The 281,466-nt window shown below is 43.3% G+C and overlaps 2 protein-coding genes and 2 pseudogenes across 7 annotated transcripts; 3 read left to right on the top strand and 1 right to left on the bottom strand.

Annotated features, from left to right (window-relative positions):
• Window positions 1-62,915: 62,915 nt before the first annotated feature.
• Window positions 62,916-204,535, top strand: ACVR1 (activin A receptor type 1). Of its 3 annotated transcripts, none has more exons than XM_066612013.1 (10): window positions 62,916-62,934; window positions 155,132-155,205; window positions 169,202-169,465; window positions 173,363-173,580; window positions 181,190-181,289; window positions 184,194-184,340; window positions 188,968-189,243; window positions 192,236-192,433; window positions 198,600-198,730; window positions 201,404-204,535. In XM_066612013.1, exons 2-10 carry the CDS (start codon window positions 155,139-155,141, stop codon window positions 201,536-201,538), a joined length of 1,536 nt encoding a protein of 511 aa, XP_066468110.1. In that variant the 5' UTR covers window positions 62,916-62,934; window positions 155,132-155,138; the 3' UTR covers window positions 201,539-204,535. The 3 variants fall into 3 exon arrangements, with proteins under 3 accessions (XP_066468110.1, XP_066468109.1, XP_066468107.1); XM_066612012.1 differs by lacking the exon at window positions 62,916-62,934 and adding an exon at window positions 109,655-110,031; XM_066612010.1 differs by lacking the exon at window positions 62,916-62,934 and adding an exon at window positions 145,737-145,904.
• Window positions 97,762-97,878, bottom strand: LOC136637491 (5S ribosomal RNA; annotated as a pseudogene).
• LOC136637428 (5S ribosomal RNA) lies at window positions 148,391-148,510 on the top strand (annotated as a pseudogene).
• A 46,587-nt stretch (window positions 204,536-251,122) lies between the features above and the next one.
• ACVR1C (activin A receptor type 1C) lies at window positions 251,123-276,950 on the top strand. Of its 4 annotated transcripts, none has more exons than XM_066634110.1 (8): window positions 251,126-251,348; window positions 264,083-264,328; window positions 267,388-267,618; window positions 269,611-269,778; window positions 270,748-270,904; window positions 272,826-272,950; window positions 274,586-274,716; window positions 276,825-276,950. In XM_066634110.1, exons 1-8 carry the CDS (start codon window positions 251,195-251,197, stop codon window positions 276,948-276,950), a joined length of 1,338 nt encoding a protein of 445 aa, XP_066490207.1. In that variant the 5' UTR covers window positions 251,126-251,194. The 4 variants fall into 4 exon arrangements, with proteins under 4 accessions (XP_066490214.1, XP_066490207.1, XP_066490190.1 ...); XM_066634093.1 differs by having other exon boundaries at window positions 251,195-251,348; window positions 264,089-264,328; XM_066634102.1 differs by lacking the exon at window positions 264,083-264,328 and having other exon boundaries at window positions 251,195-251,348.
• The last annotated feature ends 4,516 nt before the right edge of the window (window positions 276,951-281,466 follow it).

The raw sequence follows: 281,466 nt of genomic DNA, 5'->3' as shown, positions 1-281,466 counted from the left end.
CCGCCCTTCTCCCTAACGGGACCCAGGGCGGCTAACAACATATTAAAAAAAAACAGATTTTAAAAACATTAATACATAGCAGATAAAAACATTTAAAAACACACTACAGAGGCCATAAAAACAGTAGTCAGATTAAAAAACAGAGTAAAAGAGCAGATCACTGAGGAATCAAGCCTGTAAAACTAAAAGATGTATAAAAAGTTAAGAAGGCCAGAAATCAGAAGGCTTGTTTAAACAACAGTGTTTTCAGGCCTCGCCGAAAACTCTCAAGCGAGGGAGCCATTCTCAAGTCAAGGGGAAGGGAGTTCCATAATGTTGGTGCCACTACTGAGAAGGCCCTATTTCTTGCAGCCGCCCCCCGGACCTCCTTGGGTGGCGGCACTTGCAAAAAGGCCTTCTCTGATGACCTGAGAGGGCGAACCGGATTGTACGGGAGTAGGCGGTCTCTAAGATATCCTGGCCCAGAGCAGTATAGGGCTTTAAAGGTCAAAACCAGCACCTTGAATTGGGCCTGGAAACGAATGGGCAGCCAATGTAGCCCCCGGAGAAGCGGGCTGACAGAGTCAAACCGCCTGGCTCCGATGACCACACGGGCCGCTGCATTCTGTACTAAGTGTAGTTTCCGAACCGTCTTCAGGGGCAGCCCCACATAGAGCGCGTTACAGTAATCTAACCTCGATGTCACCATGGCATGGATTACCGTGGCCAGGTCTGCACGATCCAAGTACGGTCGCAGCTGGCGCACCAGCCAAAGCTGAGCAAAGGCCCCCCTAGCCACAGCCGCCACCTGGGAATCCAGAAGCAGCTGCGAGTCCAGGAGGACCCCCAAGCTGCGAACCTGCTCCTTCAGAGGGAGTGCAACCCCATTCAGAGCAAGTCGATAATCCAGCACCTGCATCGAGGATTTCCGAACCAGGAGAGCCTCTGTCTTATCCGGATTTAATTTCAGCTTGTTAGCCCCCATCTAGATCCTCACTGCTTCCAGACAGCGCTCCAGGCCCTCAGCCGCCACCCTGGAGTCTGGAGGAAAGGAGAGATAGAGCTGGGTGTCATCAGCATATTGATGACACCTCACTCCAAACCCCCGGATGACCTCTCCCAGCAGTTTCATGTAGATATTAAATAGCATGGGGGACAGAATTGAACCCTGCGGCACCCCGCACCTCAAGGGCCAGGGTGTCGAACAGGCATCCCCCAGCACCACCATCTGGGACCGATCCCAGATTATGGAACACATACAGTAGACTAAAAACAAACTAATGAAGGGGGAAAGGAAAGGTAAGAGATTCTCAACTGGGATTCAAATGTTTCCATAATCCCTTTATTCAAAAGGCCACTGCTCAAAGGCTCCCAACAAAAAAATGAATTTCAAATGCCACTGCAAGCTGCAAACACAAGTGCTCCTTTTCCAGCTCTCTTGGCCCTTGTGATTCATTCTGGTTTGGCTGCAATGCCAGCACCTGTCTCCTGTTTGCTGCCAGAACTTTTTGCTTGTCTCTCTTGGGTTCTGCTGCAGCTGCCTGTCCCCAGATCTTCTTGTTTTAAAATAATTCAGCAGGTGGATTTTGCATTTCCACTCTTCCACCATTACCAGCTTGGCTATAATGTCTAAAGAAGCTGTTTCCTATTTTAATTTGTGCCAATGTCCGTAGAAAAATTTCACTTTACTCTGTTCTAACAGTTACTTGACTTATGTATTTATGCAGTTATTACTCCAGTTTCTAGTTCCCTTCAAAAGCTAGAAATAGGGTAAAGAGTGACACACATAAAGAGCCAGTAAAATCATATTTTTCAAAAATATCACATCTGTGCTCTTAGACCCCTAGATAGCACAAAAGGGCAGCTCAAATATAATATCATAATGCTATAAAAATGTTCTGGGACTCATATAACTTTGCATGTTTTAAACCCCCCCCCCCCCCATTTATGCAAAGTTATTACTGGAAGTTGCTTTCAGTCACTGAAGGCTATGCTTAACTTTCACTTGCTGTATTGCCCTTAATAAACCTTCAAATAGTAAAGCTGACATTACAAGGGAAAAGGATGGCACAGGACTCAGTAACTTCATTGCCTCTGGCTAATCAAAAGTGTCAAATCTTTGTAACAGAAAGCACAGACCGAAGCACATAACTGCATTTGGATTGTGGCCAAAACATTAAAGGCCGTCTCTACCACATTAATCTAAAAGGTGTATGTTTTACACTAGGGCTGCCAATTAGTTATAGATTTATAGTTCATTAAATACTTGCTTGGAATCAAGGAACTGATTGGTGACTGTCCAGTTAAAGTTAAGCACTTCCAAGTCCCAGTGATTTCACTGGGAGAATTAAATCAAATATGTGTTTAAATCTCTCTCACTGTAATCTGTGATACCTGGAATTTTTAAATTTTGGCTGGGTTATGCACAAATTGAATATTACAGTATTTGAATACGTAAAGCATGTTGTGGTTGTCCTTGAGGACTGGTAAACAAATAATAATAATAATAATAATAATAATAATAATAATAATAATAATAATACAGGTATTTCTATACCGCCTTTCTTGGTCCTCAGATTTCTCCTTAGACTTTATTCAAGGCGGTTTACATAGGCAGGCAATTTAAATCCCCGTAGGGATTTTTACAATTTGAAAGAAGGTTTCTATCTTTCAAGAAACCACAACATTCAGATGTTTCTTTCTTGATCTGGTCGCACATTCTGGCCTCCATCCTCCCACGCTCAGAGCAGATGGGATAGCTCAGCTCAGCTTGTCAGCTGCTTCAAGGTCACATGGTGCCGGTGGCCTTGAACTGGCGACCTTCGGATGTTATCTTCAGGCAAATGGAGGCTCAACCCTCTAGACCAGACCTCCTGCCCAGACCAGACCTCCTGCCCCCTGCCCCTGCCTCCTTCTTATTATTACAAGAAATAATAAAATTTCTTCAGGCAAAGTTAGAAAACCATTTTTAATACATTCTGAGGCTTTCGTGGTCAGCATAGCTATCTTTAAAATTAAAATTATGCAGGTTTTGAGACCATGGTCCATTAAAATCTCGCATACCTAATATTTCACCCATATCTGTGATGGGCAATCTCAAAGGGTAGGCAATCAAAGACAGTTCAACCACCCTAAAGCTGTTGATAGAACAGAGGATGGTAGAATGGTCAGATTCCCCTTTAAATTCAGATGAGTGAATGTGGAAAGGGCTACCTGCAGTCACGAGAAAGTAATCTGTCTTGTTAGTAGGTCACAAGTGAGCAATTCAACCTTGTTCTCCTTCTATAAGTATTCTGCTGCAGAATGGTTGGTGTGTCTTTGATCTCCCACCCTTTGAGAATGTCCATCACAGGTATGGGTGAAATGTTAGGTATTCAAGATTTTAATGGATTGTGATCTCAAAACTCAGATAATTTATTTTAAAGAAAGCTATTTTCTGTTTGGGAAATAATTTAACATGGGGTGCTATGTTCACACAAAAGCAAAAGGTGTTTGTTTCTGATGAGTAAGAGAGAATTACAGCCTAAGGGCACAATCCTAACCAGGTCTACTCAGAAGTAAGTTCTATTTTGTTCAATGGGGCTTACTCTAAGGAAAGTGTGGTTAGGATTGCAGCTTAAGTCTTATTGAACAAAATGGGCTTTCTTCTGAGTAAAATAAAGAACACTTCAAACACCTCCAGCAATAGCACATGCACATTGGACACTTTTCCCTGTACTAGTGCTGTCTAATAGAAATTTGTAAATATTTACAATACAGGGGATATATAAGGAAATCATGGGCAGCACCTTGAGGTCCATCAAGCAATAAAGGTGGGATATAAATATAATAATATAAGTGACAACACAGTTCTATGCTTGTCTATTCACAAGTAAGGGCCCAATCCTGTCCAATATTCCAGTGCTGGTGTAGCTGTGCCAAAGGGGTGTGCACTGCATCTTGTGGTGGGCAGGCAGTCACAGAGGCCTCCTCAAGGCATGGGAACATGTATTCCCTTACCTCAGGGCTGCATTGTAGCTACACCGGTGCTGAAAGTTGGATGGGATTGGGCCCTAAGTTGCATTAAGTTTAATGGGACTTACTCTCAAGGTAATTTCATATAGGATTGCAGCTCAAGTTGAGTCATTTAGTTTACAGATCTCCTTAGGAGGGGAAAATGGTGTAATAAACCCCCAAACAATGAAAATTTGTTACGTGCATTTCTGGATAACATTCATAGTCGCTTGTATGCCTCAGTCTTTTCTGCACTGAAACCCACCCTTTCATTTAAAACCCACAGTTTCAATCTACATTAGTGACTTGATCAACAGATTGTTGTAACCATTCCTGAACTGCTGCTGTTCATTTAATCAATTATTTTTTCAACTTTATTTCCTTCTAACCCTAGCAAACGGAAGCACTTCTGTACATTTTGTTTATTAGAAAGAACCTCACTCTTTTGTAATTATTGTAATAATTTTTTGCCCCATCATCTTGATTAAAGGCTATGTTTCAATCTACATTTAAATGAAAGCGATATTCAAAAAGGGCTCAAGGGCTTCTGATTACAGCTTCTTCCTAATCATAATTGCAAATGGAAAGTGACTGACTACATAGGAATGCATGTCCATGTTTAATTACCAAAATAAAATCTAACACATGAAACTAAACAAAATCATCTGTTTGCAGTTGTGTGTAGATTCTTAGGAGGAGTTCTACCTACTGCTAGACCAATACAACTCCAGAAAACATGGTATTACACTGGTTTTGTGGCTATGTTAACAGGTATCTCAGACAGACACACCTAACCAAATATTTTTGGATCAGGGTGTAAATTACTTACCCACTGTAATTTTTCCTTTCAGTCTTAATAGGATTACTGGAATCCGTGAAAACAGACGTCATGGTCTCTGACTTCCACAGGATGATGCTTCAGCAGGCACAAGAGGAAGGTAATGCCCTTTCAATGCATAGAATCATGTAAGAATATTTGCAGCAGTTCTCCAGTAAACTTTCTTATTCCCAGAGGATAAAATGACCTCAGTAAACATTTAGTGTCCAACTTATTCAGTGTGAAATAGTCTCCCCCCTGCAACAGTGTGGCAAGTTATACCAGAATCACCTTCAACAACATCAACTATCTCAGATTGGCTGTTTCTGAAGGTGTGGTACTTTAGCCTAAACATGTCCTCTTTTTTCTGGCCTGACATTACCAGACGAAAAGGACATAAGGTCCAGGGCTGGTTAACCTTCTGTTGATTTTGATCAGGGTCCCTCATCTGCAGTTTTGGCAGACATCCCTTGCATAAGGCTCATGTGATCCACATTCATTTCGACCCGAGTTGCCACTTGGACTGCCCTTGCTTAAAATGTGTGTAAGTTACACGTGACAGATACGCATATATAAAGAACATGTGACAAATAAGCTTAAAAGGCACCAATTCTACACAAGCATCAGCTGGTAACATTCATATAAAAACATTCAGTTAGCTTTTAACTCATCCTTGGTTTCTCTCTTTTAAGTAAACAGAACCAAGGTCTCAGAATGACCTTTCAGTTACAGCTGATTTTCAGATTGCATTACAAAGTCAAAGATCAAAAGGGATTCATAGAACACTCTATACTCTTAAAATGTTCTGTTGCTTATATTGCATTGAGATTAAACCTCCAGATGTTTTTTCCAATTATCACCTTCCCACAGTTAGTGATTTCAGAGTTTCCTTTGGACACTTGCACATTTCTTTCTACATGACAGATTTTCACTTATCAGAACAAAAGTTTTCACTTGGAACTTAGTCTTCTTACAAAAACATAACATAGGTCATTTTTGTATAGGGCGTAACCACAGAGTCCTAATTTTTCACATAAAGTTGGAAATGAGAAAGGCGATGTAGTTATTATGCTCAATTAGCTGAAGAATACCACTTCTTCCCATACATACACATTATATGCCACTATCTATTAATGAGTATCCCAAAATAAAGAGTCAGCTAATCCTGCTCTTGACACAATTTCTTTCCTTCCATTTTTTTTAAATCTCTGTAGTCAACAAAATGGGTGGTTCTTTCCATTTCATAGCTTAGACAGTAGGACCATCGTGCTCAGGAACCACAGGTGACACCCAGACCCTTATGAAGCTAGCAGGTAAGATCAACACATTTTCATTCACTGATGTCATTCTTGGCTACCTAGATTACCCAGATATCTGGAGGTTTTATGGAGGCTCCTTATGCATAGTGAATTAACAGTGTATTAACTATGCACCCTTCCCTTAAGTACAAACTAGCCTCCCAACTCCACCTAACTGTACTATTTTACCAACAATGCGTACAAGCTGAATTCTGCAGTCAGAGTTCAAAAGACAACTATGGGTATGCACGAGGCATGCTGCATTCTTTGTCTTCAGATTGTGCAATGTACACATACTTCAAGTTCAAACTTTGGATTCAGAATCCAGCGGACACCACTGTGACTACAGATCCAATTTTACAAAGCTCCATTCCTCCCAATCTGGCCCAATAGGAGCCTTGCATGGATGCCAGACTTCCAATGGCAGATATGGATCCCTCAAGATTCAGACAGCAGGAGAGCTTATAAACCTATTGCTTCCAGTGATGGACCTCTCCAGCCTTACACTCTGAGACAAAAGTCCGAGATGGCACCCCCCCTGCATGCAAATCCACCTCGCCCCACTCGCCTGAGGCTCACGGAGCCTCATGCAACTGCAGGCTGTGTCGGGGAAGCTTCCTGAAGCTTCAAACCATGCTTTCAGAAAACAGAAGCACAGTTTCTGACCCTGTCGGGAGCCTCAGAAAGGCTTCCACAGGGTCCTAAAGGCTTGCACCCGGGGTATTTGCCCCATCAATTCTAATGGGAGGTCTGCCACTGATTGCTTCTGCAGGACTGAAGTGAGCCTTGTTGAAACATGAACCGGTGGTAAACAGTATTCTGCTAATGTAAATAGCCTGGTCCCAAATTAACATTTGCTTCATTGGCCTTTTAAGTATTAAGCCAAACTCTTGGCAGGGAATTCTGGATAAATAAACTCTCAGGAGAAATAGCGGCTCTAGCTAATGGAGGACATAGGTGGATGGGAGGCAGAGGCGGAATGCAAGATTCACTGACAACATTTAAAATGAAAAATAAAATGTAGGATATGCTCTAATTACAGGGCTTTTGTGATGGCCTTTTCAAACAAGAGTAAACAAGCTAGCAAGAAATGAAAGAAAAGGACATTAAAACCCTGCAAATAAAAAGACCAGCTAGTTATTTTATGCTGTTGGTTTCCAGCTTGACCTTTATCTACCAATCTTCCTATTAGCCTTCCAAGACCCAATAGGGCAAGTCTGTGTGGACAGGCTTATTTGAAGCCTTTCTTTTCTTTAATGGATGTTTGTGCTCATAATTGCTTTTTATGGTTTAGTTTTAACTTTGCTTCTGTTTTTAATCCTGTCTCACGTGGGTAAACACTGCATGAACGGGTGTTGCTCTGCTCATTAAAAATGGGGACAGACTGATGCATTTAATTAAAACTTTGCATTTGCGAGAATGCGCCAGGTATCATTGTTTCTACACTTCCCCTTCCAAGAGAGACATTTTGTTCACAATCGTTAGTCTACCTCGTGTCACCAACAATTATCACATGCCTGTGAAAATGAAGGTCAAAAAAACTGTTTTCAAAATTTATGGTGATTTTTATATGAATTTGGGGTGCCGATTCCAAAAATGCCATCAGTTTTGCCCTATCATGTCAAGTTTCAGAGACATGGCATAGCCTCATTAGTGAATGGTTCAAGCAGCTTCCTTATGAAGTAGCCATGGAGTAGGCTTCCTCATGAGGAAGCTGCTCAAACCATTCACTAACAAGTCTGTGCCATATCTCCGAAACAAGATGCAATAGGAAAAAAAATTGGTGCCATTTTTGGAATCAGCATGCAAAATAAACCCAAGAATATGTCTAACTTTTAAGACAACAAAATGTGTGTGACCTGTGTTCTCTCACCCCAATGACTCAACAAACACATGACTATATCAGAGCTTATGATTCAGTAGTGTGAATTCTTATAACAAATGTAAACAGAGTTAGCCTCAAGGATGGACATCTCTGGATAGAGGATCCATTACTGATTCCTGAGTACATCACTTCTATGCCCATAACTTTCCTGGATGCCTGGAGCAAACATTGCAAGGCAAGTGTCGGAGAGTGACAAGAATCAAAGTATGGGTTTGGAAACAACCTTCTTGCTGAACCTTGGAAGATGCTGATAAGAAAACTTGAGACTCATTGTGGCTAAAACCATCAGGAAGTGTGGACAAAATACTGTACCTTGCAAGAGAGGCTGAATAGATAGTAACTTACCATTCCTGTAACTACCTGGTAAGCTGTTCATCTTGATGTCCTGGCTAGTAGTTATCACACTTCTGAAAGCCAGAAAAGTGGGGAATAGTAAGATTCTCCTCATCATTTGGCATCATAATAGAGAAGTCCAGCTTACCACGTGGGGTTACAGGAAGGTAACCTTACAGTAAGGTTCCCTTTGGTAAATCATTGTTTTTATCCACCTCTGCTTATAGGAAAAAAAAAGTCTCCTCCACCTCTTGATCTTTTTAGCAATAGGCCTCAAGTCTTATTCTCAGCACTTTCCATGCAAACCGTGGTAAGTGACCTCTTGGAACTGGTCATGTGTGTTCACCCTTAGTGATGCTGTTATGATTGCTATTGTTGAGCCTTCCTAGTAAATAACAAAATATAGATAACATGCTGCTTTAGTGTAAATGTGTTGTCCACACATTGGTACACTGGTACAACGCACATGCTTTGTACAAGCACCTACACACATGTTTAGAATGCACATATTTTGTAAACAAGAGGCCCCAGGTTCAGTCCCCAGCATTTCCATGCAGGGCAGAGAAAAAATTCCTGGTGGAAACCCCAAAGAACACTGTCAGCCTATGTTAACAATACTGACCCAGATGGACCAAGCGTCTGATTTGGTATAAGGCAGCTCCCTACGTTGCTAAACAGCTGACAGCATCTTTATCCATCATAGAGGACAGGCTATTTCAAGCTTAGGTTCAGAGGTTTTAAAAGCAACCAAAGTTATGTTGAGTGAGATGACAGTTGCTTTTGAGACCAAAATTTAAGATCCATTTGTTGTTTCTGAAATATAAATTTCACTGCACGGTTAGCCATTTGTTTTCACATACAGACTTGTCTGACTCTCCTCAGCCCTTCTGAAAAATGATTGACTAGTTCAGGATGTGTCAAAATGCTGAGCAGGCAGTTTCCAGCAACTGCCTTTATCATTTGGTTTTGGAGTTTTGCCCTTTATAATTACACTTATAACACTGGGTGGTATGTTTAAAGTTACACATTTGATAATGTAGGGTTGGTGCATAACTGCAAGAGAGTTTGTTACAACCATCTTACACTGGTAATTCAGGTGTGTTTTTGTTTTTTTTAAAACCCTCATACATAGAGTGTTGAAAGTAGGCCTGCAAGACAGCAATTCTCAAAGCAGCAATTTTCAACCTTTTTCATCTCATGGCACATTTTCATGTCATGGTACACTGACAAGGCGTCAAGGGACACCATCAGTGGGTTGTTTTTTTTTTTTTAACAATTAAGAAGACACACCCGGCTGCTGGTAGGAGGCTCCCATCCCCCAATGGCCCTACTAATAAATGACCCCCAAATTCCCTGAGGACCACTTATGGCACATAATGTGCCACAGCACACTGGTTGAAAATCGCTGCACTAGAGAGCACTGTATTGTCGAGGAGGCAGATGACTCAGAGGTGTCTCAGACCTTTCTGTCCTCTTTGACCTAAGGCAGTGTGTTCCTACCTAGCCTCTGCTGCATCTCTCTCTCTCTCTCTATCCCTGATCTTCCAACACATAGGACCTCTCTCCAACTGCATGGAATCCACCATGCCATTACATCTCACATACTTATACAAAGAGAATAGCTTAGGATTCCCTTTTCCAAACTCTAGGATCTGTACAGCCAACACAGATGCACAGTGGAACCTCCTTATCTGCAGACTTGGCTTCCAGGATGGAACTGGAAGTCAGGGAGGCAAACCGGAAATAGCTTCTGGTTGTTTCCTGGAAGCCTTCTGAGGAGGCTCATAGAGTGGGCCACAGGCCCGGCACGACCTCCCAAGGACCCAGGTAAGTATTTGTGTTGCCGTGACTCTGCCCCGAGCCTGGGGGGTGCCCCATTTTATCTGCACAACAACTCTGCAAAGTTGAATTGGATGCAAGAGAGCAAGTAGCCCAGTGTCACCCACTAAGCTTCATGGAAATTGGGAATACAAACTCAGCATTTCCCTGCTCTAAGTCCAACACACTAAGCGGATCTGGTGGGCCGCTGTGAGATACAGGAAGCTGGATTAGATGGGCCTATGGCCTGATCCAGTGGGGCTGTTCTTATGTTCTTTTGAGCCTTTGCTGATGACCAATCATTGTGTGACCAGGCACAATGGAGGACAGAGTGCCTATACCTTTAACCTTTGTAGAGAAGAGGGAATTTTGGCAGGTGCCTTTCCTTTTTAAACCTTTCCATGTTGAGATGTACCTGCCAAAATTCCCTCTTCTATACAATTATTAAAGGTAGGCACTCTGTCCTCTATTGTGTCTGGTCATACTGCTGGTAATTTAATTTACAGACCAAAGACTATCTTGCTCACCTTTGGATACATCCTAGGCATACTTCCTATTCAGAAGTAGGTCTCACTGAATTCAGTGCAGCTTACCATCAGAAAAAAAGTGTATAGCAGTGTTTCTCAAACTGTGGGTCATGAATCAATTTCAGGTGGGTCCCCATTCATTTCAATATTTTATTTTTAATATATTACACTTGATGGTATGTAATTGCATTTGGGGAAATGTTACTGATCTGTACTTTTAACAGGCTACTATGTTTATGCTTTTAACAATGATAGTAAATGGGACTTACTCCTGGGTAAGTGTGGATAGGATTGCAGCCAAGGATTGTTAAAAAATTTTCCTGCTTGATGATGTCACTTCCAGGCATGATATCACTTCCAGGCTCATGACATCATTTCTGGAGGTTTCCGACAGATTGTCATTCTAAAACGTGGGTTCCAGTGCTAAAAGGTTGGAGAACCACTGGTGTATAGGACTGCAGCTTTATTTGCTTCTCATCTTGCAAAACACAGCTTTCAAAACTTGGTCCAGATGTTTTATTTTTATCACTTTATATTTAGAAGGGGGGAAAAAATACAAACTGGTATGAAATAGTTGGCCAGTTACCATAAAATAATGTCTTAACAAGACTGCAATGCTATACACACTTACATGGGAGAAATTCCTACTACGAGTAAGTTCAACAGGACTTATTTCTACTCAGGCACATCTAGGATTGGGCTGTAACCCTTTAGGCCAACTTCAAGTCAGCAGCTGCAAAACAAATAAGAGGAGTCTTGAAAATGTTGACCTCCAGGTTTCATTCTACAAAAACGCCTGCCTTAGAAGAATATCTGGGGCAGAGAATGTTCTAGCTAGCCTACAGAATGGCTTTCATGGTGACTCAGCTAGGCAGATTTGATTGAGTTGGGTCAGAGTAAAGAGGCTTAAAAGGAACTGAGTGGGGGCAGGGGTAACCCAAGTAAGTTCTAAGCAGAAGACCGATGTGACAATCTTGCACTTGAAAAGTAATGCATATAAGGAATGTTTTTTAAGAACAAGAACTCTGTTCTTTCCCACCCCCCTTCTCTTAAGTCATGGCAGCTTATTTTTAAGCAGAATGATCCCAAAAGTTTCTACTATTTTTTCTGATTCACAACTGCAATGTGTCTCGTGGTACCCATACATTTAATGTGGGTGGCATAAGCTATTGCAGATTAGAACCTGTTTTGGCAGCTACTTGAAGTGACATCCTATCTGACAAAGGGGCTTTAGTCCATGGAAGCTTTCTGCCACAATCAATCTGGTAAGTCTCTGGACACTTTAGATGCATTCCTAACTCCTTATGTCAGTGCTTTCCAGCACTGACCTAAGGGCGATGCAGCTCTGAGGTAAGGGAACAAACAATCCCTTACTTTGAGGAGGCCTCTGTGAGTGACACCCAACTGCAGGATGCAGCACACGTCCCATTGGCACAGCTATGCCAGTGCTGGAAAGCACTGACATAAGGGGTTAGGATTGCACCCTTAGTTGATTTTGTTACAGTAGACTAGCTGGGCTACTTCTTTGGAATTCATCATCAGAGCTAATGATATTATTAATTAGTACTAGCTTTAGCAAGGAAAAAAGGGAGGAAGTTAGCGCACAGGATAATTTGAAGAAATGACTTCTAGCTTAGATCAGAACTGAAATACCGTAGCAATACTGCTTTACATAAGAACATGAGCCATGCTGGATCAGGCCAAGGGCTCATCTAGTCCAGCTTCCTGTATCTCACAGTGGCCCATCGAGTGCCTTTGGGAGAATTCAAGACAGAATTCAAGGATTCAAGAGGATTCATATTGATACTCGCATCTCGTTGCCACTTACATATGGCATTCAGAGACAGACTACCTCTAAAACCCAGATGTTAAGAACAGCCCCGCTGGATCAGGCCATAGGCCCATCTAATCCAGCTTCCTGTATCTCACAGTGGCCCACCAAATGGTCAGGGAACACACAAGACAACAAGAGACCTGCATCCTTTTTAAAGATCCTTATTAAGATCCTGCATCCTTATTAAAGATCAATAAGTCACCGGGCCCTGATGGCATCCACCCAAGGGTTATTAAGGAATTGAAGAATGAAGTTGCAGATCTCTTGACTAAGGTATGCAACTTGTCCCTCAAAACGGCCATGGTGCCAGAAGATTGGAGGATAGCAAATGTCACGCCTATTTTTAAAAAGGGAAATAGGGAAGACCCGGGAAACTATAGGCCGGTCAGCCTAACATCCATCCCGGGTAAGATGGTGGAATGCCTCATCAAAGATAGGATCTCAAAACACATAGACGAACAGGCCTTGCTGAGGGAGAGTCAGCATGGCTTCTGTAAGGATAAGTTTTGCCTCACGAACCTTATAGAATTCTTTGAAAAGGTCAACAGGCATGTGGATGCGGGAGAACCCGTGGACATTATATCTGGACTTTCAGAAGGCGTTTGACACGGTCCCTCACCAAAGACTACTGAAAAAACTCCACAGTCAGGGAATTAGAGGACAGGTCCTCTCGTGGATTGAGAACTGGTTGGAGGCCAGGAAGCAGAGAGTGGGTGTCAATGGGCAATTTTCACAATGGAGAGAGGTGAAAAGAGGTGTGCCCCAAGGATCTGTCCTGGGACCGGTGCTTTTCAACCTCTTCATAAATGACCTGGAGACAGGGTTGAGCAGTGAAGTGGCTAAGTTTGCAGACGACACCAAACTTTTCTGAGTGGTAAAGACCAGAAGTGATTGTGAGGAGCTCCAGAAGGATCTCTCCAGACTGGCAGAATGGGCAGAAAAATGGCAGATGCGCTTCAATGTCAGTAAGTGTAAAGTCATGCACATTGGGGCAAAAAATCAAAACTTTAGATATAGGCTGATGGGTTCTGAGCTGTCTGTGACAGATCAGGAGAGAGATCTTGGGGTGGTTGTGGACAGGTCGATGAAAGTGTCGACCCAATGTGTGGCGGTAGTGAAGAAGGCCAATTCTATGCTTGGGATCATTAGGAAGGGTATTGAGAACAAAACGGCTAGTATTATAATGCCGTTGTACAAATCTATGGTAAGGCCACACCTGGAGTATTGTGTCCAGTTCTGGTCGCCGCATCTCAAAAAAGACATAGTGGAACTGGAGAAGGTGCAAAAGAGAGAGGCTAAGATGATTACGGGGCTGGGGCACCTTCCTTACAAGGAAAGGCTACGGCGTTTGGGCCTCTTCAGCCTAGAAAAGAGACGCTTGAGGGGGGACATGATTGAGACATACAAAATTATGCAGGGAATGGACAGAGTGGATAGGGAGATGCTCTTTACACTCTCACATAATACCAGAACCAGGGGACATCCACTAAAATTGAGTGTTGGGCGGGTTAGGACAGACAAAAGAAAATATTTCTTTACTCAGCGTGTGGTCGGTCTGTGGAACTCCTTGCCACAGGATGTGGTGCTGGCGTCTAGCCTAGATGCCTTTAAAAGGGGATTGGACAAGTTTCTGGAGGAAAAATCCATTATGGGGTACAAGCCATGATGTGTATGCGCAACCTCCTGATTTTAGAAATGGGTTATGTCAGAATGCCAGATGCAGGGGAGGGCACCAGGATGAGGTCTCTTGTTATCTGATGTGCTCCCTGGGGCATTTGGTGGGCCGCTGTGAGATACAGGAAGCTGGACTAGATGGGCCTATGGCCTGATCCAGTGGGGCTGTTCTTATGTTCTTATGTTCTTATCCTGGTCGTCGTCCCCCGCATCTGTTGCATATAGTCATCCCAGTTTGCAACCTGTGACAGACTTTTCCTCCATAAATCTGTCCAATCCCCTTTTAAAGGCATCTAGTCCAGATGCCATCACTACATCCTGTGGAAGGAGTTTCACAGATTAATTACGCACTGGATAAAGAAATATTTCTTTTTGTCTGTTCTAACTCACTCACCAGTCAATTTTAGTGGATATCCTTTTCAAATTTCCCTCTATTCACCCTATCTCGTTAGGAAGAAATCAGGGTTGCTTATTTGGGGGCAAGTCCCATGAAGCTCAATGAGTCTGGGAAGGAGTCGTAGTGGAAGAACACATATTTTGAATGAAGGAGGTCCCAGATTCAGCCCCTTGCATTTTCATGTAGGCTGAGAAAAATCCCCCTCTGCAACCCTGGAGATACCACAATATTGAGGTAGAATAGACCAGTGTTCTAAGTTTTAAGGTATAAGGTAGCTCCATGAGTTCCGAGTAAACATGCACACTATTGGGTGGCGGGGCTACAAAGGTTGACTTGGGAGTTCTAGTGCCCAAATTGACTACTTTTAGGGCACCTCTGGTTTCAGGTGACTTCAAGTGCTGCACGTTGAGGCACACAACCCAGCCTACCTTGCCCCCACTGCCCAGGTCATGGGTGTCAAACATAAGGCCTGCAGACCAGATGCATCCTCCAGAAGCAATTTATGTGGCTTCCATTAAATTTGGGCTGTCCCACTGTGATAACTGTGCTCTCTCATATCTTGAAATTATGAACAAGATTTGCACATTTTCTCTTCTATCATTTGCAGCTAATGAGTTTCTGTGTGAGAACAAAGTGCTTATGATATCATCTGCTTAAAGATGTTACTTCCTGCTTAATGATGTGACTTCCAGCCCTCGGCAGGGGCAATGAATGCTACTCAGCCCACTTTATGAAATGAGGTTGACACCCCTGGACTAGGCGCACAGCAGGTATGTGGAATTCTGGGTTGGGCCTGGGGGCCACTATGCATTCCTTTTGTTTCTTCCACATTCTAGGGACAGGATAGAAATAAACTCAGAAGCAATAAAGAGAGGGAAAGATTAAACTCAGCCCAATCCTAACTCCCCGTGTGGCACTGTAGCTGTGCCAACACAGTGCCCACTGAATCCTGTGGGGAAGTTTTGCCCTCTAGAAGCCTCCTTGGGTGAACATTTTTTCCCTTCTCCTGTGCTAAGTCCCTGCTGGTAAAGGCCCAATGGGTCAACTCAGAACTCTACCAGCTATATCGCTGGTGGTAGTCTGTGTGGCCCTGTGGAGGGGCATTGGGCCAGGGAAAGCCAAAACCACCTCCTTCCTGGTCCTAATCTGCCCTTCTCCCTGCTCCAGTTGCCCCTCCCCCATTTTGCTCACCCCCACCTCATTCCACACCCTCCCTGCCGCCTTCCCACCCCCTGTGCCCACTTACTGGTGCTGGTGAGTGTCCCTGGTCTGTCATCACACGTACTCAACTACTTGTGGTGGTGGCTAGGCCACGCTTTCCGGTGCGTTGTGTTTGCGAGTGCCAGAAAGCGCATTACACCGCCACAACACTCATTCTAGTTACGTAACTCTTCAGTAGGATTGGGCTGAAATTGTCCTTTACGTATGTTTAAAAGAAACCCAAGACAAACCCTCAGAAGGAATTCTCAAAGCTCCACTCATGCAGTGTCTATTCTGTGTGTGGCAACAATATTGTCCTTTCAATCCAGGGCCGTTCTCAGTCCATTAGCTTGGTGTTGACAAGCTGGAGGATCCAAAGTCACAGTGCCCCCTTTTTTTTTCTTGAGGAGATGGCACTCCTGAGATTGTCAACCCTGCAATGATTTAAAGCAGAGGTGCCCAAACCCTGGTCCTGGGGCCACTTGCGGCCCTCAAGGACTCCCAATCCGGCCCTCAGGGAGCCCCCAGTCTCCATTGAGCCTCTGGCCCTCCAGAGACTTGCTGAAGCCTGCGCTGGCCTGATGCAACTGCTCTCAGTGTGAAGGCCAACTGTTCAACCTCTCGTGTGAGCTGTGAGATGAGGGTTCCATCCACTGCTTGCTGTTTCACATCTGTGATGCAGCAGCGGCAGCAAAGGAAAGGCTGGCCTTGCTTTGTGCAAGGTCTTTATAGGCCTTGATCTATTGCAAGACCTTCATTCATTCATATAAGTTCCATCGCTAATATATTCATTTATGCAAATTTATTCAAATTTGAAATGTAAATTAATTCTTTTTCCCCCTCCCCCCACTCAGTGTCAGAGAGATGATGTGGCTCTCCTGCCAAAAAGTTTGGACACTCCTGATTTAAAGAAAAACAGCATTACCAAAATATGCCTTTTCAACAGGCACTGAAGAACGCACTTTCAATCACCCTTGAACTCACCTGAGCCAGGCTGTTCAGGGCATACCAAAACAAACAAACAAAAATGTCAAATTGAGTTTCTACTTCTCAGCAGCAGCAATGAAAGTAAAATCAAGAACATCTCCAGCCAAACAAACACTCACAGGGTATGTGCAGCATTACAATGCTTTTTCCTTCCTGGCTTAAAGGGCCAGAGACACCAGGCTTATACTACAGCCTACCCATGGGATGCTGCAAAGCACATTTGAGAACCTAAACCCTATTTCACCACCGTTTCCCCGGGGCTTGGCTGCAGTGCGATGCATGCTTTTCTGGGAGTAAACCCCTTTGAACATAACAGAACTTCTGAGTAGACATGCATAGGATTGCACTGTTACAGTCCCCTCCTAAGCATGTTTATGCAGAAGTCCCATTGAATTCAATAGGACCTACTCCCTGGTAAGCATAAGATTGCAGTCTTATTATTTAGCTCTGCTTCTGGTTGCTCTCAGTAGTGATGCTACCACACAGAAGCTAATGAGTTTGTTTCCTCAGGCAGTAAAAAAGTTCCCAGTGTTAACAGTTTCATAATTGACAATGGAATTGCTCTAGGTCAGTTTTATACCATCAGAAGACATGACTCACTCCTTGATCAACACAGAGTGGATACTTCACTGACCTGAGTCATTGTGTTATGGTCTTACAGACTTCTCAAAGCTCTGAGTGTGTGTTTATTAAAGGAACAAATGCTTTTAAACACCCTGAACTAGCCCAGTTCCATTCTGCAGTAGCATCTAACAGGTACTGCAGTGCCCCATGGTGATGGGTGCCTTTATGCCACCTTAATTTCCCCCAGTTGGGCCACCCCTGCACTTGTTTGCATTTCCATGGATGAGGGGGAAGGGCAGGTGAGCAAGCAAATAGGGGAGCAATGAACACCCATGGCTAGGGTGGGGGAATAGATGCATCTCCACACCACTTTCCCACTTCCCACTTGAAGGGCACCGCTTTAGATGTTGTAATCCTGGAACAAATACTTGCTTTACAATGTGAAGATCTTGAACAGGCTCAAACGGCCCACCTTATCCTGTAATGCATGTGTATTAGAATCACGGAAGATCTGGCAAGGAGATAGCATGTGGCGTCAGCAGTGGCCCCTTTAAGGGTTAAGGCCTGGGCTCTCAGCAGAGGGTGTGCTGCACTGCTGCAGCCACCAGAGGCAATGACGTCTCTAGGGATATAAGCAGCACCTGATGCAGGAAGGGTTTGTGGGTTGTAGTGGAGAGAGAGTTGAGGATGGAAAGGAGACGTGCTTGCTGACTGAGGCTAACTGACCTATTGGACGGCTAACTCTTGGACTGACTTATGGCTCTGTGTTTTGGACTGATGTTCTGGCTAACTGTCTTATTGGCTATTGACTCAAGGACTGACCCATGACCCTGCTCATGAACCAATGGACTGGCTAATGATGTACTGGACTTTTGGACTGATTATCTGGCTCACCAATGGACTACTCAAACAGACCACTGGGTGGTGGAGAACTGAGGTGCTGCTGCTGCACCTGGAAGGACTGCTGTTTGGAGAGCTGGGACCCTGCAGACTCACTGGCAAGCCACCTACTGGTCTCCTTCCTGCTGGTACTAGCAGATCTCGCTGTAGTCAAGCTGGAGGAACTAATTAGCCTGAAAGTGGGCATAGGATCTCTAGGCAAAGCTCAGAACAGGGAGCTTGGCAGAACAGTATGCAAGTGGTCTGGCTTAGACCAGGGTCTAATCTAGGAAAGCAATATTTCTCAAACTGTCCCTCTAGGTGGATTGAGAGCCAATTTCAGGTGGGTCCCATTCATTTAAATATTTTATTTTTAATATATTAGACCTGATGCTATCATGGTGTGTAACATTTCCCAAATGCAGTCACATATAACAGGCTACTAGTATTGGCAACCTTCAGTCTCGAAAGACTATGGTATCGCGCTCTGAAAGGTGGTTCTGGCACAGCGTCTAGTGTGGCTGAAAAGGCCAATCCGGGAGTGACAATCCCTTCCACACCGGGAGCAAGTGCAGTCTGTCCCTGGTTTGTCTCCCTGGCTATGGGCCTTCCTTCTTTGCCTCTTAGCCTCAGACTGTTGGCAAAGTGTCTCTTCAAACTGGGAAAGGCCATGCTGCACAGCCTGCCTCCAAGTGGGCCGCTCAGAGGCCAGGGTTTCCCACCTGTTGAGGTCCATCCCTAAGGCCTTCAGATCCCTCTTGCAGATGTCCTTGTATCGCAGCTGTGGTCTACCTGTAGGGCGCTTTCCTTGCACAAGTTCTCCATAGAGGAGATCCTTTGGGATCCGGCCATCATCCATTCTCACGACATGACCAAGCCAACGCAGGCGTCTCTGTTTCAGCAGTGAATACATGCTAGGGATTCCAGCACGTTCCAGGACTGTGTTGTTTGGAACTTTGTCCTGCCAGGTGATGCCGAGGATGCGTCGGAGGCAGCGCATGTGGAAAGCGCTCAGTTTCCTCTCCTGTTGTGAGCGAAGAGTCCATGACTCGCTGCAGTACAGAAGTGTACTCAGGACGCAAGCTCTGTAGACCTGGATCTTGGTATGTTCCGTCAGCTTCTTGTTGGACCAGGCTCTCTTTATGAATCTGGAAAACATGGTAGCTGCTTTACCGATGCGCTTGTTTAGCTCGTTATCGAGAGAAAGAGTGTTGGAGATCGTTGAGCCAAGGTACACAAAGTCATGGACAACCTCCAGTTCATGCTCAGAGATTGTAATGCAGGGAGGTGAGTCCACATCCTGAACCATGACCTGTGTTTTTCTTCAGGCTGATTGTCAGTCCAAAATCTTGGCAGGCCTTGCTAAAACGATCCATGGAGATCTTTGGCAGAGTGGGTAGTGACAGCTGCATCGTCGGCAAAGAGGAAGTCACGCAGACATTTCAGCTGGACTTTGGATTTTGCTCTCAGTCTGGAGAGGTTGAAGAGCTTTCCGTCTGATCTGGTCCGGAGATAGATGCCTTCTGTTGCAGTTCCAAAGGCCTGCTTCAGCAGGACAGCGAAGAAAATCCCAAACAAGGTTGGTGCAAGAACACAGCCCTGCTTCACTCCGCTTCGGATGTCAAAAGGGTCTGATGTGGAGCCATCGAAGACAACAGTGCCCTTCATGTCCTTGTGGAAAGATCTGATGATGCTGAGGAGCCTGGGTGGACATCCAATCTTGGGGAGAATCTTGAAGAGGCCGTCTCTGCTGACCAGGTCGAAAGCCTTTGTGAGATCTATGAAGGCTATAAAGAGTGGCTGTCGTTGTTCCCTGCATTTCTCCTGCAGTTGTCTAAGGCTACTATGTATATGCTTTTAACAATGATGGTAAATGGGACTTACTCCTGGTATGTGTGGGTAGGATTGCAGCCTAGGATTGTTAAAAAATTTTCCTGCTTGATGATGTCACTTCAGGTCATGACATCAGTTCCGGTGGGCTTCTGACAGATTCTTATTCTAAAAAGTGGGTTCCAGTGCTAAAAGTTTGAGAACCACTGCTGTAAAGCATAGATAGTGCCCCAAAAGTTGCAAAGTTTCTTCATAATCATTCCTACCCATTGATTTTCCTTTCCTTTGGGGCCTAGATATTAAATTCTCCTTTCCTAGTTTCCATCTGTTAAAATTTTGCTGCAACATTAAAAGGCAAGATCATGAATTCCCCCCCTCTCCCCTTGCTTTTGCAATGTGTATGTGTCAGGGATATTTTTTAAAAAGCAGTTTTTAAAATCCCTGAAGAAGTATGCTCATCTTTCTCCCTGACTATTAACTTACATTAAATCAATCAAAATAATTAGAGGAAACAAAGCTATGAATGTTTTATTCACTTACTACAGCAATAGTTATTAAAATCCTTATCGTCTTGCCTAATTAGCATCAGTTGGCTATAAAAATATCAAGTGGCAGATATATTAACGGAGATGGAACCCTGGCATATTGTAACTGACTCTACTTCAGGGTGCTGTAGAATCAAGCCAATTCCTTAAATGCCTGGCAGCTTTTGCAGAGTGGTTCAAAAGTGCAGAAATCAGGGCTCTTTGGTGTTTGAAGCACAGTGCATTCCTCAGGCATTCTCTCTCGCCTTCAGTTCTGTAGAGTGTGTGCATACTGTGTAATGAAACTAGCATATGCCACAGTTGCAAAAAACAAAAGGTTATGGTAGTAATAGGATTTGACACTGAATAATGTATAGTGCTTTTCCTGAGAGTTCATAAGGTTTACCATGCTTTGTCTGGATAATCCTCACAACAGCCCTGAAAGGCAGGCCAATATTGAGATCACCATTACAGATGGGGAACTGAGGCAGTAGCAGAACTCCCCAGGCCTGCACTCTGGGGCAAAAGTTCACAATGGCATCCCCCTGTGGGATGCCACCGCCTCCCTGTGCACAAATTCACACACACACACACCCCACTTACCTGGAGCACAAAGAGCCTCTGGCAACTCTAGGACATGTCGGGGAAGCCTTCTGAAGCTTTCCTGGTGTTTTAGAAGCCTCAGAGAGGCTTCTGCATGGTTCTAGAGGCACATGAGGCTCCGTGCCCAGGGCATTTGCCCCTTTCATTTAATGGCAGGTTCGCCACTGGAGAAAACAGTGACTTTACTAAGTCTATCCAGTGGATGATGTAAAGTTTGAACCTGGTCTTCTGAAGTAATTGTCTGGGAGTCAAACGTAAGAAAAGAAATGAGAACATTGGCCCTATATTTGCCCAGGGGTACCATGTGCTGTAACTTGCCCTGAGCAAAAAGAGGCGTAAAAACAGGGTCCCCAGCAAGTTAGGTTTAGTTTTTGACCTAATGAACTCTTGGCCAAAGTGAAATTTGAGGCTTCTCAACCATTATGTTTTTATACTATAATGTGTGAAAACTGGAAGTGGGCTCTGATAGCTGATTGGAGCTATTTGGTAGGGATGGGCAAGTTAGGTGCGGCTTGACTCAAGCTGAGTATGAGTCTTCACCCCCATGACTCAACTTGAAAATGAGGCATAACAGAGGCACTTTCAGAGTTGCCCAGAGCGTTTTCACGACTCAAAAAGACTTGAGTCTCAAGTCATTTCCTCAGAAGTAGTCCCATTTGCACTGGTCATTCAATGAGGCTTCCTCTTCTTAAGTAACAGAGCTAATAGGAGCCATCATCCATTCTCACGACATGAGATGGATGATGGCCGGATCCCAAAGGATCTCCTCTATGGAGAACTCATGCAAGGAAAGCGCCCTACAGGTAGACCACAGCTGCGATACAAGGACATCTGCAAGAGGGATCTGAAGGCCTTAGGAGTGGACCTCAACAAGTGGGAAACCCTGGCCTCTGAGCGGCCCGCTTGGAGGCAGGCTGTGCAACATGGCCTTTCCCAGTTTGAAGAGACACTTGGCCAACAGTCTGAGGCTAAGAGGCAAAGAAGGTAGGCCCATAGCCAGGGAGACAGGCCAGGGACAGACTGCACTTGCTCCCAGTGTGGAAGGGATTGTCACTCCCGAATCGGCCTTTTCAGCCACACTAGACGCTGTTCCAGAACCACCTTTCAGAGCGCGATACCATAGTCTTTCAGGACTGAAGGTTGCCAACAAAGAAGAATAGGACCCATGTGTTGGAAAGTGTGATTGCTTAAACACCCCCCCCCCGCTTCCCTGCCTCTTCCCCTCCCTGGATTTCTCCAGCCAATTCTAAAGGAAGAACCCCCTTGCGCTCCATCTTCTGTTCCTTCTCATCCAAAGAAAATATCACTGTCCATTTTTCATCCAATGATCATTAGTTTCTATCAATGTGCAAGAGAGCCCACTCTTGCCTCTCCCCCCCCCATTCAAAAGCAAAACATTAACTCTTCCCTGCCTCTTGGCTGGAACTTCCCTCTAGCTGGTCTGAATGATGGCTCCATGAGGTCTTTCACACCATGAAAAAAGTAAGCAAGCGCACCTAGTCACCTAGAGAGTGAGCATGCACGGGGAATCGGTGCCAAGTCAAAGTGGCCTCAGACTCAAGTCAATGCTTGAGTCATTGGCGCAGATGACTCGAGTCTCCACAAGTCTGCAAAAATGCTGATTTTTGTGACTTGTACTTGAGTCACCTGACTCAAGTTCCCATCACTGCTATTTATTGCAGCATGGAGGCCTACACAAGGGGCTGTGAGCCTCCAGAACCCTTCTGGAGCTCAATGTAACCCCCCCAGTATGTTTTAAATCACCTTGTTCCTGGTGCCACCGCAATTGTAGTGGTGCCATCACTCCCCTGATTCTCTGGGTAGGTCACAATCCACCAGTTTGGGAACCACTGAACTGCCTGATTAGGAAGATTATTTGGGGATGCACGGGGTGGAGCCAGGATGTATGCAAGAAGTGAGTGTATACATCTTAAAATACATGAGGTCAGGAGGACAATACAAGTATTATTGGGGCATACAGTATTTACATGTGGCTTGGTTTTTTTGACAATTTCATTTTTCAGATCACAAGTTAGCCTCTGTTCAGCTTTCTTAAAATATTTTGACTGTGAGTTGGTCAATCTGAATGTGTTTTGAACCATTCACAGGGATATACTGTGCACCATGATATGAACTTGTAAACTTCCTCCAAAAAAAATTCCTGAAGGAGGTAAACCCTCAAAGCTCTAGGCTTCTGACACCAATATTGTGTTTTTCATGGCAAATGCATAGGCATAACATGCATTTTTTCTGAAGCAGAAATCACCACAGGATTGCTCATCATTTTCATGTGATTAAAAATTTCTAAAGGTGTCCTTGTGTGGTAATATTTACAGTCACTTAGGTGGCATATGATCAAAAGCTCCAGTTTTCTAGGAGATGCCAAATACCAGATCTCAGCATCCAGTAGCATATTCATAGGGAAGCTTCATCATATGACAATGAAAAGGAAAAGGCACTTTGTTCAGGCATTAGAATGAAAATGGAAATTTGGCGTAAGCCAGACTACTTAATGTGCTGAAGCAAACATAGGCTTGGCATCAGGTGTACATTTCACTGACACGTGTACATATATGAAGCACACGTTCATGTAGATCACATGAGTGCTTAATACTTTAAAATAAAGATCTTCTGTAATCTTAAGCAAAATCTTAAGTAACATCTAAAAATATAATATAGGAAGCAGTCATCAGTGAAAGCATTACACTGAAGGATTGTGGAGAGGAGCTTTCTGTGCTCCTGTGAGAGTGTTTTATCAAGCAATTTGAAATTCATTTAAAGGCCAATGCACATCAAAGAGGTGGCAATGCACAGTATTTCCTATTTCTTCACCACCCACAGGTGCATCCAGCATGAATGAGAATATCAATTTCCCTCTTTAAGAAGGGGTTGCAACATTTTGTTTTTAAAAAAATCTATATTAAATTAACTCTGCCTCTGTGCCTACAAAACAGGCTGACACACAGAAATTAAGCCGGTGAAGTTTTTCCTTGCATGAAGTTGAGCTGTAGCCAAAAGTATCACCTGCTTAATTTTTGCTGTTATTAATTGGAGGCCATGGTATCTGAATATATATATATATATATATATATATATATATATATATATATATATATATATATATATATATATATAACAGCACCACACAAAGGTATATGCATTTAAAAAATGATGCATGCTAAATACCACAGGCAGAAGAGCAGACTGGCAATGCAACTTTAAGGATACACATCTTTTTGGGTTGGGGTGGTCCATGATATTTGGGTGCCTGAGATGAAGCATCAAATGCTTCCAGCCCACATGGCCCTTTGCCACCTGGCTTGGTGACATGACAATGCCTGCCCCACCTCCCCATCTCAGCACTGCCTCATTCCTGTTTGAAAAGGAGGAGGGGGCTCTCACAGTATTGCACCACCACTCCCATGTGTCCTCTTCCACTCTAGCCTTTTCCTTCTCAGATCTGAGCATGGTGGTAGTAAGCAGGTAAGGTGGGCACCTTCATGCTGCCAAATTAACTAGTGATAGGCAGGTGGCTCCTCTCATGCTACTTAAGGTGGCAATGGGTAGGTGGTGGGCTGACAGGGTATATTGCTCCCTGTTAATTCAAAGCCAGAGACAACCACATCGGTTTATCTCACTGTGAGGCCAGCCCTGTGGGTATTTCTATTCCACCCATTTCAGCCATAGTATTTTTGCCGTCCCTTTACTTCCCTAATTATTCTAGTGTTATTTCTAGTCATACAAACACAGCCAGAAAAAGGAGGATTCTAGTCCTTTGGGAGTCTAGCAAGACTAAACTCTTCATTTTCTGTTAGAATAGTGTATAATCAATCACCAGCTCCTCTGGCACTTCAGGCCAAACACATGTACAAGTGAAGTGCTGTTTGGAATGGCTGATGAGTAATGTTTAAAGAACAAGGCCTATCTATATGCATCTCAATTTAGATTAGAATGTTTAAAGAACAGCTCTTCTCCTGCTACAGTGAATAAGCACAAGACAGCACCGTCACATCCTTTGCAGCTGAAGGTCACGAGCTTTGCAGAAGCAGAGAAGAATGAATCCATAGGTGGTTTGTGCTGTTCTGCTGTGTGCACAAGCTCATGCTCACAGGAGTGAGTTATAGTCAGGTTTTAAATTAACGGTGTTGTGGTCTGTTAGCGCAACTCTGACATTAATATACCATGTAGAAGATGTTCAAAATCCTCTTCCAACAATAATTTGAGTATGAGCAGAGACACTAAAAGAGTGACAACCTTGGGAGCAGTAACTGTGGCTTAAAAGAACTATTAGCCATTGGCCAGCAGCAATGGGGTTGCTTTAAATTTTAATGATTAATTTTAATCTCAATAAGTATTTGTAATAGGGACATGGGGGAGATGTAAGGAGTTTGTTAGTGTTTTCTGTTGCAAAAATCAATAACATTTGTAAATGGGAGTGAGAATAACAAAAAAGACATTTGAAAAGAACAGTAGTACTCCATATGATCAAATGTTTGGTTTGATCATTACTGTCCCCCCCCCCCTTCATTTTATTATGTGTATAAATCTCTTCCTGTCTGCTTGAACAGTTACAGTAAAGGACAGAAAGGCAAATAAATATTTGTTCAATATAAAATAGTTAGAAGCTTGTCTGTACAAATAGAGTTAAATCTTAATTTGTCATGCTGCAGTATTCTGTGGCAGAACAGATGGAGAATCATGCTCTTGGAAGGGGTCTTTCCCTGAATGTCACTCTTTTCCCATTCATGGAAAGAGCTTCTGACCCCAGAGTATTGCAGTGTAAAAGCATAGGCTACAACTCATTGTCTCCCTCAGGCAGAATCCTGCCATGAAACCAACCCATTCTAGGCAGATCTTTCTAGATCTATTTATCTAGAAACACAAAACATGTGTTTGCCTCGACAGCCTTTCAAGGTGGCTTACAAAGAATAAAGCAATCAATAAAAACAATACGTCAGGAAACTAGAAAATAAAGACAATAAAACTGCAGAGTAAATCTATAAAGAAATCTTCATCCTGGCTTACTAAATGCTGCAGCTGGATGAAATACAACTAGTTTTAGCGAACAAGGTAGATAGTGCCAAATAGATATCTTTGGGCAGGGTGTTTCACAGTGAGTGCCCTATCACAAAAAAAGGCTTCTGCTCTCACCTAAAATTGAAAGCTGGAGATAGCTGGAGAAGGACCTTCAAAATAGCTGGCATACATAGAGTAGCCCATTGGGGACTAGGGAGTGGCAGGAGACATAAGTAAACAGTTTCTTTACTAACCTCTCCCAGGAGGCCTGGTGCCTAGCTAGTCCATAGCATGCAGCAGATGCTGTGTTGGCGGTGCTGCAGGCTACAGACTGGCAGAGAAGAGGATTGAGTCCTACATTTTTTAACTGACCATCAAACTCAATTCACATAATACAAAATGTTGAACTTGAAAATACTGATATCAAGGAAGGATCCATCTTTGTAAATTAACATTAATCATGAGCATCTATTATGCACCACTAAATTCTTAAATCTAAAAGCATTATGTGACTCCCAGAAAGTAAAGTTGCTTAAAACACCTCTCACATTAAAATTTAGAATCCCTAATAGCAGACACCAATGCAGTTATGCCTGGGGCTTAGTTTATTTCTGTCTGTACCTGAGAATTTCAGCAGATATGACTGTATTAACTTCTACTCTAGTAATCTTTGGGGCTTAAATTATTGATCCAAGTTGGGGCCTCTGGAGAGACTGGTATTCATATGCCTATTTCAGCCATAAGTAAGCATCTGATTTATCCTGAGACACTTAACCCAAACCAGGAAATCTGTGCTGTCACATAATACTACAAAAGGTTGAGAGATTCGCCATAGCTCAGCATTAGAGCCCAGGCTTTGTGCATAGATGGTCCCAAGTGCAATCCTTGTCAGATGTTCCCAAGTCTGGGAAAACCCTTTCTCTGAAACTCAGAAGAGGCGCTAGCGATGTAAACTATACTGAACTAGATGGGCCAATATATGACTCAGTAAAAGACAGTTTCATAACTCAAGGTTATGAAACATAGAGCTACTTTTCTGAATGAACTTCTGCCTAGCATAGTGCTTCCCAAACTGTGGGTTGGGGCCCACCAGTGGGACACGACCTGATTGGGTCATGGGTCATGAAACTGAAACTGACAAGCTGATAGCTTACTAGGAAAACGTATTGAGTTCTACAGAAAGTGAAACAATCACATGAGCGTATTACTCATGAGTAGGTGACCATGCCTCAGTCCACTTCGAAAGGCAGTCCGAGAGGAATGCAACACCATCAAAATGGTCCTGCTTCGATAAACGCAGGCCCCAAAAAACACTCCAGAAGGAAGCCTCCCTTCAAGCTAACTAGGAAAATGTACAGTATTGAGCCCTATGGAAAGTGAAACAGAAGCATGTGCGTGTTAACTCATGAGTAGGCAAACGTTCCTCAGCTCCTGTCGAAGGCCAGATGAAGGGGAACCAGAATTGTCCCACCAGAATTGTCCAATTGATGAACATGGAGCTCAACAAACGCTCCAGAAGGCCTCTCCCTTCTGTAGTAGTAAAAAGGAGAAAAACAGAGGCTTGAGCAGTTGGTAAGGTGGAACTTTTTTTTTTAAGGCTTGTAAAGCTAGGTGGATCTTAATAACATTTCATTTTAAAAAGTGGATCCCAGTGCGAAAAAACCACTGGCCTAAGAGATACTTTAATCCTTGAGTGTTTCACCATAGGATTAGAAAGGGAACCATAGAATTGAAAGGGACCTACAAGAGGTTCTCTGAGAGCAGGCATTGGCCCCAGGGCAAGATGCCCGATCCCCCCCCCCCCAATGTACAGGGGTAATAGAAGTGCACTGAAAGTGGATATAAGCTTTCTGGAAATGCAGCTCTGGGTAGGCTGAGATTGAAGTACCCAATTTTATAATAAATTTGTTTTGTACTGTGTAGTTTTGTGATGGTCCAGGCCCCTGGAAGCTCTGGCAGTTCTGTTCCTCTCTCCTCAGGCCTGACAAGACTGTGTGCAACCCCCTGCCTATGCAGGCAGGCCACAATCATAACATTCCCCACAAATGGCTATCCAAATTCTGCTTTGACCCAAGTTGCATATACACAACAGGGATCAAATGTGTACACCTGTGGGCTGGGCAGAAATAGGTCAAGGTAGAGTCAGCCACCAGCAATGGAGAGTCTACCACCTTCTGCGGCAGACTGTTTCACTGCTGGATAGTTCAGGAACTTCCCAGGAAGTTCATCCTGCCCACATAAACTTACTCGACATTTTCTTCTCGTTTTTCCTCTTGTAGTTTACTATAGTGATAAATACCTGAATAAAATAAAAATGTAGTGGGAATTCTAGCAGTTGTAAAAGGTTGTTGTAAAAGTTTCTACTTCTTTTATGTCTTCCTTAATTATAAATAAAATAACACAACAATTCATTTTCAATTAAGGTGAAAATTGCCCACCTTGTTCCCAAATACCTTACCCCTACCTACCCTCCCATAAGAACATAAGAAGAGCCCCGCTGGATCAGGCCAAAGGCCCATCTAGTCCAGCTTCCTGTATCTCACAGTGGCCCACAAAATGCTTCAGGGAGCACACAACAGACACAACCTGCGTCCTAGTGCCCTCCCCTGCATCTGGCAATCAGAGGCAGCCTAAGTCTAAAACCAGGAGCTTGTACATACCTACCATAACTCGTAAGCCATGATGAACTTTTTCTCCAGAAAGTTGTCCAATCCCTTCTTGAAGGCATCTAGGTACCATGCCATCACTACTTCCTGTGTCAAGAAGTTCCACAGACTAATTAATTACAGACTAATTACAGCCTAGTTATACCAAAACAAGGAAATCCAAATCCCACATTACTCTATGTTCCGGCTACAGCAAATACATTTTTTGTGGATAACTCTCAGATGTGTCCTTCTTTATACTCAGAAATGGAACTATAAAATTCATTAACAGCAAATGGGAAGGTAAAAATCTAGAGATAATTTTAAAGAAAGCATATCATCTATATAAGCCAGGTCCAGAGAAACATGAGCAGGACTCTGCCCACATAATAGGGCTTTCCCGCTTCCCCATTCTGAATGCAGTCCTTTGTGCCCCTAAAATCTATTACTAAGAATCAGAATGGCATGAGGGAGGCTGTAGAGAGAGGGGAGAATTAGAGGGAATGGGGGCAGCATCTTGCATGAGTGGAAGTGATTTCTCATGGAAGGAAACCTCTAAATTCCAGGCATAGAGATTTTCCATTTACTCTGTCTTGTCCTAGCACAATATTTGGCTGCAGTTGTAATATCTAGGGCAGTATTTCTAAAATAAATAGCAAGGAGGACAAGCGATATCCCTGTCTTGTTCCATTAGTTAATAAAACCATCCATTCTGAATTATCCAACACTTTTGCACTTACATAGGAAGCTGTCTTATACTGAGTCGGAACTTTGTGATTCCGATTTAAAGCAATATAAATTGATTTAAAGCAATTATGATTTAAAGCAATATAATAACACAGACCTACAAAATTGAGGGTCAGAAAGGTTTTCCCCAAACTTTATGGTGGTTTGATGTGACTTTGGGGTGCCGATTCCAAAAATGGCATCCGTTTTGCCCTATCACGTCTAGTTTTGGAGATATAGTATAGCCTCATTAGTGAATGGTTCAAGCAGCTTCCTCATGAGGAAGCCATGGTGTAGGGCAAAACGGATGCCATTTTTGGAATCAGCACCCCAAACATACCCAAGAATTGGTGTAACATTTAAGGAAGCAAAATGTGTGTTGGCCTGTGTAACTAAATAAGTTGATTAAACTGAAGCTAGTGTTTTTTCATAAATTTGAATTTAGCTGTAAATTCATCAGGAACAGAAGTGTTCTATTCAAAAGACCTGATCTGATGAGTCACTTTCTGAAGGAACATTAGTGAATTAAACTTGTGATTGTCTCCAACTAAAATGGTGAGAAACTGCTTATTATTTATATATTTCGGAATCTGAATTTTGCCTTTCTGTGAGATCTCTGTTGCTAATTGGCTTCTGATTAAATTGTTGTTCAGTCTACAAAAAATACCTCAATTTAGTGGAAAAAAAAATCAACATAATTCTGTTTTTTTGTTGGGAATATCTGATGACTGGACTTAGAAAGATTTTGAAACTATATTTTTATATATGACAACTGTGGCAAGAATACTGTATGCTATTGGAAGGTTCTAAAGACACCTTCAGTTGAAGAATTGTGAGTAAAGTTATTGGACTGAGTGGACCTGTACAAACTTACAATTTTTCTTAAAGAGAAGTCAGTAAAGACTTTTATGTATAATTGGAGACCATTCATGGACTTCCTGCGCACAAAGAGGAAATTGGCTTTAGTGAATTATGGACTTGATGCGTAGATAATAGATACACAGATAAAAATTTTTTGTTGAAAATGTACTTTAGAAATATAGAATTTAAAGTTATAATGCATAATATCTTATATGATTTCACAGAAAAACAAAGTAATGTAGATTCAGGACTCTTCACTTGCCACACAACTTTCAATAAATGTTTTAATTTTAATTTTTCTGCATTTGTATTTTTAAATTTTTGTTGTTTTAAAACAAATTTTTAAAAAATGTGAAATAAACAAACATAATTCTGTGGCTCTACATCAGGGCTTTTCAAACTGGGGCGTCGCGACGCCCCAGCCTGTGAGCCCTGGCCTCTGCCCCTTAAGGGGCAGGGGCAGCCTGGAGGCAGGGAGGAGGCAGCAGCGCGATCCTCAGGATCGCGCCATCCAGGGGGGCTGCAGGGGCTTGGGTGCACTTACCCAAGCCTCCTGCAGCCTCCCCAGGCTGCGGGGAGCCCAGCGCGACCTGCAGCAGGGCTCCCTGCAGCAGTGAAAGTAAATGCGGAGCGATCGCGCCCCACCTCCGCATTTACTTTCACTGCTGCGGGCAGCCGGTCACGCCGGGCTTCCCGCGGCCTGGGGAGGCTGCAGAAGGCTTGGGTAAGTGCACCCAAGCCCCTGCAGCCCCCCTGGGCGGCGTGATCCTGGGGATCGCACCGCTGCCTTCCCCCACCCCTACTGCCTCCCCCCCCAGCCACGCAAGTACTTAGTGGCTCTCAAACTCTCCCAGAGAGTTTGAGAACCACTGCTCTATCATGTTCTATCTCAGAACATGAAAACATAACTGCAGTGGCTTTGGTTATTTTCCTTTCCCACTTGTCCAGCACAATTTTCTACCTTGTCCTTATCCTAAGAATATGGTGCTTTGTTTCAGTAAGAGGTACATCACATCTGTATTGCTTGGCAATTTCTTTTCTCAGAAAAAATATTCTTTTAATGCATTTTTGCTTTCTAAATGCAGTTTTTCCACTGTCTTTTCACATAAAATGACAATTTTAATGAGAAATATTAACATAATAAATATTGCTTTAAAAAGTGAAATATCTATGTTAACTAAAGAGCATTGTCCTTCAAGTTAATGGACACCATGAATAGAAGGTTGGTTGTTTGAATGTCACCTGCACTTTCAGGAATAACTCACATTTCAAAAATCCACCCAATCGGAATTGGTGATTGATGATAATTGGGTAGCCACAGATCAGAAAACAAAGGGTGAATGGAAGAGCTATACTGCAGTATATCAGTACCTGCTGTGCAGAACTGGGTCACTTCTCCAGGACAGGGCCACCAGATTTTTATGCTTATACCTTTAGAAGAGGGAATTTTGGAAGGTGCAGCTGAACATGGAAGGGTTTAAAAGCTACACCCACCAAAATCGCCTCTTCTGTACACTGGTTAAAGATATAGGCATTCTGTCCTTCATTGTATCTGGTCACCCTAGTTTTCCACTTAGAACTCAACTGTAGGATCATTCCACCACACTTTCCAGAGGAGGGAATAAGGTGTTCCACCTCCTTACACAATGGAGTCCACCCACTTCTGTCCTCTGGCCCAACTTTAATATTTCATTTTGAAACCAATAGTTGAAAATCCTCTTTTATGAAAACATGGAATCTGGATCTTCTAATAGAGATCTTCTAAACATGGAATCTGGATCTTGTAATAGAGATTAAGGCTGTAATCCTTTCCTGGGAGTGAGTCCCACTGTAAGCAATGGAACCTACTTCTCAGTAGATATGCACACGATTGTGCTTTAAATCTAGTTTTAAGACAGCTTGTCAAGCGATTGGTACATAAGTGTGGGGAGAAGTAGAATACCTCTGCTTGGTATAACTGAAAGAATATACTTTAATTGTTCATTACAGCAGTCCCAAAATGACAGTCAGAAGTCCTTTGGAAAAAAGAGAAACAAAGGTTCAAAGAACAGTGAAACAAGAGGCAGAATTATGCATTCCAACAGGATAGCCACTTTATGACAGCTGGCTAGTTGGACCTCTTTGCTCCAAAAGGGGACACACACAGCTAGAAAATCAAGCAGTTTGCAGCCTGATAGCAACAACGTAGTTATCATTCCGTATCAATGTCTGGGCTTAACCCTAATTAACTTTTAATTCTGCAGTGTTACCAAACATGCCAGATAAAAGCATTGGAGCTCAGCATTTTTCCTAAATACAAGGAAGACTATAGAATTAAGACAAAAATAGGAAAAGCAGTACAATAGTTCTCTCACATCTCACAGTCAATATTTTTTTTACTTACACAATTGACATCCTATGCTATTCAAGTAGCTAATTCTTAATCTTAAAAAAATACACATATAGACATTGTTTGAGGTCATAATATGGTAAAAGAATATAACAGTGTCAGGTAGATTGAATTAAAATTGAACAATTAGAGATTGAAGCAACATTGAAAAAAATATTTATTTAAATGATTAGTATGAGTGTCTTCCAATAAGCCAAAGTTCATTGCATTAATACATAATTTCATGCGAATTACTGTACCTGGATTCATTTATTTAAATACACACACACACTTTGTGTCTACAGTATCCATGGACACCTTCATTGAATGGAATGTCAATAACTTACCCAGGTATAGACTGACAATTAGTAGAAGCAAGTACAGAGATGTACCTAGGTATTTAATGTATGTGCAGCCCTAATGTTTTGACTGCACAGTGAGCCTTCAGCGGCTTCACAAGATTTCTATATCAAAATCTAGCAATCTCTGCCCTGCACCACACTGGTATGCTTGAGTCAGACGTCACATTTAGATTTAAGGGAGAACTGCAATGTTTGAAAGTCCCTCTCCTGAGGTGTGTGTGAGAGAGTCACACACTCTCCATTATGGGTTACAAGCCATGATGTGTATGTGCAACCTCCTGATTTTAGAAATAGGCTATGTCAGAATGCCAATGCAAGGGAGGGCACCAGGATGCAAGTTTCTTGTTATATGGTGTGCTCCCTGGGGCATTTGGTGGGCCGCTGTGAGATACAGGAAGCTGGACTAGATGGGCCTATGGCCTGATCCAGTAGGGCTGTTCTTATGTTCTTAGTGCCTCTTGTGCACCCCCCTTCCGCCTGACTTGGTGCATCTGGAAAAAGCTTTTCCATTTGACTCTGCTGACTGTAGAAGCTGATTTGCAGTCTCTGCCCTGATGAGAATAGAAATGTTCTACTATTAGCATACAGCATCTTGTAAGCACCCTGTAGTTAATGATGCAACACAGAACTTAAATTGGTTAGTTTGGAAAAATATGATCTCATGAGAACCTGCTAATTTGCCAAGCTCCAGCCTGAAATCTTTTCCTTAATTCTACTGTTTCTGTAATCAAAGGAAGCAGCTGGGAATGATAAGGCATTCTAAACTTCCAGTTGACAAAATAGGATCTAGCAAATAGCACTGCTTTGTCCACATTGCAATGGAAAATCATATGAATCACACTGCAGTCCTATACGGACCTATTCCCAGATAGGTCCTATCTGGGAGTAGGTCCTATTTAAATCAATGGACTTCTGAGTAGATGTAAATAGATTGTGCTGTGAGAAGCTTTGCGTGCATGACGTTATATTTAGCATTGGTATTTCCTGCTGTTAGCAGTTTGCATCTCAAACTTGACTTAAGCTGCATTGTATTCAAGCACTGTGTTAAGAGCCCTACTATATATATATATATATATATATATATATATATATATATATATATATATATATATATATATATATATATATATCTCCCTGTTAGTTAACAACAGATGAGAGGATCTTGAATCCACTACTCAAGATTCAGTAGGTAAGGCAGTTGCATTTTTGTCAGCCCTTTTTATCTTAGTCATAGTTTTCCTTTGTCCAATGATGGCTTCCTGATTAAAGAAACAAGATACTAGGCAGAAGCCAAGATGTTTCTGGTTCCAACCTCACTGAGCTATGACCTCACTGGATGTCCTTAGGTAAGCCATTATCCCTCTGCTCTGCCCTTCTTTACTGTTGCTTCAACATTGTTGAAAGAATCACTGAAATAATGTACAGCATATGAAATATTTTGAATGCTTAGAGCAGCCATTTTCAACCACTGTGCTGTGGCACACCTGTGTGCCATGGATGGTCTGCAGGTGTGGACTGCCAAATAAATGGTGCAGGCTGTACAGAAGTCATTCTGTTATTACAGTAGGATTTTCTTCCAAATCAGTCAAGAATTCAGAAAATGGCTCCAACCAAGCAGTTCCTCATCTTGGACTATACATAATAACATTCTTTTGCTGAGCTAGCACTTCTGAGGGTGAGGTGTATGCCCTTCTTTGTTCTCATACCAATGATAAGTTATATGACTGCCAAAACTCTGCCATCGCTCTACAGGGACATTCATCATCTGCTCCCTCGTCCAACAAGTAGCACAAAAAAGTAGTTTGTTTTAGTCCGGACAGCTCTATTGGCAGCAAAATTGTACTTGGATAAGTTCTTTATAAATAACATGATGCTGCAGTCCTGTCTTGCAGCAACAGCAGGATACAGTTCATACTGAATCCTGTCGCATGGCAATAATGGTCCATTTTTTTGTAGTCCCTTGGTGAGGTTAAATAAATAGAACACAGATGTACAGCCTGACATGTATCAAGTATTATTGTTTCATACATTTTGTAGAAGAGTGAATGAGTGTACAGTTGATCTTGCATTTGACACTTCAGAATTAAATTTAAAAAGCAGTACAATTGTCTCGTATTGGTCAATTGTTTATAAACAGAGAGCATGATGGATAGCAATGGACTGGGTGAGTGATTCTAACAGGAATGGGGAGACAACACTGGTTAAGCAGAAAAAAATAAGCCAGTGGCACTCTGCTGATGTAGCCAAATGAAATATAACATCAGGAAACACGAGAACCATTACAAGCAGTGGGACCTGCCCTAGGTACTTAAGAGAGTGGTTGTCCAAAAGCCCTGAGGCCTTCTGTGAGAGGGGGATTCCTCTGGCACTTCTTGAACTTAAAGTGTCTCTTGTGATAAACTGAAGTACTAGGTAACAGATGGTGCATATGTAACTTCTGGAGCTTGCCCCCAAGATGTGTACTGTGTTTCTGTGATAATTACTCATATCTGCCATTATTGATCTTTATTCAGTAGTTGACTAGTTGATATTCATATGCTGCACCATGTGCAGGCTTCAGGCATCACTTCATAGCCGTTTTCACAAAGGTGGGGTGTGTGTCCCCATTTCATCCTCTCTGAGTGGTGAGTGCAAAGTGGTTGAAGCAGGATGTGGAGGGTGAAGCTTTGACATGGAGATTCTCTCCTTGGAGATTTGGGTTGCAGGAAAGTGTAAAAACTATTCCCCCTTTTTCTGAAGTCAGAAGGGATAGCTTGAAGTCAGGGAAATAAAACTGACAGTTTGGGATTGCATGGTTCCTGCTTTGAGGAGTTATTGCCTGTGAGCAGAAGGGAGTTATTCTCCACGTGGCTTATCAGATCAGCATAGAGGTGCAAGGACAGAGATCATGAGTTGTCCATTGGAGTTTCTCCAGATATCTGAGTGGAGATGGAAGCTACGTGCCATTGCAGCAGGGGTAAAATGACTCAGTCGCATTAAGGTTTGGTTCTGACTGGAGTGGACTAGGAGGAGTTTAGCTATATAATTGAGATGATTTCTTTGTTGCCTTTTCTTGGCCAGGAGTGCAGCAGGACAATGTCCCTGTTTAAACAATGATAATCCTGAACAGCAGGACTTGGGCAACCAATCCAGTGTAGTAAGTAGTTAGCTTTATTGTTTTTCGGCTGCTTTAAAGTGTATGTCATCTTGCTTAGATCCTTTGTAAACCTCCTTTGAATGCTCTAGACTGTGGGATAGAGGATTCTCCTCATCCTAACATGGAATAGCTTTAATAAACCTTTCAAGTAAACTTCTTGAGCGTATATGTGTGTGATCAGAGGAATTTGGTTCCCAGATGAACCATTGAAAATTTCAGGTAAACTATTTATAACTCAAAGATTTCCTTTCCTTCTGCCTGCTGCTGGAGCCTCTAAGGGTAGAGGCAGGAATTGGAGAGCACTTGGCAGATTTTGCCAGAGCAGTTGACATTGAATTGAAGTGAAAATTGGGCAATGGGCACTGCAATTCCAGACAGCCGCAAACTTATGTGCCCAAAGGCCTTGGACACCCCTTGGCCCTTGGGGCATCAATGTTACATGCATGGTTCTTTTTATCAGATCTGGATTTTTGGGAACTAGGCACTGAGGCCAGCATTGGATGGTCAACGCAGTTGACATCTGATTTGGGTGAACCAATTGTGCCAGGGGCTCAGATCCCCCAATGGCCCTACTAATAAATGACCCTCCCCTAAATTCTCATGGCACACCAATGTGCCATGGCACAGTGGTTGAAAATTGCTGATACATACCGATTACTAGCAAAAACTTAAGTGCACAGCTGCTCAGGCTTGGGAAACCTTCTGCATGCCAGAAAGATCCGGTGCCATTATCATGAGTTTGGTTTCCTTTGCTGGTGCTGTAAATAAGACACTGGGAATGAAGATGCTTCTGGCCTTACAACTGTATGTGTCAGTAGCCCACAGAGCAAGCAGGCATAGCCTTAATCAGACACAAGTCCATCTTTCAGTTGTATTTGAACAAAGACCTTGCTCTGACCTTTCATTTTGTTCTGCAGATATAGTGAGCAATGATGGAAAACAGAAGAAAAGGGATTGACCTGACATCCTGATATTTACTGGAAAATTCTTATTGATTTGATAGTGTTCACTTTAGTATTTTTTTCAAAGAAAAGGTTCTTCTGTTCACAATATAAGAAATGTAACCCCAATGTGAGTTTTGTAAACTAACAACCAGTATGTTCACTGATCAGGTCAGAGATATATTTTATTTCCTTTGTAGATGCATCAAACTGAGCAGATAAGCAAAGGATGACCTGTTAGCAAAACAGAAGAGAGGAACATTTTTTTTCCAATATCCTTTTTGTTATCTGGTGTAATAGAAATCCTAGCTGGCCCCAAGCGTAACTCCATTTGCTTCTTGCAGAATGTCCTTTTTGCACATTAGACCTGTGAGACATGACTTCTTTGGAATTAGTCCAAGAAGCCTGAGTGGCGAACTGGGATGAGGGGAGCTTATGCTAGGGAATTTCATAGGAGGACAAAACATTGCTGAAGGGTAATAATGAGATCCTTATTATATTATTTTTCGCAACTCAGGGCCCAATCCTATCCAGTTTTCCAGTGCTGGTGCAGCTGTGCCCATGGGGCATGCACTGCATCCTGTGGTAGGGAGGTAGTCACAGAAGCTTCCTTAAGGTATGGGAACATTTGTTCCATTACCTGGGGGGCTGCGTTGTGGCTGCACCACTGCTGGAAAGTTGGATAGGATTGGGCCCTCAGGCTACAATCCAGGACACACTTACCTGGGAGTAAGCCCCATGGAACACACTGGAATTTACTTCTGAGTAAATAGTCATAGAATAGCACTGTCAGTCTACTTTATACAATATGGCCTTCCCTGGATAATATCTTCAGACTGTACATCATAGGGTTCTATTTTATACATAAACACCTAGTTAGCAACTATTAAATCAGGGGATAATTTCAGCAGCAGCAACTTCTGGTTGAATGTCACAGTGCAATCTCTAACAGCATCCCTAAAAAAGAACAGCATCCCTAAGAACAAAGGTATTTTTTCTTTTCCAATAAGGATGTTCCTTAGTATACTTATGGCCCAATCCTATTCCTCATTGTTGAAGATGATGCAACTGTGCCAATGGGTCACACACTGCATCCAATGGTTGGGGGGGGGGGGTGATTAGGAGGCCTGCTAGAGGTAAGTAAAAATATTTTCGACTTCTCTCTTTGTGGGCCTCCTGGTGGTCTATGGGTTACCTCGGAACTATGCCAGCTCTGACAATTGGACAGTTTTCCTGACAAATAACTCTAAGTTTAGATTAGAAGATTTAGGAGACATAGGGCACAATCCTAACCAGCTCTACTCAGAAGTAAGTCCTATTTTGTTCGATGGGGCTTACTCTCTGGAAAGTGTGGTTAGGATTGCAGCCATAGGCAGTAAATACCTTTTCTCATCACAATTTTTGAGTGATGTCATTGGTCCAGTGATATAATACCCCCTTTCCTATTATTAATCCTATTCCCATGAGTGGTACAGACCAGGGACAGACTGCACTTGCTCCCAGTGTGGAAGGGATTGTCACTCCCAAATTGGCCTTTTCAGCCACACTAGATGCTGTTCCAGAACCACCATTCAGAGCGCGATACCATAGTCTACCATAGACTGAAGGCTGCCAACGACTACTACTACTAATGAACACTAAAACAGGGATGATGAAGCAATCTGTGGTTTTCATGAATGTTTTTGCTTCCCATGAATTTATAATTTAACAATCTAGTTCGCAACATAGTCACCTGCACATTCACAAAATGAGTCACCTTCTTATTTATTTTATTTTATTTATTTTTCACATTTTTCTCCAAAGAGCTCAGGGCTCTGAGTACACAGCTGCTCCCCTCCTTTTGTCCTCACAACAACCCTGTGAGGTAGGTGAGGCTGAGAGAAAGTGACTGGTCCAAGGTCACCCAGGAAGCTTTGTGGCTAAGGGGGGATTTGAACCTGGATCTTCCAGGTCTAAATCCACCTCCCAAACCACTAAACCACACTGGCTCTTCATTTTGTATATTGTCTTGCTAGGTCTGGGAAAAAAAAGTTGTCTTACCAGGTAAATTTAGTCCAATTAAGAAATTTACAATTGATTTTTCTTTTTTGCTGTACTTTTAATGGGTTGTGGGCAGTGAACTAGGGTTCGCGTCACCCAGTGCAGGATGCCAGCCCGTCAGCCCCCGTCCAGTGGGCGGGGCAACACCCCAGGTGGTGGGCGTGGTGATGTACCATCACTCCACCCCCACTGGTTTTTTGGCTATACCTTTTGATAGAACAAAGTTAGAACACATTCTGCATGAAATGACGCATTGATTGATATATAACATGATGGTATTATTCCTCCAAACTGTGATTTTAGTGATTTTGGTTACTAGTGATGTCACCCCCCCAAGGGTGTCAACTTACTAACACCTTATTGCAGCAGTTCTCAAACTTTTGGCACTGGGACCCACTTTTTAGAATGACAATCTGGCCAAGACCCACCAGAAGTGATGTCATGGTGGAAGTGATATCAGCAGGCAAATTAAAATAAATAAGTATAAATAATTAAAGTAAAACAAATAATTAAATAAGCAGAAGCCAGCCCTGGTCCACCAAGTGAATTTCCTCTGTAGCCTGCCTGCAATAACACCCTCCAAAATCAGAAAGGTTTTCAGCCCTACCCAGTGCCCAGTTCAATTTAAGAACTTCTGTTTAAACCAGATCACTGTCAGGATCCACCTGGCTTTGCAAGTCTCAAAAGGTTCATCTTATCAGCTGAAGCCTCTCTTTTGATCCTTTTTAGTGGGGGGGAGGCTGCCTTCTGGAGCACTTGTTGAGCTGCAGGTGCATAGGATCAGGACCATTCTGGTAGCCTTGCACTCTCCTTCACTTGATCTACCACACCAGCCAAGGCACGTTTGCTTACTCGCAAGTAAACTCAACCATGAGGTTTAGTTTCGCTTTCTATAGGGCTCAATACATTCATCTGCTTGGAGGGAGGGATTTCCTTCTCAGGTGTTTTTGGGGGCTGCATTCATTGGATCAGGACCATTCTGGAGTCGTTGGATTCCTCTCAGCCTGTCCTTTCCGACGGACTATGGAAAGTTCGTCTACTTGCGAGTAAACACGCAATACAGCTCACTTTCACTTTCCATAGGGATCAATGCATTTTTGTTCTCCAGTTTTTCGGCCATAACTTTTGACAGAAACGAGATATTTCACTCTGGTTTTTTGCATTGCATTCTGCTCGAAATTCCACATCCAATGCTATATAATATGATGGTGTTACTCCTAACCACCGTGATTTTAGCGTGTCACCCCCAGTGCATGTCACCCAGTGCAGCCCGCACCCCCCGCACCTCCCTAGCGTGTGGGTGGGTGTGGGGATGGGGGACATTGGGACGAACTCCTGAACTTTAAAATTTACTACAACACCACTGCAGGTCCCAGCATCCTTACAGGAATTGTTCATTTATGACTGTCTTTAAATAATGCTTCCAATCATGTTGCTGTCTCTGATTTCTTTTTTTTCTAGTCTGTAGCATCTTGCCAGGGCCCTAGATATTCTGAGCTTCATTCAGTCCATCTGCATGTTTTCCTCCATGGGGAAAATATCAGTTTGGGTGAGAACAGTTTAAATAAAGAAAATAGCATAGGGAGGAGGGCAAATATCCTTTCCTACACCATCAGTTTCTGAGCCCAGTTCAGCTCCACCCTCTCATGGGTGCTGTTACTTTTTTGAAAGCTGCAAGTGATTCTGATTGTGAATCTCCTGCACCATATTTAACAGTCCCTGGAGACTCCCTAAAAATGTATCTTCTTTTTTGGTATACAGTGGATAATGGGGCTATAGCAGTGGTACTCAAACTTTTCCAGCCAGTGGCTCCCTTGACCCCAGTGGCTGTTGGCCTTGACTCCCCGTCATGTTCCTGAGGGCTGAAAGTGACATAATTGAACAGGAAGTGGCCAGAAATATTAACTATATTAAATATAATATTATAATATTATATTTGTTATAATTTAATATTAAATATTAAATATATATTAACTATATTAATATTAATCATATTAATCATATCATTAATTAAATGCAGATCTTAAAAATATATTATTAATACACAGCAATATACATGCTTTATAAATGATCAGCTGCTGATCACTGTTGGAGACAGGATGCTGGAGTGGGTAGATTTTGTCTGGTCCAGGAAGACTCATTTTTTAAAACTTTGTAAGCATACCAATAGAACTGTTTTCTCAAATGAACTTTGTGAACAACCAGTCTGACCAACATTACACACACACACCCCTGTGGACCCCAATCCAACTAGTCATTTCTCCCATTCTCCTTGGATAGGATTAAACCCTTTATTAATTTAATGAAATTAAATGAGGGAAACAAAAATAGACCATGAAAATATATCAGAGCTGATACAGGTTTGGTTAGGAAGCTGATTTGTCTCCTATACTAGGAGATGCACAGCTCAAGCCTATGCATGTCTACTCAGAAGTAAGTTCCATTAGAGTCAATGGGGCTTACTCCCAGGAAAGTGTGGATAGAATTAGGCTGGCAATCACTTCATCAATGGCTGATAAGTATTCCCTTCAAATAGCAAGATTCATCACTTTAAAAATCAGCCTTTCCTCTTCAGTCAAACAACAAGATTAATAAATCACTTTAAAAACAATACCCTTTTTCTGCTCCTGGCCAAGTAAAGTGTGTGCTTGTCTCTCCCCTCCCCCTTTGCCAACTGCACAGAAGCAACTTTAAGAGTCCTGATGACTGGTAAAATAGGAAGCGTTTTATTTGGGGAGAGGGAGGAAAGTGGGAAGGTTTGGAGATTGAAAGGGGGGAGTGGAAGAGGGAGGGGGTTGAAGAGAGAGATTTCACTTTGATGAGAAGAGATCCCAGGCTGGGAACTAGGAACCAACCAGACAAGGATCAGTGAGGGTTAAGGACTGCAAGCCCAGCATGCTCGGAAGAGAGAGGGGCGTCAGCAGCCACTCTCGCAGCTGAGCAACTCCCGTTTCTTCTGCTTTAAAAAAAACCCCAGACGATGGGCAGAAGACGGGCTCATATTCTGCCCAGGGGTGTGACTGTATCGCTGCAAGAGGACATCCTGCACCTCCCCTTTGAGTTCCTGGTGCCGCCCTAAAGAGCTGCGCCTCACAGTTTGAATAACACTGGGCTATAGTATATCCTTTAGCTATGTCATCAGTGACAAATCTGTCAGTTCTCAAACAGACCAATAACATCAACATACATTTCAACCAGGCAGCCCAATCCTAATCTGCGCTGGAACAAGTAGACTAGTTGGCCTGCGCTGTATCCAGCACAGGGTTGGAGGTGGATCTGGTGCGACTTAGACGAAGGAGGCTTCTGTCCCCTTGTCGTGAGTAATGCCCTAGTCACCTCAATGGGGCTACTCGAATCTGTGCAAGCTAATTTGCTGGCTCAGATCTGAGCAGACTGGTGTAAGTGTGCTCAGGAGAAGGGTTAGGATCTGACTCCTCCGGGAGTGCCAGAAGCCGGTCCCACCTCAAAAACATTCCCGAAATGCCCTTTCCCGGCTCTCCTGAAACTCCCACACCACCAGCCTGCTGCTGGCATGAACTCTGCCAGGGCTAGATCTGACATGGGGAGGCCAGTGTGCATCCTTACACCGGTCTAGCCAACTCCTACCATGGTGTTAATGTACTTTACAGCATGCTTGCAACATCCAGAAGCTGGCTTAACTCCTCTTCAGGATTGCGTTCTCAGTCTGTCAAGCAACCAAACGATTCCTTCCTATATACACTAAGGGCGCAATGCTATCCTGCGCTGGAACAGGCAAGCCAGGAGGCTTGCACTGTATCCAGCGCAGGATAGTGGACATAAGCAGCTCAGCCAGAGGCAAGGGGAAACATTTCCCCTTACCTCCGGGTAAGGGCTGCTGGCCCCTATGGGTCTCCTTGGAGAGGTGGCACGAGTCCAAGGAGAGCAGAGCGGCTTGAAGCCAATCCATTCTCCCTGGGAAGGAGGTTAGGATCTGGCATAACTGCTGGATCCCAGCCCCGCCTCCTGCTCCCCGCCCACCCGCCTGCCCTCAGGGCTGCCCACCTTTCTCCCTCCCCCACCCAGGAACGCCTCCCACCTACCTCCTCCTTGCCTCCCCCCACCTACCTCACAGCCTTGCATCAGCACATCCAAGCTGACGCAAGGCACTCAGAGGAAGCCACCACAGAGGCGGAATTCAGCCTCCGTGTGTTGGTGCACCTCTGTGTACTGATGTACTTCCTCCTGAGGAGGTGACTTATGGCATGTTTGCAACCCTCCTGGGTCGGCGCAAGGGACTTGCATTGGCCCATGGGCACCTTTGGATTGTGCCCTAAATGTTGTACAGAGCAACTTTTAAAGCCTTTGCTTTCCCAGCTTCTCACCTCAAAAAAAAAAAAAAAATTATCCTGCTCCTTTTTTCAGTCATTATTCAAAATTGGAAGGCCCATTTTTCTTAATGCCATATTTATTGGGTAATTGTTCAGATCTTAACAGAACATTGATAACACTAACCCCTTGAGAAGTATGGGTACAGCAAATTTATTTAGTCTATATTTCTCACATAAAATACAGAATTTTGACATGAAATAAAATATGTGTGGCCTTCTAATTTTCTGAACTTCCAGAGACCTGTCAAAGTGAGCTTGATACCATTTTTCCTTTTTCCACCACTGCTGCTCCCTTAGGGTTGATCTGACAACAAGCCAAACTCAGTTGTGCCCCAAATATCCCTAAGCAGGGCCTTATGACTGCCACTCAGATTTGCAAGGGGCAACAGTGTGATTTGGAGCTGTGCCTGGTAAATAGACTCAAAACTGCACTCCTTGCCTCCTTGGGAAGTCTTTCTAGTGCTTGATGAGCTAATTCAGATTTCTTTTTTAGATTGGCCATTTGCAGGTTTACTCCGCTTTAGAAGGATAGGCCTTAACAAAGTGTGAAGACAGACACAACAGTTAATTACAGTATTAAGTGCATTGAAAGTGGTTTGAACACGCTTTCTGGGGCATTAATTTTCAAGGCAGCGAACCAGTGTTTGTTCAAAACACTTTTACCTCCCTAACAGCCCATGTGTATGCATGACTACACAGAAGCAACCCCTACCAAGTTCAATGGGATTTATTCCCAGGTTTGCATGTATAGGATTGCAGCTTTCATTGGACTTCACTTTAAATCAGTGGTTCTCACACATTTAGCACTTTGATCCACTTTTTAGAATGAGAAACTGTCAGGACCCATCGGAAGTGATGTCAGTACCAGGTGATATCATCAAGCAGGAAAATTTTTAACAATCCTAGGCTAACAATCTTACCCACACTTACCCAGAAGTAAGTCCCATTAACTATAATTGTTAAAAGAATATACATAGTAGCTTGTTAAAAGTAAAGGTCTGTAACATTTCTCCAAATGCAGTCACATCCCATGGTAGTATCAAGTCTAATATATTAAAAATAAAATATTGAAATGAATGGGGACCCACCTGCAATTGGTTTGCGACCCACCTAGTGTGTCCAGGCCCACAGTTTGAGAAACGCTGCTCTAAATTATTTGTATGGGTGGGGTGTTGCTGAATTGTGACATGCAGTTATATGTATGCATGGAGGCAATATCAGAAGCAGGTCAATTCCATTATTCTAAAAGAAATGGCCAACTCTCACAGGAGTAAGTCTCAGCCAAGATGCAAAGCAAACAGGGAGCAGGAGGGGAGGTCAGCTTGAAAGTGGTTCCTGCCTGTTTCTGCCATTCTTAAGAGACAGCTCCAGAGCAACTCTTTCTCTAGGTTACAATTGACGGACACATTCTCCGGCTCTGGGTCCTCCGTTTAACATCTCAAACATCAAGGGGGTTTGCCTTTGAAAGGAACTTGCTGTGCAGAGTTGGAAGTGTACTTTTGGGCTCAATATTTTGAAATTCATATGCACCAAAGATAGCATTATTATTCGATCGCACCCTGCTCCATCCATCACAGTCAGTCCCTTCCTTGCTCGTGTTGTCTGAGGCTTTTCTTATTTTGTCCCTTGAAACAGGAGATGCCTGACTTCTTGCATTAAAAATGCTTGTATATTAATTCAGAGCTCTCTCTATCCTCCTTATTTTTTGTCTATTCGTTCTCTCCCCCCCCCCCATCTTTCCCTTCCCTTAATTTACTGGCTATCGTGATAGTTATCTATGTGTGCTATGAATCTTGGAGTGCTGCTTGATTGACATCCTCCATGAGTCAGCATAATCTACATATTATGCCAGTGCTTGAACCAGTGGCGTAGCTAGGATATCTGGCACACAGACCCCATAAGTGTTTAACACCCTTATACCCCCCATATACCCCCCTGAGCTTCAGAAGGCCTCCTGGAGGCCTTAGAAAGGCACTGTGGGTTTTCACCAAAAGCTGGAAGTGCCTTTCTGGAAGTACCTCCAGGAGGCCTGAGAAAGACACCACAACCCCCTCAAGGTGTGGTACCTGGGACAATGGACCCCCCCCCCCCCAGACATGCCACTAGCTTGAACACTGGTTACCACTTATCAGCATGCTTTCAGGACTAATCCAAGGTGCTGGCCTTGACCTATAAAACCATAAAAAGAACTATATGTAGTTTAAGAGCAGTGAGGAGCAGTGAGGCAACATGAGCAGTTCATTGCGTCCAGAAGCAAGATTGGGCTCATGAGGAGCAGGCTCTTTTGAACTGCCAGACCCAGAGCTATGAAATGCCCTCCTGTAGGTTATTCTGTTCTGTACTTTTGTTGCATTCTTGCTGTTGCTTCTGAGCTGCTGATTTTTTGTTGTTGTTTTATTTAGATTATACTGATTATTTTCATTGTAAATCACTTTGAAGTCCTTTTTGGGTGAAGGACAGTCTATACATATAGGGAGCAATCTGACCCTGTGCTGGAACAGGCAAGCCAAGAGGCTTGTATCTAGCACAGGATAGGGGCCCAAGGCAGCTCAGCCAGAGGCAAGGGGAAACTTTTCCCCTTACCTCCAGGTAAGGCACCTTTGCCCCAATGGGTCTCCTCGGACTTGCACCACCTCCTGAAGTGGCACAAGTCCAAGGAGAGCGGAGTGGCTTCACGCCACTCCAAACTCTCCAGGAACGAAGGTTGGGATCCAGCATAAGTGCTGGATCCCAGCCCCACCTCTCACTCCCCACCACCCACCCCCATGGCCGCCCACCGCCTGCCCTCCCCTGCCCAAGAATGCCACCCTCTCGCCTCCTTCCTGCCTACCCCAGGCTCGCTGAGGAAGCCAGCACAGAGGCTTGTGTCAGCCTCCTCAAGCTGGCACACCTCTGAGCGCCAGCCTGGCTTCCTCCTGAGGAGGTGCTGTATCTAGCACCTTACGGCACGTTTGCAACCCTCCTGGGCTGGCACAAGGGACTTGCGCCAGCTCATGGGTGCCTCCGGATTGCGCCCTTAGTGAATAAATCTGCATGGGAATTAAATGTTTCAGTAAGTCAGAGCCAGGATGATGTAGTGGTTCTGGGATTAGACCTGGAAGATCCTGGAAGATTAGACCTGGAAGATTCGAATCCCTGCTCAGACATGAAGATAGGCCATTTGCTATCTCTAAGCCTAGCCTACCTCACAGGGTTGTTGTGAGGCCAAAAGGAAAGAAGCAGCCATGCATACCGACTTGAACTCCTTGGAGGAAGAGTGGTATATATATATACAGTGAGTTCTCTTTATACACAAATTTGTTATCAGCAAATTCGCTTACCTGCAAGGGGCAGAATTGCCACCTACCTCTCATTAGCTGTGCTTCTGTTCTCGTTATTTCTGAACGCTGTGGCAAGCCCAGGGAGGGAGCCAAAAGATAGGTGGAGGAGGAGGAAGGGTGAAGGAACCCCCTCCCCACTGCTCAAATCTGAGGCCTCATCATTGGGCCAGCAACTTTCAATGACTTGAGGGATAGCCAGCATGGAGGAGGAGGCATCAGATGTTGATGAGCCCTTGCTATCATCCAGCTCAGGGGCGTCCAAACCTTTTGGCAGGAGGGCCACATCATCTCTCTGACACTGTGTCCGGGGCCGGGAATAAAAAAGAATTAATTTACATTTCAATTTTCAATAAATTTACATTAATGAATATATTAGAGATGGAGCGTATATGAATGAATGAAGGTCTTGCAATAGCTCAATGTCTATTAAAGGCCTTACACAAAGCAAGACCAGCCTTTTCTTTGCTGCTGCATCAGAGACCTGAAACAGCAAGCAGTGGAGGGAGCCTTCATTCCACAGCTCATGTGAGAGGTCAGACAGTCACCCTTACAATAAGAGCAGTTGCTTTGGGCCAGAGCGGGCTCCAGTAAGTCTCCGGAAGGCCAGTGGTTCATTGGAAACTGGGAGCTCCCTGTGGGCCAGATTGGGAGTCCTCAAGGGTCGCAAGTGGCCCCCGGGCCAGGGTTTGGGCACCCCTGATCCAGCTCCATACACTTCAAAGTTTGATTCAGCTCCACAAAGTTCATAGAATGTACAGTGGAGTGGGTCCCCATTTTCCCCATAGGCCTGAGGTATTCAATCTGTGCGTCCCGCTTCCCTAGTGAGGCGTGGCTAGCCTCCAGGGGCATTGCCAGGCTTCTCGGGGAGAGAGGTGCTGCTCAGTTCAGCTCAGCTGCACGTCCTGCCTCCTGACTGGCTGCTTTTCCAAGGATGAGAACGAGGTCGATGGGGCAGCGTGAGGTGGGGAGGGCCTTGTTAAACAAGGTGGGAGAGAAGGCTGGTTGGGCAGCTCAGATGTGCTGCATCTCATCAGCACAGGGCTTGCTCCTGGCAGGCTTCAAACTGGGAGGGAAGCCTGACCTAGAGAGAGCAGCAAAGCGCCTCCGCTTGGGAAAGAGGGAGCCCAGCCTGCTCTTGGGGGGGGGTGACCAAATGTCCAGCCTGCATCCCTCCGTCTTGCCTGGGGGGGAATAGGGGTGGCATCTGCATGTTGGGGTGTATGTGTGTGAACTGCCCCCGTCTTTGGGGGTGAGTTGTAATCTTGCTCCATTTGGCTGCAATCCTATCCACACTTTCCTGGGAGTAAGCCCCATTGACTAAAATGGGACTTCCTTCTGAGTAGACCTACATAGGCTTGGGGTCTGTGTCAGGTTAACCAAGGATCCTCACCTTTCTCTTTTTTCTCCCCCTTCAAAAAGAAAAAAAAAATCAATCTTGATGGCTTTGTCTCCAAAAATTGATTAAAAAAATAAAAACACCCATTCCCTTTCAGCCACCCCCCTTTTTCCTCCTGCCTCCTTTTGGGGGGGGGGGTTACTTCCCATGTTAGCTGCTATTATAAGACAAAAGGTACAATCCTAGCTAGGTCAACTCAGAAGTAAGTCCTATTGTATTCAATGGGGCCTACTCACAGGAAAGTGAGGTTAGGATTGCAGCCAAACAGTCTCTGGGTCTCAGTTTGCATCAGTTTGCAATTAGCAGATGCACACAAAACAAAGTCATCCCCTCCCCCAGCAAATTCATCACTTCCCCCCTCCCTTTCCAAACCTCTCCAGGTGTGCTGCTAACAAACTCAGGGCACATTCCTAACCAGGTCTACTCAGAAGTAAGTCCTATTTTGTTCAGTGGGGCTTACTCTCAGGTAAGTGTGGTTAGGATTGCAGCCTCAGAGTGCTGGCAGCTGTTTTTTTTTTTTTGTTTCCGGTGTATAATTATAACACCTTCATCCCCATTTTGGGGGTAACTGAGATGAGGTGTTGTAATGGAGAGCCGTGGCCAATGGCCACAAGGAACAAGGGGGCCGCAGGCTGGAAAAGTTTGAGAACCAACCACTGCCATAGGCTAATTCAGTATCCGCTAATTTGGTATCCATTAGGTTTTTCAGCTACATTACCCTAGTGGATAACGAGAACTGACTATAAATCATTTTCTTCTATTTACTGTGCTGGGAGCTTCAGATGCACTACTGATCATATGGTTTTTTGCATTTCCCTATAGTTCTTGACTACCTCCACAGCCACCTATACAGAGTATTCCTCTTTTCCTTGTGGTATACACAAGGGTGGTATACATGGCTGTGGATTATCCAGTTTTATTCTCACAACAACCTGTAATGTAGGTGAGGCAGGGAGAAAGAAAAGACAGGTAGCCAGAGGTAACCCAGTGAAGTTTACAGTTGAGTGGGGATTTGAACCTGGGTTTTCCTGACAAAGTCCATCATTACAACACACTAGTTCTCTTCTTTTTCTGTTGGCACATTGTGACCTAGATCACGTTAATTCATGAGTGATGATGGCTTAATATATGGATGGTTCTCTTTAAGGCACTGGGCCAGACCTAATTTCTTTTGGAATCCTTTAAAATATAACCTGGTTTCCAATTAATTTAAGATTCCCTGGTTTTACATTACTGCACTGTGCACAAGTTAGCTACTCAAGACAGAGCTTTAAAAAAAATGGCAGCCCAAGGATACATTTTTGTTGTTAAGATACTTTAAGCTGCAACCCTTGAACTACTGTACATATTTTGAACCAATTTGACTGAAGCCAGTGGCTCAACTCTAGAGTGAGTTGTGTGAGAACAGAGGCTGAAGTCTCTTTTATGGCTCTGATTCTTTTTTAAAAATAAAATCCCAATATGTCGCACTTCCATCTATGCAGACATCAGCCATGTGGTTCCAGATGTGTTATTTATAGCAACCTTCAAACAGGATGGAGTTTGAATTGGCTCCGCTCAGAATGTGGATAAAGCCTGCCTATTAGACGGAGGTGAAGGTATGGATTCACAAGGCAGTTGACAGCCTTGTCACATAAAGACCATTCTCTTCAATGTGTTGCTTGTTTAAATTTATTCTACTTCAGTTTTAGTAAAGTTTTTTTTTCCTTGTGAACTGACCCATGAGCCTCTTAATGTCAATCACAGTCTTCCCACTAAAGTCAATGGGATTTGGATAAGGTTTGTGGGTAGGGAGAGGGCTTGTTGCTAGTTCTCCCTGGGCACAAAATTGTGAACAGTTGCTTCTTCTTGGACATAACAGATGATTGACAGAAATATGGATTTTGTTCCCCAGCAAGATGAGACAACAAATAATATCTATGCAGCTTTCTTGACACACATCATTAATGAAAACCCATAAGGTATCTGGGAACAGGGTTGTTTCTATCCCATTTTACTCATTAAATAACAAATATCTGAATGCTTCCTTTCTGAGGGTGAGTTTCCAGAACAGAACCAAGCAATGTATATACAGAAACCAGTGAGATGACCCATTAAGGTTTCTTTTGAATCCGTGAGTAATGCCTGTTGAGTTCTGAGTGCTTGTCATAAATTCTATTTGTGTCTTATTTACAGTAGAAGTCCATTTGAGGGATTATGGAATCTCTGCTGCTCAGGGAGTTGTGGGGTGAAAAGGCAAGCCTCATAGGCACTCAACATGTTTCAACAAGCAGCCATCTAAAAATACATTTAACATACTTCATGTAAAATCAAGAATTTCAACCTAGGGGATCCATTTTACTGGACAAGAAGGCAGTATATTTAATTTACATACCTGTGGGCATTTTATTTCTTTTTTACTTCCTATAGTGTCTGATTTTCCATAAGCATCAGTCAATTGTATTTGCATCTGCATTGATCATCCTGAGTGTACTCTGTGCCCAAAATCAAATTCCCACCCAAAACTGAATTCTGCAACCTATCTAATAGCCCAATCCTATTCACAATCCTCTTCCGCCGTGCAGCCGCACTGCCAGAGTGTGCCCTGCATGCTGTGGTGGGGGAGGGGGTGATCAGATGGCCAGAGAGAGGTAAGTAAAAGTCTTTTTTACTTACCTTCTGGTATGCCACCTGATTGCCTATAAATAGCTGGTGTGGATCTGAAGAGACTCAGGGCACAATTCTACCCAACTTTCTAGCACTGATGCAGCTTTGCCAACAGGGTGTGCGTTGCATCCTGTAGCAGAGGGGTAATCATGGAGGCCACCTCAAGGTAAAGAAATGTTTATTTCCTTATCTTCGGGCTGCATTGCAGCTGCATTGGAACTGGAAAGTTGAATAGGATTGGACCCTCAACCAGCTATTTTGCTGGGGTAAGTCTGAGGAGAGGAAGTGGGCAGGGTGAGGTGACAAATCAGGATAGGATCTGGTGTATGCCTTTGCCACTGAAACTCACCCCCTCCAGCCTGCTCTGCACCTCCTGCCATCCCCTTCCTGCCCATGAATTATATCCTCTGCCACCTTATCTACCACCTTATCTGGGCAGGCACCACATCTGGGTTAATCTGGCCTGGACATGGGACCACTGACCACTTCCGCCAGCACCTGAATCGCATGTGAAAGCAGCACACCAAACAAAGATATTTGAACCATCACAAGGCCATGTATGATAGTGGATCGATATATCCGCAATTGTAAATGGCCCATAGGATTGCCATGAATCATGCAAAATAAGTGGATTTGTATATTTTATCCTGCTTCTGCTACTTATTGAAGTAGAAGCCAGGGCTAATAGCAGACGGGCCAGAACTATGCAGGGAACAAAAGCAGTATCATCTAACCACTGTGAATTGGGCTCCCTTCCCTAGCAGCTGGCCCTGGAACCTGAGATTTTGCCAGACACTAGGTATTCCCTTGTATCTGTGGATCTCGTATCTGCTGTCTGATTTATCAGCAGTTCTGCACCCTCCCCCCGCACTTATTACTTGTCTGTCTTCCCTTGCAGCACTCTTTCTTTGTAGCAGTCAGCCAAGACGCTAATGGAAGGAGACAGCCAGAACACTAACAGGAAACAGGAACCTAAACAGAACTGCATGTTCAGGAGCAGTCTACCTCTGAACACCAGTTGCTGGGGGTGCAATCAGGAGAGTGAACTGTTGCCCTCATGCCCGGCTTGTGAGCTTCCTGGAAGCACCTGGTTGGCCACTGTGGGAAATAGAAGGCTGAACATTTGGTCTGATTCAGAGTCCTTTTTATGTAGAGATACTTCCAGTTAAGTATTGTGGAAACTGGGTATAATAAATGGCAGAAGATATTTCACACTGATACATAAAAGTATTTAGACCAAGGAGCAGCAGAAATGATAGAGCTGAAGATCAGTTTGTGTGCTCTGGGAAGACTGTAGAGTTTCAATGGGAAGCACAACAGGAGAACAAGATCATCCATTTACAACGTCTAGGAGTGAAAAAAGATAGCTTTGTTTAACAGCATTTGAAAACCTGACCGCAACACATTTGTAGCTTTCCACTTCTTTTTCTGAAGAAATATTGCCAACAACAAAGTTCACAATGGAAAACACAGTTCTACTCAGTGATCTGCAACCTTTTTCATCTCACAGCACACTGATAAGGCGCTAAAATTGTCAACGCACACCATCGGTTTTTTGACCATCGACAAGACACACCATGCTGCTGGTGGGGGCCTCGCGTCCCCCAATGGCCCTACTAATAAATGACCTTCCCCCAAACTCCTGTGGCACACCTGCCAATCATTCACGGCACACCAATGTGACTGGTTGAACATTGCTGCCCTACATGTTTGAAATAGAAAGGCCTCTGTGGAAAGTGCTAATTAATCTGAAATAAAGTTTCTGGCAAAAATTATAAAGGGAATAACAACCATCTGATTTTTACTTGAAGAGGGCAATAAGTAGTTGAAGGACTTTCTTAATGCTGCCCTAGGGTCAGCGGTTAACAGCTGTTTAGATTCCATCTCCTCTCTTAGCTAGCAGTGTTTGCATCAGCATATTAAGCAGAAGCCTGAAACTTGGGTCTTCTGAACAAAATGGAGCCGGTCCAACATATCTGGCTCAACAGAATGTGCGCAAATGGCAGAATACTCTGTTTCTAACAGCTGTTGGCATCTTTACTGGGCACAACCAGCTGTTGAGGCAGAATCTTTTATATGTTTGAAAAGGAAAGAAAAGAACAATCAGCAAGCAGCTTTCAAGAGAAATGCCATTTTATCCATTTCAATACATGTTTATCCTTGCTGACATTACCAAACCGTTACAATGATGTTTTTAAAGTGAGTTGGAGTCTTTCAAAAATTAAACACAATGCCCATTTCATTTGTACTAATGTGTCTCTTTTGTGCGCAGATGTCAGAAGTATCTGTGGCTTTGCCAGAGGAAAATGTTACAAGCTTCTAGGTTATTAAAAGCCAGAAAGCAAATGCAGGGGGTTTTTTAATTGCACTCTTGGATTTGAGGTCCAGTGTTTTGATAGTCTCCATTAATAGCATATGAAGTACAGTTGCCATGTAATGCATCCTTTATTCCTCAGAAGGCATGAGTATGTAAGTAGGTTCTATCCCTATTTATTGCCTGCATTCAATTTTTTTAATCAGTTCTTTTGTGCTTGCTGATTCTTATGTTGGCTCTAAGTGTACCCTCAAAGAGGGCACATAAAGTGAGTAAACTGTAGCAGATAATAGTCCAAAAGTGGAAAAGAGGATGACTCTTTATTTCCCTTTATTATTGGGCACCTGCGGTACTCATTTATTCATGGAGACCGCAACTAACCCACTATCTTGAGAGAAGCAACTCTGTGAGGATGTGGTAGAAGACTGCAGATGTGGGAAGCATAGGCAGAAGGCACCACTGGCGTAATGCCTAGTGTTTGCAAAAACGGTTGCACCCCTTGCTCTTCCACTGCCTGCTCAGTTGGTCTGGGGCTGGGTATATTTGGAGATTTAATTGGTCTCCATTGCCACCATCAAAAAGCCAGACAGAGAGAAACCAATTTGGAAACCTCCCTCCCCAATCTGTAAAGAGGTTCCCTATATCCCAAGAATTTTCACTTTCCCAAAAGCCAAAATAAACAGTAGCAATAACAAGGGGTCCAGAGAAGTGTGGCTAACCAACTCTCTCCCTAATCAATTGAGACCAGACAGAAAATCAGGAACAATGAAAAGGAGTTTTAATAAAAGACAGAAAAAGCAGCGAAGATTAAAGAAATGGAGAGGGAATACAGAACATGTAGCAGAAACAGAACTGACCATGATGGCAGCTTGGCATGGAGCTTAATAATTAAGCAGAGAAGAAAATACTTGTCCCAGAATGCATCTTGCTGGGTATTTTCCTATCTTGAACTACAGCAACCAGTCAAATGCATCCTAGTATTGGAAATCTACATCTGTTCGTTTTGCATCCTGGACATTTGTGTCCTAAAATATGTATATTTATATTAGATGTACTTTGTGTCTGAAAAATAAAAAAAGATAGAGTTAGGGCTGAATATGAGGCTTGGGATACAGAACATGGGGTTTGTTGTCCAGTTATAGCAGGATGCAAATGACCAGGACACAGAACAAGGCACAAATGACCAGGATGTATTAGACCAAGGCACACTTCTCCTGGATGCAAATACCCTAGTACCCCTGAGCTACTACACCATCTAGTATAAGGAGAAAGGAGTTCAGTTTCTGCACTCTTACAAGGTGTCAGCCTTTTACTAATGCATGGACATGGTGCATCAGACCACAAACTACAGGAAACAACCCTGTGCATGAATTTAAGGAACTTGAGCTTGCTAATGTCCTAGCACAATCCTAGCTAATGTTCCAGCACAATCCTATCCTATGCTGGAACAGGCAAGGCAAGAGGCTTGCACTGTATCCAGTGCAAGATAGGGGCCATAAGCGGCTCAGCCAGAGGCAAGGGGAGACATTTCCTCTTAACTCTGGGTAAGGGCTGCTGGCCCCATGGGTCTCCTTGAACTTGCCTCTTGAGGTGGCACAAATCTGAGGTGAGCAGAACGGCATGGAGCTGCTCCTTTCTCCCTGGGAATATGGGTTGGGATCTGGCATAACTGCCAGATCCCAACCCCGCCTCCCACTTCCTGCCTACCCGCTCGCGTGTTCCTGGGACCGCCCACTGTCCTCCCCCTGCCCAGGAACGCCTCCCTCCCACCTCCTTCCTGCCTACCTGTGTTCCTTGTGTTGGTGCAGCCATGCCGACGCAAGGAGCTTGGAGGAAGCTGGCACGGAGGCTTCTGTCAGCCTCTGCAGACTGGCGCTTCTTCAAGCGCTGTCTCGGCTTCCTTCTGAGGAGGTGCAAATCCAGATTATAATTCTGAATCTTCAGATTCAGGGAAGCTGAAGAAGCTCCCTGCAGAAGAAGCTGAAGAAACAAGGGAGGATAAGTGAAAATGACTCTTTTTCTTGTGGAATTGGAACTACTGCTTGCTGAAGACAGGGTTTGGAACAACCTTTTGTTTTTATTGTTTGATGTTTTAATATATTTCACTGTTAGATTTTTGAAGTGATATTTATGTTAACATATAAACATAAACAAGTTGATGTTCTATTGTTTTACTACTGTTATCCTTGTGCTTTGTTTCAATGGAAACATGGGATCTAAATTTCTCTAAATAAAATAAAAAAGTGAAAGCTTTGTGTAGAGAATTTTTGCCTGTTTCTGAAAGAGCTCCACCTGAGATGATGAAAGTTAATGTGGCTGACCTTTTGTTGTGCTGACTCTGGCTGGGTTATATAATAAGAAACAATTAATCAAATTACCCAGCTAGGCTGCTTTGGAACAAAATATAAGCTTTGGAAATGTACAAAAGCAGTCTCTACATTTTTACAAGACTTTAGTACAGAAGATGGTTGTTAAGTGTTAATGGTTAACTTCTGGAACTTTCAATATTAGCTTGAGAAATAAGTCACTTGGGGCTCATTCTGCTGTTTGTTTGTACTGTATTGGGACATATATAGAACAGCCTACCCAGAAGACAATTGGATCATGCTGGGGCAGTGAGTTTAGGAAGCCTTCCAATTATTTTTGCACTTTCAAGAGCAAGTTAGAGTTTCTATTGCATAATGTTGGTATTATGCTGTGTCATGCCACATGACCGGCTGGGTCTACTCTCTCCCTCTTCTTCTAAAACAGTGTTTCTCAAACAGTGGGTCGTGACCCACTTGGTGGGTTGTGAGCCAATGTTGGGTGGGTCGCAAAGAGCAGTGCGCCACCATCTTGGAAGCTGGCAACTGTGTGGGTGCCGCCATCTTGGAAGCTGGTGGAAGATTCCCGCAAGGGGCAATAGTGCTGCCGCTGCCTGCAAAAGGGTCCCAAGCAGCTTGCAGGCGGAGGGAGTGAGAGTGGCAGAGGTGGGGTGATTGCCGCCTCAAGCGCCAGGAGCTGTAAGAGGGAAGGCTCTGGAGCGGCTTGTGGGGAGAACAGCAGGCCGGCAGGCAGGCGGGGGAGAGAGAGGGAGGGGGGAGGAGGAGGAGGAGGAGGTAGGGGGCTGCCCCCCCAAGCGCCAGCAGCCGCCACCTGGAAGGGAGGCTCCAGAGTGGCTTGCGGGCAGGCGAGCAAGAGGACGGGAGAGTGGCAGAGGCAGGGGGCTACTGACCCAAAGTACCAGGAGCCTTCTAAGAGAAGAAGGCTCTGAAGCGGTTTGAGGGGGGAAGGGAGGGGGGAAAAGCAGGAGAGCCGCCACCGCCGCCACCCCAAACACCTGGAGCTGCCAGGCTGGGAGCTCGGATGAGTTTGGGGTTTGCCTTACTCATTGCTTCCCACCCCGCTTAGTAGCTACTCTTTGGGGGGGGGTGAGAATTTAGAAAGTGATGAGTTGGGCTACAGTCCTATCCACACTTTCCTGGGAGTAAGCCCCATTTACTATAAGGGGACTTACTTCTGAGTAGACATGCCTAGGCTTGGGCTTTCAGGCTGCAATCCTAGCCACACTTTCCGGGGAGTAAGCCCCATGGACTAGAATGGATGTACTTCTGAGTAGACATGCCTAGGACTGGGTTCAATAAGGGACTGCCACTCTGAAAGGCTACAATCCTATCCACACTTTCCTGTGAGTAAGCCCATTGACTATAATGGGACTTATTTCAGAGTAGACATAAGAACATAAGAACAGCCCCACTGGATCAGGCCATAGGCCCATCTAGTCCAGATTCCTGTATCTCACAGTGGCCCACCAAATGCCCCAGGAAGCACACCAGATAACAAGAGACCTCATCCTGGTGCCCTCCCTTGCATCTGGTATTCTGACATAACCCATTTCTAAAATCAGGAGGTTGCGCATACACATCATGGCTTGTACCCCATAATGGATTTTTCCTCCAGAAACTTGTCCAATCCCCTTTTAAAGGCGTCCAGGCTAGACGCCAGCACCACATCCTGTGGCAAGGAGTTCCACAGACTGACCACACGCTGAGTAAAGAAATATTTTCTTTTGTCTGTCCTAACCCGCCCAACACTCAATTTTAGTGGATGTCCCCTGGTTCTGGTATTATGTGAGAGTGTAAAGAGCATCTCCCTATCCACTCTGTCCATCCCCTGCATAATTTTGTATGTCTCAATCATGTCCCCCCCTCAGACGTCTCTTTTCTAGGCTGAAGAGGCCCAAACGTCATAGCCTTTCCTCATAAGGAAGGTGCCCCAGCCCCGAAATCATCTTAGTCGCTCTCTTTTGCACCTTTTCCATTTCCACTATGTCTTTTTTGAGATGCGGCGACCAGAACTGGACACAATACTCCAGGTGTGGCTTTACCATAGATTTGTACAACGGCATTATAATACTAGCCGTTTTGTTCTCAATACCCTTCCTAATGATCCCAAGCATAGAATTGGCCTTCTTCACTGCCGCCGCACATTGGGTCGACACTTTCATCGACCTGTCCACCACCACCCCAAGATCTCTCTCCTGATCTGTCACAGACAGCTCAGAACCCATCAGCCTATATCTAAAGTTTTGATTTTTTGCCCCAATGTGCATGACTTTACACTTACTGACATTGAAGCGCATCTGCCATTTTGCTGCCCATTCTGCCAGTCTGGAGAGATCCTTCTGGAGCTCCTCACAATCACTTCTGGTCTTCACCACTCGGAAAAGTTTGGTGTTGTCTGCAAACTTAGCCACTTCACTGCTCACCCCTGTCTCCAGGTCATTTATGAAGAGGTTGAAAAGCACCGGTCCCAGGACAGATCCTTGGGGTACACCACTTTTCACCTCTCTCTATTGTGAAAATTGCCCATTGACACCCACTCTCTGCTTCCTGGCCTCCAACCAGTTCTCAATCCATGAGAGGACCTGTCCTCTAATTCCCTGACTGTGGAGTTTTTTCAGTAGCCTTTGGTGAGGGACCGTGTCAAACGCCTTCTGAAAGTCCAGATATATAATGTCCACGGGTTCTCCCGCATCCACATGCCTGTTGACCTTTTCAAAGAATTCTATAAGGTTCGTGAGGCAAGACTTACCCTTACAGAAGCCATGCTGACTCTCCCTCAGCAAGGCCTGTTCGTCTATGTGTTTTGAGATCCTATCTTTGATGAGGCATTCCACCATCTTACCCGGTATGGATGTTAGGCTGACCGGCCTATAGTTTCCTGGGTCCCCCCTCTTTCCCTTTTTAAGAATAGGCGTGACATTTGCTATCCTCCAATCTTCTGGCACTGTGGCCGTTTTGAGGGACAAGTTGCATACCTTAGTCAAGGGATCTGCAACTTCATTCTTCAATTCCTTAATAACTCTTGCTTAGGACATGCTTAGGATTTTGCTTTTACGGCAGCCATTATGGCAGCCACTTCCTGCTTGATGATGTCACTTCCACCTATGACACCACTTCTAGGCTAACGACATCACTTCTGGTGGGTCCCAGACAGATTGTCATTTTAAAAAGTGAGTCCCATGCTGAAAAGCCTGAGAACCACTGTTCTAAAAGGTATTGTCTCTAGGCATTGCCAATCAAACAGATTGCATTATGTCAAAATAAAGCTCTTTGTTGAAAAAAAAATTAGATTAATAGTCTATAACTTAAAATTGAAATTCCCATGCTTTCTTGAGAGAGGGAAGAGACAAAACCCAACTAGGTGATGTTCCTGAGCTCAAGTGTATGAAACATAAAAATGTTCACAAAATATGCCAGAGAAAAGAAGTTGGTTTTTTTAAAAAAGAAACATTTTGGTAGAGCCAGAGGTTAACTGTACTCCAGCCAGAAGTTTTGCTTTCAGCTTGAGCTCCCCAACTGCAGTATGAGGATAATTATGCCTGCCATTAGTCCTTGAGTGGGTTCCAAAATCCAGGTGGAACTTTCAGGGGGTGGCACTTTGGGGGAGTTATCCCTCAATCCCCTGCCCCATTCTGTGCTATTTTCACAGTTGTTACTGCCACCCCCTTGCTTGCTTGTGTGTACCCCTCCTGCCTCCCCCACCATCTCCTCACCATCATTATCATAGACCATAAAGGCCAGTCATCCTGGTCTTCACCCTGTTGTTTTTGGTTTTGCTGAATCGCAGGAGTGAGATGGTCAGCTTTTCCAGACAAGGAAGAGGCAGCAGATGAAACATCACTGTGGAAGATGGTAGGGAACCAGGAGAAGAGAGAAAACTGAAGGGGAGTTCTGATTGGTGTGTGCTCTATGTGCCCAGGAATAGAAAAAATGGGGGGGAGGTTAAGGGGAGCATCTGTTCCCAGTTGGTCAAAGGGCAGGCTTCAGGATGATATATGAATATGATATATATATTTATCTTAAAGGGTTGCTGAAAGGACAACATTAATATAATACATATGAAGTTCCTTGAACACTTGAATCTGCCATATGAATGCAAAGTATTGTTACACTTGATTTAAAATGGCAAAATTCACAGTAACCAGAAAGCACAAGCCTATGTATGTCTACTCAGCAGTAAGTTCTATGGTGTTCAGTGGGGCTTATTCTCAGAAAGTAAGTGTGTTTAGGATTGCAGCCAGAGGGTTTTTTTTTTTTTGAGGGGGCACTTATTTATAAGGAAACAACTCCCTGTATTAATGAATCATTGGGCATCAAGAAAATGTGGATGTTGCTGCAGTCACTGTAGGCATATTGATAGTCCTGTGACAGTCATTAATTATGACCAGTTTTATAAATATTAGTCAGAAAACTGTACTGCACATCTGTAGAAGAGGTTCCAGAAAGAAAGATGATATTTTCCTTGCACTTTGGTTACTGCAGTCTGTTTTCTAGCTGACAGGGTAATACAGAGCAACCTGAGAGATGTTGTTAATAGTAATGGCTATCAGCGACCCCAAGAAAAGCAACAGGAGGAAAGCAGACGTCTCAGGGTCAAAAGAAGCCAATCAGATTCTGTTGCAAGTCACATCCACTACTGTAGCTCTGTGGCACTGGTCAATTGATCTTCTCAGTGGTACTGATTTGTGGGTAGATCACTCTGCTGTTCACTGCCAATAATTCTAGTTAATACCTGTAATTTAGAGTGATTTTTGCATGTGTGAATTCATGTCCCCACTACTCAAAGGCGAAAAAGGAAATACAATGGCCCCTCCTTATCTGCGAGTTTGGCACCTGTGGATTTGACTCAGCATAGGTGCTGACCTTGTGTCGAATGGCCTCACATGACCTCCCAGATGTAACAGGAAGTGCCTTTGAGGGCTTTCTATGAATTTATCTGCAGAAATTGCAGGAATTGGGATTCTGGAAGAAGATAGCTTCAAAACAGGAGAATGAAAAAATCACCACGTGGTGACTGCTTCCTGTTATAAATTGCTGAAACTCACCTTTAAGTTCCCTGGTACCGAGTCATCATGTCAAATTTCTCCACTAAGAATGTGAATAGTTTACTGTACCCACTTAGAAGCATGTATGTGATCACACAGATTCCAAGATTCCTTGTTGATTGAACATTATAAAGTTTTGGAAGATGGGGTTGGAAGCAGGAAAATAAGACACCTCCACATTTAGTGATTGCATGAACCCAACAATAATGGCCTATTGAAGGACCACTCCATTAACCTGAAGAGGGAGAAAATGTCTGCTGCTTAAGACAAGACACAAGAAGGGGGCTGTAATGATAGAAGAAACCAAAGTGTTCCAAAAGTGGATGCATAGAAGGAAGTATTTCTAAGGATGGCTCTGGGTAGTCAGTGTGATGTAGGGGGAAATTTTATCTCCATACCGATTTATTTTTCTTCTAACAAAAACTCTCAGAGAAGAGATGGGAGCCAGCTTTCCCAGTAATATATGGGAACTTCTCTGAGGTGGGAGACGTAATTATGGCTTAGCTCTGGAAAAAGAACAAAGGAAGTGTTTTCTAGCTAGATTCAGAGGTTGCATAAATGGTAGTATAAATTACCCATCATTAAGTGAAAGTATAAATTTCAGGCCAAGGGATTGAAAGATGGAAGAATGTAGTATCAGAAGCCACTGAGAGGAAGGTCTGTAATACGATAGTAGAAAGTTGAAACCCTACTTTGGTTTACCTCAGCTTACAACTGCCATTTAGTGCTTTCCAGAAATATGTGTTGTATCCATTGTGGGGGGGGGGGGGGTGACGCTGGTTGGTTTTTCTTATTTCAAAGGCATCTTTCATGATTTGTCACAGAACTTGAAAGAAATTAGATCTTTGGTCCAGATCTATAGCTGGTAACATAAATAAACCGGAATGGGTAGAACATGGCAGCCAAGCTAGGGGACTGCTAGCTCCCGATTAAAGAACATGGAGGGCTTGGAAGAAACCATTTGCTGAAGTGCCACTTGTTTTTGAGTCATAAACCATAATTATTCCTGCTAACTTTCACACATAGAGGTTTGCCTGCCAACTGCAGTTCTTGCTTGAACACTGGCAAACTGCGCGCAGTTAATTATGCCTAAACAGGGGTTCCAGTTTGGCTGCAGTCAAGTAGTCTATACAGCCTGATTCTTAATTTATCTGTCAACACCGCAGACTTGGTGATAGAGAAATGCATATTTGCTGATCAGAAATCTGGTGCAGTGTACTGGCTGCGTGTCAGCAACGGGCAGGAAGCCCGTGGTTTCAAATCTCAGTTAAGCCATGAACTTATTAGGCAGCCGTAGGCAAGACACCATGCTCTCAGCCTCAACCTCTCAAATGCAATATGAGGGTAATAATACTGAGCTACTTTCTAGAGTTATTGTAAGGATTACAGTGATAATGGGCGAGAAGTATGTCGCACACTCTGAAGTTCTATATAGATTAAAATCAAAACCTCTAGGTTCAGGAAGAAATACAATGCACACTTTAAAAAAAAAACCTTTCTGAATAAAATATAGATTGATAGAACAAAGTGCACTCTGATGCAAATTAACTCTTAATATATATCCATCATTCTGCTTAAGCACACCAAAAGAGCCATATGGTTGTGTATTTGCATGTCTGACATTCACCAAACCAGTTGCATCATCACCCGGCAGTCTACCACTGAGACAGAAAAATGGGCACTCAAAATGTTTTTGAGGTCTAATCTAGGCAGGATGAACTCCCCCGGTGTCATTTTGTTGCCACCCAAGCCCTTCCTTTTCAACAAACAAAGCTAGGATCCAGTGATGACACCTTCAGCTATGCATGACAAGAATTTTGCAAAGATTGCTTGTTAAAACATTTTGCTGTTAAAAGTACAAGCATGCAATCTGTCTCTTGAACTCTAATTGGACTGCATGAGATGGAAAAACTGCAAAATACAGTGAATTAATCTCTGTCCAACAGGCGAGATCCTTTGGGAAGATATAAGCATTCCTGCTAATCTGTAATCTTTAGATGAGCCTAAAGGAAAAATGTTCTTATAAACTGCTTTACTCACTGAATTATATAAAAGGCAGAGATTCTGAGGAAGTGCATAATAACTAGTCTGTGCATGTGTGGATAAGACACACTGGGGAGTGTAGGGTGTCTTTCTGCAAGTGGAATTACTGAGGGGTTTACTTTCCAGTCTTTTTCAGATGAAAACAGGAACATGTGCTTTACAGGAAGTAACAGGAGCGGCTCATAACACTCCTGTGATCCAGCAGACTGCATTAAGTGCTGATCTGATGGTTGGCACCCTGATTAAACTTTGGAAAACAGGTACGGAACTTCTCATATTGGTATAGTTGGCACTGGAAAGTGTAGCTGTGAAAAAAAAATAGTTTGCTCTGCAGTGCTTTTAGTGGGAGAGGCAAAAAGGAAGTGAAATGCTTTCATTTTAAATTGGGCCAGATTCAACTCTATCAACTGAAAGACACTGGATAGTTTTAAGCCAACACAAGGGTGGCACTGGAGGTTAGCCATATCAGGCACTGGTCAAGGACCCAGGTCTATTGGAAGGCCTGCTTGGGTAGGCTGACCCATTGAGGTAGTGCTCAATCTGCCACCGGGTTGGCAGGGGACACCATGGCACACCAAGCTGTGCAAAGCTTTGCACCAGGACCTCCACCACCCAGCACCAGGACTTCTTGAAAAGGAGCAGGATGGAATCAGGCACTGCCCTTTCTCTTCTATTTCCTGCCTCACAGCCCAGTCCTGCCTGGGGTGCACGGCTGCAGCAGCGCCGAAAACTGCTGCCACCGCATCCTGCGCGCCTCAGCCTGCTGTGGGCAGCACCTTGGAAGAAGGGGACTTTCGTCCCTTTCCCTCAGGTAAGGGAAGTAGCCCTGCAATGGGGCTACTCACTTTACCACCAACAAAAAGGTCGGCGGTAAAGGCATTCGTGTAGGGTGCCGACCTGCCTCCTGCCTCCAAGCTCCTTCCCCCCGGCATGCCTCACACCCGCCCTCTCTCCACCCCCCACCTCCCCATCACACTTCCTGCCCGCCCTCTCTCCATTCTCCGCCTGCCTCCCCCCTCCCCGGAACACCCTCTCCCCGCTCCCTGCCCCCGCTTACCACGCTGTGGCTTGGTGGTCTGAGACCGCCGAGCAGTGGAGAATGGGCACTTGCCCGGCGCTCACCCAGCGTCAGCCAGCGCTATGCTAGAACAGGCACTGGCCCCGCGGTACGCCTCGCAGATGTGCCTTACAGCATGTTTGCGACAGTGCGTGCAGGCGGAAAGCTGGAACACCAAGCTCAGGATTGGACTCACAGAGAGTTATGCAGATATTCAGCCATTTTAATTCAGTATTGTATCAATATTCTAAATGGGATTTATTTATTTATTTAAATTTAATTACCTGGTCCAGATTTTTGAGATAGGATGGCTGTACATTTCTGAAAAATGAGCAAAAATGAAACAAATGCCTACAAAAAGGCAAAGGGCCTATCCCAGTTCTCTTTGGGCACAATCCTAACCAACTTTCCAGCACCAAGGTAAGCGCAATGCAGCTCCAAGGTAAGGCAACAAACATTCCCTTACCTTGAGGAGGCCACCATGATTGCCACCCAACTGCAGGCTGCAGCATATGCACCATTGGCACAGCTGTGTCAGTCGTGGAAAGCTGGTTAGGATTTGGGCCTTTGTCTATCAATCCAGGTGATACAGGCCAGAAGTAGCTCACAGCTACCTCCCAGCACTGCACCCTTGTCTCCAGGGTATACCCAAATTACCAGTTTTTTCCTCACATTGTGTGTCAGGAATAACAGCTGTAGTATGTACCTCATTGCAGTAGGTACATATTCATGACCTTTACCTCATTCAGATTATATTTCCAGAAGATTTTTGGAAAAGGGTGTGGTCCTTCATTAGTGAGATGCCAGGATACTTCCCTGGTAGTGATCCTGGGAATGTGGATCCTGGGAATCCTGGGAAAATAATCTCTTTGCCTCTTTTGCTGTCAGCAACATTTCTGAGGATGGAGGGACTTCTATTTGCTTCATCACAAAATGAGCTGTTCCTCACAAACAGATCAAGTGGGGGGGGGGGGAGAGAAGGAGGAGATGGTGACCTGAAAATGGCTGTCTTCTCATTTTCTCATGGTCTATGTCTGCCCTCCTCCTCCCCCCCTTCTGGCATGATCTTCCAGAACTGGTTTTATATAGGATTGATGGGCACCATTAATCCACTGGAAAGAAAGGATCTTTCTTGCTGTTCAAGGCAAGACCCACCTTGCTGTCCCTATATGAGGCTGCAGATCGTCCTAGCAAACAAATCCTTCTTCAAGGTCGTCAGGCTGGAGCCAGTGATGGAAGGTGACAGAATATAGACAGAATAACCAGGGTGACAGCAACCTGGGTAATATGCCATTCAAGTAAATAACTAAAAAGCCACACTGCTAAAGCAAAAGCATAGAAAAGTAAAAAGTTGTTTGACTTCATTTAAAAGCAAAATTGTTAGTCTCACAGAAGCTGTCTAGGCTTCAGTGTAAACACTCTGGAATGTAGAAAGAGATAGTGCAACTAAGCAACGAAGGAGATAGGCCTCATCTTGGCAGAAGAACACACGCCCTGGCAAGGACGTTTACTTCGCCTGTATTTACTTATAGCTTATATTCTAAATTCATGTTTTCAGAGCAAAGGGCACACATAGACAAGAGCTAGGACAAAATAGTTTAGCCCTAGATTGTAATTCACATATGGGGATATAGTAGTAATTAGAAGTAGTTCTTAAGGAACCAAAAGGTTGCTTGATTTTAGAAAAGTCTTAAGAAAAGACAAAAAGCTTTAGCTTTGCAGAGAGGCTCCACAGGTGTTCAATGTTGACATTAACACAAGGGAAAGGTATGCAGATAAGATAATGCTACCAGGCAAAAGCACATTGTGTCATCTCTTTTAATGAGGTTAGTAAGAAGACCTGTCAAAATAATTTTAATTGGATTGATGGATGTGAATAAGGTTTAACACTGGGTAAATGAAATTATAGCACATCCTACTGGTTTTTGAAAACTTTGTAATTCAATATGTTTAAATGTCTAATTTTACCTTTTATGGAAATTTATAACCTGAAACACACCTATCAGGTGTCTCTAAGGTTATCTATAGCCTATTAGGAGTTTGCCCCATCTATGATGAGGATTTTCAGCTAATGGGAAGTCTAGATTTTCAGACAAAGGACCCCAAAATAGTATAAAGGGTCCAGTTAATATTGACAATTGCTCTCAATGCTTTGGAGAGCAATTGTCTCTCCAAAGCATGGCTCTCTTGAAATCTGTTTGTGTACAACAACCACCAAAGATGCATCCAGACACATGCATCACTAATAAAAGCATTCTATTTATGAATAGTAGCAGCTAGCAGTCTCAATGCAAAAGGTGAACTAACCCAAACAACTTTGCTAAGCACATGTCACACTTGGAGCTTTGATGAGACCTGATGAGCTGAATGCATTTTTATAGGTGTTTTCATTTTTGTTGTGGCACCTTCCCCATTTTTTCCAAGGCCTGGTGCAAAAATAACTCTGCTTTATTCAAAAGGATGTTACCATAAAATTTTAATTAAGGAAAACATGGCAGAACATTTGTCAGGATTAGCCAATATACACAAGTTTAATTTGACCAAAACCTGACCTTTCCCTAGAATAGATTTAATGTAATTCTTTTAGCTTGATTTTTAGCTGCTTACGCGAACTTGAGGCAGACTACATGTGCTCCAGGTCAGAATTAGCAATTTATTAATTAAGGGCCCAATCCTATCCAACTTTCCCGGTCCGGTGTAACCACAATGCAGCTCTGTGGTAAGGGGACACATGTTTCCACACCTTGAGGAGGCCCCAGTGATTGCCCCTCCACGACAGGATGCAGCGCACGCTCCACTGGCACAACTGCACCTGCACTGGAAAATTGGATAGGATTGGGCCTTAAATCAGATAAATTTCAACTACTTATTAGCACTTCTTTAGTTCACAAGGCATGTCCCATATTTATTCCCATTGACTGATTCCATTCTGCAGTGGCTATTTCCTCTAACATATTTCTTGACCAAGTGTGACTCTGCACTATATGCTGAAGTTGTGCTTCTCACAAGCACATTATTTTTCAGCATATACCATGGGTCTCCAAACCCCAGCCCGGGGGCCAGATGCAGCCCGTGGCAGCCTCAATGCGGCCCATGGCCAGCCTCTTGTCCCCTGAAAGTCTCTGGCCCACATGGCCGAAGATGACTGGATCTGTGCTCTGGTTGCATCCGGAGGGTGTTCTAAGGGCCAGAGAGTTTGAATAAATGAGCCCATTCATTCATTTATTCACTCATCTAAGTTCCATCTCTAATTTATTTATATAAATTTTATATTTAAATTATTTTCCAGCCCTCAACACCGTGCCAGATATTTGATGCGGCCCTCTGGCCAAAATGTTTGGAGACCCTGGTGTATACCAATACTGTATGCCCTGTATACATGCCAAAGAGTCCTGGCCCAATTCAGGAAGAACACACTGGTAGGGCAAACATGAATGTTGCATAAGATGTGAACATGCCTTTAAACAAAATACACCTTTTGAGGCAAATCCTGAAACCAAGGAATAATTCCATGAAATCTTATGCTGAAATGATGCCACAAGACCCTTTGTTGGTTCTGCAAAAATAATGGTTGCCTTTTGATGTGTCCAAATGCCAGAAATTGTTGACTATGTATTGGCTTTTATATGTTGGTAATGTCTTAATTCTTTTGCAGTTGCAGCCCTGTGTGAGTCAAAGAAAATACAGGGCGCAATCCTAACTGGCAAGTTATGCTGGTATAGGATGCCCTGGAGGGTTGCAAACGTGCCATAAGGCGCATTTGCGCCTCCATGGGAGGGAGCTGCATCAGCGCATGCAGATGCGCCGACGTACAGAGGCTGGAAGATGCCTCCGCTGCAGCTCCCTTGCCGCCACTTGTGTTGGCGCACCCTTATCGACACAAGCCTAAAAGGTAGGTGTGGGGGACAGGAGGGGGCATTACTAGGTGGGGGAGGGAGGGGGAGGGTGAGCCTGGGGGTGGGTGCACTGGGAGCTGGGGCAGGGCTGGTACCCAGCGGTTATGCCGTATCCCAACCCCCGTCCCTGGGGCGAGCGGAGCAGCTTCCAGCCACTCAGCTCTCCTCAGACCTGCGCCACCTCCGGAGGTGGCTCTGGTCCGAGGAGACCTATAGCCCCAGGGGTAAGGGGAAGAGCTTGCCCTTGCCCCTGGCTGAGCTGCTGCTCGCTGCAAACCCGTGTTGGATGCAGCGCAAGCCTCCTGGCTTGCCTGCTCCAGCGCACGTTTGGATTGTGCCCACAGTTACATAAAGAACATACAAATCTAAGTCCAGGAAAAAGGTTTGATACAGAAGCAAATGTCTGAAGCATTCAGATAGAGGTTTGGTTCTGGTTCCATGGCATATTCATATACTGCTGTTTTTTTGTCATTAAAAAAACACACCACATAATTCTGGTGTGACTGGTTTAGTTGAATAGCTCTTGTCCTTATAGCCAGACCATGATGCTAATAATGCCAAGGCAGTATGTTTGAGGCCCAGTGTCATGGTTTCTGGCCTAGATGCCTTTAAAAAGGGATTGAACACATATATGGAGGAAAAGTCCATCACAGGTTACATGTCATGATGACTGGAGGCAACCTTGGGTTTTAGAGGCAGCCCATCTCTGAATGCTAGATGCAAGGGAGTGGCAACAGGAGACAGGTATCTTGTTGTCTTGTGTACTCCCAGAGGCTTTTGGCGGGCCACTGTGAGATACAGGAAATTGAAGTGGATGGGCCCTTGGCCTGATCCAGCAGGGCTGTTCTTCTGTTCTTATGACAGGGGTCTGTGGCAGGGCTCATCTGGCTTTTTGAGCTAGCTGGCTGGCTGGTCTAATGGCATGGCTCCTGTCCCTGGTGTCAGACATCCTGGTTTGATTCCTGGGGAAGGCCGTGCATGCGAGAAAAGGAGCCCATTCCTTTATTTTTTAAAATTCTAAATTTTTTGATGCTGGCAGTCCTGCTTTTGAGGCCTTCTGATATGTATACCCAACTTGCTTCTGAGGCCTATTTCCCTCTTTGTTTAACAACAATTAACAATTAAGCTTAATTTAATAGGAATTAGGCCCGTAACAACAATTCAGTCATCTGTGAATTGTCTTATTGTGATTTGTTGCAGAAGGACCCTTCCCATTCAACAAACAAGATCAACAGTTGACCTTATGATATCTAATATTCTTAGTTAGCCCTGAGAATAGTGTGCAGGAGCTATTACCAGCCCTAAAAAGGAAATACTGTGTGGTTCAACTGACATTCTGTGTTAATTTGACAAAATATTGTCAAGTCTACAAAAGTCTAAAACTAAAGGGTCCCAGTGTGTTGTCAGAATGTGTTAAAAACACACTGTCGAAGCTGAGAAGGTTCAGCTCTTGTCAACCCATGAATTGGTGAAATTCCATGTGCCTTGCTTCGAGTACCATGATGGAAGAAAGGGAGGCTGTAAATGGAATAAAGAAAAGATTTTCTTGATCACAACGCTCCTCTTCCTGGTTCCAGAGACTTGGGGAAAAAATCAATATTTTATTATTTGCTTATATCATTTCAATATTACGATATATACCATGGTCACCTGCAGATGGGGTTGCCTTTGAGGAATGTTCAGAAATTTCAGCTGGTCCAAAATGTGGAAGAAAGACATAATGGATATTGACCGCAGATAACACTGGTCTTAGATATTGCATTGGGTACCAGTTTGTTTCTGGGCCATATTCAATGTGCTGTGTTTTGTTCTCTAAATCAGTGGTTCTCAGACTGTGGGTCCAGGACCCACCAGTGGGCCGTGACCCAAGCTTTGGTGATTCGCAAAAGTGACAGGGCAGACTAGGCTATGTGCATCAAGGGTTAAACAAGCTGCTGCTTGGGGCAGGGAGCTCTGCTGCCCAATCACCATTATAGCCACACCCCTTGGCATTTATAAATCTGGCAACAGTCTCTAGGACAACTATTTTCAATCTTTTTCATCTCATGGCACACTGATAAGGTACTAAAATTTTCAGGGCATACCCTTTTTTGACAGTTGACAAGGCACACCATGCTGCCAGTGGTTCAAATTCCTCAATGTCTCTGCTAATAAATGACTCTTCCCCTAAAATCTCATGGCACTCCTGGGAACTAGTTGTGGCACACCAATGTGCAGTGGCACACTGGTTGAAAATCGCTGTTCTACGGCTTCTAAAAAGTTAGAGAACCACTGCTGTAAATCTAAGTGTGAATGGCCTGCAGCAAAGTTATTTGAAGGAAGCCTCTTCCCTTATTCACTCCGAGGTAGTCTGAGGAGGACTTCCTTAGTGTTTCCTTCTTTTACCAAAGTACAAAAAAAGTAAACCATATCTTAGGCCATCTCTTTGATAGCACCTTGTGATGTCCATGGCGGGCGGAGACCCCGCCCCTTTGGGTGTGCCCGAGCACAGGGGTCTTACCCAGACGATGCGCGCAGGTCGTCGGCAGAAAGAAGGACAGGAGGCAGATACAGCAGATTTGTACAGACGATTTACTCTGGTTAAACTCTTGACATTCATGGGGCCTGTGACGTCACAGGCCCCTTTGCTTTACAGAGACACGCGGCTTCGGCGAACAATATGCACGTTCCCCACTCCTTCCCAACCCCTTGCGGGTTCCAGCAGAGTTCCCCGACCGATGCCCGTCGGAAGGAGATGGGGTTCCCAGTGGCTGCCGTAGCATTATCGGGGGTCAGCTTAGCTGTCCTCTGGAGGGCCCCCTGTACCTCCGGTCTTGCCCCTTGATGAGCTGGTCTCCAATGGGGGTAGTTGAGATGGGGTCCTTGGGGCAGTGGCCTCGCCTCTCTGGTTTTCACCCCCCGGGCCCCAGACAGGTCCAGCATTGGGTGGTTCCCAGCCTCCGGCCCTTCTCTCAGCTGAGGCAAGCCAAGTTCCCCTTGAAGCCTCTGTCGGCTGAATAAGGCCGGGGTGGCTACCCCCTCTGGCCTCCTCTGCGATCCCTCTCCCAACTGGAGAGGAGCAACCTCTCCCTAGGCTGTCCGGCCTCCTTATGAGGCTAGCCTTCTTCTGGTCCAGCCCCACCCCTTCAGCCCACGTGGCTGCTGACTGCTCCCAGGAGGCACTAGGGCCTACTCCCAGGGAAGTGACTTGCCTGGGATCCCAGTCCTGATAGGGCTCAGGTTCTACTCCCGAGGAGGCCCTTACCCCTGAGGAGACCCCTGCTCCAGGTTGATCACTGGCCTCCTGGGCTGGGCCTAGGTGACACACCCTTTCTTTTGAATTCTCTGACCAGGGAAGTTCATCAAACACAGTGGTTCTCTAACTTTGGGCAACCATGGACAACTGTAGGTGCATTCGGTTCCACTGTAGAACACCGAGTGTGCAGACACAGGAGGACATGGTGATAGTGTGATGACATCACTGCAACATTGCCAAAGGCTGCTGGATTGCTCCAATTTCGGGCCAATTGGAGCAAAGAGAGGGTGGGAGGGCTCACGCAAAGACCAGTGAAGCAATGAGTGCATGGTGCTCCACTTGCTTGCCAACTGCTATTCCCAGCCAATTTACTTGCCAACTGCTACTCCCATGGGTTGGGAACTACTGATCTAGCAGGATCTCTTGTCGGCTTCCAGAGAAAGATTAAATCTTCCTAAAGGCTTCCGGACTTGTCAGACTAGCTGGAGTTTTGTTCCAATATAGCTGTCTGCATTTTATTTTTTCACCTTTGTTTTAATTATGTAAGCCTCTGTGGGAGGCTGTGTGTTCACTGCAGATTAAAGGTATCTAAATGAACAAACAAATGTTCAAAAAGTGGGAATGATAGAGTACAGATTTGGAAACTTAAGCTGAGATGTGCTAGTTTAGGGGTCAGAGCTCTCCCCCTATGTGCCTCAGGCTGCAATCCTATACACACCTGGGAGTGAGTCCCATTGAACTAAATGGGATTTACTTCTGAGTAGACATGCATAGGATTGTGCTGTCAGTTACTCACTCCTGTTTGCCTGCATTTTGTCTTAGAGGTGGAAGTGAGCAACTGAAGTGCAGAAGGGGAAACCTGAGAGAATTTTGGTCACTTACTGTTCACTCAAGAGGTTGTTGGCATCCTTCAGCCTCAGAAGACTCTGGTGTCACGCTCTGAATGGTAGCTCTGGAACAGAGTGTCCTCTCCAGTGCGCGAAGCCTGGGTAAAGTGGGTATGGAGGATAGACTGTTACCCATGCAGCAAATCCCCCCTCTCCACGTCACTGAAATGGTCCAATGGAAAGGCAGAGGCCAATACGGTTTGTTCCAGCAGCGTCGCAGGAGTTGCCAGAATGTGACTGTGTTCAGCCATGAACTGCCTCAGGGACTCCGGCTCCGGATTTTGCCTCGAGGTTGACTCCTGAAGCCTTTTCCATAACTGGATGTAGCCACAAGGCAGTGGAGGTTTGGGATCAGAGTTTTCCTTCTCTCAGATGAGCTGCCTTCCCAGGCTGACGAGTCCCATCTACCTGGTGGCTCTTACGACAAGTACAGCCAAACTGAGGGCCTATTCTTATCCCCAGCCCCCAGGGGATACTCAAGAGGGAGACAGTATTAATGGTGGTCATTAAAAGGACCCTTGCTTTGTGGACTCACAGTTTCCTTTGGATAAATCCTTGACATCATGGGTTATAACCCATGAGTTGTAAACCCACGTAGGCATGTAGACGGCTGCTGCATTCTTTCTCTCATTAAAGTGCTAAATATCAGTTAGATGTGATTGAGGGACTATCCTACTAGCTGAAAATGTGTTATACAACCCGCGATAACAGGATTATGCTCAGTGAGTAGGCTGTAGCTACTGCCTCTGGAACCAAACATTGAGCCAACAATGAATTTAGGAAGAGATACTTGCTTTGCCCTCTGGAGAGCACTTAGCCTAATTAACTAAAGTGGTATTATGAAGTCTCCCATTAACACTAGTACCCTCTGGACAGTCCAAGAGCTTTTGGGAAGCAGCCCCCACTCAGCATAGTTGCTTCCAGGGCTGTATAATATTACACAAGATACATTGTTTTCTCAATGTAACCCGGATGCAATGAAATATCTGCTCCTCAGGTCAGGGTGGGTTTTTAACAGCCTTTGGAATGAGCCAAGCTGCCAGACTTTGAAGCGCACACACCCTGGAATGTTTCAGAGGAAAAGGAAGAGTGAGATAAACTTACCCTTTCTTCAGTTCCACTATAATATCTGTTTACTTACTGAGTTTTGGTGGAGTCCACCCATTGGGTGGTTTGGGGATCTAAATGACCAAAAAACAAAACAAAAAATCCAGCTTCAATTACAATAGTTTGACTCCTGAAACAGCATTTTTCCATGGCTCAAATTCAGCCTTATAAACGTTTTTTAGGAGGGTATACTTCTTGGATGTCTCAGTTATAAATCTTATAGCACAATCCTTTACATGTCTACTCAGGCGTAATCCCCACCAAGTTCAATTGGGTTTACTCCTGGCTAAGTGTGTATTCGATTGCCGCCTTAATAACCTTTTAACTTCATAAATAAAAAATAAATCCTGACATATATATCTACGCAGAGGCCTTTAATAATCATATTTCAGTTTACCTCAGGTTCTCTCAGCAAGGATTTCTGAGGTCACATTCTAATTATACTTCCTGTCTAAAGACAGAGAGATGTATTATGTCAGGAGGACACCCTGAGGGTGTTGTATTTATTGCAGAGGCTCCTAACTGAAGGAAGAAGCAAAACAAACACACAGCCTGGACTCTGCAGAAAAAATATTTGAGGTTCCCAGAGAACATGAGGTCAACAGTGGTATGTTGACCTGTGTTACTGATTAAGCACAAGGAGACCAAACTGAAAAGGAAAACAGAAAACATTTGCTAAAATAGAAAATGCACTGAGAGATGTTACGGGGCATGTAGTCTTTGTCGTTGTGACAATATGTATGGTATAGGACTGACATCTGATTAAAGAAGTTGGGCAGCACAATCCTAACTTGGGCTGTAACAGGAGGCCGGTGAGCCTGTGCTGTATCCAGCACAAGTTTGGGGCTGGCTAAGGCTCGGTCAGGAGCAAGGGGAAAAAATTCCCCTTACTTGGGGGAGTGTTGCAGTGGCCCCACTGGATCTAAAAAGGTGGCGCAGACCCGAGCAGAACAGAGCAGCCTGAATTCACTCTGCACCGCCCAGGAATGGGGCTAAGAACTGGCATAACTCTTGGGTCCTGGCCCCGCCTACTGCTCACCACCTGCCTGTGCATGGAAGTGGCCCCATCTCCCACTCGTCACCCTCCCATGAAATTGGAAGTGGTTGTGATTGTGATTTTTACTGACTCTGCAGTGTGAGGAGCCCTGTGGGGGGGGCTCCACGCACCCCTGGGAGGCTGCTGCAGGCTCTGGTAAGCGGCAGCAAGCCCCTGCGCCGTTCCAAAGCGGTGTGATCCGGCAGATTGCATCACTGCCTTCCCCCCGCCGCCGCACACACTTACTGCAGCTCAAACTCTACCTGAGAGTTTGAGAACTGCTGTCCGCAGGGATTGCACATGGTAAAAGGCCAAAACAGACATTTAAAATGTGACACAGCTGGGATCAATGACCTAAAAAATAATTGTTACAAGGCCCAATTCTACCCAACTTTCCAGCACTGATGCAGCCACGCTGATGGGGCATGCGCTGTATCCTGTGGTGGGGTGGTAGTCATGGAGGTCTCCTCAAAGTAAGGGAATGTTTTAATTTCCTTTCCTCAGGACTGTATTGCAGCTGCATTGATGCTAGAATATTGGATAGGATCAGGCCCGCAGTATTTTTTTAATGCCTATCTCTCTACCTGTTTCCCCCTAATACCTACCTGTTTTTATCTACACAGAATTGTTAAATATTTTCCTGTTCTACAGTGCTGATGTTCTATAGGCTTTTTTAAAAAAACTTTTTGCTGTTTCTCTTGTAATTAATGATATATGATTGGATTACACGTACATCATGAGTAGAAATATAGGTGATACCAAATCTGAGCAAGTGTTCACATCTTCACAGGAATGCAGAACTGTAATACATTGACTCTTAGATGTCAAAACAAACACCCACAGATATGCTCATACTCACCCTTTAATTCTTTAAGATAGTAGCAAGACTCAGCAAAACTAGAGTTTTAGAAATGGGCTACGGCAGAATGCCAGATGCAAGGGAGGGCACCAGGATGCAGGTCTCTTGTTGTCTTGTGTGCTCCCTGAGGCATTTAGTGGGCCACTGTGAGATACAGGAAGCTGGATTAGATGGGCCTGATTCAGCGGGGCTCTTCTTATGTTCTTAGAGTTATATTTGTAGTTTGTTCAAACATTCATGGCCTGAAAAAGTCATGAAATTTTGATTTCCCTCCCCTATTATTCTTATGTGGTGTCTCTTTCTTGTCAGAGTGCTGTCACATGTTCAGGTTTATATATAACCATGTCCAGTGAAATAATTGTAAATTACATTCTTTCAAATGACAGATAATTATAAATGTGACTGCGTGATGAGCTTATACACAAGAATGTGTCATCATGGGACAATAGGGAATAGGGGCATATGTAATGATTTCTCCTGTCAGAAAAATATCACATAAATTCATCCTGAGTTGTCTTTTCTGTTCTGTAGAAAGTTACCTTGTTTTACTAGCAGAAACAGGAATTTATCAAGTATTAATTTCCCTGATATCAGTTTAGTTTAACTCATTTTGCCCAGTCCACAAGTGTACACATTTGGTCCCTGTTTTGTATATGCAACATTGGGCAGAAATGATTTCAATTCCTTAACCAGTCAAGAAAACGTATTGAGAAAAGATATAAATGAGCATTAAAAACTGCCAGCGCATTATATATTATATGCCCATTTTTCAAGGACTTCATCAAGAGATTTGGAGAGTGGAAGATTCAAAGCTTCTTTCAAATAATTTGGGTTAGTCTTAAGAAAGGAAGACAGAGGGTAAGGATTAACAGGGGAATTGTGTCAGTTCTGTCTGAGAAAGGATTAAAATGATGCAGCTTCATTTCGTCTGATAGATATTGTTTTCTAAGCCTCTTTCAGGTACTCAGTGAATATGCATTGAGGGGATTGAGATGGCAATCCTGGTCCTAACCCTAAATTGATTCATTTTAAAGGTCTACATTAGCCTTAAGGCATGCACAACTACATTCAACTGTATTTTCAGAGTGTTCAGTCATGAAGAGAAAGCCCTGCAGCTGTATCCACATAGGGTCTTTGCAGACTTTTCAAATGGATGGATGTAGGCAGGCTGAGGGCTGGAAGTGCTCCTATGATACCACCAAATTCTCACCAAAAGGAGATAATGAACTTCTGAAAGATATTCTGGCCTTGTTGCTAAGGGTAGAGTGCCTAACAAGGTACAGAAAGTTGTGGTGTATTGCCCTGTAGAAGAGAATTTCAAAAGTTGTAGAGAATGTTTGGGAAACCAAAGCACTTATGGGACAATAGTAGACTAACACTAGGTATGATGGAGGATTACCTTTCTATAGCATGAACCAAAGTCTTTATTGACAGCCTCTCATTTTGTTGCATTAAACTTAAGCGTGAGCTTCTCAAACTGGGGCATCGTGACATCCCAGCCTGAGAAGCCCTGTCTCTGCCCACTTAAGGGATGGGGAAAAGGGAAGGCAGTAACATGTTTCCCAGGATTGTGCTGTTGCCAGGACTAATCAGGGGTGTCACCTTACCTGCAGTTAGCATCGGCTTCTGAAGGGTGCAGGGAGCCCTGCAGAGCCCTCTACAGGGCTCCCCACACCTCAGAAAAGCTAAAAATAGTGATCATGACCCACTTCTGGTTTCGAGATCACTATTCTTAGCTTTTCTGAGGCATGGGGAGCCTCAGCAATAGTTTTATACCTGAATAAAGCAAATCTTCTGAATTATGTCTGAGATGTCTGAGTATGAAGTGAGAAAAAAAATCTTCCTAAACCTAAAGCACTTGAAGGACTAAACCTGAAGGACTGTGCTGAAGATCATCTATTATGAATAAATACTGTACATGTGTGTTTGGGGAAGAACCACTGGGATTGCACTTGCTGGTCTACCTCCAGTCTTTGCATGGTCAAGATCCCATTTGCAGGAAGCCTACACTGAGTGCACCTGAACAAATATAGCGCCCCCCCCCCCAGCATGTGTGATCTGCACTTTCCAGCTTTACAGGATAGGGATTTCATGTAAAAAAACCTGTATGCATAAACCCTTGTGCAAATGGGACATTGAATACATTAACAGCCCAATCTTATGGACTTACCTGCTGGTGGAACTGCTGCCAGAGTACAGGCAGGAAGGCCGCAGAGGCTCACTGCGCACCTGAGGATGAAGGAGCACCCACCAACAATGGTGAATTCATGGTGGATTGGGTGGAAGAACTAGGTGGAATGGGGAAGGGCAGGAAGCATTACAGAAGGTGGGAGGGGATGGCACCCGGCATGGGCGACTTGCACTGCTTCCTCACCCCTTTCTGTCCACAGATTTGCACCAGCTAAAGAGCTGGCATAGGTCCCAAGAGACACATTGACAAGTGGGAATAAGAGGAGGTAAAGGGAAATAGGAAATACCTCTCCCAGGCCTCCAGGCCTCCCCCTGCTGGATGCAGCACAAGCCTTTTCAGCATAGCTGCAACAGCAGAGGGTAGGGGTGGGAGAATGAAAGGACTGAGCCCAAAGTTAGGTGTGGAGTTTCCAGGCACCATTCTCTTCTCCAGGTCTTCCCTTCTGCTATGCAGACATCCATCTGCATAGGGCTCCTGACATTAGAATTAAATGTGCTAGTCTACATTGCCGAATATGCAGTGGTCTCCTGCCTTGGACATTTTCACACCTGAAGTGACAAACTAAAATCATGCACAATGCTGTGTGTTGGAACTCTTCCTTTTATAATGGCCTCTAGTTGGAGAATTTTTCATCCCAGCTTTCAAACAAAACAAATATATCAGTGGTGTTTTAATCTAGAGATTAATGGAGGTGGGCTGCGGTACTGTAAACTAGCTTTGGTTTGTGGACTGGCTGACTATGAGCAGAGCAGAGCACTGTTCAGCATTAAAAACAAAGTGAGTGAGATCTCCTGACATCGTAAGAAACTCTAATGCAGTAAATGGGAAAGGGTCAGGACACTGTGCAAAGCCACCAGCATCCTGTTGCTGGCAGCAGCCTGCTTGACATCCCCTTTGTGGTCAGGAGAATCATCCCTCATGTCCAGTGAAGGAGGTGGCCCTCCTTGCTGACTCCTGCTAATTGGAGAGCTACCGACAGTATCCATCACTGAGTTTGTGTTGAGTCAGGCACATGAATGTGGGCTTGGATCATTTTCATTTGCTCCAGGGAAATTACTGCAATTGCTGCAATGTGGATTTTAAATCAGAGTCTGGACAGCATTGCTACGCTTTTGGACTGTCGCCTGCGGCATTCTGTAATTTACAAGATTTCAGTTACAATTTTATTTAAATGTCTTTTCCCTTTCTGACTAGCCTCCTGTACTACATTTTCCTATGCAAATTGAGTTCCCTATTTTTAAAACAGGCAAAACAAATATATCAGTGTTGTAACCTGGATTAATCCCTCAGGATAAAGCCTGAAAAGATTTCTGAAGAAGACAAGGCATTTGTTTCTTATTGAGACTGACATTTTCTTACTGAAATAGATCTTGTAAAAATGTAAGGATTAAAAAAAAAATAGATTTATCGCAGCGCTGTTACTAATGTAACTGTATATTGCTCTGGATAGTTTGATAAGAACAGCTGTTATTTTATGCTGAAATCTTTATCTCCCCCATTTTCACTTTCCTTGCATTTTTAGTCTATTAAACTGTCGGCTTAAAGCATTTTAAATGAAACTGAAACATTAATTTAACAATTACTAGTTTCTGATTGCCAAGGATAAACCCTCTTAGACACATGTTAAAGTGCACCATCTTGTGGTCAATTGTAAAATACTATAATGTTCCTCCTTATTACAGTACTGAAATCCTAATGGATTTAATGAAACTAAAAACAACTTCCTAGAGCTGATTGAATGGAATGTTAACTTTGAATCTTAAACTTTATAGGCGTAATCCAGCAAAGTTAAGCACTTTCAAATTCTGTTGATTTCAGTGGGATAGATTGAAGTGTGTGTTTAACTCTCCCATTAAAATCAATAGGACTAAAAACTACTTAATTTTGGTTGAATTGTGCCCAGTTATTCCAATGTTACATTGGGTGCTATATCTGCTGCCAGCACTAAGGATTCAGTGGTCAGCCTAGTCAAGCAGACCTTCTGACCAAACTTGACATGATGTGAAAGTTCTGTGATTGGAACTTCCAATGTCTTTTTCTTTTTTCTTTTCCAAAAACCAATTACAAGCAGCCCAATTTGTATTGGGGCCACAGTGCAGGGGTGGGGAGAATTACCCACACCAATTCCTTAACTGAAATACCCCAAGCTGAAATACCCCAAGCTGCCATTACCCGCAGAGGGGAGAATTTACAGGCATAGATTGTACCTGTGAGTTTTCCTCTCTGCAGGTAATCGGTGGAGTGGGGTGTGGTTTGAGTTGGAGTTGTAGTGTGAGCTGTGAGGAGGGGAAATAACTTCTCCATTGCATATCCCCCTCCTAACCCCTGCATAATTCCCCTCTGAGGCTGCTTTTGAAGAAAAATTAAAAGACATCAGGTGTTCCAATCACAGAACTCCTACCCCTTGTCTAACGACACTGAATTGAGTGTTTGATAGATCTCGGTTTTAAAATTGTTTTTAATGTTTTATGTTTTAAGATTAAGTTTCTGGTCCCTAGGATTATGGATAAATTTGGGTCGTGTTCAGAAGTTATGTACGGTACTTTGAGCAGTTTTCTTCTCAGAGGAGTGACCTCTTTGTATGAGCTTCTAGGTGGCAACTTGGGAGTCTCTCTGGCTGAAAAGTGAATTGGAAGGAAGGAATCTCTATGAGCTGCTTTTTGAATAGGGCAACAGGCATGCTGTCTAAGGCAGGGGTCGGCAACCTGCGGCTCTAGAGCCGCATGTGGCTCTTTCAGCTGTCTGCTGCGGCTCCTCCCGGTGAAAGTGGCAAAGGGGGTAACAGGAGGCACCTGTGTTGGGAGCGCAGGCTGCTTCCCTCCACCCCCTGAGCTCACTGCCCTCCTCTCCCTTCACCCCCACCTGCCCCGCATTGGTTTCCCTTTTCAATTTTGCCCGCTCTGCAGGCTTAAGCTCCCTGTTTTTCCCTTCCCCAACTCTCCAGCAGGACGCCCTCCTCTTCAGCCATTGCGAGCCCTTGCAACCCGCCTTTCCCTGAGCAGGTCCCCACTCAGGGCAAGGAGAGGCTTTTCCTCCACAGCAGAGGAGACATCCTGTGTGTCTACTCAGTAGTAAGCCCCATTACAGTGGATGAAGCTTACTCCCAGGAAAGGGTGCCTGGGATGGCAGCCTTGGAGCCTGCTCAAGGCCAAGCGCAAGGACGGGTGAGTGGGAGCCCGCGCAGGTCTGTTCGAGAGTAAGCCCCAATGTAGTCCCTGGGCTACTCCTAGGAAGGTGTGGAGGGCTGTAGCCTCAGCCTCCTCCTGTGCAGGTCTACTCACAAGTAAGCCCTGCTGTAGTCCCTGGGCTACTCCCAGGAAGGTGTGGAGGGCTGCAGCCTCAGCCCCCTCCTATGCAGGTCTACTCACAAGTAGTCAATGAGGCTTCCTCCCAGGAAAGTGTGGACTGCAACCTGAGAGCTCCAACCAACTTGTCTGCTCAGAAGTCCCATTGTAGCCAATGGGGCTTACTCCCAGGATAGTGTGGAGAGGGTTGCAGCCTGAGTGAGGGAGGGAGGGAGGGAGGGCAGGCCTGTGGCTGCCCCCCCTCTTCTCTTCCCCACCTCTGGAGTCTGTGTCCTTTTTTCCTTCCAGCAGGGTGCCTCTGGAAGGTGGGGGGAGTTCGTTAGTATCCTTATAAGATAAGCAGATGTCATAACCGCCATATGTATTGGAATCCTGGAAGATCTGGTGAGGAGGTAGATGTGGTGTCAGCAGTGGCCCCTTTAAGGGTGTGGGTTGTAGAAGGAGTGCAGGTTGGAGGTAGGAGAGGAGACTTACTGACTTGGATACACTGACTGACTTTGGAATCTGACCTTGGACTGTGACTTGGCTTATTGACTTTGGACTCTGCCCTGGATACTCTGACTGACTTTGTGACTAAGACTGCTGGAGACACTGGAGTTTGAAGTGTGGCTGCTGTGCCCAAGACCTGCTGATGACCCAGGGTCTGCTGTAGTGGTGGGAGGCTGCTGGCAGGAGAGAGGAGCTCTGCAGGTTGAATAGGCGAGCTACCCTGGGGGTGGGGTCCAGCAGGACTGCAGGGCAGAACCAGCGTCATTTGTTGGGGGAAAGAAGGGGAGCTAATTTGCTTAAAGTGGGCCTAATTCTCCAGGCAGAGAATGGCCTTGGAATCAGGCAAAACACCATAGAGGACCAGGTGTCTGAACACACAGGACAAGAATGTATGACAAAACTAACTAAAAGCTACAAGAGGGGGCTACATTATAAAAATGGGACCTATAAGAGCATAAAGGTAAAAAAAAAACAACTATATATGCAGTATTATCTTCATTTTAGATGTCAAAAGGGTTTTGTGGCTCCTGAGGTTTTTTTCCCTCCAGAAAACGGGTCCAAATGGCTCTTTGAGCGTTTAAGGTTGCTGAACCCTGGTTTAAGGAATCATGAAAAGAGATTGGAGGATTGGAGCAGGGGGGGGAGGGTGGTGGATCAGAAGGCAAGGCTTCTTGTAGAATAAGCTACAGATTTGTAAATGTGGGCCAGGAAATGAGTGTCAATTACTTCCTCTCTTTCCTTCAGTATCTTAACAGGACTTTACAAAAAACAAACAAACAAACAAAAAAACACATTACTAGCATTCCTTAGCCTGGTCCACAGGTGTACACATTTGGTCCCTGTTGCATACATGCAACGTTGAGCAGAAATGGCTTAGAACAGGCCTGCATGTCTTCTGACACACCAAGCCAAATTCATTCTGGCCTGCCAGATGCATACCCGCATCCTCCATTTTGAAGTCCCTGGCTGGCAGAAAAACCAGAAGGTTTATTGAGTTCCTGGTGGCCCTACCAGCCTTAGCTGGTGGGCTTTCCTCACCATTGGTGGTTGTAAGCCTGCCTTGGAACAAAGTTGCAGCTCTGAATCTTGTAAAGTATGGTAGTTGCTAAATATCGCAAGGAGTTATTAAAAAATAATTTAAAAATCAATATTCATCAGCTTCTGATAGATCATTCTTCAGTTCAAACTTTGCTAATTAAGTAAGTGCAGCTGTGCCTTTCATGGCATGAAACAAAAAGAAACGTAAAAGGCACATTTCCAAAGCCACTGTGTTATAAAGAAGCCTTGTAATGGAGAGCCAGTCAGCATTACTGTATAGGGCGAAAGTGATGAATAACCTTTGTAGAGTGTGTGTGTGTGTGTGTGTGTGTGTGTGTGTGTGTGTGTGTATTTATTTATTTATTTATTTATTTATTTATTTATTTGATGAATTTTTTTTACCCCACCTTTCTACCACCCAACAGGGCACCTTTTACAAGGTAAAAGGAACACACAATACAGCAAAAAATTAAAACAATATTAAAAACAAGAAAACCTAAAACAATAAAACAAATCAGACCCCAATGGATCACCAATTTAAATCACATTCATTAAAAATAATTCATGTTACAAGTTGTAGAGAATGCCATTCTATTGCAGAATCCCTCCCTCTATGTCTTGGTGTGATTTTCGTCTCTAATCTACTGAGCTAAGAGAACAAAGTTAGGCTATATCACACCGAGCCCAGATCACTGAGCACCATTCAGGTGCTACAAATGGATAGTACATTATGTACTGTCTCTTAACGCAGGTCTACTCAAAGTGCTGGTTTGTGAGCCATTAGCTGCTGGTCTGTGGTATATTTCCAGGAAACAAAGAAACAATAATATGGCACAGATATGGTAACTGTCCCTGGCACACTGGGGAAAAAAATTACCATTTCAGATAGTTTGGAAAGCACCATATTAAAGGACATCCCAGACTCAAGATGTTCTGTATCCTCTTTCCTGTGACTTAGGAGAAACCGTGCTGCAAGCCCATGTTTTTATCTTTGTCAGTGACCTATATAAGGCCCAAATCCTAACCAAGTTTCCAGCACTGGCATAGCGGTGCCAATTAGATGTGCACTGCATCCTGCAGTTGGGTGGCATTCACAGAGGCCTCCTCAAAGTAAGGGAATGTTTGTTCCCTTACCTCATAGTTGCATTGCCCTTATGTCAGTGCTGGAAAGTGGGTTAGGATTGTGCCCTATATTCCATCTAATAACCTGAATAACTGATGGAGCAGAAAACCAACACCTGTACGAAACCTGTATGAGTAATCAAAAGTCAACAGATACACTTAGCTCTCTTGTTCCGGTCTAGGAATACCACAGATCACTACTGTCTGTCCCACTTGTTTTGTGGTACTCATATCCCAGGTTAGTCAACCATACTATACAATGTATTGATGACTCAATTTATGATACAGTCAACAGATCCTTCCCACTACATGATTGGGGTCAGGAATACACGTCCTTTCAACTCTCATGCTGCACTGTTTTGGTTCACATGATTTCAAGGGGTGGACCAATTAATACTGAAGTGAGAGAAACTGTCCCGATGCAAATTGGAACAACATTCTAGGAGGTGGATGTGACTGCTCACAGCCTTCCTGAGTTTGTGGGCAGCGCCAGCCATCCATGCCAACCCTGAGACAGCAAAGGAGTTAAGTACAGTGGCATACCCAGGGCTTCTGGTGCCCAGGGCACCACCTGATGTTATGTTGCCATGCAGCATCATGATGTCATCAGTGTGCTCGCAGGGAAGCAGTTAGAGCATGAGCGTACGCTTGGCAGCTGGCAAGGCAATTTTGCCCAACCAGCTGCTGATAGGGTGCATGCACTCCAACTGCTTCCCAGTGGGGTAATACATATTGAAGAATTAAGTAGTTGGAGGGTAAGCATGCGCTCGGCAACCGGCCAGGGAATTTTGCCTGACCAACTGCCAACAGGGTGCATGTGCTCCGCTTTCCTGATGAAAAGTTGGAATACGAGAGCACACTTGGCAGTCGGCTGGGGGATTTCACCTGGCTACCGACCGGCTGGGGGATTTCGACCAGCTACTGAGAGGGCGCATGTGCTCCAACTGCTTCCCGATGGGGAAGCAGTTGAAGTGCATGCTCTGACACCCCCCGATGGCGCCCAGGGCATGCGCCATGTTTTGCCGCAGGGGCAGTACACTCCTGGTTAAGTCTCAGTAAATCCATGCTGCAAATGCTCCCACACAATGGCTGAATACTGTCTAATATCAAACTGAATTCTAAAGACCTGTAATAGAATAACAAATAATTGAATAAAGATAAAGCAAGCAAGCAAAGTCCCCCCCCCCCCCGGTTACTTCGGTATGCATTACTCAGCTACATACATACTCAGCTATAAACAACCAACCATCCACCTACAAATAATTTTATCTTCCATTTCATTCCATGCCAGCTCAATGGAATTACTGATGGCAACCATAGCAACTACTACTTTAGGTTTCAGTTCCTCTGATTTAAATGTGATAAGCTGATTTTTGGACAATCACCACCAAACTCCTGGTTCAGGAGGGGAACCTGGCTTAGATGGTACTAGAAGAAAGAGGATAGTTGTATACATTATGAGCTCCTTGTACACATGATTGGCTTTAGAAGCAGGAACCAAACCACGTTTTCCTGTGATATTTAACAAAGATTGTTTTAGAAGTTCACTCTGAAAGTCACATGTATTGGGAAAGCCAATATTTATTTGAACCTACCCAGAAATGTCATCTATTCTAAACTATCATAAGTAGCCCTGAACGGTATTTTTGATAAGATCTCTCAAGTATCCCAACGCTGGAGTTCTCCAAAAGAGACTTACGTAGGAGATGATGAGCTGTCATCTGTTAAGTGGCACTTTGTCTTCTGACTCAGCCCTGAATGGGAGTTTGGAGGCACCATTTTTAGATGAGAAACAAGATTCAGTTCCTGACCATCTGCGGCTATTTAATATTTCATGTTGCTTTTCATAAGAGTGGTGGGAGGTGTCTTAGCAAAATGCCAGTGTGGCTAATTATCCTGCTGCCCACTTAAAGCTTCAAATCTCTTTATTGAGAAATAAAGCATGCTTTGTTTTAATGCATTATACGTGAACTACCACACACCATGTTGTGTTTTGCCGCACATCCAAAGTCTACATTACATTAAAATATATTGTTCTTCTGATTATGGTGTAGAACATGGGTCTCTAAACTTTCAGCGGCCAGGACAACATCAATCAGTCTTGCTCTGATGGTGGGTTGGAGTGGGTCAATTATAGAAAAGAACATGTACACTATGCATAATTCTAAAAATTTTCATAATGGGCTGCTTCCCCTCAGCTGGGCTCTCTGCAAGAGTGCTCCAGGCTATCAGTCACTTCATTGAGTGAGGGGAAGAAGGTACATCATGGTGAGTAGGAGGGGTGGAGAAGAAAAGGGAGTGGGGGGCTGTGCACATAACACCACTAGGCTCAATGCGCTCATCAAAATGTGTTGGTGGGGTGGATGAGGGCTGTAGTTTGGAGACGCCTGCTATAGAACAATTTATTAACTTGAGCCAAGGCTGATGAGATTATAGGATTGAGAGAGACTTTTACCTTAGAAGAAATCTTGGAAACTCATTGAAGGGAGGAATAGATAAGCCAAGGCTGGCTAGCTAGTTAGAGCAAATGTATAACGGGCAGTGCAATCCTAACGTGAGTTGGAACAGGAAGGCAGGCATGCCTGCCCTGTATCCAATGCAATTTTCAGACAGAAAGCAGCTCAGCCCAGGGCAAGGGGAATTGCCCTGGGGAGAGCCGCTGCAGCCCCAATGGGTCTACTTGGATTTCCGCCACCTAAAGATGTGGCACAGATTCAAGCAACCCAGAGCTGGTCTGAGCTGCCCAGGAATGGGGTCAGGATTCTGCAAAACATCCTGGCCCACCCACCCCCCACTTCCCCACTGCCTGCCTGCCCTCCCCCCAGAACACCTCTCCCTGCCCTCCCCACACACAACCCAGGCCCCTGCGCTGGCTGAGCTCAGCCGGCATGGACTGGTCTTCCTCTGCTGCCGCGGAGGCTGGATCTGGCCTCCATGGGCTGGCACACCTCTGTGCCAGCTGTGCGGTTGTCTTTGAGGAGGTGCAAACATGCTTTATGGCATATTTGCAACCCTTTCAGGCTGACGTAAGGGACTTGCACCAGCCCTGCGCAATCTCAGGATGGTGCTCTTAATACTTTACAAAACAGCTTCTTATATGTTTTTCTACATAATGACTTGGCCACCTACCTGCTAGAGTGAGGGTGAAAACAATGTTCTGAATGGGAGGATAGTTGTCTGCTTGCAGTAGTAATAACCACAACATTTGTACCTAGGGATGAAGGAAAGGGCTACCAGGTCAAAATATTATGCACACATACAAATAGGACTTTATCTTCTACACAGATTAATGACCATATATTCCATGTCTGTGAATCTAAGACCATTTATGGCCCAATCCTATTCTAGGTTGGTCCAGAGCATGTGTGGTGTTGATGCAGCCTCTGCTGCATGCTGTGGGCTGGCCAGAGACCAGGCAGTGCCAGAGAGTTAAATACAGAACTTTTACACTTACCAACTGCACTGCTCCCTAATCCCCAGTGGGCCAAGTGACTGTATGACAGCTGTTTTGTTGGCATGAATTCAAGTAGGTCCACCATGGTGGGGTATAATATATTGGTCCCAAGATCCACCCCAAGTGTTGCCCATGACATGCCCTTGGATCCCTCGGATCCCTACCCTGATCCTACAGTGAACCACTCTCATTACTTGCACTAGCATAGTGTCTGGGCAGTTCCGGCACACGTTGGAGCTGCTAGCTATTTGCACCCGTGGCTCTGAACTGCATGGCAGTGATGCTACTTTCACACTGCCACAATGGGACCTACTGCCACAGTTTGTAAGATCCACTATAGTAGGCCCTTGTTAGGATTGGATCATTAATTAGGTTCTTCTTGCTACATCTTCAGGAATGTCTGCAGACTGAGATGATAGAATTTCACAGGTCAGCACATGTTCTAACTCAAAATATTCACATGCTAAGGCTTCTAGTTCTAGTTTTTACTGATGTTTAGTATTCAGTTTTAATCCTTAATTATTTTAGCTTCAGGTGTGGTTTTGGTTTTTAGTGTTTTTTAGGTTGAGTTTTAGTTGTTATTTTTAGTTTTCAGTTTTTAACTTTGTTTTAGTGTGGTGATAATTAGCCCCTCCTTTCAGGATTGGTTTAGGCTCATTAGGTAAAAAAAAACTAGACCATGGCACCTAGCCTGAAAAACTGTTTATAGTTCAAAATATTCAACTCATGTGTCATGGAACATGGTGAAAATATTAAGTGGTTTTGCAATGTTTTTGCTAATATTGGTCCTTACACTATTTCTGGTCAGAAATTACTTCTCCAATTACTTCTCCAATTACTTCTCTTACTCTGGCTTCTGCACTGATGCGCGCTCTCTCTCTCTCTCTGTGTTTAATACAATCCATCACATTTTGCTGATTGCTTTTGTTTACTTTCTAAGTAATAACCTGACAGTCCAATCTTATGCATGTCAGAAGTCCAGCTGAGTTTAATGGGATTTGCTCCCAGGTACATATTTATAGGATTGCAGCCTGAATCTGTGGAGAGAGCCAACCCAGTTTGTTGGGCTTTGACCTGTATCTATTTCTCATTTCAAGCAGTCTCTCCAAGCTGTCTCAAAAGAACTGCTGGGGACGAAGTAAGATGTTGCATAGATCCTAACAGCCACTCCTGCTTTCAGCCCAAGTCCATCCAAATGACATTCAAATCTGGGCAGCAGCGCTGACAGCTTGTTAGAGAGAGCAGTATATTCAAACCTTAATTTATTATGAACTGCACAGCATTGATCCTACCAAAGAAAGAGATCTCAGATTGGTTGCAGAACACATAGCAGTGGTGCTGATGCCACTTAAAGGAAATGAGAGAGACAGCCAAGTCAATAGTAGTGAATACTTGAGCTAGTTGGTGGAGACTTGCTAAAATGTAGGATCTTTACATTGTTCGATGTATTTCTTTACTGTCTCTCAGAAGGCACCATCCTTAACTGGGTCACTCTGCCTGGCTTCTGATACACAGCTGGGTTATTCTTGTCATGTCCAGAATTAGTCACAAGCATTATCTGTCTTTTCTTTTCCAGCTGTTCAGAAATGTCACAGTAAGCAGATCTCAAACTTTTTTTCCCTTTATACATGTAGTCAATTAATTAAATTTCCCCCCAAGTTGCTTGATCAAAGCAAAAATGTATATTGTCAAGTCCATTGCTGTACCCCTAAAGCTGAAGGCATATGACATTGCATTACTGTATGTGTATTTATCTTATGAGACCAGTCACAATAAGTAAGTGAAATTTTAAGCTTGGAATGGATACAGTGATTTCTGCTAGGTAAATGGCAGCCCAGTTATATTTCTCTCCCCCACCCCAATTCAATAGGGCTGGCTCCCTAGCAAGTACACTGGTCATTGCAGCCCAAGAGTTTGTAATTGAGCTAGGATTGATTGCCTCTTTTTGTAGGACCAAGTCCAATAGCCACCCATTCAATCATTTATTTTATTTATTTAAATATATTTTATCCCACTTTTAGCACAGTGGCATGCTGTCTGTGTGATGTCAGCATTTATATATGCAGCAGTGAATTGTCCTGTGGCATCGTAAAGACTAACATCTTTATTGGAAACTGGGAAACTGGAGAAAAACCTGGGAAAAGAATCTAAAGTGGGCCTTTATTAGAACCAGCTAAAATATCACACAGTAGTGAGCAAACTTTTGAGTTATCCAGAATTCTGGATAACTACAGGTTGAGCTCCAGAAGATGAGTGAGTTCACCTGCAAAATCGCATTAAAGCAAATCCATTTAAAAAATAATGTCCCTTTCCTGGGCAATTTAAAAACAGCCTTGCTGACCTTTGTGATGTAAGACAAAGTCATTAGGCAGACAATCCATCAATCATTCTCTCTCCAGACGCTTAGAAAGGCTTCACTCAGAGCCAGCAACCCCTCTCTTCACCAAAACAAAGTGATTATCATTCTTACACATGCTCAGGGGGAAAGGAGGGGTCACTTGCCTTGGAGTGAAGCTGTTCTAAGTGCCTGGAGAGAGAATGATTGATGGATTGTCAGCCAGCTTCCCTCTCTCACTTTAAGGAGGCTCTCTCGTTTTTAAATGACTTTTTTCCTTTAATTTATAGGGCCCTTCTCATTGTGTTGAGATAAAAGCACAGGTGAAAAATTCATAGGTTATACCTGTAAACAGCAGAATCCTATGCAAGTCTACTCAGAAGTAAGTCCCACTGAGTTCAGTAGGTTTTATTCCCAGGAGTGTTTATAGGATTGTAGTCTAAGAGCTCAAGCCTAGGCATGTCTACTCAGAAGTAATTCTCATTATAGTCAATGGGACTTACGCACAGGTAAGTGTTGATAAGATTGCAACCTACAACTATTAAAAACTGCAGACCTTGGTTTTTTCCCCCCATAATGCTCAAATTTGCCTCTCCCTTCTGATCTGCTTTGTTTGGCTTAACATCCAGCCTGAAGACGACATCTGTGGAACTCAAAAGTTTATTCATTGCTCTGTGATATTTTACTTTGTCCTAATAAAGGTATGGCTGTACTTTGGATCATCTGGACAGACTATAAGGTTGGAACTACATGCCATCTTGGCAACAGCTATTTCCCAAACCCACATCTGCTGAATTAATATAAATGTAGTGGCAGAAGGACACTTGCTACAATCACAGGTAGGCAGGAGAAGGCCAGATTGGTTCTTAACCCTTTATGTGTCACCTGATGCTCCCCTTCAAATACCTTTGAGATCTTCCACCCCTTTCAACAGAGTTAATTGGGAAAAAATATTTTAAATTATCTGAGGCAATATTTCTCAATCTGTGGGTTGGGACCCACTAAGTGGGTTGCAAGCCAATTTCAGGTGGGTCCCCATTCATTTCAATATTTTATTTTTCTGTGACCCGCTCAAGTACATGGCTTCTTCAAAGCACAGATGGGCAGGACACGTCATCGGCCAAACAGATGACTGATGGAGCACCAGAATCACGCACTGGATCCCATACCATGTCAAAAGAACCCCCGGTCGACCGGCTACTCGCTGGTCAGATACTTTTTCCAGGTCAATTAAACAACAGGGACTGCCACACTGGACAACAGTAGCACTACACCAAAAAACATGGAGAGAGTGTGGGCCACATTGGAAAGATTGCCAATGAGGATGGACAATCAACGTATGCATGTATATTAGATTTGATGCTACCATGCTATGTGACTGCATTTGGGGAAATGTTACAGACCTGTATTTAAGAACATGAGAACAGCCCCACTGGATCAGGTCATAGGCCCATCTAGCCCAGCTTCCTGTATCTCACAGTGGCCCACCAAATGCCTCAGGGAGCACACAAGACAACAAGAGACCTGCATCCTGGTGCCCTGGTGCCCTGGTGCCCTTGCATTCTGAAGTAGCCCATTTCTAAAATCAGGAGGTTGCAGATACACATCATGGCTTGTAACCTGTAATGGATTTTTGCTCCAGAAACTTGTCCAATCCCCTTCTAAAGGCATCAGGGTGACTGCAATAACTACCGTAGCATCTCTCTCCTTAGCAGTGGCATCACTAGGGTTTGTGTCACCCAGTGCAGGATGCCAGTGCATCACCCCCCATGCAGTGGGCGGGGATCCAGATGGTGTGAGTGGTGATGTACCATCACTCTGCCCCCACTGGTTTTTTGGCTGTACATTTTAATAGAACACATTCTGCATGAAATTACGCAGTGATTGATATATAACATGATGGTATTATTCCTCCAAACTGTGATTTTAGTGATTTTGGTCACTAGTGGTGTTACCCCCCCCCCAAGGGTGTCAACTTACTAATACCTTATTGCAGCAGTTCTCAAACTTTTAGCACTGGGACCCACTTTTTAGAATGACAATCTGGCCAAGACCCACCAGAAGTGATGTCATGGTGGAAGTGACATCATTAGGCAAATTAAAATAAATAAGTATAAATATTAAAGTAAAACAAATAATTAAATAAGCAGAAGCCAGCCTTGGTTCACCAAATGAATTTCCTCTGTAGCCTGCCTGCAATAACACCCCCCCCCCTCCAAAATCAGTAAGGTTTTCAGCCCTACCCAGTGCCCAGTTCAATTTAAGAACTTCTGTTTAAACCAGATCACTGTTAGGATCCACCTGGCTTTGCAAGTCTCAAAAAGGTTCACCTTATCAGATGAAGCCTCTTTTGATCCTTTTTAGTGGGGAGGAGGCTGCTTCTGGAGCATTTGTTGAGCTCCAGTTCCATCAGATCAGGACCATTCTGGTGGCTTCACATTCCTCTTTGCCTGGCCTGACCACAAGCTAAGGCACGTTTGCTTACTCATGAGTAAATGTGACTGTGAGGCTTAGTTTCTCTTTCCACAGGGCTCAATACATTCATCTGCTTGGAGGGAGGGACTTTCTTCTCAGGTGTTTTTGGGGGCTGCATTCATTGGATCAGGACCATTCTGGTGTCATTGGATTCTTCTCAGTCTGCCCTTTCCGATGGACTAAGGCAAGTTCACCTAATTGCAAGTAAACGCACAATATGGCTCACTTTCACTTTCCATAGGGATCCATGCATTTTTGTTCCCCTGTTTTTTGGCCATAACTTTTGATAGAAAGGAGATATTTCACTCAGGTTTTGTGCATTGCATTCTGCTCGAAATTCCACATCCAACGGTATATAATATGATGGGGTTACTCCTAATCACCGCAATTTTAGCGCGTCACCTGGTGCGGCCTGCACCCCCCGCACCCCTCTAGCGACACCACTGCTCCTTAGTGTTGTAGGAAAGCTGTTTGCCCAAGTTGCACTAAAGAGGCTCCAGGTACTTGCAGAGAGCGTCTATCTAGAATCGCAGTGTGGATTCCGAGCCAACAGGTCCACCACTGATATGGTATTCTCCCTTAGACAGCTGCAGGAGAAATGCAGGGAACAACAACAGCCACTCTTTATGGCCTTCATAGATCTCACGAAAACTTTCGACCTGGTCAGCAGGGACGGCCTCTTCAAGATTCTCCCCAAGATCAGATGTCCACCCAGGCTTCTCAGCATCATCAGGTCTTTCCACGAAGACACAAAGGGCACTGCAGTCTTTGATGGCTCCACATCAGACCCCTTTGACATCTGAAGCAGAGTGAAGCAGGGCTGTGTTCGTGCGCCAACCTTGTTTGGGATTTTCTTCACTGTCCTGCTGAAGCATGCCTTTGGAACTGCAACAGAAGGCATCTGTCTCTGGACCAGATCACGGAAAGCTCTTCAACCTCTCCAAACTGAGAGCAAAGTCCAGCTGAAATGTCTGCGTGACTTCCTCTTTGCCAACAATGCAGCTGTCACCGCCCACTTTGCCAAAGATCTTCAGCAGCTCATGGATCATTTTAGCAAGGCCTGCCAAGACTTTGGACTGACAATCAGCCTGAAGAAAACACAGGTCATGGTTCAGGATGTGGACTCACCTCTCTGCATTACAATCTCTGCGCATGAACTGGAGGTTGTCCATGACTTTGTGTACCTTGGCTCAATGATCTCCGACATTCTTTCTCTTGATACTGAGCTAAACAAATGTATCGGTAAAGCAGCTAACATGTTTTCCAGACTCACAAAGAGAGTATGGTCCCACAAGAAGCTGACAGAACATACCAAGATCCAGGTCTACAGAGCTTGTGTCTTGAGTACACTTCTGTCCTGCAACGAGTCATGGACTCTTTGCTCACAACAGGAGAGGAAACTGAACGCTTTCCACATGCGCTGCCTCTGACGCATCCTTGGCATCACCTGGCAGGACAAAGTTCCAAACAACACAGTCCTGGAACGAGCTGGAATCCCTAGCATGTATGCACTACTGAAACTGAGATGGCTGCGTTGGCTCGGTCATGTCGTGAGAATGGGCGATGGCTGGATCCCAAAGGATCTCCTCTATGGAGAACTCGTGCAGGGAAAGCGCCCTACAGGTAGACCACAGCTGTGATACAAGGACATCTGCAAGAGGGATCTGAAGGCCTTAGGAATGGACTGCAACAGATGGGAAACCTTGGCCTCTGAGCGGCCCACTTGGAGGCAGGCTGTGCAGCATGGCCTTTCCCAGTTTGAAGAGACACTTGGTCAACAGACTGAGGCAAAGAGGCTAAGAAGGAAGGCCTACAGCCAGGGAGCACACCAGGGACAGACTACATTTGCTCCCAGTATGGAAGGGATTTTCACTCCCGAATTGGCCTCTTCAGCCACACTAGATGCTGTTCCAGAACCACTTTTCAGAGCGCGATACCATAGTCTCCTGAGACTGAAAGAAGCCAATGAATAAGGCCAGATGCCATCACCACATGCTGTGGCAAGGAGTTCCATAGACCAACTACATGTTGAGTAAAGAAATAATTTCTTTTGTCTTCCTAACTCTCCCAACACTCAATTTTTGTGGATGTCCCCTGGTTCTGGGGTTGTGTGAGAGGGTAAAGAGCATCTCTATCCACTCTGTCCATCCCCTGCATAATTTTGTATGCCTCAATCATGTCCCCCCTCTGGTGCCTCTTTTAACAAGCTACTATGTATATAGTATTTATATATGTATATAGTATATATAGTATATAGTGTATATAGTATTTCCTGCCTAAGGCAGGGGGTTGATCTAGATCAGGGGTGCCCAAACCCCGGCCCTGGGGCCACTTGCGACCCTCAAAGACTCCCAATCCGGCCCTCAGGGAGCCCCCAGTATCCAATGAGCCTCTGGCCCTCCAGAGACTTGTTGGAGCTCGCGCTGGTCTGATGCAACTGCTCTCAACGTGATGGCCAACTGTTCAACCTCTCACGTGAGCTGTGGGACGAGGGCTTCCTCCACGGTTTGCTGTTTCACGTCTGTGATGCAGCAGCGGTAGCAAAGGAAAGGCTGGCCTTACTTTGTGCTTTTATAGGCCTTGAGCTATTGCAAGACCTTCATTCATTCATATAAGTTCCATCTCTAATATAGTCATTTATGTAAATTTATTCAAATTTGAAATGTAAATTAATTTTTTCCCCCCAGCCCCTGACACAGTGTCAGAGAGATGATGTGGTGCTCCTGCCAAAAAGTTTGGACACCCCTGATCTAGATGACCTATTAGGTCCCTTGCAACTCTGTGATTTTATATTCTTTTAACAATGATACAGTAGTAAATGGGACTTAACCCTGGGTAGGATTGCAGCCCAGGATTGTTAAAAATTTTCCTACTTGATAATGTCACTTCTGGTCATGACATTGCTTCCAGTGGGTTCTGACAGATTCTCATTCTAAAAGTGGGTCCCAGTGCTAAATGTATGGGAACTACGGATCTGAGGGAATTGGTAGGCAGGAGAAGGCAATTGCAAACACACACACAAAATGCTATACTATTTCTTTGTTGCAAAAGAGAAGAATTACACACACACACACACACACACACACACACACACGAAATTGGTATTCCCTTTAATTCCCATCCCTTCCCCTACTTTTTGCAGGATGTGAGAATTCAGTCTTTCTAAGGTAGCCTCTTGTGTGCCTTTTATTCTGCCAGGTTAGCATGAGATTTATTCCTGTAGCAACTTGTCATTTTTGCTTGGTCTGCTCAGAGTTTGATTCCTGCATTTTGACTGCACTCCTGTACATACTTACCTGGGAGTAAGTCCCATTAAACTCAGTGAGGCTCATTTCTGAGTAGACATGCATGGAAATGTGCTGTTCATTCTGCAAGGCTGCCCCATGTGCTCTTGCAGTGGTTTTGTGGAATAGTACTCTTTCTTCTATGAATTCCATTCTGTCACCTTCTGTTCTCTGGTCTGTATGGCTCCATTAAACTTTTGGGTATTCACACCCATGAGACTGAAATTGCCTTTGAACCTCTTTTGCTACTGGCTTGTGAATGTGTGGTCCTTGTTAATGCCGTATAGAATGTGGAAGACAAGGCATCTGTAATTTGAATATGCATTCTGGCCAATGTGGGTGTTACATTTGCATTCCAAATGGATTTAAATTGGGGGAGAGGCCTTAAATCTCATGTGTGAAAGTGCCCAGTGCTGCTAAGCCAATCATTTCAATCTTGAATCATAAAGACAAAACTGTGTGTTACTATGTGTGCGTAACTGTGTGTTATACTTGCTTCTCTTCATACCCTGTAGCGTAATCTACTGAAATTGAGGGTTTCTATGGGAAAACTGAGGGGTCCTTAATAAATCCACACACCCCCCAATTTTGGCTCCCCTAGAACTTTCTAAAAATGGTGACTAAACGGGTCCTCACAAAATGTTGGAAGATTGTACTTCATCTGCCCCTCCCCCTCTGTCTCAAGCACTGAGTACAGTACTGCTCATTTCAGTGTTATCTACTTTTCTAGCCCCTAGGCACATTCATTGCAACAATTCCAGTTCTTGGTGGTTTTGCTTCCACATATTGTTCATGCGGGGGGGGGGGGTGTATTTTGACTGCCTTTAGCTCCTGTGCACAGACTGCATTTGACAAGTATGCTTTGTACCTGAGTCAGCTCAAATTCTCCTGGCACACCTGAAGTGGTGTGCCAAATGCTGGTATGGAGGCCATCACAGTGGGGGGGGGGGGAGAATAAAAGGGGAGCATCAGCAGCATATGGGAGATGATGTGCAGAAGAGGTAGGACATAGAGAGCTAGAAGGAAGAAAACACCTGGATTGAGGAACAGTGGGAAAAGGAATGGCAGGTTACAGGAGCATGAGTCGAGGTGGTGGGCCAGCCACTCAAGCCAAGGAGCAGGGAGAAAGGAATCAGGAGAGAGAAACAAAGGATCCCAGGGAAAGAGGAGGAGGACAGAAAGAGGCTCAATGATGTCACTTCCACTTCTGGCCCACAGCAGGCACCCATGAATGCTATTCAGTCTTCTGTATGAAATGATTTTGACACCCCTGTTCTAGAGACAGGGCACATCAGGAGGCTGGCAAAAGGATCAGGGACATGTTCTGTGTCCAGTACGTAAGGCTGGAGTAGGTGGGGGTTCAAAGACAAACAAGTTTAATCTTCACAAAACTGTATTGATCAGCAATGTTTCAAAACATTTTATCTATGTAAGTCAAGAAAAGCCCTCATCCCAGAGCCTTTTTGTGCCATCAAAAGCTGCAGGACACTCTGCCAGTCTGAACACCGACTCTGTGCTTAGAATACTTTGAATACTCCCAGCACATTGTAAGTAGAGGTTAGTTAGCTTAGTTTAGTGGTTCTCAAATTTTTCAGAGGTCCTAATGGCTGCTGCCTGATCTATAAATGCCAAGGGGTGTAATATAATGGTGATTGGGCAATAATGGTGATTGGGCAGCAGTGCTCCCTCTCCAAGTAGCAGCTTGTTTAAGCCATTTGTGCTCAGTGTTGCATATGTGCAACAAGGATCAAATGTGTACACCTTGGGCTGGTTAGAAATGGGTTAACTTGTGATGCACATAGCCAAATCTGCTCTGTCACTTTCTTGAACCACCAAAAATTGGATCGCAACCTACTGGTGGGGTCCTGGATCCACAGTTTGAGAACCACTGGTTTAGTTTATTGTTTTCTGCTGCTTGGGAACTCATGTATTCAGTCACTGCTATGAAGATACTCCCTTGATAGCCCCGTTATAGAATGGAGAACTCTTACATACTTAACATGTTTAAGCTTTAAGACATTTAAAAAAAAAACAACTTTGTTGGAGTGTGTATCATTTAATTTACCAGTGGGAAGTGGGCTACTTCAAAAGAATCTTGAAAAGTCTGGGTAATTCTTCAAAGCCCCAGAGATCTTTACTCCCCCTTTCCCGTCTGCATCTGAGCTTTTAAAGTAGAGAGGTGCAGGCACAGAAGGAGGTTGGTGGGAGGAAAGCCCTCAGTGGCTTGTGAGCGAGAATGCTGTAGGAAAGCAAGGGTTGTTGACTGTGTAAGCTTCGGGTTTGCGCAGATTATGCTCCCTATGGTCCAGAACACCCTGGAAGCCTTTGGCTGATGGGTGACCAGTGTTACATGCCCTGCTGCTGAGAAACATGCCTTGAATAGCTTCAGTCATGGAAATACTGTTTCCCTCCATGTCCATCCCAACCAAACGTGAAGATCAACGGTAAAAACCAAAGTTGTCCAATCCAAATTTCAAACGAGGTCTACTTTCATGCCTTTCTCCTACATGTTACAAGTAAGGAGGAGGAAACAGCTGCTTTTTAAAGCCAAACCCAATGAGGGTAGGCACTGTGGTGAGGAAGAGCTCCCCAGGAGGACGGTCTAGGAAACCATCTCACACAGAGATATCAAGAGCACATCTGGAAGTCTGTGAACTCGCAAATTAATGGCCCAGTCCTCTATCCCAGCTACAACAATGGGACGCTCATCCTGCTGTCATAAAAGGTCTTGTGATGATGCACGGAGTGCACTGCCGCCAATCCAGGCTGAGCTGCTGCTGGAAAGAGGCACCAGCATCAGAGCCCCATGGCACAAATCAAGGACCTTGCCACAGCAGGTAAGTTGGCAGGGGGGAGTTCCATGGGCAGCAAAGGGAGCAGGGGGAGTTTTTAGGGTGGGGAGTTGGGGGAAAGGGGTGAGGAATGGGCTGGGGAGAATGGATTTTCACAACAAATATGCACACTGGATCCTATCCAGTGGCCCACCCCACCTCCTTTCTATCCTAGTACCTATGCCAGCTATATAAGTGGTATAGGTCCAAAGAGACTCATAGACTATCAGAAGGCCTGTGGAGAAGTAAGGAAAAAAATATTTCCCCTTACCTTGAGCAGGCCTCCTGATCACCCCCACCACCATAGCATACATGGCGTGTGCCTCCATGGTGCAGCTGCATGCTTCATCGTGGTGGGTGGATAGGATTGGGCAGTAAGAGAGGTCCAAGGAGGAAAAAGGTACAGTACTTTGGTATTCCCTGGCACGAAACCTACAGGACAAGGATAATGGTTGGCAACCTTCAGTCTCGAAAGACTATGGTATAAGCCTACAGAACCTGGTATTCTCAGGCGGTCTCCCATCCAAGTACTAACCAGGCCTGACCCTGCTTAGCTTCCAAGATCAGACGAGGTTGGGCATGTGCAGGGTAAAGCATCTTGACAAGGATACCCACATGGGTATTGTTCTTAAAGTGAACTTATCCTATGGAATATGCCATAAGAACGTAAGAACCTAAGAAGTGTCCTGCGGGATCAGACCAAAGGCCCATTTAGTCCAGCTTCCTGTATCTCACAGTGGCCCAGCAAATGCTTCAGGAAGCACACAAGACAACAACCTGTGTTCTGGTGCCCTCCCCTGTATCTGGCACTCTGAGGTAGCCTTCCTCTAAAACTAGTAGGTTGCACATACCTATCATGACTTGTAACCTGTGATGGACTTTTCCATCAGAAATTTGTCCAGTTCCCTCTTAAAGGCATCTAGGCAAGATGCCATCACTACTTCCTATGGCAAGGAGTTCCACAGATTAATTACACACTGGGTAAAGAAATACTTTCTTTTGCCTGTCCTAACTCTCCCAACACTCAGTTTTAGTGAATGTCCCCGGTGCTGATGTTATGTGGGAGGGAAAAAGAGTATCTATGTACTCCATCCATCCCCTGTATAATTTTGTATGTCTCAATCATGTCCCCTTCATGTCATGGCTTCATCAATATTTCACCGAAGTACAGCTGTTTGAGGTACTCCTGTGCACAAGCTGCATTTGACAAATATGCTTTCGTACCTGAGTTAACTCCAGACCTATTGCTGTGTTGGTTTTTGCATATTTGGTCTGGGCCTAAGTGTCTCACTGCCCCCCCCCGGGACATTTGGGTGGGCATAACTACAATGATAACTAAACCACATTCAAAATAAAACTACCATCAGTAAAACTCTTCTGTAAACTACCTCATAATTCAGCTTTTGAAGTGCAGATAATTTTTTTCCCATTTTTTCCAATCAGAGTTTGTTCTCAGATTAAGTATTTATTTGTTCTCCAGAAAAGTTTCAGATTTAGATTCCTCTTGAAAATGGTGAAGTACTTGAGAGAAACATCCCGAAATATGTTGTGTCTGTTCTAGTGGCTGTCTGCTGGTGTTCATTTGCAACTTTTTAGATTGTGAGCCCTTTTGGGACAGGGAGCCATTTAGTTATTTGATTTTTCTCTGTAAACTGCTTTGTGAACTTTTAGTTGAAAAGCGGTATATAAATACTGTTAATGTTAATGAGAGTGACTTGGGGTACTGTTCACCAAGTGTAGATGCTGCGAGCAACTTATATTTGTCATTGACTGCAGCCAAGCCCAGCAGAGCATCCAATGAAATGAAAAGATGCTGCCCAACAGCAGTACTTGGTGTGGTTTGTGAGCATTATTAGAAAAGGAATACATTAATTCACTTTTTTTTCACTGTATGTCTCCATCTGATGCTCTTTTTTGTTGGCATGGATCCGAAGGGAATATGGCAATTAATTTGTGGAGTGTTCAGCTGTTCTTGCCAGCGGGGCATTAATAACATGTTTTAAAAGAAACCTTGGAGCCTAAATGACTGTGCTGTTATAGAAGTCACCAATGAGAGAGATCAAGTGCGCAGTTATGTTAGTCCACTGCCAGATGACAGAAGTGGTAGCCAAGGAAAGTATTTGCCTTTGCCAAGTTGGAGGGGGAGTGGGCAGGACTAAGCCAAAAAGATCAGAGACGAACAAACAATCCATGTTCAATTGGCAGTATGGGACATGCAGAATATATACAGGAATAAATAAGAGGCAAACAACCATGTCCTTATATGGTCTTGTTCTCTTTTGCTTTCCTTTTCAACATGGGTTTGGACGTGCTCTTTGCTGCCATGTAGCTGATGTAAGATATCTTCTAGAAACAAATCTGACAAACCAGTGCAGAGGTGGGGAACCCATTCCTGGAAAGAAAAGTTGGCATCGGCCATGATTTTCTTCAGGTCAGTTCTAAACAGCAGTTCCTTCATATCATACCTGTGCTGGTTGCAGCAGTGCACTCCTAGTGGTTGCATTTTCATCCCAAGCCTCTTAGGGCCTGATCTTATCAAGCCTGGTGCCAGTGGTATGCCCATACATTCGGCTCCAGGTGTTGCAAATGTGCCATGAGGCACATCTGTGGCATCCAGTGAGGAGGGGCCACCAGCACTGAGCTGCACCAGTTGGCACTGGGCCTCAGCGCCGGAAGAGGCCACCACTAAGTTCCGCCACCACTGAGCAGCAGTGTTTCAGGGTGGGGAGGAGGGTGGAACTAGGCGGGGGGAGGGGAGGATTGGGCCAGGGAGGGGGGCGGAGACAGCAGCAGCCCCTGTCCTCCCACCGGGGCCAGGCAGCCCAACATGGGCCTCCTCAACTCTGCACCCCCTCAAAGGCAGGTACAAAGCCAAGGAGACCCATTGGCACCATGGCAGTGTTACCCAGGGAAAGGGAGCGAATGCTCCCTTCCCCCGTGGAGATTCCTGGAGGTCCATAGGATCCATAGGATCCAGCGGCAGCCATTTTGGCATCACTGGAGCCCTGGATGCCGAGCTGGATAGGATTGGGCTGTTATTCAGCTGCTCAAGCTGTAACTCTGTTTTTATGTGCTAGAAACTGACATGTAAGAATGCTGCTTTGTCCAAACTAAGCATCATCATCATATTTTCAGATATATTTGATGAATCAAATTTGGCTGCTTATAAGCATTAATAGTGGAAGAGCAAAACACAGGATTTTGTGGAGCAGAAGATGGAGGGGCACAGGGGCTTGCTTCCACTTACCAGAGCCTGCAGCAGCCTCCTGAGGGTGCAGGGAGCCTCCTCGCCAGCCTCCGCAGGGCTCCCCACATTGCAGCGTCAGTAAAAATCACGATCATGACCACTTTCGGTTTTGCAAACACAAAACTGGAAGTGGTTGCAATTGCAATTTTGAGAGCTACAAACTCTCCCTGAGAGTTTGAGGACAGCTGAAATAAGCAAACAAATAAATATGTACTGACATAAGAACATAAGGACAGCCGCACTGGATCAGGCCATAGGCCCATCTAGTCCAGCTTCCTGTATCTCACAGCGGCCCCACCAAATGCCCCAGGGAGCACACCTGATAACAAGAGACCTGCATCCTGGTGCCCTCCTTTGCATCTGACAGAGCCCATTTCTAAAATCAGGAGGTTGCACATAGGTTGACCTGTCTTTAGAATAAGTCTGGTGACAACCTGCAGTCTTGAGGGCAAAACCAAGGCTTGTCTTTCACAGGTAAGTGGAGCCTGCTAAAGTGTGGAGCTTGGGAAGCTACACATTAGTAGGGGACGAACAGATAAACAAGAGATGCTTAACCTGACATCCCCCACCCTATAATGTACACCAGAGGAATGTTATTGTTTGCACTGCTATCTCTCTCTCCAAAGTGCTCAGAGTAGTGTACTTAGAGTGTCCCCCTTTTATCCACACAACAACCCAGTGAGGTAGGTTTGATGAGACACAGAGCGCAATCCTAACCCCTTATGTCAGTGCTTTCCAGCACTGACATAAGGGCAATGCAGCTCTGAGGTAAGGGAACAAACATTCCCTTACTTTGAGGAGGCCTCCCTGAGTGACACCCAACTGCAGGATGCAGCAAACGTTCCATTGGCACTACTATGCCAGTGCTGGAAAGTACTGACATAAGGATTGCGCCCACAGAGTTCCTTCATTTGCACAATCCCAGTGTAAATCAAACTAGAAATCTCACACTTCTGCATTTGAAAAACACATGCCAGAAAAGCTAGGTAAGAGGTAAGTGTCTTAATTTTTTTTGGCTCTTGCAGTATTAATGCTTACAAGCAATCAAATCTGATTCATCAAATGAATCATCGCTGAAAACATGATGATGATGCTTAGTTTGGGCAAGGCCTCTTTCTTACAAGCCTTCATTTGTTCAGCCCCTCTAAATCAAACTAGAAGTCCAGCATTTCCATGTTTGAAAAAACTGTGCCAGGAGCAAGGTATGTAGCCAGATGATCTCCTTTCTGCTGGCTTTTAGTAGATCGATGTGGATCACATCTGTGGTGTTAGATCTGGTTGGTAAGCACAAGAGACAGGTCCTTCACTGGTGGCTGCTCTGTTATGGAACTCCCTTTTCAGAGAGACCACCAGTACAGCTTCCAGACTTGCAGTTCTTAGGAAGAAGCAAAAAATGTTTTTATTTAGCAAGACCTTCCTGACCACAGAATTGTTTATTGGTTTTAATGCTGTTTTAGAGTTTATAGATATTGTCTTCTTAAGTTTTTGATTTTTATTTCTAACCTTTTCTTGTAAACCAGTTTTTCGCAAACTGTGGGTCAGGATCCACTAGGTGGGTTGCAAGCCAATTTCAGGTGGGTCCCCATTCATTTCAATATTTTATTTTTAATATATTAGATTTGATGCTACCATGGTATGTGACTGCATTTGGGGAAATGTTACATATCTGTACTTTTAATAAGCTTCTATGTACAGGTGTGCACTGCTTAACAACTGTTTGCTTAACGACGGACTGCATATATGACTGTGGTCAAAGCACAATAAAGATACTCTTAATGAGGCAACCATGTCTCCCATAGTCTGCAGCAGAGTGACTGTTTATATAACAGAGAGGCTCTTAACGCAAAGAAGAGGCAATCTATCTCCAGTAGCCTGTGCAGCCAGTTAGTGTCTGGCAGGGAGTGTCTGTTTACACAACAAAGGTAACAGATTGGACTGAATGTTCATTTAATGACCTAATCACATAACAACAGGGATAAGAGAATGTTTCCCTCTCATTAAGTGGTGCACACCTGCATATGCTTTTAACAATGATAGTCAGTGGGGCTTACTTCTGGGTAAGTTTGGATAGGATTGCAGCCTTCAATTGTAAAAAAAATTTCTTGCTTGATGATGTCACTTCTGGCCATGACATCACTTCCAGATTAATGACATCACTTCTGGTGAATCCCAACAGATTGTCATTTGAATAAGTGGATCCTGGTGCTAAAAAGTTTGTGAACCACTGTTGTAAACTGCTTTGATCTCCTGAAAAAGCAAGCTACAGATTGAGTAAATAAATACTTGTCTGCCACTTTAAGGGTTTGCAGGCAGTGAGAGAAGGATGCATTCTTGTTAGGTTCTTTTCTCCAGCCTGCTGTGGAGTGCTGGGGAGCCAGGGTTCTGTTAACAGCACTGAGGAGATAATGGTGGCAAAAGGAATTGTTGGGAGGAAAAAGGGGGAAGGGTTTGTACACTTTGGGCAGGAGAAAGGGGAGAAGGATGAAACAAATTACAAGAATTCACAAGGAGCATTACTTCAGACTTGTTCTGCAAATCCCTTGTGACCATTGTTCTGTGCCCAGCCCGAGGGATCATCCTGGCTTGGTTACGCCCCTGATTGCAGCCATTTTTACCAGGAGTTTTGTACTGCTTGTAAAAATGCTCGAGGAACCCATGTTTTCCATAAGTTTAAATGTGTCTGAATCTAAAAACATTCCAGCGCATATATTAGCTCTTATTCAGTCGTCTTCCATTGGTTGGACCTGGCCAGAGAGTAATGAAAAATTGCTGGTATGCTTCCCTCTGCATTTCCACCTTGGATGGGAGCAGTTTTAATAAAATCTATTATCAGTTTGTACTCACTGCCTATGCATGTCTTTGTGCTTGCTCACTGTTATGCACTTATCACAGGGTGCCTTCTTTGATCCTAAAATCACTAGTTGGGGAATGATGAGCAGAAGACTTCTCTCCAAGTCTCCCATCATACATTTAGTGATTGGGACAGTTGCTCCTTCTCAGCTTCAGGGCCCCCATATCTAAAAGGCAAATAAGGTCTTATAGGGTAGTTTGATGCCACACAAAGGGGATAGCAATTGATATTGTTTCAGTGTCACCAAATGGCCCAAAGATTAAGTGATCCACACAATACAAACCAGCAATTCAGAACAGGAAGATTTGGGTGGTTTTCTGGAGATTGTAAACTTCAAAGCAATGAGAGTTGCATAGCACAGGATTTCTTGCTTACCCTGCATAGCCATTATCTTACCCTTTGTAATGCAAGCAGTAGCGGCAACACCCTCTTGATAGAAGGAGGGAAGGATCCCAAAGTTGCCTTTTTTCTAATTGCTTTTATCTTTAGGTCTCACAATTCTACAAAGTGTCACTACTGAGAAGCAGATGAGCACTAAAAAATCCACATCAAACTTGAAAACAGTTTATATTCCTGGGATATGAATATCACTAAATTCGTCTGTGGAGGATGAACCCATGCTTCAATATAGCCTCAGCAGACTAATGTAAGAGCCCTTCTAAAAAGCAGTTCATAAATTATGTAATCCACTCTTGATAACTTTTAAAAAACAACACTCACTTACTAGTGCTAAAATATCTCCTTGGAAGAAAAGACCATGTAACTAAAAAATAGCTGTTTTCTCCACAAACACATATGAAAGTAAATATCCAGTTAGATCAGAAACAGAGTTCCAAGAAATTCAGGAAGTAGCAACAGCAGTGGAGAAGTTGTCACAGATCAAAGAAGCTCTGTTTTCTTACCCATCCCACCTCTCTCCTTGATTCTCCTGTTTGCTTTTTCCATTTCCATCTTCTTCCCTGGCAAACCAGCACTGTTGAAGAGTTGTTTCTCAATGAAAGGATGTGTTACACCACACAGCTTCAAAGTCTCTGCGTTTGCCACAAAACCATAATTCATCTGGTCATGAGAATTATGCATTACAGAATGTATCAAGGATGAACCTCTAGATACACTTCATTTGGGGCACTACCAGCTTGATCCACCACCATGTAATCTGACTGTAGTGCATGGATTTACTCTACTTACATCAAATTGATTTCAATGGGACTGAGGGGGCACAAGGAGAAGTGGCATGGGAGATACATAGTTAGAACCTCTCTTAAAAAAAAATTAATTGCAGCCACTAGGGAGGGCAAATCAGATGAAATTGAGGTCAATGAAATCACAGGGAAGAGAGAGTTCAGTGCTCTGTGTGTGCTGTTTTTCTGATTAAATCTCCCTCCCAATACTATTTACTATTTGGCCCATAAGGAGAAACCTTCATTATTGACTTGAGCATGGAGATAGGCGTATATAGGTGAGATACCACCCTTAATATATTCTTTATTAATTTGTTTTTATATTTCTATATCATTTTTTAACAAAAAAGGATGCTGCTCCAGACACAGTGCCCGCAACTGTTGTAACATCCAGACAGAGTTTGTAAGTTGTAGGAAAGTTGAATTCTCAATGTCCCTGATTATTATTACGGAATTGTACTTATCCCTCTCTCCTGCTGCCAGTCACTCTTTTGGTTTCAAATGCTTAAAGGGGCTCTGGAACTTGTAGTTTTTGAGAGCACTATTCCCACAGACACACTTCTATTTCCCAAACTACTACAATTGCCTATATAAGTTCTCTCTCTCTCTCTCTCTCTCTCTCTCTCTCTCTCACACACACACACACACACACACACACACACACACACACACACACACACACACACACACTTCTGAAGTTCCCCTTCCCCATCATACTAGCAGGTTAAGGGAAGGACAAGTTTTTGATCAGCTGTGGCAATGGTTGGAGTACCCAGTATTCAATATATGGTAACATGGGGTTACCTCTCTCCTGTTGCTTCCCTATGTGGGGTGCATTGTCCTTGCCCCCCCTCTGCTGGGATGGTGGAATGGAGGTTCCACTTGGGTGTTTGTGTGCGGAGTCCTCCTAAGGTGAAGAACCTGTAAGAAGAATGAGAAGACAAGTGTTAAAGTATTTTGTCATGTTGAGAGGGCAGCATAGTGTTTGTGCAAAATGCACCCTTTGTGTCCAAGCCATCTATCTTCATAATTTCCACCACCACAGTTTCAACATTTGTGTGCTCTAAGTGTGCATGAAGGAGGCCAGAGATACATAGCTTCATGCCTCATGCCCAGTAATCAGAGTTCTGATCTCCCTGACAGGGGTTTTAGTACTGGAAAAGTAGACCAGGTGGAACTTGTGGAGGGGTGGCAAAAACTGAGATTTTCTAGTGTTCCCTGTTGTTTCCTATGGGTTTTTTTTAAATTCCTACACCAGCTGTGATGTTGGTATAGCATTTTGCTGACATTTGGGGTATGGCCATAATGGAAGAGTTTCAGAATGTGACATATGATGACTTCCTTATATCCTACCCACAATCCGCCCACATCTCCACCCCATTTGGGGGTTTACCCTTGCAGTGATTGCACTGATCTCAGAGATACTTTAGTGTAGCATTGCACAAATGTCTGTAGCATGTCCATGAGCAGACCTGGGGCTATGACAGCAGGACTATAATGGTTCCAGTGTCTGAGGGCATACACCAAATCCCATGTTGCTTAAACTGGGTTTCAGAAATATAGGATTGCACTGTTATTATCGTGAGATGTAGTCCACAAAGTCTTTAAGGTGTCACAGGACTCTTTGAGCATAACACTAGCTGGCACTTATGCTGGCTTGAAGGACTTGCGCTGAGTTCCTGGTATTATGAACTTTCCATAAAGAACATTTGTGCCACCTCGGGAGCTGGGGAGGCTGGTGTAAGGAGGAACACCAGCCTCCCCACACCAGATCCATCCCCGATCTGGAAAGTTCGTGTTGGCCTAGGGAGAGTGGTGCAGGGGTTGGGGAGGCTGGGCAGAGGGCGGAACGGGGGTATTTCAGGGTGGGGGTAGGTGGGCTGCACCCGGGAGGGGGGTGGGACTGTTCTCTGGCACTTAGGCCAGATCCTAACACTCCTTCTGAGCAGCTTGGTGTTACACTGGGCTTCTCAGATTTGTGATTTCACAAATCACAAACAGTGATTTCACTGTTACAGGTCAGAATAGCCCAATTGGGATGGCTACTGCACAACAGGGGGTAAGGGAAATTAAAACTCCTTATGCTGAGTTGCACAGAAGCCACCTCCTGCCCTGCACTAGATACAGTAAAGGCCAACTGTCCTTCCAGTACAGGTTAGGATTAGGCTGCCAGTCATTTTGCTGTTGCAGCCTAACATGGCTACTCCTCTGGAAGAGCTGATTATGAAGAAAATTGTTACTCATTGCATTTTATATAAATACCTTTTTTCAAGGGTAACAACAACAACAATAACAACAGCTTACATTTTGCAACTGTGATATGAAATCTGAAATATCATATGAAATATGATAAAGGTCAGGCATCCCAGGGTCCTTGGGAAGGACTTGATAAAACAAGGACTGGATAAAACAAACCAGTCGATAACACCCGACTATGCGAAAATCAACAACAATACCACCAACACAGAGTGATTACAAAAATAATCTCAATAGCTGATATGCTCCACTGGAACTTGTGCAAGAAAACTGGAATAACATCAGTAAAGAAACGGTGGGAACACATGCCTGAAAATGTGGTAGAAAATGTGCAGGTAAAAAAATGTGTGGGACTTCAAAATCCAGTCAGAACAAAAAAATTGGAACACAGCACACCAGATATAACTGTGGTATAACAAGTTATGCTTATTGATGTAGCAATTCCAGGAGATAATTGAATTGAGGAGAAAATCGGAAAAGATCACAAAATACAAAGCCCTGGAAACTGAAATATAGTGCCTTTGGGGAACAAAAACCACTACCACGCTTATTGTCACTGGTGCACTAGGCACAATCCCCAAGGCCTTTAAGAAATATCTGGCCAATATAGGCATTGGTAACATAACAGCTGGATGACTGCAATGAGCCTTACTACTAGGAGCATAGAACATTATATGGTGATATCTCACCAATTCTTAAACTCTTGGGTAGAGTTCAAACTCATGAGCACCCAAAAATCCCAGTCCAAACATCTGGTGGGCTGTGACACAACTGATGATGATGATGATGATGATAAGGGATCTTAGCTAGATAATGAATTGCATAATATAATTAGGCCTGCATAGGCTGTGATGAAAACTGTAACCCTTTGTCATCTCTATGTGAACAGAGGATCAATTCAGCAAAGACTTGTAAACATCTTTTATAAAAAATATTCTGTTGTACAAATATAAATTTTACAAATTATCTGATGTTACGAATCCAACCATTAAAAATCTTTAAATTTACAAAAACCATTTAGGGTTTCTTAGAATACAGATCACCAGCCCTGACTATTCTTTACTTGTTTAAAATTATGTAAATCTTAAATATTTTGGAGGGAATTACCAGTATTTAAATTACAGAATACATGATCCAGTTTGCTCACTAATTTAAGAAAAGAAACTTATAAAAATCCTCACCTGAAAACCAGTGAACTACAAGACTCAGAATTTCAGAAACCATCTTAAAATATATTGTTTGTGTACTTAAAACACTTCTGACCTGGCTTCCAGACATCTCACAGTGATTTAAAAAAACAACTGCTAACTATGCAAAAAGGCAATTTTAAAATGGTGGCCTCTTTTAGCAGGGGGAGAGCGACAGTCCCTACTAATCTCAGCATAGCATCTTTTCCAGTGGCCAGTGGCAGTTGGTGACTCCCTGGTGTCTTTTTTTAGATTGTGAGTGACTTTGTCATTTGTTGTTTCTTTGTTTAGATTGCAGACAGGGAACCACTTTTAAAATTGTGTTTGCTACATCTAGTACTTTGTCAACTTTGGGTTAAAAAGCAGTACCCAAATATTCTTAATAATTATAAAAAATAAAATGTTCCCATTCCTCCCAGTGTTCTATTATATTGCCCGCAAGACTTTGAAAGAGACAATTAAGGGTTGACTGGATTTTTAAAAGGTGATTCAGCCATAGTTCTATGAGATCTAGTGTGCAGTCCTAACCCCTTATGTCAGTGCATTCCAGCACTGGCATAGCAGCGCCAAGGGGATGTGCGCTGCATCCTGCAGTTGCGTGGCACTCACAGAGGCCTCCTCAAAGAAAGGGAGTGTTTGTTCCCTTACCTCAGAGCTGCATTGCCCTTATGTCAGTGCTGGAAAGCACTGACATAAGGGGTTAGGATTGTGCCCCTAATAGCAGAGTGTCTCTAAACATGTGCAGAGTGCTTCCTCTTAGTAACTGCTATGTGATTCCCCCCCCAGTGCCTGCCTGTGAAAGGGTTATGGGTGGTCGGGGATGCCCTTTCCTGGGCTTTAATCCTAAACACTTTTCTTTCTGGTAGACGGGAACCATCTTAGGTCATGCCATTGCCTGCTCCTCTAATTCTTGGAGACGTCTCTTCCTCTTCCTCAGGACAGAGGGCCCAATCCTATCCAATCTTCCAGTGCTGGTGCAGCCGTGCCAATGGGGCATGCACTGCATCTTGAGGTGGGGAGGCAGTCACAGAGGCTTGGGAACATTGGTTCCCTTACCTTGGGTCTGCGTTGCGGCTGCACCGGTGCTGGAAAGTTGGATAGGATTGGGCCCAGAGTCCTAAAACCTGGCTTTTGAAACCTATTGAAGGCTGCAATCCTATCCACACTTTCCTGGGAGTCAGTCTCATCACAGCACAAAGGGACTCGCTGCTGAGTAGACATGCATAGGACTGGGCTGTAAAAGCCCAACCCTATGCACACCTACTCAGAAGTCAGACCCCCGATAGTCAGCGAGTGCTTACTCCCAGGAAAGCGTGGCTAGGATTGCAGCCGAAATAGTGATGCTTCATCAGTGGGCTGATGGGGACAAAAGGGTGATTGGCGGGCTGCAGGGGCACGTCTGATGCGACCCACTGGGAGGACGTGGCTTCCTCCAGACAGGGGTGTGTGTGTGTCTAGGGGTGGTGGGCGTGCTTGGGCGGCGTAGGCGTGCCTTCTGCAGGGTGTGTGCGCGCACGTTTGGGGCCGGGTGTGGTGCTTGGTCTGCCCTGCAGGGGGCGAGACGGGGCGGCTCCGCTGGCGCCTGGATTTGCGCCGGGAGGAAATGATGTGCCTGCTGCCTGGTTAATTACAGCTCCAGACGCCCATTGGCAGAGCAGGGAGCAGTCACTTCCTCCTCTTTCTTCTCTCCCTCTTGCTGCTGCAGCTGTATCCCTGCCTGCCTGGCTGGCACCTTCTCTGCCCGCAACTTTGCGCACGCCTGGTCCTTGCTGGTGCCAACTTTCTCCCTGGGAAGTTCTTTTCCCGGCTCCCAAGGGCGCCACCCCGGAAGGATGGGGCCGTCCAGGGCGCTGTGATTCGACCACGGGACCCCCGAGGACTGCCTGCCTGCGCCGCTTCCAGCTCCAGCCCCAGCCGCTGCAGCAAACCCATGGACGGGAAGTTCGCGCTCCTCCTCCTCCTCTAGCTGCTGCGCCCTGGGGATCCCGCGCCGCCCCCCTCGCTCTCTGCCTTTGTCTGCGGTGCCGGGAGGAGGTGAGTGGATCTGGCTGGCTCGCTCCTTGCAGTGGGAGGCGGGTGTGTGTTTGTGGGGGGGATCTCCCCAGTGCGCCCCCCCCTCTCCCACCTTTCCAGTCTCAGAGCCTCCCCTGCAACAATGGCCTCCAGATCGTGGGCTTTGAATGCTTTTTTCCCCCTCCTGCCCCGATCGCAGAGGAGGCAACAATGCACCTCTGACTCTGATTTTTAACACCTCCCAAACCCAGGCTGGGAATCTGCTTGATCCCTTGGGGCTCATGATGGAGACCTGCTGGGGTACATGATCTGCTGTGGGGCGCTCCTTTCAGAATCCTGAGAGGAAAAGGTTCCCAAGCCAAGAATATCATCACATCTTGAGCTCCTCTCCTAGAGGTGGCTTTTGGAAACTTGGGTGGGGGGAGGAGGAGAAGAGGGTGGCATCCCTTAATCGCTTCTAGGAGGCAGTGTCTCCTGTGAAGGAAAGGGGGAGGGGAGGAGGAGGCAGAGAGGAAAGAAAATCTGTAAAGTTTCTTCAGCGCCCTCCCTCATTCTCCCCCCCCCCTTCCTGGCTACAGTTTTCCAGAGCATCAAAGAAAGGAATGTGGGATTCATCTTCAGATGCCCACAGGGCAACTGTGGTTACAGATGTTACTCATTACTTGCCAAGTGGAAGCCCTTCCCTCGATGCTGTAACTCCTACTCGGAGGGAGGGAGGGAGAGAGAGAGAGAAAATAGCTTGGGAAAGTCATAAATATAGATGCAGAAGAGAAAGGTGATGGATAATTTGGTTTGGAGTGAGAGTGCCAATTAAAAAAAATTGTTGCTTTGGTCTGGGTCTGTGTGTCTAAACTTCAAGCTGTTACTGCCAAGGTTTTCTGGCTTGAAAGCCACTTGCTTTGGGAATTTTGATATTTTTATCCTAGTCATGGTCTGCATGTTATGAAGATTCAGTTGCCCAATGCTGCTGAGAATCGTCTTAGAAGGATAGTGCGTTTTAAGATCTGTTGCTTTGAAGAACATGAAGATTGGTGGCGCTGTCTGTGTTGTTTTTGGCGTCTTTATTTTTTTTTTTAAGTTCCATATGGGCTTTGAACTGGTTAAAGAACTGCTTAGGTGTCTTATTTTGAATTTTATTATTGCTAATCTGAATATACCACAAAGTCACACTGTTGCTCTCCAAGCTGGATTTAATGTATATCTGCACCCAAAGCTAAACCGTGCCTGGCTGATATATTTGTTGGCCTTGGCCTCCTTCAGGGTTAAACACAGAAAATTGTGTTATCTTGAGTCAGACCATTGGTCAGTCTAACTGGCAGTGGCTTCTAGAGCAGGGGTCTCTAAACTTTTCAGCCAAAGGGCCGCATCAAATGTCTGGCACAGTGTCAAAGACTGAAAAAAAAATTAAATATAAAGTTTAAATAAATACATTAGAGATGGAACTCAGATGAATGAATAAATGGACTTGAATGTCCAGGATTTCTCCAAACACCAACACAGCCCAAAGCACACACTTAAACAGACCCCATTCCCCTACCCCACAAGCACAACTCTGGTTGTGTTTGGTCAACTGGGCCAGAGGCTCTCAGGGGATCAGAGGTTGGCCGCGGGCCGGAGAGACACTCACCGTGGGCCACATCTGGCCCCCAGGCCGGGGTTTGGAGACCCCTGTTCTATAGTTTCAAGAATGGGGAGAGTTTTCTTTCACCATATTTACCTAGAAATGCCAGGGATTGAACCAGGGGCCTCTCATGTGCAGAGTATGCACTTTGTCGATTGCCAGTTTAGTGGACAGTTGTCTGCTAAAGTGCCACAGTATTTATTTACAGTACTTTGTTCCTGTGTACCATACATACATTCTTTACCTCTTGGATGTTTGATCTTTATGTAAGTGTTTGGTTGTAATTTGCATCATATTGCAAATCTGTGTATTCAGAGAGCAGTAAGAATCTGTCAGTTTAATGAATATGGACTTAATGTGGCCCACTTTGTTTCAAGGAATCTCAAGTGGCTGGTCTTGGGGAAACAGGGTTAACCTGTGTTACTCAACAGCAGTCTCATTAACATAGAAGATGAATACTGGCATTTAATATAAGTAGGAGTGTCTTGTCTAGTCTGGATTGTTGATGGTGTATTTTTCTCTTGCGTCAGTCAGACTGATGGCCTTCAATCTATGCCATGCTTTCTCCTGCATGTAATGCAGGAGTGCAATTCCGTAGCTATATGTTCCTCAATAAAACAATCATATTTGCCTATGGAACTGCACTGGAAAATATTGGTCCTGAACCATAGTTTTAGTTCATTTAGTTTGTTTTAGTTAATTTTAGCAACTAACTCGCTAAGACCTCTTAGAAGATGCATGCTATTCATTCTCCTTCTAGACTAGCTCTCCAGCAGTTATAAAGATGAGAGAGAATATGTTTTGGAAAGTATGTGAATTTAAATAGTGTCATGTGGGACTTAGGGCTGACTTGAGACATTTCGGTATCTAAAGCAGAAAATTCAATGGTACTCCCCCCCCCCCCCCCCAGTAATTCACTGTAAAGTTCTTCTGAAAAAAAACCTTGTGGAATTGAAGGGGAGTTTCCCATTTACTGTAGAGAGGCTTGTGGAGAAGAGGAAACTTCCTGATGAATTGTGCCCTGCTGGTCAGAGATGTGTCTGTCCCAGTCCTGTGCTTTTATTAATGCTGCACTCAAATTATTTGGGGGAATTAGCTTAATGAAATCCATGAGTATCTTGCCTGACCATCCCAATTCTAGCCAATTAATATTCCCTTTTTAGTCTCCTAAAACAGCAATTAATAGGCTAGTCCCTTGGCCCATTGTAATTCAGAAACTGGCTTAATGGCACTCAGAATCTGCTGTGAACAAATTACTATCAATTCTCATTATCCCCTGGGGAAAACCCAGATTCCTGGAAACTCCAGTGGGTACCAAATCAGTGAATTGTGAATCATTGATCATATGGGATCAGTGGGGTTAGGGTAGTGGTTCTCACACAATTAGCACCTGGACCCACTTTTTAGAATGAGAATCTGTCTGGACGCACCGGAAGTAATGTCATGATTGGAAATGACATCATCAAGCAGGATAATTTTTAACAATCCTGGGCTGCAATCCTATCCACACTTACCCAGGAATAAGTCCTATTTACTATCATTGTTAAAAGAATATACATAGGAGCTTGTTACAAGTACAGGTCTGTCACATTTCCCCAAATGCAGTCACATGCTATGGTAGCATCAAGTCTAATATTTTAAAAATAAAATATTGAAATGAATGGGGACCCACCTGAAATTGGCTCACGACCCACCTAGTGGACCCTGACCTGCAGTTTGAGAAACACTGGGTTAGGGAAAGCAGGTCAGGGACTCCAGCAGTGGCGTGGAGACTTCAGAATGGCGTGCGACTTCAGAATGGCGTGAATGCAGCAAATGACTTTAAAATGGCGCAGATGGTGTGAGAATGGCCACTGAATAGCCTTAGGAGGCTTCAGAGAGTTCCTAAATGGCTCCAATAGCATCAGGATGGCTGTGGAGAGATCCTAAATGTAGTGAAGACCTTAAGAGTGAAAATGACCACTATGAATAGAGTTAGGATGAGCTTTTAGAGCAATGTACAGGCTCTTGTCACCTATTGTTAGTAGTTGAAGTGCCTTTCCTCCAAGGTTGCACTTCTCTTGTGAGTATAGTACATTGTTAAATATGCTGTATTTTTTAATTTGTGTTTGGGAAAATGAGATTTATCTATTTGTATTGTGATGGGAGGTGGGAACGTCATAAGCATCTTCCTGATTTTTGGTGTTGACTGATAGTACTGTTCTCCCTCTTCTCTTCTCTCTGTACATCACACTTTGTGAACATTTTTTTTCTTTTAACGTTCTTGGTGACTGCATTATCCCATTGTACATCTGGGGCACTCATCCAGCACTGGTTGAAAAGCAAGTTGAATGAGCCCCAAGGCTGCCCCCCTTTCCCACGCTGCTTCTACCATTTCAACAATGTGTTTTTGATTTTTTTAAAAAACTTTCTTGCTCTTTGTGTGTATGGGGGAGGTGGTGTAATCTTGGTGTGTAATCTGAGTATGTCAGGGTGGGGTTGCAAGAGGTATAGCAAAACTCAAACATTTGTTCTTGGACATATTCAAATCTAAGTAGCAAAAATAAGAAAGATATGTGATATGGTATCACTAGAATGCCGTTTACGTACTTGCCTTCTTATGCAGAAGGTTTTGTGCCTTTGGCATGCATGCCAAGGATACAGTATATTTTGTATCGCAAAGTGGATTAATTTTCAATCAATTTTCCTAATTTCAAATCACCATGAACTGGTTGGTATAACAATGGCTAATAAGCCAAGCAGTCTAAAAATATAATAAAATAAGGGCGCAATCCTAACCCACTTTCCAGCACTGACATAAAGGCAATGCATCTCCTAGTTAAGGAAACAAACATTAGCTTACTTGGAGGAGGCCTTTGTGTGCCCCCCACCTGCAGGCTCCTGCACATGTCCCATTGGCACAGCTATGCCAGTGCTGGAATGTGGGTTAGGATTTGGGCCTAGGACAGAGGTCGGCAACCTTAAACACTCAATGAGCCATTTGGACCCATTTTCCAGAGGAAAAAAAACCTCAGGCGCCACAAAACCCTTTTGACATCTAAAATGAAGATAGTACTGCATATATAGTTTTTTTTCACCTTTATGCTCATTTTTATAATGTAGCCCCCTCTTGTAGCTTTTAGTTAGTTTTGTCATACATTCTTGTCCTGTGTTTTCAGACGCCTGGTCCTCTATGGTGTTTTGCCTGATTCCAAGGCCATTCTCTGCCTGGATAATTAGGCCCACTTTAAGCAAATTAGCTCCCCTTCTTTCCCCCAACAAATGACCCTGGTTCTGCCCTGCAGTCCTGCTGGACCCCACCTCCAGGGTAGCTCGCCTGTTCAACCTGCAGAGGTCCTCTCTCCTGCCAGCAACCTCCCACCACTACAGCAGCTCCTTGGTCCTCAGCAGGTCTTGGGCACAGCAACCACACACCAAACTCCAGTGTCTCCAGCGGTCCATTAGTCACAAAGTCAGTCAGAGCATCCAGGGCAGAGTCCAAAGTCAATAAGCCAAGTCACAGTCCAAGATCAGATTCCAAAGTAAGTCAGTCAAATCAGTCAGAGTATCCAAGTCAGTAAGTCTCCTCTCCTACCTCCAACCTGCACTCCTTCTACAACCCACACCCCCTTCCTCAGGTGCTCCTTATATCCCTGAGGGCTCTATTGCCTTCAAGTGGCTGCAGATGTGCAGCACACCCTCTGCTGAGAGCCCAGGCCTTACCCTTAAAGGGGCCACTGCTGACAGCACATCTACCTCCTCACCAGATCTTCCAGGATTCCAATACATATGGTGGTTATGACATCTGCTTATCTTATAAGGATACTAACGAACTCCCCCCACCTTCCAGAGGCACCCTGCTGGAAGGAAAAAAGGACACAGACTCCAGAGGTGGGGAAGAGAAGAAGCCAGAGCTGGGGGGGAAGGTGGGGGGCAGCCACAGGCCAGCTTCTGCCCTGCCTGCCTGCCCACCCTCCCTCCCTCAGGCTGCAACCCTCTCCACACTATCCTGGGAGTAAGCCCCATTGGCTAAAATGGGACTTCTGAGCAGACAAGTTGGTTGGAGCTCTCAGGCTGCAGTCCTCTCCACACTTTCCTGGGAGGAAGCCTCACTGACTACTTGTGAGTAGACCTGCATAGGAGGGGGCTGAGGATACAGCCCTCCACACCTTTCTGGGAGTAGCCCAGGGACTACATTGGGGCTTACTCTGAAACAGACCTGCGTGGGCTCCCACTCACCCGTCCTTGCGCTTGGCCTTGAGCAGGCTTCAAGGCTGCCATCCCAGGCACCCTTTCCTGGGAGTAAGCTTCATCCACTGTAATGGGGCTTACAACTGAGTAGACACTCATAGGAGCAGGCTCCATGGCTGCAATCCCAGGCACCCTTTCCTGGGAGCAAGCTTCATCCACTGTAATGGGGCTTACTACTGAGTAGACACACAGGATGTCTCTGCTGTGGAGGAAAAGCCTCTCCTTGCACTGAGTGGGGACCTGCTCAGGGAAAGGCGGCTCAGGATTGGCTGGTGGTCAGCCAGTGAAGGGCCCTGAGCCATTTCAACAGAAAAAGCCAGGAGCCTGCTGGATGCTGATTGGCTGAGCCTGCTGGAGAGTTGGGGAAGGGAAAAACAGGGAGCTTAAGCCTGCAGAGCGGGCAAAATTGAAAAGGGAAACCAATGCGGGGCAGGTGGGGGTGAAGGGAGAGGAGGGCAGTGAGCTCAGGGGGCGGAGGGAAGCAGCCTGCGCTCCCAACACAGGTGCCTCCTGTTACCCCCTTTGCCACTTTCACCTGGAGGAGCCGCAGCAGACAGCTGAAAGAGCCACATGCGGCTCTAGAGCCGCAGGTTGCCGACCCCTGGCCTAGGACATGTTCTTTTCCTTAACTGGGAAGGGGGAGGATCTCCCATTCTGTGTTTGTCTTTGATGTAGGACCTATTTATTTTAAAGTTCAATGTGATATGAGAAACATCCCCTTGTCCCCTCCCAGGGATTACTGGCACATGAAAGAGGAGGCATCAGTGATGATTGATTAGTACAGCCATTTTCAACCACTGTGCCGTGGCACACTGGTGTGCCGCGAGTGGTCCACAGGTGTGCCACAGGAATTTAGAGGAAAGTCATTTATTAATAGGGCCAATGGGAGATGTGAGCCCCCACTAGCAGCATGGCACGCCTTGTCAATTGTCAAAAACCTGGTGGTGTGCCTTGACCATTTTAGTGCCTTGTCAGTGTGCCGTGAGATGGAAAAAGTTGAAAATCACTGGATTAGTAAACCAAGCTGAAATATTATAGGCTCTGATTTCTCCCCCCCCCCCCCACTGGGGATTGCGTATTTCCTTTTGTGAGTGTAACTTGGTAAATAGAAAATGTTGGAAGCACTTTCTGAGCTCAAGATCCTTTCCGTACCATGTTGGCACTTCAGTGCAAAAAGATAGGCTGCCTTCCCTGAAACAGACCAGTTATACATAGAGTCCAGCTGGATCAGGCCAACGGCCCATCTAGGCTAACTTTCTGTATCTCATAGTTGCCTACCAGATGCTCTGGGAGCAAACAAGATACCTGTTGCCACTCCCTTGCATCTGGCATTCATTGGAGACCACTGCTTTAGAGAACCCTATCAAAGCAGAGGCAGCTGTGCTCCAAAAAGTCCTCCCTGTCCCAACCAGCTCTTACCATTCTGCAGCACTGCCACTTTGTTCTTCACCCAGCCTGGGCACAGAGATGGTCTGGTGTCGCAGCAGGCTTTGCAGCAGGAGGACCAGGCAGATGTGACAGCCCAGACTGGGTAAGACGAAGCGGCAGTGTGGCAGAATGATAAGTGCTGCTCACGGTGGGGGGAGTGCTATCACCAAACACTGGATCCAGCCTGTGGGCCATAGTTTGGTGAGAGCTGCTGTAAAGCTTGGGGGCTGCATATAGTCATTATAACTTGTAATCTGTGATGGACTTTTCCTCCACAAATCTGACCAATCTCCTCTTAGAGGCCTCTATGCCGGGTGCTACATACAAAGCGATATAGAGTCAGTTTTCAAAGTAGCTCTGTGCAAACATTAAAAGCCTTCTCACTTATGTTTTCCTTGAGATGCTACAATGTTATGGCAAAACTTTGAATTGGGGAAGCATATGTTTAGTTGCAAAGATATAGTAGCGTTTTCTCTCCTCCTATTCCTGATGTATACAGTCATTGAACTGAGCCCCCCCCACCCCTTTTCTGATAATTGCTTGAAGAAAGATGTTTTGTCATGGTGTGCAAAAGCTGAATCCTGCAGTAGCAGAATGCAGCTGGTTGCCAGAGGAAGAAGCTAAGGAATGTAGGCTTTTCAAGGGGGTAGCACTTGCCAATATAAACCAATACATACCCAACCACTTTGGTCTCCTTTTAGTGCTGCCATTGCTATAATCTCCAGCTCTGTCTTTGTTCTAGCTACTGGTCATGCCTGCCTGCTCACTGTGCCACAGCGTCTTTGGTGCAAATGCACTGCCATGGAGTATTGGAACAATAAGAATCTCTTCTTAGTGAAGGTACACCTACCTGGGAGAGGGGTGTGTGTAGGACAGGAAGACCTTTCTCATGTAGCCCCTGAGGATTTCTTGTATACCTTTAAGAACACTCTTGCAGCACCATCCTAGGCATGTCTATTCAGAAGTAAGTCACATTGTTCTTGTGAACAATGTGGAGACAATTGTGGAACAATGTGTTCTCTTGTGGAGAATGGGGTGTTCTCCAACTAATCTAAGGCTGCAATCTTATGTACAGTTTCCTGGGAGGATCGCTGTCCTGTTTGGTTTATTACAGGAATACTAGTAGCAAATATCCTGAATTGTAGAAAATGTATGAAGTTTAAAAAAAATGCCCCTTGGTTATACTTGCAGGGCTGTTTGGGTGCAGTGGAAAGCAATAGGGGACTGAAAAGACACATATACAGCCTCTGTCTGTGGGAGCATGAGACAACTTTTGAAGAAATGTATTCTCTGGTCTTCATATTCCTTCTATCAGATGGGTGTCTAATGGTTTTGGATATGCTAGGTGTTTTGAGTGAAGTTGATGATCAAGTGATGTCAGGCATATCTGTTGCTGACTCAGTTCTTGGAGGTGAAATGACAAACTTTACTGGAATTGCCTTGAGGTGTAACATCTCAAAATTAATGGGCCATCTGAACAACTCTTTAAATAATGTTTTGAGGGAAATGGATATCTTCATTGTTGGATTTGTTGTCATCACAAAGCTGCGGTGTCTGTGGGTCATTTGATTCCAGACCAGTGTGTGTTGCTGCCAAGGCTGATGTCTTGGAATAAGAGCCCTGCACAGCTTGCAGGTGATATTAAGGCACTTGGAGCTGGTTCAGACGTTTGCAAACTGTCTCGCACAGAGTGTCTCGAGGAACATAAGAAAGAAGATCATGTCCCTCTAGTTCAGCGTTCAGTTTCCTGCCCACTGCCACTGGAAGCCCACAGGCAGAAAAGGAGGGTGTACTTCTCTCCTATAGCCAGTACTTGGAAGTGTATTGCTGCTGAACCAGGAGGTGAATCATAGCCATTGTGACTAATGGCCATTGGTAGATAATTTCTTCATGAATGTGTCCACAATCATGAATGTGTCCCTTTTTTCAAACTATCTAAGCTAGTGGCCATCACCACATCTTATGGCAAAGAATTTCATAGATTAAAGAAGTGCTGGGTGAAGAACGAATTCCTTTTTCTCATATTATTATTATTATTATTAGTAGTAGTAGTAGTAGTAGTAGTAGTAGACCTTGGGCAGGAGGTCTGGTCTAGAGGGTAGAGCCTCCGTCTGCCTGAAGATAACATCCACAAGGTCGCCAGTTCGAGGCCACCGGCACCGTGCGACCTTGAAGCAGCTGACAAGCTGAAACTGAGTGATTCCATCTGCTCTGAGCGTGGGAGGATGGAGGCCAGAATGTGAAGCCAGATCGGAATGAAACATCTTGAATGTAGTGGTTCTTGAAAGAAAGAACCTTCTTTCAATTGTAAAAATCCCTATTTAATAAAGGATTTAAATAAAAAGCCTGCCTGTGTAAACCGCCTTGAATAAAGTCTTGAATAAAGACCAAGAAAGGCGGTATATAAATACCTGTTATTATTATATTATTATTATTATTATTATTTATATACCGCTTTTCAACAAAAAGTTCACGAAGCGTTTTACAGAGAAAAGCAAATAACTAATGGCTCCCTGTCCCAAAAGGGCTTACCATCTTAAAAGTGGGTACAAAACTAAATCTCCCCCATTCGGTCTCCCAGATTATCCTTCTCTCACAAAACTAGAACCAGGGATGAAAAACTCTACTCTTGTCACACCATGCATAATTTTAAAAGTCTCAGAGCCCAATCCTATCCAACTTTTCAGCCCTGGTGCAGCTGCAGTGCAGTCCCTAGGTAAGGGAACAAATGTTCTCTTAACTTTTGGAGGTCTTCATAACTACCCTCCCACCACAGGATGCAGTGCAAACCCCATTGGCACAGCTGCACCAGGGCTGGAAAGTTGGATAGGATTTGGCCCTCAATCATGTCATTCTTCCTGCCTTTAGTCACCTTCTGCCAGGTCAAAAAGCTTCAGATGTTGTAGCCTTTCCTTATAAGAAGGGTACTCCAGTCTCCTGATCATTTTGGTTGCCTTCTTTTGCAACTTTTCTGGCTCTGCAATATTCTTTTTGAGGTGTGGTGGCCAGAACTGCGCAGAGGATTCCAAATATGGCTGCACCATAGATTTGTAGAGGTGTGTTATAACTGCAGTCTTGTTCTGGATCTTAATGACCCCTAGCATGGGACTTTCCTTTTTGCAGTTGCTGCACATGGGGTCATTGTTTGTATTGAGCTTTCCAGGCGTGACCCCAAGATAACTTCCCTGGTTCATCAGTTACAGCTCAGACCCCATCCAAATTGGGTGTGAGCACAGCCTCTGCTGCCTGGCAATAATTGAAGTAGTTACAATAGCTGATGTACCACTGTTTTTGTAGAAATGACCCTTGGGAATCAGTGGCTGTATCTTTGGATGTGCCAGCTCAGGTATTGCTTCATCTGCTTGTTGTTTCCCCAGGACTGCCCTGTGTTTGGAGTGTTGAAATTTCAACCCTGAAATCAGCTGTAAGATACCATTTTGCTGTGCTGTTTCTCCCTCTAGAGATTGCATCAGTTGATTGGATACCTTAATCTCAAACCTGCTTTCTCGGAAATGGTAACATTGCATTTCTGAAAGTGCTGGGTGGCCTTCTGAGCCCTTATATGAATCTATAGCAACACATACAGAAACTAAATCTAAGGTCTAGTGCAGCCATTTTCAACCACTGTGCCATGGTGCTCTGGTGTGCCTCAAATGGTCTATAGGTGTGCTGTGGGTGTTTGGGAAGAGTCATTTATTAGTAGGGCAATTGGGGGATGTGAGCCCCCCACCAGCAGTCTGATGTGCCGTGTCAATTGTCAAAAACCTGATGGTGTGCCTTGACAATTTTAGTACTTTGTCAGTGTACTGTGAGGTGACAAAGGTTGGTCTAGTGCAGGAGTATCAAACTCGTTTCATACCGAGGGCTGAATGGCATTCATGATGCCTGCTGAGGGCCAGAAGTGATGTCGTTAGGCAGGAAGTGATGTCATTAAACAACTCATAACTGAAATTAAGCACTTTTTCTCACTTAGGAATTCATTAACTACAAATGAAAGAAGAGAAAACATGCAAATCTTTATCATATTTCAAGATATGGGAGAGCCCAATTTTCATGGAGGCTGCTTTTTTAACAGTAACACCTCAGCAATGCTCAGCAGCTGAGAGCCTGAGGGCCGGACAAAAAGCTTCTGTGGGCCACATCTGGCCCCAGGGCCTTATGTTTGACACCTCTGCTCTAGTGACTATCCTTATCTTGCTTCTCATGTTAAATTCATTGTTATATGTCTCTGGAGATTTAGCATTATATTCCTGCTGCTGGAAACTTTGAATCAACCTTACGATCTAGAATTGTTGCAAATCTGAAAGCTACTTTGGTATGGCTGATTTTGTCAGGGTTAGAAAACAACCCGGGAAAATTTGGCCTGGATAAGGTAAAGCCTAAGCTATGTGAGATGCTGAGTCACCATGAATCAGGTGAACTCACTAATTGTAACAGGTGTCGAGCTTGCATCAGGAGGAGGAGATACCACCCTCCTAATTCCCGCACAGTGCTTTAAAAGGTCTGCAAGAACAATCATGTCCCAGGGAATGCAGGGAAGGCCGTGAAGCTGTTATCATGTATGTAGCACGTTGTGCTGTCTTTATGTTTCATTATTATGCTGCTGTTATCTCCATTGTAAATATAGACTGAACTAATGAAGAATTTGTGTCCGAAGTACTCTTTGTGTGGGCTAAGAATCTGAGGCTGCATTCCGCTGGTGGCAAACAGATAAGACGCTGCTCCTTCCTAGATTTATGGTCTAGTGCAGTGGTTTCCAAATGCTTTACTGCCAGGACCCACTTTTTAAAACTATACTGTATGGGTGGGGGGTTTCACCTTACCAGCTGCTCAAGCCTCTGTTTTTATCCTTTTTTTATTATGTTTGGGGGGTGGGGGCATCTTCTGGAACATTTGTTGAGCTCCATGTTCATTGAATCAGAACCATTCTGGCCAAGGGAAAAAGCCAAGGGAGAAAGTGAGGCAGGTAGCAGAAGCTGAGTTGAGCCTTTGGAGTAGTTGCAGTTGGGAATGATAACTTTGGGTTAGTGGGCAGTATGGAAAGGAAATGAAAAGTCAATAGTTATACTTTGGCTTGAATTGCAGGCTAGCCTATGAGCGCATTAATGTATCATTCCCTCTTTACTCTCTTCTTCTTTTAAAAAAACAAAACAAAAACCTCCAATTGGTAACTAATAAATAGCTTATCAGTATCACCTTATTTGCTTTTCTTGCTTTAGGCCTCTTGGTTTTAAGACCAGTCATTTTGAATACTTTTTCATGTTACTGTACCACTAATTGACAAGACCTAACATTGAACAGTATTTTCACACATGCTGCAGGGTAGGAATCTGCCCTGGCTCAATCAGTATCTGTAATTGCACAGGGAAAAGGGTGATGCTCAAGGTTTATGGTTAAACAAAACAAAACATGAAAATGGAAACCCTCAACTCTGACTACTATGTGGAGTAATAGTCTTGATATATGGAGTAAGGAGGCTCCTTTCTTATTGATGCTGTTCTTGGAGGTGGAAAGTTGAAAACTTTCTGACAAAGAACTATCAATTCCTCTCTTTTGAAACGTCAGTATTTTATGGTTTCTTTCTGAGCCTTTCTTATTGTGCTTACCAAAAATTGTCTTTTGCTGGGTGAGGGACTGCCTATGTGCCATCGTGCTAGGAAGGACTGGTAAATGGATGGCGTTTGTTTTGGAAATAATAGTTGTGATGTATAGCTTAGTGATTTTAAAGTTAAACTTGAAGTGTTTAATTATGGTGGTGGTCAGTGAGGAAGTAAGACTGAACAAAAAACTCTTCAGGTATTACTCATGGAGTAACACTGGTGCCAGTCAAATTAAAGCATTAAAGAGTACTGACTTTTGTAGTACAGGTACTTCTTTCCTGCAATACTCCTGTATTCACTTGCCTGTGAGTAGGAGCCATTGAACTCGGGGAGATCTCATTCAGTGTAGACATGCATAGAATTAGACTGTTCAAAATATGTTACAGCTGAATCTTTTCAAACTTGAAATAACCCTGAGGCATTGTATGTGATCCTCCCATTTTATGGATGGAAGAGTTGAGACTTGTCTTAAGATTATCTAGCAAGGCCTTGGCTAATCATAGGCTCTAATACACCACCGTCACCCCTGCTTCATGTTTGTTAGAAATAACTGAGAGACAACTTGTTATGTCTGCAAAATAGATTGTCAGACTATGATGCTCTGGTATCCTGATCACTGGCTCCCCCCCCCCCCCGGAGGACTACTTCAAGAAAGGGTAGCTGAAAATGAGCTAGAGCAGTGGTTTTCAAACTTTTAGCACCGGGACCCACTTTTTAGAATGCGAATCTGTCAGGACACACTAGAAGTGATGTCATGACCAGAAGTGATGACATCAAACAGGAAAATTTAACAATCCTAGGCTGCAGCCCTACCCACACTTACCCAGGAGTAAATCCCATTTACTATCATTAAAAGCATATACAGAGTAGCCTGTTTTTACCTAGCAGTAAACAGTAGTAGTACCTGTAGTACTTTTTACAGGTCTGTAACTTTTCCCCAAATGCAGTCACATACCATGGTAGCAGCAAGTCTAATACAAGTTAAATAAAAGCAGCAAGTTCAATAAAATATTGAAATGAATGGAAATGCACCTGAAATTGGCTCATGACCCACCTAGTGGGTCCCGACCCACAGTTTGAGAAACACTGAGCTAGAGGCCTATACATCTGCAGGGCTGTGGGTGTTTTGAAAAATTATCTGATGTCCTAAAGAGTTGGATCTCATTTAGAATATTTAGATTCTGTTTTGGTTGTAATTTACTTCCTCTACCCCCTTTGTTTACAAATCAATAGACTTGGTCTGTGATTATTCAATATATATGTTGCTTAAGGACAGTTGCCTGGAAAAAAAAAGTTAATTACAATCTTGAAACTCTCCAGTTCAGTTGAGATAGTATCTATTCATTATGCTACAAATTTTATGAAACAATGCCTTCTTAGACTTTTAAAAAGTGGAAAAGTATATATATAGGTGCCCCCCGTATTCGCGGGGGTTCTGTTCCCCCATGGATACGGTATCCGTGGTTATGGGGGAAACCCTATGTACAGTACATATCGGCCCCAGCACCATTACCATACCTTTTGTTTTTGTTTGGTACCAAAACAAATTTTGGAATTATGGTGTTTTTTGCTTTAACAAAGGAACAGTCTTGCTTCACTGAAGAATGTGACTGCAGGCAACCAGCCTGTATGCTACAAGGAGGAGACTAAGGGCCCAATCCTGTCCAATTTTCCAGGGTGGATGCAGTGGTGCCAGTGGAGCGTGTGCTACATCCTTTGGTGGGGAGGCAGTCACTGAGGCCTCCTCAAAGTATGGAAACGCTTGGTCCTTTACCTCTGGGCTACATTGAGGCTGCACTGGTGCTGGAAATTTGGATAGGATTGGGCCCTAACTGAACATTAACGGGAAATGTTCCTTCTTCTTGTCAACATTCAGTTGGTTTCTCTCTAGCATGCAGGCTGCTTGTCTGCAATCACATTCTTCAGTGAAACAAGGCTGTTGGAGCAAGAAATACCCTGGTTCCAGCAGTACTAAACAAAAAGAAAGGTATGATAATGGAGCGGGGAACTCGGTGGATACCAGATTTGTAGATATGGTTGGACGCCTGTAGTGGAAAACTTCACACTGTGGCTCACAGCATCTGACTGGGCATTGTGGGAGATGGAATACTGGATGGACTGATGGATCTTTATTATCTTCTTTGAAAGACCAAACCATGCTTTTCTGACAAGAATGCTAAATTGCTGTGATGCTATGCTTGTTCCATACTACAGATTGTTGTTTTATCACCTGATACCTATCATTCTGGGGCATGTAGCATCCAGCCATGTGATAAAGTGAAATGTAGTGTAACTAGTTGAAAATGTGGGAAATTTGCCTTTGTTCATTGCTATGAGCTGCCTGAGAAATAAAACTGAAACAATACCCTGCACACATACAGGGGAGCCCCAGTATCCGTGGATCCCATATCTGTAGTTTTGCTTATCCGTGGATGCAGGGCCTCCGCACCCTCTGGAGGGTCCTCTATGCTTAGCAGAGACCACTCACATCTGCCCATGGTCTCTGCAGGCCGCAGAATGGCCACTTAAAAAAATGCGACTTTGGTTTTACACACACACACACACACACACACACACACACACACACACACACACACACACACACACACACACCTGGAAGTGACATTTTTATTCTTTTAAAAGGCATTATGAGGGCCAGGGAACCTCAGTTGCATTTTAAAGGCATGAAAATGTGAAAAACCGGAAGCCCCGTTTTTTCGGAAGCCCTGCTTTTTGCGGATTCATGTATCCATGTGGATTCCAGAATGGAACCCTGCAGATATTGGGGCATGCCTGTACTCTCATTCTAAATTGCATAAAACTTGAGGGGTTCTTAGCAGCTTCCTGATGAGCGGCATAAATCTTGACCTGTAAATGTATGCTGCTGCTGTGGCTCTTATCTGTCCTTCCCTTCTAATTAGCTGTTTTGTGGTTGTATTTTGTGTTAATTTTTAAGTTCTATTTATGATTTGTATTATTGTACTTTATATTTTGTTCCCATTTTGGCATTTTACTGTTTTTTTTCTTCCTGTTGTATGCTGCCTTCAGTGGTTCATTTGTTCAGAGGTCCTGTGGAATGTAAATTTAAATAAATAGATGCTAGTGTATCTCTACCCCAGAGGTTCTCAAACTGTGGTTCGCAACCCACTTGGTGGGTTGTGACCTGATTTTGGGTGGGTCGTAAAAAGCTGGGTGGTACCATCTTGGATTCTGGCAAACTGAGTGAACTGAGCGTGTGGGTGATCTGCAGGGTTTAGTGAGATGGAAGACTTCTGTCTTATAGATGTGCACACAAGTCTGGTTTTGCTCTATCTGTAGGAGGCTTCAGGTTCGTTAGTTAGTGCCATGAGCACTGATGGGCATATTCAAAATATATTAATGCCATGTTCAGCTCTAACCAGAAGCAAGTGCACCCTTCACACACACCTCATTACAAGAAGTATATTGAATTTTACAGGTGGAATGCTTGGTAGCAACGGTAGCATGGGGCAGAGAATTGGAAAAGCTTCTGTGCTGGAATGTTTTCTCTGGTCATTTCTCTGGTCATTTGAAGTTTATGAGTTCCTAGGTGAGAACCTGGAAGTGATGTCCCTTCCTGCTAATTGACATCACTTCCGGCATTGGCATTAAAGTGATGTCACTTCTTGCTTGATGATGTCACTTCTGGGCATGACCAATTCCAGGTTAATGACATCACTTCCGGCGGATCCTGGTCTAAAACGCCCAAGAACCACTGCTCTAGCCAATGCTTAGGAGGCTTTTGTCTTTCAAGTATCTTGTCTTATTGCAAATGTTTTGAAGCAGTACTACTGGAACAAGACCCACTGTGAACAAGTCTTGTGATTCTTCTTGCATAAAAGCATAACAAGTAGTTACAATTTTGTTACTTGAGTTACTGAGGTGTGTATGATAATTGTTACCAGTGACAATCTGGTGCTTGTTTCCTCCTGTTATCTAGCCAAGTAATACTTGCTAGAGAAGTAGCAGTGTGATAGCACCAGATTTGCTTAGTTGTTCAGTTGTTAGTAAATTCAGTTGTTACTAATGTTTATAAGAATCAGGATGGTATAGAGACTTGTGTTAAAATTATTTCCCTGCACAAAACTTGTTAAATAATCACAGGCTTGCTTATGTTTTTGCTTTGGCATGGGAATAGGCAGTTTATACGTTCTTTAAACAAAATGACTTTACATGGAGAAAGTGACTGGTTCAAGTTACCTCAGAATTGTGAGGCTAAAGTGGTGGTGGTGGGGGGAGACGGATTACACCACCCTTAACTCCTTTGAGGAAGTGTGCGATAAAAGTGTATTTAGCAATTCCAGTACAGTGTTAGTGTTTTTTAAAGTCCAGAGCAGCTGATGCAAACTAGTACTTAAAGCAAACAAATCCCAACCACTTTACACTGATTTTAGCTGCAATTCTATAACGCTTTTTTGAGAGTATGTCCCATTGAACACAGTGGGACTTGCAGTACTTCTGAGTAGACATGCATTGGATTGTGCTGTCAAATATATGAGGTTTGGTGGGTTCTTTAATAAGGAAGCTGTGAATGACTCTCATGTGTAAGCACTGCAAACTGTATGTAAAAACCAACAGGGAGGAAGGGTAGTAAAGGGAGTTGGTAACAACTGAATCTGCCTGGACATGTTTGGTGGTTTTGGAAGGGTTTTGGTGTCTGTCTTGTGGAGCTGGAGCAGTGTGTGGTAATTCTCAAATGTAGAGATGGGAAGAGTGATCTTCACACACTTGCAAATGGCAGTGTTTTGTTTTACAAAGACGGCTTAACCAGGCTAGCAGTACATCAAAGGAAGCAGTAAATGGCTGCAGCAGCTATGGGGAAACCCACTCCATTTTGTAGTTTGAATCCCCAGAAGTCATTTGCTCCTGCTCTGGCATGGATAGGGTGCTTCTGTTTTAAACACAGCTTGGTGTTTGGGCTGGGATAACCATCACCCAGCAATGCTGCAGAGAACCATTTTGAAAACTATAATGCAGATCTCAAGCACGCTGAGGCATCCTTGTTACCAACAGAAACATGTTATAACATCCGTCTGTGTTCCCTAATCGGGCTTGCATATGGCTGAGCTGGTGGTGAGAACAGGCCCTGAGGCCTTGTCTGAGTTACAGCTATAACTGAGTCATGAGATCAAGTTTCAACACAGCTGTCTGTCCCTCTGACCAGGCTGCTGCGCTGCCAAAATGTGTAGTGCAATGAAGCCTCTAAAGAGGTATGTTCCCCCCCCTTTTATTTTATGCTGTACATGCGTTTTTCTCCCTGCTTCAGTCTGGCTGCAGAAGTCAATTGTGTTGTGTCTGGAACCGCTGACTCTTTCTATAGTTTTGTAGCATAAAGATTTTTTTCTACGTATTCAGCAGTATCTGTACAGATTTAGATTTTCACCTTGCACTGTAATGTAATAATGAAAAATTTTGTTAGAATTAAGTAATGACGAAAGTCTTTCCTGAAGATAACCGTTCACGCTCAAAAGGGCTAGGCGACTGGAGCTTGCAACCGTTTTGCCTCACCTCAGTCGTTCTCCAAAAGAACTACACTGAGATTGATGATGGTGCAGAAAGTCACCTTTACTAGATTTTGTTTCATTTTGGAAAGCAGTATTTAAAAGTGGAAAAGGTTTATATGAAAAATTGGCTTGAAAAGTAAATAGATTTCAATTAAAAAGAAAAAGAAAAAAATCAATATCCCGTTCATGTAGCCTTTGGTTGCTCATGTTCCTTGTGAGAATTGTTTTTATAAAATTATTTTTTTCAATCATGTAATTCAAGTTAGAAAAGGCAGTACAAATTATCTATATGTGTACTTTATTTTTTTAAAATATGAAAATAGCATTATAATGCACACAAAGACTCAGAAAGCAAATAGAACTACAGGGAACATTTAAGGGAAAAGGCAACACATCCAGTATGGTGATAATGTTTAGTAATGTGAAAGTTTGAGAAAGTTGGTACAGTAACAACTAGTTGTCTGGACATTCACATTTGTGATGTGCATTGCAGTGAGTTTCACCTTGTCACTTTCTTGCATATCAGATCTGGGCTGCGTTCTTTTTTTAAATAGGAGAATTGGCAGAAGTGACGTTTTCATCATGCTATTAGCATGCTTCCAGTGCAGTTAATTTAAAAAGGAAAAATGGCGTCTCATTGAAATCAACTGTATGGAGGTTGCATGTTTCCACTATGGAGGTCACCATGTTTCTGACAGATTCTTCCGTTCTTTAGATAGGAAAATAGGAGGAAGTGATGTACACATAGAGGCAGCCATCTTTTCAAACTCCAAGCTTGCTCGGAGAAATTCTAGCATGGCTAGCATGCTGAAATCTTTAAAAATGTACACAACCTGAGCATACTGGAACCTAAAAAGGAAAGCTCTGTAGCTCAGGAAGGTAAAAAAAAAGAACACAGCCCTGACTGGAACTTTTCCCTCATTGTGCTGAGGGTAGCTCTGTGATCTTGTTTACTTTAGGAAGCCATATGCGTGCAGTACATACAAGCACTGGCATCGCTAGGGGGGTGCGGGCCGCACAGGGTGATGCGCCAGGGATGACGCGCCCTGGGGAGGACATGTTAACTTTGTGACATTAGGAGCTACTGCGTCATGCAATACACCATTGGATGCGGAATGGGCAGCAAAGTGCAATGCAAGAAACAGAATTGAAATAGCTCCTTTCGTTCAAAAGTTATGGCCAAAAAGCCAGAAGGAAAAATGCATGGAGCCCTATGGAAAGTGAAAGTGAGCCATAGTGCGCGTTTGCGCATGAGTAGGCGGACTTGCCATAGTCCATCGGAAAGGGCAGGCTGACAGGAATCAAACGACACCAGAATGGTCCCGATCCAGTGAATGCAGTCCCCCCAAAAACACCCGAGAAGCTCCCCCCTCCCAGCTGTGAGTCTGAGCGCGAAACGAAGACACGTGGTCGCGTTTACTCATAAGTAGGCGGACTTGCCTTAGTCAAGGCAGGCTGAGAGGCTCCAAGGACATAGGAATTGTCCTGATCCAATGAATTCAGCCCCCAAAAACACAGAGAAGGAGCTCCCCCCTGCCAGCTGCGAGTCTATGGAGCCCTATGGAAAGCGAAGCAGCCTCACATTGCATTTACTCGTGAGTAGGCAGATGTGCCTTGGCTGGTGGTCAGGCCAGACAAAGGGGAATGTGAGGACACTGGAATGGTCCTGATCCATGGAGCTGGAGCGCAACAAATGCTCCAGAAGGCAGCCTCTCCCCCCTCCCACTAAAAAGGACAAAAAAGTGGCTTGAACTGATAAGGGGAAAGTTTTCTGTTTTGCACTTGCAAAGCCAGGTGATATGCCTGAAATAGAAGAACTTTAAACTGGGCACTGGGGCGGGCTGGAAAGCTCACTGATTCCTTTTGGGGGGTTGTTATTGCAGGCAGACTACAGAGTAAGCTCCATTGACCACTATGGGACTTCTGCAATCCTACCCACACTTTCCTGAGAGTAAGCCCCATTGACCATTATGGGACTTACTTCAGAGTAGATTCACTTGGTGAAACAGGACTGGCTCCCCCTTATTTATTTTATTTTAATTTAATTATTTATAATTATTTATTTTAATTGCTTGATGATGTCACTTCTGGCCATGACATCACTTCCAATGGGTCCTGGACAGATTGTCATTCTAAAAAGTGGGTCCCAGTGCTAAAAGTTTGAGAACTGCTGCAATAAGGTGTTAGTAAGTTGACACGGGGGTGTGTGTGTGTGAGACTCTACATGTTTTCAAAATCACTAAAATCAGAGTTTGGAGAAATAAGACCATCATGTTATATATCAATCAATGCGTAATTTCATGCAGAATGCAGTGAAACAAACCACATTGAAATATCTGTGTTCTGACAAAAGGTACAGCTAAAAAACCGGTGGGGGCGGGGCAATGGTACATCACCACGCCCACCTGGGGCGTTGCCCCGCCCACTACATGGGGTGACACGTAGGCCTCCTGCACCGGGTGGCTCGAATCCTAGTGATGCCACTGCATACAAGGAGGTGGATGGAGAACAAACAAAAATTCAAACCTATGTATCATCTGCACATTGTTGCCCACTTCAGACCAAGGTTCCTAGTGCGTATTTGTGTGTGTGTGGGGGGGGGTGTAACTGTAGCTTCCATTGTGTACATATTGCAGAAAATGGTGGTGTACCCAGGTGCCATATTGTTAGCTATCCTTGAATTACTTGACAACCTTCTTTTTTTCTTCAGCCTCCTGAATGTGGCTCAGGGCAGTTTATGGAACACCTGGCATCTTGTATTCGAGAGTCTATCATGTGACTACATTAGATCTAGTCTTTGTGTTCTGTAAAATTTGCCGCTGTGCTTCTAAACACCTTTTTCCATTTGATTCAGGCAACTCTCCTTCAAGGTTTGGGGCCAGAGTATCTGAGAGACTTGTCTTTTCCCATTTAAACCACCTCATCCCCTGAGATCTTCAGAGGGGACCCTTCTTTGTGTGCTCCCTTGACTGAAGCAAGGGGGCAGGTGTGAGAGGAAGAGCCTTCTCGGTGGTGGCTCCCTGAATTCTCTCCCGGATGAATTCCTATCAGCCCCACCCCCCCGGTATACTTTCTGATGAGACTTAAAAACCTTTTTTCAAATGGCTTTTGGTGGTTGGGGCAAAGTTTTGACAGTGAAGATATGGGACGGGGTGCCTGCTGGACTTCTATTTGCTGTTTGTCTGATGCCTTTTAATCTGCAGTTTTTAGGCCACTGTGGTTTTAAGTATTAATATATGTTTTAATCTTTTGTTGTGAACTGCCTTGAGTGCTGGGCTTGTTACCTGGGGAAGGGCAGTATAGAAATCTCCTAAATAAGTCAATGGATGAGCCACATTTGTTGAATGCTCTGGGAAGCCAGTGATAACTACAGTCTTACACCACATACGTAAGACTGCATGTTGGTATTCTGTGTTGCTTCCATATTCTCAAGCACTAAAGTAAACCATCTCCACGTCATTCATAAGCATGTGTTGAAAGGGTCATTATAGATAGACACATGTCTTGAATGAATGAATGAACCTTTATTAGGCATAGATAAGAAATCATAAAAGCAAACATAATCAGTCCTAATCCCGTTTACAAAAACGGAGATAAGATACTAAATTACTAATAATACATTTACAGTTCAACATAAAATATCAATATTTTGGACAAATTACATTAAGAAGGCTTAGAAATCACTAGAAGTAAAAATTTAGCAACTCCCTCTAGCACATCTGGTGAGCAGTCATTTAGGAAACACTTCAGTTTTGCCTCATCTGAAAGCCCATTCATTTTGCCGAAAAGTGGAGTCATGTAAGTGTGGCGGGATCTAGTGTGCCGAGGACAATAAAAAAGAAGACACATGTCTTAATGCCAATAAAGGTGTGTGTATGTATGTATGTATGTATGTATGTATGTATGTATGTATGAAAGACACATGTAGTAGACTCCCAAGATGTTCAGGTTGAATTGTACTACTTAGATAGGGGTATTTACTTATTTTTCATATTTTTATACTGCAGTTCCGCAAAGGAGCTCAAGGTGGTTCACATGGCTCCTTCTCTCCTTTTGTCCTCAACACTGTAAAATAGATTAGGCTGAGAAATAGTGACTGACTCAAGGTTGCCCAGGAAGCTTCATGGCTGAGCAAGGGTTTGAACCTGGATCTTCCTGGTCTAAGTCCAATACCAGAACCACTACACTATCCTGGCTCATGTTTTGAGTACCATTTTGAATGATCTCTCACATTTAATATTAATTTTAAAAAAGACTCTCTGCAAGTTGAAGTGTCTAGCATACCAGGCAGAAAGGTGCTAACTCAGTTTTTTTTTTCCTTTTTATGCTCCTTGCAGAAAGTTTTTGTGTGGGGAAACAGCTTCATTCCTTAGACCAGGGGTGTCCAAACATTTTGGCAGGAGGGCCACATCATCTCTCTGACACTGTGTTGGGGGCTGGGGGGGAAGAATTAATTTACATTTAAAATTTGAATAAATTTACATAAATTTGTTAGGGATGGAACTTATATGAATGAATGAAGGTCTTGCAGTAGCTCAAGGCCTATAAACGGTCTTGCATAAAGCAAGGCTAGCCTTTCCTTAGCTGCCACTGCTGCATCTGAAACAGCAAGAAGTGGAAGGAGCCCTCATCCCACAGCTCAGGTGAGAGGTTGAACAGTCGTCCTCATGCTGAGAGCAGTTTTGTCAGACCAGCAGAGATTCCAGCAAGTCTCTGGAGGCCAGAGGCTCATTGGAGACTGGGGGCTCCCCATGGGCCAGATTGAGAACCCCCGAGGGCCGCAAGTGGTCCCCGGGCTGGGGGTTGGGCACCCCTGCCTTAGACTATAAGGCAAGGGTGTCCAAACTTTTTGGCATAAGGGCCTCATCATCTCTCTGAAACTGTGTCGGGGGTGGGGGAAAAATAATTTACATTTCAAATTTGAATAAATTTGCGTAAATGAATATATTAGAGATGGAACTTATATGAATGAATGAAAGACTTGCAATAGCTCCAGATCTATAAAAGGCCTTGCACAAAGCAAGGCCGGCCTTTCCTTTGCTGCCACTACTGCATCATAGATGTGAAACAGCAAACGGAGGAGAGAGTCCTCATCCCACAGCTCACGTGTAAGGTTGAACAGTTGGCTGTCAGCTGAGAGCAGGTGCATCAGCCCAGTGTGGGCTCCAGCAAGTCTCCGGAGGGCCAGACATTCAGACTCTGAATTCAGGGTTCGGTAGTTTAGGGCACTTCAAGCCTGTTAACTAGTGAAATGCTGTGGGCATGCTTAAAGCACTGACTTGTGTAAAGTTTCATTCAGTCCAGAATTGCCTTTAAGGGGTTTTTAACCTATCTGTTACTGGCCTATAGAACACAAGCGCTTCCAAGAAGTACCATCTGGGCAGGAAGGCAACACCCTTTCCTTTCTGTTGCTCCCCAGCCAATGGTGTTCAGTGGTGTATTGCCTCTGGTCGTGTCATGAATGATCTGTGTAGTCATAACCACCAATCAGTAGAACACTGGTTCCCAATCTTTACCGTGCTGTGACCCAAAGCTATTCTCCTGGTGGTGCTGGAGGAGGCCCAGAGTCCTCTTCTGAGTCATGCCGGGCTGGCAATGTACTCTACAGGCCTCAGTGGGCCTCAGAATGGCCTGCAGAAGCGTCTTAGGCCTCTCCATGCCTTCGGAATGGCTCCGATTTGGAGACAAATGGAAGTGAGAGTGGGTGAGCCCATGCCGCAACCCACCTAGCATGGGCTTGTGACCCACACTTTGGGAAACCCTGCAGTAGACCATTCCTCCATGAATTTGGCCAATCTTTTTTATAAAGCAGTGAAAGTCACTAACGTAGATGGCATCTTGCGACAGTGATTTCCATAAAGTAAAATGGATATAGCTTGTTTTGTGTGATAAGACATTTTCTTTTGTCCTAAATAGAAATGTGAAATGTTCTGAAAATCTGAAGATGTGGAATGTTTTTTTCCCAGGGGAAAAAAATGGAAACTGAGGAAAAATGTGCTGCGTTTATTTTCTTATCGGGTCTAGAACCTGCTGTGCAACTTCAGGAATGTAAAATGCATTATGTATAACTTAGCAGGTTACATTGTAGTGTTTGGTATGTTTACGAAATTTTAAAGGAGTAGATGCCTTGCTTCTGTTGAAACAATAATTGTGGATGCAGCCTGTATGAGAGTTGGAGCAGGAGGCTGCTACAACCAAAGGTATCTAAACATTTTAGTTTTTTCCTGTTGTAAAAGTATTGGGGGTGGTAGCGGTAGAAATAACTAAAGGTTCAAACCATGAACATTGTTGTAAGCAGAAGCTTTTGTTATGTGAACTGAAGAGACTCTTGTCAGGGTTATTCAGAAAACGTGTAAAACCCACATCTGTTCACCATAGGCAGTAGTTGAAAAAAAAAATTCCTTGGAGGAAATGAGGAGGGCAGAAAAGCCTGTTCTCCTTCCCTCCCCTTTTTCCAGGCTTTATTATCTAGAGTTCTGAATGTACTGCCAGGCAGTTATGTACAGTGTTTTCATATCAGCAGGGATGCCCTGCAGGTTACAGATTGTAATGTATGAGCACCACACATGTAGAATCCATGTTGTTATACCACATTTTCCTTCTGAAGATTATTCTTGGTTACTTGGCTGTTAAAACACTTGCATTCCTGTCTGTTGGGCATTCAGTTAATTTATTTTTATGATAGAGGATCTTTTGGCATGGAGAAAGCCTAGATGCAAATCCCCCCCGCCCCCCAACCATGGAACTTGCTTGGTGACTTTAGAAAAGTCACACTCTCAGCCTAACCTACCTCACAGGTTTGCTGTGATAACAAAATAGAATAATCTTCACATATACCATCTTGTACACCGTCTTGAACTTTTTTCAGGAATGGGGGTACACACATGGTATAAGTGTTGGATTTGCAGCTTAAGACTTGAATTTTCCCTGCTTGATTCTGGGAAACGTAAATTTTTTTTGCTCTGGTCATTCAGGTTTGTGTGATGTGATTGTCATCTGGAGGGGGAAAAGGGTTACATTTGGCAGCATTTTAACAGGAAAGCAGCTTCCTGCAGCCTAGGACTATAAACTATATAATTTGTCCGTGGAGGCCTATGCATTATAGAAATGAAAATTCCTTTTCTGACAGCATTTATTGCTTAATGTGCAGCAATTTGGCTGTCAGAAACAGCTGGCTTGGTGGAGTGGGACAATAGGGTGGGGGTAGAGAAGGAAGTGTTTACTCCAAACACCCACTGAGAGAATCGAGTTACATGGACTGTAATTAACAACATGGCATGATGCTCTGAAATGCTGCTTCATGTCTGAGTAGTCTGTGACTGAGACTGGAGGTATTTGTTTTGGATGATGGGGGGGAAATATAGCAGCACCATGTGTGAAGAAGTGATTTCCCTTGTGTTGCCTTGCCTTGAAGCACTGGGGTTGGGGAAGCTGAAGCTTTGCGTGGAGATGAATTTTGAAGAAGGTTATGCGCTTGTCTAACTTGGTTACATTTTAGTTTCCCAGTGCATCTTCTTGTTTTTATATGGCTCGAAAGTGTCATTTGGGGTGCACCTTTCCTGGAAGATGGGCCAGCAGGTTGAATACAATCAAGATTGCTGTCAAGATCAAGATCACTAGTTGTATGTGGGTGCCACATGGTTCTCTTTTCTGTATTGATCCTTCTGAGGCATTGTGGGGTTGATTCAAGCAAAAGCATACTTAAATGACACTGGAGACAGCTGTCTGTTACAGTGGGACAAGTATACTGGCTACTTTGGCGCCAGACTGCTTTCTCATCAGTGTACACATGAATAATATTTCAGTAAAGGGCTCTTGAGTAAGAGGAAATTAAAGTCCTTGGCATGTTATCGTACAACATTACTCAGTCTTTGAAGACCTGTGGCTCCTCCTTCCTGAAAACTTCTGTGTTGGTGCAGAAGGCCAAAGGATTGCATTTCTTCAATGCCATAGCATTGGAACTTATCTGGGTTGGCGGGGGGATTTGGATAATGTGTGTGTTTTGAGATAAAACACAAAAGGAAAAAAAGGTGGTACAAACTTGAAAAAAATCCTACTTGGCTCACTGGAATTGGTTTTTAATCTAAACATTGTGTAGGTACAAAAGCATAAACGTTTGTTCCCTGGAAGCTATTGTGGCACTAGATTTTTTCTTTTCTTTTCTCTTGGATAGCAGCTCTAATTCCAGATGTTTGGATTAAAGATAGTGAGTCGGGAAAAAATAAGCTTTCCTAATGATAATAACAGAGTAAGACTGGCTGGTTCTGCCCTGTCAGGGAAATGGAGAGATAAAAAGTCCATTAATGGTGCATGCACTGCCTAAGTAGCTAATAAAACAATGCTGTCTTCACTGGAAATAGGTCCCAGATTGGCAGTGATCAGTGCCAACTGCACAGGGAGACAGCTGCAGAGACTGGCGGAAGTAATGTGGGGAGGGGGGTCGGGCAAGAAGGGAAAATTGCTAAATGACTTAAGGGCCATTTGTCCATTCTTGTACCGTGCAATTGAGTCTTTAAAAAAAATTATGTACTAACTTTTAAGTGCTGTGTGGAAAAGGTGGATTGTAGCATAGGGGTGGATTTGGTTTTGCTTCTGCGCATCTTCTCACACTTTTTGTAGGGTGGACTTATGTGGAAGATAACTGATTACTTAAGTTTATTCGGTTTTCCTCGTGATGTGAGTGCATTCAATGTGAATGGAGAGAGTGATCAATGAAAGCATGTTGGTAAGCTCTCCCCGCATGCTGAAGCGCTCCTGAACCTCCCATTCCCATGTACAGTGTTTGTTGATGCAGTTTTTCTGGGTGCACCATTTGACAGATGGAAACATGAACATCTCCGCATGTTTTGTATGATATTCAGCTATGAACGCACTCTTTGAACGCTAGAAGCAAAGCATTCGCCAGTTTCTCTTGTGCAGGCCTGAGAACCCTAATGAAGACAAGTTTTATTTTTATAGTGCAAACTGAGCATTGTTTGTCTTCTAGGTATGATTGCTATGTTGTGAGAGCTGTTTTTCTATGGCTTCATCGCTGGTGGTGCTACTATAATGTTTAAAGCAACTGGCATTTAAAGCAACTGGCGGTATATTTACCACCAGTGTCATACAAGGTGGTGTCCGGTGGCATGTGTGGCAGCCCTGGACACCTGTCACCACCAGCAAATCTGCAGTGCAACAAACAGTGGTAGAAGACTCACCTTGGAGGCTATGGTTTTTGCATGCTCCCTCCAGTCCTGAGCCTCTTATCGGTGTTTGTGTCATGCTGCATCTGGCAGCCCAACCCAGAAGTAACTGGCAAGCATGTCATCTCCAAGTACTTCTGGTGGTGCCTCCAGTAGGCAGACTATGCGAAGTTGTACGTTGGGGGGCAAAGATTGAGAAACACTGGTTTAAAGGCCTGCCATCATGTCGGCAGGCTAGTCGCACAGGTTCTTAACATCCAATTGTTATCCTTGATCCTGACCAAGCAATGACTCCATCCTTGCTCATACAGCATTTAATGTGCTTTCAATCATTGTATACATGACCACTGTATATGCATACAATTGTTCACTTATTTGTATTGAATATGTGCACAGCACTACATGTCATCTGTATTTTCAATTTTTCATGGGTCCAGTTGGCTCTTAAAATGAAAGCATGTCATTCACATGGGGCTGGTTTAGGTGATGCATCCAAGCTGATCTCATTGCATTATTAGAACTGTGCTCTTGCTTATCCTGGTAACCCTTGGGTGCACTTTCCCAATTCTTATAATTGCATGCTTTTGGGGGGGGGGGCAAGTGTCAAAACTTCCCCCTTGTGAGAGATTTTCGATATGCTTCCCACCACTAGACAAAAGGACAAGGAAGGTATGCTTGGAGGGGGATCAGGTCATGCATTTTAGTGTTCCAAACTGCATGGTAGGTGGCCAGCTTGAACAATATTGTCCAAACCAGCCCGTGAAAATCTATACAGATAATTGTACACTATAATAATCTTAGGGAGAGTGCTTGTCCGCCACCACATGGGGAAGGTGGTTTCTGCAGCGTAGCGGAACATGCCTATCCCTGTCTATAAAGAATAAATTATTATCTGAAGCAGGGGTGCTCAAACTTTCAACTTTAGGGATCCTGGACCTTTAAAATTGTGTAGGAGAGAATTTCAGCAGGTGCAGCTTGTCATCTGTGGGATGACAAATTGCACCTGCTGAAATTCTCTCTTCTATACACTTGTTAAAGGTCCAGCATCCCTAAAGTTGAAAGTTTGAGCACCCCTGATCTGAAGTTTGTAGAAGTTGTTTCAATTTTATTTGTGATCTTATTAAGTGAAGGTGCAGTGATGGTAGATACTTTAGCCAACTGATTGGAATTGTTCCTCTTTGCTCTGCCCTCTCCTCCAATTCTTGAAAAATGGTAGGTTTCTAATAACTGCATTTGTGGTGTACTTACCACTCTCTCCTCCCCATAGCTCTCTTATCTTCTGAGATGTGGCTTACTTGCCAGAAATTCTGCTCCAGCTGTATGGTGTACACACAATTGTAAGAGCCAGTTGTGAGGAAGGCTAGCACAGAAATGGTGACAGATAAGCTGTAGTATCTCATGTGACGCCTGCTTTTTTAGAAACAAGTCCCACAAAGTTCAGATGCACTTCCAATGAATCTTTGAGTCAACAAATCTCTGTCTGACTTCAAAAACTATGGGTATTTTCTGCCTCGTTAAAGCTCATCATATATATTTTGCATACGCATCTCTATTGACTTTGATGCGCTCAGTTTCAATTGACTTTTGGCATTAATGGGCACCGTTCCTCTGTTAATCTGTTAAATTGAGGGTTCACTGTACTCCCAAGTATGTGCATAGGGTTGCAGTCTTAGGGCAAAACTAGTGAGGACACCAGGGGAGGTATGATGATTATCACAGTAGCATTTTCTTAAAAAAACTGAAATGCAGCAGTGGTGGAGATAAGCTGCAAAGGTAGCCTCATCAGTAGAGAATGGTACTCAACCTTTTCTGCTGTGGGCCATTCTTCTACCCACAGGTCAAAAGAGACAGATGCTCTGTAGTTGTCACCCTGTGCTACTGTCTTTTAAAAACCCAAAAACAGTTCTCATCTAGACTGGCATCTAATCTTCTTGAGTGTGCTGGCATTTTTCTAATCAGGCATTCTGGACATAAGTGTCTCATGTTCCAGAAACCTTTGCTAGGCAGTGATTTACACTACAGAATGGATGAAACTCGTATTTCAAAATATCAGCTTCTTTCCCCACACCTTTAATAATTTGATGTGATGGTAGTTTTTCTCCTTCTGTCATCATTACAAGTTTTTCCTATTTTGGAAACTGTTTTCAGATTGGTTTTAACAGTCTTGACATTTTGACCAAAGAACTCTGAGAATTATAATTTTGTTAGGGTGTAGACTAATTCTGTCTTCTCTTTTCCTAGGAGAACTTTGCTTTCAAGCAGGGTTACTTTGTGTGGTAGTAAGGGCATTATTTTTACGTGGTCAAGGTTTTACATACATGATTGTGTGATACTTTGAATGGTTCCATTTAAAAGTGGGGTTCCTTTTCCTAAAGTGGATTGAGTGAATCTTTTCATGTTGTCTTGATGGGAAGGAGGGAGGACCTGAAAAAAATGGAACATAGTCCTGGCTTAGATGCTTAATGTTTGTGTTAGCACCCCCCTTTAAAACACAGATGATATCCCTTGGGAAATGGCTTTATTTTATTTTTAAAAGCAAGCAAAGCTTTGTGTATTTGTAAATTTGCTCTTGGGGTTGTACAGAGAAGCTGGGCCTGAGCTTTAAAGCGAGTTGCCCATTTTTGCTTCAGGGAAATAGTTTCACTACATGGCAATAGATGATGATCTTATTGCAATAGATTTGATAGTGATGGACTAACCCAGGAAGGTCTACCAAAGTCAGGAACAGAAATCTTCACAAATTGTGACTTGCAAGGTGGTGGAAGCAGATTTTACCAAGACAGGTCAAACAACTAAACTTTGTTTCAATCACTATATTAAAAAAAAAAAAAAAGTCTGGCAGATACTTGTTGATAGGGCTGCATCAATTTGCTTTGTGCTTCAGCCATAGTTTTTAAATGCAACTCTTCCAGTTGTGAATTGAGAGCCTTTTATCAAATAAAAGCTTTTAGATTATTCAGAATCAATGTAACTTGTTGGCGCACAAAATAAATTCTTCTTGGCAGGCATATGAATACTTACAGTAGGAAGGAACCTTACCAGGACCAAATCTGTATGACATAAGTCCTCTTTAAATGTGCACTCTTGGCAAGAGCACCGAACATGTGAAGGACTACTGGGATTGTACCACTTGGCACTCCCCCCTCCCCCATTCAGAATGGCAGCCATGAGGAGACACTTTCCCTGCATTCAGTTGTTGTTGTTTCCATCAAGAGCAAATATCTGAAGATGGCTATAGTGCTTGTGCAATCAGAAGTGAGTAGTAGGGTGGCTGTGGGATTGGGATGCTGGTCAGTTATGTAGTAAAATAATGTTTAGTATTTGAAAATGTTCAGATATTCCAGAATGTTGTATATATGATAGCTTGTGTTTCCTAATTGTATCATTGTTTCAACTGACGAATTATTTGCCCTGCACAATAGTGCTAACTGCTTCTTAAAAACTTGCCTCTTGTACGTTATTATTCAAACTGTTCTTATCTGATTCCCTTTAAAACAAAAACAGGTATTTGGACTATCTCTGAGGTTCCAGATAAAACAACTAAGAAGAAAGGTTTAATCTTTTGAATTTTATTTCCACATACTTTTATTTGTATGACACACTAATAATTGGTATATAATTTACAGAGTTTTGTTTTCTAGCAAGTAACTAATGGGATGTTATATTAGCATCTTTCTTTCTGTAACAATTTTAATAAATGTAGAGCTCTGACTTTTCATTTGACAAGTCAAAAGTTTTTGCTTCATTTAAAAATATGTTCATTCTCTAACACACGCACACACACATGCGCATGCACACACGCACACAACCTTCTGGCATTTGTAGGGGGTGCCTCCCCCACCTCTTCACCTACCTAGGGTTTTTTTATGACTCCTCAATCAAAGGCTAATAGGTTTTGTTGGAGGCAAAGTAGCTGCATGGTTTTAAAAGCTCTTGATTGATTGTGAAAGGATTCCTTATATTACAGTAAAGGTCAATACTTAAAACTAGCACTTTAGTTTGACTGTAATTTTGTCTTTAAAAAAAAGCAATCCTAATAACAAGCCTTTAAAAGATTATTAGATATTTTTTGGGGGGGGGGAAGGTTTACAGAAGGGTGACATTTATTCTTTCATAACCTTTCATTTTAAAGTCTCTTCCATACTTCTTAGGAAAAGGCATAGATACTTTGATATGTTGGCTCTAGGAAAATATTCTGTGGTGGGAATTGTCTGTATTCTAGCAAGGTAATTTGGGTTCAGTTCTTGTTAAATACCTCTGTACTTCCCGTAGCTAGGGAGAGAAAAGTGTAATTACTTTTTATACATATGGAGATTTTTAGAGGAAATTGGTGGATGAATATTAATTTTAAAAAGTAGTTGCAAAGGTACCATCTAATAGACCAGCAATTTTCACCCAGTGTGCTGTGGCACACAGGTGTACTGCAAATGGTACTCGGGCATGCTGTGGGAGTTTGTGCAACTGTCATTTATTAGTAGGACTGTTAGGGGATGTGAGCCCACCATCAGCAACATGGTGTGCCTTGACAATTTTAGTGTGCTGTGAGATGGAAAAGGTTGAAAATTGCTGCAATAGATAATTTTTTGTCCCACAGCATGTACTGAAATGTTCATGAACCCCATCTTGTATAGTAACACCTGATACTTTAGCAACCTATGATCTTAGTTACATTACAGCTGCCATTTTTGTCCAGTGGCACCTCTGAATTCACACTGCTCTGACTTTACCATCTCATCTGGTGCTTTACGCCTCTGGCCATGCTCTGTTTTCCTTTCTCCTGCTTTCAGTTACGTGGCAGAGATAATTTAAGTGTTACAGAATTGTTTGCAATCAATGTTACAAAAGTAAGTGCATAATCTTTTTGCTTGACAGAAGTTGGTAGAATTTTGTGTGGTAAGTTACTGTATACAAAAAAGTCCTCTAATTTCCTTTTAGCAATTGGAGTGTGTGCTGAATCAAAACTTGCTACTCGTGTCAGCAGGTCAAAAGACTTTAGACCTACAGATATATGAGCTGCTTAAATGATACGAAATGGTCGGTTTAAAAATATAAATCAATTGAAAACCTCCGTTTATGCTAATATTTCGTATTGGCAAATTTGTTATATGAAATTATGATAGGCTTGTGAAAGGATTGTGTGGTTACCTGTGGTTGGTAACAGTTGTCACCAGGAAAGGGAGCTCTTGTGAACAAGCTGGTTTTTGTTTCTTTTCAGTCCATCCAAATGCTAATATGGGCAGTGTTATAGCCCATAATAACACTGTGGGATCATGTGCAAAGCTGTCTCAGGCCTGCTGTATACAGTTCTTCGTAAGTGTGTAAACTCATGTGTAATGAGCACACAAGTGGTGTTTGTGTGTACATGTGATGGGTGGTAGCAGTGTGACATTTACGTGTGACTGAATACTGTATAGATGTAGTGAACTGCTTTCTTCTGCATCAGTGGTATCCACTTAAAAAGTGTACCATATGTTAAAAAACAGAGTGAAGATAATTTGAAACAGGGACTTTAATTGGTCGCTGTCTATTTTAACATTTCCTGCTAATGATTTGTAGATGTTTTGGGCCTCTTTGAGGGCTTGTCCTCATCCAAACTGAACCCACAGTAATACTTTTATTGTGTTAGGAATGCCCCAATTTGACTGTTAGATCACATCAAAATGTGTTAATGCACAGACTTGAACTGAATCAGCTAAGGTTTAAATTATTATACAATGGGTTCTCCTTTCGAGTGTGAGTTGGTAAGGTTCTGTCTTAAATCTCACCCCAGCCATGGGGTGAACTGCTTAAAAAATCACCACAACACTGTTCTCATCAGCACATTGCACATGGAATGCATGGCAAAGGGTCCGATTGCACCTACAAGTCTCATCTCCAATTCCTGTGCATTCAGCCATAAGTGAGAATAGGCTTTATGTGTGTACACTTGTACATGCTTAAAGCTTGTATTTGTGACTAGGAATCCTGAAGGCATGTGTAGTTTTATTTGCATGGAGGTTTCGGGAGGGCCTAGCCCACATGATCCTATTCCACTAAGCAGGTGATAAATAGTACTTGTCAGCCTTAGCCTGTTTCCCCAGTATGGGGATTATAATGTTAGCCTACATTATAGGCTTGTTTGAAAGAATGCTGAGCAAGAATATGTGAAACACTTTTAATATTAAGAAACATTATATAAATGCTACATTACATAGGTCTACCGAAAATCCCTTTTTTGGTTGCCAAGGATGTTGAAATGAATTTAAGATATTTTTGGGATGCTAAATCCAAAAATGGCATAGGTTTTGCCCGACTTGGAGGAGTGTAGCTTAGCCACTTTATATGCTGATTCAAGCAGCTTCCTTGTGAGGAAACCGATGTCATGGTTTCCTCATAAGGAAGCTGTTTGAACCATTCACTAGTGAGGCTGCGCTGTGGCCCCAAAATTAGAGCCAGTAGGGCAAAATCAATGCCATTTTTGGATTCAACACCCCCAATATACCCAGGAATAAGTCTAACTTTAAAGACGGCAAAATGTGTTTTGGTCTGTGTTATGAGTGTGGTTTGTTGGGTTTGTTGAATACCTTACCTTTTAACTTTTCTATTTAAATGGTGGAGATGTCAAATTAGAACCTCCTTCCTCCCACACACTGGGAATTAAATATGAAACATGCATTCAGTGGTATTCCTTGCATCAAATGAACTATCTTGAGTGTGACTCTACAATAAATACCCTACAGCGCAAGTGCATTACTGCTAAGTTTGTCACCCCCTTTTCCTGTAACCAAAAACATCAGATTAACTTTTCATTGCAAAGAAGGGAGGAAAAAGAGTAGTCTTGGATGCATAGAGAAAGTGAGAGAGAGCAAGAAGACAAATGGCACTGCAATGTTTGGTTTAGATTTTCTAAATGTATTCTTGGCTTACACTATCATATTTGCAGATGGCCCACTCTCTGGAGACATGCTACAACCTTTTTAAACTTGCTTTTTTTCCCTATTCATGTACACTTAGCATGCTTGTTGTTTCCTAAGACATTTTACTGTCCTTCTCTGCCCATATTTATATTTTTGGTGGACATATTTAATGAACAGCTGTGCATCTGAGTCACACACTGCAAATTATCCAATTTTTTCCATAGCAATAAGATAGTAAAAAACATTTTTCCAGCTGAACTGTAAGAAATTTCCATCTACTGCTGCATAGTGAGAGTGGGGGTGGTAGGGAGTGGGATTATGATGTATGAGTTTTTAAGGCATAAAGTAATGCTGTGAAACAGCATTTTCTGTCTTTTGGGGGGGGGGTTAGCAATTTAACTGTGTAGCTGCTGGTAAGAAACTGCAGTAGTGGGGCTACTTTGATCTGGCAAATAAAATGCTGGTTATGACATGCATAAGTGCTACTTGGTAGCCCAAGTAGTGATGCAGTTGACTGCTAGCATACTGACTAGTGAAGAGAACAATTTGAGTCCCATTTCATGACTTAAGATGCAATCCTGAACATGCTTGCTAAGAAGATGGCTCAACCAAACACAGTGGGAATTCTTTCTGAGTAAGCATGCAATAGGGAACCCAATTTTAGAAACTTCAGAAGCTCATATGGTCCTTTGAAGTAGTAATGGGAATAAAGAACCTGTATGTAAGGCCTGTGTGAGGACATTGAACCAACCACTCATAAGGCTGCATTTAATCCTTAGGTTATGCTTATTTTCTCTTCCAGAGTTGCGTAAAATATATTGCTAACGTTCTATAGAAACAAGGGAAACTGACTTCTGTAATGTGTAGTGGTCCTTAGATGCCTGCAGGAAAATGCACTGGTAACTTGGAGGAACGCCTACCAATCTCTTGAAAACATTATGCTAACCCCCACGTATAAGGCAGTGCAGTTTTTCTTTTCACAGGCCTGACTCAAAGGCAAAAATATACCTTGTATTCCCCCTCTTCTTTCAAAAATCCTCCACCTGGTTGGTTGGTTGGTTATCTTTCATAAACATTCAAGAAGCAACGATGGCAACTGGTAGCTTCTTGGAAAGAGGAGGGGGAAAAATTCCATCAGCTAGAAATATTCCTGCTTTCTATTTATGGCAGCAGTTCTTCTGCAAGTGTGAATGCAACACATTGTTAACACATTTTAAGTAGCTTGGTGGTTGGAATAGCATGTCCTTCATATACGCATGTTGCCGCTGCCACCCCACCGCTGCCTTCCTGCTTCGAGTGTCCCAGGTTAAAGGGATGTTGAGATTCTTGCAAAAAAAGGACAAAAGTCAATGGATAAGTTGATTAAGCACTAGCCTCCTTCTTGAGCTGTAGCCAGCCCCAGAATCTGACTTGATGTAAGTATTCTGCATATTCAGCTGCAGCTTAGAAGATAGTAAAGAGTGCTGAACTATTGATCCATTTCTTGGCGGATGGGGGGGTATGTGTTTCTTTAAATCATCTGTCTTTCTTCCACCCAGCAATGCCATGATAACATGGTACAGTTTTTGATTCAGTGAGTCCCTAATGCTGTTTTACTGTGATGCTCACACTGAGCAAAGAATGACTCCAAATCCCACAATTTGGATGTGTCTAGAAGTACAGCCTATCCTTCCCAGGATGCTTCGGTCTGCCACACTGTGTATCAACTTACATTGTAGAATGTGGTGCTAAACAGAATTGTGTAGTGTCTTCAGGTGAGTTCACTGAACATGATTTGGAGAGGAGGCATGTTTTGCATACAAATAAGGCACAGTGGCGGACCTGCCATTAAGCAAAAGGGGCAAATGCCCTGGGTGTGGAGCCTTGTGGACCTCTAGGACCGCATGGAAACCTCACTGAGGTTTGCCAGAAGCATAGTTTAAGAGAGGTCCTGGAGTTGTGTGAGGCTCTGGAAAGTTGCAGTGAGTGTGGGGGGGGGAGATTTGCATGTGGGGGAGTACTGGCATCCTGCGGGAGGGCGCTATCATGCACCATTGCCCTGGGGCACAGAGCTGGGGAGGTCCACGCTCTTCAAATATATCTACGCACTCTTCAAATATATCTACAGTTGTTGGCTTATTTTCATGTGAATGCCACCATTACAGTTCAACTGCATGAAGGGCAGTTGTTCAGTTTTGTACTGTAGTTCAGAAAGAGAATGTTCTCTTTGGAGGTTACTGTCTTCAGTCTGCTATGTTGCAAAAATGTTTAGCTGGCATGAAATCTAGAGGCATGAAACCATGTCTTATGGATAAGAGCTACAAATTCACACCTGAGACTTAGGCTCTTTCTTTAGATGTGCATTTATTTAAGACACACAGACAATCTCTGGGAAAGTGTTCCTTAAAGCAAAACAGTAGGTAGCTTTGTGGGCAATCTTTGTAGTTAAGCATTTAGGGTTCTTGTAGTTTTTTTCTCTCCTCCTAAAGTATTCCCTACTTTAATGCAATCATATTGTTTACTTGCTGAAGGTTTTGCACTTTCCTGCCATTTGATTGAAGCACCCTTGTCACAAGTGAAGGCTGTCTGAAAGTGAAATTGACAAGAAAACTGTCTAATCTCTCTGACCTTGTGTCCAAGATACACCTACCTTCAGAGCTGTGCACTTAACTCAGAGCTTGTGGGCATTGCTGGATTGTTACCTGGATGGATTTTCTCTATCTGAAATACAGTGATGCATTGTTGCAGTGTTCTCTCTTATTTGCACCAGAATAAGTTTCCGGGCTGAATTCAAAGTGCTAGTTTTGACTTTTAAAGTCCTGTATGGTTTGGGACCAGGGTATTTAAGGGACTGCCTTTGTCCATATAATCCTACCTTTCCTCTCAGGTCATCTGAGGAGGCCCTTCTGACTATGCCGCCACCATAGAGTGAGGGTAGTGGCTAGGAATAGGGCCTTCTCGGTGGTGGCGCCCCATTTATGGAATTTCCTTTCCCTGGAATTAATAACAGCTGTCTCTCTGGAAACTTTTTGGTGGGGCCTCAGGACCTTATTTTTGAAGGTTTTTAATTGACACTGAGAGCTGGTGCTTTTTAATGATTTTTAATTGTCATGTTCCTGAGGGTGTGTTAATTGCTTTAATATTGTATTGATTTTATTTTAGCCGCCTTGAGTCCCCTTTGGTATGATAAAAGGTGTGATAAAAATACTATAAATAAAATATTGTGCTTCGGAACACTGTGAGTACCTGCTTTAGTGTCAGTTGGTCTCCCCTTCATCTTCAGTGCCCCTAGCCCTGTAAACATGTCAAGTTCATCTTGTTCATTGTGCTATATAAGTAATTTGTAACTTGAGAATACTTTTAGAATCCTACAAGGGGATGTGTATACGTGTGTTTTTTTTCTAAAGAGAGAAAGGTCTTTGCTATGAACAATTAATGGACAAGCACCTACTAGCATTTGGGATACAGCCATCTTTTAATGTAAGAGCTATATTTTATGCTCTTAATAGAGGAAAACTTCCTGGTTATTACTAATAGTCTTTATGAAATCTTTATTATTTGAGATTAGTGTGGTGGTCTTTGCATTTTAGTTCTATGAAATTTCTAGAATATAGCCAACTCTGCGTTTAGGTCTCCATTTATATTTTGCCACGGAACTTTATATTGTTGATCTGAGGGAAGATACTGGAACATCTTCTCAAACCACCTCCCTGTCTCATTTCTGAGAAGGGCTGAGGACTTTACTTCACCAAGCTTTCTCCCTTTTCTCCTGTTTGAATTTGGATTTTGATATGGCCACTCTTATTGCACTGCAATTTAATTGCAGTTTAACTTAATTTTTCTTTTTTAAAAATAAATGTGTTTTAATTATTCTCAACCTGAAAAGATGGAATATAAGTTTTTAAAAAACTTGTTAGGGGGTTAATGCAGCAACTGTTACCCTGCACATGCCTGATCTCGTCTGATCTCAGAAGCTAAGCAGGGTCAGGCCTGGTTAGTACTTGGATGGGAGACCTCCTGGGAATAAATGGTGCTGTAGGCTTATACCATAGTCTTTCGAGACTGAAGGTTACCAACCATTTAGGGGGTTAATGTGGAAGTGAAATGTGACTGAGTTTCTTTTAGGCTGAAAATTATTCCCTAAAAGAATGGAGATGTTTTTAATCCCTATCAAATAGGACTTCTTAATTTCTTTGGATTATGTAATATTGGCTTAGATCTTACCTTCCATGAATGGAATGCCTCTGCCCACCCCTCTGAAAATCTTATTATGAGGATTTGGAGACACACACACCCCCCCCCCCCGAGCAACAGATGGCATAGGGCAGGACCGGCCCATTCATGCCGCCAACTGAAATGGTTGCCTTAGGCAGTAGACTTGTGGGTGCCCACCTTTGTCTACCTACTTGCATCTGCTGCTGCTACTTTCACTCCCTGAATTGGAATAGGAAGAGGGGGGCAGAGGAGGAACAGAAAAAATGTGGAGGGAAGGAAAGTGCTGAGCTAGAAAACTGGAGAGTGGAAGAAATGGAGGCTGACTGGCACATCATTCCTCATGTATTAGGAGATTTTGGGCCAGCCCAGGGCACCAGTTTTAGCAGGCAGGGGAAATAGCCAAAACCCGGTGACCTGTCTCCATTTGTAGCAGAAATGTCTTCTGCTCCTCCAGCTATAACTTTTGATCCATATCACAGAATGTAAGAGGAGTCACTTTTTTCATCGTTTTAAAAAATAGCATAATGAACTCTAAGATTGTGCTTACTTCTGCTTATCAGTTGATGGTAAATCAAGGTGGCGACTGGAAATTTTTGTGCGGATAAAAATGCAACTGGGAAAATATTGGCACACATTTTTGAAGCAACAATAGATCATGTTTAATGCTAAATTTTTCACGATAAGGATAGTATTCTGGATTTAGAAATTAGGGTTTAGAATTCCGTCACAGTGCCTGTAGTTCATAATTTTTTAGAATTGCTGTGTCTAGTGGAGACTTCATATGAAGTACAAAAGAAATGGGTAGCTTTCATGCTGAGTTTGAATGATCTGATAAAGCAGCAAAAACTCTTAGCTTTCACAATGTACATGGGTAGGAAGGTACAGAAGTTAAATTTAAGACACCAAAGGAAAGAAATGCCTCTTCTAATTGGTGCTATATTGGATGGAATCTGGTATAGCATGCTCAGTGACTATAAGTCCCCATGTGCATGAATTGGTTGTGTCTGCTTTCTCTGTTGTAGGTGGCTAATACAGTGAATAAGGACAATTAAGTAGAAACTCATATTTGGTAATCTTGCAGAATTGTAGCCATGGAAGATTATTTTTATGTGGTCTTATTAAAAGACCTTTGGAACAACTTTTTGGAAGCATAACTAAATTAGATAAGTGTATTGTGATTTTTGTTTTGTTTAGGTCTTGTCTGGTATCTGTAGGTGACCTCCTGGGAGCATTTTCCTGTTAGAAAATGTCACTATCTGACTCGAGTGATAACAGTGTTGCATGTCTTAAACCCTGTATAGCTGAGGTTATCCTTTTATTTTTTTTTCTTTTCAGAGATTTAAGTAGATATGATACAACCATTGTTGCCCATGGTACAGACATTCATTTTATTCTGTTCTGCAGTGATCAGTAGCGACAAAGGGTTTTTCCATGCTACCTGTAAGTCTTGGGGCGGGGAGGGGAGAGCCTGTATTGACTTGAGGCCCAATCCTAATCTCCCAGAGTGCCGGCGCTGGGTGTTCCAAACGTGCTGTAAGGCATGTCCATGGCATCCAAGGAGGAGGGGCCGCCAGTGCTGGGCGCACGCCAGTCAACACTGAGCCTCAGCGCTGCGTAGAGATGCTAGAGGAGTGCCCAAGGGTAAGTCACACCACCAGGTGGTAGTGCAGGTCTTCGGAGCAGGGAGGGCAGGCCAGGGGAGTGACCGGTCTAGGAGGGGGGTGGTGCTAGTGGAGCCTGCCAGATTCTGTCCTCCATGTCAGCCTGCAAAACCTGACGTAGAGATTCTCCGGTCTGCACCCGCACAATTGCCAGTTCAAACTTGAATAGCCCCATTGCTGGGGCTCCACCCTTAGGGGAAAGGGACATACATCTGCTTTCTTGAGGAAACCTCTGGCGACCTCTGTGGGGCCGCAGGATACAGCGGTTGCCAATTTGGCACAATTGCACCCAGTGGGCCGGCCGGGGATAGGATTGGGCTGATGGTGACCTTAATGGTTGGAACCACAAAGTGTTGCAGTTTAACTGCAGTAAAGGGGTTGTTAGGAAATTGGTGTTGGTGCCTTCTGGTTGAGGCTGAGCCATTGCCACTAAGATACTGGAGAATATGTTGAATGTGATGGGTCACTTTCAATGGAAATTAATATTTGATTGCCTTCTAAAGTTTCACGTCTTGAATTATTTTTACTTATATATTTTCCACATTTTTATACCACCCTTCTTCCAAGAAGCTCAGGGTGATGTGCATAGTTCCTCCCCCCCTTTTGTCCTCACGACAACCCTGTGGGGTAGGTGTGGCTGAGAGAGAGTGACTGACCCAAGATCACCCAGGAAACTTAATTCCACTACACACCTGCATCCATTCCTTCCTTCTTTTTACTCCTATTCATCCCCTTCCCTTTCCTTCTACCCCTGCTTACTGAAGTTCAGAAGGTTGTGTTCTTCTCTAAACATTTGGAATTCTGATCTGAGGGATTTGTTTTTATCTAGGTCTTTCTGAGGGATTTGTTTTTATCTAGGTAAAAAGAAGTGTGGAAATTCACTTTTTATCGGAATTCTTGGCATCTGTTTGTGGAGTTGATAAGTATGTGTTTTGAAATCAATGGGTTTTCTTTCAAGGTTTATTTTTAACTAGCTAGAATTAACAGGCCAGCAGCAGTTCCTGTACTCTCTGAGCAAAATGGCTGCCAGCAAGAGATCTTGACATCCTTTCCAAAAGCTTCTTGGCAGACTTTCAGCTGTCTAAACAGACTTGTGTTGGAGAACTTCATGCAGTAAAGGAACAGATTCCTGTCCCTTATTCTCTTGCTGGGCTTGTGTTTTTATCAGATTATCCAAACAGAAGCAAGGAACTTCATGAACCTCCCCCCCCTCAGAATTTTGTTCAAGCAATGTGTTTGTATTGATAGGAAATAAGTTTTCCTGATAAACTAAATAATTCTTCTACCATGTCTTAGAAAAAGAAACTAGATTTCAGACAAGATATTGCAAATTCCCCTTATTCCTTTTTTGCAAATTGTGTGTAGTGTTTCAGCACTGAAGGCTGTGTTTGATAACTTGCCACATGCACAAAGGCTGCAGTTTTGTGTACCTTATGCTCAGGATTTTAATTAAGAGTAGATTGCGTGTGGCATTTTAACTAGCGCTCAGACAGCTTTTAGCAGGTTTTAACAAAAAAGTTTTAGCTTTTCATGCATGTTAACTGCATGCACGAGTAGCTTGCAGCCAAAAGCATTATTTTGCAGATTTCATGTTCATAGATATTTATGTTGGGGTGGGCAGAGGGAATGTTGTCAGCTAACTAAAAGTGGTGCGGCTTTTACTGTGGGGCTTTTTTGCACTGATGAACCTCCTTTAGGTTCTGGGATTGTATGGCCCATTGTCTGCCACAGTATACTCTCTCTTTAGTGCTAGTGAGTGGTGGAATCTGCATTAGCTGAGTTCTGGTACATAGTAGTCCAAATGTCCAGTGCAGGTATGTCTGCTGTGCAATTGTCTTTAAGTTCCCATACACTCTGTAGGAGTGGTTCTCACACCTTTAGCACCGGGACCCACTTTTTATCTGTCAGAATCTGTCATGACCCACTGGAAGTGATGTCATGACCGGAAGTGACATCATCAAGCAGGAAAATTTTTAACAATCCTAGGCTGCAATCCTTCTCACATTTACCCAGGAGTAAGTCCCATTGACTATCATTGTTAAAATATATATAGTAGCTTGTTAAAAGTACAAGTCTGTAACATTTCCCCAAATGCAGTCACATACCATGGTAGCATCAAGTCTAACATATTAAAAATAAAATATTGAAAAGAATGGGGACCCACTTGACTCGCAACCCACCTAGTGGGTCCCGACCGACCCACAGTTTGAGAAACACTGCTCTACAGTTTACTGATACGTAGATGGTTAATACTTTCTAACTGGTAGCAACCCTTACTTGTAAGTTGCATTAGAAGTATGCACTAAGTGCTTCCTAAAATAATAGGATATTTATTGCTAGGAAAGTATACGTTGTGAGCTGCGGATGCTGTGAATGTCAGCATTTTTTTTAATGATTAAAAAATCTGGGAACCTAGAACAATGAACAGCCAAAAAAGGAGTGAATGAATTCTGTCCTATATGAGGTCTGTCAGTGATTGGAATGTTGTTAACCCATTTCTGCCCAGTCCACATTTAATCCCTGTGGACTAAATTTGCAGCGTTTGGGCAGAATTAAGCAGCAAATGGGATGGACCATCCCATCCAAAAGTGACCATCTTTGTTGATGATATTCAAATGACTAGCAATTCATAGAAGAATTAAAGCCTTGTAACACGAAATTTTGTTCTTTCAAGAACAAGAAGGCACAACAGGGACAAGGACAATATTTTGTCTTTAAATACTTCCCATATTTTCTACTCATATTCGTTTTCAGTATTTCTCTTTCCATTACTGTGTTGCTTTCTAGGCTTTCTCAGTTTCTCTCATTTTGCATTTGCTGACTTAGGGCCCAATCCTAGCCAACTTTCCCATGCCAATGCAGCCAAGCCAACAGGGCATGTGTTGCATGCCGCAGTGGGAAAGCAGTCATGGAGGCCTCCTCAAGATAAGGGAACATATGTCCCCTTACCTTGGCAGCTGTATCAGTGCTGGAAAGTTGGATAGGACTGAGCCTCAGTTGGGTTTGGAATGACCACCTTAAATCTTGAATTACTATACTGTGAGGGCAAGAGAGAGCTTGGATGCTGTAACAAGATGGCCTTTTCAGAACTACTAACTTTACACTTCTACATTTCTACTGTGCCCCACAAAACGCTCAATAATCAAACTTACGTTCAACCTAATGATCTCTGAAATGGAGCATCCTTTTGTCTTAGCTAGGTATTCAGGAAGAAGTAGTAGATAACTGTAACTTTGTATGCAACTCTTTCTTATGGGAAGGTTATTTCTGCGCACGCAAAAGCTTGTACTATGTCCCTTACTCTGCATGGTGTGCTGAGTAGAAGGACCGTGAAGCTGTTGGACTACTAGATCCTATGCTCCATCATGCAGCAGAACAGTGGTGGGAGAAAGGAATGCCTTCATCTCCCGCATTTGGACTTCCAGAGATACAATATCTGGTTGGCTGCTGTGGGTATGAGGTTGCTGGGCTATATGACCTTAAAGCATAGACCAGAGACTTGAGAATAGTTTTTTTTTTTTTTTTTAAGAATAAGTAATCTTTATGAGGTGGTAGCCATTAGCTTAGATGGCTTTAAAAGAGGAGTAGACAATTCATGGAGAACAAACCTATTTATGGCTTTTAGTTATCATGGCTATGAGCTACTTCTAGGTTCAATGGCAGTATATCTCTGAATACAAGTTGCAAGGAAGCAATGGTGGGAGAGGGATATGCCTTCATCACTTGCTTATGGGTCACTGGAGGAAACAGGAGGCTGCACTAGATGGGCCTTGGGTTTGACTCACTAGAGATCTTATGTTAATTTCAGAATACAGGCATGCCCATGGATCCACCAAGCCTAGGTTAGAGACGTTATCTGTCTCTTATCTCTTGGCAACAGGCTCCCCCTTTTTGAGGTTCTAAATCACAATATTGGGCCACTTTTCTACTGAACCTTTTATTCAAAAGTTTAAAACCACCAGGGAACTTCCAGCTTGCTCTGATGCAGCTGCAATGCAGCCCTGAGGTAAGGGACAAATATTCCCTTACCTTGAGGTGGTCTCTGTGACAGCCCCCTCCAATGCTGGATGCATTGCATGCCCTGTTGGCACAGCTGCGTCAGAGCTGGAAAGTTGGATAGGATTGGGCCCTTTTTTGGTGTTGAGTTACCTCCCGCACCAGAGCATACGCTAGTGCCATTGGTAAGAGAACTTGTGCATGTCACATTTTAATGTAACTGTTTGGAACTATGTTTGAGCAATACCTCTGCTGGAGGTGTATTTTCCCATTTTGACTTTCTGGAATGTCATGCTACATCCAACTCAGCAGGGTTTACTTGGGAAGCCTTCTTAGATTTGTCTTAGTTGGCAAGCAGAGCTCCTTGTCTGTCATTTACTTTGGAGCCTGGATATTACATGCTTGGGTAAACATGAACAGAGGATAACAGCTGTATGAGGAGCTTGAAAAGTTTAAGAATTTTAGCTTTGGGACGTGTGTTCTCTCTCTCTCCTTCCTCCCCTCCCCCCAAACTTGTAAACTATTTTGTATGCATGTAGCTATTCTAGAAGAGAGTTTTATATCCTCATACTTGCTGAATCCAGCCTCTTTCAAAGGCTCTTAAAGTCTGTCCAAGAAATAAGTTTATGAATAGAATTGGGAACTCAGAACTGAGTGGTAATCCACAGTGACAACTAAACACAGGCAGTTGGTATGTGTTGCCTTTATTACCTAAACATTAGGCATGCTGCTAGTCAAGAGTTCAGATTAATTTTCAAAGCAAGCTTTTCTCTCTTTTTTTTTTTTTCTAGGTCTACAATGATAAATAGACTTATGATTCTTCCTATACTCATGATGGTATTTTTTCCTTCGCCTAGCATGGAAGGTAAGTGTATGGGGCTGGGCTTGGGGAAAACTGAGCTGATAATACATTGTCCACTTTCAAACGTGAAACATCTTAAATGTTCATTGATCACTGGGTATGGTGGTTGAGTTTGTTCCCATATATCATATAACAGTTTGCCAGTTTGGGCCAGCTGACAAGGTCAACTGGAGTGGGGGAGAAAGCAAGCAGGTAGAAAGGAATCCAAGAACTATGCCAGCATTTTCATCTCCTCTTTGTTTGCCTTCTACTACTGTGTAAAGCCTGTGTATGGCTGTGGGGAGGAACAGACATGCAGCCAGAAATTTTTTGATATAGAATACTCAAGAATACACTTGAGGGTGATGGGATCACTGCAGACTTGAACAGAACATAAATCCAGGTAGATGAATATGCTTAAAGTGATTTAATTGTGTTCAAGTATGTAATAAAAACTTAGTTTTATAAAAATAAATGGCTAGAGGTTGCTACAATTAATCTTTTGTCCCTAGTTTGTATTTGTATTTAGGCATGATTCTCCCCACATTTCTTCCCTTAAAGCTGACTGTTAACTGAATAAAATATCAATACTCGTTAGTGAAGAACATCTGTTAGGGTATTTTTTTAATGTGGTCAAATCAAGGCAGTCTAACAAGAAAAACATCATGAAAAATATATAGTTAAAATCCTTTGTAACAATTTTTATTATGAATCTCCTCAAAGCACCTTCAGAATAGTTTGTGCAATATAATTTTGTGGGAGATAGTAGAGACCCCTTTTTATGGCTTGTGTTGAATGTACAGAGATTGTGGGTGGGGTTGGTGCAACTGAACTCCTTCGTACATTTCAGTGAACATAGGAAACATCTGAAAAGGGTTTTTGTTAGGGTAATATGTTATGTTTGGTTCTTTGTGCTAACTAGAACATGATGGGGAACCTTTATCTTTGCAGGTTCTAGAAAAGGAACACAGTACCTCTCTGTATTTGGTGGAGATGTGTTCACACGCAAGCATTTTTTCCTGATTTCCTCACTGCCAATCTCCTCTAATGTTTTCTGTCTTTAGGAAACATGGGGCAGTTATAAAAGGCCAGTTCTCTAGGCCAGTGGTTCTCACACCTTTAGCACTGGGACCCACTTTTTAGAATAAGACTTTGTCAGGACCCACCAGAAGTGATGTCATGACCAGAAGTGACATCATCAAGCAGGAAAATTTTTTACAATCCTAGGCTGCAATCCTACCCACACTTATCCAGGAGTAAGTCCCATTGACTACCATTATTAAAAGAATATTCATAGTAGCTTGTTAAAAGTACAGGTCTGTAACATCTCCCCAAATGCAGTCACATATCATGGTAGCATCAAGTCGAATATATTAAAAATAAGAAATTGAAATGAATGGGAACCCACCTGAAATTGGCTCATGACCCACCTAGTGGATCCTGACCCACAATTTGAGAAACACTGCTCTAGGCACTTCTTCCCAATCTCACAAAGAAAGTTGTGTCAAAATGCATATCCCTTCCTATGTGTTTTCCTAGTCCTATGCTTGGAAATTGAAAATGTTGGATTTAAAGATTAAAAGGGCAAAGAGATCTGGTGTGCTTCTTTTTCTCTACCTACCTGTTATGTCACTAAGCTTTAGAGAGGTGTCCATGTTGGTACAGAGATCTGCTTTCCTCTGCTGTAGGAGTGTGTCTCCATGCCCCAAAGTTTTTAGGCATTGACACACACAGACTGACTAGTGCCTATTACTTTGGTGGTATTCCATTGACAGAGGTGATATTGGACACGTAATAGCTTCCAAAGCTTCCTAGGCTAGCCATTTTCAACCACTGTGCTATGGCACATTGATGTTCCATGAATGGTCTGCAGGTGTGCCCTGGGAGTTTGGTATAGAGGTATTGGGGCATGTGAGCCCCCTGCTGGCAGTACAGTGTGCCTTGCCAATTGTCCAAAGACTGATGGTGTGCCTTGACAATTTTAGTGCCTTGTCAGTGTGCCATGAGATGAAAAAGGTTGAAAATCATTGCCCTAGGCCAGTGGTTTTCAACCTTTTTCATCTCATGGCACACTGGCAAGGCACTAAAATTGTCAAGGCACACCATCAGTCTTTGGACAATTGGCAAGGCACACTGTGCTGCCAATGGGAGCTCACATCCCCAAAAGTTCTACTAATAAATGACCCTCACCCAAATTCCCACGGCACACCTGAAGACCATTCATGGCACACCAGTGTACCATGGCACAGTGGTTGAAAATGGCTGCCCTAGGCAGTCAAAGTGAGTAGGCCAATGATGTGTTTCTCCAAAAGATGAAAAGTGGCCCTAAAATTCTTAACAGTCTTTGCATGTCTGATTGTTGCAGAAGCAGAAAGAATTATGTGTTTCAGATATTAAGCATGACACTGTTTTTAAAAATTCCAAATCGTTGATTTATTTTACAGCTTCCTCAGGTTTCACTTACTTGGTAATTAAAATACAAAGGTATTTTGCATTTTACTTATAAATACTTACAAGTATAAGGGAGGGGGAATGCTCCTAAACCTTTGTTATAAGTATTCTAAGAAAAATTACAAACTTAATAGGTTTGTTTGGATTAAAGAAATGTGCAATGCGAACTGTGGGAAGAGGACTTCTGAATTTAAGGTTTTCCAATCCTTTTCCAATTAGCCTGCAAAATGGGTATTTTTATTATCACAGGCTTTGTCAGACCAAATCTAAGCTTGACATTGAGGTGATTGTTAACTATAATCTCTCATGTACTGCTGTGATAATTTTCTTGAAAGAGAACCGATTGAGGAAGAAGATGAAGTCATCCAGCTGGAGTATGCCTGTCAAGTTGTATAAATAGATCACTGACACAAACAGCCTTTTTTCAGTCACAAAGCTGAGGAAAACAAAAAACCTGGTAGTGAATGCTTGTTTCTTAGTTGAAGTTAGTGGAAAAGTAGTTGGAAAATGTGATTCTGGATCAGTGGTTTCCAAACCTTTTAGCACCAGGACCCATTTTTTAAAATGACACTCTAATGCAGTGGTTCTCAAACTCTCTGGGAGAGTTTGAGAGCCACTAAGTTCTTGTGTGGGCGGGAGGGGGGAAGCAGTGGCGCGATCCCCAGGATCTGGTTGCTCAAGGGGGCTGCAGGGGCTTGGGTACATGTATCCAAGCTCCTGCAGCTTCCCAGGGGTGCTGCTCCCCGCAGCAGTGAAAGTGGATGCGGAGCAATCGCGCTCCGCTAAAGGGAAGCCCATGCAGCCCCCCTGAGTGGCGCGATCCTGGGGATCATGCCACTGCCTCCTCCCTGCCTCCAGGCTGCCCCCGCCCCTTAAAGGGGCAGGGGCCAGGGCCCACAGGCTGGGGCGTTGTGATGCCCAGTTTGAAAAGCCCTGCTCTAATGGGACATACCTAGGCTTACCAGACTTTTTAAAAAGGAGATCTAGAAAGAAATTTTTTATTTATTTATAAGTAATAATAACCAGAAAAAAGACCCTCAAACATTTATCTCCCTGTATTTACACATGCTTGCAAACTGCAGGAGCTGAACTCTTTCAGGATAATTAGCTGCTACAGTATCTGATTTTGGAATATGCTCAGGGCTTGAAACAATTAGTTGTCTGATCTTAACATTGCTCTTTGGGAACCCACCAAAAATTATGTCGCTACCCACAGTGGGTCCCAACCTTCAGTTTTGGAACCACTGACCGAGTTTCTTCATTTTTTTCTTTTGTGGAGTGGGGTAAACTTTGTCCCTTTTTGTTTCTCTTTCCCCTTAAATTAATGATAACGTTTGTGTCTTGGGTGCAGGCTCCTTTTGTTCAGAAGTGATAATAAGTGGAAGTGCTTCTTATGCTAAAACTGTTAAGTGGAGCCAGTTAAACAATCTTCCTGTCATTTGTTTAGAGTCTTGACATTTGCAAATTGAGACATTACTTGATCTCCACAAACTTCACCTGTGTTTGTGGAATTAAAAAAAAATTCCAGTCCTTAAAGTCTTAGTAATAAGGCAAGAAGCTGCTTGTAGCAAGCGGAGAGCTTAAGGAACAGGAAAGTGTAGGGGCTGTACTTTTGGTGACAGTCTGAAGAAGGGAATTCAAATGTTAGTGGGAAAGTAGATGGATGTGGTTCAGCATGAATCCATTTGGTTTCATCCATTTGGTTTTAGTTTTTCCCCATTTGTCTTGATTATGAGGTGCTATGTCAATCTGACCAACTGTTGTAGGAGTTGCGGCACTACCGTCACCCACATTCAGATTTTTATGTCTCCATTGGGAATTAAAGTGTGGGCATGCTTTCCTTCCTGCCAATATCCTAACCAGTTAACTTAGACAACTGTGGGCCTCTCTGCTTTTCTTGGAGTCAGTTCAAAACATGTTAGTAGAGTCCTCTCCTGGGGGTTGTGTTGCCTTGGAATGCATATGGGAATTGCTTGTTTTTAAAATGTCCCTGCTTGGTTGTCTGAAAACTGACTCTCAGGGAGAAATCTTGTAGCCCTGGAGTGGCAAGAAGGTACATTAAAATCTACTGATAAATCTCTAGGTAACATGCAGTAAATTGTCAAGAATTTGATTCCTGATCATTTAACAATAACAAAAAGATTTCTCTCTTCTCCATCCCCTCCCCTACGAGACTGCTGAATGAAGAAAGATTGGGGGTGAAGGCAAGTAGGAGGGTAGTGTGTGAAAAGATTGTTGTCCAGAAATATACACACAGACCTCACCTGAAAGCAAGTTCCTGGATAGAACTTGCTTTCTAAAAGCAATACTAAAATTTTAATACCAAAAATTAAGGAACAGGGTATGTATGCCTTCCTGAGCTACTGTTTTGCATCTAATTTCGGTTAGTAAGCTTCTGAGTTCTCATAAAAATAAAGTAGGCTCAATAAACCTGAAAGCTACTCTCCCTTGTGAATGTAGCCTACCCTTTTTCTTACTTTCCAGTTGTAGGCAACATTTGCATGACTGAGTTCAAAGAAATTATTTCCCACTTGCTCATGTTGTGATGTGCATTCCCATGACAGACTCTGCCAGTGTGTTTTGAATAAACTCGTGATTGTCTGGTGGAGTAATTCATGACATTGGCAAAGTTTCCCATCTTTTTATTCTCTGGACTTTAGTCAAGCTATAGGCCTGCCTGTCTCCATCTTCCATTAGTGCCTGCTTCTCAAACCTACCGTGTGTAGAGAGCTGGCCCATGTCTCCAAAAACTCCTTTCCACAGATTTGTAAAGTTTGATCCTGAAATCTTGCAAGCACACCTGATTTTGGGACAGACCTTAGGTGGCTAATGAGATGTGGCATTTTGATTTTCATTACATCAAATTCCAAATTTATTTGTGTATTTTATGTGCATAGTTAATTGGCAAGATGACTTTGGGATGGACATAACTCTAAAATCAAAGGCTGAAAGGAAAGTTTTAGGAGACTTTTCTATTTCTCTTTCTGTTCAAGGGCAAAAATGGTTCTTCTGATTCTGATCTTAAATTTAAATGGAATTTGCTCTACCTTTCATAACTTTGCTATTTGTCTGGAGTAGAATATAGCTAGGTATAGGTATTGGCAACCTTCAGTCTCGAAAGACTATGGTATCGCGCTCTGAAAGGTGGTTCTGGCACAGCGTCTAGTGTGGCTGAAAAGGCCAATCTGGGAGTGACAATCCCTTCCACACCGGGAGCAAGTGCAGTCTGTCCCTGGTCTGTCTCCCTGGCTATGGGCCTTCCTTCTTTGCCTCTTAGCCTCAGACTGTTGGCCAAGTGTCTCTTCAAACTGAGAAAGGCCATGCTGCACAGCCTGCCTCCAAGCGGGCCGCTCAGAGGCCAGGGTTCTGTTTTCTGTTGCATGGTGCAGAGTTGTCGATCCGCTTGTCGGTTTTCACCCTAAACCCCACGCACCCCATGAGGTTAACGGACCGTGGCGAGGCAACACCTTACTGGCTGGGGACTGCCCAGCTTAAGGCGGGCGGTAGCTGCCCAATGAGATGCAATGATCTCTCCCACCTTCGGAAGCAGCCCCTGGCGTCATGCTCTACGCCAATCGAGCAAAGACTTATAACCGGTAAACTGCTGCTTCCCGTGTTGTGCCGACGCCGTATGGCGAAGTTGGAGTGTCCTCTCCAGTGCGTGAAGCCTGGGTAAAGAAGGTATGGAGGATAGGCTGTTACCCATGCAGCAAATCCCCCCTCTCCACGTCGCTGGAATGGTCCAATGGAAAGGCAGAAGCCAATACGGTTGGTTCCAGCGGCGTCGCAGGAGTTGCCAGAACGTGACTGTGTTCAGCCATGAACTGCCTCATGGACTCCGGCTCCTGATTTTGCCTCGAGGTTGACTCCTGAAGCCTTTTCCACAACTGGATGTAGCCACAAGGCAGTGGAGGTTTGAGGTCAGAGTTTCCTTCTCTTAGATGAGCTGCCTTCCTAGGCTGACCAGTCCCATCTACCCGGTGATAGAATATAGCTAATATATGAACTATTCCAGTGTTTCTTAAACTGTGGGTCGTGACCCACTAGGTGGGTCATGAGCCAATTTCAGGTGGGTCCCCATTAATTTCAATTTTTTTAAAATTTTATTTATTTATTACAGATATGGGGTAGGAATGTAGGATAAACTTAGCTATAGGGTTCCATAGGTTAGTCAACACAACAGGATATTGGCCATTGGGTCACAAATGCATTTTGAAACAAAATTTGTACATCAAATTGAAGCTAAGCATAAACTCTTATATAAATCGTCATTGCATATTACATTAAAAACTTAAGTATTACTCAAGTATTACTCTACTCAATCTATAATATTTATTCAGTACTATCTATCTAATCATAAAATAGCTTCCAGAATCTTCTTACTTTATCTAAATCTTTATCTTTCATTCTTTCTGTTAATACATCCATTTCTGCAATTTCATAAATCTTATCTATTAATTTTTCTCTATTAGGAATATCTGTAAATTTCCATAATTGTGCATACAATATTCTTGCCGCTGTATTATCTGTACAATAAGATAATTCTTTTGTAAATCTTTAATTTCTGACACTATATTCAGGAGCAATATTTCCAGTTTGAATGGTATTACAATATTAAGTATCTCTTGAAACATTTTTTGTATCATTTTCCCATATATCTCAGCTTTTTCACACCACATATGATAAAAAGTACCCTCAATATTTTATTTTTAATATATTAGACTTGATACTGCCATGATATGTGATTGCATTTGGGGAAATGTTACAGATCTGTACTTTTAACAAGCTACTATGTTCATTCTTTTAACAATGATAGTAAATGGTACTGACTCCTGGGTAAGTGTGGGTAGGATTTGCAGCCTAGGATTGTGTAAAATTTTCCTGCTTGATGATGTCACTTCCAGTCATTACATCACTTCTGGAGGGTCCTGACAGATTATCATTCTAAAAAAGTGGGTCCTGGTGCTAAATGTGTGAGAACTACTGAACTATTCTGTCTGGGGAAAGCATCAAAACATCTAACAATCAAACCAGTTTTTCCTGCATTCTGTATCTTGGCTGTGCATTTACAGATGTCTGAGTATCACAAACTTATTTGTATACATGCTGGTCTGTTGTAAGAAAAATCCACCATCCAAAAATAGGGTAAAAGTTAACAACATATCAAACAGGAAGCTTCACAGTCCTATAGGATTCTTCAGCAAATTAGACTGTAAACAAAAGAAGTGTGGTGGCGGGAGGGAATAATTGAACATGCCTCAGGCTGGGGAACCTACAACCCTGTGTGTGTGTGTATTGTAGCTGTCTTGCACTCTTCTGGGGTTGTTTCAAGTCTACATAAAATCCTCTTAAACTCATAATTTTCCAAAACAGAAGACTGTTGGGGAAACTGTGTGCCCCATTATTTCCACACACTCTTTTGCTTGCTGTCTAGCCTGAAGAAGAATCCTATATGACTTGAAAGTGTGTTTGATACTTCGTCACTATTTGACTGGTCCTGATAAAGGCATTACTCTTTGAATTGCTAGAATATGTTCCTTGTAATTTGACCAAACCAAAAATTTAAATGAACTCCCTAAAACATCTCTTTATGATTGAGTTGTTGGACTTTGTGTATTCCCTACTATTCCTCCATGAATTTTCAGAAAGAGTAATCACCTGAGTTTTTACCAGCTCTTAGTAGATCCTCCCATCACCTTAGGCAGAATGAAATTCTCCTGTTCTGAGCATTTCAAATGTATAGTATGCAAGAGCTCTTAATTTTTTCTTTTTCCTTGATGGCATGTGAATGCTTTCATTTGACATACTATATAGCAGATAGCCCTATACAGAACTGTTCTTCAAAATATCCAGTTTGCAGCTATAGAGTTACAATGAAGAATAATGCATAGTGCACTTTGTTTTTGAAACATCTCTGGCCTGTGATGCAGGCGATGAGTTAATGTAGTGTTACTTGCACATTTATTCCTTCCTTCCTTTGTAAAATAACACCTAAATAAGACTTTAATCACTTCTGCTTGGTGTCCAAAAACTGTAAAATCTACAGACTTTAAAAGGCTTCCACTTGTGTTTGCATATTTCAGTATGGAATGCTGAAACTAGGTTTAAACAGTTACGTGACACATTGTAGCATGCCATTTGAACTAATAAAAGCTGTACATAATAACACAGCAGGCCTACCAAACACATTACCCAAGCAGCCATGCTGTGACGCAGCTTGTCGTACTCCTATGTGCAGTACTTTTGAAAATTTAGCCTTTTCATTTGTGTTCATTTCTGTCTCCGTGCAAACTTTCTTTCTATGTGTATTTACCAAAAGAGATAAGAATTTCCTGGAACTCTGCAGTGAGAGAGCAAAGGAGAAAGTCCTGCCTAGTTAGGATTGTGCCTACTATTGTATCCATTTAAGTCACCTATGTAAGTCTTTCCTAGACTTGACTGTTAAAAAAAAAGTGTGACTACAAAGTGCAAGTAGTTCTTTGCTCAAGGGAGGGACAGCCTTCACTGCAATTGATACAGCACTTCTTCTAAGATGCTCACAGTGTTTCACTTACTGCAGTGTCATCTAAATGGCTGTGCAGCAAAGCCATTCATTTCTAACATTATGAATGGGGGAAAGAGGCTGCAACAGAGTGACTTGCTGAAAGGTATCCAGGGAGTTAAATGGCTGGGGCAGTATTTGATCCAGGGACTTACTGGTTTATTCTCTCAACTACTAAACTAGATAATGTGGATCAACTGTCCCAGTCTTCCAAAATATCAGTGGCGATATTGGATCCATTGAACTTGAGGTCAGTTGCAAATACTTTATTGCTGCCTTTTGAACCCTAGATCATAAAAATGCTTTAACCACATTCTAATTAGCCCCTGCCTTGGGGCAGATATTTGTGCATTGAAATTAGGCATTGCTTTCTAGATGGAAACTTTTTTGGAATGAATGAATGGTGGTATTGGTGCTGCAATTTTGAAATAATAACGCTTTGATATTTCAAGCTGTATCCTCAGAAAAAAAATAAAACTTGTGCTGGAGCTGTAAATTGGGATACATGCGGTGAATTATTTTTAGATGCTGCTTTGTGCAATTAGCTTTTGTTTGGTTTGGTAACCATATGCTATTTTTTTTTCCTCAAGTTTAAGTCAGTATGGTTCCTATTTAAAGCTAGATTTTTTTTTAAAAAAGTAATAAAAATCTATTACATTGCCTTGCTAACTAGACAAGTTGGCTGAACAGCTTTTCTTTCACTGTTTTTCAAGAAGTCTCTTGGTATGCTGTTATAAGATTATAACTGTGCTGCATAGCTATTTGTTTCCAGCAGTGTTCTCAGTATGAAGTGTTTCTTAAACATGTTAAAAATTAATTTTGTGTGTCTTGGAAATTACAAAAAACAGAGGGTTAGTTGCATGTGTACAAGTGCTTAATGTGACAATGGATCTTGTGATGTAATGGGGAAGATTTAGAGGGGGTGTGAGTAAGAGAGAGAGATTCTAAAAACTCAAAAACCAGATTTTGGCAAATGTTCTAGGTCAAGTCACGAACAACTTCTGAGAGATAACTTTACTGGAACTTTATGCACAAGATCAAACTAGATGTGATAGTGCAACTGTTCATGTATCTGCCCTGTTCCTATACTGAGCAGGAGGGAATGTCTCTTTTTAACACATGGTCTCCAAACTTTTTGACCAGAGGGCCACATCATATATCCTACATGGTGCTGAGGGCCAGAAAAGTTTTTCAAATATAAAATTTAAATAAATACATTAGAGAAGGAACTTTAAATGAATGCACTCAAATTTCCAGGTGTTTTCCAAGCATCAACACACACCACAGATATTATATCTGTGCACAAACTCAAATAAACTTTCATTTCCCGCACCCCACAAGCAGCTTACTTAAAAATACAGAAGTACCTCAGAACCAGCACATCACAGGAAACATCTGGATCCTGTTCTAGTGGCCAGGGAGACTTCCCCAACTCCCCAGAAAGCCTTCAGAGGGCACAAAAAGTTACTTCTGGTTTTTCTGCCTCCCTGGCCCTCAGAACACGACCAGAGCAGAGCTCTGGTTGTGTTCAGTTGAGTGGGCCAGAGCCTCTCTGAACCAGATGCTAGCTACGGGCCATATAGAGGCTCGCTGCAGGCCGCATCTGGCCCCCAGGCCAGGGTTTGGAGACCCTGTTATAACACAGAGCATGGGATGGGGGCAGGCAGGAGTATAATTCTCCCCTTCTTCTCCCTTACCTTGCTATGCTCCAGGATTGAGTAAGGTAAGGTGGGAGAAGGGATGGGTTTGTCCCACACGCTCTTCTCTGAGTAAAGCACAGTAGAATTTTCCCCTTCCCTTGTCATATGTGAACAAACACAGATCATTCTATATTGCTGCACCGTAATGACTAGTTTGGCCCTTGCTTGTTGTATCACAATGCTATGATGTGATGTGGCACTTTGGTTCCCCTCACTGCCTTTTTCATGTGGAAGTTTTTCCTTGATGTTATAGCACCCCCCTCAACGTCTCCTCTTCCTAAGCCCTCCTAAACAGGGCTGAGAATGAGCTATGATGGGGTGGCCAACTCATGGCACACTGACACTATGTGAGTGGCATGCACAAAGTCACCATATATTTTGAAAGGCATTTAAATAATAACAAAGAAAGCACCACAGTAGTTTACAGTTTGCTTGATTTCTTTGCTATTCCTTACACATCATTTCCCCAAGTTTCTAATGCTGCAGTGGGTGCAGTCAGGGCAGCCTTGCCTACTCTGCTTGATTTGGGAAACTGGAAGAAAGGCAGGAAAAGAGTGATGAAGAGGAGAGAGAACCAACAGGGCAGATTCAGTTAACTGGCAGGTCACTTGCTTACCCAAGAAGGTCGATATTGGTGGAGCACTGAAGAGGAGGGTGGTGGGCTATAGAAGGTGGTGGGGGCAAAGCAGGGCAGTGCACAGATGGCTGATAAGATCAGCAAAGCCTGGGTGGCCCAGTCAGGGGAAGATACTGTGTTTGGGAAAATCATCTGCAAAGAGATCCCAGCTAAGGTAATCTGTGACGAGAAGGTGGGAAAGCAGAGGGGGCTTGGCTTTGCAGAATAAACACACCTTGTATGGACCTCAGAGCAAGTCCTGCTGGGCTGGATTAAAGATCTGTGAAGGTCACCTTTGGGCCTCATCAGCAGTCAGCCAGGTATCTTTGGAAAGCCCCAAATAGATAGACTACCTTTGGAAGCTCTATTTAGCTATTGTGGTAATTGGTTAAAGCTCCATTAAGGTGGAGTGGCACATTCAAGACAATCTACATAAAGAGTGGCATGTAGCGTGCTGCAGGTTGGCCACCCATGAGCTATAATTTCAGACTGACTACTGAGATATTGATATTTCCTTTTCCCTTGATGAGAGAGAAACTTTCCAAAGCTAGCAGACTCTTGACCTTTGGGAAGGAGCTACAATACAGTCACTTTTCTTTCTGACTTGCAGTATTGCATATGAAATCTGTATCTGTCAGTACAAGTCAAACCTGGGTATTGCACAGTGGTGGTAGACTTTGGACTTGTTTGGTGTAGAAGCTGTTTTGACTGTAATGCATTACAGCAATGTCTTGTTAGATACAGGTTCAACCTTGTTATTTACAGAGTTTTTTATACATGGATTTGACTCAACCATGAATGACCACTGCAAATGAGAAGGAATGTGCTGATCCCTGGAGAAGGGGAAAAATGCATACCTTTAAAACAGTTTAAAAAACTACTTTTCGTACTATTGTAGAGAGACGGTCATGAAAGGAATTACAGGCATAACCTAATTATCCACAGATGCCACAGATTTTTCTATCTCAATCTCAATGAGAAGGGCCCTTTAAATTAAAGGAAAATAGTCTTTTAACAATAGCCTCCTTAATTCAAGAGAGGGCAGCCTGCTGACAATCCATCAATCATTCTCTCTCCAGGCACTTAGCTTCACTCCAAGGCAAAGCGACCCCTCCCTTCCCCCAGCACATGAAAGAAAGATCACTTTGCTCTGGGGGAAGGGAGGGGGTCTCTTGCTTACCTGGAGAGAGACTGATTGATGGATTGTCTGCCTAATGACTCTGTTTTACATCACAAAGGTCAGCAAAGCTGTTTTTAAATTGTCCAGCAAAGGGACTTTGTTTTTTAAATGGATTTACTTTAGTGCATGTGAGTTCTGGGAAAAGGACCCTTGCAAATAATGAGACTCAATCCTGATCTACATGAGAGGGGCCCCTCTCCATGTCACTGGCATGGTAGGTGGACACAGGAGTGGGGTGGCTTTTCAATGATGAAGAAGCCCCCGCTGGGAGACATCAGTTCCATCACCTCCCAGAATCTAGCGTACTTTTGGCTAGATCCATCTCTCTGTGCTAATTGCTTTAAATTTGTTTCATGACTCATGGCTATAATTCATGTATGTGTGTTTATCTTGTGTATCTGTCATTTCTGTTCAGTTGATTAGAATGGTTAGCTGCCTTGTGCATAATTCTGTTGTAGAAAGGTAGGATATAAATAATAGAAACGAATGGATGAATCCTCTCTTGCTAGATGCATTATGGCTTTGGGTTTCCTGACTGTATTAAAACTACTAACCTTGTCTCCCCTCCTTCCAAAAAACATTTTAAAAAGAGCGATTTTTGCTTATTTTGGGGGGAAGACCTTTGATATTTGTACAGTATACAGTTCCTTGTATACTCCTGTCTCTGTGTGTATGTGTTGGGCCTGTTGCAAAAAGCACTGCCAAGTGGTAAAATACTTTCCCACCCAAACTGAAGTTGACTTTATAGTGCTGCACATTTGAATGTGCTTAAACAAATGGAGCCTGACTGAATGGGAGGCAGTGGCTAAATCACAATAAAGGGACGCATCACTGTGGTTTGGCCTAATTTCTTAATTGGCAAATCAGAACAAGAAACCATGTTTTGAAGTGAGTTGGCGAACCATTGTTACTGCCAGATATAGTCTGGCATGTTGTCTGAATTTGACATGGAATGTATTTTAGGGGATTGACAGCTGACATATTTTCTAGGATAGATGCATTTTGAGTGGTTAAGTGCTTTGAGCATTTGCAGGTTTGTGTTACTTTGTGCATTTTTTGGTGCATATATAAAACAGTGCATTTCTCTCCCACCCCCCATCCATTTGCCTTCCTTGTGCCAATAGCTAGATTGTAAACCTTTCAGGGCAGGGACCTGTTCTTTTCAGTTTGTGTAAAGCACCATGTACATTGATGGTGCCAGATCAATCAGGTTTTGCTGAAAATCTGTACAAACATCCACAACCACTCCCACTTGGTTTTGACAACTTCAAAACATGAGCCCCTCAGAATACTGGATCTCCTTTGTCGTTCAAATGCTGTGTCTCAGCTGTGTTTGCAGCCCAAGATGCTGGGTTGCAAAGACAGCCACTTGCAGTGTTTTCTCGTTCTAGTTTACCTTGGGAAACACAAACAAGCTAGAAAAATAACTGAACCAAACAATCGGTTTTTAAAAAATCTGAATTTACGTGTGCGCACATAACTGGCCTAAGGAAATGGTATTTCCCTATCACCCTTTTTCTTCCCCTTTGCAGATGATGAGCTGAAACTAAGTATGGATCAGTATGAATGCGTGTGCGAAGGCATGTCCTGTGCAAATGGAGCCCGCTGCAGAGGGCAGCAGTGCTTTGCCTCCTTGAGCATCAATAACGGCGCTAAAGTATATCAGAAGGGCTGCTTCCAAGTCTACGAACAGGGGAAAATGACTTGCAAAACGCCTCCATCTCTTGATCAAGCGGTTGAATGCTGTCAGGGAGACCTGTGTAACTTGAACATCACAGCACAGTTGCCTACGAAAGGTAAAGGTTTTATTATTTTTTTAAAAAATGGGTTGTGTTAATGTTCAGCCATGACTTGGTAAGTCCTCTGCCTGGTGGGAGGTACAGGATTTAGGGATTTTGTGGAATCTGTGGCTTAGGATACGTACGGGAGGGATACCAAATCTGTGTGTCCCCTCTACATTGCTCTCTGATCAGGTGTGAGTGTTGGCCTAGGACAGGGCTTTTCAAACTGGGGCACCTGTGGGCCCTGGCCTCTGCCCCTTTAAGGGGCGGGGGCAGCCTGAAGGCAGGCAGCGGCGTGCACTTACCCAAGCCTCCTGCAGCCTTCCCAGGGTGCGGGGAGCCCGGTGCAAAACTTTGGCAAGGCTCCCCGCAGCAGTGAAAGTGAAAGCGGAGTGATCGCACTCCACTTCCGCTTTAGCGATCCTGGGGATCATGCCGCTGCCTTCCACCTGCCCCTGCTGCCCCCCCTCCCCCACAAGCACTTACAGTGGCTCAAACTCTCCACGAGAGTTTGAAAACCACTGGCCTAGGAGAACAGTTGCAGTTGTCCAAGATGCTGCTGCCTGGGTTCCTGAGGTAGTGAAAAGCAAAGGGGCTGATCAACTGATGAAGGAGGGAGCAACCTAATTTGACATTGGGGGAATGCTAAGGTTCTAGTTGAGATTTCTTTGTGATATTGGGAATGTCTACTGTCTCAGACATACAAAATTATGCATGGAAAGGATAGAGTGGATAGAGAGGTGCTCTTTACACTCTCACATAACACCAGAACCAGGGGACATCCACTAAAATTGAGTGTTGGGCGGGTTAGGACAGACAAAAGAAAATATTTCTTTACTCAGCATGTGGTCGGTCTGTGGAACTCCTTACCACAGGATGTGGTGACGGCATCTGGCCTAGATGCCTTTAAAAGGGGATTGGACAGATTTCTGGAGGAAAAATCCATTATGGGTTACAAGCCTTGATGTGTATGCGCAACCTCCTGATTTTAGTAATGGGCTATGTCAGAATGCCAGATGCAAGGAAGGGCACCAGGATGCAAGTCTCTTATTGTCTGGTGTGCTCCCTGGGGCATTTGGTGGGCTGCTGTAAGATACAGGAAGCAGGACTAGATGGGCCTATGGCCTTATGTTCTCTGCCAACTTGCCTAAGACCAACGGAGCAGTTGGAGGCCTAAGTTAGAACGCTAATGTCTGCCAAGGGTAGACGAAGAAAAAGGATGGCAGTTTCATTCCTTTCTTCCCCCAGACTCGAGGCCTTTCTAGGCCAGCAGAGCATGCCCAAACCCACACCCTTTGGATGACTCTATGAGGGCCTAGCCCTGTACTGCCATTTTCCAGGAAATCTGCATATGCATAATATGGAAGTAGTGTTGGTGTGGGCACACTCTATTCAAACTGGTCAAGGAATGGTAGAAATTTTGAGAAATTAGATCTGTATAGAAGAGTTCTGGATTCCAGTTAAGGAAGAAACACAGAGTTAGGGAGTAGTACTGGATTGAAGCAAGAATATAGGTGGGCTCAGACAACTGAATAAAATATGGTTTATTTAGCTGTATATGTAAGCTGGACCCTTGTCCTCTCCCTCCTTTGGTCAAACCCGTTGACATTGTGGCTTATTTAATCACAATGCTATGGTTATCTGAACCCAGATGTGTTTCTTCAGAGATTTGCTTCAGAGCTGCTTTAATCTTGGGTTGCAAGCACAGCTCTGGGTTCTGACAAACCCTTGAGCTGTGTTTTAAGCACAATGTCAGTGTTGTTTCTTGGTAACAGAGCTGAAGAGGAAGGAGGGCACGTTTACATTTAAAATAAAGTTTATTTGGTTCTCTGAACTCTCCCTATAAGTGTGAGAGAGCTGAAAACCAAAATCTGCAATAACAATTGCCAAGTGAAGTGATTGAATCTGGTTCTTTGTATTCAAAGGTTTGTATTGGGGGTTGACTTGATTTTTGGTGTGGGATATTGAGGAAGGCAAGATATAGGTCAGAAACCAGTAAATGGATTGAACAGGAAATAGATTGTAAGATGAGAGATAAGAGTGTGGGGAGGTCTACTAGTATAGGACAGTCCAAATGGACGACAAAAGCAGGATGTGGAAATGGGGCAAGCAGATTAGGTGGGCGCTTAAAGATCTGTCAACTGTCAAGATCTTTCTCCAGTTGCTCATGCAATAGGCCACAGTCTTATCTCAAACAAACTGCAACAGAAACACTAGTTTTTTTTAATTTGTAAAGCTATCCTAATGAATGTATCCAAAAGCAAGGAAAGTTCACCATTTGGATATTGTACTAGTGATGAGACTTTCCACAAGATGTCCTGCAAGAGCTTCTAGGAAATGACTGCATATTTCATATGTAGAAAGGTTTTCATAAACATCCTCAAGTATGATTTTCAAAATTAATTTGCACCTGAAGCCTGGACTTGTAGGCCTGGGTAACATGTACCCATTCCCCTCTTTCTACAATTCTGGGGCTTGTCTGTGAGACCAATTCACTTTTGTACATAGTGATGGAAAGTTCAGATTATATTCAAATAGCTTTCTGCTACCTGCAGTGTATATAAAGCTATACTTAAAAAAATACCCCTGGGGGCTGGGGATAAGAATAGGTCCTCAGTTTGGCTGTACTTGTCGTAAGAGGTGACTAAACAGCCACCGGGTAGATGGGACTTGTCAGCCTGGGAAGGCAGCTCATCTGAGAGAAGGAAAACTCTGATCCCAAACCTCCATTGCCTTGTGGCTACATCCAGTTATGGAAAAGGCTTCAGGAGTCAACCTCGAGGCAAAATCCGGAGCCGGAGTCCCTGAGGCAGTTCATGGCTGAACACAGTCACGTTCTGGCAACTCCTGCGACGCCGCTGGAACCAACCGTATTGGCCTCTGCCTTTCCATTGGACCATTTCAGTGACGTGGAGAGGGGGGATTTGCTGCATGGGTAACAGCCTATCCTCCATACCTGCTTTACCTAGGCTTCGCGCTCTGGAGAGGACACTCTGTTCCAGAGCCACCATTTGAAGCGTGACACCATAGTCTTTCAAGACTGAAGGATGCCAACAACTTAAAAAAAGAAGAAGTTTGAGAAAATTATGTGACTCCTTCCTTGGCACTTCTGTTTCTCGCTAGAGAAAACTGTTCAGTGCAGGATCTTAGGGACAGATATTGTTTAGTGTTGTTCAGGTTTAATTTGGCTTAAGTTTAAAGTGAATCAGACCAACAGAGGTCCAGTTATGTTCAATTTTCCAAGTTCATTAAATATAAAATTTGGCATTCCAGATTGTCAGCCTTTCTCCAACTTTGATATGTTGGTCAAGACACCTCTCTAAAAAAAAAAACCTATCTATTTTTTGTTGTTGCAAATAATTTGGAGCTTATCAGATCCTCTTCCCTGGTAAAATGAATGGCCTGCAAAGCTTAGGTGAGATATAAGAAGGAACATAAAGGATGGCATTTTGTCAGAGCACAGGACGAAAGTTTTCAAGCAGACCATTAGATGGCAACTTCATCACTAAGGACTGGCCTTGCCATGCTCAAGGGCTATGGCAGGTTCATATTAGTGGGTCTGTGTGGTGTTCTAACAATCCGATAGAAATGGAATTAACAGCAGGGTTGGAGAGAAATATTCAGTGTTTAGGTTTTGCATCTACTTCTTTTTTTACTGTCCAGGTGCCTTGGTTTTTTTGTTTTGTTTTTCTCTCTAGCCTGTTTGTCACACTGAGTCATTCTTAGCCAGCTGAGTTCTGCATTTAGTTTGTTTTGTTTGTTTGTGAGAATTTACAGTAAATATACCCCTTAAAGTGCCTGTTGGCTGTTCTTGGAGTTACGTCTTGAACTGATACTTTGTTAAAATTGTAAACTTCAAGCTTTGCCTTGCAGAAAAGTTTAACCTACTTGTGTTTTGTTTTTCTTGCGAAGGGCACCCACTTCAAGGGGAAGAAGCAGGTTACACCATGGAAACACTATTCCTTTTTATACTAGCTCCCATAATGGCGCTGATAATATTTTCTGTAGTAGCCATCCTGATTATCCGAAAAGTGCAACAGCACCATATGGAGAGACTCAATTCAAGGGATGCAGAATATGGAACAATTGAGGGACTCATAGCCTCGAATGTTGGGGACAGCACACTGGCGGTAAGTAACCTTGCCTTATGATCTGCTACTATTCCTTTAGTATTTTCTCGCTTCAGTTTCTGATCAGACTGCCACAAATATGACTTGTGAAATATTGAGTACTGTGTAATTTCCCTTTTTCAATACGGTCTTGGGAAAGTCAGCTCTGTAGACATTGGCAGGCTAGCTTGGTGTAGTGCAGGGAGTACTGAGATTGAACTGATCGGGCTGGGTTTGAATCCCCATTTGGACTATTCGGTCCAAATCCCCATTCGGACCTGGGTTTGAATCCCCATTTGGAGGTCTTGGGTAAGAAGTACATCTAGACTGCATCGCAGAGGAAGGAACTATAGGACAGTGACCTGTCATGCATGTCCTGTCCTGTCCTGCATGTGAAAGGCATCAGGTTTACTTCCTGCCAAGTAGGGCTGGGATATGCCTGAAATCCTGAATGGTTGCTTCCACGCAGTATAGAGAATACTGTGCTAGAAGGACTGATTTTGTGGAAGGTAACTTCATGCTTCTGACAAAACACAGCCTTGAAATTCTTGGAGGAGGAGCAGGATTCATGCATGGTGGGGTGGGAGAGGGGTGGATAAACACCATCTGGTTGTATTGTGGCATTCTGTGTGTATGACAAGCAGCTAGCAAGAATGACAACCCAAAACCTGAAACGTCACAAAAATACTGTGTAAGAGTGTTTGAAACACTTTGAATCTTCTCTTTCTTTGTAGGCATACTCAGCAAAATGGTTGCAGACCAGGTTGCTCTTTAAATGTTCATGGCCTGTGTACTTGTACCCAGAATTTTTACTCTTTTTGTTTCTTGAACTGCAGAGCCCTGTGATTTGCACAGATTTTCAAAAGTAGCTTGCCACACAGCAATTCCTTTTGTGCAGAAAAAAGAAAGCCAAAAACCTCCTCTGGGTGCATGGGGCTCTTTGTACAACTCCCTGGAATGCATCCAACTTGGTGTTTAAGGAAAAAAAAAACATACATGTAAAGCTGTGCAACTTCCTTTCAGTGTAAGAGTTGAAGGAATTGTTCTCTCTCTCTCTCTCTCTCTCTCTCTCTCTCTCTCTCTCTCTCTCTGTGTGTGTGTGTGTGTGTGTGTGTGTGTGTGTGTGTGTGTGTACAATTGTTTTTTTAAATTGGTAGCTTTTGTAAGAGTGAAGAAGGGAAAGGCCCCATCTAGATTTCATTTTTGACTTCATCTATAGTAATGCAGGATGAATTATATAATACATCTACAGTATCTTCTATATGTTGAGTTGTTAAAAATATAATATATAAATACAATATTATAAAATGGACATGCCCAGGGAGGGGGAGAGATGAGAGGTATTCCAAGGTATGGAATATTACCATAGAAGGGAGTAGATGGTGCCCTGAGCAAGGGTCTGTGTTTCAGCACAGACCTGCCCTAAAGCTGTTGATGGGTCTGCAAAGAGCCCCTTAAAGTAAGGGAAATATGTTACAGATAATCAACTCATACTGAAACTGGGCTAAAAACAGGCTTGGTCTACAAATGGAGCAGACTGAAATGGTGGAGTGGCTTGTACCATTTTATACCTCAGGTGGAGGGGTTGCATTTCCTTGTATAAAAAGCTCCTTGCAAGAAGAAAACTAGCACAGCAGGGAGTAGGCTGATTTAAATATTTGTCCTTGATATGCTAGTTTTTGTCCTTGCAGGGAGTGTTTTTATGTGGGGAAGCATTCAAAAAGGGTGTCTCTTGCACACAAGCTGGAATAATGTGCACAAACTGGAAACACTCCAGAGTGTCTCTCTGTCTTCATCTGTATAAGTTGTTCATAACCTGGGAATGTCCTGATGATAGCAATACTGGCTTGCTAACCCTCTGATATTGACTGGTTCTGTAGTATAATCCTATGCTTGTCTACTCAGAAGTTCCATTGAGTTCAGTGGGACTTACTTCCAAAGAACTGTGTATAGCAGTGGTACCAAATTTTTTGACTGGCAACTCCCTTGACGACTGGGCCATTGGCTATAGTTCCCCCCATTAGTGCTGCAATTCTGTACATTTTATAGGGTGGCAGGTTTTTTGCAAGGATCCCATGGATTCCCTGACCACTTTCTGTGGTTCTCAAAGGAGCCATGGCTGTGGTTTGGGAACCACTGGTGTATAGGATTGGAGCCTTAGTGCCTGACAACTTTCCTCTTTGACTTGTTTATGCAGCTAGGCAGGCAGGATGACGCATGTGGTAGACCAGCCTTCATCTTCCCGAATGAATTGGGCATTGTATAGCAAGGAATAGTGATGTTAAGATTAATGAGCACCAAATAATACGACTGTAATGGCTTGTTTTGATGCGGGACAATATTTCCAGATAAATTGTAATGGCTGGTCAGCTTCCCAGTAGTCCCACTTACGAAGTTGCTTGCAGCAGGGTCAGATGAGAGGTTCCATGGATCTGAAAGGTACTGTTACATAACTGAAAAAGATTCTTGACTAGACTAATGGAGTTGTTCAGGAGCAGATTTTTATGCATCCAGAGTTTGATTACACTTGGCAAATAAGCTGGTGATTGGGTGATGGAATGGTGCAGGCATCTGCCAAAACCCAAAATACTACCCACGTGTGTTATTTACTTGGTCATTCTCTAGCTCGTGGTTATTGAAAACATATGGTACAAAGGCAGCTTTTGTAAATGCACCCCAGTCTTCCTTATGTTGGTATGGTTGGTAGTTTCCAGAGTTCCAGTCAGCTATGGACTTCTCAGTATCGGCAGCAACTTGGGCTGCAATCCTATGCCCACTTATCTAAGTTACCTGCATTACCATTGACATGAACTTACTTCTGAGTAGACCTGTATAGGACTGCACTGTCAGTCAAATATTCTACTTTGCATGCAAACGGTGTGGATTTTTTTTCATTTACCTTTTGATGGTGCAATTCCGAATGCCCAAAGATCGAAACTATGGAGAAAGAATTGCTGGCAGGGACAATGGCCCTTCTGTAGGTGCTCATTGAAGGCCACCAGCTCTGTCTATGGAGATATTGTTGGTGTGCATCATGTTTGCACTTTGGATAATTGTGCCTTTCCTTGAGCAATAAATTAGGGGAGGTGAAAGAGCAGAAATATGTCTACCTGTTGCTGAGCAGACTGCTAAACTGCTAATAGGTTGCCAGGATGTGCTTTCTGCAAGACCTTTGGATGTGAAAAAAAGACAAATTGAACTCTTGTTCTCTCTCAGTCAAATGCAGCATTTCGCAAGAGAATGCCCCTTGGGAAGTAGTATTGGATTCTTTTGCACAAAGCCTGGTTGTTAGAGTGGAATATAGCTGAAAGCTACCTAATGAAATGTCTAAGCGCCATCATGAAGTCCTCTTGGCTTCAGTGTTTGGAATTTTGTGGGTACATGATGTGCTGTGCTACACAAAAGCAGAGATTGCTCTGAACTTTAATGGATTCTCCCAAGAGACATAGCACCAAAGAATACCACTGTAATATTTGGAGAGTAGGCTGTGGAGCTCAAGGAGGAACAGGTCGGGATGGTGCCAGAGCTTAAGAGGTTTCATTTAAAACTAAAATAGTGTTTCCACATCCTGTCAAAGGTATTTTCTTTGATGGCAAGCATTTCACTGAGGGGATGTTCTGATCTGACACCATGGAGGTACTTCCAGAGCAATGTTTTCTTACCAGAGATTCTTTCCTGGAAGTAGCTTTGCTGTTTACGTACTTTATGCAAAGCTTTCACTAATTGGCTAAAGAAGTAGCACACTCCTGACTTCTCAGTAGTTTATTGTAAGGCATGTTCTTGGAAATGGACTGTAGGAACTACCTCTGCAGGCTGGGGAAAGGTCATTCTGCAGTGTTGACATACAGATGCTGTTGCTAAATACTCCAAACCACTTTGTGTTGCATCAAAGGTAGTGTTGTCTCTAGAGCAGTTGTTCTCACACATTTAGTATCGGGACCCACTTTTTAAAAAAGAATTTTGTTGGGACCCACCAGAAGTGATGTCATGACCAGAAGTGACAGCATCGAGCAGGGAAATTTTGAACAATCCTAGGCTGCAATCCTACCTACACTTACCCAGGAGCAAGTCCCATTGACTATCATTGTTAAAAGCATATAAATAGTAGTCTGTTAAAAGTACAGGTATGTAACATTTCCCCAAATGCAGTCACATGCTATGGTAGCATCAAATCTAATATATTAAAAATAAAATATTGAAATGAATGGGGACCCACCTGAAATTGGCTCGTGACCCACCTTGTGGGTCCTGACCCACAGTTTGAGAAACACTGCTCTAGAGCTTGGGCTCCTGTATCCCAGCTCCAGGAGACAGCAGACCTAAGTTGGGCAGTCCCAGACTGCAAGGTATGCACAAACTACTGAGCTGCCTAGGTGAGGGAGGGAGGGAGGGAGTATGAAGGCAAGAGTGTGTGAACTTGTGGAGGTGGCAGTTGCAATCTTCCCCTCTCCCTTTTCTGGATGTTCCCCACAGTCTTTCTATCTGCAAGTGAATTGCTCTTGGAACTGTGAAGGAGAATATATGCTCTTCCTGCTTCAAAAAGTCTTGCACCTCAGAGTTCCCTTATGTTGGCTGCAGCACCCCAAGAATTTGAGCATACTGTCATCTATTGAACTGTCTGGGAGTACTGTTGCAGCCCACATCCTTGCACCCATCAAGCTTCCCAGAAGGATCTGCTACCCTGTCCCATGAATGAACAGCTAATACAGTTGCTGAGCCCCGTGCCAGGTAGTGCACTGCTACCAAACCAGCTACTAATCTCACAGTGAACACTGCAGCCAGTAGATGGGCCAGAATCAGGTCTTGCAATGATGTAGACCTTTCTCAAAGCCTACTTCCTGGTTGCTGAGGCAAAGGGAACACTAGGGAGGCAGTTTCTGCACTGGAAAGGCGGTGGGGCTACATATGTCCAAAAGGCAGGTCACAGTGTAAAGGGTTCACTTCATGCCAGTGATGAGGTGATAGCAGAAGGATGCAAGGCTGGGGGTTGTGTCTCCACAGCTGCTGGAGGAGACAGTGACCCAAGGAGAAGAAAGTGTGTGTTGTATAACCCTCCCTCCTCTCAAAGCCAATCTTGGGCTACAGGGGAGGGTTCTCCAGGCCAGGGAGCAGCCTTGTTTCCAGGTGGATGGAGAAGGATGACCCAGATGCCGACCACGTAACTCACAGAGGCCCTCCTCCACAAAAGGGGGGGCTCCCCCATGCTGGACTGGGGAGCCCCCAGAAGAACACAAAGAGAAATTCTGCTTCCTGAGGGTTTTAAAGAAGGAAGAAGCTTGAAAGAAAGGGATGTAGGCAATGCATTGCTGAACAGTGAAGCTGCCAGAGGAGTTATGTTCTGTTGATCTTGCCAAAGAAGGGGAGTGGACACAAAAGATAAATGTTGGGAGGCCAGACAATCTCTGGGTTAGGAAGCACAAAGAGGTAGGCTGTATCTGGAAGGGTCTGAGTCTCTCATATTGATTGGCATATACTAGCCAGATTTTTTGGCTGTGAGCCTCTGGTAAATGTGTTTGCTGGACAAAACTGAGTGCAGTATATCTGGAGATAGAAAAATCTATACTTGTACTTGCGTTCTCACTGCATTTCCCTAAAGCACTTAATAATCCTAATTAACATGGTCACAAATGTTGCGGCAACTGCAAAGTTGGACTTCCACTATTATGTGGAGTTTGGTATTTGGCACCCTGAGTTTCTATACAGGCCTAGGGTAGCCAAATTTTGTGTGCTTTTAGTATATAAAACCTAAACGAGCTATTTATGTCTATGAAATAAAGGCACAGTTCCCTACAGGGAACCAAACCAACCGACTCTCTGCCAATGTCACTTATTTAATGAACAAACTTTAAATCATGTTAAAATCATGTAGATGTTTAATGGGTGAACTCGGTCAGAATGGACCAAGTTTTGTTTTGTTTCTTTGAGCCTTATTCTTGAAGCTCTTGTAGTATTTTAATTAGTAGTACGTTTCCGAAAGCAAGGCTTGCTATGAATTGGATGATTCTGACAGTTCTGGTATGACACAGGGGCCCCATAGCATTTGCCTGTCCTATAATAGTTGGTAGGATCTCTCCTTGCATGTTCTCTCAAGCTAAAGAAAAGAAATTGTTTTGCTGCCACCTTGTGTCCATATGTGAAGGATTTCAAACAGCATTTTGTGGTATGACACAAAGCAGAGCTTGATCTTCTTGTCCCACTGATAACTTTAGAAAATGGATGGCCTCAAGTTATTCTGATTATGACTTCAAGAACTGGGTGTTTTGCTGTGCTAAAACCACAGTAGAAAGTATAGAAGGGTTATGTTTTGGTTACTTTGGAGTGTTTTTAAACTTTTTAAAATCCTCATGCTAACAATTCTATTAAGCATGTGGTGAGTGGCATACCTTCTAGGGTCTCTTATGTGCGTTTGTACAGGATGAGGTGTTAGGTAAGAGGTTCACTGAACTTCATGCCATTTCCTTTTGCTTAGCAAGTCATACCTTCTGAGATACCATACAGTTCTAATAACCATGCTAGAGAAAAACGTAGTCCCTGTGCTAAAAACAAAAAAAAAAAAGCCATGGGAAGCTTGCATGGCTTCTACAAATTGTGCTGACCAGGAGTGGCTTTCAAAATTGGGCAATGCTCTGCATTAATACCTCAATAGATAGAGAAGGAGTTGTATTTCAGTAATCTCGGCACTTATGCGTTCGCAAAGGCAACTGTGTTCCTTTTTGGCAGATGTTCATAAACAAAACTTAGTGGTTTAGTTTGGCTAATGCATTTCTGTGACATACAATATGCTTGTAGTTTCCCGTTACTGGACGGTGGTGTGGCTTGCAGTTTTGGAAAGTCCAGAAATATTCAGCTCCCATTCACTGGAAGGAAAATTCCCTTTTAGGAATTAAGGGATATGGGATAAAGGAATGTAGGAAACAAAGGGATAAATTGACAATGTGGTTGGAGTTGGGGATTTCAGGAAAGAGCCATAAGCATAAATTGAGAACTGACAGCATTTAAAATCATTGGAACTTCCTTGTACACAAGTTAAGACTACTATGAAGTGTAAAAACTGTACTAACAGGAGCAATAATTGGTACATTAGTAAACCATATTCTGGCATATTTTTAATGTTAAACTGTGTAGAGCAGTGGTTTTCACACATTTAGCACCAGGATCCACTTTTTAGAATGAGAACCTGTCAGGAGCCACTGGAAGTGATGTCCTGACTGGAAGTGCCATCATCAAGCAGGAAAATTTAGAACAATCCTACCACACTCATCCAGGAGTAAGTCCCATTGACTTTCATTGTTAAAAGCATATACAGAGTAGCCTGTTAAAAGTATAGTACTGTAACACTTCCCCAAATGCAGTTACATATCATGGTGGCATCAAGTTTAATATATTAAAAATGAAATATTGTAATGAGTATATTGTAATGAAATATTGTAATGACCCAACTGAAATTGGTTCGTGACCCACCCAGTGGGTCCCGACCCACAGTTTGAGAAACACTGGTGTAGAGGGTATAGCCTTTCATCTTAGGGTCAGATGTTCTTGAGCAGTTGACCAGTGGAAGATGAGCTCCTTGGATCTGCTCCTGCTCCATTTGACTATTGGTGCCCAACGGTTTCATCTTATTTTCACACAGGACTTGTTGGACCATTCCTGCACCTCTGGGAGTGGCTCTGGTCTTCCTTTCCTGGTACAGAGGACAGTGGCTCGCCAAATTACCTTGTTGGAATGTGTAGGTTAGTAATCTTGTGATTTATTCTGCAGGGGACAGTCTGAGGAATCCTCTGTGTGTGGGGGGAGATGTTTTCTCTGTACTAAACAAAAGTTAAGCAAATGACACTGTGTGGGAAATTCTGAAGCAATAATGTTGGATTCATTTTTAGCCAAGCTGTGCCCAAATAGTAGGAGTTTTACAATTAAATAATAAAGTTTTTTCTCTTGTCAGTTGCTTTTCTCTCCCTCCCCCCCCCCCCATCATATAATGTTGCTTCTTTCACCACTGAAATGAAAATGGAGCGGAAGGGGATTCTTTGTTCTTGTGTTACAGGAATGGCATGGTTGCCATTTCCCTTTTATTGCTTTTCACAACTTTGTAGTAACATTGGAATGAATCTGGGAGGTGTATTGAGCCTTCTCAGGTTGTCTACTTCTCATACCTGTATTGCTTCCACAATGTGTGGCTGAAAGGAATTTTTTCACCCCGGGTTTGCAAAACAATCCTGAAGTCATGTGGCTAACTTGTCTTGACTGGAATTGTGTTCTGGTTTCTTTTTATTTGAACATACAAACCTGCCTTCTAGTGAGTCAGGCCATTTGTCCATTTAGTTTGGTATGGTTAGCAACTCTCCAGGGTTTTGGGCAGAGAAGAGTCTTTCCTAACCATGCCTAGAGATTCCAGGAATTGAACTTGAGACCATCTGTGTGCAAAGCAGGTGCTGTACCAGTAAGCTATGACCATTCTGATATTTATGTTCTGTCCACTGAATAGTGAGTGAAAAATACATCTGTTCAAATTATGCAATAAATATTGGACAATCAGTATCAGATCTTGTTGAAAATATCAGCTAGTATGTTGTCAGATGCCTGTAATCCCTAAGTGTTCCCAGTTACTCTTTATGGTTAATTTACTTTTATGATCCTCTCTACCTAAAATCGCCACTGTAGTTAATATGTGGCTTAGTACTGAGTCTTCCCAGAAGGGACCACTCTCTGTTTTAAGTTACCACATGGTTAATAGTCAGCCTGTATTGCGTTGCAAGTGGAATCTTTGGATAGGAAGTCCCTTCTGTGTAACACCAATGCCTCATAACTTTCATATATCCCTTTACCCTGGATTACACCTGTTACTGATGAACTTGTGCCAAAAATGAGCTAAAGAAATGAGAGACCAACTTCAGACATGTACTCCTGCCAAAGAAAGCAGGTGGCATTACAGTGAAGTTAAAATGCACTTCAGCCTGTTCAGTTTATACCAAGGTTCTCTAATGTGCAGCTCTCATGCTATTCTAACAGACATTGTGCAAAATGTGGCTGCTGCTTTTATATGCCAAACATGCACCACTGTCTTGTGCAAATCTCTCTCCAGAGGGATGTGAGGGGCCATGTCACAGTGGTGAGTAGAGCACATGCTTTGCATGCATATATGGTCCTAGGTTCAAAATCCTTGGAGAGCTGTTTTCAGTTGGAATAGACAATATTAATGGCTGACAGTCTGTGTATAACTCCGTTAGCAATTGCCTGCACTGAACAGGGATAGATGGACTTGTTGACCTCTAAGGCACCTTTCAACTCTGACATTTGCTACTTGTTCATATATTCTCCTTTGTAATTAAAGCTGTAGACAGTCTGGGACATCTGAATCCACCCTAGTTCTTAGGATGCCAAATACCCAAAGAAGTAACTCATTTGGACTCTTCGCATGTTAATATGTACCTGGTTATGTCTGTGTACCCAGGAACTATAATTGCTTGTCTGTCCTTTAGTATAATTACTCACGTGTTCAATTCAATGCAGGTGTAATCTGTATATAGTGTGCATGGATTGTTTATCTGAACATTCATTCACACAACTTCACTGCATTCTGCACCTGAACAGAGCATTATTATGTGAGAACAGCATCATTTTATATTGGTGGAGTTGACCAGGATAGTTGACCTTCAGAGACTGGCATCATCAAGCATCTGCCAAGCTACTCTTGACACTTAGAGGAACAGCTGTTACCACCTTTAGAGGGGGCACCTTTCAGGGAGAATTGGGCCAAGCAACCATTTTTTTCACACATTGTGTTCTGCGATTTTGTGAAGGAGGGAAATGGCTTCCAGCTGCAAGGAGGAGTTCACCTGTTGCTACTTCCAAAGTGTAAGCTAACCTACATAAAAAAAGGAGCACTTCGCTGACCGCGTCAGACCTGGAGCCAACCCTCTAGTGCAGTGGTTTCCAAACTTACCTGGGTCACAACATCCCCACAGCCTCCTCAGTCAGGTGTCATCATTTTGGATCTTGTGCTGCCATCTTGGCTCTCACCTAAATCTCACAATGTTTCATGAGATCTCAGAAGATCTCACAAATCTCACAAGATTTCACGAGTAGCACTGGGGGAATAGAGAGGAGGGGCCACTGCAGACAGCCTGTGGCTGCTTTACGGATATGCTGCAATGCCTAAGGTATTGTGACATGCACTTTGGGAACTCCTGCTGTAGTGCTTTGAGTGGTTCAAAACCATCAAGAGTCACTGGTGTTTGCCTTTTAAACAAAACATGGAGGAAATATATGAAAGAATAGGTTAGGTGGTCAAGCCATCATTTTATGCTAAAGCAGTGCAGCAGACCTGAACAGAAAGGAATCCTCTTCCAATCCCAATCTCAAGTGCCACCTCTGTAAGGAGGTGGTGGGACATGGGCTTTCTTGTTGATTTTATTCTATGTCCTTGCTCCATTGCCACTCTCCTGTATCCAGTTGTGACCTGATGTGAGAATCTCTGCTGTGGAACCAGGACAGCATTGACAGCTTAGCTTTTAAAGGCCCTTAAAGGCTGACTGAGTTCAGTGGTGGGCTTCTAATCAGATCCATGCTCAGTGTACTCCTCTTGCATGTAATAAGGAAGAATGGTAATATCTTTTTTTGTTCTGTTTTTTTTCCAGGAAAAGGCCGATATGGAGAAGTTTGGAGAGGGCAATGGCAAGGTGAAAATGTTGCAGTAAAGATCTTTTCTTCTCGAGATGAAAAATCCTGGTTTAGGGAAACAGAATTATACAACACTGTGTTACTGAGGCACGAAAATATTTTAGGTAAGGAGTTAATGGTAGTGCTTTGCCCACTGATAGGTGGGGTAAGTTTAAAAAGGTAGATTTGAGGGGCTATGCTTTGTGAACATGGTGGCGGCTCGGTGGTGGCTCCTTGGTTGTGGAATTCCATGTCCTTAGAATTAACCCATTTTTCCCCAATCCACATTTGGTCCCTGTTGGGTATATGTAACATTGGGGAGAAATGGCTTAAAAACAGCTTCTTCTCTGGAGACCTTTTGATGGGGCCTTAAGACTTTTTTTTATTTAAGGAGACCTTTCATTGCTGGCATGATGGGCTGGCACTTTTTAATGAATGCAGTTTTAATGGTTGTGTGATCCATTGGGGTCTGATCTGTTCTATTGTTTTAATGTTTTAAGCATTGTTTTACTCTGCATTGTTTTTATTGTTGTAAGCCAATGTGGGGTGGAAAGGCAGGGTTGAAATCCTTTAAATAAATGTATAACTCTCTAATAATTAAGATAGTATCAATTTTAACAAAGAAAAATAACTTTCTCCCAGACAACGTCAAGTTAAACTAGACCAGTTTCCCCCACTGAGTGCGTGGAGACAGGGTCCTGCAGTGGGGTGAGGGGAAGGTCCCTTGGTAGTTCACTTGTTGCAGGGATGAGAGAGAGAGAGAGAGTGCATATGTGTTTTGAATGAGTGGAGACGGGGTCTAGCAGTGGCAGGGAGACTCCTTGGAAGTTCACTTGTTGCAGGGATGGGGGGGAAGAGTAGCATTTAACAGAAGGCAGAGCATTAAGAAATCAATCATGACTCTGTGGAACCTGAAAGGGCAAGTTCTGCCCCCTAAAATTGGATAGCAGATAATCCTACCTCTGTCTCAAATGCATGGTATGTTTTTGGCTTCTTGAAATGATGCAGACTTGGTATCTTGTTTTATATTGTTGTGAGGAAGAGAGAAAGGTGTGTGCACATTAGGGGGCAAAAGGGGCTTGTAAACAAGAGTATTTTACTTCTGTAATCTATTTTACAGGGCCTGGTGGTATCATGATTCTAGAAAGTTGTCTCTGCATTATTTTGGTTGTTTAGTTTGGTGGTGGTTTGTGCTGTTTTTTGGTTTTTTATTGCTTTTTAATTTTTATTTTTAAATTTAATAAGTAATATATATTTCATGTGTTTCATTTAAACACTATAAGTGTTTTTAGTTATTATTTTGGCATGTCCTACATTTTTCTTGAATGTCCTACATTTTGGGGTGTCTTGTCCTCTTTTCCAGTTATGACATCTGGTCACCCCACACCTTATCATAAAATGTGTATATTTTATATTAAAATGTATAAGCTACGTGCCCATCTGGATGGGCATACAAAAGTGCAATAAAATCAATCTCTGTTCATCAAGATAAAAATAAGCAAATGTTAAACAATGCTTCTTTTAAAATGGCAATAGAGCAGCACAATAATCAGGAGTAGAGTCAGTCAAATAGTTTTAACAAGACTATCATTTGGCAGACAGCTGACCAGTATCAAAGACTCTTTGCAATAAGACTATCTTTCTTATTGCTTCTCGATAAGGTGAGAAACTGGGTGAATCTCTCCTTGCCCCATGGTGAGGGGGAAGAGTTTAAAAATCTGGGTATGACAACAGGAAGGCCTGTCCCTTGTTCTCACCAACTACACTTCTGGTGGACATAGATGGTCCTCTACTAAAGACCTTAGTGGGGTGGGGTAGGGCCACATGGGACAACTTAAGAATAAATAAATAGTGAATCACAGTGACCAGATGCTGTTGAAATCAAATGGGGCCTTGCAGAAGAGGTCTAGGTAGACTGTTCATTGTGTTTGGAGGGCGGGCACTATTGGCTGGTATCTCCTTTATCCCCCCCCCCGTCCCATGTGAGTGCCCAAATCTGTGGACTCCACTGCCATCTTGAGGACAAAGCCAGGCAAAGAGAGACTGACCTCAGAAACCTTCCAAAACTTACATTGTAGCATATAGCCCAGGGTCTGAGAGGACTGGGTAATTTGAGTTCGATGAACCACAGGCAGAGAGAGATGTATAAAAGGTATTTTTAAAATGTATAAAAGAATTTATTAGAAGTACAAAAGGGGATGGGTGGGTAATACAATGAGAAAAGACTTCAACTAGCAGACTTGGGAAGTATCTTTGACCATTGGCAGTGCCAGGTACAGGTTTCAGCAAAAGTGATTGCAGATGAACTTGATAACAAAATAATTCCATATCTGGTGCTGAATCCAAAATCAGCTTGAAGAGTCTATCATCTCTCTCTTCTAAGGGGTAGGCAAGAGCTTGGCCGCACACAGTTGTGATTTCTGAGGGAACCAGCCGAATCTCACACAAGCATCCTTGGCCTTGGCCTTAAGTAACTTAGGGCACAATCCTATCCTGCGCGGGAACAGGCAAGCCAAGAGGCATGTGCTGTATCCAGCGCAGAACAGGGGCCAGAAGCGGCTCAGCCAGAGGCAAGGGGAAACATTTCCCCTTATCCCTGGGTAAGGGCCGCTGGCCCCTATGGTTCTCCTTGAACTTGCGCCACCTCCTGAGGTGGCGCACGTTCTAGGACAATGGAGCAGCTTGAAGCCACTCCATTCTCCTTGGGAACAGGGTTTGGGATCCAGTATCTGCCAGATCCCTGCCCGCCTCCAGAACCACCCACCGCCCACCCTCCCCCTGCCCAGGAACGCCTCCCTCCCGTCTACCTTTTCTCTTTGGGCCTGCCAGCTCGGCCAATGCAAGTCTGAGAGATGAAGCCGGCGCGGAGGCTTGCGTCAGCCTCCGCAGAGCAGCGCTTCTTGGAGTGCCCGCCAGGCTTTCTCTCAAGGAGGTGAAAATGTGCCTTACAGCACATTTGAGACCCTTCTGGACAGGTGCAAGGGACTTGCGTCGGCCCAAGAGAGTGTTTGGATTGCACCCTTAAGTGGTTGATGTTGCCACCTGATTCACCTGATACCACCTGTTACTGATTGCTTACTTTATACCTACTTGGGGCATACTTATCTACCCTATGACATAATCGGGTGGACTTTAAATCCCAGTTCACTAGCGCGTTTCTTTTCTAGCAGGTGAGCTGGTTAGAGCTATTTCCCTGTCTGGACCCAGATGTATCTAAGACAACTAATACACAAAACCTACCTGCTTATCCATGCAGTCTTTCTGCAGTAGTGCTGAATTCAAATAGTCTTTGGGAAACCTCTTTCCTGTGTAACCTTATACTGAGACTTTCCTTAGGGGAAAAAATGAAGGGAGCAATCTAAACTCAGTCATCCTGATCCTTTTTTGATCTGCGGTTTGTTTACATGGGTTCTGAGTATCAACAGAAATAAATATGCACATTTTATCTGCAATATAGACTTCTGCATTTTAATTTTAACCAACCTGAGGAAGGAGAGAACAGTGTCTTGGGGAATGGAAAATTTTCCCTCTGTCCAGTGGAACTGGGGTTTGCCAAGATGGATATATTTGCTTTATTGAGAAAGCCAGAATGTAATGGTGGCATGAGAAGGCTCTGTGACGAGGTCCACAGGAAAATAAACTGCATCTTGGTTCTACGACAGTGTCACAATGCTTCAACCTCATGAAAGGGAAAAAAGGATGAATGGACAAATTGAGGGCTGCAGTGGCATGTATGCATGTATCCAAGCTGAAAGGCTAAAGCTTCCTGTGTCCAGTTTTCGTAAGATGGGGGAGAGAGGGTGACTGGGTGTCCTTTTCATTCATATGCTCATGCATGATTGCAGTTTTAAGTTAACCTGCTGATTTCACGTGGAACTTGGTAGCATTGGCCATGGAGCCCTGAAATGGATGGCTGCTCCATTAGTAAGTCAATTCTGCCAATTCTAGGAAAGCTTGCTGCGTGGAAAATAGCATGGGCGAGTGCTATTTGTGCAACCAGCTTCATGAATCAAACTGGCATTTATTTTTAGGGGTGGGGGAGGGCATTTCATATTACTTTCCTTCTATTTGGGCCTTGCAAAATGCTGTGAGATGTATATGGCTCTTCTCTTCTTCTTCTTGGTTTTTAGTTCTCAACTTTAGAGATGAGTGAACATTACTAGCTGAGCTGTCAGGTTTCATACTTACCTGGGAATCTCTCTTGATTTCTTCTCTCACCTTTTCTGGGAGTTATCTTTGCTATCCTGAATCCTGTACTTGAATGAGCAGATGCAGTAGATGAGCCAGGGGCGTGTGGTTCGTGGTTGGTGGTGTCTCCTGTGATTTCGGAGGCTTGGGAACATGGCTCTCTGTAACTGAATACTGCCTGTGAATAAGCCTGAGTTCCCAGTGCACGTGCCATGTTTGTTAACGCAAGCGTGTACGGTACTTGGAAATTGTCAAGGAGGTGGGTTTGCACCCTCTGAGCAGAGTTACTAGGACTAAAGTTCAAAGATCTTTATATTGTAGCATTGTTGTCCATTATTGTGTGACAACCATTTCTTTTCACCCGATACAAAATCTCAAGCAAGCTATTCAACTGATGCTTGATGGAGCCCAGTAACCTATTTCTCTTAAGTGCAACATGCACTCATCAGTTCTATTTTGGGGGAAATAGGAGGTGGTAATTCCAGCGAGAGTATAGCTAGTGGGGTACAAAGCATCTGATCAGTCACCTGATTTTTTAAATACATGTTTCCTCTCTCCTTCCAGGCTTTATAGCTTCAGATATGACCTCTAGGAATTCTAGCACTCAGTTGTGGCTGATTACACATTATCATGAGATGGGTTCTTTGTATGACTATCTACAGCTCACTACGCTGGACACAGTGAGCTGCCTACGGATTGTCTTGTCCATAGCTAGTGGCCTTGCACATTTGCACATAGAGATCTTTGGGACCCAAGGAAAACCTGCCATTGCTCATCGAGACTTGAAAAGTAAAAATATCCTGGTTAAGAAAAATGGACAGTGTTGCATAGCTGACTTAGGTGAGTTAATTTCCTTTATTATTATTTTCATTTTTAATACTAATGTGACACTACAAAGTCTCCAGATAATCTACTGCAATTCTTGAGGGCCTTTCAAAATTCCAGTTATTTCAAAAGAGTCTTGACATCCACTAGAGGGCACATAAACATCCTTTTTAAAAAAAAAGTCATGCTTCTATCTGCTCCTGTTTGCATTTTCTTGTGTTTGATTGTGTGGCCCTGTGTTTAAGAAAAAACAAAAAGTAACAAATGTCTATTTGCAGTTTTAAAGACTTACATGGGAGGGTAATGAAAAATTGAGGAAAAACCCCAAATGACATGAAATGGAGGCTTCTTTTCTATTGAAAAGAATGATTTGGAAGCTTTCTGCTGGTCCTATCTCTCATATCTTGCATATCTCATATTTGGCTTAAGATGTAATACTGCCATTAAGCAGGGAGCCAACGGTGTCAGCTGTTGCCTTTTAACCTGGCATACTGTCCGCTTAATGTCACTGATCATTTTTGGGATGAACAAAGTCCCTGTCCCTATTTGCTCCAGTGTCGCATATTTGCTAGTATCTCTTCTGCATCGTCTTAGATTGTGAACCCATTTGAACAGGAGACCATTTATCTATCTGTTTTGCTATGTAAATTGCTTTGAACTTGTGAGGTACCTCCACTGCCCACCTACTCAGACACCTGCTCAGTGAGAGGCCCAGCACAGAAACAGCTGGGCAGCAAGATTGAGCCGCAGGTGTCCCAGTGCATTTAGTGTAGTCTCAGAGTGGCAGGAAGGGAGTTGCATTACCTGGCTCCTCCACCACAGGAGACTCAAGATTTCTCCTAGGGAAGGGAAGGTGTCTTTGGCCTCCCTCTGTTTTTTCTCTAAGCCTCCCTCATCGTAGGCATGCAGGCTCTGTTTTAGCTCCTCCCCCTTCCTGGCCCTGCCCGGTTCTTGGAGCAGTTTTGTTCTCCCTCTATGGTAAGGCAAGAGCCATCCTACAGATTGCTCCATGTGAGCATGTCCATAGCAGTTAGGAGTCACCTGCTGTGAGTGTCTGTGCCTGCTGAAACACTGGAGACAGTGTTGCAACCTCCACTGACCAAGGTGAGTACAGGTGGGTGCCCATCTTCGAACCAGTCAGCTCCTTCGTGCCCTGGCTCCCAGTTCCACCCCAGCCCAATGCCTGGGATTCTCCTCCACCTCCTAGATATGTCAGTGGATGGACAAAACCGTTTTGTTGAAAAGTAATATATAAATATTGAATCCCCAACAAAGTGCAGCAGCTAGCACAATGCTGTGCCACCCATAATTTAAGACCTGGGTTGTTCAGTTGTGATATAAGTCCTAGGGGTTTGTGGCACATCTGATCAGGAGAGACTGTGGACTAGGATAACTGTAGGATAGCCAGCTTTTGACAGGCATGGCACACACCTGCTCCACAGCTCAGTTAGACTACAGCAAAACCAACCCAAGCCACCAGGGCCAGATGATTGGAACTGGTGGGCTGTAATATACACTGAACTGGCAGTATAAAATACTTTAGACTTAGCTGGTGGCATTACAAAACATTGATTTTGTAAGGTGGGTTTGCCAGTGTTCCTGCCTTGTCGGTTATGTTCAAGTGGCCGTAGTGATAAAAGGTGCCACTTTTGCTACTCTTTCTGTGACTCATCAAATGGGTTTTCTCTGCCCCATAACTTTGCTCTTTCTTTGAAATTGATATGCAGATGCAGCCTATTCCCTTTGAAAAGGCCTGATTACCACACAGAATTCCACTCTTTGATGTATCCAAGATTTGAAGTAAACACATTTTCACTGTAGAATGGCACATTTACCAAGTGATAGTTTACTGATGGACTCATGAAAAGGCTATTTGTCTGAGCTTTGTTTTCCTATAAACTACCTGGTGCACCTCTTCATCTTCCAGTGGTTGCCAGTTTACTTTAGATAAAGTGGTGCTATCTGATGATTATGGTATGAGGCTTCTCATTATTAAGATGTGTAATGGTTGGAGCTGACTGCGTAGAACAGTTGCCATAGATTCATTTTGAATGCTGTTTAGTTTCTGATGCATATCCGTACCTATGATTTGTTTTTCTTGGAAGACATTTTCTTTTCATATTCTTATTGTAGTACTTTATACTTTTTTCTGCAGTCTTGTTTTTGTGCTACTTTTACTAGCAGTTGTTGTATTGATTTTTAAGATAAGCCTGGAACAATTGAACTGTTTTCTTATAACAGGTGTATGAATTGAATAATGATCTTGAAACCTTTAGTCCCTAGGCCAAGATCATGGTTTCAATAATGCAAATGCTCAAACAAAACAATGGATACTTAAGTTGTCAGTCTCAATGTGTTGCCCAAAAGCAAAGTGTTTGCTATTTTGCTGCTGCATAGCCTTTATCTACATTTCTTTTTCAAATAAAGGCCTTTCTGACCTCCACATCATGCCATTTTCAAAGGGGTTTTTTGTGCTTTATCAGTATGGTTGGTTTTTATATCTCAGAAGCATTCTCACTCACTCTCTCACTCAAAATCTGGGCAATTACTTTAAAAGGAGAATGCAAGAGCTTATATTTGTACTGATCCCCAAGTAAGCTATAGTTAGATTTCTCAGTATCTTGTTCAATATCGGCAGCTCAACAATTGTCTCTGCCCTCTGATATTGTTCCATATCAGTTGTTCTGATTCCACCACCGCTTTTACTCTTCCCCTGCCTCCTTGTAACACTTTCCTCATAACATACAGTGTATAATACATAATAATTGCATTTATTCTTGTTTTATGGACCTCTGAGACCTGGACTCGGTTCCTTTCCCAAGAAGCTGTTCTCCTTTAAACCCTCTTGTTTCCCTTGGGAACATTTTAATAAACTACCTCAGCACATAGTCTTGAAGATGATTTGCTCAACTGTTGGAAATAATTTGCATCCCAAGATTACTGCAGAAATGACTATAATCGGAAAGGTACCTTTATTACAGCTCTTTTTTTGTGTGTGTGGTTATAGGCCTCGCAGTGATGCACTCCCAAAGCACCAATCAGTTGGATGTGGGAAACAACCCCCGTGTGGGAACCAAGCGCTACATGGCCCCGGAGGTCTTAGATGAATCTATCCAAGTGGATTGCTTTGACTCTTATAAAAGAGTTGACATTTGGGCATTTGGGCTGGTCCTTTGGGAAGTAGCCAGGCGCATGGTTAGCAATGGTAAGTAGATACTTAGTTGTAGGGCATGTTTGATAGCCTATAAAATGAATTGACTGCTAAATGGGCAAGGATCTGGTACACTTTCTTGGTAGCAAATGTTCCTCTTTTCTTGTATTGCATACATGAATATGGGTGTTTTGCTCTCCATATAGTCCCAAAATTCTGCTCACACTGCAGGATTTATGCTGCAACTGCCATTGATTTGTTAAATACTGTTGCCAATTTTGGCTGTGTTAATGTGGAAAGAAACACTCGTTGAACCTTCTTTTTTTTTCTTTCCTTTTATTGGTCACTAACCACATTTTAAAACTTCTGAAGCAGTGTTACAATTCCCCAGTTGCCCATTTTATGCAACACAAATGGGCCAGCACTGTCCAGCTTCACCTACTAGCTTCTACATGTACACCACATTTCTGTAAGGATAACTTTTTATTGGCACTTTGAATGGGGTCACATCAAGAATCCTTCAGGTATATGGCAAGCGCAGTTCTGTCTCCTGCATTTCCATCTCTCTGGAAAAAGAAAAAGCAGTATTGCTAAGAAAGTCATGTGTAAAATTGGACTATTGATCTTCCCCACCTTGACCTGTAAACCAGTGTTTCCTAGCCTGCGGTATGTGTACCCCCAGAGGTACTTGCCAAGACCTTTAGGGGCACTTGAAAAATAATTGAATAATGGTAGGAAAAGGCATTAGAATACCTTGCGGGGCTAATATGAGGGGTACAGTTTATGGAAATGGGCTGCCAAGGGGTCCACCAGTGGAAAATGCTGGGAACCAATACTGTAAACAGTAACTTCTTTCACAGTAGCAGTTTGAAGACAGCAAGCATTTCATTATTAGGGTTTGTGAGTTATGTAAGTCCTTATGGGTTTCATGGAAGTCCATGGCTAGAACTGGAATGCTGGTTAATTGGCTGGTCAAAAATTGTCAGTTGTCCACAGCCAAATATCTCATGAAGCGTCTGCATAAGTGATTGCTTACCTTTTTAATGTTGTCATAGTGGTATTTATCAGCAAAGGCAGGAAGACTACTTGCTCCCTAACCCTGCAGCAGCTTTGCAGATATCACAGCTAGAGATGGCTGAAAATGGTGTTATTGGTTTTACTCGGAAGTAAGTTCATTGTGTTCAGTAAGACTTGGGTTGTAATCCAGTCTTACGTATGAGAAACAAAACATCTCTACTAACAGCATAGCAAAGCTTTGTAACTATAGACTGACCTTAGCATGCCAGAAGAAAGTCACCAAATGGTTCTTTTTGAGTGAACCGTTCAGCTTATGGTAACCACATTTAGCATAATTAAGTTATAATTTGTTGCCTTTTTTAAAAAGTTAATTTTCGCAGTAACATTTGACTAATTGTGGTTTTATAATAACAAACATCAAACTGGTTGATCATTTTAAAAATAACATGAGTACTTTAAAAATACACGACCAATTTGATGAATTTTTGACTAGTCAATTGAATGCGTTCTTGTTTTAGTTTTGGTTGTTTGCTTTTGGCTGGTTGAATGCCCAGTTTGATCTATGGCTAATGTGAGGTGCAGGCATCACACAATGTTACAGTAGCAGGTGGTGTTGTCCTCTCTGGCCTTTATACTGAGGCATACCCTTTTGGAAGGAAAGTGACATGGAAAGGCTGTACATTCAATTTGAGATCTATGGTTGTAAACCCCCGATGACCATTATTTAAATTATTTACCATGGAGAAACCATTGTTGGCAGCACTGCTCTAATTTTTGGTCAGTAGGATTTAAATAAACACACACCCCCAATCATCAGTGCATATTGAACATAGCCTTTCTTAAGACTCGTGATATTTAAAGGGTTTGTTTACTCAGCTCTGTTTAAAGACCTTTGAACAAAGAAGTGAGAAGGGTGTTTATTATTATTTCTAAAAACAATGAGAGCAGTCCTTGCTGGAAAACACAAAGTAGTATGAATGTCATTCTTTGATGTTTATTGGCAAACATTTTGTTTCGTGGATATGTGTAATAAACATTTAATAACTACATTTCTTAATTCTTGGCACTTTTGGGGTTTGTAGTGTGTGTGTGTCTCAGACCCCTGAGAATTTCAGCCAGTTGAATTGCTGAGCTGAACATTCTGTTCTGAACATTCAGCATGGCATTGCATGCTATAGTCTCTCACTTTAAAGCCGCTGCCCAGCAGAGTTTGAATATGAATTGTCCTCTCCACGAAAAGGTATTAGCTGTATTAGCTGGTTTTTGTTTTTGTTTTTTTCGTTATGCAACAGGTGATGATATTTTCAATGTAACAGGAAAAGCTGGCAAACTGTGCAAGTTTGAAACAAAATTTGTTTCACGTTTGATCAGCTGGGTTAGTTGGAAACACTAGTGGCTTCAGTGACTTCTTGAATTTTTCATTAAAAGTTAAAATAGCAGGCTGCCCAACATTGCATGTCTCACTTGCTATTCCAAATGATGAAATTGTGCTCTCCAAATTAGGAATTTTTTTTTATCTTGATGCATTTTTTCCTGTGTTTGAAATTTAATGGTGCTTTTCTAAAACAATCTTTTTCTAAATTGTGTTCAATGCAATTTCAGAAACAGAAGAAATAATAATTTAAATAACACAAAAATGTATATTTTTGGAGAAGAAGATGTATGAGTAGTTGAAGTTGTCTTGGAGGTATACAGAGCACCCAAAGTTTAGCATTTCTGCTCTAGTTCCTCTGGAGTGAATTAAATCCCAGATGCAAGGGAGGGCACCAGGATGAGGTCTCTTGTTATCTGGTGTGCTCCCTGGGGCATTTGGTGGGCCGCTGTGAGATACAGGAAGCTGGACTAGATGGGCCTATGGCCTGATCCAGTGGGGCTGTTCTTATGTTCTTATGTTCTTAAATCGTTTTTGCCCAACGTTGCATATATGCAACAGGGATAAAATGTGTACACACTGGATTAAGCAAAAATGGATTAAGATAAATACACGTCTGTTTTTCTTTTAAAGGGTTCTTCAATTTTATTATTAAATAAATTTAGAGACTGACCCCGTTCACCGTATGTCTAACTGATTGAGAATTTTACGTTACACTTCTGGCTATGTATAGTTGTATACTAGCACTCTTTTAGGTCTCAAATATTCTATTCTCTTGGCCTTTCAGATGAGCTTTACGGGGGCTTGGTTGCAAAGGATGACCAGCTCGCACTTCCTGCTTTTTCTCCTTCACTGTCTGACCAGTTGTTGGGGGGTGGGCTCTGATTGGTAGGTTCTGCTAATGCTCAGAACCCCTACTCTATAATGCTTTCAAGACTGGCCTTGTTCCTCCTTTCCCTTGTGTGGAGCGGGCTGTTCAAAGCACAGAGGAAGATATTTAAACAGTCCAGTGAACCAGGTAGAAATCTTGACAATTATCAAGAACAGCAGTTTGCCTACAGGAATTATCTAGGTCATAAAAAGTTGGCCCTTAAACTCAGTTTATTATTCATTTTACGGATTATATTGTATGTCTTCATGGACCTTTCCTCTTTAAAATCATGCATTTTTTTTCTTGTGGTATAGAAGAAAAGGATGTCAGAGTTCATTATGACAGTGTTATGACAGTGTAGATCAGAGGTTATGGTGCCTTGCTGGCTTTCTTCAGTAGCTTTGGAGCCAGAGTACTCCCTTAGGACCCATAACACTTTGGCTTTGTTAATTTTTTTTAAAGAACTTATTAGAGTAAAAGGCAGACAACTGCTTCTTCTACTGTATTTCAGTCAATAGAAAAATTTAAAATAGGTCCATAAATGTATCAATGTAAATCTTCTACTGGTTTAAAACTGAAAGCCATACATCAAAGTAATGCGAGGGTTATTCAGGGAGGGAACAACGATTTTTGTTTGAAAAAAATCAAATTTTTGTTTTGTTTTCTTTAAAAAAAGAAATGTATTAGTCACCTTTCAATAAATGCTCAAGGCAGTGTACCAGAAGATAACATGATTGCAGCAAACCCCAAATGAATTGTGTTAAACCAGCTCAACAACAACCATAAAAATAGCAAAAATGAAAAGCAGCAGGTACAGCCAATCGTTCTGGGCTGGCAGAATAAAGAATTGTAATCATTAACTGAAATGCCTTGGAAAATAGATGCTGAACACAGTTAGGAGGTCTCATGGCCCTCTTCAGGGAAACTTTTCCATTGTGTTGGTGCTTCAACTGAGATGATTTTGCTCTGTGCATTAGTGTATGTTTCCTACAAGAGGATGCATAGATCAAGGCCTCAGCACCAGAGGCTTGAAGAGGACAAGGGGGAAACATATGAAAGGGGGCATTGCTGAAGGGGTGCTGGGCCCAGGCCATTTAGATCTTTATAAGTAGTAACAGATGCTTTGAATTGATCCTGGAAAATATTAGAAGCCAGTGCAGATGCAGAAGACTAAGAATGGTGTATTCTCCGTGCCCAATCTAAGCAAAAAGATATTTGAATGCGCTTCAGAAACTTTGATCCAAATCAAAGTTGTATAATAATTCTGAATTTATTCAAGCTGTATCAAGTACCTTCTATACTTGGCAAAAGTACTAAACCATGAGAAGCAGGAGAGCTTCTGGAAACAGTGAATTGGGACAGGGTGAGGGAAACTTGGGCAGAAAAAAACATATAGTGAAGCCTGTGTTCTATTGGACCTGGCAGCTGGATGTGAGTATTGGCAGATATGAACTCTGTGACCTGGCAGAAACTTCATCCATATTGCATGCACGGCTCTGCTGTTGGTTGGAGCTGCAGCTGGGGCCACCAGGGGTCACCATGAGCTCTTGCCAGGTTTCTGTCCTTGGGTATTGTATTTACATTAATCACCCGTCCTAGCAGGCTCAAGGACACAGCTGTTTCATTAAAAAAATGAGATGAGCCATCATTCCCAATAAAGGAATTGATATAAAAAATTGGGAAAGTGGAATGCAGCAACTAGAAGGGATTAATATGGAATTTATTGTTTGCAGCAATATTTTAGTCTTATGTCACTGGTCCCCGTCCCCCCCAAAGTGGTATCTTGTGTTTATAGACATGCAGATATCCAGATTTAGTTGGGAAATGCAGCTTTTTCCTTCTTCCCCTATCCCTAAAATGAAAAGAGGTTTGTTCTTTCAACTGCAAAATCTGTCCAGTGCAAATAGGTAAATGTATGCTGAAAGATTCATGAATTGTATCTCCATTGACCCTGGTTGGTCAAATAGTTTCTTATACAGAACAAATAGTGAGTTGAGAACCTGAATTATGTAAAAGAGCGTCACCAAATCCCAACATGCCAAGTCCTTTTCTTTACATTTCATGCTCTTTAGATGAAGGATCCAGCACACTCTCATTTTTAGGAGCACTTCTCTCAAAAAGACAATAGCTTGGAAAAATCCATGGTCAATAATTAACTGTAATGCATCCCATGGGACTGAAGTTTGCCAGATTTTGCAAAGGATAAAATTGCAGTCTAAATGTTGAATTCCTTGGAAATATTGACATTCTGGAATTCTTGGAGAGCTATTTCCTCTCAAATTTAATTTGATAAATAGAAGACATAGACTTGGAGGCTCATTGACTTTACCATTTTGATACCCCCTTTGAGAATATCCTATGTAGGCAACTGAGACTTGGTGTGTGCACATCCAAAACACCTGGCTTGCTTTAAGTCTGAATGGGGTGCTTCTGTGCTTAAAGAGCATGCTGCAAAATTAACCTCATATTAGCAACCAGTGTTCCACCACCATGCTTCCAGCTATTATGGATGATTGTCCATAGAGGTAGTTCTAGTGCTTTCTAAATTTCTGTCTCGCCACACTGTGTATCTTACCCAGGTCCCTGTGTAGTCCATTTTGGGTTTAGGCAGCCTAAAACATGAAATTGTTCATATAACTCCTAAGTTCTTTCTCCAGCCTATTTACTAAGGCCCTTCATCCTGATGAGTTGATTTGTCTCTTGCCTTCTTGTTCATATGTGTTTGTGTTTTGTTTACAGAATAAAGAACTGCGTTCTTTGCCCACAGGGACAATAGTTTTGATAAATGTCTTAATCGTATTGTGCTGTTAGGATTTCATTTCATAATGTCGGTGAGATGTCACAATTACTTGGCATTGGCCAAGTGGCAGTGCAAACTAGTAATCCACCGAACTTTGTCTTGCAAATGAACATTCTCAAATATATCAGTACAAATAGGATCTTTTTATTTTTTGTTATAGGTATTGTGGAAGATTACAAACCGCCCTTCTATGATGTAGTTCCTAATGACCCCAGTTTTGAAGATATGAGAAAAGTACTCTGCGTGGATCAGCAAAGGCCAAACATTCCCAACAGATGGTTTTCAGACCCTGTAAGTTTACTGGCTCGTAATGTCCTGCCACCTATATATATGCATGTGCTGTTCAAGATTTTCATATCAAAGTACCTTACAAATTTTACATGCATTCAGCCAGCTTAGTTAAGCATCTGCCCCATTCACCTGTAAAGAGACAGTTGCTGAATCTGATTTTACCAAGAAAAGGGATAAGTGGGTACAGAGAGTTGAACCCTCTCCCATCGTACCTCCTTGCAGTCCACACTCAAGGTACCTTTTCCCAGCCTGGCTCACTTCCTGGCTCAAAAAGAAATTTGGGCAAGTAAGGCAAGGCAAGAGAAGGTTCAGGTCTCTGTCACCAGCCTTTCCCTACTTGATGTTAAAATGAGTCCACTGACCTGTATTTTGAAATTGGACTGATATATCTCCTGAAGATATCGGTTTAGTTAATACTGGCTCACAGCCATGTGAGGGATGAAAAAGTCCTGCAAGCAAAGTTCCTATCTGCTAAAATACTGAGTATTTGAAAAGGATTTTAAAGATTTGCCTCCCTTGTGCAAACAAACCCCTTCTCCCCCCCCCCCAACATTGTCCTTCTGAAAATCTCCCTGATAGAGTTTTGATAACAATTTTAAGTAAATGTTCAACCCGACAAATCCCAAGAGCAAATGATAACTTATGTAAATGTGTGTAAGATGTATTTTAAAAAACTATTCATTCCTTGAAAACTGTGTTATTGAGATCCAGTTCTGGTTTTTAGCATGAAAGCTTTAAGTGGAAATGTAGCAGGAGGAGGTGCTTAACAATTTTCCCCATGTACTGTTCCTCAGAGCTAAGTTCCCCTCGTAATAGGATAAGTCAGTCAAACAAGCTTTTGGGAAAGCCATGGGTCTGAATTTGCTGAAGTGGATCTTTTTCCTGTCAACTTACCTGGTTTAAATTCATCCCCAAATGGGTCTTCATTTTAAAAATGGCATTTGTGTGAAGCATACAGGTAGACCCTCAGACTGGAAAAAGGAACAAGAGAAGCAAGCCTCAAGCTATTACTTATCCAGAAGTTTAAGCCCAACAGGTTTCAAATAAAATCTTTTTCAGAGGCAAAGGAGTTTCTTCTTTTCCTCTTCATAAGAGAGGCTTCTGGGAAACCACCTGCAGCTGTCTGTTTCAAGTGCATCAAGCTTTGTGACAAGAATATGTTTCATTTAGTACCAGCTTGAAGCTTACCTCTCTTACATTTTTCCATTTTGGAGTCTTTCTTTTCCCTCTCCTGTGAAAACCTTGGACTCCTAAACAAACCTTTCCCATTTATTTCCACCCTGGCCCATAAGTGGCCTGGGTCATTTCCCATATTAACTGTACTTGACAATCCCTTTCACTTCCTCCTTTGAAAGGCTAGGCACCTGCTTTTCCAGCAAGGTTCCCTTTACAAGTCCTTACCTCTCCAATAAGCTGCCAAAGCTCCATCTTGGGTCACCTTCTGAAGCACCTGCTGGAATATTTGTGTCCTGCTTATAGATGCCAGCCATATGAGATCATACATTTTTAGGAAGTGAAGCAAAATTGTACATAAATTTTGGGCCCAATTCTATCCTCCTCACTACCCATTGATGCAGCGGTGCCAAAATAGCGACTGTTGCATTCTATGGAGGTGGGGGGGCAGTCTAGGAGGTCTCCTCTAGGTTAGGGAACAATCATTCCCTTACCCTGGCGTAAGCCTCTGCGGTGCAGGTGGGTCAACTCAGACCTACCACAGCTGTTTTGCTGGTGCAGATCAGTGTTGACCTATACTGCAGGATTTGGACCTGTAAGAGGATTAGGATATTGGCAACACTGACATCGCTGATCCTGCCTACCACCCAGGACTCCTCCCCACCCCTGTTCCACTCTCCTGCCACCCCTTCCACTTCTGTCATCTTCCCTCCTCTGGTGAGTAGTGGAACCTCTGACAACGGGGGTGGGAAGGTACAGGCCTTTCCTTCAGCAGTGTGCAGCTTCACGCACTGTCAGAGTGCCTTTTGCGACAGGCACAGCTTTTCAGGAGTCTGAACCATTGCAAAGGGGGAACCTGCATCTGCCAGTTTCCCATGGTATAAGTGTAAAATTGGGCTGTTTGTTTTATAAACCAACCTCTGAATATAATATTAACATGGTAGCTGCCTGAAATGTGTCCTCATTGAGACTGGCCCATTGAGAAAGCCATTTGTCTGTCCAGACGGAACAGATCATGTTTTTCTGCTCAGTGAAAACCACCAAAAATGAGAACTGAGTGGTGAACTATCTTAAAAAGACCCCATGTTGCTCACTATGTGAATGAGCCTGGAAAGTTTCAGAAGAACAAATTACAGCTCAGTTCTCAATGTAACAAACTGCAGTAACCATAATTTAGAATAATTTCAGCTTCCAAATGTACAGGCAAACCATGGTTTAGAACTGCTTGTTAGTTATGCTCCTTTAACCCCAATTTGAGATCTGTATTGACTCATTTCAGGCATAGTTGGAGTTCATGAAATTGACAATCTCCACCCCCCCCCTTTCTCTGTTGTCTCCCCATGTTAGTGTAGAGTAGACTGTAAGCCTCTTGAGGCAGGGACTAATTCTCATTCTTGTAAAGTGAAAGATACCTGGATGAAGGATCTGGATACCAGATTGATAATAGCAATCCTTCAAAAACATCTGGTTCTGAATATATATTTTTTTTTGTCTTTTCAGACATTAACTTCCCTTGCCAAGTTAATGAAAGAATGCTGGTATCATAATCCCTCAGCAAGATTAACAGCTCTGCGTATCAAAAAGACCTTGGCCAAAATTGATAATTCCTTAGATAAACTCAAAGCTGACTGTTGATAGCAACACATGATGCTGACAAGACATAAAGGCTTCTGTCCAGCACAGGAGTACAGTTTGATGAATTCTAGGATTCAGTCCCAAGTGGATTCATACATAGGCAAAATTGTTTACCTAACCAGCTATTTGAGTGGAAGTAGAACCATATGAGCCTTAATCGGTGACTGTCATGGCATCTTTCAAATGGCCAATCTATAAAGACTTGATGCTGGATCTGTGGTGGCCTATGGAAGAAAGACTGAAACATCTGAAGACAAAATTGAGGCATTAAAACCATGGCTTTTAATTACTTTTTTATTTCATGAAAAGAAACAAAAGGTAAAGTGTCTTCTTGTGGCTCCTGAGAGAAACCCATTGGTCAATTTTAATCAGCAATATTGCCTGTACTTCTCTTCTTTATTGCACTAGGGATTCTTTGCATTCCTTACTTGCACTGTTACTGTTTTAATTTTAAAGACATCTTGCCAAAAATAGGATTGGCTATGTACTCATTGATCTGTGTTTTTTGAATAGTAGGAAATCAATTTGGGAAAATGAATCTGTAACTGACACGCTCATGTTTATTATTATTATTATTTTATTATTATTATTTTGTAAGTTGCATTTTACATACGTGTACTGTTTACAATAATGCTGGACACTAGGAACTGTTGTTTATAAGGAAACTTGCAGATTTTATTTATTACTAGTGCACTTGACAGTTTTAAGAAAACTGAGGAAAGTGCATACAGTTAAAGCTTATTTTTGTGACTTCTATCATTTCTTACCAATGTTTCTTTTGTAACATGGTATAACCTGAAACAGCCCTTCTTCCCTCTCCTTCCATGTATTATCAATTACACATTTTAATCGCCTTTTTAAGTGCTTCACATTTTATATGCTTGTGGTCTGTAACATATATTTTCAGTTCAAAATATGCAGAACATTTATATATATAAATATATCTATATCTAAATATAAAGCCATTACCCAAATGCTGCCACATCTAGTACCTTATTGATCTAGAGGAGGGGAGCTGCAGAGGAAGGTGGTCAAAGGATAGGTTATGGATGCTATGGGAAGGTGCATTTTTTTAAAGCTATATGTAATATGCATTTAAATTCTATCTGGGGAAGCTTTTTTATTTTTGTATTTAGCAGTTGTTTGTATAAATGAAATAGAATATTTTCAAGTCAAGCAGGAGAAAGTCTCCCCAAGTTCAGTCAGTGCCTCCTAAATGCCACACAATTTGCACCACCAGCATATATTTGTATGTGGTTCCCATCCAGTGCTGTGTTTGCAAGTCAGACGCAATGCCAACAGACCAGTGTGGCAGATGGGACATCACTGAGCAACATCAGAGTAATTCCTCACCAGAGGGTCCATGTCAGAGCCATGACCTCAAGGTGACATGAATTGTTGTATGATGTGTGAACAAATTGGATCATGCTGTTCTTGCCATGTGTTCTTTTTTAAAAATAATAATTTGAGTTTCCTAAGTAAACTGTTTTATCTCAGTGCGTTGCCATGCCTTGCCTTACACAGCTGTCCTTCCTATGGAACCTCCTAGTAAAAAGCTAAGTGTGTTGAATGTAACAGTAGTTGCTCTGTATCTCTTTGAACCATCAAAATGCTAGAAGCTTGCCAAGAAACAAGCTGAATGAGCTTCTGTGTTGAATCAAGTGTGATAAACAAGACAGAACTAGCAGAATGACTTTGATTTTGCCCCATATGATCTCCTATGCATTTCAGCAACAGTACTTCAGGGGAAGAAAATGCAAGAAAATTCATTAGTTTGTGAAACACTGTTGCTGCCACTGAATGCAGACGAAATCCTCATGTCAAATTAGGTTGTTAGGTCATGATTTGTTGCCCCCCATGTTCTGTGAATCTGGACATTACAAATGGGACCTTCTGTAGTGTGGAATCCTGCCATGGGGATCCAAGCTTCAAAGGTAACATGACTTGGTCCCATGTTGGAATGAATAACTCCCACATGAATAACCCCTTGTGCTTGGAAAACTAGCTCAAAGACTTCATTCTGGTATTCTACTAGATACTCTGGTGCAGAGATATTTTTTTAAACATAGGTGAATTCAGTCATGCAAATAATTCACCTGAAGTGGTTCAGACTCAGCAGAGCACCAGTTGTTTTTCTATCATAAGTTTGAATCTAGTCTGAGTTAATGACACCAGAGATGTATGGGCAGGGGAGGCAGACCCTCCTATGCTCCAGGGAAAATAGGCTCAACGTCCTCCTTTCTGAGGGGTTGTGTGATCGCAGGGGTGGGGTTGAGCTCTTGCAGCTGCTGGTCTAGAGCTGCATGTGCACAATGTGATTCCCTGTGAGTGCATACTCTTAACCCAGTTTTTGAGTGGTTGCATTATCACAGGGGAGGCTGGATGTTCACCTGCAGCTGCTCTAATCTCTCCTTCTATAGAGCTCCACCCTCTGCACGGGTGCTGCAACTTCCAGGTAGCTCCCAGAATGCCTTGCAGAGCAACACAAGTGCTTCTGCCTCACCAGCCATTCACTTCACTGCATGTCACTGTAGCACACCCACTCTGGTATGATTAGTGCTGGAAGAAATCCATAGAAAGCTGAGTTTTCTATATTGTGGACCGAATCCTATCCAACTTTCCAGCACTGATGCAACGGTGCCAACAGGGCGTGCACTGCATCCTGCAGTGGGGGTGCAGTCACAGAGACCTCCTCAAGGTAAGGGAATGTTTGATCCCTAACCTTGAGACTGCATTGTGGCTGCATCAGTGCTGGAATGTTGGACACGATGGGCCCTTTGTTTCTGATATTTTCATGGGTTTGAAGATTCAGCTTAGTATTTTCTTGGAGGCTGATGGCTTGCTCAAATCAATTGTGTTAAAATTGTTTGGTGAAAAGTTAGCCAAACTGAAGAAAGAAAATGAGGAAAAATTACCCTTCTAAACTGTCAGATGAATCATAATGAACCTTTCCATGGGGAAAAGTGGCTTTTGCTGCAATAAACTTTTAATTTTTGATGTGTTTGGTATGATTCTTTGATGTGAAAGTACACATGGAATTATTTGAGAAATGTTTTAAATTCTTCATTTGTGAATGTCTAATAATTAGTTCTTGTCCCAGCATATAACCTTCCTGCTGATCTTATCACAGAAAGTGTTTTTTAAATGTCGAAGAAACACAAGCTGTTCTGATGCTGTATTCTTGGAAAGCTAGCAATTGTAATGACTGATGGGTGTTCCAGGTTGCTTTTAGGCAAATATATATATTTTACTACTAGTGCAGTCCTGTTGCTTTCTTGATGGTAGAAGCAGCAGTACATCTACTACAGGTTGGGAATCCCTTATTCAAGGTACTTAGGACCGGAAGCATTTAGGATATTTGATTTTTCCATATTTCAGAATTTGTGTGTGTGTGTGTGTGTGTGTGTGTGTGTGTGTGTGTGTGTATCATTTTGTGTGTGTGTGTGTACATGCGCACACACACACACAGTGATAAATCTTGGGGCCCAAGTCTAAACACAAAATTCATTTATGTTTCATGTACCCCTTATACATATAGCTTGAAGGTAATTTTATACAATATTTTTACTGATTTTGTGTATGAAAAGTTTGATTTTATTTAGGCAAGAGTTTTCAAGTCATGCTGGTGCTCAAAAAATTTTCATATGTTGGAATACTCTATTTTGGAATTGTGGATAAGGGATGCCCAACCTGCACTAGGTTTTTTTGAGGTTGGCATTGAATTGAGGTGGGCTATTCAGAAGCTGGTGCAGCGACATCTAGGCCTTGATGCTGGTGTATATTGAATTTTAAGTTGTATCTATTTAATAGCTGTATTGATTAAATTTCTCCCAAGAAATTCCAACAATAAGGAAAGGTGTGCAAACCGAAATTGTATATTAAGCACGGACTCTGTCATCCATCATGATGATTGTGTTATAGAGGTGAGTGGGCTTGCAGTTTTTCTTCTTTTACCAACACTTCTTTATCACGTTAATTTCAGCTACCTTTTCATACTATTGCTGTGCACAACCCAGTTTTCCATTTTGTAGGGAAAAAAAGTCAAATGTAGCACTGTGTTTAAGAATGCATTCTTATTCTTTTTCCAAGGAGCTCATTGAGTTATCCATGGCTCTCTTCTCCTCCATTCCTATTTTATCCTCACAATAACCTTGTGAAACAGGGTTAGACTGAAAGATGGCAGCTGGCCCATGGTCACCCAGTGAGTTTCATGACTGAACAGAGATTTGAATTTGGGTCTTTCCAGCCATAGTTCAATCGCCCTGCTGGCTGTGTACATACATGTTGAATGTTAATAAAGGAACAGAAGAATGTTGTTTAGGGCTACAACTTGGCACAGTCACTTGGAAGTAAATTTGTGTTCATTAGTTCTTAATTCCTCTAAATATGAATAGGATTTGCTTTTAAGATCACCCAGAACAAACTTTGTGGGGGAAAAAATCCATGTTTTAGCTACAACACCAGCTACAACACCAAGGTTCCTAAATTATACTTTACTAGCCTCCTTTATTTACAGGCCCCTGCAAGAAAGTATGGCCATTAGCGTAAACCAAATACTGTACATGACAATTATAGCTTGTGATTTTAGCAAGTTGCCCAATTTCTAGGCATACTGGTTGGTGATGTCAAAGGTTTCGTAGGCCTCATTCATTAGGTCTGAATGCTTCTAAGCAGACGTTCCCTCCACCTCTTTGCAAAGTTAGATTTTGCTTCAAAAAAGATGGGAGCTGGTGAGCAATCCCATTATATGCTAGGCTGGAACTGCCATACTATGTTTGGGGTCTGCTCATAATTGCTTTGAGGTGATGGGGCAGGAGTGACACTCCACCATTTCAAGCCATCCCATTTTCAAAAGCTGGTAGCATCTCTAGTTGCACTTAATAAGGTGGGACATTAATCATGACCTGGTCACCACATGACAAAGGTGTATTGATTTGTTTTGCATGCATCTGTTGCATTAGCTTCATGATTAGAAAATGGCAATAATAAATGAAGGAAACTGAAAGTTGAAATTTTATTTTTATTTTATTATTTTTGCAAATAAATACAGTGCTAATGTGCAGACTGCCAGAGTGCCATGTTCAAGAGTTGCAAAATGAAGAGGAGGGAGAAATTGTTTTCTGACTGACAGACTTGACCCATTTTCCCCATCATACTATTTACGTTAGCTGGATATTGCAATCTCTAAAATTGCAAAACACTCCTACCAAATGAAAAAATACTTCTGCTTTTAAAATCCTTCTGGATTGTACTTCACACTTTTAATGTACTGAAAGGATTTTTGCTGACTTACAAATGTAAGATTTTTGGTATGGCTGACCAGTCTGTTTTAAAGACGCTAGTGACAACCTGATGGTTAGATTCTTGCACTCCTGCTGTCTAATTATTAAAAAATATAGTAAGGTACTAATACAAATAAATGTAGACCACTGTGTATTAATTTATAAAACTAGTTTGCAAAGTTTGGAAGCTCAGATTCTCTTTGAGAAAGCTTTCATCCAACCAGATTTCATCCCTTGATTCCAAGGTGTGTTGGAAGTTATCTTGATGAGATTAACTAAAGCTACCTTAAAATGATTTTGAATACTTGCCCATTTGCCCTTGTTCCCAAATATGCAGGCCTACTTTGTAGTAAACTTCCAGCCAGTATTGTTGTCTTGATTTCAGTCTGGATCACTGAAGTGAGCATGCCTAGACTTCTGTTCACAAATCTCTTGGCCTCCCCACCATCACAGTAGCTTTTTTCAGCGTATTGCAGTGAGGTCACCCAAGCTCACCTTTAGGAGAGGCTTTTATAGTGGTTGCCAATCAGTGGTGACCGAAGTGATTGACACTCCCATACAATAGTCCCACCTCCTCCTGCCCAGGAGCTTGTGCCTAACGCTGGTGGTGTTTCTGCTGAGGTCATGTTATGTGGTCAAACGCCTGCCTCCTTTTTTCCTCTCTGTTCTTTGCAAGTGCCAACACTGGGAAGGGCTACATGTAAACTGCCCCTCCCAGATCCTTGTGCAGGGGCAAAGCATGCTTGCTGAAAACTGACCACTAGCAAACTACTTTCCCAAACAAATGCGCCAATAAGTACTGTGTCTTGTAAGGGAAATCAATATGCCGTTATTTTCAAGAGGCCAGGCAAACATATCTTTCTAGGTTCCAAAGTCCAAGGTTTATTCCCTAAGCAAACCGGAGCAGTTTTACAGCCCTGCATATCTTGAAGACTAGTTTTCATACAACAAAGCTTATAAACAACCAAGAAGGAGATGGCATGGCAAAATGCCTCTTAAGTTATATAGCTGTGCAGGCTAATGTGTGTGTTGTTTTTTTTCCCTGGCAGTAAGGATGACTGCCCAAAATGAATGGTGGGTATGGATTCCTGGCTTCTGGGCAATAAGTAGCAGGAATGATGTGTAAGGCAGGAGCTGAACAAAATGGGAGTTCTTCATTTTGATTACTGTTGCGAGAGCATCATTGGAATATAAGACACATCTAACCTGTCCCCCCAAATCAGAGGGGTCTGTTCTCACTTCTTCATTGTCCCAGTGGGGACACCAGGGCAATTTGGGACCTGAAGCGGATCAGTGAAGATATAGTGACTCAAATGGAGATTGCATGATCACTAGCAACAGTCGAATGAACTAACTACTAGTGTCAATAGAGCTGGTCAAAGCCTACTTCCATATTCCCATCAGGCCCTCCCCCGGTCCCACAGACCCTTCCCCCATCACTCTAAGAGTGGGTCACATCTTCCAGTCGGTGAAAGTGTTTGCAAAGAGCACCTCCTGTTCCCAAACAGCAGTAATTTTGTCTCTGCTTGGCTAAGGTTGGGGGCAAATTGCCATGTTTCCTAAGTGGGGTCATACTCGGGGGTGGGGGTGGGAGTAGGAGTGGGGGGAGAGAGGGGCATAGTCCAGAGAGATTGCACACTAGAGGAGATTTGGAGGCCATTGTCAATCTCAAGATCTGAATAAAAGAGAAGCCTCATGTGCTCTTTGCCCTCCTGAGATGGAAGCCAATGGGATTACATAGAAATGGCCTACGCAACTGCTTTTGTGTCACAATGTGAGCACAGCAACATTTAATTACCCAGCTTCCACCACGCGCCCCCCCCCCATGGCATGTCATCAGCCACAGAGGACATTCTTGGAAGATGCAAACCTAGGGGGCAGGGGAGAAACAAGAACTGAACAGCGACACAGATCTGAAATTTGCGGCCCTGGCAATTGTTGCTCTCATTTTCAGCATACACAGATGATAAACACATGGGAAATAGGCTCAACTAATGGTATAAGGGTCAACTCTACACCAGAGAAAATGCAACTCTAAAATGTGAAAATATTTTTGTGTGTTCTGGGTTAATGTCATACATACAATTTAAAAAAAAATAATTTTTTTTTATTATCTTCCAAAATAAAAACAAACAACAAATATAAATAAACATACACAAAAAAACACACCGTTGGAAGGTGCAGGCAATCATATATCAATATATCTAATCAATACATATCTTCTAATCTTGTTCTTCTTCTAGCTTAGCCTCTTAATATGATTTATCTATCATATCATATCTTGTATATCATGTATACAATATATTCGTCTAAATGCCCTATCTTGTACATCTACAACTTCATTTTCAACCAAGCATAAAATGATCTCCATTGCTCTATTTGTGTCGGTTTACGCTGTTGATCCAAAGTCTCTGTAAGTCTATCCATTTCCGCCACATTCATTATTTTATCTATTTATTCATCTTTCGTTAGAATTTTAATAACTTTCCAGTATCTAGCATATAAAATCCTTATAGGAGTTAATATCATAACTAAATACACATCATTTATAATATATAATATTTCTTTATAATATCTAAGATAATATTAAGCAAATAACTTTTGCAATTGAAGGAAGACTTTCTTTCATTTTTGAGGTGAATTTAAGCCATTTATGTTGACAGTAAATACTCCATCCTGCCTTAAACATCGTTTCTTTTTCCTATTCACCTCTTTTTGTCGTCTTCCTGTTGCTATTGTTGAATGCCTCCTTGCCCTTCTAGTTTCTTCCTTCTCTGATTCCTCAATTGTCTCTGAATCATCAGATTTTTTTTCTTCCAGCTCCATTTCTACACTTTCCTCATTTTCTTCATTTCTCATCTCATCTTTCATCACTGTTCTCATTGCTTTCATTGTTGAATTTATATTATATCTCTGTGATTGGAACTGAAAAAACATACCTTCCTGGAGAAGTCATCTGTATGGCATTTGCTTTCCTCTTAAAAATTTTACTAGATCTTCATATTCTTTCTCACTCTCCATGGGACATATCTCAGAATTTTTACTTTGCTACCCTCCACCATCCATTCCTTTTCCTGTGAGATCTTCAATATTTTATCTCTGTAAAAAGTTCTGATGAATTTCACATGGATTTCTCTTGGTAGTTCATGTTTTCTTAGATAGAAAGTGCTCACTCTTCTCGCTGAATCCAGATCCATGATCCATCTCCTCTGTTGGCGTGTCGATCCACTCTGATATTAAATCACCAATCAGACGTCGTGTATCTTCCCCTTTCTGTTCTGGTTCATTTTGTATTCTCACCACTCGAGCTGTACTCTCCATCTGAATTTTCATTAAAGTTGCCTCTCCATCATATTGGTTTTGTTCTATTTCCAGTATTCTAGATTGATCTTTTGTTGTCTTTTCTAATTTTCTAATTTTTTGTGTATTCTCATCTGCTTGATCTTTAATGGCTTTCAGTTGCACACTAAGATCATTTAGTTGTGTAGTTAAAACATCCAGACTAGCTTGAACCTGCAAAAATTAATTTGTGTGCTGCTGTCCCATATATACATACAATTTTAACTTGCTAACTAAGAAACATAGACCAGTAATTCGAGCACAAAACACAACTCGGGTGAGCATACCTGATCCTTACATAAAAGGATTACACAGCCCTGTTGAATCAGACCAAGGGCTTATCTAGTCCAGCTTCCTGTATCTCACAAAGGCCCACCAGATGAATCTGGGAGCACACACAAGTATCCTGTTACTGCTGTCTTGCACCTGCCATTCAGATAAAGGCTACCTCTAAAACTTTCAGGTTGCCTACAGTCACCATAACATGTAACCTGTGATGGACTTTTCCTTCTTAAATCTGTCCAATCCCCTTTTAAAGGCTTCTAGGCCAAGTGCCATCAGAATATCATGTGGCAAGGAGTTCCACAGGTTACTTATGTGTCCAGGTTAATTACACGTACAACGGTTGCACACAATATGATCCACACAGTATAGTGGGGAAGGCAGGTGGGGAGTGGGAGGTGGGGCCAGGACCCAGCAATTATGCTGTATCCAGACCCTATTCCTGGGCAGCCTAGGCAGCTTGGATTTGCGCCACCAGATCAGGTGGTGCATATTCAAGTAGACCCATTCGGGCTGCTGCAGCAGGACACAGGGTATGGGGAAACATTTCCCCTTGCCCCGGACTGCCCTGCAGTCAGCCTCAAACTTGCACTGGATACAGATCAGGCCCACTGACCTGCTTGTTTCCAGCACATGTTAGGATTGCGCTCTTAATATTCTAAATTCTACCTATATATATGTTATATCTCCAACAGCCCCTCTTCTCAATACAAGTATTCCATTTCAGATTATTATCTCAGATTAATGATTCTCTATTCTTTTCAATCTACAAATCCACAACTCATTAACTCGCTATTCTTTCTCTCATGCAGGAAGTCAATAATTGATTTCTGGTTCTTCATAAATTTTTGTTGATTTCTCTTTTAAGTAAGGTCATAACTAAGTTCGTCCATTTCTGCAAAGTCCATAACTTTCATCCACCATTCTTCTATTGATGGAATGTCTGTAGTTTTCCAATATTGTGTATAAAGTATTCTAGCTGCACTTATATAAAAATAAAATTTTGAATCTTTTTTCCACATATTCATCTATCATGCACAGGAAAAAGACTTCAGGTTTCATTTGCACATTTGTTCTTAAAATCAACTGTGTTTGTGCGTGTATCTGTTTCCAATACTTCTTGGGTTTAATACGTGTTCACCACTTATGATAAAAAGTCCCTCCTTTTTTTAACATTTACAAGACTTATTTGACATATTTTCATACATCTTCACTAATTTAGTTGGCATCATGTACCATCTATAAATCATATATATTTTTCTTGATGTTAACATTTGAAGTAAATTTCATACGCTTTGTTCATAATTTCTCTCATTTTTCCTTTGAAACATGCAGTCGCTCTTCCAACACACACACTTTCCACATTCTGAACATCATTCAAAGTTTCACAGTTCTGTACATGCTAGTCAGAATGTGCCCTTCCCAGTGGTACCAAATTTTACTTTTGAAAATCTCTTTTCCAAGGTAAATTTCCTTCCTCCATGGAGCTCCAGGTGGATTCCCCATCACTTCCCATTTCATCCTCAAAATGACTATGTGAAGTAAATGTGATCAAACCAAGGTAACCCATGGTGAATTTCATGGGTGCGTGGAGATGGGAACCTAGGCCTTCTCAATCCTATTCCAACCACAGCACCGCATGGTATAATGCCAGTTATAACTGAAAATAATGCTTTGGCTATTGGGTACAAATTCAGTTCAAAATGGTAACTTGTTCCACTGCTCTGTTTCAGCAGGTATACTTGAAAGGTAAATTAGGTTAAAAAACAACAACAGTTGCATACCACAGCCCTAGTCACCTGGGAAACAAATACAGTATACCTGAAATGAAGTGCACTAATAGCAAAAAAAAAAAAAAAAAAAACACCCTCAAAATATATATATTTAACAATGTTTAAAAGATGCTTTGTTTTGAAAGACTCACAAATGCAAGGCTTTTTAAACTGAGTAAAAGGTAAGTGAACAAGATGGCACTTTTACATTAAGTATGTGTGCAGTTATGTTACGAAGTCTGCTTTTCAAACCCGAGTTGTGATTAATACTACTACTGTATAATTTTTCCATTTTAAAATGTGTATTGGAAATGAATAGAGGAGCTGGAGGGGGGTTAATAGAGTTGCATTTTCATTTGTTTTTTATTCCTTATTTTTACATTGCACTTCCTAATAGATAAGAAGACCCCTCCATGTAGCATTTGTTGGATCAAGAATCACAGACACATATTGGAAGCCTTTCAGGATATTACCTGTCCACACTATAACTTTCAATGGGATCTTTCAGTGAATCCCCACCTATATTTACAATAACTTTCAATGCATTCCCACCTACATTCTGTAACAACTACTGTACCCTTTGGATAAACAACAGTTCCATATATGACTAGAGCTGGATTGTGATAAATAAGCTCCATAAACAAACTGCTGAAAAATTTCAATAAATGGTATTATATCTTTTTCACTGTATTAATATTGTATTTTAAAACAGCAAGCGATGGGCAGTGCAATCCTAACTTGCGTTGTAACAGGAAGGCTGGCAGACCTGCCCTATAAACAACTTGACTTTTGGGCTGCCAACGGCTCGGCCTGGGGAAGGGGAAACACACTGGCACTAGAAAAATGGCTAGGATTGGGTACTTAGTCCATGTAATAAAGGATAAAAAAGGACTTTTAATAAGAGTAGTACTTCAGTGAGTTTTTAGATCTGAATCCGATTGAGGTGTTCTTTCGTTCTCCAGACATTAGGGATAACTAAACAGCCTGATATTATGTAACTTTTCTCAACAGTGTCTGCATGGTATTTTTTATGTAAGCTTAATATAAACTCATAATAAAAAGGAATTCTATGTGGAAAATGCATCAAAGCACTTTCCTGGGGAGGCATTCCAAACAGGTGAGTGAACCTGTCAGCTCATACTTTCGTCTAAATACACACAGCACTTATGTGCATATGCCAGTTCTATACACACTGGGTGACAGCTAGTGTGGTGATGTTGCTCACGTTAGTGTCAAAATTCTGGGTATTTTCCACATGGGGCTATCACCTTCTGAAATTAGCCCAGATCTTGCATTGTGGGCAGCTGTTCCTCTAATAATGCAAACTTCTCATTCGTATGTCTTGTGTGCAGCCCTTCTGGTGTCGTGTTTAATGAGGCATTGGTGGCTCTTACTACTTAAAATGAGCTAAACCAGCGCTTCCTAAACTCACCTGGCCCATAACACCCTTGTTGAGAGCCAGACCCAGAAGTAGGTGGTGATAAAATGACGACACACTGATGTGATGATGTCAGCACCACTTACTTCTGGACTGCACCAAAAGGAAAATCTCAAAAATAGGGTAAAGAGGTGACAGGAGGGTGGGTGGGCCCTGCCCTTCTGCAGCTCAGCAGAGGGCCCAGCTCACAGTTCCAGATTTCCATGTGGTGATCCAGCATGTTGTGTTCCGCTCAGGCTGCCGAGTGGCTCAGCCAGTACACATCCCGCAACAAACCCGTAAATGTGTTGCAATGCTCAGTAACTGACCTGCCCTCGCTGCTCCCTGGGGCAGGTCCATGACATGGTGCCTTCCGTCACGCCACCCGCCCTTCCTCCCCATGGTACTCACCGAGGTTCATGGAGCCTTGCGTGGCACACATGACGACTCAGAAAGCTTTCTGGGGCTTCTTGTGCCATTTTAAACAATACTTCCATTTTCTCAATGCAACTGGAACTATTGCGTAAGACTGCATGAGAAGCCTCAGAAGGCTTTTTGCGTACTGCTGGGAGTCACATGGGCCATCACTTGTCTGTGAATGGCTCCGATGGGCAGGCGGAGAGGTGTGTTGCATGGAGACAGCAGTAGCGGGGGCACAGTGAGTGTGGTGCTTGGGGCATTTGCCCCCCTGATCCCACCTCAGGTCCACCACTGGCAGAGTGACCAGTGGTCTTCTTTTTCCAGGACATGTCCTCTTTTTTTAAACTCGTGTCCTGGAAATGAACTTAAAGGTCCTCATTTTCCTTGTGAGCAGTCCCTGCAGGCAACACAGAGCTAATGAATAAATAAAATGAAATACATTATATATAATATAGTTTCAAATTTAATATAGTGTTTAAATTAACCACATTATTATTACTAACGGTATTTATCTACCGCTTTTCAACTAAAAGTTCACAAAGCGGTTTACAGAGAAAAATCTCTGTACAACTCATGGCTCCCTGTCCCAAAAGGGCTCACAATCCAAAAAGATGCAAAAAGAACACCAGCAGACAGCCACTAGAACAGACACTGCTGGGGTGAGGTGGGCCAGTTACTCTCCCCCTGCTAAAAAGAGGAGCACCCACTTGAAAAAGTGCCTCTTATCCAATTAGCAGGGGTAGAAATCAATACAAGAGTGTTTTTAGCTTTTATTTTGTCATGTCCTACATTTTTCTAGGATGTCCTATGTTTTGGGGTCCTATTATTTTGTCCCCTTATCCTCTGGTTATGACATCTGGTCACCCTCACCACTGGCAATGCCCACTTTGGGAACCTTTGAGCTAAACTTTCACATGTCCCATGCCCATGTCTCAAGAGAAGAGGCTCTGAAACCTTTTTCAGCCTCAGTGCTAAGGACAGGCAGTGTGTTTTCCAGGCAGGAAAGGAAAGTGAGATTTACAGCACAACCCTATGCGTGCCTGCTCAGAAGTCGGTTCCATTGTGTTCAGTGGGGTTTAATCACAGGAAAGTATTACAGGATTGCAGCTTAAATGACACATGTTACTCATGACAAGACAATATGGTGGAAGAAAGCTAGGAAAAGCAACTACTGTATAAGGGCCCATTAACACAATTTTTTTTATAGTGGTGAGCTAGCCACTGTAACCACACTGAGTAATAAGTTTGACTGGAATAGCTAAGGGGGTGCAGGGGGTAGCAGTTGCACCAGGCATTGAGCTTTAGGGGGGCAACAAGCTGAGCTTGACACTAGTGAACAAAATTCTAAAAATCTTGATATATATGATTAATACCATCATATTATATATCATTGGAAAGGTAATTTAATGTAGAATGCAATGAAATAAACCCCATTGGCATATCTGTATTCTATCAAAAGTTATGACCAATTAACTAGAAAATGAAAACACAATTGCCTTAGAACAAAAAGTTGATTTTCTTACTCAGAACTGACCTATGAGACTGATTGTTGTTCAAGAGGTGCCCCTCTTATATTTAACAAGAGAAGGATAACCATCCTTCACCCCAACACAGTGTCTCGAACCTACCAGGGGCACACTTTTTATTTATTTACTTAATTAATTTGATTTTGTCGGGGGGGGGGCTATAAATCTTCTTTGACCCCAGGTAGCAGATAGATGCCTTTTCACTTTTGAAAAAGCCTGGTCGTGATGTCACTTCCGGTTGTGACATCACTTCCGGGGCAACATTTTGAGCTTGGCATTGGGCTACATGTTCATTAGCTATGCTACTGTTTGACTCCACTGACTATTTGTGCATTCTGTAAAGATCTCACCACTGATAGCCACTTTAGACAATAAAGCTAACATATGACTGTTGTCTTGATGATAAAAGGATAGTTGTGATGTAGATGTGGATGCTGGGCAACAGAGCTTAACAAAGCTGGAGGTTGATTAAGAGCGGAACCCTTGTAAAATTTGAGAGTGCCTCCAAAAATGCTGCTCTTCACAGGTGTTCCTGGAGGGGTTGCCAATACACTATATTGTGCAGGCTCCCAAACACCAGTATAAAGTGGTCTCTCTTCCTTGGCTTCAGAGCCAGTAACAGCTGCAAAAGCAAACTTTTTGAAGTTGCAACTGGCTCTGGAGGTGAGAGGGAGGGGCCACTTTACACTGATGTTTGGGAGCCTGTACTACTTAGTGTTTTGCCCCCTTCCAGGAATGCCAATGCAGCTCTCATAATGATTTCTCACATCTATTGAAATAGTCACACCATGTGAATGTGGTGGTTGTCCAAAGAGGCAAGGGTACAGGGAGAGGAGGAATGAGAGTATGTCATGGGTAGAGGTGTTTTAAAACGACTTTTTTCACCTTACTCAGAAGTGAGACTTACTGTGCTAGGTAAGACTTGCAGCCCAATCCTAACCTGTGCTGGAACAGGCAGACTGGCTGGCCTGTGCTGTATCCAGCGCAAGGCTGGAGGTGACTGTGGTGCAACTTGGGGCAAGTGGATATTTTTCTTCTTATCCCTAGCACTGCCTCAGCCACTGCAACGGAGCCACTCGGATCTGCGTCCGTTAAATCGCTGGTGCAGATCCGAGAAGCCCGGTGTTAGGCCAGGCTGCTCAGGAGGGGGTTAGGATCCAGCCTATATGCTGGAGGCCAGTCCTATCCCCTGGCTCCGCACACTGGTCACCCCACCCATTGGTCCACTTGCTGCCCTCCCTACCCACACCCTGGAATATCCCTGCAATGCCCTTTCCCCACTCTCCTGCGGTTCCCTGCAAACTCACCTCTGCCGCAACTGGCTCTGGCACGGGGAGGCTGCGTGCATCCTTGCCCTGCTCCCTGACTCAAAAGGAGGTGCAGACATGCTTTACAGCACATCTGCAACACTCCCAGTTCGGCATAAGGAACTTACATTAGGCTGTAATCCTATCTCACTCACCAGAAGCAACTCTAGCCATGGGGTTATGTGCCTTTTTTTTTTTTTTTTTTTGCTATTCTCAGGATTAACCCAAAGTCGCAGTGCTACACATATCTTCTTGAGAGTTCATCCCATTGAAGACAATAGGACTTCTGAATAATATGCATAGGACTGCACCATAAGAAACTGACCAAGAGTTCTTTTTGAAAGGAGACTGACAGCCCAGTCCTATCCAGTTTTCCAATGCCGGTGCAACTGTACCAGTGGGGCATGCACTGCATCTTGTGGTGGGGCAGCAGTCACAGAGGCCTCCTTAAGGTATAGGAACATTTGTTCCCTTACCTTGGGGCTGCATTGCGGCTGCACCAGTGCTGGAAAATTGGATAGGATTGGGCCCTGAGGCTGCAATCCTAACCTCACATTCATGGGAGTAAGTCCCATTGAACACAATAGGACTTACTTCTGAGTAGACCTGGTTAGAATTGTATCCTAAGTAACAAAAATGTTTTGTGTTCTTACCATCCAACAGACCAGAGAACAGAAATGACAATTTAAAATAAACAGATGACATCTTTGGTAGGCAGAGACTGGAAAGAAAAGGATGATCCTTTGTCTTCTAAATTATATGTTCTATCTTCTCAATTGGCCCTAAGGGGCCACTTCCACCATGTGTCATCCTACAATGTTCTAAGAGCAGCCCAAAGCACCCACTTGATGATGCAATTGATGTTGCAAGTAGATATTAAATGCTTGCAGGGAAATGTTTTCAGTGACCGTTTAATTAACTGTGGATCTCCCAGCATAATACAGTATCTTTTTTGAGTTAAGCTAAACTTAATTGGAATTTTGTGGGAGTTTAAGTTCACTGAGAGGTGGGGACGAGATGGGCTGAAAATCTGAAAACATTAATATTGTAGCACTTTATCGTACAAAGAGCAAACACAGATTAGGGAGAAAACATTGATAAGTAGCTTTATTCAACGAGAACAGTAGAAGGAAATAAAAAGGCTAGGGAGATACAATGGATAATGGTGAAAGAGGCTTAGGAGATTTAAGAGGCTGTGTCAGATCTTTGCTTCTAGGGAAGTAACAGTCTGAAAAATTGTGTGTATAAGATCCACAGATGCTGACATGGCCACTTTCTGAGTTGCTAAGGGAATTGGTGCAGTGCAATAAGGGAAAGCTCGTCAAATCACACCAAAGGTTTAAGCACTGGGTACTCACAGTGGGGGAAAATATGTAACAGATTTTCAGAATGATCACCAGTGATCAACAGAAGATATCAGGTTGTTCATGAAAAGCATCTATATGGGTGAAGGAACAATTTAAGGTGATTTTCAGAAATCGGAAATACAGAAAGAGGGTTAAGAACATAAGAAGAGCCCTGCTGGATCTGGTCAAGGTCCAATCTAGGCCAGCTTCTTGTATCTCACAATGGCGCACCCAATGTCTCCAGAAACACACAACAAGATACCTGCATCCTGTGGCCACTCTCTTGCATCTGGCGTTCAGAGATAGATTACCTCGAAAGCTCAGAGGCTGCCTACAGTCATCGTGGCTTGTAACCTGCGATTGACTTTTCCTTCATAAATCTGTCCAATCTCCTTTTAAATGTATCTAGGCCAGGTGCCATGACAACATCCTGTGGCAAGGCGTTTCACATATTAATTATGCACTAGTAAAGAATGATTCCTTTTGACTGTTCTAACTCTCCGCCAGTCTTACTGGATGTCCTCTGGTTCTGCTGTTTGTGAGAGGGAAAATAACTTACATCTACCCACCCCAATCATTTCCCCTCTCAGGCAGGCACTTTCTTTGTAGATTGAAAAACCCCAAACACAAGAAAAGTGCCCAGTCCAGTAAACATTTTGATTGGTCTCTTCTGCACCTTTTCCAGTTCCACTCTATATTTTTTGAGATGTGGTGGCCAGAACTGGACAAAATACTCCAGATGTGGTGTTACTATCCATTTGTACAAAAGCATAAGAATATTGGCTGTTTTATTCTCAATCCGTTTTTTTAATGCTCCTGATCATGGAATTGGTTGTCTTCACAACCACCACATATTGGACTGATGCTTTCATCAAGCTGTCCATCAGAACCCCAAGATCTCTCTCCTAATCCTTCACAGACAGCTCAACAGATGTGTGAAATTTGGTTTCTTGCCCCAATGTTCTTTGTCTTACCTTTACTTACATTAAAGTGCATCTGCCATTTTGCTGCCCATTCTCCCAGTTCAGAGAGATTTTTCTTGAGCTCTTCATCATCCATTCTGGACTTCACCATCCAGAAAAGTTTTAGTGTAATCCACACACATGGCCACCTTGCTGCTTATTCCTGTCTCCAGGTCATTTACGAACACGTAAAAAGCAACAGTCTGAAAACCAGTCCTTGGGGCACACTGCTTTTCACCTCTGTGAAAATTGCTCATTTACCACCCACTCTCTGTTTCCTGTTCTTTAACCAGTGTCTAAACTAGGACCTGATCTCTTATTACCTGACTATGGAGTTTTTCTCAGGAGCCTTTGGTGAGGGAAGGTTAAGCCAGGAACATAAAACAGCAGAGAAAGGAAGATGAAATCCTTATGTCATGTACACTTCATAGCAGTGATGGTCAAGTAATACTGACATGTTTATTTTTGGTGGATGTTCAAGTTTCCATTGAATTTGACCGAATGAATATACCCACCTGATTTTTCTGAATGGCAGAGACAGAATAGTGGGGTGATAACCTATGAAGATGTACTTTTTGTGCAAAGAGGGGGCCGAGCAAAATGGGGACATGGTTTTCCTGCATGTGTATCATGAAGTGACCTGGTGTTAATCTTGTATTGGGATTTGTTTGCTTTATGGTGAGTGACAGCATGAAGCATGATTTGTTCTTAGACTGCTGTACTGCTGCTTCTTAAATGCAAACAGACAGAAGATTGGATGAGAGTTAAGTGCGCTGCAGTGCATAAAGAAACAGAGGGTGCAAACATAACTGCATGAATCCGATAGAGCTTGGTTAACCTTCAAAATGTGTCACATAGTTTCCTTAACTGGTATCAAAAGCAGGGTTGAAGCAGACAGATTATAAATGTATAGTGGCCTTAACGTCATACAATTTTACGACTTGTGATATGATATGATGGGGGAGGAAAGCCAGCACTATTTTGGGGACATGTATGCAGTTGTGGATAGTGGGCTAGAGTAGTTCTCCGTTGTGGGTTGCCAGTGAAGCTGGGAGGTGGAAGGAGTTCAGGGAATTTTGCTTACAAAATGATATAGAAACAGATGACATTAGCCACAGCAAAAGAGGTTAAGGATGTTAGGTTAGGAAGCAGAGGGATGTTGATTCTGTGAACGGCGATGAGCTCCCTATGGTTTCGTCCGGGGTGACTGTAATAAAAAGGGTTTTGGCAACCTCTGAGTATCTGAAAGATGAGATGGGAACAAATAGTTCAGGGGTTGTTTGGGTCCAAAGTTACAACAGAACATAAATGTTGTGGAACAGTGTAAAATAGATTGTCGATATACTGGTAATATGGGGTGACATTATGAATGGGCATAATAATGCTTTAAACTATGGGTCCAGAGAACCTGTGAGTAACTTCAGATCTCATTATTTCATTGTTTGAGATAACATACGGTGATCAGCACATCGGATTAAAGTGATACAGGTGCAGAAGCATGGACAAATGATGTGAAATGCATGGGCCAGACTTTTAAATAAAAATGTTCATCTGGTTGTTGTTGTTAAGTTATGTCTGACTCTTTGTGACCCCATGGACCACAGCACACCAGGCCCCCCGTCCCTCCTGGCGGGGGGGACGGGGGGGCCTGGTGTTCATCTGGTATTGTTCTGTAATTTTACAGTTAGCCTCTATAAATGCTTAGGTGGGAACAGGTGAGTTTTGCTTCGGTATGTAGGCCCTGTGATTCCAAACTGAGCGATGACTATAGTAAAACTATTTGCTGTTGTAATGACTCCAGTAAACCACAAAGAAACTTTCTTTTATCCTTCACTACATCAGCTTAAGCATCCTAACATGATCTGAAAAAAATCAGGCATCAGCTAATTATGCTTGGCTATACCTTTTCACAACACACTTTAAAATGTTATGTGTAATGTTTTACATGTACCTGTAAGAACGTAATGTGACAAATATATTAAACAGCTGCACTTGCCAGTGAGCTGTGAATGCCTGTAGCTCTTGAAGAAGTGTGTATATCTGTATGCACTGAGGCAAAGAGGTTGATGCTGCATGTGTGAAGTGACCCTCTCTGGCTACAATTCTGTGCATACTTCCCTGGGAGAGCATTGCCTGTGGAATTCCCTCATTCAGGAGGCCTCTCTAGTCTCTTCCTTGACTAGTGTTAGAAAAACAGTAAAAACCATGTTAGTTTGATGGACCATTGACCTGATTAGCTTTTCCCTCCTGGATAATCTCACTGTTGGTTTTTTTTGTTTGTTTGTTTTACTGCTCTTAAATCTTTAAATCATATGTTTTTAAATTTGAATACAAATTGTTTCAAAGGTTTCATTTGAATTCTGCTGTTGAATTGAGAGTGCAGTCCTGACCAACTTTCCAGCAATGCAGTTCTGAGGTAAGGGAACAAACATCCCCTTACCTTGAGGAGGCCTCAGTGAGTGCCACCCAACTGCAGTTTGCAATACATGCCCCACTGGCACAGCTATGTCAGTAATGGAAAGTGGGTTAGGATTTGGGCCTGAGTCACCTAACTGAACCATGTTTGGTGGAAATGTGGTACAGAGGTTTAAGATTGAGAATATAAATACACGCAGTGGGACCTTCAGAATAAACATGCATAGACTTACACAATCAAGTTCTTCTGTTTATGGAGTATACAACAGCAATTGTAGTAATCTAGACTGTATATCAGGCTTGAACATAGCCATGTATGAATGGCAAAGAAGAAAGCCTTCTATTGACTGAGCTAGGCTATAAAGATACCTAAAGGTAAGTTAAACATTTCTGTTAGTAAATTCTGTGGAATTACTTTATTATTATTATTATTATTATTATTATTATTATTATTATTATTATTATTATTAACAGTATTTAAATACCGCTTTTCAACAAAAGTTCACAAAGCGGTTTACAGAGAAAATCAAACAAACAACTAATGGCTCCCCGTCCCCAAAGGGCTCACAATCTAAAAAGATGCAACACCAGCAGACAACCACTAGAGAAGACACTGCTGGGGTGAGGAGGGCCAGTTACTCTCCCCCTGCTAAAAAGAGGACACCCACTTGAAAAAGTGCCTCTTACCCAATTAGCAGGGGTAATTAGCAGGGTACTTTAAAGACTGATATAAAAGCATAGACATTTCTTTATGATGGGCATTTTACTGGTTATCATAAAAAGATTGTTGAAACATATTGGCATTGGGGCAGAGGGAAGTGGTGGGTGACACAGGTAGTGTTTGTGATGCTCACAGCATAAAATAGCAATGTCCCACATAAAATAGCAATGAATGAATGATCTACAGAAATTATATTTTCCCAGGTACAAAATATTCTGCTTCTGCTCTCCAAAATGCAGTCTTCCAGCAACATAAGCCCTACCCTGAGGAAAGATGTGGGAACTCTGTGCAAAAATTGTGGAAACAAATGCACAGTAGAGTGATTCTTACCAGAGGGTTCAACAGTACAATCACATGCAGGTTTACTCAGAAGCAAGTCCCATTGTGTTCACGGGGATTTACTGTCAGGAAAGTGAGTATAGAATTTCAGCCCCAATTGCACACACCATAGCAGGCACTCTGAAACTGGAGTAATATCTTGCAAACCTCAATGCACATTCCTAAACTGTTAGCAGCCATAATGCCTGCAACTCAGTATGTTTTGTACCAATATTAAATATTGAAACTATAGCTTTGTTTTAAGCTGTTATAAAATCTTGCATGATGGAAGAAGAAATTGGAATGAGCTTGTCTTGAGGCTCTATTTAGCAGTCCACCTCCTGTAAAGCTTATCTTAATTCACAGAAATGTTCCCTCCTCGCCAGCCAAAAGTTCAGATTTTACAGTATTTTTTATCCAAACAACCCAAACTGTTTTTGTTCCACTTAAATACTTAAAAACAGTGCTGGTTTGATTCTGGAGCTCTTGTGAAATTATCTTAATTATCAGTAACTTTGGGAGACTTCTGTGAAAATATATATATATATTTTTAAATTTGGTCAATTATGTGTTTCTTACCACTTAGGGTTGGTTCATACAGGCATACTCATCACTTCATGTGCAACAAGTCATTCCAAGTAGACCACCATCACCAGAATTCTCATATCACCTCAAAATCAACGTTATACAGTAGAATTGGTTGGCGCATTCAGCTGCCAGTGAAGTGTAGAGAAGTTTCTCTGTCTCTCTCTTACACACACACCCCTCTAGAAAGCAAGCATGCAAACCAAGAGCCCCAAGAGTTTTCTTGTGTCTATTTCTTGTGTCTTCTGCTGTATTTGTAAAAAAGATACTTTAAAAAAATTATTTGAGAGACTTGTATCCGGGGCAGATTCAGTGTATGAGTTTGGGGGGACGGGGACAATGATCACTACCATCTCCAGAGCACGGTGACCCCAGATTGTAACCCACATATAAAGGCCACTGGAGCAACACATACGATGTTAACAGAAAAGCTGCTTGAAAGAATCATTTTGGTAGCTGATTGTTAGTTTCACAGAAGTTTCACAGAAGCTGCATGGGGCCTCAAAGGTTGTGATATATGACAGAAGGTGACAGCAACCTGGGTAACATACCATTTGTGCTTAAAAGCCACATTGCTAAAGCACGGAAACACAGAGAATAGTAAAAGCTGTTTGATTTCATTTAAAAAGCAAAATTGTTAGTCGCACAATTAGTCGCAAATTGTTAGTGACTTCCTCTTTGCTGACAATGCAGCTGTCACCGCCCACTCTGCCAAAGATCTCCAGCAGCTCATGAAATGTTTTAGCAAGGCCTGCCAAGACTTTGGACTGACAATCAGCCTGAAGAAAACACAGGTCATGGTTCAGGATGTGGACTCACCTCCCTGCATTGCAATCTCTGCGCATGGTACAAATCGATGGTAAGGCCACACCTGGAGTATTGTGTCCAGCTCTGGTCGCCGCATCTCAAAAAAGACATAGTGGAAATGGAAAAGGTGCAAAATGTTGGAGTTTGGTGCAACTCTGTCTGCTGTCCAGAGGTGGCAGGATACTGTCCTGAAAAGGTTAAGCCATGGCCCAGTGACCCTACACTTTACCTGTCCCCTTTGGATGACCTATGTGGGGGTGTGGCCCAGACACTATAACCTTCCCTTCTGCTCCGTGCACACCCCCTCTTCCTCACTGAACACTGACCTGACAAGATGGGTCACAGCAGGGCTCTGCTGGTGACGCCATCTTGACCACATGGCATGCAGGACAAGGCAGCTCCAGGGCCTTGTTATCTTAAGTTATTGTAACCTCTGATCATAATCAGATGCTGTAACATATGCTTCAATGGAACCGTGAGTAAATGACTTTCTTTTGCAACTTCAACCAGCTGTTGTAGTTTGTCTTTCTTGATTAGCAGTCAGCCGGGTGTGGGAGCTTCCCTGCGGTTGATTCCCAGCAAGGGGGGGGGGTCTGCTGCTGAAGCTACTCTGCTTCCCCCCTAAAGAGGAAACCAATTTTTTAAGATTCCTCTAACACAAAAGAGAGCGACTAAGATGATTGCTGGGCTGGGGCACCTTCCTTATGAGGAAAGGCTACGGCGTTTGGGCCTCTTCAGCCTAGAAAAGAGGCGCCTGAGGGGTGATGCATACAAAATTATGCAGGGGATGGGCAGAGTGGATAGAGAGATGCTCTTTACACTCTCACATAACACCAGAACCAGGGGACATCCACTAAAATTGAGTGTTGGGAGGGTTAGGACAGACAAAAGAAAATATTTCTTTACTCAGCGTGTGGTTGGTCTGTGGAACTCCTTGCCACAGGATGTGGTGATGGCATCTGACCTGGATGCCTTTAAAAGGGGATTGGACAAGTTTCTGGAGGGAAAAATCCATTACTGGTTACAAGCCATGATGTGTATGTACAACCTCCTGATTTTAGAAATGGGCTATGTCAGAATGCCAGATGCAAGGGAGGGCACCAGGATGAGGTCTCTTGTTATTTGGTGTGCTCCCTGGGGCATTTGGTGGGCTGCTGTGAGATACAGGAAGCTGGACTAGATGGGCCTTATGGCCTGATCCAGTGGGGCTGTTCTTATGAGCTGGAGGTTGTCCATGACTTTGCGTACCTTGGCTCAACGATCTCCAACACTCTTTCTCTCGATACCGAGCTAAACAAACACATTGGTAAAGCAGCTACCGCATTTTCCAGACTCACAAAGAGAGTCTGGTCCAACAAGAAGCTGACAGAACATACCAAGATCCATGTCTACAGAGCTTGCGTCCTGAGTACACTTCTGTACTGCAGCAAGTCATGGACTCTTCGCTCACAACAGGAAAGGAAACTGAATGCTTTCCACATGTGCTGCCTCCGACGCATCCTCGGTATCACCTGGCAGGACAAAGTTCCAAACAACACAGTCCTGGAACGAGCTGGAATCCCCAGTGTGTATACAGTGCTGAAACAGAGACGCCTGCGTTGGCTTGGTCATGTCATTAGAATGGGCGATGGCCGGATCCCAAAGGATCTCCTCTATGGAGAACTCATGCAGGGAAAGTGCCCTACGGGTAGACCACAGCTGCAATACATCTGCAAGAGGGATCTGAAGGCCTTAGGAATGGACCTCAACAGATGGGAAACCCTGGCCTCTGAGCATCCCGCTTGGAGGCAGGCTGTGCAGCATGGCCTCTCCCAGTTTGAAGAGATACTTGCCCAACAGACTGAGGCAAAGAGGCTAAGAAGGAAGGCCTACAGCCAGGGAGACACACCAGGGACAGACTACATTTGCTCCCAGTGTGGAAGGGATTGTCACTCCCGAATTGGCCTCTTCAGCCACACTAGACGCTGTGCCAGAACCACCATTCAGAAAGCGATACCATAGTATTTTGAGACTGAAGGTTGCCAACAACATAGTCGCACTGAAGCTAAAGCCTGTAAACACTCTGGAATGTAGAGAGATAAAGAAGCTAGGCAACAAAGAAATAGGCCTCAACTTGGCAGAAGTACACATCTTGCTAAGGACATCACTATGCCTACCTGCTAGTGCTCACTTATTTCATTCTTTCACGCTTTCAGAGCAAAAGGCATTTATATATATATATATAAATATATGGATAAAAGTTATGACCAAATAGTCTTTGCCTTAAATTGTAATCCACATATATGGGGACATAGTAGTCATTAGAAGTAAGTCTTAAGGAACCAAAAGTTTGTTTGATTTTAGAAAGGTCTTAAGAACAGACAAAAGCTTTAACATTGCAGGAAGGCTTTACAGGTGTTTCGATGTTGACATTAGCATAAGAGAAAGGTATGCAGATAAAGATAATGGTACCAGTCAAAGTACATTGTGTCATCTCTTTTAATGAGGATGGTAGGGAGACCTGTCAAGGAAGTCCTAATTGGATTGATGGATGTGCATAAGGGTCAGCACTGGGTCAATACTGGATAAAATATTATAGCATCCCCTGCTGACTCTTGAAAACTGTGTAATTCAATATGTTTAATTTCACCTTTTTGGAAACCTGTAACTTGAAACTCACCTATGAGGTGTCTCTAAGGTTATCTTTAGCCTATTAAGAGTTAGCCCCATTTATGATGTCAAATCTTCATTGAATGAAAAGTCTAGATTGAGGACAAAGAGCTGTGAGAGGTATAAAGGTTAAGGACCAGCATTCAGACGGGGCTGCATGCTTTGTGACATGAGTCCGTGGGCCAATTGCATGCAATTCAAATAAAAGCCTGTGAACCTTCATCCCTGTGTACCGAGTTGTCTTGAGTTGCTTATCAGCCTTGCAACAAGCCCAGGTCAAACAGTTAGGTAGACCTGGGCTCCTGATTTAATTTACGGCCTCCATGGCCATAAGGCCAAGGTTCACTGGGCAGGTAACTTGGACTCCTGCATGGACTTGGAGCCCATATCTGCCAGCTGGGTAGACCTGAGCTTCTGCCTGGAATTTGAGCCATTGGCTGGAATGGGAGCCCAGATCTACCCAGTGGGTGTTCTCCTGGTGCCTGATTTTGCACCCCAGCCCAGAGGGTGCCCTTCCTTACTGGGCTGGCAGACAGTTTGGGGGCCCATGCACCCATGGCCCCCCCTTGATCCGCTCCTGCTTGTACCTCCCCAACTCTCTAGGAAGCTTACAAAAATTAAGAGATCAGAGTGCAACCAAAATAATAAAAATGTCATAGTATCAAAGAATTTAAAACAGCAACAACAAAAAGATGCTACACAGGTTTTGTATGTTTTGTATCCTTGTATGTGTAATGGTAACTTCTGCTGCTTTGAATGGGCAAAGTTGACATGCAGAAGATGTGTGCTGTTCCTCTCTCCCTATGCACCATGCCAGATCCAGCCCCCTGTTGCTGTTTGGGAGCAGCACTTCTAGGCCAGTGTTTCTCAAACTGAGGGTCAAGGCCGAGTAGGCGGGTCTCCATTCATTTCAATGTGTATTTTACTTTTAATATATTTGACTTGTTGCCACCTTGGTATGTGACTGCATTTGGGGAAATGTTATAGCTCAGTACTTTTAACAGGTTACTCTGTATAATCAATGATAGTCAATAGGGCTTACTCTGGGGTAAGTATGAATAGGACTGCAGCCTTTGGAAATTTTGGGGAATTTTTTAAAAAACAGATCAGCAACTGCTTTCGAGGGTTAGGAGGGTTCTTCTTTATTTTAAATAAATTTTTAAACTTATACTTATTCTAAACTTTTAGTTTACTTATGGGCTACTCAATCCTATGTACGTCTACTCAGAAGTAAGTCTCCTTAGAGTCAGTGAGGCTTGCTCCCAGGAACATGTGGATAGGATTGGGCTGTGAATTTAATTTGGTCATATGGGGGCTGTTAAAAATTTTCCTGCTTGATGATGCCGTTTCTAGCCTTGACATCACTTCCAGTTTATTGACTTCACTTCCCGTTTGTCCCAACAGATTGTCATTCTAAAAAATGGGTCCTGGTGCTAAAAAGTTTGAGAACCACTGTTCTAGGTCACTGTCAACTGGCTAATGAGAGGTTTCAGGTAACATGTCTGGTACTAGGTTAAAGATTTGAGGTTGAAGGTACTAAGTTATGTTCTTTCATCTTTAGCCCAAATAGGATGAACTCCTGCAGTAAGAGCAAATTTGTGCACATTTCTATACAAACATGCTTTGTCCTACTGGAACTGAGGACGTATGTCTTCTTTAAGAAATGCTGACTTTTCAGAGTTACAATTTTGAGCCTATACTGTATACAATTTGATAAATGAGATACAGTTTGCAAATGTATAAAATCAAAGGGCCAGCCCTTCAGGAGCAGCAGAACGAGGTGACGGACTTCTGAGACTGTAGGATGACGGTGTACGCACTACTTTAGGGGGCCAATAGGAGATGCCATTGTTAAAGACTCCCCCCTGCAGGGTGACCGGATGTCCTCTTTTTCCAGGACATGTCCTCTTTTTTAGTCTCATGTCCTAGAAAGGAACTTAAATCTCCTTTTCTCTGAGTGGGCTCCTGCAGGCAGCACATAGCCTTCTTGAAATTAATAAATTATATGCAATATACTACAGAGGCGACTAAACAGCCACCAGGTAGATGGGACTCATTAGCCTGGGAAGGCAGCTCATCTGAGAGAAGGAAAACTCTGATCCCAAACCTCAACTGCCTTGTGGCTACATCCAGTTATGGAAAAGGCTTCAGGAGTCAACCTCGAGGCAAAATCCGGAGCCGGAGTCCCTGAGGCAGCTCATGGCTGAACACAGTCACGTTCTGGTAACTCCTGCGATGCCGCTGGAACCAACCGTATTGGCCTCTGCCTTTCCATTGGACCATTTCAGCGACGTGGAGAGGGGGGATTTGCTGCATGGGTAACAGTCTATCCTCCATATCTACTTTACCCAGGCTTCGCACACTGGAGAGGACACTCTGTTCCAGAACCTCCATTCAGAGCTCGACACCAGAGTCTTCCAAGACTGAAGGATGCCAACAACAACTACATGTAATATAGTTTTAAATTTAATAATAAGTAATATAGTGTTGAAATTAACCACATGAAATCAATATATGAGCTTTATGTCCTACATTTTTCTTGGATGTCCCACGTTTTGGGATGCCTTGTCCCCTTTTGACATCTGGTCCCCCTGTCCCAGAGTCCCTGCAAGTAGAAAACTAGCACTGGGCGACCCTGTTCTCTGTGGAGCTACTTTTCCCGTTGCAGGGACTATTTTCTATAGACGATTCCTCACGGGCAGTGGAAGTGGTATAGTCCTTTCTACCGCTTCAAGAGTGCCCTCCCCCCATAAGTTGCTTCACACGTTCCAAGAAAGGAAGCGAGTGCGCGTGGGGAAATGATGGCTGCTGCTGTGTTGCTCTTTCTCAACGACCTGATCAGGGACTGGAGGGGGGGGAAGAAGCTGCCTGTAGCCACTCATCCCTCCTCCCCCAGGAGCCTCCTCCTGCTGGGCAGGCAAGCCCTGCGCCCTGTGCACAGCCACTAGGACAGGGGGTGTGCCTGGGCGAGGCGGAGCTCCGCCCCCCGCCTCCTCTGGCTGCCGGTGAGTGTCGCCTGGAGTGCCGCACAGCTGAAGAGGGACGGTCCCTGGCAAGCGCCCTGATCCCCACCGGCTCGGCTGGCTTCTCCCTCCACTCAGTCAGGCGCTCCCCTCCCGCCAGAGCCTCTCCCATGTGCTGCCATGCAGCGGGCGCTGCGCTCCGGGCTGTTGGTCCTGGCAGCCTGCGCCTCTCTCGGCACAGGTAAAGGGGGTGTGTGTGTGTCTGTAGGGCTGTGGCGCCCTGGCTTGCTTGCCAAGGGCGCTCAGGCAGTGCCCAGGGGTTGGGGACCCGGGTGGCAGGAGCACCGAGGATGGTGATGGCCTCAGACTGCCTTTGGAACTGGAAGCTGGGACCCGGCCCCAAGCCAGCATGCAGGGAGATCGCCGCTCAGGCATTGCAGGGGGGACCACTCTGCACATGCTCACAGGCACCATTTCACCCTTCAGCGAACTTTCTTTCATGTAGATCTTGACAAAGCTTTACACTCTCACCTGCAAGTCTTAAAAAATACAGTACAGTACTCTGGAGCTTAAAAAACAAACAAAAAACCTCCCTTGCAAATAAATGATTGTCTGAAGCCAGGAGAATCAAGTCAGAGCATTAACCCCTTTCTGCCCAGCCCACAGGTGTACCCATTGGATCCCTGTTGGGTATATGCAGTGTTGGGCAGAAATGGCTTAAGTTAGATTCAGCCTTAAGCGGGACTTTAAAAGTGGCACTTTAAATGCCAAATTGGCTGTCCGGTATTGAAAAGCTGCACCTAATGTTGTTGGACCTAATGAACTTACTCAAAGTAAAGTTGGCTGTGGCTGGGAGGGCAAAGGACAGCCAGAGTTGACAGTGGCAATGGAGTCTTCCAGGGCATGTCGTTTTATATCCAGCTCACTGATTCAAATGCCCCCTGGACTTAATTTTTGAAGAGTGTTCCTGGGACAAATTTGTTCAATGTCCAGAGGCTCTGTCTCTGTTACCGAATGTCCGGGAGCTGTTTGGGGTTCCTTAAAGCCAGTGACACTCTGCATGTTTCCAGAGGTATGCATGTGAGTTTGTGCCATTCCAGCTGCTTTCAGGCAGGGCTTTGCTCCTATAAGACCTGACAAAACTCATGACTTTATTCTATAAAATAGTTGCACTGTGTGGGAGTGGGAAAAAGAGCAAGCAACTCAAGGAAGGGATATTCTGTTGGATTTACTTTCATCACATTGGCTAAGGAAAAAGTTATATATTGGTGTTCTGTGAGCAAAGGATTTACTGAAGGGTAGAAAATAAGCCCCTTGTACTTCCACAGGATTGGGTTGGCTCCACCAGTTATTTTTTTTTCCTAGTATGGTAACTTGCACTATTAACTATTACACCCAAAATCAGATAAAAAAGTCAGTACTGTATAAGACAGAATCTTGTATACAAGACTTTCTTAAAAAAACAATGACTTGGTCTTGGTGCTCTTAAAGTTATTGTCTTGCTTTCTCTCTTTCTTGCTATTAGTATTAGTATTAGTATTAGTATTAGTATTAGTATTATAACAGTATTTATATACTGCTTTTCAATGAAAAGTCCACAAAGCGGTTTACAGAGAAAAATCAAGAGTGTCAAAATCAAAATCAGAATTGCTACCATGTTTTTATGTCTAGGTGCCCATAGATGTGGGCATTTTAATAGTGCTGTAGCATCATGTTCTCTAAATACTTAAAACGGAGGCAACAGTCCTGTAACTCTTTGCTGGGTGTAAACCTCATTAAACATTATGGGACTTACTTCTGAGTGGATGTGCTGTGTAAATTGTGTTGTCAGTGTCGGAAGACTGTGAATTTGTGGGAAGAACAGATGCAGTGGGCAGGCACCGTCTAGAATGAAGTAGAACTTCAGTCCATTCCCGCAACTGCTTTATACAGTTTTACACTTTTCACAGCTGGTGATCAGTGCTCTGTGTGTGTACACAAATGTACACATAAACATATATACACAAAGTTTGGTTAAATATGTATATTGTGTAAGTGAATGTCACAGCTGAATCACATGATGTATGAAGAAATGTGTTTTTGTCCTAAATCTGCTGCCAGCTGATTTCACTGGATGATACCAGGTTTCAGTAATGAGAGGAGAAAAACTTTCTCTTTCTTTATACATTTATAAAGCTGTCTAGTGTGTCTTCACTTGGGCAGCAATCCTATGCTTGCTTACATGAGAGGAAGCCCCACTGAACATAATAAGGTTTACTTCTGAGTCAACATGCATAGGAGTGTGCTGCTAGTCATCTTTTCCTAATGGTTCTAGGGCCCTATCCTGTCCAATTTTTCAGCACCAGTGCAGCCACAATGCAGTCCCAAGGTAAGCCCCAAGGTAACAAATGTCCCCTTACCTTGAGGAGGCTGCTGTGACTGCCACTCCACCACAGGATGCAGCACATGCCCCATTGGCACAGCAGCACCGGCACAGGAAAATTGGATAGGATTGGGCCCCTAGTTCCCTTTTCCTAAAGATCTGCGCTTTTCCTGACAGTTCATCCAGTAATACATTCAATTGAGCTCAGTGGGACTTGCTCCTAGGTAAATGTGTATATAGAATAGCAACCTGAGGCAGAAAGCCTAAACTACTGTAGTCTTTCCTCATAGGGAAGGTGCACAACTCCCTCAACAACTTTGGTTGCCCTCTTCTGCACCCTTCCCAGGAACCAGAGTTGCACGTAGTGTTCTAAATCTGAACTGCACCATTAATTTGCCTAATATTATCTGTTTTGTTTTCAGTCCTTTTCCCAATACTCCCCAGCACGGAATTTGCATTTTTTTTTTTGCAGCTGTTGTGTACTGACTTCCCATCTGAACTGTCCAGATGATGCCAAGTTCTTGCTCCAGGCCAGTCACCACTAGAACCACTGTCAGTGTTCAGGTGAATGTAGGATTCCTCCCCCCCCCCCCGGCACATTACTTTACACTTACTACATAACCATCATTTGGCATTTTGCTACCTATTCACCCAGCTGAAAACAATCCTTTCAGTCCTCTTCACAATGTACTGCACTTAGGATTTTATTGTACTGAATAGTTTGGTGTTGCTCCCAAACTTGCTGCTCACTTCACTGCTCCGGATTATATATAAACATTTGTGATCCTTGGGGGACTCTCTTTCTTACTTCCTTCCCTTGGAGAGCTACCCATTGATTTCTATTTTTTTTATTCCTGTTGGTTAATCAGAATTTGATCCTTCTCAGAAGGAAATGTGATGAGTAGCTGGTTTTTAGATTTATGGGGGCTTGACATTGAATTTTGAGATGAATTGAACATTGCAGGTTGTGTTGGGATGGTGGTGGCAAGATGGCACAAGGAAAATACATTTGATCACTGGACGTATGCATTATTGGTGTGGCAGAAGTAAGCTGGGGAAGCTGACTATGAGAACAGGATTTGAGACAGATATTTTCCCTCTGAAAATCAATTGTTCTGCTGTATTGTCTTGTATGGAGCAGGGTGGCGGAAGGAGTTGTTTCCTCCTTGAGTGTTTTTCCTGATTCCAGCCCTTTTCCCTTGCTCCACACATGTAAGCAGGATGAAGAAAAATTAATTTCTAACTTTTAACAATTAATTCCATATGCATTTGTTAGTTGGGAAAAAGGGAAAGTGAGTTGCAATTGCAAAAATAAGACCATGTGCTAGTAGATATCACTTCTGCCATACCTCAAGAAGTCTGAGAAGACATGTGAAGATTTTCTCAATTAGCTTGTAGCCCTCGGAATTCTACTGTCCCAGGAAACTCCCTGTAGTGTCTGACTGGGTTGGGACTGCCCTGTCAGCATAGGGACATCATAACATTTATAGGGCTTTATACAGCAGTGTTCTGGGGGTGGGGGGCACTGCGCTAAATTTTGTAGGGTGTCTCAGTGCGCCATGTAAACTGCTCCTCCTTCTCACTATTGAAGCCATTCCGCGTGGTAAGAGCAACGTGGAGGTGTCTCCTCTGCGTTGCTCTTGAGGGCAGCTTACATGGCACATTGAGGTGCCCTGCAAAACTAAGTGCTGTGCCCCCCTCCTTTTCTGGGAATGCTACTGACTTTATATTCTTGGTTCTAAAAGAAAAGTCCAGCTTTTGTTCTTGGTAACTCCCATTTTAACCCTTAAAATGGTATTCTCTAATTTACATGCTATCCCATCCTGGTGTTGCTTAGGTTCATTCTGCAGGTTCAAATTCTAATCTTCTTAACAAGAGCTGCTGCATAAAGGCCAGGAAGCACATCTGCCCATAAATGTGTCTATGACCAGATCTGTATCCTACATATTTGCTGCACAATTCAATGGGTAGCAAGCCACTGTTTGGTTGTTGCTTCCAGAGATTAGGAATTCACTTTTCCCCCCTCAAGAATATTTCCAATGATAATGTGTCTAATTATCTTTATACATTTGGAGATATAATCCATAGTATTTTTCTCCATTTTTTCCCTCAGCCTGTCCTTTTAGCATTGACAGCTGCTTGTGACTGCTGTATGTTCAATATTGTGTCTCAGAGATGTTAAGAAGCTTAATTCATTTAATTATAATCAATGTATATCTACAAAATTTAGGTCAATTAGGCTTTACAGGGAATAATTAGTCAAAAGCGATTAAGCTGATGAGTTCAAGTTGTGATACTGCTGTATTGTACAGAAACCACAAGTCCATTTTTCTTTTTATTGTACTTTTTTTGAGTAGGGTTACAGCGACTAGACAGTTCTTGCTCCAGGGATCTTAAAGTTTTATAAATTCAGCAGATACCTAATTGAAATGCTGGTTACTACATTTCCAGTTTTTATCATGTTGGCTTATCATCATGCAGCATGAATGTACATAGCACTTCAAGCATGTGGCTTTTAAAAATGGTGAATAAAATCAAGTTTACAGTCCAAATATAACTAGTGTATATGCAACATATGTTCTGCAGAATTTCTTGGAATTTATCTGGTGTCAGTGGCACTGTTTGTATTTGCGCACAGATGTGGTTCAGATCTCAGCCTTTTGACTGCATTTGCAGGTCGTAACACTCTGTATCCTGTACTAAACAACCTGAATAACTGGAAGGGTTAAGAAGAGGAGAATTTATGAATTGAAAGATCCAGTAGTAAAAAAACGAGCACATGGGAATATCGTGTTTGAACCACATTTGCAGCATATATGTAGTGTATATTGGGTCTCCATTATTCTGCAACATCTTTCCCTAGGACTGGGCCGAAAATCTGTGGGTCTCTGCCATGCTCCATCCCTTCCATTTAACACTGTCCATTTTAACACTAAACAATCCTTTCTGCTATCCGAAAGGTTAATTCAACATTTGAAAGTACAGTGGGCACTCCTTATCCATGGGCTCAGCATCCGTGGATTTCAGTATCGGTGGTTGCCAAACCCACAGCTGGAAGACCTCAGAGGAGCTCCTGGACATGACCAGAAGACACTTCCAGTTTGTGCTCCCAGGTTGTGTCTGGGAAGTGTTCTGAGGCCCTACAGCCACTGATTTAATTACCATGGAATTTGTTATTGCCGGGAGGGGGGTCATGGAACAGATCCCCCGCAGGTACTGACGGTCCACTATACATTCACAAAGCTGATCTTAATACTGAGATTCTTGCACTGTTGGAATAGCTCCATGTGATATCTCAATCCATTGGTCACTACATATATATTTTTTGTGAATTTTTAAATTACATTTTTAAAAACCACACTTTCACCTTATTTCTTCTTATCAGTCTGCTATAGAGAACTGGTTTGGCCGACCATCGTACGTAACCACTTTTCAAACCATCAGAAAGGTGATACCTGAATAAATAGATGATTCCATATGTTGTCCTGGCTGATTCACTATAGTGAAAAGTCAAATAGAACTGTGGGAAAATATCCACTGGGTTAGTTTTATGTTTGCTAGCATAACTGTCCACAGAGACTGCATAACTGAACATCTTGAGTTGTGGAGTCCAGCCTTCATGCACATGCTTTTTCCATTGATTTAAATGCACCTCAGTTGTGCATGATTACACCTGTGATGTCCATTTGTCTATCACACTGCATTCTGATAATGATTATTGTGGGTTTTTTTTTTAAAATTGGTTGCTCAGTCAAAAAAATATGGTTGCATATCCATCCTGGTTATGGAAGTCTCTTTCTGTATTTGCGCAATGAATGTTGTGTTTATTTAAAAGGTTTAACTGGAGCTGTGAATTGAACAATCATGTAACCCTCAAAACAAACTGATGCTTCAAAGCTGTCAAGTCTGACAACGCTGACAATTGTGATAAGATTTTGTTTAGTATCATGACCCATTCTCTCTCTCCTCCCCAAAGCAACATATGTTTTAAAATTCCAAGCTCTAGGAATCTTGTGAGGTTTTTTTAATAGTTGATTGATTTCAATGAATCTCAGATGAAGCTTGTGAAACTGACAGCCCATCATCTTTCTTCTTGTGTGTCACAGGGGTTGGGGAGAAAAAATGGAAAAAAAGGATCCCTGCTGGTGCATAAAAACAATACCATAACTGTAGCATAAATTTTTTACCTGCAAGTAATATATCAGTAGTTCTGCAGGAACTTCAGTAGAAAGCTCTAGGCCAGAGGTTCCCAAACTGTGAATTGGGACACACCAGTAGGTCACAACTTGATTTTTGGTGAGTTGCAAAACTGACAAAAAATATATTGAACTCTGTGGAAACAGAAATAGACCAGCATGCACATGTTTACTCAGCAGTAGGCAAACATGCCTCACCTTCTATCAAAGGCCAGGCAAAGGGGAACAGAAGACCACCAGAATGGTCCTGATCTGATGACTGTGGAGCTCAACAAAAGCTCCAGAAGGTCCCACCCCCACAACAGAATAAAAAGGATAAAAAGAGAGGCTTGAGCAGCTGGTAAAGTGAAACTTTTTTTTCCAGTCTCATAAAGCTAGGTGGGTCCTGACAGAGCATCATTTAAAGAAATGCCTGTGCTAAAAAGTTTGGGGAACCATTGATCTAGGCCAGGGGTCTCCAAACTTTTTGGCCAGAGGGCTGCATCAAATTTCTGGCATGGTGTTGAAGGCCGGAAAAAATTTTTAAATATAAAATTTAAATAAATAAATTAGAGATGGAACTTAGATGAGTGAATAAATGAATGAATGGGCTCATTCATTTAACCTCTCTGGCCCTCAGAACACCCTATAGATACAATCAGAGCACAGTTCTGGTAATATTCAGTTGAGTGGGCCAGAGGCTTTCAGGGGACAAGAGGTTGGCCGCGGACTGGAAAGAGGCTTGCTGCAGGCCGCATCTGGCCCCCGGGCCGGGGTTTGGAGACCCCTGATCTAGGCTAAAAGAATGGGTGCACCCCTTGTAACATTCCTAGAATATAAGAGAAGATCTGCTTCCTCAGGGAACTTGTTTGGGGGGGGGGCGATTTGAAATACTTCTAGACTACCTGAAGTACTAGTCAGCTTGGTAATATTATGTGGATTGCAAACACATATGGAAAATAGACTTGCTCCACCTTTTTCGTGTGGATAACAAGAAATGCATCATTTTCTCTGTAAACCACTCTGAACTTTTTTTTGTTGAAAAGCAGTATAATAATAATAATAATAATAATAATAATAATAATAATAATAATAATAATAATAAAGCAGCTGGAAAATAAATCATTCATAGGGTCTGTCTAGAACACTGTGATAATAACAGCAGACTACATCATTAAGGCTGCAATTCTGTACATATTTACCTGAGAGTTTCCCCAATCTTATCCCTCCCCCCCCCCCAAGCAGCTGCATCAATGGACCGCACTACTTCTTGGGGGTGGGGTGGCAATCTCAGAGGTCTTCTCTGGCTAAGGGAACAGTTGTTCCCTTACTTAGAGGCAAGCATCTATCACTGGAACAGGTCTATTTGGACATGTGACAGCAATTTGCCTGGTGGAAGTCTAAGCAGAGCCAAGAAGGCCAGTTGGGGCCTGGAAGGGGGATAGGAAGTTGATGGTGCTGGCGAACGCCTGTGCTAGCCCAGCACTGGCTAGCACTGGGCTAGCACTGGGCAGGTGCCCGGCCTCTGCTGCTCAGTGGTCACAGCAGAGAGGAAAGTGGGGGTGGAGGAGGCGATGGGGAGGAGGCATTCTGGGGAGGGGGGAGGCGGGCAAAGGGTGGGGAGAGGGCAGGGGGAGGCGTGCTGGGAGGAGGGAGTGAGGAGGGAGGAAGGTGGGACCAGTAGAGCCTTGCTCCACCGGATCCAGAGCCTTCATGTGAGGCTCAGCGCCTGACACGAAGGCTCTTACTGCACCGCTAACCTTTAGTTATGTGTTTGATTTTTCTTTGTAAACCACTTTGTGAACTTTCCGTTGAAAAGTGGTATGTAAATACTGTTAATAATAATAATAATAATAATAATAATAAATTACTACACTGATAATTTTTCCAGGATTGTGAAACAAAGAGCATTCAAGGGTTCATGCGCTGGTGTGTAGTCTGTCAATATGTTTTAATTTATTTTATTTTAATGGCACGGAGTTAATCCATTTACACTGATTGTTACTGTCTTTTTACGTTTAGTTTTTGATGTTCTGGAATATTTTTGTTGCTCATTTTGTTGGCAATAAAAATTAAGCCTGCCATATGCGCTAAATAATTATGTTGCCCACTCAAGTTGTATTCGCATTCTGTGTTGGCCCAGACTCTAGAATCACAGTGCTGATGCATCTCTAGACCTGCATCCGTTCTCTTTCTGTATGTGTGTTGTCTTTTTTAAAGTGCACCACTCATTGGGCTTATTAATATAAATGAAGTCATTTTGACCAGCCATCTGTTGAGATCACGACTCACTTCTGAATGTGCATTAACATGTCTGACCAGGACATCATGCATACAGTGAAGTCAGGGACTGGAGTGTTTCAGATTCATTATTTTCAGTCATCCTGGATGATTTTTGACTTCTGCTCCTGCAATTTGCATTGTTTTAAATCATACAGGATTATATCTGTTTGATTTTAAAGTATATGCCGTGGGAGTCCCGTCCTGAAACTCAGTCCTGTACTGAGAAGGCAGAAATAAATCAAGGATTTTAGTGTAGCTGTGATTGGGCACTAGCATGTCATGTCTGCACCCCACCGCAATAAAAGATAGCAGCTTTGGGCCTTCACTGTAAATCCAGTGTTGTTCCTTCTTCAGGCAAAATGGTTAGTTCTTGTATTTTCTTAGCTTATGCCCTCAACTTCTGTGTCCATTTTCCTTCCAAGGTGATAGACACTTGACCACCCAAGTCTGCTATCAGAGGGAATGATTCTACTAAAGCTCAAAGTTCTACTGTGTGTGATATGTGTATATATTTATATTGCATATGATATATATTGAATATTATATTACACTATAATATTACATACATTAGTCACTACCAGTTCAGACCCCTAGGCAAGATTCCTTTCCCCAATGTGCATCATTTTACATATAACATAGAATCTCATTTGTGGTTTTGTTACTCACACACCCAGCTTGCAGAAATCCTTCTGCAAGGCTTCACAGTCAGCTTGAGATTTTACCTTTCTGAATTATTTGACGTCATTTCTGAATTATTTGACGTCATTCACAAAGTTGGACGCTTCCTTGCTAACCCCCTATAAATGATGAACAGAATAATTGCACTGATCCCAGTACAGTACAGACCATTGGGGGACCACACTCCTTTTTTCTCCACATTGCAAAAATGGTCAATTTGCTCTTACTCTTTACTTCCTTCTCTTTAACCAGTTACCAATCTGTATCGGATTCTATCTTATATACTGCTAGTGTTTTAAAGATACGCCAAATGGCCATGCTACCCCTACTAAATAGTCTCTTTTTTTAGAATGTTCTGTCCCGCCTAGATTTGGTTCTAGAAGTTAATACACTCTCATGTGTGCCATGAAATGAGCCCTCTGTATCAGAGGTGTCAAACTCGTTTCATACAGAGGGCCGAATAACATTCATGGTGCCTTCTGAGGGCTAGAAGTGATGTCATTAGGCAAGAAGTGATGTCATTAAACTGGTCATAACCAAAAATATGCACCACTTTTTCCCACTTAGGAACTCATTAGTTCCTGAGGAACTACTGACAGAAAGGAATGACAGAAGAGAAAATACACATATCTTGATAACACAGGCCAACACACATTTTGCTTCCTTAAATGTTACACCAATTTCTGGGTATATTTGGGGTGCCAATTCCCAAAATGGCATCCATTTTGCCCTATCACGTCTAGTTTTGGAGACACGGCCTAGCTTCTTTAGTGAATGGTTCAAGCAGCTTCCTCATGAGGAAGCCTACACCATGGCATCTTTTGTGGGGGCCTCATGGTCCCTTGTCCTGGGAGTGGGGAGGGGGAGGTTCGGCACTGCAGAGGAGGCGTGACAAGCTCAAGGCCACAGCTACCACATCAGGACTTTCAAAGGTCCACATGTGCGCTGTGGCTTTCCATCCCAAACAGCTTGACAAATAGCAAACACTGAATGAAGAAGAAAGGGGGAAAAGGACTGACCCATCAATAGCTGCTTCTGATCATATGCTGGAGTAGCAGCTGTTTATCCTTGTTTTGAATATTGCCCTTCTGAGGAATGGAGATACTTGTTTTTGGGATCTCTAAGACACCACAAGGCTAAACTGTGTATGCCTAATATCATTATTTATATCCATTTTGTGTTTCACATCAGGTAATTTGCCAGAGCTGAATCTTCTAGAATAGAATCTTCTAGAATAGAAATCTTTATTTCTATTCTCCCCCCCTCCCAAATATTAGTGACTTGTTGAGGTAGGTACGACTCCCTTTTCCGCCTTCAGAAAGAGCACCGAGCAGCACACCATGAACCAACAGGGAGGCATTCAAGCTTGGCAAGACGGGAGGGGACAGATAGCATGAGGAGAGAGAAGCGGCAGGCAGAGTTGCCCACAGCAGCCAGGAGGCCTTGCCTGCCTCCTTTGCCCCCTCCCTGGGCTATCCAGGCATTTGTTCCTATCACAAGAAACCTTCCCCTGTCCATTGAGCTCTTCCTTCTCCCCTCCCTCATCCAGAGAACAAAAGCAGGCCATCCATTCAGCCAATCTATTGTCCATTCCTTCCAAGGTGGCTAAGAGAGCCCCCCCTTCCCCCAGGCTGTCCCCTCTTTCTTCTGGTTCCTTCCTCCAGCCATGTTAAGCCTCCCTGCTCTCCTTCACCCCCAAGTCCCCTCCTCTTGAAACCCTCCTCCCCTCCTCCCACTACGTCTGCTGCTCATGCTGGTCTGAACGCCAGCTTCCGGATCACCCACAAGGTCTTTTGGAGCAACATTGAAGTGGCAAATAAAGAAAGCAAGCACAAAGAGACCCAAAACCAAGTTGTGAGCACAAAAAACACAAGCCTTCATGTCTCAAGTCTATACAAGTCATGACTTTTTTCCGAGTCAAGAGGCCCTGTGTTGTGAGTCGTGCAGAGTCAGTGATGCGGGTGACTCAAGTTCATATGAGTTGTGGAAAACACAGGTTTCTCAGTTCGAGTTGAGTCATCAGGACTCAAGATCCCATCCCTGGTAATTGGCCCTCTGTCTCATTTGAGTTTTATACCTCTGGTGAAAAGAAAACCATTCCAAGGAGTGATTTAACATGGACTCTGCACCCTCTGTAAGCAGAAGCTTTCTGAAAATTATGTAAGGGCATCTTGGTTGAAGTAGTGACACAACAGGCTGGCAAGGATGTAGGTTGACCTATCTGATATATGACATGGACTGAAGCACAGATCAGTACTGAAAAAGACTTTAGATGTCCTGTAGCTAATTGGATGTATCAAGAGAGAATCTTCATGTCAACGATGGAAAAATGAAGCAGAGAGGTTCCTTGTAGCTGTTAAATATGACTCCAGAATTGACTTTAGAAAAGGAAGGAGGATGGCTAAGGTTAAGACTAATGACCTGAAGAGCTGTTGGGAACTTGCCAGAAGGGCTGTTAGTGTGCCTCCCTGGAGCGCTGGCAGTGATTGCCAGGCTTTCCCCCCATCATCCGGCAACAGGTGTTTGCTGCCAGCTGATTGGCTGGCTGAAGGGGGTGGGACGGGAGAGAGCAGCCCAGGCGCGCGCAAGGGACTGCTCAGTCCACTCCTGACAAGTGACCAAGTCAGACGCTTGCCGGGAGCGGGGAGCAGGAGGCTGCTCGGTGACGGAGCTTGAGCTGTGTTTCTGATGGGGTCCAGCAGCCGCTTGCAGAGAGAGCCCCTTTCCCCTCAGCCTCCTGTCACCAGGGTGGGCAGCTGAGTGGGGAGAGCACGTATGAGCGCGTGGCCATTTTGGCCTCGTGGCCCCTTGCTGTGCTAGCGCCCAGCGCCATTTCCCCCCCTCTGAGGCTCTGATGCTCAGGGGGGTTGTGCCTTGGAGTGGGGGCAGGATTGGACAGCCACCCCCCTCCCCCGTTCTCCAGGCACAGCACCGGGCAGGAGGTGCATCGGGAAACCAGTCCCTCCCTTTGGGTGCTGGGTTGATGAGGGCACCAGCTGGGGGCTTAGGAGCTGACTGCCACCTCCTCATCCCTCCAGTGACACAGGCTGCCCTGCTCGTGCCTAGGCGCTGGAGCTGGCACAAGCCTTGAGGAAGCAAGGAGTGGCCAGCTGAGAAGAGATCCAAGCTGCCAGAGGCCATCCTGCACCTTAAGGGGCAGGTGTATCCTACCTTTAGAGCAAGAGCACTAGGGGTGGGGGCCCCTCATTACACGTTTTCATTCCCGGGTTAGGCCATGGGTGAGAAGACCCTGACGTTGCTCATGGAGCAGTGCCCAGCCTGTGGCATTTTGTCAGGCGCAGGCTTGCGGGATCCAGCCCACCTCGCATTTGTGCAGGAGCCTGGGTGCAAGCTCCTGCCTCCGACCAGCAGATAACCTGCTGCTTACATTGACATCACCTACAGTCTGGCAGAAGCATTAAGGACCTGAGCACAGCCGTGGCATCTGGCCTGGCAGCCCATCAGGGCTCTGTATCCTACCTGTTAAAACTACAACACTGGTATGGGGGAGGCAGGCTCTGCAGTAGCACATCTTTTTGAGGGACTGTAGCACAATGGAAGAAGGGCAGGTGGGAGTAGTGTGGCCACCGCCCCCCCCTTTTACCTGCCCCTTCATCCCCCATTTGCTCAGCTGAGGAGGAAAATGAACTTAGAGCCAAATCCTTGCAGGTATACTCAGAAGTATTCTCCGTTTTGGTGGATGAGGCTCAGAAGTAGCTTACTCAGAGGTATGCTCCGTTTTGGTTGATGAGGCTTGCTCCCAGTAAAGGGTGGGGATATTTGCAGCTTTGAGAGCATTTCTTACTTGTTTTTGAAGCCTAACAGCAGGAGAAATCACAGGGAGTGAGTTAGGTTGCAGGTAGCAGGTGTCCTGACATTGCCTGTATTCCCCCCTCAGATTTGGCTCAGAAGGGTTAATGAGCGCTCAAGAAATACTGGGAAATACTGGGAACCTTGGTTTCCCATAATTTCCCAATCTGCAGGTTGACAATGCTCCTGCATTGCCCCTCCCATAGGGTGACAGTTGTGATGTGGGAGGACAGACACAGGTGTTTTGACTTGCTCAAATCTCAATGGCATAACGTTTTAGGAGAGTGTCTGTCTCGGAGATAGCGGAGCTATAGGGGCATTGTAGTATTGCAGGTGGCGTCTGTTTTTAGGGTATATAGGGCTGGTGGTGCAGCTCCTTGGTCACCCAACCACGAAAAAGAGGGTATCACGAACTTGACCTTCTGGGAGTTTTTTTCCTATGGTGATTGCCTTCACGTTGATGAACGCACCAAATTCAGCCCACTGCTAGTGCAGCAACTAGGCAATGGTTCATGTTATTAATCACCAGACTTTTGGGTCGCCCCAGGTTGGGAATCTGGTCCGAGCTTTGTTACTCCTGGTACCTGGCTGTAGTCTTAAACGTTTCAACCCGGCTTGTTCTGGGAATACACAACAGCAATGCCAACACCTTCAGGAGGAGCATTTTTAGTTGCTACCTACAGAAGTCCACAAGAGGTCTGAGTGCATGCCTTTATGGCTCTTGGAGCATGGCCTGAACAGAGTCTAGATGCTACCTGGGCATTTCAAGTTGCATTCACCTGAGTCAGCTACCTGAAGGAATCTGTGACTTCAGCACATTTTGAAAGTCCGCTTCCCTCCCAGAAAAGGGGGCTTTAACCCCCTCAGACCACTGTCATTCCTACTTGAGTGCGGTAAAAGGGGGGCTGGCGGTTAGGTCAAATAGCGCCCACCTGGCTGCCACATCCTTCTGCTTGCAACTTTAGGGTAGAGAGGCTGCACTGAGGATGTTTGGATTTGAAAGTTGCTTGAAGGATTGAGGAAAGATACTCCTATGCATCAGCGCCTGCCTGACTTGCGTTGCAACAGTGGTTGCAGGTGGGGCATTAATGCTCTATAAGGTCTATTTCAGGTTAGTCACTAATATTCTTTAACTATGGTTCACAATCTGACTTCTTGACCCACAATAGGTCCCAACCCAATTTTGATGGGTCATAAAACTGTCAAGTGGCTAGGCTATATGCATTAAAAGTGAAACAAACCACTATTTGGGGCGGAGCAAATAACCGTTATAACCACGGAGGCTTGAGTGGTTGGCATAGCCTTAATTTTAGTGAGTCTTGATGCTAAAGTTGGGGGTGCCACTACGCTATATCGATTCCACGTGGGCTCTAATATTCTACCCTGACACCTCCAGATATCAGTCTGACCAAAGGGGGCCCAGGTGATAGTTGAGGGTGGTATTCCCTATCAGAATAGTTGCCTAGTCCATGCCAGGTCAGCCTTTTGTCTAATAGCTGCACATTGGCACTTGGACTTCTACCTACTGTCACTGACACAGGCCATCAGTTCCTGCCAGTAGGGAGCATCAGGATGGCGGGACTTCACCAGGGGTTTTTCAAATTAATGTGCCAAGGGGAATTTATTAAAGCTGCCCCTGTGGTGGCTGATCGCCACAGGCTTATTGCCCAACATCATGTACAAGGGATTATCATGAAGTTTGGTTAGTTTGTCCCTTGGCTTTCAGGGCTCCACCGCTTACACAGTGTCTTAGCACCCTTTAGAGGGAGGCATCTCCCTCAGCAAGGCCTTGCTACATGTTTCATACCAGGTGTGGTAGCTCTGTGCAGATAGGCATGGATGCATGGGCCTTTGGTTGAGGCTAGAGTCTGTGCAGTTATTAACCAACTTAGTGGGCGAGCAGCCTCTACTCTTTGAGAGTGGGGGGAAGGAGGTCCTGTCAATAATCTGATTAAGGAGCTTGCTCCCCTTACTCTTTGAGGCTGAGGTGAGGTCTTTTAGTAACCTGCTTTAACAGGCATGACGGTTCTGCTGCCCTGTGCAGATAGGCACAGATGCAATGACCTTTGCCAAGGCTAGGGTCTTTGCAATTATTAACCCACCTAATGGGTGCCTTGCCTCTATTCCTTGAGAGTGGGGGGATTTTGTCCCTTCATTTGAGGGTGTCCAAGACTGACCAGATGGGGCATGAGCCGTGGATTCAGCTTAAACGGGCTCCTATGTGGTACCTTTGCCCTGTATCTGCCATGGAACAGTATTCCTTGTTGGCTGCTTCAGGAGTGGGCCCGCTATTTCGACATTTGGATTGTTCCCCCCTCACGATTTGTCAGTTTCGGGCCATTCTTAAAAGGGCATTGGCTCACTTGGGTTTGAGGCCAGAACTATACGGGCTTCATTTGTTTAGAATTGAGGCAGCATCAGTAGTGGCTCGCATTGGTTTTTCGCCCCAGGACATCAAGCGCATCGGCAGATGGCGCTCTGGTGAGTTTAAATAATACGTTCGTTAACACTAGGCCTGTTAGTATAGGTTGTGACTCCCTAGGGAGCCTGGGGGGTAGTTATTCTGCAGTTGCATTTACCCCAAGGTTCTGCGCCACGCTGGCGCGATGTGTAGGTGCCGTCTTTGGTCTATAAAGACCCCTGTTGGACAGGCTCTGGCCTGGATCGTGTTTGCCCCCAGTCCTGTTTTCGATGGGGTGATGTGTTTGTGATGACCAGGTTACTGGCCACGCAAGTGTTGGCCCAGACCCATTTGGGTGGGGCGATGTGTATTCCTCACAAGGTTGAAGGAATTGGTTATACCTTTTACCCGTGAGCTATTCTAAGTGGGTGTTAAGTGAGTTCGCCTCACGATGTGCTTTTCTTTCAACAGGTCTGCAAGTGAAGTGCCCATTCAGGGTCCTGATCTGTGGACATTCCATAGTTTTTTTTTGGGGGGGGGGGTGGAAGCATGCCATGACATCCAGTTTCGGCGCTCAGCTGGAGCTGGGTGATGTTGCGCACATTGAGTGGCTGGCCAAGAGGGGTATGTGTTGGAGTCAGTTTTTCCCAGCCTTTTTGGATTTTATCGCACTCAACCCCCTGCCCCAGGTAATCGTTGTCCACCTAGGCGAGCATGACTTGGGCCAGAGGACGTCTATGTCCTTGAGGCTCCAGGCTCACAGGGATTTTACAACGCTCATTAGTCAGTTCCCTGGGATTACTATCCTGTGGTCTAATATGCTGCCTAGGAGGGTTTGGAGGTGGGTGTGCAGCATTAGAAGAATAGATGTTGCCTGCAAAAGAGTTAATGCTTACCTGGGCAGGGTTGTCACGGAGCTCAGGGGGAGCGGCTATCCATCATCCTGGAATTTGTTTTGGGCAGCCTGATCTTTACCATGGCGATGGAGTGCATCTTACCCCTATGGGTTATGGCCTCTTTTTACCAGACTTGCAACAGGGCTTGAGAACCTTTTTGGTTGCAGGGAAGGCCAAATGCTAGGCTGACCTCCCCTTGTGGTGGTAGAAGTGCGGGGTGGGTAGGCAGACCTTCTCAGTGTCCAATCTAAGTCAGCAATGGACTTGGGGTGAACCAGAACCGCTCCCATGATGCCTGACTGGCTCGAGGAGGCAGGCTGGCTAGCCTCTTGTCCAAACTTGGGATCCTTGCAGGGGTGACCTGAAGGCATAGCAGTTCTGCTGACTTACCTTCTTCTGGTGATGTTGAGAGGCGGGCTTAATAACATTTGAGCTGCGTCTGGAGTTGGGTGGATGCCCTACGAGACTGGGGGACGTAGATGGCTAGGGCTGTTTCCCCCACCTAGAACCCTGCACTTGGGATGAGTTTGTTCAACCTCTTTTGTTGCCCTGTTGCAATGTTTGGTATTTTAATAAAAGTGGCCCATTTTAATTCCATACCTGTTGTCGGCTGTATTTATTTGGGGAGTGCATGGTAATAAACAAGATTCAGTTCTGTATGTGCTCATGTCCTTTGCTTTCAAAACAGGTCATCCAGATAGACATGCAACAAAATATGCTTTAATTTTTGTAATGTGCACATGTGCTTGTTTAGGTCCAAAGTCTTGCACAATTTTTGAACAATAATGAGCTGGTGACTTTATCTGCTCTGGCTTTCAATTGATCTGAAACTAACGTGCCTACGAACACTTCTTGTCAATTTTTGTTAATAGTGTCTTTGGCATAGATCAGACATGACTAGCAGGACAGAAGTATTTTTTCATCAATAGCTGCATGAAAATTAAAATATGCAGCTATAGGATCCTGCCATAGTTGTAAGATGCCAATTTTTAATTGAATAATGACACGTTTGCACTTACCGAAGCATCGTGAGAGTCCCCTAAGACAAAATCTTGAGAAACTCACAACCTATGAAAGCATTCCACTATATGCAGAACTGTTTGAATTCCATAGAAAATAGATTCCAAACACTGTACATGCTGTTCTGTTCAGGATATGATGAAAAGGAGAATTCAAAATCAAATTAATGGATGGGGGGAATCAAAGTAATTTGTGCTGTCATGTTTTGTGACCTAACAGGCTTTTTAGGTGCTAGTGTAGAAAAACAAAAATTGCGATTGCAGTCTGATTGTGTTGGAACAGAGTATGTTGAATAGCAAATGGGATGGGAATTGGGATGAGTCATTTCTGCATATGAAAATATTTTTTTATATGTCACTAAAGTAGAACATAAGTGTTTTTCCCAACCGGCAAAACAAGGTACACCTATAGCAAAATGCAGTAAACAAGCACAAGATGAGTTACTTTGAGATGTCATTTCAAAGTCCATTAAGCTTATCTGTAGACCTCTTGGGCAAAACTCAGTAAATACCTTATTTAGACCACTTCGTTGTTTAAAGATTAAATGCCATACTGTGACTTTTACAAGAAATATGTATTCTTTCCATTTTGGAGAGAGAGAGACTGCTCATCCTTTTAACCCATTTTTGCCCAGCCCACAAGAGTACACATTTGGTCCCTGTTGCGTACATGCAATGTTGGGCTTAAAGGTAATGGCTTAAAGGTAATGTTTGAGTGTGAAGTGGACAGATATTCAGGTTTATTCTATTGAGAACAGCTCTGCGAAGGAAAAATGTTGTGAATGCCAACATGCTAATATTTCATTATAATTCTCTGATCAGGCTTGATGAGCTAACTGTGCATTGTCTGCTTATGAATAACCCAACCTACAAACCCTTCCTCCCTCTTTTCCCTTAGACTGGGCGAAAGCCTGGTGCACGTCTGTGTCATGTGTCCTGCCAGAGACTCATTGGCAGGACAATTGGCAACTCATTGGCAATTTATTTCTTCACAAGTACTGTATATAAACAGCTGTTTATATACAGTACTTGTGAAGAAATAAATTGCCAATATCTGTGTTGAGCCTTCATTCAACAGTCAAGGCAGGGCCAGTCTTACAGTGCCATGAATTGAAGCTGTCGCTTGGAGGGGCACCTTTACCAAGATGGCAAAATCTCTTTTCCTCCTGGTCAGCAGCTTCTCTGTAGCAGCAACTCTGCCAACCCTGCTACCTGCCTGGAGGCTAGCGAAAGAAAGGTCTGGCAGTGTAACTTGTCTATATACATGCTGCTATATAACATGATAGCTATACAGTCATGTGACTATCCTGGCAAATGGTCTTAGGCAGTGATTCTCAAATTCTCTGGGAGAGTTTGAGAGCCACTAAGTCTTTGTGGGGGAGGGAGGAAGGCAGTGATGAGATCCCCAGGATTGCATCTCAGGGGGCTGCAGGGACTGGGATGCACTCTTCAATCCCTGCAGCAGCCCGTCAGGGGTGTGGGGAGCCCTGCGCAAGCATCTGTAGGGCTCCCCGGCCTTCTAAAAGTGAAAGCGAAGTGATCGTGCTCCACTCCTGGTTTTGCGGAGGTGGGGCACGATCGCTCCACTTTCACTTTTGGAAACCTGGGGAGCCCTGCAGACATTCGCGCAGGGCTCCCTGCACCCCCAGGACACTGCTGCAGGGACTGGTGAATGCATCCTAGTCCCTGCATCCCCCTGAGTGATGCGATCCTGGGGATCACATCGCTGCCTTCTCCCCTGCCCCCACTCCTTAAGGGGAAAGAGGCCAGGGCCCTCAGACTGGGGTGTCGCGATGCCCCGGTTTGAGAAGCCCTGAGGTTATTTCCTGCCTTTTAAATCACTGCATATCAGGAATGGGACTTGGCATGTACCACTATCATGGCATTTGCATAAGAGATGGTAAATTCTTTAGCATACTCACCAAGCATTTATGTTCTATGGCAGTAGCATGGCCCAAAGCATGAGTTCTCACAACAGCCTTTACAGGAGTACTCCTCTGTGTTTGTGCTGTACACAACTAGAACATTTAGAATGGTGGAATGCTGAAGTTTCAGTAAACTACTTGGTTCTATATGGGACTCGGAAACAGGAAAAACACCATTTTTACTTCCATAATTCTCCAGTTTGCAGTTAAGAGAAAATTGTGGATGTGGAAGAGGCTCCCAAAAATGTCTTGAATTTAAATAAGTTAGAATATTATTGCTGATTTCGGTTTTGGCTATACCTCCGTTATTGCCTATTAATGACTTATGCAACCCTTCAAATGACATGCATGTCTTGAGATGTATAATAATATATCTGTGAAAACCTGTCTGTGGCAATGTATCTTTGTGCTTCAGAACTGGGAAGAAAATGCAAAATCCTATACATGTCTGCCAGGCCCCAACCCAAGATCAGCAGCTTCGTCTCCAGAAGGGTAGCCACACCAGCCTCCTCACACTGGCACAGCTCATGGGCATGTCTGAGTTTTGGCTATTGCTGGTACCCTTCATCATTTGGAAGGCCTCCCACCCATACAGAAGTTCTTAAAGGGGGATGGTTCTGTGGAATCCACCCCCAAAACATGGGTTCCCTTCTTGGGATCCCAACCTAGGCCTTACAGCATTGATTAGGCCCACTTTGAGCCTAAGAGCTCTCACGGTATCAACCATCAGACTCTCGAGACAACCTTTCAAGTGGGTATCACCTCAGCTTGGAGGGTGTAGCGACTCACCATCCTGTTGCCTAACAAAGAATGTGTTATCTTTCACGAGGACAGGGTCATTATTTGGACTGACCCATCCTTTTTCTGAAAGTGAATCCATCCTTTCACCTTTCTAAGGACATTGTGCTGCTGTCATAGCCTGTGGCTGAGGGTTTGTATTAAAAAGGCCTGTAAAGCTTGGGAAAGAATGACCTCTTCAGATGCTACAGTGTGTTCCCTGCAGGGGTGGTGGTGGTGGGGGGAGCAGTGGTGCTGGCTTCAGCAGCTTATAGAAGCTGCCTGTCTCCAGAGGTAGTTTGTAAGGTGGCAACACGGCAATCAGCATACACTTTCCAAGAACACAATTGCACTGACATCTTTGCTGAAGTTTATATAAGTGACATTTGGCCAATAGGTTCTTCAGAAGGTGATACAGGGTTCTGCAGTATAATTCCTGCCGCTAGGGTAACTGCTTTCCTATAACTCAGCAGGCCAGGCTGAACCACCCCGGAATCACAGGAAATTGGGGGAGTTTGAACTGACCCACAAATGCCCTTTCTCTGTGATTCTGTGGTTCATTTGCACCGCTGTAGCTGGCCTCTCTGGTACCCAGGGCCATGATGCTCAATATCACCATCTCAGAGGTGCTGGACCCAGAAGTAATTGTATTGACGATGATGGGGGGAGGGGAGAAGCTCAGGAGAGGGTACCTTGACACTCCTCAAGGTGTGGTATCGGTGCCCTGTACCCCTGCCCCCTAGCTATGCCACTGTTCATTTGACACCCCCCCCCCCCGTTAGAACTGGAGCAAACATGGCTTCTGGCATTGAGTTGGGAGAGCCAACTCCCAACTTTGGTCATGGGCTTAGCCTTAGGCGATTTGAAGGGTTATCCATTTGTTCTTTTGTTAGGAATCTCTTTGGTATTCAGTCGTAGTGTTTGTTCATGTTGGGGCTCTCCAAGTTCTCAGTTTAGTCTGGGAAACAGAGGGGGCCCCTAACCCTTGGTCTGCACCCGACCCTGCCTGGTGATCAAGAGGAGATGCTTCTTCACACCCAATTTCAATCCGTTCAGAGGGTGTTCAACCAAGATAGATTAGAGTGAAAAAATTCTTTGTTTTGCTTGGCGTTGTTCAACAAATCCTTAATTATTTTTTTCAGGTCTAACTTGTGTGTGCCAATTATGTGAGAAAACGAACTTCACTTGCGAAACGGAGGGCGCATGCTGGGCTTCTGTCATGTTAACGAATGGTAAACAAGAGGTGATAAAGTCGTGTGTTTCTCTCTTGCAACTAAAGGTACAAATATTCTGCCACAGTTCTAAGAATATAACCAAGACAGAATGCTGCTATACAGATTTCTGCAACAACGTCACCATTCACCTGCCCGCAGGTAAGCTATGCTTATTAGCGAAGAACATCTGCTAAGACCATAGTCCTTACTTTTGTAGAAGTACTTTTGTAGAAAAGCCCCTGTGAATTGCAATGGGATGTGACACTTATTGCTGCACAACATGTTAACATGCTAGAAAATAAGCTCACACCTTTTTGCTTTTCTTCCTGGAAACTTTATCATTTGTTCAAATGAAGTTTTTGAATTTTCATTCCCTGGTAAGTCTCTTACCCTCTGAATGATGGCTATGCTCATTCTGGGTTTTAGGAGAATGCAGTATAAATTTCACCTTGTGCCCTAATCTCCAAAGCTGTCACATGAGCAAAGTGTTCCCTGTTGATTTCAGTGTTGGGGAACTATTCCACAGGAAAAATGAAAAAGAGCCTTGGATAAAATTTCTTACGGTGGGTAAGAAACTCCTTACCATCTGATTTCTGCATATAGGCCTTCATACTAGTCCGTTTTTCAGCTACAAGGAGACAGAAGCTTGTGACGGCAGTGAAAAAGAGCAGCCTTGGGTAACAAGGACTTTGCTTGAACAGGTGCCCTTTACTTCCAAAGAACCTTTGCTAAAAGAAAGCATTGAAACTTTATTGTACAGAACCATATGTGATGGATCACCTTCTTGTCCAAACAGAACATCTCCTTATCCATTTTGTATGACTTAAAAATCTTGCTCCTATTTCATGTGATGTTTATTTTGCTGTTAATGTTTAATTCTTGTTGCCTTCTTGCTTCAAATTTTAACTGTTGCTTGGCGGCAAAAAAAGTGAAGGGAATAGTTTTCATGTGCCTTTTAGAAATACAAAAGCATCTGTGGCCTGCCAAGAATTCTGTCTAGAATCAAGCAGTGCTTCACATTTATAATAAATTAAGATATGTGAAGACACAGAACTCAAATCTATCTTGGGTCATGAAGTGACTTTAACAAACACCTGGTTGCTCTTATGTTTTCTTACTGGATGATAGTCAACTCATGCACACGTTCACATCATTCCAAGAGTGGGGGGGGGGGGTTGCAATTGTGGTACTCTTGACCTCTGCGTTTTTGTCAGAACATAGACTTAGTGGCCTATGTGCATAGACCACTGCTACATAGATGGGAATTGCATGAGCATTACATTGGAGAAATGGGATGTGACCATCATGCAGTTCCTGCTTACTTGTGTTGGTCAGTATTCACTCATTGGTTAAAATGTAGGGAGCGGAGAGGCCAGCATGATGATCCCAAATCACTCCCTCAGCATATAAAGAATGCATTGTGCTAGTTAGTCTGCTTGGTACATTTGAGTTCTCCTTAGCGAAGTCATTGGTGGGGAGGAGTCCAGGAAATCCTGGCAGCCACCACAGAGACTTTAGCACCAAATGAAGTTTCCTGTAGGGCTGAAGAAAAGTTATTGCTATGAGTTCTTCCAAGAGTGGAAAGGTAGACCTTGATGGCCTCAGCCTGATGTTTCAAATTCCCTCCAGCAGAGGGTGGTGGGAATGTAATACTATGAGTGTAATACTGGTGGAGCAACTGAACAATAAGATGCTTTGTTGGAGGTCAGATATACCTCCAACTATGAGGTCAGATATACCTCTTTAATAATGAGACATGTAACATATTAGACCAGGGGTGCCCAAAACCTGGCCCGGGGGCTACTTGTGGCCCTCAGGGGCGTCCAATCCGGCCCTCGGGGAACTCCCAGTCTCTAATGAGCCTCTGGCCCTCCGGAGACTTGCTGGCGCCCATGCTGGCCCAATGCAACTGCTCTCAGCATGAGGACGACTGTTTAACCTCTCACCTGAGCTGTGGGATGAGGGTTCCCTCCACTACTTGCTGTTTCCTGTGATGCAGTAGTGGCAGCGAAGGAAAGGCTAGCCTTGCTTTGTGCAAGGCCTTTTATAGGCGTTGAGTTATTGCAAGACCTTCATTCATTCATGTAAGTTCAATCTCTAATAAATTCATTTATGTAAATTTATTCAAATTTTAAATGTAAATTAATTATTTTTTTTCTTGGCCCCTGACACAGTGTCAGAGAGATGATGTGGCCTTCCTGCCAAAATGTTTGGACACCTCTGTATTAGACATATGTTATGAGGTAGCAATCTCCCATAGTGAGGAGATAATCTTCCAGTAAAGGCTAGCAACAGAAGAAATTGGACTGGAGTTCTGTGCCCAACCTCTGAACCTTGATTGGCCATGTGTAATGCCATATTTGTCCAACCAAAACTTAAGTCTGGGAGAATCCTTACAAGTTCCGATGAAGAGTGAGCCACTAGGCTATAGGTCTATATTTCAGCAGAGGGAGTGTGTGGCAGCAAACCTGCAGTTGTTGCAACACAGGAAATTGCAGGGCTGCCATCCTAAGCACACAATATGGAATAAAGGTGAGTTGAAACAAGTGGAACCTTTCAGAGTAAATGCGTTTTAAGATTTGGGTGTAAATCTGGATTCATACTGAAAGAATTAAGTACGGCAAGCTGATTTTTCTGGTTTCAAGACTCAGTCACTGAATGAGGAGAACCACTTGGGCATGTTGGGGTGACTAGCTGGCCCATACCTCTGGTTCTCTGTGGTTGGTATACTGAGCATTGCTTCATCCTGCTATCCTACCCACACTTACCCAGGAGTAAGTCCCATTTACTATCATTGTTAAAAAAATATACACAGCAGCTTGTTAAAAGTATAGGTCTGTAACATTTCCCCAAATGCAGCCACATACCATGGTAGCATCAAGTCTAATATATTAAAAATAAAATATTGAAATGAATGGGGACCCACCTGAAATTGGCTTGTGACCCACTGTTTGAGAAACACTGGCATAAACAATTGCCTGCTTCTTTTTCTGCAATGTGTGTTGTAGGATAAATAGGTCCATGTAGATTCAGTGTATTATACAGTATAATCTATTTTGAGGACAGTATGCAAGAAGCAATCCTTCCCTCCTCCTTTTCTTAGCTCTCTAACATCACTTACTGCCCAATGCATACTCAGAAGTAAGTTCCATTGAGTTCCGTGGGCTCTACTCCCAAGTAAGGGAATACAGGCTTGTAGCCTTAATAAATGATTCCTACATTATTAGGTCTCTGGAAACAACAGTAATGCTGTACCCAGGGCCTATGAGAGGAATTTTAGCAGGGGGTACAAAGTTTTTTCTGGGCTCCTTCCCAAAGGGGAAGGGGGCAATGGGGCAGGCAGAACAGGGGGCAAAATAGGGCAGGGGAGGGTGCTGACAGCTATAATAGTCTTTGGAGCTCAGATCTACTAGGCTTCTTGATGGAGAGCCCAGGTCTACCCAACCATGTGGCATTGGCAGTTAGATAAAGTAATAAGGAAAACCAAACACACTCCTAAGTCTCTCAGAAATTTTTGAAATATAGAAAATTGATTGCAGAAAATTAACATCATTGTATTTAGGCTCACACTAGAATGGATCAAAATGAACTTCTGCAGCAGCTGTAACCCCACAGCTGGGTCCCTGAGCTTCTATACACTCCTTCATGGTTATGGGATCCACAAGCCAAACAGCTAACGTGGCAGGCCAGTTTCCTCGCAGATTTGACACTGTGTTGAGGAGGGTCATGGATGCTTTCCTGGGCTTGGTGTGTATGACTTGCAGCAGCAGTTAATACTGCATGCACATGGTTGTGCCCCAGCATTATGCGCTGGCAGTGAGTTCAGGTGAGATAGGAAAATGTCAGACCCCAGGAACTTTCTGGGGCCCCTCTTTTGGCTCCTGGGCCCTCTTTCTGACCCTGGACCTGGGTACAAATTACCCCCTTTACCCCCCCTCTCCTAGGCCCTGGCTGTACTCATCATAGATTTTATGAGATGAATTTGTCATGTCAAAAAAGTTACTGATCAGGCTTTAGGAAATATTTCCAAGGAAGCTTTTGAGCTGAATAAATTTCCAGTGGAGCCAAATATTATGATAGGAAAAATGGTTACTTCTGAGAGCCTTTATTCAGTTCAATTTTTTGTTTTAAAATATATGCTATCACAATTTTAAGCTTGTAGGAAAGTGTGGTGCAGGTTCTTCCTGGTACATAAATATCAAAGTTGATACAATTTTGTGTAACCGGCACTGTTTACTTACAAATAAATAGCTCTGTCAAGGCTGTTCTGTCAAGGCTAACCATACGGGTCCTTCAGCGGCTTCTGGCTTTTTCCATTGTGGAGGTTTTACCTTTTCAGTGTGGGATGATGAAGATGATGATTCTCAGCATTCTTTGTGACTTCCCTTAAAACATGGAAGGACTATTGCTTCATGGCAAGGACTCTGTTTTGCATGGTCATGGCTCCATTTATTCAGTCCCTGATACCTTCTGTTTAAAGGCGGTAGCACTGCTGAGAAGAAAGTGCCTTCTTTCTTCTAGAAAGAGGAAATCAAAAGGTACTGGACTTCTAGAGCCAGTGGTTTGATATAAAAGAATCTGCTTTATACTATCCCTGTATATGAGAGAGAACATCAGTGGGAACATTTGATAGAGAATTAAGTGCAGGCCTTCCTACTCCCACGTTCTGTCCAAAGGTACATGATAAAGTGAAACTTCCTATGGTAAAACCGTGGCCTACACTGTTATCATAAAACCATAGGTGTTTTCACATTGTAGGAAGTGCCTTGGGTGTGTATTAAAGCATCTTACTTCAGAGGTTGCCTGCTAAAAGCAAACATACTAAACTCTGACTTTGGTACAAATGGCAGACTGTTGGGGTTCCACACCATGACCCCTCCTTTCCTCCCCCTAACCTGTTCTTTTGCTTACCACCTGCCTAATAAAGAATTGTATACAACTTGAAAACTTACTCCTTTAAGGGCACAATCCTAACCCCTTATGTCAGTGCTGTCCAGCACTGCATAGTGGTGCCAGTGGGATGTGTGCTGCATCCTGCAGTTGGGGGACAGTCACGGAGACCTCCTCAAAGTAAGGCAATGTTTGTTTCCTTACCTTGGAGTTGCATTGCCCTTAAGTCAGTACTGGAAAGCACTGACATAAGGGGCTAGGATTGCGCCTTAACTTTTGGTTGGTTCTAATAAATTATGTACCCATCCACGGGTATGGGGGGGGCAGAAAGGACTGGGTGGGCAGATTTAGTCATGGTCAGATCAAAGACAACGTACTGTGCCTCAAGCAACCTAATAGCAGGTCACAGGCACTTCCAGCACCCTCAGAAACACCAGTGTACATGACGCAATCCATCTGGTGAAGACTCGGCCATCCTGGACTACATCCTGATTAATTCTCTATTCCAATTATCACTTAAATGATAATTGGTACGTGCAGTGAGGGGGCCTGACTGTGGATCTGATCATCACCTTGTTCATGCTAAGGTCCAGCTGGAACTACAATGGACAAAACACAAGGCACCCCCACCAGTCAAACTGAACTGGGCATGTCTGAGGGATCCGGAACTCAGACAAGAATTCCAAATCGCTCTATCCAACAAATTTGTAGCACTCAAACCATTGGGTGATGTTGATGCAAAAGAGAAGCAGATATCGGAGTCAATCCTAGAATGTGCTGTCCTCCTGTACCCACCCATCCACTGTCAGACACAGCCATGGATTTTGGACAAGTGCCTGGATCTGGTGGACAAATGGAAACGAGCCAAACGTGTCAACTTAGAACAATACCGGAAACTGAACAAACAGGTCAGACAGAAGTTGAAGGTGGAAGAGGAAGCCTACTGGAATAGTGTGGCAGCCAACCTGGAACAGGCCGCATCCAAGCATGAATACTGGACTCTGTATCAGGAGACTGAATAGTAAAACTAAGTTGATCAATCACAATATCAAGAAAGCAGATGGCACCTTTGTGAGCTCCCCTGGCGAATGCCTGCAGCAGTGGAAAGAATTCTTCCAACAAGTATATAAATACACCCCACCCAAGGGACCACCACCTGAGAATCAATTTCTCGATGATCGAGCCATCGATTGATGAGGCGGAGAGTGCTATAAGGTCATTGAAGAATGGAAAGGCACCCGGAGTGGACCATTTAATTGCTGAAATGATCAAAGCTGGGGGAGACATCCTGCTGCAACAGCTCCACATCCTCCTGACATGCATCTGGTGCTTGGAACGAATCCCACTAGCATGGAAACAAGCTATCATTGTGCCAGTCCTGAAGAGTGGCAATAGCCGAGAGTGCAGGAACGACCACAGCATCAGCCACCTCTCAATTATCAGCAAGGTGTTGATAAAAATCATACAATCTAGGCTGCAGAAATATCGTGAACAGACCAGCTGAGAAGAGCAGGCAGGATTCAGGTCACATCAGGGCAGTACTGATCAAATATTTGCTATTCGTCAATGGATGGAAGAAAAGATCAAGTGTGGAAAGCAAACCATCATCATCTTCATCAACTTCAAATCTGCATTCAACTGCGTTCAATGGCCTGCCCTGTGGAGGGCACTGGACAATGAGCACACACCACTGAAGATCATTCAACTTCTCCAGGTATTGTACATGGCAGCATGTGGATCCGAAACGAACTGTTCAACCAATTTCCCATTCAAGCTGGAGTCCACCAGGGAGATGTTGCTTCTTCCCTGCTTTCAATATCGTGGTTGATTGATTGATACCATTATGAGGAAGGCATTCAAGGACAGGCTTGGAGTTCAGTAATGGAAGTGCCCTTCTAGGACCTCCGGAGGACATTCTGAAACTCGTGGAGGATGCGCATGGCTTCCACTGGCCTCAGAACAGCTCTGGACACGACTGGAGCAAGTTGCGTCTGGTTGTGTTTGGAGCTCAGAGGACCCCGAAATCCACGTGATTTGATATCAGGTGCTGTAAATGTGCTTTATAGTACATATATGGCACCCAGCACCGGCACTAGGTAACGAGGGTCCACCTGTATTTGGTTTTTGGAATCTACATGGCAGAAGTGGCCCTAATTTTATGCTGTGTTTGTACGGCTGGAACTCCCACCCTAAAGGAATAGACAGGATTTCCTTAATCAGATTAGAGTAATGGGATGATTATATGTGTAATAAACTGTTTGCCTTCTCTCTGGATTAGCACTAATCTGTTTTGAATTAGTCTGATTTTAGAAAAGGATGGGCAGCTGGATTTGTTGCCCGCCATCATATTTTAGAGTAAAGGAAGTGAAATGGTAGATGCACAGAACAGGATCTTCTGCCTGGAGCAATTGTGATGACACAAGAGGCTGGAGATGGGTATGGAGGCATTCCTACAGCACAGGACTCTGTGCCCTTGAACCACCATAATGGGTTTCAGAACCTATAACTGCTTCCTCTGCCGCAGCCAAGACATCAAAGCACCACTTATATTGGTGCAGAGTGAAGGGCTGGGGTAGGGGCCGCCCCAGGGCTGCCACCGCCTGCCCCCCCGCCCAGGAATACCTCCCTCCCACCTCCTCCCAGTCTCCCCCCACCTACCTTTTCTGCTTGCGTCGGCCCAGTCGGGCCAACACAAGTGTCCAAGGGGAAGCCAGAGCAGAGGCTTATATCAGCCTCCACAGGCCAGTGCTTCTTGCAGTGTCAGCCTGGCTTGCGCCCTATATTTTTGTTCTGACCCAAAAGTGCAGGAAAGTTGTGATGTGCTCTTATGCCTAAAATTTGGGGTTCTGTCTCAGGCATTTTGGTGAAAAAGAGAATAACATTTGTGACGCAAGGCTTCCAAGGGGCACATTTGGGTGCCATGTTTTAGGTGGTTCTCAGAGTTTTTCAAAGTTCACTTTCTTTCCTTGGACAGCTGTGTGAAAGTGCTGTCCAGAAGCTATTGTGTGGCTATGAAGCAGCTATAATGCTTTCTGAAGAAGCCACATGCGAATGGCCAGAATAATCTACATGTTTATCATTGCAGGTATTTAAAAAAATTATACTAATGCAACATACCCTTCGGTAAATTACTTTTGACTATGTACTTTGAACAAGAGATGGTCACATTGGAAAGCTTTGCGTAGGAGGGATAAAGTGTTAACTTGGGCTCTGGCGAAGATCTGAATTTCTAAAACATTTTTGGAATATACCTTTAGATTGCAATCCTATCCACACTTTCCTGAGTGTGTGTATGATGGGGCTTACTTTGGAGTAGACATGCTTAGGATTGTGCTGTTAGTACACTAACATTTTGGGGTCAGTGTTTCAGGCCCCAGGGCCCATTTCACATATGCGTGTTAAAAGCATCATTGAGTACAAACATGGTTTTCCTGTTAATACTTGAAATCAGATTCATATTGCTGTGCATTATATATTTGCTTTTAATTTATCTTGCTCTTTTGGAAAGTACTGTATTTCCAGCTGCTTAGCAACCAAATAACATCCTCTTTCATTGCTTAAAAAGGATCTTCATTAACAGAGTATGGTCTGGGCTTCCTCCAGTACGTTAACCTCATCATGCAATTGCCAGATTACCCTGATGAATGCAAGTTAATTTATAAACAGCTTCTGTTATTTTTAAAAGTGGGTAGGTTTTTAAAATAAGAGCTACAAAACCTGCTTTGCTTGTTGTTGACCACTAGTGACTTCAGTTCGTCAACAGGAGTTTAATTTTATGTTTTTTTTCAGAGATGGGCATGGCGATGGTGCAATGCTAATTCTTGTTTGGCCAGACTTAGATCATGTCATAGTTCTATTTTGAATGTGCTATCAACTTCTTAAAGTTGTGTTCCCTGCATAGTTTATGAGTTCATCCTCATTTCACTTTTGGTCCTTCTGATGACCTGTCTCTGGGCATCATGGTGTTGAGTTGTTAAAAATAGAGTTTAATAGACAGAATGTTCTGTTTTAAAAAAAATAAAAAATTCTCCCCAGACAGAGGCATTCATCTGTTGTTCAAACTCTCAGGAGTCTATTGTCTGAAATTCTGATTGCTCTTACTTGGAAATAAGTTCAATTAAAACCCATGGCTCGTGCTTCCAAGTAAACTTATTGGACTGGAAGGAAACTGCAAAGACCAGCTTTCTAACACAGTGAAACACAAGGGACCATAGTTCAGTGGCTGAATATGTGCTTTGTATGCTAAAGGCCCCAGGTTTAATACCCGCCATCTCTAGTTGAAAGGATTTCTGGCAGTGGGAGTATGAAAGGTCCTGGAGAGTTGCTGCCTGTAGGCAGAGACAATATTGGGCTGGATGGATCAATGGTCTGACTTCATAAGTTCCTATTGATTGGCATGGCAGCCCAATATATGATGATGCTGTAGTCACAATTATGGATAACGCGAGCTCCTTCAGATTTATCATTCACCAGACATTCTGCAGATAATTGTATCCAAATCTACAGAGCTTCAAATATTTTACAGGTGAAAATTGGGACGTATGTTACAAAAAGTGTTTGTAACACTAATCCTCGTATAAAAATCACTGTCCATGTGCTCCACTCAGTTATTCATAATAGCCTAGCCTTCTGAAGCAGGGTGTTTCAATAAACTGACCATAACAGTTTGCTTTAAAATAAAAATCCACAGCCCAATCCAGACTGGTCTTTCTGCTGGTTAGCAGAACACGCATTCCACTGGTGGAAGTGCCACTGCAGAGGTGAAGGCATAATGTCTCTTCCCCATGTCCGATGCAGTCATGTCATGGCATCACACCATGTCATGATGTCACACAACACTGTGACGTCATTGCTCCAGCTTCTCCTTGGGGCAGGGCTTTGCCTCCTCTCAGCTTCGGGGAAAGCTCGGAGCCTTTTCTGAAGCCAAGAGGAGGCACAGCACAGCCTGCAGCGCCCTGCCCTGGGGAGAATGTCACAATGTTCTCCTCCGGGGGTGGAGCTTTGCAGTGCCCCCTTCTGGCATCAGGGATGGCTCGTAGCCTTTCCCAAAGCCAGGAGGAGCTACTGTGGAGACTGTAGTGCCCTGTCTTTGAGGTGACTGGGTGCAGTCTCAACACCACCTCTGAGTGGATGGAAGTGCCACTGCAGCAGCACATGACAAGCCCACCAGTGAACATGACTGATGGCTGTGTGTGCAAGCTGCCAGAGAGGCCTCCCATAGTCAGCACCAGCACGTTGGTGGTTGGAGTAAGTGGTAGAAGAAACAGGGAGTATAGGGGGGAGGAATGGGGGAATATCTGGGCTGGTTGGTTGGCAACCTGGGCTGGGAGCATCCTAACCCCATTCCTTCCCTTGTATCCTCTCCCTTAATTCTGCACCAGCTGGTGCAGATCCAAGGAAAACCATTGGTGTAGAGGAGGCTTACTCCAAGGTGAGGGAACAAAAGTTCCCTCAACTTGAGGAGCTCTCCAGAATGCCCTCCACTAGATACAGTGTGTGCCCCATTGGTGCATCTGTATGGGGGGGGGGTTTTAATTAGGATTGGTCTGTAAGTTTGTTTAATTGCACACTGAATCTCACAGTGGACCTGGTTGTACTCAGCAAAGAATCAGTGCAATCCAAATATATTTGGCAACATATCTAATCCCAACAGACATTTGCAAGGAAAAGGTGGAAGGGAAATGGTGCACTGGCATTTTATTAAATTTGCAGACCAGTGATGTCATCAAAATAGCACAAAAAAGATCTTTTGTCAAGTCTGCTTTGTAAGTTGTTAGCAACTAATGATGGGGTACCCATCTTTTTTTGGGGGGGGGAGAGATGTCAAATAACTAGGATACATATATGGTAGTGCTTTATGTTATGCTTCTAATATTTTCAGATTTAAGTGTGACACTGGCCACAGGCAAAGTGCTTACCTGTGCAAACATTCCATATGCACGCCTTCATATTTAAATGCATTTACTACATGTCCTATTAAGCCTATTAGTGTGTAGTGCTGTCGTGCTTACAGTCCACTTGCTGGGCCAGCAATCATTGGGGTGCTAATGAAACATCTAAATCAGTGGTTCTCACACATTTAGCACTGGGACCCACTTTTTTAGAATGAGAATCTGTCAGGACCCACCAGAAGTGATGTCATGACCGGAAGTGACGTCATCAAGCAGGAAAATTTTAGCAATCCTAGGCTGCAATCCTACCCGCACTTACCCAGGAGTCAGTAGCATTTACTATCATTGTTAAAAGTATATACATAGTAGCTTGTTAGAAGTATAGTTTTATAACATTTCCCCAAATGCAGTCACATATCATGGCAGCATCAAGTCTAATATATTAAAAATAAAATATTGAAATGGGTGGGGACCCACCTGAAATTGGCCCATGACCCACCTAGTGGGTCCCGACCCACAGTTTGAGAAACACTTATCTAAATTATACATCTAAATTCTGTGTATGGCTTTACTCGTGTCCCACGTCTAGATTGTGCCTCAGCAATAAGCTTATCAGTGGTGACATTCCATCCGCTGAGGGAGTTGTTTACAGAGGCCGAGTGCTGGGCTGCAAATGGCAAAGTAATTAGTTAAATTTAGGGCAGTAGGTGTCACTCTATCACTGTTTATTCTGCCGCTGAATTTGACCTGTGCACTTTGGTCTCTCCAGATTTATTCTGAGTTCATTGAATGATATCTTTTACAACTCTGAAAAGCTTTTTCAAACATGTTACATCTACTGCTGTTGCAAGTAGTTTTTTCTCCATTAGTTCTGTATTAGTTCTTGGGCTTATGTGGTCACTAAAATTGTGTTCTTATCTGTAGTATGTTTGATTGTGTGGAAGGCAACAGAAAGGGAAGGAGGAACAGCTAGGCCTTTTTCTATCACCCTGGCTGGGGTACATTTGCTATTTTTTTTTAGTTAATCATTTTGTTTATTGAACTTTTTTGAATTCAAAAACAGAAAAGTCAAAGCAAGAATATTATTTTCTCTACCCTCCTGCTCAAAGCAGACTCCATCAGTGGCTATTCTGCCTAGTCATTTTTCAATGGAACAAACTAGAACTCATTTCTTTTCCACTTTCCTCCGGTGCCCTTTTTTACTCTTCAGACCATGTAAACAGGACACATTTCTTATAAAGGTAGTGGCTGAATCCCAGCTCCTTTCCATGCTGCTGGAATAATTTTTGAAGGAACAACCTCAGAACCAGTGATGTCACTAGGGCTTGCATCACCTGGTGCGAGAGGCCAGCACATCACCCCCATAATGGACCTTCTCCCATGCAGACCCAGGTGGTGGGCATGGTGATGTACCATTGCCCCTCCCCCGCTGGGTTTTTGGCTATACCTTTTGACAGAACGCAAATATTTCAATGCGGTTTTTTTTACTGCATTCTGCTGCAAATTACGCATCAGATGATAAATAACATGATGGTATTACTCCTACAAACCACAATTTTAGCTATTTCGGTCACTAGTGGTGTCACCCCCCCATGTACGTCACTTGATGCGGTACACACCTCCTGTACCCCTTAGCAACACCACTGCTCAGAGTTGCAATAGAAATGTTTGTTTTGAGATAATATGTTATGTGCCTTCATAACACAAGAAGTCTCAGGCCACATGGGAGGAACCCATGTTGTAGTTCCTCCCAACACCAGCCTCTCCTCCTCGGAAATTGAGGAGAATACTGGCATTGGAAAGAGTTGCAGAATGCATTGGTATAGGCACTATACTGATGGGGTGAATAATGGAATCGAATGGAATGAAATTATGATTATTTAACAGCACAAAAGTAGGAAATTGGATTCTGATGCCTTTTTCCTTGTTACAAGGCATTTAAAGGTGGACCTCGGAATCAGTGGTGAGTCAAATCAGTGAATACTAAATCAGTGGATACTGATGTTCTTGTATAATGTAAATCTTTTTAGTTGTTTCCATGTAAATGCACATTAAAAGCTTTTTCCAGATGACTACACATTGTATTTTGTCTTTACTTTATCTGTTTTTCAGGTCAAGACACTGCAAGCAAACCAAACATGGGACCTGTGGAACTGACAGTGATTGTAACCATACCAGTATGTGTCTTGTGTGTAGTTTTGATGCTGACTATATACACATGTCAAGGTCACCACTGCAATTTCAGGAAGAAAAGAAGGCCAAATATTGAAGAACCCCTATCTGAGTGCAACCTAGTGAATCCAGGGAAAACTCTTAAAGATCTAATTTTTGATATGACAACGTCAGGTTCTGGATCTGGTATGTGTGTATGCACTGCAAAGTCCACTGGCACTTCCATAGGTGTATAAATATTTTCATAATAGGAACCACCAATATGATGGTTTTCCATGGCACAGTTGCTCCACCACTCACAAGACATGGTGTCAACTCATGTGGCTTTAAGGATCTTACTTGATCAAAGTGATGTGGCAAGTGGCTCCATTGCAGCTATCTCAATGTTAATGAGATAGTCAAGATCAGGCCCTTAGTTGTAGTCCAATTCATGAGATGCTGAGTTTCAATTTTCAATCAAAAAAAGTTGACAAAGTGGTTGACATATCAAAATACAGTAGATGAAATAATGGTTCATCTAATGAAATAACAGTGAGTCTCTTGGGAACAATTATTCCCCCATTATTCATCAGATGAACCATTGTTCCCAAGAGACTCACAGTTTCCAAAATCATATACAAGGACAAGACTGGGAGCAGTCTCTGTGAGAGGTTGTGTGCTAGGATAAATAGAGACAGTTATTTCACCCCTGCTAAATATGAAAGTTCCCATTTTAAAAGGTTCCTCATTGCCTAGTTAGTAGTCAGAGGAAGTGATCTAAAGAAGGGTAGTGGGCTGCATGGGTAGTGGGTAGTGGGAGAGAAATATTATTGCAATGTAATATATTATATTGTAATATTGTAGTATATTAAACATAATATATTACATTCTTATTATGATTACCTATAAAAAATACAGGAAAACCCCAGAATCCATGGCTCTGGTATGTGCTGTTTCAATTATCCACAGATCCCAGGGACTCCCTTTAAAAAGGTAGGGAAAGTAAAGAAAACTGCCCAAAACAGCTGTTTCTGTGTTTGTGCAGCAAAACCGCTGCATCTTCAGGGCTGCAGGCCTGAGCTGCCTGCAGCCTCTTCCTGGTTGTACCGAAGTGCTTCCCTTCCCTGAAGGTCGCCTCAGAATGCAGCACAGCTAGGAAGAGAATGCATTAAGATGCATTCTGGGGTGACCGTGGGGGAAAGGAAGAACCTTGGTGCAACCAAGAAGAGGCTGCAGGCAGCTTGGAAGGCTGCCTGCTGGTCTCGAGATGCAGCGGTTTTGCTGTGCAAAGGTAGGCGTAGCTATATTTGGCATTTCCTTTACTTTTTCCTACCTATTTACAGTCCCTGTGTATAGGATTGCCCCATTGAGTTTAATGGGACTGAGTCCCAAGGCAGTGTGTATAGGATTGCAGTGGAAAATATCAGAGTTGGTATGCTAAGCAACATCTGACCGTATGCCAAATGTGAAAGGGGTTTATGACTGCAGAGCTGTAGCAGCTGAGGTCTTTTCAGGATTTTGAGACTATTCGTTGTATGTCTGTGAAAGACAAATGTTTTAGCTTCAAAGGTCAGATTCCTGCTGACAGTTCCTGGGTGCTTCCTGAGCCAGAAACTTTCAAACAGTTTTGAAATAAGTGTAGGTTTAGATTAATCTTCTTGCTTAACGCCATGCCTTGTGTGAAGTGGAGACGGGAACTGGAATCTAATTTCTTCTAAGCTGAATGCCCTGAAGGCCTGGCCTGAGACAGAACCAATCTGTTGTTGTTCAAAAAAGAAAAGGGCATCTTAATGATACTCATATTGAGCAGCACTGGTCAGGCCTCCAGCATTTTCCAGGCAGCATTCTACGTAGCAAGTGAGAGATGATAACATTCTCACTACATGCACCTAAAATGCTTAACAATCACAAATTAAAATTATTCCTGTAAAATCTTTCTTCTTTATTAGTCTGCAAGCTCTGGAAGCCTGGTAAAAGTGCTTCCAGGGCCAGGCAGTTCCTGCCCATTCATGATGCAGACCAAGGTGGTCAACTTAGGCAGCAGATTCATGGAAGGCAGCCACTTGCCTGCCTCCACAGGCTTTTGCTGCTCCTCATTAGAGATAATCCAACCCACTGCTGTCCTCCCCTCCCCTCCAAACCTCCTCTTGCACTCCATTTCTCTTGTTCTTTTCAAGTCCAGGAGTGAGAGGAAGAGATGTAGTGGAGGCAGCCAGGTAAGGAAGTAGTATTTAGTGGAGGTGAAAAGTTTGCCGCATTTCTACCTGGAACCACATAGAGGTTGAAGGGGCCCACGTAGTCACTCTGGCTGACACTCCTGGGACTCACCTTGTCATTGCCCAAACCTCTGCTTGGATGTCTTCAGGCTCTGGGCTTTGTCACATTGTGTTTTTGTTACTCTGGCTGGCGCAAGGCCCAGGACTCACCACTGGCTGCCACCCTTGCTGACGAGTGACAAAATCACAATGTGACAAGGCCTGGAGTGGACCAAAGATAGCTGAGCAAAGGCTTGGACAGCGATAAGAGTGGCGGCTGCTGGTGAGTCCTGGGAATGGCGGTATGTGCTATGTGGGTCACGATAGATTGTTTTAAAAATTGGGTCATGGTGCTCAGAAGTTTAGGAAGCACTGGACAAGCATATTTGGAAGGTTTGTTCATGTGCGTGAGTAGTGGGAAGGTAGGAGCTGACCCAGTCAATGCCAGAGCTGCATTTTGAATTTGGAAAATGATGATTAATGCCTATAATGTGAGTTGGTGTCTGTTTTGTCAGCAATACTTTCAAGTTACATGGAAGCAAACATATAATGATAATTTTCGAAATCCCAAACTATGGGAACAATTGATCCTATCTATTTTATTATCATACTCTGAATTATAGATTCCCCTGGCTCTTTTTCTTCTGCCACTTAGGCGGCTGCAGTCCTACACAGGCTTACATGGGAGTAAATTCCATTGAGTTGAATAGGACTTACTTCTGAATAGGCATGCTTAGGATTGTGCTGTTAATGGGCCATCTGTTTTTTTACAAGACCAATAACTTCAAGGCTGACAGTAGTACGTGTATAGATTGGGTGTGATTGAATAACATTTTGCCTCCATTAAAAACTATGGAAACTTTGCTGCTGATTTCAATATGTTTTGGACTGCACAAATAAGAGAGTGCCTCGATGTGTATTTTACGAGCTCTTTTATGTTGTGGAAAAATAATGACTGAGTTTTTAAAAAGAAAATCTGTGCTTTACAAATGTCTCCATTTCTCTTGTTAGGTTTACCTCTGCTTGTGCAAAGAACCATTGCAAGGACTATTGTTCTTCAGGAAATAGTAGGAAAAGGTCGATTTGGTGAAGTCTGGCGCGGAAAATGGTGTGGGGAGGACGTAGCCGTAAAGATCTTTTCCTCGAGAGATGAGCGGTCTTGGTTTCGTGAAGCAGAAATCTATCAGACAATTATGTTGAGGCATGAAAATATCTTGGGTTTTATTGCTGCTGACAACAAGGGTATAGTACTTTCAAACAGCTTCACAATGTTTGGCCTCTGGTGGATTATTCCTGTGGAATTATTTTTCTTTTCTTTTTTAAAACAGGTGCATGGAAAAAGATAGGGATATGTAGCATAGAGTAGAATGAGTAAGGTTTGGTTTTTGTTGGTGAAGAGAGAAAAGTTGCACTCTGTGATTTTTGCACTCTGTGAACTACCAGTGCAGACAGGGTACTTTTTCAGTGTTGATGAACTGTTTGGGAATATCCCCATATCCTTTTGGCTCAACCCTAGTATTGACCCCAAGTGGTAAAGAGAGTTGGTGCAGGGTAGTGGCTAAAGGACTGAGCTGTAAGTCAGGACTTTCCTGGTTCAAATCTCGCCTCTGTCATGAATTCACTTGGTGGTCTTAAGGAAGTCACACTCTTAAGGTCTTAAGGAAGTCACAGCTCCTCAATTGCAATGTAACACTCATCTTACAGGGTTGAAAACATTACAAAAAGACCATTCATGTGAAGCACTTCGAATACTCAAAAGTGCTATTAAATATTACTTTTTAGTATATTATTACAGAGATTAGTACTCCCATACAATTGGGCTTTGTATGTCACAACTTACTAGGAAGGCTGACCTGCTTTGTTACCTTATTCTTCAACTCCAGCTCAAGTGGAATGAAATAAAAAGTAAAAGCATTCATTTATTTCAATACTAGCACAATCAATGTTCATGGCTCGGTTATAGAGTAACGTAAAGTTAAAGGCCTCTATACTTAGAATCAACCCCTGAGCTTAAAATCGCAATAGCTTACAATAGAAAAGGAAGAGGGATAAGAAAAAAAAGAGGAAGATGAGACAACAGGGAAAGAATATGTGCAGATGCAGTTAATGCACCTTTAGGCTAATTTCAGTTGTATAGTAGATAAGAGCTAACACATTACCCAAGAGCTTCACAAGAAGTGGTGGTTTCTGTGGAGGGGTTTGAAGGATGAGTGGGGTAGCATGACATATGGGTTCTGGGAGAGGAGTTCCAGGTTCACACAGCAACAAGGGCAAATTGAGTGGTCATTCATTGTTGAGGTTTACCTGCAGTAAGTTTTCCACTGCTTTGGATTATATGTTGGATATATTATGTTAGTGCAATGGTTCCCAGACTGGGTATTTGGGAACTGCTGTAAGTAAGTGCTTGTGGAGGAGGGACAAAGGCAGTGGCATCATCTTCATGATTGCACCACTGCCAGAGACAAAAGGCATCTTTTTAAACTACCTGTGGCAAAGCCTTCCAGGTGGTGTGGGGAACCTGCGGACCTCTCTGCACGGCTCTCCAAGTCTCAGAAAAGCTTAAAATAGCGATCGCAACTCACTACTGGTTTGCAATCGTGGAACCAGAAGTGGGCTCCCCACACTCCCCAGAAGGCCGGTGCTACCAAGGGTATGTGTAAAAAAAAAACCTTTTCGTCCCAGGCAGAGACACAATTGTGGTGATTGCGTTGATCACGTTGCTGCTTTCAATGTTTCCCTACCCTGTAAGGGAGCAGAGACAGGGCTATCCTAGCTGGGGCATCACAACGCTCCAGTTTGGAAACCTCTGCTTTAGTGGATGGCACGTTTTGCCCTAAAGGGACAACCCCTAAATAAAGGTAGCATACAATACCCCGAACATCCATAGAAATATATGAATTTTTATGTGATCTATGTGATCTAAACCTTGTGAAGCAGAGTGTGATCATTTGAGTCCCACTGAACAAATAATATAGGTGAGCTGCAAGCATCTTAAGTGTATGAACTTGAAACTGAGATTCTCCATTTAATAAATAGACAAAATGCATGAAACTTCATCCTGACATGATATGTATACCCAGGAAAGACAAGATTACCGAATATTTTCAGAAAAATTGAATGATATTTGAAATGATTAAATATTTAGATGTGTGTGTGTGTGTGTGTGTGTGTGAGAGAGAGAGAGAGAGAGAGAGAATGCTGCATAAAACTAAATATAATTGTTTTTCTCAACAGATAATGGAACTTGGACTCAGCTGTGGCTTGTGTCTGAATACCACGGGCAAGGTTCTTTGTTTGACTATTTAAACAGCAACACTGTGACGGTCGATGGGATGATTAAGCTGACACTTTCGATTGCAAGTGGCCTTGCACACCTTCATATGGAGATCGTTGGTACACAAGGTGCCTGGACTTCAGATGCCCTTACATTACATTCACCTCAAAGGGAAAGAGAGAACGATTAGGGCAAGATAACATCAGTGTGTAGCTTATATAATATTGACTTATTAGTTTTATATCCAAACTTTCTTCGAAGGACCACAGAGTGTCATATGAATCCTAATGTGTTCCCCTCTCCACCCATTTTATTTATGTAAAAATTTATATCCCACCTTTTAAGCACTGAGATTTTTGAGGTGGCTAACAAATATAAAAACAGAAAATGATCACTACAAAAACACATATGGGCCGACGCAAGGCTCTGGGGTTTGTGGGGAGGAGCTGTGAGGGAGGCGTTCTGGGGCAGGAGATGGGTGGCCCCAGGGGCAGGAGGATAGGGAGCAGGAGGCGGGACTGGGACCCGGCAGTTATGCCAGAGCCCAACCCCATTCCCCAAGCAGCGTGAAGTGGCTTCAAGTCCTCGGACTTGTGCCACCTCAGGAGGTGGCGCAAGTCTGAGAAGACCCATAGGGGCTGCAGTGGTTTACCCGGGGGTAAGGGGAAGTGTTTCCCCTTACCTTCAGCTGAGTCACTTTGAAGCCCGATCTTGTGCTGGATACAGTGCAAGCCTTCTGGCTTGCCTGTTCCAGCACAAGATAGGATTGCACTGATAGTGTTATCACCAATTAAAACAAGCATTGAGTTACAGTTCGGAAGCAGCAGCATGTTTTCTAAGGCCTTCGAGAGGACTTAGAAGGTTACTTCCTGTTTTCAGGGGAGAACGGAAATGACATTTTTGGCCTTTATAATGCCTTCTGAGGCCCAGGGAGGGTTACAGGTGCTCAGACTCACATATTTCATTGTCTATAAGTTTTGGCATCTGCAGGGTTTCTGGGAACGGAACCCCCACGGATAACGTGGGACATCTGTATATTCATTGTAGTGATATAGTAGAAGACATTTTGACCTTGTAGTGTATTTTGTGCCTTACAGGCAAGCCAGCTATTTCACACAGAGACCTGAAATCTAAAAATATTTTAGTCAAAAGGAATGAAACCTGTGCCATTGCTGATTTGGGACTGGCCGTGAAACATGATTCTGTATTAAACACAATTGACATACCTCAGAATCCTCGAGTGGGAACAAAGAGGTAAGACAGATTGATGGTAGAACATGTGCAATAGTAATTCATCCTTTTAAATAATGTGAGTTGAGTTGAGCTGCAGTGGGGTGGTACTTTTCACCAAAGAAATTTTTTCTGAGTCAAACATGCAGTCCAATTCTGGAAATAGTTTGAGGAACCTGCAAAATGGGATGAAAATGCTTACCGATTTAGAACAAGTATACTTAGAATTGCCATCACTATAATTTCGCTTTGTGACATGATCATGTAGCAAAATCTGATTGGCCACATGGAGCTATCATGTCTCCATGCTGGCTATGTGACTGGAAAACATAACCCATAAAAAGAAGAGCCTTGTTTTTTTATTTTAATAATAATAATAATAATAATAATAATAATAATAATAATAATAATAATAATAATAATAATAATAATAATAATAATATAATGGTATCAGAACAGTGGCTGAGAGGGAAAGCAAATGAGAAAGGTAAAAATTTTTGTTGGGAGGGGTTGTCTTTCAGAAAATATTCTGGACCTCCTGAAATCCCCTTTTCCTTCCATGTTGAAAATGTTTGCGTATGAAAATCTGGCACAGTCTTTAGGGCTAATGTTATCAGTACTTTGTTTTGGTTGTTTGCTTGAAAGACTAGCAACTAGCAAAGTCCTCCTACTTTGTCCCTGAATAAATGTGTCATTATGGTACTTGTTTGTACTGACATGCAGCCCAATCTGCTGCTCAGAGTGCAGGGCTGTTGCAGCACCGAAAATGGCTGTTGCTGCATCCTGAGCGCTGACCAGTCAACGCCGGTGGCACCTCAGGAGAAGGGGACGTCTCCCCTTCTCCCGGGTAAGGCAAGTAGCCCTGCAGTGGGGCTACTCAATTCTATGGCAACCTGTGGGTCGCTGTAGAATCAAGATGGCCCAACACGGAGGCTCAGGCTCAGGATCAGAGCAGAGCAGAGCTCCATTGGTCCTGCCTTCCTCTCTGTCGTCCCCTGCCTCCCCCCACCCCAGAACACCTTCTTCCCGCCTCCCCATGCCCCCACCTACTTCTCTGCCACCCAGCAGTCCACGTGACTGCTGAGCGGCAGAGCACCAGCACTAGGCCTGGCTGGCACTGAGCTAGCACCAGCACTTCGCTGGCGCTAGGGCCTCACAAATGTGCTTTATGGCACGTTTGTGATAGTATGCGCCAGAGGTAAGCTGACGTGCATTGTTTCGGATTGGGTCCTGCATCCGTAAAAATATTGGCAACGTGCAAAAACATATGATTAGACAAATGTGTGAAGAATCAAAATACTAAAGACCATTGCCTGTGATGCTTCAGAAGTTATTTCCAAGTACTATTGAGTAATAAATTATTACTATTCAGAACTCCTTGCTTTATCCCTATAACCTACATACCTGAATATCTAATCAGTTACTGGGACATAAAATATGTAGCCAGAAGAAGTGAAAGTTCAGAATGATTCAGCATTCCTACTGTTGTTTTAGGGAAATTGAGCTCATCAAAGCCCTTTTCACACGATCAGAGGCTGAAATTTGAATGCCCTGTGGGAAGGTGGCAGGCTGCAGCTCAGCCTTTGTGCATTGAGTAGATTTTTGAACAGACCTTACATGTGTACAAACATACAGTCTTTTTGCCAATGTTCTCTATGTGTTTAGGACACTTTCTGCTGCAGAGAGCTCACTCTTTCTGGAAGAGTGTCTATACACACTGATTGTATGGGGGGGGGGGAATTAAAGCCTTACACTTCTTCAGAGTTGCCTAAGTCAAATCAATAATAGCCGTGAATCTTATTTTTTTCTTCCCGACTAGTGATATTTAAATATCTCAGTTGTAGAAGATTTTGCTTATCCTTCCTTTAAAAAAATAATTATTAGCTATGGAAAAATACACAATTTCTTCTCCTTTGGTGAGACTAGTCCATTCTGTGTTTGACAGGTATATGGCTCCAGAAATACTTGATGACACCATGAATGTGAATATTTTTGAGTCTTTCAAACGTGCAGACATCTACTCCCTTGGTTTGGTATACTGGGAAATATCCCGAAGATGCTCAGTGGGAGGTATAGTTATGTTTTTTTAAAGCATGTTAATTTTTCTAATTAAGATGCCTTGACACTGCCAAAGGCCTTCCACTGTATTTTTCATTTATTCTTCACATATTGTAACAATATAGACACAAAATTTGTTAAATTTATTTGATACTCTGAAGGTGATTTCTATTTTCATAGAAGTTAAATTCTGGGGAAAGCTGCCTTGAACTTGTGGGAGAAAAGAACCTCGCTAACTGTATTAGATTAAATTGATGAAAATTTTTGTCTGGTGAATATAGAGTCAAACATGCAAATACAGTTGCAGCAGTCTTTTGAAATGCAAGTGCCCTTTTTCTGCAGTTTGCCTTGATGTGATTGAAATTGTTGGAACCCTATGGGGTGCTACTTTGTACAGACAGCTTAGTGTATGGAACTGCTTTCTTAAGGTTTTTTTTGCAAGTGGCAATCACATTGTCGTTTGCACATATGAATTGGAAGTAAATAGCTCCCTTTTCTAGAAAAGATTCTCTTTTCTCCATCCTCAGAGATATTGGTATATCAGACAGGATGCAACACCTCACTCATGCAAAGACATTCCTAAAGGCTGCCAGACTGGCATCTCCATCTACTAATGGTAGGGATGGTTGTTGTGGACCACTGAAGGAGTTACTGGGGATGAGGAGAGGACTACCTTTTTAGGAAAGAGTCTAGAAAAGAGGGGAAAGACAAATCTGGATGATACTACTATTTAATTGTTGGCGAAGACCTAAGCCAGGGGTATCAAATTCATTTCATACAGATGGCTGAATAGCATTCATGATGTCTGCTGAGGGCTGAAAGTGATGTCATTAAACAGGTCATGACCAAAAATAAGCACTTTTTCTCACTTGGGAACGCAAATGACCGAAGAGAAAATATACATATCTTGATCATATTCAAGATATGGGAGAGCTCAATTTTCAAGTGGGCTGCCCTTTCAGCAGTAACACCTCAGCATGGCTCAGCAGCTGAGAGCCTGAAGGCCAGATAAAAAGCTTGTGAGGGCTGCATCCGGCTGCCGGGCCTTATGTTTGACACCCCTGACCTAAGCCTTCTCCTTCAGCTTTCCCTTCTCTGTTTTAGCTCATCCAATCTTTGAAGGACACACAGGCTATTTTAGCCCATGCTGACTCTTCATTTGCTCTTAGAGCTGACAAGAACAAGTGTGGGCACTGTAGATGTTGTCCTGGCTTCACAGTTTGGCTTCCTGAGAGTCAGTGGGTGGAAAGATGCCTGCCCTTTCCAGGGACTTCCATGCTACACCACTGAACCGGGGATGTGGGAAACCATTGTGTAAATAAGCTCTTGGGTACAGATGAGTGCCTCAGAAATACTGTCACAACATATAAAATGATGATGTAGCAAAAAAAATTACAACTTGTGTTCCTCTAAAGAGGCTGTTTTAAGGATTACATTTTTAGTAATGTGGAGGTAAAAATTGTGGGGGAAAAAAAATCTTTTAGGAAAGACATCCTCTGATACACAAAACATTTGCACATCTGAGCCAGGACACTGGTGACTAGTTGCTTTCTTTATGACATATACACACTTCTCCTAAGACATTTCTTCAATAACATTGGAAGTGGCCCTCATATAATTTACTTTTACACTTTGTCCCTCTTCTAGGAATTGTTGAAGAGTATCAGTTACCTTATTATGATGTTGTGCCTTCTGATCCCTCAATAGAAGATATGAGAAAAGTTGTCTGTGAGCAAAAATTGAGACCAAATATCCCAAATCAGTGGCAAAGCTGTGAGGTAAATCTGTTTTTGTTTTCTTTTCTCTTTTTTTCTTTCCTTTTTATTGCAGCTGTTACTGTATAAAAACTGTACATTTTTCAGTTGAGCATAAAGAAACAGACCACCGTTATTTTCCTTCAGTGGTGGCACCTACGCTTCAAAAGGAGTAAACCAGAAATGGGGCCAATAGGAAGCAGAGTTTAGCCCTAGAGGCTTTTTCACATTCCATGGCTTAATCCTAGAATAAATGATGCTCATAAAGGGCATAGTGCTTCAGCCAAGCTGTGGAGAGTGTCCTGTCCTTATGTGAGACTGCATGTTTCCCCCAAACACCTACAGTTTAGGGACAAAGATATGGTGCTCAGGCAGGTATTGTGTAAAAATTCACCACTGTATGTAAAACAGAGCAATTATATCATTGTACAGGTGGGGCCTCTTTATTCGCAGATCCGGCATTTGCGAATTTGCCTTACCACGGACCCCGGATTGCCCCTCCCTGCATACCTCCCAGACAGAACTGGAACCTTGCTCTGGCTGTGTCTGGAAGATTTACTGAGAGAGGTTGATCTACTCAGAGAGGTTGCACGCCACTGTGTGCAGTCTCTCCGAGGCTCAGAATGCCGCCCAGAGCCTTTTTCATGCGACTTCTGGTTTTTGCTGAAAACCGGAAGTCATGTTAGAAACACTCAAGGTGACATTCTGAGCTTTGGAGAGGCAGCATGTGGTGGCACACAGCCTCTTTGATGCTCAGAAGGGCTCCGGACGCAACCAGAGCAAGGCTCCAATTGCATTCATAGCCCAGGTGGGCCAAAAATCATGGATTTGCATGGATACAATTTTTAGTATCCACGGGGGGTCTGGGAATGGATCGTTGACCGATACACCTGTATGAGACACAATAGAAAGATTACGGGTACTTTTGGTGATCATCAGAAACACAGGTGGCTATTACGTTCTCTACAGAAGTTACCATTCCAAAATATAATATCATTAAGTATTAATCATTTATTTGTTAGCCGCCTTGAGTGCTCCTTTCTGGAGTGGAAAGGTGGGATATAAATTCTACTAATAAGTAAGTAAGTAAGTAAGTAAGTACTGTTGGGCTGCAATCCTATCCACTCTTGAACACATAGGCTTGCACTGTCAGTTTTGTAAATGATGCTCTTCCTTTATCAAAAATAGAAGGACTTGGTCATGGAAACAGTGTTCCATGTAACACAAGTTTTAGAAAACTCTTTCCTGGCATGATTTATTATTAACAGTATTTATATACTGCTTTTCAACTAAAAGTTCACAAAGCAGTTTACAGAGAAAAATCAAATAACTAAATGGCTCCCTGTCCCAAAAGGGCTCACAATCTAAAAGATGCAAATGAATACCAGCAGACAGCCACTAGAACAGACAGTGCTGGGGTGAGGTGGGCCAGTTACTCTAAAAAAAAAAGGAGCACCCACTTGAAAAAGTGTCTCTTACCCAATTAGCAGGGGTTATCAACAGATTTATCAACAGAGATGAAGTTATGCCAGTGTTACAAGTGGTAACTACAAGGTTTTACCTGAAATATTACTGTTTTCTATACTGGATGCCACTTTATTCAACCTCTGCAGAAAAGCATTAAGCAATTTTCGATTAACGTTCCTGGAGGCAGGATGAGCTGAATGAGGACTTTTGATCTTTAGTTTATACCATTTTTCTATCTCATTTTCTTTTTTTAAAAAAACCAAAGCAATGTACAATAGCTGAATAATAAAAATAATAATAAATGTTTTAGGGCACAATGCTAACCCACTTTCCAGAACTGACATAACAGCAATACAGTTCTGAGGTCAGGGAACAAATATTCCCTTACTTGGAGGAGGCCTCTGTGAGTGACACCCAACTGCAGGATGCAGCACACGTCCCATTTGCACTGCTATGCCAGTGCTGGAAAGTTGGTTAGGATTTGGGCTTTAGTTGCTTTTCACTAGAATATCTCAAAGAATAAAAAAGGTACATCTCAAAATATAAAAGGTACACTTCAGGCTCAGTATTCTGAAATTGTCTCTCACACCCTGGCATTTTTTTGTACTGTGCAACAGCACAGAAATGAAAACTAATGCCCGTTGCCTACTCTACTCTCCCTTCAGGCGCTCAGAGTAATGGGCCGAATAATGCGCGAATGCTGGTACCCCAGTGGAGCAGCTCGACTGACGGCGCTTCGCATTAAGAAGACGATTTCTCAACTTTATGTACAAGAAGATTCCAAAGCTTAAGTTTGCATGTCCCATGGGAACGGAGAAGGAAAGGAATCATTTGTGTGTTCTTTTTTTTCTTTTTTCTTTTGCATTGTTTTAATTTTGCTCTACCTCACATGATGCAGAATTCAATATTTGAGAGCTCAAACCAGAGCACCGGATAGTAGCGTCATTTGTGGTTCAAAACCATGATTCCCAACTGGTATGTGATGCTCAACCTACCTTGGCTTGCAAATGAAAGTGACTTTTTTGGGAACGTGGGATAAGATTGGCACAAGTGTGTCATTGTGTTGACATCACCCTCCCATGCCAACATAAGCATCTGAATTTACATTTGAAGCAGTCTTCTACTGAATCACAATGTTGGTCTGTCTAGGTCAGAACTGTCTATTATGCTGACTGGCAGTGGCTATCCAGAGTTATAAATAGGGCTTGTTTTCCCAACTCCACTCAGAGATGTCAGGGATTGAACTTGGGACATTCTGCATGAGCTCTACTGGAGATACTAGGATGCATCTGGGGACTGAACATAGCATGGGAGGACCATGTCACGATGCCAGAGCACTGTTGTAGTTTGTGCTCATGATACTGAAATAATTGAAGGAATAACGTTCTTAGAAGATGTCTTGTTGTTGACAAAGTGTTTGCTATATCTCAGACCTGAATGCATTAAGTCAGCGTTTCTCAACCAGTGGTACCTGTATTGCCAGTGGCATTTGAGGCAGTGTCCAGTGGTATGCGTGGGACCCCCAGACCCTCGCCACCTGGCAGTGAGACCAGCAATGCAGTGCGAAAGGCAGTGGCAGGAGGCCCGGTTTAGCTGACAGAGCTCCAGTGTGTGCTTTTCACATGCTCACAAAAGCCCTTCCATCTATCCTGAGCCTCTTACCAATGTTTGTCATGTTGCGTCTGGTCTTCCAGTCCAGAAGTAACTGATAGTGACATCATTCCCAGTTACATCCAGTGGTACTTCCCATAGGTGGACCATGTGAAGTGGTATGACAGGGAACAAGCATTAAGAAACACTGTACTAAGTGCATCCTTTCTATGCTAAGTGCTGCTGCTTGCCTGAGCCACAGTTTTTGTCCCTTCTTGAAATCTTGGGAGTTGCATAACCTTCCAGCTCACCAACAGGCTTGAGGTCTACTTCATGAAACTTCACATGTTATTAGACCTGAACCATCCTTAAAGGATCTCACAGAGGCTAGAGGTATGTCTTGAAAAACTCCAAGGGATTCTGAGACTTAGGGCGCAATCCTAACCTGCACTTGAACAGGCAAGCCAGGAGGCTTGCGCTGTATCCAGTGCAGGATAGGGGCCAAGAGCAGCTCAGCCAGAGGCAAGGGGAAACATCTCCCTTTACCTCGGGGAAAGGCGCACTTTCCCCTATGGGTCTTCTTGGACTTGCACCATCTCCTGAGGCGGCACAAGTCTGAGAATAGCAGAGTGGCTTGAAGCTGCTTAGTGCTCCACAGGAACGGGGGTTGGGATCCGGCATATCTGCCGAATCCCAGCCCTGCCTACCGCTCCCGTCTGCCCCCAGGGCCACTCACCGCCTGCCCTCCCCTGCCCAGGAATGCCTCCCTTCCACCTCCCCCGTCTACCTTTGCTCCTTGCAGAGGAAGCTGGCGTGGAGGCTTGCTTCAGCCTCTGCAGGCCAGTGTTTCTTTGAGCACTGGCCTGTCTTCCTCCTGAGGAGGCGCAAACATGCCTTACGGCACATTTGGGACCCTCCTGGGCCAGTGCAAGGCACTTGCGCCGTCCCAAGTGAAGGGCAGGATTGCGCCCTTAATGGCCACCTATAGAAATGCTGAGCACACTGTGTTCCCCCTGGCTGGTTGGAGGCCTCTGGGGTGTTAGTGAACTCCCCAGCAAGCAAATCCCCCACTCCACAGGCTCCTGCCATGGAGGACAGGCATCCTTATAGACCAAAATCAGAATGATTTTGAATAAGTGTATCAATTCTAGACAAGAATAGATTGGTACAGTAGTTCCCCACTTTTTCTGCTGGCAGCTCCCCATTTGGGTTACAATTCTATACATTGTACCGAGCGGCAGGTTTTTTTTATGAAGATTCTGCTGCTTTCCTGGCTGGCTTCTGTGACTCCCCAGGGAGCCACAGCTCACAGTTTGGAGACCACTTCATTAGTAGCATTTTATGGCAGTAGAAAATGTGTGTAAAACATACCACTACTCTTTGAACAAAAGAGAAACTGACCAAATTAATCAAGGCATAGAAGAATTTTCCAGATAACTTTGTAGAATAGCTGTTGCAATATGTATATCATTTTATTTTTGTTTTTGTTTAATCACTTATTAACCAAATAAGAGAGACATTCAGCTGAACATATACACTGTGAAACTAAAGTTCTCATTTTATTAGTTATTGCCTTACAGGTGGCCGTTTATTTAAAGCTGCAAGTGTGACATATTTAAATGTAGGAAACTGTATTTGTCATGTAAATTTTTTTTTCCAGATTTCTAGTCCCTGAATTAAATTTTCTAAACTCTTAGCTTAAGGACCAGTGTTAGGGGAATAAACTTGGATGGTCTGTGTTTGTGGTGCCAAGAGGTACAATGAGGCCAAAAATTATGTAGAATAGACACTTATTTGATGGAGGAAAAGCCAAACTCTTAAAATAACCAGAAGGTTATATCTTAAAAAAGAAAAGAAAAGAAGCTTCCTTATGCAGAATTGTATTAATACCATATAAAAGGGGTAGGGGTGGAAAAGAGAGGCTGTCAAATAACTTGGGGTATTAGATAACCAAAGATTAGACAATGAGAGTATAATAAGTTTTTTTTTTAAGAATTGACACCTGTAGTAGATGTTGACAATCTGCCTTTAAAAAAGAACTACATGTTGTCATCATATATCTAGTCTTGGGAGTAATATCTATTTATAAGCTGGCCCGTGCTGTAAATAAGTACAGAGCAGCAGTCCATTGCAAAGACGTAGTTCAAGACTACACCAATGTGACCTTTGCCCACAGCCACATGGAACATTTTCTGTGATGTGGCTCCATGCAGCTAGGGGCTGTGTGTGAACAATGTTGCCTGGGCAAAGGTCTCTTTGCCTTTCCAATGCCATAAATGCTATTCTCTGGTGAAATCTGAATTGCATGTTGAAGACTTAGAGATTTTCTCTGCCCATGTGGTTGTGGCATTCTCATATGCAGTTCCTGGTAATGTGGGATCAAATTATAAAAAGGACCTACCTGGTTGCAGCTTACTTGTGAAGAAATGACATCCACATCATAGACCATTTGAAGGATGGAAAATAATACAGACCAGAGAGAGAGAGGGGTCAGTTAGAAAATATGAATTTGTTTAAATTAGGAACCCAGATGACTTATCTCTGCCCCAATGGTTCTTAACCTCTTTCATCCTTGCAGAGACTTCACTATTGGAATGACAATCTCTACTGGAATGACTGAATACGGTGCATTCTAGTATGGGAGTAAAAATAGGCAAGGGAATATCAGTGTTCTACAACTGGAACATCTTCGTCTATTACCCTAGATTTTGCAAATAAGCCAGTGTGCAAACTGGAGGTGCTAATTTTTCGTTATGAAGAACAACCAAATTATTTTTTTGTCTTTTAAGAAATAGAATTGATTAAACCAGTTTTGAGTTTTAATTAGTAATCTTCCAAATGGTTCTACCTGGAGAAAGATTGCATTCATAGGCTGCTATCTTTAGAATAACCCTGTATCTCAAGGTGGGGAGTAATGGAATAGTAGAGATATAATCAGTGTCCAAATTAGACTGAGACCTAAACACATCCAACATTACTTGTTCTTAATCCAGAATAACTCTAGATACTAATCTTAAAGAAAAAGTGAGAAACTGGTAGTTGTGTTTTGATAGGAAAAACTGATTGCAAATAAAAAGAGCCTTAGGGCACAATCCTGACCAACTTTCCAGCACCGAGGTAAGGGCAATGCTGCTGGGAAGTAAGGGAACAAACATTCCCTTATCTTGAGGAGGTCTCCACGACTGCCACACAACAGCAGGGTGCAGCACATTCCCCATTGGTGCGCAGCTATGTCAGTGCGGGAAAGTTGTTTGGATTTTGGCCTTAAGTTTTTACTTTAAAAAAAACCATAAATCTGTACATCTTCACTAAACTAAATCTTTATATTTAGAGTTAACAATGAGGGTATCATTTCCAAGCAGTTTAGCTTGTGCCAGGCTTTTTGAAGTGAAAAAATATGAATCGTGCAGTAGAACCAGGGTGACCAGATACAATGGAGGACAGAGTGCCTATTCCTTTAACCATTGGGTAGAAGAGGGAAATTTGGCAGCTCAACATGGAAGGGTTTAAAAAGCTGTACCTGCCAAATTTCCTTCTTCTAGACAAGGGTTAAAGGTATAGACACTCTGTCCTCCATTGTATCTGGTCACCCTGAGTAGAAGAGTTAAAAAAAATCCTTAGGTTGTCCAATGACATCTCTGCTATCTAAAGATAATTCATTCTAGCTCAGGCTAGTTTTGGCAGGACATTTCTTATTTATCCTCCCAGCAGAGTGTC

The sequence above is a fragment of the Tiliqua scincoides genome, chromosome 1 (genome assembly GCF_035046505.1).
Source record: "Tiliqua scincoides isolate rTilSci1 chromosome 1, rTilSci1.hap2, whole genome shotgun sequence".
Classification (NCBI taxonomy): domain Eukaryota; kingdom Metazoa; phylum Chordata; class Lepidosauria; order Squamata; family Scincidae; genus Tiliqua; species Tiliqua scincoides.
This window is presented reverse-complemented; position numbering and strand designations above follow the sequence as displayed.

Excerpts from the sequence above, each read along its gene's own strand:
- ACVR1 (XM_066612010.1), top strand. Across the intron at positions 169,466-173,362 it reads AGCACAGTTGCCTACGAAAG|GGCACCCACTTCAAGGGGAA; the intron begins GTAAAGGTTTTA and ends TTTCTTGCGAAG. Across the intron at positions 181,290-184,193 it reads TACCTTGTTGGAATGTGTAG|GAAAAGGCCGATATGGAGAA; the intron begins GTTAGTAATCTT and ends TTTTTTTTCCAG.
- ACVR1C (XM_066634110.1), top strand. The coding sequence starts at position 251,195 with ATGTTAACGAATGGTAAACAAGAGGTGATAAAGTCGTGTGTTTCTCTC. Across the intron at positions 267,619-269,610 it reads TATTGCTGCTGACAACAAGG|ATAATGGAACTTGGACTCAG; the intron begins GTATAGTACTTT and ends TTTTCTCAACAG. Across the intron at positions 270,905-272,825 it reads CCTCGAGTGGGAACAAAGAG|GTATATGGCTCCAGAAATAC; the intron begins GTAAGACAGATT and ends TGTGTTTGACAG.